The following is a 288,358-nucleotide window of genomic DNA, read 5'->3' on the forward strand; positions in this document are numbered from 1 at the left end:
TCCCGCACGGCCCGCTGAGGGGCACTTGCCGGTGAATTATTTTCTTCGGAATGAGCGGTTCTGCTCGGTGGTCGAGTTTCACTGAGTAGAACCAACGCGGAGATTTGGATCGTCCGATTTTTTGAGATATCACCTTTACTTAAACAGTCAGTGATTGATTTTATACCCTTGGCGGTAATGAATGGCAATGCTGAACCAATGAAGTTTAACTGAGGTTCGGCTGTTGCTGTTACCCCCTTGGATAATGAGTTTCGAGAGTTTGCTCTCTTGAGGTTTTTGCCTTAAGGGAGCAATTTGAGTCTCCCCGGATAGGTGTTCTCCGGCACGGCCCGGTGAGGGGCTTTGTCGGTGAATTATTTTCTTCGGAATTTGAGCGGTTCTCGGGGAGCCCGTCACTGAGTGGAACCAACGCTGAGATATGGACGGTCTTTCGCCCACTATGGAGTGGCCTAGAGATCGTCCGATTTTTTGAGATATCACCTTTACTTAAACAGTCGGTGATTGATTCATTCAATCCAATACCCTTGGAGGGTAATGGATGGCAAAATTAAACAAAATTAAATTTTGTTTAATTTATATATATTATATACATAATATTCCTTTATTGACTCAATGCTTGATGATTGGAAGGACGAAAATCGACCGTGTGATGCGGTGATTAATACCCTTCGAGGGTAATGGATGGCAGTGCTGTAGCCAATGGAGATCTAACTGAGGCTCGGCTATTGCTGTTACCCTCCTGCCATGATCAGAGTTTTAATAGCTCAATAACACCTTATCCCTACACTGTCCTTTACAGATAACGGGGAAGATGAAAAGCATTCTTGCTTCTTCCCTTTAAGCCAGTCCTTATATAAGGACTAATTTGAGCTACTACCGGTGGTTGTCAGTGGTTTCAGGAATTAATATGTAAGTGACGTTTTATAGCTGAAGATATAAAAGAGCTGTATGAAGAAAACACGTTATTAATATTAATATAGTCATCAACTACATTGGAAGGGATGAGGAGCATTTGTTCCGTTCCTTTACCAAAATCACAGTTCGGAACCCGAAAACTGCGATTGGAATACTTTTTTAACCTTTGCAATCCTGTTTCTTCAAACGTCGCAAGTTCATGCGTTATCATATTAGTAATATACAGTTGTCCCAAAGGTCAATATGGTGTTCTAGACATTCATTTTCCCGGCCTCTACGGCAAACGAATTCCTATCTAAATTCCGTTTGAATATCCCCTAACATTATTGTACTCCCATCACAACTGGTGCTATGAAGTCGAGCACGAAATATTATTCTATAAATATCATCTCCTATATCATCTGTTAGAGAAATTCTACCAATGCACAAAGAAAGAACGTTCTTAGCCTATTCCCCTCCCCTCAAATTTCTGTCGTTTTGGTCTTTTTGCATTTTTTTCGTTTACTTCTTATTTGCCTATTTTGTATTTCTTAGGAAATGGTGAGAAAATAATGGGAGGAATTTTCAGACACAGAATTTGTCAGTCTAACTCTGACTGACTCAGTGCTTGGTGCAAAAGACTGAATTTTTGAGATATTTGAGATTACTTAAATATGTTTTTTTTTTTTTTTTTTTTTTTTTTTTTTTACAAATTCGCTGCATTTTTACTAGGACATTTAGGATAAACATTAACCCAAATAGTACACAGCCTTTAAAAACTTTGGATTAATTTAGTTCATGTTAAAGATAGTCAGACTGCGCGAAGTGCAATCTGCGCATCTTTAGTCATGAAAAAAAAAAAAAAAAAATACACTGGAGAAAGAAAATATTTTTGTATATTCAGAATACGATAATGAATTAAAATAATACTCGAATATCACTGTGTTAACCAATCACAATTTATCTCTTGCTAACTTGGCACATTTGACCGTAATGTGAGAACGGGTTCTTACACGTTCTTCATCGTATGCATGTCGAAAAGGAGTGGCTGCATTCTCGTGGACAAGTTATCAAAATAACTTATCACTCCAAACACATCTTCGAATGATAGTAAAGTTTCGCGCACTCACAGCAAACCAATAATAAGTTGTTGACTTATCTTCAATGGCCCACACACATTACAAGTTGATCTTAAGATTCATTTCACCTTCTTAAAGATATCTGAACTTGACATCAAGATGAATGGAGAACGACTCAATGGAAAAAACCGACATAATAGAACTTTCTCTTTCATTTCACACACACACACACACACACACACACACACACACACCAGAGCGAACTTCCTTCGTCGACACGGCTCGGTGGCGCGCACGTGCCTGTCAGACAACTCTGAAGAATTACAAGATGAGAGTGAGGGAGTGGAGGGGGGGGGGGAGGTACAACAATCGACACCATTTGGTACCGAGACGTTTCTTTACGGCACTGCAGTGGTCAGTTCGTGTGCAATGGGCGTAACTTCGGAAACAGATGGGGTGTTCCTATATCCTTCTTTCCCCCGTAGAAAGAAGGGGGACACATTCCTTCAACTTCACCTAAAGGGGGAAAGGGAGGGGATCAGTGAGCCTTCTACGAATAATTCTAATTGCATTCTAATACTCTCAAAATACTAAAATAAACTGGTAGTAAATAAAGTAAAAGTTTGTCAAAAAATTAAATAAACATGATATTAAAATAAAGTTTTAAAATTTGGATACTTTCGGGTTATAAGAGATACGATTGTTGCGTAATTTTTGAGGGATTACTATGTGTGGCAGAGCATCTAAAACTCCGTAAAATATTGACAATTAATTAAACACCATTTTAGTATAATTATTATCAACTTGCTATTGATTTTATCAATAATTTATTGCTTTATCATTTGAGCTTTTTTTTTCTTCTTCAATAAATTCTAGACACAGTTTAGCAACCTCCTATGAAATTCGACCTATCCTAAATGCTTGATACATATACTGTTGTGTAATAAAGCAATTTATTTATAATTTGAAATTATATTTTTTCGGTGGAGCGTCCATAACTCAATCGGTTTTGACGATGCCCTTTGGTTGGAAATATCTGGGTTTGATTCCCGTCTGTAACACGAAGAATTCTAATCGGGGGCCTTTCGGTTGAAGGTGAGTTGGCCTGATATGGACGGAAGGGTTTTAACTCATTATTAGAAAAATGTTAACTAATTTTTTCTAGTGCTGAGACTTGTTGTTCCAATCATACATTCAGCAACATTACTAACACAAATTAGTGATTTGTGTTAGTGATGTGTGAGTGATTTCTATTAATTCATTAAATAATTCTGTTGCTTCATTCTTCCGCTATGTGGAGCTGCAGCGAAAATCACTTTCACTGGAAACAATGAAACCAATGTAACAATTCACTTTATTCTCGTGTAAATTCCAGTATTGTTGACTTACTTTTAAAAGTTTGTAATGCTATGTTGTTGGAGTTATCGTCTGGAACCCAAAACAGGGATTGCAGTTAATTCATAACATGAAGGTGTTGGTTGTAAATTGTATTTAAGTTCATCTTAATTCATCTTAAACTCTAAAACTAAGCAAATGAATTAACAAAAGAAACAGAGGCTGAGGTTGATCATATTGCCATTCAGAATGACATTTTTTTAAACAAATCTCTCTTGTAATTTTTTTTTCTCTGTCGGTTCTAATAAATACGATAGCAATGCATTCTAATGTGTTGGTTGCCTAAGTTTTATTTTTTCTTGTGCAATTTCTTATCGTACTTCTCGCTCATTACATAACGCTAACGCAAGAAAAATCATTCTCACACCGTCTCTGTCACAATTCATGTCAAAAATAAATCAGTAAAATATCGACACACCTCCCCTAGTGACCAAATATTAAATTATTCCATGGGTACTAATAATTTCAGTTTTTTTTTTTTTTAAACTGCCTTAGTAGATAGACAACGAAAAGAACTCGACATTTATAGTTGGCGTTGCTATGACAACGGCGCCAGCGATCTGCTCTTGTAGCTGATAGCAAGTGTACTGCGGAAAACATCCCGATCGGTCTGCGCATGATCAAATGACGAAATAGTGGATAGATCACGTGATCATCACGTACTTAACCATTTCCTACCTCAATCGTCTTACAGTTTAATATCAGAAGCATTGTGGACCTTGATTTTTACCTTCTTTGTTTCTTGACACTACTAGCAAACTAAAAATGAAATTTTACGATCATCTAAGTGTGTCAATTTGCAGTTTTTACGAATCAGTAGCTTAGGTTAATATTAAATTTTAAATACTCATGGCTCGAGTCTTAGATACAGAATTCTGCTCAACACCCCTTTGGGTAAGTGCTGTTTTGTGACGAAAGCGAAATCGCTGTTAACGGGCCGTGTCAGGGAAACCTGGAGTTTGATAGAAGTGTTTTTATCCTCGGATGACTGCTATTAGGTTGGTGACGTCATAAACCTGTCTTCGCCATGGTGTCCTTACTGGCAAGGACGTTCCTTGTAATGATTGTGAATACCTCCGAAAGAAAATATTGAAATTTGCATTTACTACGCATGCGCTGTATTACTCATATCTACCGCAGTTATTTGAATTTAGTTTGGCTCTTCAAAGTGTTATTTGGTTATTTTTCTAACTATTATTAGACCCGGAAGTCGGCGTTACTTGCCCAGAGCATTGACATCTTGTCTTTAATACGATAAAAAATCATTTAACAGAATCTCACGCGACTTTTCAACTATTAATTTGGATTTAGAATTGTTATATTTCCATTCTGTTTATTTATGTTGTCTCTTGTAGGATCCCGCTATCACGTGGTACGCAGACAATCCTGATTTCACTCCCTGTTTCCAAAATACCATCCTCGTATGGATCCCTCAGGGGTTCTTATTCCTAACTGCGTCCCTGGAAGCATGGTTGTCCCAGTCTAAACGTAACAGGAGCTCGCCATGGACGTGTCTCAATATTACAAGAATGGTAAGTTCATTTATGATTAACTGTGTGTCAGCATTAGCTGAAGTTTCCTTGACACAACTCAGCTGCACATTATAAAGCATTTTAAGTACATATTATAAAATATTTACGTAACTGAAAAAGTATTTTAATTATTTATGTTTGTTTTATTTCGTCAGTGTAGACCATCAGAATTTTTTAACTTTCGTCAAAATTATTATTTTAATTAAAAAAAAAAAATTTTAATGTGAAGGCTAGTAGAGTCTTGAAACATCTTTTATTTGCAGGTTATTTCCATTCTTTTGATCGCAATATCTATCGCCGATTTATCACTGTCCGCTCAAGAGCGCGTGCGGTCCATGAATGTGACCATAACATTGCTCATTGGAAGGTCCATGAAAACTCTTGCTATGGTAATTATAAACCACAAATATAAAATAAACTGAATCGCGTTGAATATTTGATTTAGATTATAAGTAGTAAACGCTGAATTTCAATTGTTGCAGATTTCTCTTTTTATTTGTATTTTATTATTATTATTATTATTTTTTTTTATTTTAAAGATCGTTGCGCTAATTCTGCAATGGAGATGTGTACAGCAAGGAAGAAAGTCATCCGCCACACTTTTCTTCTTTTGGTTTCTACAATCCCTTTGTGGTTTGATATCGTACAGGTCGCTGTTGATGAAGATATTAGGTCCTGTAAGTCACAAGAATTTTGTCAAACATGAAGAAAAATATCGTGTTATAATTATTGCTCTATTTTATAAGTACATTTAATACTTGCGTTTTTTTTTTAATTAAGAATTTTCGATTATATTATGATAGAATATTTTCTCAAGGTATCTATATCGGACTAAATCGAATTTATTTTAAGTACCAAAATTAATAAAAATAATTTCATAATGACACTAAATTATATGTTATAGTATCAGATCTCTTTTGTATTTTAATACTAATAATAATGTGTATTAATACATTTAAATCGTGTAGATTGTCAATATACAATTTACTATATTAATTACATGAAAATTTAATTATGGTTATTAGTCTAAACACCTAACACTAATACAACCGATTATTAGTCCATTGTAAATGTTTAATTATGTTTATATTGCTGTATTGTATGTTGGCTCGTACAGTATGGGTATGATGTAATAAGTGGAGGATTGTGTAGAATTATTAAGTTATGAGATTTTCGAACTCCCCCACCCCAACAATAGGATTCACATTATTATTTTAATTGATATGGATGTACTGTAGGCATGAGCGTCCGCGGGGGGGGGCAAACGGGTCACTCCCCTGGGATATATTTGTGACAAAAAAAAAATTAAATAAATAATTAAATAAAAAAATAAAATAATTAAATAAAAATTTATTGATGTAATTATTTATCTCCAAACTTTGTCTCCACCCTGGAAAATTTTCTGTGGACGCCCATGACTAGAGGTTAATCTGGTAATAACAAAATAAAATCTACACGGGTTTTTTTTGTGACTCCCCTTACGAAAGGTTGTAATCCTTGACCCACCCACGGTACATCAGTACCGTGGGTGGGTCAAGGGTTTTTTTTTTAAATTTTATTTATTAATTATTTATATTTTTGTTTGTTTAAATTACACGCGCTTTTTATGATCACTGAATCAGTTGTAATACTGATAATTCCTAATTATAATTACGTAAATCTTACAATAGTGGTATACTTTTAATTCTTTCTCAACATTTTAGGAATTCTATCCAATTAAGGAAGAAATTCTAGTCTTAAGTGCTCTGTCTTATCCGATGATTGTCAGTCAACTTTTTCTGTCAGCATTTAGCGACAAAATGGCGGAAAACGAAGAGGTATGGAAGTTCATCAAGTTGATTTTTGTAAATGAATTTAAGCTTCCCACGCCCTACTATGACATCCAAAAGAATAAATGAACTTACTGTGTCGTATTTTTTCATACATTTCGTTTTATTTTTTCTTTCAGACCAGAGATTTTCATGAAGAACCGTTTCTATCTCGACTTTCATTTTTCTGGATCGACCAGTAAGTAAAACCAAACACATTCTATGATTTACAAATTATTTCTAAATTTTAAAAATTTAAATTTGAAATAAATTTAAAAATTAAAAGAATAAAATTTAAAATGCAATTAAAAGAATCTCATCTCATCTTCCTTTTACCTTCTTTTACCTTGTATTCGTTTCAACCTTGTAATCGGTTGCGAAGCGCGCAGCCACTACGATAACTGCGCGGACTTAAAAGAATAAAATTTTAAAACTTAAAAAAAAAAATTAAATTAAATTTTTTTAAAAAAATTTTTAATTATTTTTTTTCACCTTTCAATACAATTTATTTCTACAAAATACTGAATACTAATTCAAGCATAGAATCATATTTTTTGCTTTTATTACAGATACGTTTTCAAAGGATTTCGCAACCTTCTAAAGATTGATGACTTAGGCTTTATTCCTCCTTATTTGAAATGCAAAACAGTGTGGAGAAGACTCAATTCAGTAATGCAACGATTTTTCAGGTAAATTTATATTTGAATTTTGATGTAATCTAATCTGCTTTTATTATTGACCTTATTGTTAGACGTCGTTAACCTCTTCCATCACATTGTTAGAAATTATTCAAATCATTTCACTGAAATTTTATTGTAATAATGTGAATGTATGTCGTTTGGCATTATTATTGTTGACACTCTGAGTAGAATTTTATTTTTATTTCAGGAAACATCGGCGTCCTTCAATAATATCTGCTAAGTCCAAAGATGGCAAATCTAATAATACAGCGAGTGCGTCAATAATTTGGTTGTGTGTAAAAGCATTTTGGCCTCTAATTGCATTAGAAATGTTAATGGAACTGTCTTATGTCCTTCTAAGTATGCTCTCGCCGATTATTCTTGAGTAAGTAAATCTTAAACCAAATAATAATTTTCCTCAATATTTTTATTATTACAAATCGATCTTGAGTAGTAAAACTAAATTACGGTTACGTCTTAAAAAATATTTAAATAAGAATTTCTATATTTGTTTGTTATTTTCTAACCTTGTAATTTGTAGTCAAGATTAACGTCAAGTTTAATAATAATAATATACTTTCATGAGCCAAAACATTGACTACCCAGCCTGTTTTCTATCAACCAGACAGCGCAAATTCCGGAAGCAGGCTGGTGATGTGGTATTTTGGTATGGAAGATTGTTCTCGTGTACATTACTGGGTCCTGTCGTCCACAGATCTTGAAGTATTTCAAGACCACAGACGTTGTCTTGAAATACTTCAAGACAACGTCTGTGGTCTAGTGGAGTCAATGCAAAGAAGTCAGAGGAGGCCCAAGACATTACTTGGTAGGTGGTTATAATGTTTTGGCTCGTGTGTTTGTGTGTGTAAGATATAGAAAGCGTTTTTACCTTGGAGTTATTATACGTTAAAGATACCAAGAAATTTTAATCATTTTCCAAAGTAAGCAAACACACAGTTTTGCGCGTGAAATATATTCACGTCTGAGCTACTTGTATATAGAAGCTAATGACTTCATATTACTTACCAAGTATATTGAAACCAAGTATAAAATTTCTTGGTATCTTTAACGTTTATTACACCCAAGGTAAAAAAACTTTCTACATTATTCTCTCATCCAGAGATCTTTATTAAGAAGTTCAAGCACCTTTTGTCTACTTGTATATGAGATATATATGACTTCTGCATTACTTTAACCTTGGTATCTCTGCTGGGTCTAGCTCCCCACTGATGAGACCTTAATAAAGGTCGAAACCGGTCTGGATAGTGACTCTTCCCATTACGCATTGTATTATACATGCCTGAAAGGGGTATGTGCTTTGCATTATGGGATACATACTAAGGAAGTGATATATAAAGTCATTAGCCTCTATATACAAGTAGCTCAGACGTCAATATATTTCACGCGAAAAACTTTGTTTTGCTTACTTCGGAAAAGGATTAAAACCAAGTATAAAATTTCTTAATATCTTCAGCATATATATATCCTTGTATATATTATATTATATTATATATATAATATTGAAATAATGTCTTTTGATTTGCAATTGTAGTTTAATACTCACTTTTTTGGCGAATGAAGAGCCGGCATGGAAGGGTTATCTATACGCATCGAGCCTTTTCATTGTCATTATGGGATCGAAGTTAATGCATGTCCATTGTGTTCACTACAACTCGATTCCTGCTTGCCAAGTCAGGTCTTCACTAGTGGCTTCAGTTTATAGAAAGGTAAGGCTAAAATACATACATACTGTTGTATGTATGTATATATAAATACAAATGTATTTATACATACATTTGTATGTGTGTGTGGGTGTATATATATATGTACACACACACACACACACACACACACACACACACACACACACACACACACACACACACACACACATATATATATGGGCATAACAGGATGCTCTGTGACTTTTTTATATATATATATTTTTTTTTTTTGACAGACTCTACGTCTAAGTAACATGTCTAGACGTCACTTCACAATTGGAGAATTGGTCAACTTCATAGCCATCGACTGTGATAAAATATTTAACTTCATGTTCTACCTATTCGTCATTTGGAGTGCTCCTTTAAGATTAGTCTTATGTATTGCGTTATTATGGCAATATTTAGGACCTTCTTGTCTTGCCGGAATTGGTGTTGCTGTTGCTATGATGCCGCTAACCTGGTATTTTTCACACAGAGCCAAGATTGTGCAGGTAGGTGAAACAATATAGAGTTAGTTTCTGAAACTGTCGCATTTCAAGAAGCTTCGCATGCGCAAGATGCTTAAATGAAGCAGTGCAATTGGTTTCCCATAACAACTAGCTTTCCCGCTATCTTTATTGTACGCAATATTCTGATCCTTTTCTTTTAAACATGTTTTGCACTTTCACTTAGTTTTTATTTACTTAATTAGCCGTCTGAAAGATTTGTTTCGAATATTTTAGGAAAAACAGATGTTGTTGAAAGACTCGAGAGTTAAACATATCAGCGAAACCCTCAATGGAATAAAAGTAAGTTGCAGGTGAAAGTTTTCATCAAGATTATTATGGGAAATTATTAATTTAGATATTTTAATGTGAGTTTATTCGCAATTAATTGTTAATTAAGGCAATAATTAATTGTTAATAACGGTGTTTTTTTTTTTTCAAAAGATTTTGAAGCTTTACACTTGGGAAGTACCTTTCATGAAGCAAATCTCCGACATTCGACAAAAAGAGATTCGTCTTCTTCGAATTTGGGCGTTGATGAAAGCAGGAATCATATTTGTGTGGTCCTCTACTCCATTTCTGGTAAAGCATCTCATAAACGAGTATATACAATGATAACCTAAGCTAAATATGCATAATTTTTAAGTAATGCATATAAGAACCTCTGAAGATGTAGAATTCATCAGGGAATAGTTTATGTACGATTTATGGAAAAATAATAATAAAATAAAAAGTGGGGTTTAAAGTCGATAATATCTAAGTGTCTCTCCGCGTACAAAAATTCGGTACATTCCCCCAGCTGGAGTGCAAGAAGAAATACATGTCACCGAATGCCTAATTTTGTGGCTTCAATACCTAATATTGTATTCGCTATTTTGGAAGGAAGTTTTGTATACTTAGTCTACTATTAACGATCTTTAAAGATGCCAAAGATCACATGTTTATTTTAAGTACGTTCGGAGATATAAACGCTCATGATACTGCTCATTAACCTTAATGTTCTATTAGCTTCCTGGCTGTTTTACGGATGTTGCTATTTAACTGGGAATCTCAGCACAGTTAACTTGATATTTTGGACTAGTGTTATTATTCCGTTTTAATATTTTATTTTTCGCTATATTTATTTTATCTTACTTCTTCTACTTTAATCTATTTTATTTTAATATATTTTCATTTAATTTGTTTCTATCTATTATTTTATTAAAAAAAAAAAAAACTTCAGGAGAGGTTAGTCATAAATAACAAAATAAAACAAACAAACAAAAAATTGCGGATCATTTCCCGTCCCCCAAGCAACCAGAAATATGGTTGTCAACAATTCTAATTTTGTAGCTTTCAAAGGTGATAAACCTTATTATCAAAGCATACAATGTATGGTAAATAGTAAACTCGCTATCTTTCTTTTTTCATAGATTTAAAATAATAATAATAATAATAATAAATAAAAAAAAACTGTCAAATAAAAAGTCACGTCATAAAACATAAAATATAAGAAAATATATAAGATAAAAACATATATATATATAAAAACATATATATATATATATATATATATATATATATATATATATATATATGAAAATTTATAATATAATATATATAATATATTATATTATATATATATATATATACGAATATGAGACAACTCCCATCACATTAAAATCACACATTGTAATATGTAATAGATTACAGTCCTTATAAGGACTGGCTTAAAGGGGCGAAGCAAGAATGCTTTTCATCTTCCCCGTTATCTGTAGAGGACAGTGTAGGGATAAGGTGTTATTGAGCTATTAAAGTTCTGATCATGGCAGGAGGGTAACAGCAATAGCCAAGCCTCAGTTAGAACTTTATTGGCTACAGCATTGCCATCCATTATCCTCCAAGGATATAATACATTACAAGAATAACTTGGAAATATTTAAGTCATTACATAAAGAAAAAAAAAGGTGTTAGATGATTTTTAAGAAATTTGCATAAAAGCAATCTATTCTAAAAAAAAAACAAAAAAATTTAATATATCATAAATAATAAAATAATATTATAGAAGAAATGTTATTATTACTTATATAAAATTAAAATAACAAGGTAGTTATTTTAATCCTTATATGTCAGAACATCAACTTCAGCAACAAAAAATTATATATAGTACAGAGGTTTAATATCATTTCGATTCCTCTTTCTAAAATAGAAACCTTTTCTTCTGATTTCTTTACAGTTTATATAATCATTAGCTTCTCCTTTAAGTTACGCAAATTATTAAACTTTTTAAAATTGTGCATTCCTCTTAAAAATCACACAGTTCAACGCTTGGTGATTTTTGTTAAGTTAAAAAAAAATACAAATTCGCAGATCAGCAGAATAAATACCATAAAACATTATTTTGTAAAACCAAATTTAAAGAATTTGCTGCTAATAAAAAAAAATCGGTTATTTTGTTTTATTTTTTTAGATTGCAGTCATCTCATTTGTAACATACGTTTTGGTGGACGAAGATAATATTCTGAATCCCAGTATAGCTTTTGTTTCTCTCACAGTGTTCAACATGCTTCGAACTGCATTGGTAATGATGCCAGAATTCATATCGACTCTTGTTCAGGTAGGCCTCCTTTCAGAAATATGGTCCAGCGAAGTATATGGTATATTTAACCAACGAATATGGTTAAACACACACCAATACATGTTTCTTTATTTATAATTTATAGGCCAGAGTTTCTGCAAGACGCCTGAGCCAATTCTTGTTATGCGAAGAACTCAATCCAGATCAAATAGGAAAGAAACCAACTCCGGGTAAGAAAATTTCCTTCTCGATATGTTGGGACAAGGAGTTTAATTTTTTCTTTCTTTCTTTCTTTTTTTTTTCTTTTTTTTTTAATATAATAATGGACTGTTTTGCAGGCAATACCATCTCTGTACATGATTGTACATTTACGTGGTCATTGGAAGAGCAGCCAGTATTGAAGAACATAAACTTGCACGTGGAGAAAGGTCAGTTGATTGCCATAGTAGGACAAGTAGGATCTGGTAAATCTTCCCTTCTCTCAGCCATCTTAGGAGAGATGTACATAACCAAGGGAAAAGTAGACTCAATGGTAACAATCGACTATTCTGTTTCTCGATACCTTTACTAATATTCTATCGATAATTAATTGAATATTTGGACTTAAATTCGTTCAATTTCTTTTTAGGGAACAATAGCGTACACACCACAGCAAGCGTGGATTCAAAACATGACCCTGAAGCAGAACATTCTCTTCGCTAAACCGTATAGGTTCTCGCTGTACGAACAAGTTCTCGAAGATTGCTGTCTAAAGCCCGATCTGGAAGTTTTACCAGCTGGAGACCTCACCGAAATAGGAGAAAAAGTATTCTCTCTGTCTCTATTTTTTTTTTTTTTAAATCTTAAATACGCCTATCACCTCCTAGTAATTCTATTAGTTTGCGTTGTATTTCACTTCATCAGATTGCATCTGTTAAACAACTTGTTGACACTCCTTAATTTAAATGTATCATTTTTGCAGGGAGTTAATTTAAGTGGAGGTCAAAAGCAACGCGTCAGTTTGGCACGCTCCGTGTATCAAGACGCCGATATCTACTTGATGGATGATCCCCTTAGCGCTGTGGACGCGCACGTGGGACGGCATATCTTCGAACACGTCATCAGTCATAACGGGATACTCCGTCATAAGGTACAGAAGCTGAAAGGATCACTATGTAGTGTTTTTTTTTTTTTTTTTTTGTATGCTGTTAACCTGACCAAAATAAATATATTAGTCATTCTGAAAGGAACATTTATCTTTCAGTTCATTGTGCATTTTGTGCATTGTTATTTTTAAGAATATTTGAAATCAACATGTTTTTAAAATAATACACATTGTCGATTTCACCAGGAGTGTAATTTTAACAATATCTGTTAAGTGGCGCTGCACTGAGAGAAGAGACAACAATGCGTTATGAAAAATATATAAGCCAGAAATCAACAATGTATATTTCGCTGTTGATTTTATTTAACAATGAATAAAACACTCGCTATTTTTATAACCTATTTTTTATTATTTTTTTAAAAGACTCGGATTCTTGTTACCCATAATCCCACTGTTCTGCCAGAGGTTGATTCGATCGTTGTAATGAATGCAGGGACGATTATTGATATGGGCACTTACAAGGAACTTCTGAACAGAAATGCTTTATCATTAGATTTCTTTCAACTCGACGATGAATCTGAAAGTGATGATGATGTCATTGAACAACCAGAAGAAAAAGATAGCGAACTTCTTAGGCAAGTACGGTGAAGTTACTTAAAAATATTCTGAAAATTTAGCTAACAAAATATGTGTTTTAAAAATGAAATTTATGGGTAGCAATTTTTTTTTTTTTTTTTCAGTTCTAGGGAAACTGAATGCTCACAGTTTTCAATTGAGGATTTGAAAGAGCTAATGGATAATCCCGTACACAGAGAAATATCAAGACAAATCTCTAGACAGCTGTCAAGACAAATCTCTAGACGAATGTCAAGATCAAAATCAGTTGAAGAAACTATAGATTTAAAAAAAGATTTTAAAAAAGATGTGTTGATACAGGAAGAGAAAATGGTCATAGGAAAGGTATGAATACGAATTTTTCTATTAATCATCTGTTAATAAATTGATCCATGTTTGTTAATCATTACAAATATAAAGTTGATTTTTATATATAACATTTTTTAGGTTGCATCGACCGTATACTTGAAATACATCAAAAATGCATCGATTCATCTATTTTCACTGTCTATGCTGGGTTATGTATCATTGGTTGCTTTTGAGGTAATTATTATCTACAAATATACTTATATTTGTAGATTTAGTCATTTACTACTGTTTGCTAATCGGATAATTAATTAATTTTTTTTTTTAAATATTTCTCCTTGTAAACACTAGTTTTGTCTTAAATATAGATGGCCAGCAGTATCTGGCTAAGTAAATGGACAGAAGATAGCCCACTACCGGACGGTTCCCAAAACATTCCTCTACGAAACTTGAGAATAACCGTATATGGAATTTTAGGTGTCTGTAAAGGTAAATTTCGGAATCAGATATTTTTTTTTTTTTCCTTTTCCAGGCCTAATAAAATAATTTATTCTTCACACATAGTTTGAAAACAATAATTACCTTTTTGTTTCAGAATTAGGTACGCTAGTTTCAGCAGTAATGCTGGCTTATGCTTCAAATAGAGCTTCTAGAATTTTTCATGAGAAGATGCTCAACTCGGTTCTTAAATGTCCGATGTCGTTCTTCGATACGACTCCATTAGGCCGAATTCTAAATAGGTAGATCATTCTTTCATAATGCTTTATCAGTTTCAATCATCAATGAGTTAAAAATTGTTTTTAAACATTTAATGTAAAATTTTTAATTTTTGAAAAATGAGAAATTTCAAAATTTTTGACATTTTGCTTTATTTAAATATTTGTTTAAAAATAATTTTATTGTTTAGGTTTGGCAAAGATATCGACAGCGTTGACATAACGTTACCAGCTAATATTGATACCGTTACTTTTAATGTATTGACTCTTATTGGAACTGTGATTGTAATCTCCATAACCAACTATATATTCGCTTTGATTTTCCTTCCCCTCTTAATTATTTATTATGGCCTGCAGGTAAGTTTCAGTCTTCCATAAATCTGTTTTATTTGAAATATATTTGTACATCAACTGTATATGCGCATTGAGCTTAACAATTTTTTTGAATTTAATTTAATTTTTTTTTTTTTTTAGAGACTCTTTATTACAACTTCTAGACAAATTAAACGACTCGAATCAACATCCAGGTCTCCTGTTTACAGTCATTTCTCCGAAAGTATCCAAGGAGCACCTAGTATACGCGCTTACAAGATGGAGAACAAATTTGTTGCATTATCCGATGAAAAGGTTGATATCAGTGTTAGATGTTTTTTTCAGAAAATGTCGTTGAATAGGTAAGCGTGTGTCATTTATTAAATCTATCTGATTCGTATATAATTTGTTTCAATATGTAAAATCGTGGACTTTTTAATAATATAAATTTAAAATTTTTGATTTATAATTATATAGCAAATATAATTAAATAATAAAATATCTGAATTTAATCTATAGAATAAAAGTTATTCATAAAAAAGAAATCAATATTTAAATACACCTATTTGAAGCAAGAATGCTATTTTATAATAAAACATAAAGAAGACTGACGATATGTGCCCAAATATTTGGCATCTGTGACATTGTCCTGCCGATGCTTTCTTCCAGAGGCTCAGTTGTAATAAAATAATATAAAATAATATAATATTGAGCCTGCAAATGTACCTTTTTCGTGTGTGTTGCTGATTTTCACCAGCGGCATTGGCCTTTTATCAGATATCTCAGGATCCTGCTGACTTTGATTGGGGTCATTCCTTGATTGATGAGGTCAGCAGGGATCTCATCAGTTGTGATGTCCTCAGCAACCCCTCTAAGTACCACTTTAAGATTTTTCTCTCTTGCTAGCGCGAAGGTATGGAAAGGCAATTTGGAGTTGTCCAGCATTTTCGTCATCTTACGATAATCTGAAACAGTAGTAGAGGATGAATCTTTACAGTCTCGTCAGTATTTCTTGCCCAGGAGAAATTGATGTTTTGTTCTCCTTGAGACTGAGGTCTACTTTTCTTTATTATTATTATTATTACATGACACCTCCAGGGAGTCCGAAGACTCATCTAAGGAGGACACCTACTCTACATCTCTCTGACTCCACCAACGCCATCTACCGCCCACCACTGGTATTTTCACAAACATCCATGCCCACGGCGGGATTCGAACCTGCAGCATTTTGGCTGGAGAGCGGATACGCTAACCGCTAGACCAACCAGGCAGGCAATCCCGCCTTTATCTCGGAGGATAACTGGAGGGACCGTTTCTTTTCTATTTTGGGTATCATATGTTGCTACATCCTCTTCCATATTATTTTCAGATGTTCTATCTTTTATTTGATTGTTCATCCTGCAAACAAGTACTGTCGGGGAGTCTTTGGAGGTGGAACAGGTGTGAAGTCCCCTTCAGTGTCCACATCATCTTCTTCTTGTGTCATTAACCTGAGTGAAAAGATTCAGACAGCCAGGATTTCTGTCTCAAATTTCTTTAACAGCTGCCTACAGATGTCTGAAATGTGGAGAGGGACACCAGATCAACACCTGCATTAAGCCAAGATCCACACCTGCCTGTTGTGCTAATTGAAGACGACCACATCCCGCTAATTACAAGGGGTGCCTTTTCTACCCAAAAAATCTGGGTTAGCAAGAGTGAACCATGCTCCCCCCATGCAATGACACTATAAGCAACCAAACAGGTCGCCCTCATGATCGAAATACTTCACATTTAGCAGCATAGGAAGGCACTGGACCTTCATCCATGTCCAAATCATATGCAAAGGTGGCACGAACTCAGATTCCTTCATCTCAAGAGCAAACAAGCTCCAAACTGACATCAGCTCGAACCACTTCACTTGCCACAATGCTACATGAATTCAGTTAAGCAAGTACCTCGCCATCTTCCAGAAAGAGATTTTATCTAGAAACCCAATCCATATTGACATCTCTCTACAATCTATAAAAATTTCAAACCAAACTCCCTCATGATTATAGCATGGAATGCTAATGGCTTGACAAATAAAATTCTAGCTGCAAGAATTCACAAACAGATACAATCCGGACATCATCTTGATCAGCGAATCCCACCTCAGACCATCAAACAACCCAAGACTAAGAGGTTATATTCTATATAGGACAGACAGACTTAACTCGAGTGGTGGCGACACAGCCATTTTTATTAAAATTATTTAAGCCACAATGTATTAACCAACCCTTAAACTTTAAACCTTGAAGTGACAGGTGTGGAGGTGCACACAAACACCGCAGGTAAACTTAAACTCAACGCAGCGTACAATCCTCCCAGCATTCCACTGTTGACTTCAGATTTAGACTCCATCCACGGATTCCATAATTATAACCGGGGACCTCAACTCCAAATATACAGCTTGGTTCAGTTCGTCAATCAACTCCAACGGCCGTACTTTACTTAACTACACATTACGCAACTCAACAATAGTAGTTGGACCTACTGAGCCGACCCACTACAGCCCATCAGGAAGTTCTAATGTACTGGACATACTATAGTTATCCTCAGGAACATCAGTATCAGCTGGAGACATTAGAAGAGCTTAATTCAGATCATAATCCCATCCAGCTCATGCTAAGTACCCAAGATCAGTTCTCTCCTTGACATTCTTTTATAGCATGGGATAAGCACACTAAGGTTCTCCCAGACCACATCGGCCCACCTCCTGTCATACGTAAAAAAGAAGACATTGATTTAGCTGTAAGCAACCTAACTAGACAAATCAGCATAGCAATAACTTTAGTCACACAAACCATCTTCTACGCGTCCAGTCGGATTCCGGAAGAGATAATTAATGGACCTGATTAGGGCTAAAAACAAAGCCAGAAAGCGATATTACAACACTAGAGTCCCCGCAGGACAAAACGACCTTAAACAACTTAAACAGACAGTTCGAGAAGTTCTCCAGCAACACAGGAATTCCGAATGGGAATCCAAACTCACGGAAATCAACCCAGAAGATAACTCCATGTGGAAATTTCTAAAATCTCTTCGTACCAAAAGACAACCCCTTCCGCCTTATGAAGACCAAACTTGGAATTGCATACTCAGATGAAGAAAAAGTAGTAATCCTAATTGGCAATCTGGAAGATCAATGCAGCCCATCTTACGAAAACTTAAATATTAATCTCATTTATAAAGTTCATCGTCATGTCCTGAAAGCTATTGCTACGATTTGATACTGTAGGATAAAAGATTTTTGCCACAAAAATCTCAATTTTGTGAGATATAGATACTTTATTCTGGCAAGTTAATTGCATTAATGTCCAATATTTTGTATTAAAACCTTCCTCAGTCATTTCTGGACCTTAATAAGGATAACCTCTTAAGTGTCCTTGGTTTTCATAATTAATTTAGTAGGATAAGATGGTTAGTCTTATTCAATGGACTAATTTATCTGTTAATTACGTATGTTCTTCCAGATTTTCAGCATTAGAAAAAAATGATGATAATCAAGAATAATTTGTGAGTTCAAGTCTCTCATCATTGGCCTTTGGAGTAAAGAAGATGCTGAGATTTAGCGGGTAGTAGGAGATTAAGATAAAATATAGAGGTATATAGTGTTAGAGGAGAAAAAGAGACCTCAGCTGACCAGTTTTAGCTGGTGACCCCCCCTGGGTTACTTCTAAAACGGTCGTTGACTTTTCACTTTTAAAAAGGAAAAATAAATAAACTAAAACTGACTTAACATGAGTAAATGAAAAGGACTATGAAAGGTACTATAAAACAAAATATAAAAAAAATTCTAGAATAAAACCAACAGACAAAAAAAAAAAAAAAACTAAAAGGAGTAATAAAACCGGTGAACAAAAAAAGGGAGGACCTGGCCCGGGAGACTTCGCCCTGAAAAGGGTTTGGGACCACCTCGATGTTGGCCTTCACAGCCCGGATTTGTTCAGGTCAACCCCTACATGGGAATGAAGAAACCTTGAACTAGGAAGAACTTAAATTGGGATACAAATAGAAGCTGAATTAATGAGAAGCTCTAGCTACAGTGGTGTTACAAGTGTACACACACACACACACACACACTTGAATTCTTCCTTGTGTGATCTGGCATATGGTTGGTGACCTGCACCATCTCCTTAGGAACCGCACTTCGCCTAGAAGGTACCTTTCCTGCTTCATGAATCGACGGAGATAGGCGGAGAGACAGCTCCTAATTCATTGATAGATGCAGTCTTCCTCAATAAGATGTTTTTTTCCGTATTTTCCATACGTGGTGTTTTGTTACATTTATCAGGAAAATTAGGTGTTTCTTGTTTTTGGTCACCGGTGTGTGTGTGGGGGGGGGGGGGGGGAACTGCAGTAGAATCACTTCAGCGAAAGTGGGCACCGGGATTGCAAGCACCTCAGCCAGCCTTCGCCAAATACGCTGTACTGATGGGCAATGGGAGAAGAGGTGCCCTACAGTTTCGACTGCACGGCACGTCGCAAAAAAGGATCACAAGGTCGCGAACTCTATCTTGACTTGACTAATTTCACCGGGAGTCTGCCGTAGGCGATTCTCCGTGCTCGGTAAAAAGGTTCCCCCCCCCCCCCAAGCCGTTTTTACTGTTGGTTCAATCGTGCCCGGATCGGGCTTTTCCCAACCAAAAACATCAAAGAAGAATTTCCAGTAGAGCTTGTTTGGGCGAAACTGAAGTACCCGAACTCCATCCGATATGAATCTTTTTACCATTTTGCATACTCTGTAATAACACTCTGGCACTATCTCCGCACACGGTCCGGCGAAGCCAGTGATCCCGAATTGGGGTAGGAAATGTCCTATGAAATATCTAATTAGATTGCGAGATGTGTGGTTTGATGCCAATGCTTTCCGTATAGTTTGAACGGTGTTGGTGAGGTAGCAGTGTTTGAGGATAGGCAGGGCAAACCCTCCTTGCATGGGGGGGGGGACGAACCACAGGAAACCCCGCGTACCTGGTGTTTTCTGTGGTTCCAGAAAAAGTCGACGAGTTGTCTGTGAATAGGGTTGTCTGTGATGTTTGTTAGGTTGATTGTGTGTAGCAGCATCGGTTTTAGAATTGTTTTTAGGACTTGCTCTGCCATTGAATGATAAGTAGGTCGGTTTAAAGGGGGTGAGCTTCTCGCGACATGAATCTATTAGTTTTTAGTAACACCGGGGTTGCGAGGAAAGGAATCCCTAATATCATTAACGAACCGGGTAAAGGTGTCAAACCATACGGAAGCTTGGCAGGGCCGAATTTTCCGAAAATTTTGATTTTTGTTTTGTCGGAATTTGCGCGAAGACTACTGAGCACGCTAAACTGTCGCAGCATGCCAAAAAAAATGTAGATGGAAGGGTTCCGACAATATCATCAGCATACACGACAGTCTTGCTCTGTTTGGAGCTCATGGGCAGCGGTATTCTTCTCACTGCGTGTGAGTCGTCGATTTTATTTAAAAAATATTCAATTACTAGAGAGAAAAAAAAGGGGGGGGGGCTCAGGGGGAAGCCTTGCCGAACCCCCTCTGCGTACGGGAATGGGTTCAGAGAGAAAGCCATTAACGGAGATACAGGTTGTTGTTCTGTTATAAATACTTTTGTTTGCCTTACGTAGGCCGCCACACTGACTTTCTCTAGGACATAGTGCAGGAAGTTGCGCTTTGCACTATCGAACGCTTTTTCCAAGTCAACCGACACGAGTGCGAGTGGAAGTTCCTTGTTCGTCACGAGGCGAATGAGATTTATCAAAAATAGGTTGAGTTCCATCGACCTGCTCGGAACTCCGTATACTTGAGTGCTGGTAAGCACATTCCCAATGCCCAGCTTCAGACGGTTACAAATCACTCTTGCGAATAGTTTGTAATCCGTGTTGGTCAAGGAAATGGGCCTCCAACTACCCATGCCATTCAGGTCTCTCCCCATTTTAGGGATGAAAATCGTGTACTCACCAACAAAGTCACCAAGCACGTGTCCGGTGGTAAAAAAAAGTATTGAAGGCAGGATGACCATGATAGGCAGAATGAAATTCCAGACCAGTGGCGGCCCGTACATAAGCACCGCGACACTGCAGCACCCCCAAGGACAAAATGAAAAAATGAAATTTTGTTTGTGTTTATAAATAATAACAATGCTTACAACATTATGTAAATGCAATACAACATGTTAAAGGTTACAGCTTATATTTCGACATTGATTGAATAGTTAATAATTGGAATTATTCTATTAACGCTTTTGATTACGAAACAAATGCACTGCGATCTAACGCCGATATTCGTTTGTGCTTGTCATTGCACGTTACGTCATTCCCACACTGCTCAAACGGCAGCGTATCTTTAGTATCCATACGCACGTTATCTCTGTGAGATATGAAACATTTATTATTGGTGCGTGTGTGTGGTGAACTATTTTTTGTAAATCTTATTTTATTTAGTTAAAATAACATAATTATTTATTTATTATAGATTCAAGGCTGAATTATGACGAGTGTCACAGTTGAAAATATGAAAAGAATTGTATTTTTTCAATTATCGTTACACGAAACACAAATGCATTACGATCGTACGCAGTGTGAGAATTACCGCGCCAATTGCAGCTAGACTCGCCAATATTCGTTTGCGCTTGTCATTGCTAGTGATACGAAACTTTTATTATTGGTGTTTGTTCGTGGCGAGGATGAAATATTTTTAATAAAGCAATTTTTAATATGTAAATTTATTTATTAAAAAATTCGTTACTGATTAGGGAAAAAATGATTTTTTTTTATTATTATTTATTATTTTTTTGTATATGCCGCACCCCCACTTAAAATTTCCACCGGCCGCCACTGCTCCAGACTGACCGATAAAGCTCAGCGCCAAGCCCATCTTGGCGCAGGATGTTTCCCGAGGTCTTGAGCATTTGACCGTTGGTGTGGATTTGCCTAACTGTTTTCTCGCCGTATGCTACTGTGCGCTGCCGATTGTAATAGGCTGCGGAGGGCATTTCAGCCTGTCGGAGAAACAGCCTGGTGCGGAAATCGAGCTCGCCGACTTTTTTCCGCGAAGTGCCTCTAGCTCGATTTCCACGGCTTTAATTGGCGAATCACTGGGAATGCCGTTTCTCTGGTTTGCGCGGTACCACCCTAGTTCTCGGTACAGATCCCCCTTTTTTTTTTTTCTCTGGGCATAAACCCTTTCTCTCGAGCTGTTCTTGAAAGAGCTGTTTTACCTCGGTCTTGAACCGGGCCCACGCGTCCCAATCCCAGTTTTGGCGTTCTTCCATTTGTCGCATAGTAGCTGCAAATCCCTTGGAAGCAGTTTCCAAGGTCCTTTGGATGTGTCTACAACCTCCGGTTGTTCGATGTTTAACAGAACCATTTCGTGGTCTGTTATTGAACTGTCAACCGCCATGTGCCTCACTGTAACAACTTGTGGCTTTAAGTTTCTGGAGATGTAAAAGCGGTCGAGTCTCGTTGAGACTCCTTGCGACCATGTGGTACATACTGTGCCTGGATTATGCTCCCTCCAAATGTCAAGTCGACATTATTGCAGCACAGTTGCAGTTCCCTAGAGCTACCGAGACCGGAGTTGTTACCACCAACCTTGTCGTATCTTGTGTCTGCGATTCCAGTCTCCCCCCCCCCCTGCGATAATATATTGAACCCCGTAAAGATAGGGTTCTAGGGACGTGAAGGACCTGCTTCGCTAGTGGCTATTATTAGGGGCATATACATTAAGGAAGCGGATGGTCCTACCCCCAAACTTCCAGTCTATAGAGACTAGACGTCCTGCAGCATCTTTCTGTACATTGAAAAACCCGCCTAGAATAGGCTGACGAACAACGATCCCCCCCCCCCCCCATCGCTCTCGAAAACATCAGCGACTCTGTACGGGGAAGCTTCTGGAAAATTTTTCGGTGTCCCAGAACTGATAAAAGTGCATCTCCTGGAGAAATAGTACATGAACCTCATGTAGTAAAAATAGTCTCCAGACAGCGCGTTGTGCGGAGATAGGGCGTAAACCGGTGATATTTAGAGTGGCGATGCGAAAATGGAAGTTGTTATTATTCATGTTAGTAATTAAAAAATTAATATGGTAAACTCCCAAACTATTGGCGGCTAAGATGGAGTTCTTGAAGGAGTCCTGCGGCGCAGTTAAATATCGGCCACAGAGAGAGTGGCCCATTCCACATTGACACAGAGGTCGGTCGAACCTTCCTTGTGGAAGGTGTAAAAGATTGGTTCGCCGAATCTGTCTATTGAGGAAAGGAGCCTTTCCAGTGCATCAGACGTTCCTTGGAAGGAGCGGATTATAATTGCTCCCTCTTTTATAGTGCTAGGAACTGAAGGGCGGGGGGGGGGGTTCCTCTCCTGTTTCTCTCTTTTAGAGGAGGTGGTCGGGTTTTCGCCGTTGGAGGCCAGTCTTATGCATGTAGCATGATCTTCGTCTACATACTCCCATTGTCTCTTAACTGCGGAGGTGTCCATCTCATCTGTGGGTGTCACGTGTTCTGCAGCTACTGCGTCGGTGTTTGTGGGGGTGTGGGTCTTGCTCTCTGTTTTCCGTTGTGGCCTGTTCTTCTTTGTTTTACCGAGAGAAGTCTTTTTAAATTCTGCCCGTTTCCCCCCCTTCAGGTTTTGCTGTTGTTGTGGGTAGAGGTGAAACGCAGGAGCATTTTCTTTTTGTTCAGATGTTTCAATACTGAATTCTACCATATTAGCTGTGAAAGAGCTACTTAGGCATCACTAGGAAGCTTTATAGTTCCTTTTTATCTTCCCCGTTATCTGTAGAGGACAGTGTAAGGATAAGGTGTTATTGAGCTATATATATATATAAATAAAGCTCTGATCATGGCAGGAGGGTAACAGCAATAATTTTCAAAATGCATTTGAAAGCATTTTGAAAATTATTAATATTTATTTTAGTCCTGCAGAACTCTTTGGATATTCCTTAAATCTTTAAGACATCTTCAGACACCACTTATTTCCATAGCACTCACATGTACTATTTGAACTAGCTGCGCCAGGTAATGTAGCCAATGAAGTTCTAACCTAGGCTTGACTATTGCTGTCACCCTCCTGCCACGATCAGAGCTTTAATAGCTCAATAACACCTAATCCCTACACTGTCCTCTACAGATAACGGGGAAGATGAAAAGCATTCTTGCTTCGCCCCTTTAAGCCAGTCCTTATAAGAAGTTCTAAGCTTCCTAGTTATCCGTGTGGTGGCCAGGATAAGAAAAGCCTCAATGTAGCTCATGCATGTCGTACGAGGCGACTAAAATGGATACCCTGGGAGGATAAAGGATGGCAATGCTGTAGCCAATTAAGTTCCCTCCCAGGGTACCCATTTTAGTCGCCTCATACGACATGCATGAGCTACATTGAGGCTATTCTTATCCCGGCCACCACACGGATAACTAGGAAGCTTAGACCTTCTTATAAGGACTGGCTTAAAGGGGCGAAGCAAGAATGCTTTTCATCTTCCCCGTTAGCTGTAGAGGACAGTGTAGGATAAGGTGTTATTGAGCTATTAAGGCTCTGATCATGGCAGGAGAGTAACAGCAATAGCCGAGCCTCAGTTAGAACTTCATTGGCTACAGCATTGCCATATTTAATGGTAAAGCCGTCTTTAAAAATTCGGACGATCCCTCAGACTCAATCGTGGGCGAAAGACCGTCCATCTCAGCGATGGCCTTCCACACACACGCCACCACCGCTCAAATTCCGAAGAAAAGCATTCACCGACAAAGCCCCTCAGAGGAGAACACCCTCCCCCGAGACTCAAATTGCTCCCTTACGGCAAAAACCTTAAGAGAGCGAACTCAAAACTCTCGAATCTCAGCACCCAAGGTGGGTAACAGCAATAGTAGTCGAACCTCAGTTAAACTTCATTGGTACAGCATTGCCATCCATTACCCTCCAAAGGTATTGATCACCGCATCTCACGGTTGACCTTTCCCCCTAGGAAGCTAGCGCATTAACATTAACATTAACATCTCTGGCTAGATGGGTGAAGCAAAATTGCTTTTCATATTCCCCTTTGTCTTGTAATGGTAGGACTTTAAATGGAATGTTTGTGAGCTTTATGCTCGCCCATTGAGGGCAGTGTAGTTAGTTGTGTTCAGCTGAACTTAAGATAGTCTTTTATATTTGTTGATTTCTTCTTCATTATATTCCGAGGCTTCCTTGATTAACGGGTTTGGGTGGTTACTTGTCTTGGTAAAGAACTTCTCAGCTAGATTTTTGAGAAGGGAAGAGATATAAGGGATATTAACTTCTCTATGGATCTGGGTGTTTCTTATGTACCAGGGGGCATCCAGAATCATCCTCAGGCTCTTATTCTGTAATCTCTGAAGTTTTAGAATGTTTGAATTTGCGGTGTGGCTCCAAGCTGGGGATGCGTAAGTGATAACCGGTCTAATTACCATCTTGTAGATTGTTAATTTTGTTTGCGTGTTCAGTTTACTTTTTCTGTTGATCATAGGGAAGAGCTGTGCTAAGACGTTGGATGTCTTAGAGGTAATGTAACTAATATGTTTGCTGAATAGGAGTTTACTATCAAGAATCACTCCAAGATATTTAACTTCAGTCTGCCATGGAATCTTTACTCCCAATAAATAAATATCCTCCATGGTGTGAATTTTCTTTCTAGTGAACAGTATGGCTGAGCTTTTCTGGGGGTTAACTTGGATCCTCCAGTCTGCCATCCACTTTTCTAAGGTGTGTATGCTATTTTGTAATCTTTTAGTTGCCAGTTTTGGGCTCAGTGATCTTGCCATCAGTGCAGTATCATCTAAAGGAAGCTAGCGCTCAAAGGCTAGTTCGAATAGTACATGTGAGTGCTATGGAAATAAGTGGTGTCTGAAGATGTCTTAAAGATTTAAGGAATATTCAAAGAGTTCTGCAGGACTAAAATAAATATTAATAATTTTCGAAATGCTTGCAAATGAATTATCAACAAATATATATATTTGTTTTTGTTCTCAAAAAATTACATGACGTACATATAATCGTTGTTCAGATAATGCTGAAAACATGGAAAATCTGCCATTAAAGCGCACACAGTTTTATGACTTACAATCTCAGGGTTATAAACCTGAAGAACTGTCAGTGATAAAGCACTTAAATCCAACTTTATCTTACTTAAATAAACAAAAGATTATACTCAGAAGATAGCGAATCTTCAGTGCAAAATGTATTAAGGAAGCCTGCATATTATCCTAAAATAAAAACAGCATAAGTGATAACAATATACAGGAATATATTTATAATGGCGTAATATATAAATGCCCGTATGTTTCATATTATATTACTATGACAATAGTGATCGATATGTTTTTAATAATATGATCTAACACCAGGTGGCTGTCTACTCGTCTGGATTTTTTAGGTGCTTTGGTTGTCTTGACAACTGGATTCCTAGCGGTCGCTAATAAAGGAACTGCACAAGCAGGACTAGTTGGTTTAGCCCTATCATACGCTATAAGTGTAAGTATTTTTAATTCAATTTTTAAATTAATATTTAAATATTAATTAAAATAATAAAATAACATAAAGTAATTTTTTTATGAATGAATTTTTACTGTTGAAATGTTCACGCATTTTAAAATAACGTCATTAGAGGAAATACTAAATAAAGTTATTTATTTTGAAAGATTTTCTTATTGTGATTATCATTTCTTAGGTCACCGACGTCTTATTAATGTTAGTAAGATCGTCAACCACATTGGAAGAGAACATGGTGGCTGCCGAAAGGGTAGATGAATATTCTTACCTTCCATCGGAGGTAAATATTATCTGTATTTTAAATATAAAGAAAGCTTACTACTTGGTTAATATATTTCTCGAATAATAATAATAATAATTTTTTTTTTCGAAGTCTCATTACTATTTTTTTTTTTTTTTTTTTTTTAAGGCAGCATGGGAAATTCCTGAACAAAAACCGATTTCGTCATGGCCAGAAGATGGCGCTGTGTCGTTCATTGACTACAGCACTCGTTACAGAGATAATCTAGGACTGGTATTACATGAGTTGAATCTAAATATCGAACCAGGAGAGAAAGTAAGTTATTGTGGCACTAATATTACATTATTAACATTGAACATAGTAATCAATGGCATCCAAAGAAATTAGCTGATGAATTTCCCTTTTCTTACACCTTTTAAAGATTTCAGCGTGTTTTCTGTATTGTAACCAGTATTTGCATTTATCAATTTTTGTGATTTTTCAGCATCACAATTAATCACTAAATGTAATCACGAAATAGAGATATCTTCGTATTAATAAGTCGCTTTTCTTTTTCTCAATGCTCTAGATTGGCGTGGTCGGACGAACAGGTGCAGGAAAGTCATCTTTAACTTTGTCTCTCTTTCGTATAATCGAACCCGTGCATGGAACAATCATAATTGACAACGTGGACGTTCAAGTAATAGGACTTCATGATTTGCGATCCCAGTTAACAATTATCCCACAGGTAAAATTCGTAGATAAATATATTGTCCATATTCTACTATTCTTTTTATTTATCTTTCATTTATATCTGGGTTTGATTCCTATTAGGAAATGGCTGGACAGATTGCGACGAAAGAAAGTGAATCAGTTTGACCGACTAACTCAGTGTTTGGTACGATTCACTTCCATGTATTTCAGATTTTACTTACTTGGTTATTACGGGCCCCAATAGGGTAGTTTTGGTGATATTTCTTTACTCGATTCTAAACTTTTTTTTTCTAATTTCAGGATCCGGTGCTTTTTACGGGAACACTTCGGATGAACATTGACCCAAATAGTCAGCACAACGACAACGAACTATGGATGACTTTGGAACATGCCCATCTAAAAAACTTTATACAGTCACTACCCAGTGGCTTAGAACACGAGGTAGCAGAAGGGGGAGAAAATCTTAGGTACGTAAAATTTTTTAAGAGTTGTAAGATGCTAAAACATTTTAAACTTCAATTTAATTAAATTTTAAGGAGTAACTTAAGCCTTCTTTAATTTTATTATGAATTTCCGAAAAAAATTGTCTTGTAATAATTGCTATTTTATTAAAGAAATTACTTTTTCTCGTTGCATCTTTTAGTGTAGGACAGCGACAATTAGTATGCTTGAGCAGAGCCTTACTGAACAAAACAAAGATCCTCATCTTGGATGAAGCCACTGCAGCCGTTGACATGGAAACAGATAAATTAATACAAGACACAATAAAAGAGAAATTTAACGACTGTACAGTGATTACGATAGCTCATCGGCTACATACGATTCTCGATAGTGACCGGTAGGTGGCGCAGCCGTCTATGTACTCTATCCTTTTTTTTTTTTTACATTGACCTGAAAAAGTAAAAGTATCTTATCTTGGAATCTATTGCGTAAATGGAAAAATTCTTATACAATAGTTATCTGAAAAACAAAGATGCGCACATGTTCATTTAGCGAAATCTGCGCATTGTATTGGTTGGCGTCTGCGTAATAGATGGTAATGAAATCTATGCTGCTAATAGTTACAGATTCTTTCTAATAGTAGCATAATTTTACTTTTTTTTTTTCTTTTTTTTTTTTTTTTTTGTAGGGTGGTTGTAATGGACAAAGGGAAGATTGTCGAAGTTGATAAACCATCTGAACTCCTAAAGAAAGAGGATTCGGTGTTTTTCTCCATGGCTAAAGACGCTGGGATTGTGTGAAGCAATAGACCGAAAAAAAAAAAAAAAAAGAAAAAAAAACGATTTTGTATATTCAGATAAATAAACGTTTTTTTCCTTTTTTCTTAGAATATTGTATTTATCGCTTCTAATTTATGCTGCTGGTACTACACTTTAATCATAATATAGAAATAAATAAATAAATAGTTCACATTTGCCCACAAACAGGAAGTTGATCTTTGGATTCAAGGATTTTTTCCCAAATCGTACTTGAACTCGAGAACATGATGAATGAACGAACAAAGGAATATATGAATGAAAGACGGAGATAATGGAACTCTCTCTCTTTCCATTTTACACATCGGTACGGTCTTTTCTTTGTTGATACGACTCGGTGACTGCGTGTGCTTCTGTTAGGCAACCCTCCTTGAAAAATATATAATAAGGAACCATTGTGTGGGGGGGGGGATGCGTCCTTATAGTACTGGTCAGCTCTTATGTGTTGAGTGTAACTGAGCAGGTGGGCCGTTCTTTATCCCTTTACCCCTCTGTAGAAGAGGGGGTGGGGTGGCCTTCCTTACTTCGTGGTTGTCACTATTTAGCAGAAGGGTTTTGTCCGGCAACACATAAAGATAGGAGGGAGTATTGGGTGGATCTACGGAGCTCAGTTGACCTTTACGCTAATAAGGTTAGATGTTCATTGGTTTGTAATTCTATTAAAATACTTCTTCCCTAACCAGAAACCTTTTTAATTTTCTTCTTTGCAAGCTTTCATTCCTCTTGTCGTATCCTTTCTCCGACCCTCCGTAATCTTTCCATTTATATGACCTCTCTTTAAGCCGCTTTTCCTCACCCTCTTACACGCCAAGTTTATTTTTTTCTACGCAATAACACGAGATTATAATAAGAAGATTAAGGCTCAGAACTGCGGCTCTTTTGATCCTGATTGTTTCTTTAATGTTCGGCCTTATTTTCAAAATCCGATTACTATTTGTTGGATTTTTGAAAGTAATTTAATCACGTGGTAGACCTTTACAAGCTCTATTAATGGGTCCGTTGTGGGCACGAGATCTTTGGTATGTTACTTATGCTTTTGATAACATCTATGCATGAATTGCTCCGATAGTATTAGGACTGTGGCGATAAAATGGAAATAGTTTGAAGTCTACCCTAGTTTCCGTCACCTTTACAATTCTGAAACAAGCCGTGAAGTGTTCTTTGTGATACGGGGGTTCACGTTTCGGATCATACTTTAAGTGAATATGAAATCGCGCAGTCTTTTAAAGGTTCCTAACATAACCACAAGAGAATTTCTTTCTAATAAGCTCTGGAAATCCCCGGAAATTAATTCAAGTCCGTTAAGAAGCCACAAAGCAAACGATGAGGACTATTCACGTATATCCCTTCTAATTAGGAACTTCAGTTTGTTAGAAGTCCCCCCTCCCTCAAATTTTAACCTCAATGTAGACCGTATTGTTTATATATATTGACCGAAACATTTAGGCTAAATAGAAATGTTTTTCCAAAATCCGTTATCCAGAATGCTATTTTTCAGACAAGTAGAAAGATAAACAGATTCAGCAGACGAACTCATTGAAAAGTAACAATTACTACAAATCTCGTGCGATTTTTTTAAAAAAATATTGTAACGTCACTTAGTTATTGTTACGTCAAACTTTTTATGAACTGAACGAACGAAGTCGTTTAGCCATTTACCCAGTCCAGCTGCTCTCTCTTTGCCAGAAGCAATTGTTATTGTTACGTCACTTACTGAAACGTATGCAGACGATAGAAGAATTGCAACAGTGTCTTCTGATACGATAATCCTATACACGAACCAACGTTATTGGTGTACACTTATCGCTCCACTATTAAAGTGCCGATGGCGTTTTACGCCGAGGGGGCGAACAACATCTCCAATCGACATCATGGCAAAAGTTCACCGACTGAAAGTCAACTGCATCATTTCTGCGTGTGCGCGAGCGAACGTCGTCCCGCGAACACGGGGGCTATTAAATGGACGCCTTACATTGTATGCCGGAGGGGGAAAGTGGTTAAATACGCGTGCAGACGAGGCTCACTGGCACGGAGGTTAATGGGAAGCGATTGTCTGCCGATATTTCGTGGCTTAACGATCAAAGCGGGGCATTGCGTCAAGGGGATGTGCGCATAACAGAAAACACGTGCGTTTCTTTCATTTTTTTGGGGGGGGGGAGCAGGATTGTTTGAGCATGCACCTGTAGCATTCCCTGGCTTTACAATTGTAAAAGAAATTGTTGAGAACGTCTTTAACCAATTGAGATTTTAACTTTTCACAACTATCCGTGAGAGGGCGCTTTAAAATTATTATTTTTTTTTTAAATAAAATGTATTAGTTACGTCTATACTACTCTCTCTCTTCATAGAGACCAATGACCACAGGTCCTAATATTTTGTGATAGTAAAGAAAAACAAGAATCATCTTACCAGAGGATAAAGATGCCTCTAATAGCCCATGACCTTTTTTTTTTTTTTTGGTTGTTTTTAATCGAAGGCAGTTAAGTGGAAGAGTTTTCCACTTAACCTGCCTTCTGCTGGGTTTTCCGCAAACAATACAAATAAAGCGGTCAAAAGAACATACGCAATTAACATCCATAATACCCTGGCCTCTTAGCTTTAGCTGCTTCCGCCGTAAATCTAAAACTTATCTGGTGTTGAATAATTGCTGATCACAAAGAGCGATGTTCCGGAGAGAAGCTGTTCCATTGCACACACACTCGGTTCGGCTGACCTCCGCCATTTTACCCCCAATATAAAATCTTAAAATTTTGTGTAAGTTCTAATAAATGACTCTTTTTCAGATAGGTTCACGATGAATAAAATTATTTAAGATATATTTTTATTTATTTTTCTACAAATCTCCATATTACCGACTAATGTTCGTAGATTTGTGGAAGGGGGGGGGGGGTGTAGCGGACCGACCTCGCTCATATAACGAACATGCGGTAAAACATAAGTAATTTGTTCATTCGAATTCTTCGTATACATGTAGCAGGGGCGAGCTCTGGTTGCGATTGACTTAACCTGGGAATTATAGCTTGTTCGAGTTAGAAATCATACCGGAATATTAATACACTGACATCACATTGCTCCGGTGGTGGTTCTTCATCCCCCCTCCCTCACTCGGTAATGGAATACTACGTTCAGTAACTTATAACATGAAGAAGTACAGCATCTACTGCAGATCAGTATCGCATTTACCTTTGTTAGTAATCAATTGTTTGGTGTTATATTTGTTATCAAACGATACAAGTCGGATGTGTGTTACGCAACAATACAGTGATTAAATAAACTAAAGATGCAAGGTATTGTTAATTTATTAACAACTAATCCTTCATTTTTGACATTTATAAACTAACTTGATTCATAACTCGCAATTTATGCTTGATATGTTCACTAAAGGCTGTTTAACCACACTTACCAAAACCCCTAATAAAATACCATGTAGTAAGAGTGGTAGATGGAGTAGTATATGCAGTGGAGATGTCATTAATTTGACTGTTATTATTTGAGATTATGGACGAAGCAACCATGACAGTGGGGCTGTTCAATGCATTTATTCTATTTATTTATTCTTTCTTATCACAGCAACGAACATATTTTATTATGTTCGTTGCTGTGATAACATCTTTTGAAAAACAGCAGCTATTTGTGAGTAGTTGTCGAAACTGGCGCCACCTGGAATTATGAGGAGTATTTGTTGAGAGAAATAAGATTTTGTTCTTTTTAAGATTCATGTCCGCTTCTCAACGGCATTCTTGACACCCCGATGGTATCAATTTCCTTCTCTTTTCTTTTTTAATTTATTTTTTATTGTTCTTTTTGTTTTAATGAATTTCTTGTTGACATCAATACTTGAGATTTGGTGAGAGGGAAAGGTACCAGTTGGGACCTCGAACCTTTTGAACCGAAAAAATGCAAATAGATAAGTTAACAAGAATTTTTTTTTTTTTTTAAAGAGTTTAAGATTTGAGCCTTTGATATGTTCGGAAAAAAACTTCTCACCATTTATTATCAGAGGTATCATGCGGTGAACCCTGTAGCAGTGACTTTATATTTTGGTTGATCGATTGTTTATTTAGCTGTTATTCGGGGAGTGGGAGAATTACGTGTCCGAACGCGCAGGCCTGCAACTTCCTCTGTAAGTTCTGGGTTTGCTAGAGACCTATCTGTTCAAAATTGCACATATTTTAAGAGCCCACTAAATGCAAGTTTTCGATATGTTGTCAGCAGGGGCGAATGCTGGTCTTCAAATTCACGTTTGCACTTGTTATCATTCAGGGAGTGAGAGGTGATTGAAGTCTGATCAGCGGAATAATGAATTACTCACCATTTAAAACTATATATTTAGAAATGTATGTACATTTAATCATACAAATGCAACGTTTATTTTACAAATGATATTCTATCTTTCTCAATTTAGCTACTCGAATACAAATTCTACCCTACGGTTCTTCTTTATGAGCTGGTCAATAACATCGTCATAAAAAGTTGGTTGTAACTTAATTTTCCCAAGCAACACGCACACCTGTAAAGGCTGGCTGAAGCTCACTGGCTAGAGCTACTTTGACTGCGTATGGCCTGTGTTTAAGCAACAGAGTGAGATGATGTGGAGGGAGCGGAAATGGCTATGCGCGCGCATGAAATCACAGTGCTGTAACGAGAATCTGGAAGCTCCTGCAAGCGAAGGTAGCTTTGACTAGACGAGCAAGCATCGGCCTTCGATACACAACGCAAAGCCCAATTATTGCCGCGCAAGCTTAAGACGTCTTCTGTCTACAAAATAAAAGCCTAAATGGAATGCTTATAAATGCGTGCATTTATTAACTTACTTCTTTCTCAAGTAATGAATTTGCGCAGCAAGCATGGAGAATTCTCCCCTGGTTGTCAGCCTCCAAATGCAGGTCATACTTTATAAAACTCCCTAGTTCTAAGTTCCCAATCCCGTAGATTACACTTGAACTTGCGAGTTTACCTATTTATGGTTGATTCTATTCTATTTATTGCTTGATATGAATTAAACAGTTTTTGATATTGTTACGTTGAACACTGTATTGTTATTCTATCGAGGCCATTGAAATTGATAAGTCACGTGACAAGTGAAATGCCAGAGAAAGTTTTTGTTTCATTGTGACGATCTCTGCACACGTATATAACACGTCATTTTAACTGTGTGTGTTAATTAGTTTAATTAAAGAACATCTTTTCAAAAATTAAATTGGAATGTTAAAGAAAAAAAATTAGAATAAGTGGAATAGCGATTGGGGCCTAGTTGGAACTGACATTTATTAAATAGGATCTAGTTGTCAAAGAAATGTTGAAATTTTGAGTTTGTGTGTGCGTGCTAAGTGTCGATTTGATGTTTCGTTTCCCAAATCGAAATGATATAAATCAATTATAGGATAAAAAGAAAGACGTCTGTGGCCTATAATATGTTTTCTAGTCTACTGCTACTTGGGATTATACATTGCAATCCCAAGAAAGAATTTAAATAAATAAAGATCTACTTTAAACTCGCTATCTTATTTCAGTCCACGCGGTTAGCCTAGTGGCTGTGCGCTTCGCAACCATATGCCTGGGGAAGTAATGTCCTGGGTTCGATTCCCAACGACGATGTGAGAAGCTTCAGGATCTTCCTCAGCCATAGCCAAGTTAGCCTGTCTTGCCGTGGACAGCAGGGTTTTTCCACCAGTTTATCTGGGGTTTTTCATCCCGCAAGCAGGAAAACCAGCCCAGTAAACACACAGGGTACAGTCGTAGGAAATAGTACGGCAAGGAAGGCAGCGGGACACCACCTTGCTTACAGTCATTTCCCTAGATGGTGGCGCATATAGCTGCTATAACCACAACATCTTAGTTCACAAACAGGCTGACTCACGCGACTTATAGCCTTCCTGGTTGGCCGATTTGATAACGTACCCACTTTCCAACCAACAAGCCGCTGGTTCAAATTGCACTGTGAGCATCTTTGGGTGGTAAACGAATTTTTATTAGCCGATATGGCAGCAACCCCCTATAGCGGCTTGGAAAAAAAAAAAAAAAAGAAGAAGAAATAACGTTTATTTCTTTATTTGTTTTCTAAAGTAGACTTCCTAATTGTCTAATCCAGGGATTGGCAACCGGCGGCCCGACCGTGCATTTTTGGCTGCCCATAAAAGGTTGACCATACTTATATGGCATGTGGCCTGTTATGTTGAATTATTTAAATAATACATTTTATAATATGAATAATAAATTAAAAATAATTTTATACCTATACTTTTTTTTTTACTTCAATAATACATAATTTTATACCTATACTTTTTTTTTTTACTTCAATAATATCAACAAAAGTTTCCTTTTGTTGGTATTATTAAAGATCTACAAACGGAAGTTTCATCAAGGATGTGTTGATTTTCATAAAAATAACATCGAAATGCGATTATGTTTGAACCCTTTTAATGTCGACATTGATGACGTACCAAGCCAATTACGACGGAAGAATTAAGACAGAATGAAACATTAAAGAACGCATTTTCATTAGAAAATATCCAAAAATGTTATCTATGCTTCCAAAAAAATTTGAAGTATTAATCAGTTTCGCAAAGAAGATGATAGTCGCATTTGGAAGCACATACATTTGCGAATAAGCTTTTTCGGCCAAAAGTTTTAGAAAAAATAAATTTTCATCTGCACTGACTGACTGAACATTGCAGGCTTCGATTCGAATTTACACCTCGGGTTGCAAAGTGGATCTAGATAATTAGCTAAGGGAAAACAATCACAAAAGTCCCATTAAGCAGGGAGACACACGTATTGGGATGCATAACATTATTACTTTGTTTTTACGTGATAATAATTTTTCATTGAGTTTCATTTTCATGTTTGTTTCATATCTTGTACTTTAAATATTTCTGTTTTTTCAAAATTGATATAATAAAAACTGATAATTGAAGTATTTTTTACTCACTATTTTCTCTTAACTCTTGCGGCCCGATTATTAAAAACAAAAGTTGAATGTGGCCCGCGAGTCTGAAAAGGTTGCCGATCCCTGGTCTAATCCTTAGCCCATCCACGATACTAAATGGACTATGGTTTCCCAACTTTCCGTGGGCGAAATTAACATGAAATACATATCCATTGTATCACTTGGTTTAAAATAATAATAATAAAACTTGCTTTAATTCCATCTGCGGTATACGAAAGATTTATAACGGCTTTTCAACTAAAAGTAAGTTAGCCTATTTACCAATATGATTATATATACTTCGTGGCCATTTATTTTGACAAATTTCTTCCCCCCCCCCAAAAAAAAAGGAAAATGTGAAAAGAAAGAAAACAAAGCACTTATTGAGCTGCATTACTATCCCTATTATCTCATGACCTAAACACACACCTGAACCCCCCCCCCCCTCCTCGCTTATAAAGATAATTACCATCATGAGGACAACTGAAATTCATAGCTTCCATTTTGCAAGATTCATCTTCGAATTGCGACAATCCCTGTCATTATGTTCCCGTCCCCCCATATATAAAACTTCAAGATATATATATATATATATATATATATATATATATATATATATATATATATATATATATATATATATATAAGGAGATACACGTACATCTAGCCAAGTATAAGACCGTTTCTTGTTATTAAGTACATAAGTGACTGGGGGATTATATTGCGATAGATCAGTTTTTCTCTTTTGAGAGGGGGGGGAATCCTAAGTTTGGGGGGGGGGAAGAGGAAGCGTCATTCTTGTCCTGCCAGGATAAATATTCAAGTAAACATTTCATAAATTAGTCAGAAATTTTCTGAATGTTTAGCAACATGAAAACAATCTGAATGTGAATTTTTTTTTTGGGGGGGGGGGTCACTTACCCTTCTTAAAAATCATGAAGATTCATATCCACGTATTGTTCTGCTTTTTTTTTAATGCAAGGACATCGTTTTTTTTTTTTTTTTTTAGTAAACTGTGGATATTTCTAATTAATATATCGAAATATACAAAAAACAACAATAATTGGTTTGGAATATACTCTACTAGGCTAATTTCGTTGTGTTATTTTTGAGAATATAGTTGCTAAATATTTAAGTTTGAATAAAATGTTATGCCATGGAGTTTCTCTTCGCTAACACAAGATGGCGCAACAATCCCATAATATTTCATCGTAGCTTAGATACTCATGTTGTCTCGGCTCATTTAAGATGAAGGAAAGTGGGTGTTAAATTGTTGGCTTAATTCCCACAGGATTTTTTTTTTTTTTTTTTTTTTTTAAGTGTCTGAAACCAAATACTGCTGTTGTAATCTGTCTACTCGCCAAAGCGATATTTACCTGATAAAAAAAGATGATGGATTTTTAAACAGGCAAGGACATTTTACTTGTTATTACTATTCTTTATTGCCTCATACTATTATTTTAACAAATAATAATAATCTCAGTACTTTTAAGAACCATTTTTTCCTCAGATTTCAATCCTTTGTTTCTTTGCTATTAGTACGATAAAAAAAATCTCTCTATTAAGTTAAAATAACAAAGTATGGGGTGAAAAGGTATTTTTTAAAAATTCACTAGCCTGTTCTTTCTCCAAAAGTTAGTTAATCTGAAATCTTTTAGCCTAGTTAACTTTTTTTTTGGAAATCGGTAGGCAGCCTGTCATCCTTAGTCATCAATGATAGCAAATTTAGGGCTATCAATAATTTGTAAACATCGAGGAGAGAGTGTTGCGAACAAATGCAACTCTACGGTCGATTTTCTTGAACCTGAGAGATTAAACACCTGAGTTTCCGGAAGGGAAAACTCTACATGCCTGAGCCAAAGATCGACTAAATCGAGAACCGGAATGTAAATGCTTGCTTCTCTTTATTGATTTAAAAAAAAAAAAAAAAAAATCCATTATTAAAATTCTTGGTATCAAAAGGATCTTCGTTTCGTCACTTCCGGTCAAAATAATTGCTTAATACAAAGTGTTATTTCAATGCATCATATTGATGCGCTTTCATCCTTAACCGTATGATTGGAAAACCAGTTTTGAATATCCAATTATGAGCACTTTATTCCACTAGGATTAAGATTTTAGAATCAATCTTCCTTTGACTGGTGTCAAATGATTTGTCACTCGTGGTTCTTATAGGAGTAACTTTTGTATTTCGCAGTTAAGTAGCGCCTCCTAGAGAGACCCATATGAATTCAAACTACTCGGTGTTTTGAGTAACAAAAGAAACTGCACAAAGTTTAATCATAGCTTTTTGTTATTTAGATCCCATAACATAAGCAAACAACCAGAAAAGTGCGTTATATGACTTTTATATAATCTTCGTAAATAAATAAATATATTACATATATAAATTTTGTTTAGATGTATTGAAATTTATAAATAAAATTTTAAATAAATAAAATACACCTTTTTATATAAACTAATAAATCTTTAATTTCAATCAATTCGCAAGGAACGTTGTTCGTATGTTACATATACACAATACCCGTTTTTTTTTTTTTTTTTTGCACATTTTTTTTCCCCCATTTATTGTTGAAGACCAGCATCTTTGGCCATGGCGTAAAACCTTGACTGCGGCTGTTGCAGTAACTCAGAAGGATTTCCAACTTCAACTATTTTTCCTCGATCCATGACAACCACCCTAAAATTAAACAAAACAAAATTATTGCATCTATAAATAAGTCAAACGTAAATAAAAGACCTCAAACACTATATTATAAATCTATATAACTTAACCCACCTGTCACTGTCCAGTATAGTGTACAGACGGTGGGCAATGGTGATGATTGTGCAGTCATTGAACTCCGTGCGGATGGTGTTCTGAATAAGCCTGTCTGTTTCCATGTCGACTGCTGCTGTTGCTTCGTCTAGTACTAAGATCTTGGTCTTTTTTAGCAGCGCGCGAGCTAAACACACCAGTTGTCTTTGACCAACACTGTAAAAAAATTTGAAAATAAATCTAACATGGCAGTAAAAATAAAATAATAATAATAATAATCAGCCCTGGATCTGATGCGCTCGCAATAAACAGAATAGTCATGACAACGACAATTAAAAAAAACCCATCATTTTTTATTTTTTACCTTAGGTTTTCTCCTCCTTCTGCTATATCATGATTTAAACCCTCTGGAAGTCCTGACACAAAAGATTTTAAGTGCGCATGCGCCAAAGCTTCCCACACTTCCGTATCAGTGTGATAATTATTGGGGTCAAGGTTCATACGAAGGGTTCCTGTGAACAAAACGGGATCCTGAAAAAATAATAAAATTTGTATTATATTATTTTATTTTTTTAATTAAAAAAATTATAATATAATACGTACTGAAAAATACCTACTTGTGGAATGATGGTTAGCTTCTGTCTTAAGTCGCGCAACCCAAGAGTAGATATCTTAACATTATCAATAATAATCGAACCTTCCGCAGCCTCAAGAATTCGGAATAAAGATAAAGTGAGAGAAGACTTCCCAGCTCCTGTACGTCCAACAATACCCACCTGAGAAGAAATACATATAATAAGAATTTAAGACTGTTTTTGAATTACTGGATTTTATGATAATTCTAAAACCATATTTTCTTTACCTTTTGTTCAGGTTGAATGTCTAATGATACTTTATTCAGAACTAGATCTAATCCTTCTCTGTATCTCGTACTATAGTCGACAAAAGAGACTGCGCCTTTATCTGGCCAGGCTGCGGTTGTTTTGGTTTCATCTATTTCCCAAGGTGCCTACAAAAACCGAAATAAAAATGTAAAATCTTATTAAGATCGTAAAATGATAGCATTGAAAGAACAACAAAGCGACGTATTGTTGTCATGTCAACAATGAGAATGTTTACCATTGCTGGGTATTAGCAATTAAAATAACTGTGACGTTTCAATTGAAACTTACAAATTTTTAAAGTATAACTTTAAAAAGTCGCACAAGAGCACATTGTTTAAATATATTGTTTGAAATGATCAATTTCTATATCGTATGAATTTTTTGGTTATTTCCTGATTGTTCTAATGGGTATATTGAAAACTGTTAAAACGATAAATGATCTTATCCTGTTATATATCTTTTTCAAGCCCATACCTCCGATTCTAGTTTGGTATATTCTTCAATCCTCTCCACAGATACGATCTTTGTTTCAATCTCGGAATTCATCCTTACGAAATAAGTAAAAAAATCCGCTGCCTGTAAAAAATAATTATTATAGAGAACTTTCGAATAAATTTTTAGAGTAACAATATAACTTCATTGTTAAGCACGTAAATGTAATATCCATTGTTATCCAGTGAAAAGACAACAATGTACATTGTTTTATTTTTATCTTATGATTTTTCTCATTATTAACGTAGTCAGATTATGATAACATTCGACCAACAAGGACGATCTATTGGCCTACAGCTACTCACAAATCAAGCGAGACAAATGAGTATACTTACAGTCAGTGCATATGTTAAGGATAATCCAACAATGCCAGCATCTAAGGAACCTCGGCCAATCACAGCTGATAAAGACGTTATAAGAACTATTATGTTACCGAAGACATCAAGACGAATACCTAACCACCTGAAGGGTGAAAATACGCTTCTATAAATATCCAGTAAAAAATAATTACAAATACACATACAAACGATACGTACTTTATGACAACAATATTTGGATTTAAATAATAAACATTTTCGTATTATTTGGATTCATACCTATTGGAGGTCACCGTATAGAATTCACAACGTTGATGTTTGTCTACTTTCTCATCCGATTGATCGATGAAGTGGTTTTGTGATCGGTATGCTCTGATGCTAGAAATCCCCTGAATACTTTCGGAGAAATGACTGTAAAGGGGGGACCTGAAAACCGACTTAAGACGTTTGACTTGTCTTGACGTGTTCAGATAGACAACCTTTCATACGAAAAAGGGAAAAAAAGAGGTTAACAGACTGTGAACAGTTCTGTTATATTTCAGAATATTTTTGCTTCAAGTATAAATTTGCTAAATGAATCATATGCTCAAATACTTTATTTATAAATATTCGTATTTGCCATGTCTTACCTGAAGAAAGTAATACACTCCAGACAAAGGTATGGCGATTATCAGGAAATAGGGGTTATTAAGAGAAACCACTATAATGGTAGCAAGGACGGAAGAGGCACAAAACACCCACGCTTCAATGTCGTTAGGTATTTGAGTGTCCACGTCATCCATATCCTTGCCGAATCTAGTGAAAATAAACAAACAAGGACCTGAATTTGTAATTAATATCAAGACTCTCACAAAACAGGAAAAGGATCCAACTCCAAAATTTTGGGAAGCCAATAAATAAATGTTTATTTAATATATTTAAGTTGAAATCGACAAGTTGGGAATTTAGCGTACATGGAGACCGAATTCATTGTTGCAAAATACAGCATTTGACAACAATGAATTATCATCATCATTATATGACGTCCGTGTATAATTAATTTAATTATTAGTTTGTTAAATCTGAAAATCACAGTTATTCTGTCTTACCTATTCATAATTCTTCCCAGTGGGGTTGTTTCAAAGAATGTCATCGAAGCTCTACATACCGATTGTAACATTCCGTTGTGGAGAAGTCTAGCAGCTTTCAAGACAGCCTTAGCCAGCGTTATACCAGCCGTGAGCAGAGCAAGAGCTACAGCAATATAATTAGTTTTAGAATTAAGTAGTTCTATTTATCTTTTAAAATTGAGTCTATTTTTTTTTTTTAAATAAACACTAGTATTTACCTTCACCAAGTCCGATGACAGAATATACAATCATCCTTTTGTTTCTAAGTGGAATATTTTGCGATCCATCAGGTAATGGTGGATCTGTGGTCCATTTACTCAGCCACAAGTTGGCCCCAACCTATGAAAAAAAATAATTTAAATAAAAAAAAAATCAATAAAACAAGATCAAGTATTAGTTACATGTGTGACTAGGACAATCAAGGTGGTTTATTGATCCAAAACTTACCTCAAGTCCATTATAGCTCAAGTAGCTGAAAATTATTAAAATTATCCAGGGAACACCACAGTATTTCATATAGTTCGTGTAAATGGTTCCTTTTACCTATAATAAAAAAAAGGGAAAAAAAATCGACTTAAATAGGAAAAAGAAAAAAGAATTTGGAGGGCATATTGATAATATTTGCCTGAAATCGAATTAATCAATACAATTGAAGATGTCCCTTAATTTAGGTAACTGGAAATCTTACCTTGCCAATTTCCATATTTTCTTCATCCATTAGTTTCCCATCTTGATTGTCCTCAAATTCTTCTGACTGACTTATAACACTTGTACTCCGAGAAGACTTTGCTTTGCTCATCTGTCTCTCGAATCCCATTTTCCATTCCTTTTCGGATCCACTGGACTGTGAAATCAATCTTCTACGTACGCCATAGCTGGAAATAAGAATGGCCATTTGGTATTCTTGAAGATATTCATTTAAGCTTTTAAAAAGTGCCTTAGAAGACAGAAATATAAGATCCGATAATGTTGGAGTCTTGACAGGTAACAGAATGATTTGGAGGAAAATTGTAGATAGGAAGTTAGTAATGATGTAAATTTTTAATGTAAGTACTATCATATCCTGTACACCCCCCCCCCTTGAGGGTACACGGCAGGAATTCGATGATGATTAATTTTCTTTGAAGGTATTCTAAAGCAAACCCACCTAGGAAAGTTTCAGTTTTTAAATGTAGTTGCTTGCCATAAATGCTGCAGGTTCAAATCCCCGGTACAACTTGAAAATTATCTTTAAAAAAAAAAAAAAATCAGAAAAAAAATTACCATTATTTTAATAAGGTAATTAATATCAGATTTACCCTTCGCTTAGAGAATGCCTGTCATCTATTTCTTCTTCCTTTTCATCATCTTCCTCTGCGTTTTCTTGTTTCTTTAAGTGTTCTGTAACGAAATCGGAAAAGGCACCTTTCTTTCCTATCAGTTCTGTGTATGTTCCGACTTCTTCGATTTCGCCTTCTTTCATTGTAACAATGAGATCAACTTCTGGTAAGACCGAAATGTCATGCGTCACAAGAATTCTGGTCTAGAAAAAAAAAAAGAAAAAGAAAAAAAAAAATCGGTGAAATGACTAGATTATAATTTTTCTTATTTCCAGATCATATTGTTACAATATCAAAATTGCGACTAATTAGCCAATTGCCTTGGATCTGCTAGTTTTGTCGTATGTATAACATTTCCAAATTTAAATTTAAACAAAAAATCATTTCGAACGTATGTACCTTTTTTCGTAGCACTCCCTTGGGTCCTACTACATGTTCGAAGATATGTTTACCAACATGGGCGTCTACAGCACTTAAGGGATCGTCCAATAGATAAATATCAGCGTCCTGGTAAACAGCTCGGGCTAGACTAACACGTTGTTTTTGTCCTCCACTTAGATTGACGCCCTAAAATTATGGGAAAAAAAAAAAAAATATATATATATATATATATATATATATATAACTTCTATTCTTGACAATCTTATATACGAATACCAATGTGTGTGTGTGTATATAAACATGTAAGAATTTAACCAACCTTTTCACCAATTTCAGTTAAATCTCCCGCTGGTAAGATTGCCAAATCAGGTCTAAGACAACAATCGTCCAATACTTTTTGATATCGTTCATTATGTAACCGTTTTACAAAGAGAATATTTTGCTGAAGGGTTATATTCTGAATCCACGCTTGCTGAGGAACGTACGCCAGCGACCCCTAGTAGAAAAAAAAGAAAGTATTCTGTATTAATACTATGCTGAATATGTACATCGCTAAGCAGAATCCTATACTAGACATAAGTTAGTTACCAAGCCAGTTTACCTTAATATCAACTGTTCCTTTTAGTTTACGCATCTCTCCCAAGATGGCCGATAAAACCGAGGATTTTCCAGCGCCAACCATTCCAACAATGCCGACTAGTTGACCGTGTTTAACATGGAGATTAATGTGTTGCAGGTTTATTTCCTCTTCTGTGGACCATGAAAAACTGCCGTCTTCAATGGTGATGGCTTCACCTACACATTCGGATATAAGAGAGGGATAAACAGAATATGGAAAAAAATTTTAATTTCCCTAATTAATATCTTATTTTAATGAGTTAAATATAAAAATGGTTTTATTTAATATAAAAATTAACGTATTTAAAGTAAAGATACTTAATAATTAAAGCGCTAATACAGCAATCCCTCTATTAATACGTCACCGATTAGTGCGTCATTTTTTTTTTTTTTTTTTTTATACCCAAATTCGACTAGTGCGCCTCTAAAATTCGATTAGTGCCCTTATATACATCTTATATACATCATGCCCTTATAGTATGCCATTAAAAAAGTTATTTTTTAATGGAATACTACACTATTTCCATGTACACTATGTTCCAAATTTACCTGCAAAATTTATGTCGTCTGCTTTACATAGCATTCTGGCTAATCATATCTCGTGCAGTTGTTTTCCTTACTTTTTTATTTTAAATTATTTTCCCAACCTTTAATCACGAGTAAAAGAATTAGTGAGCAAAAAATAGAAGTGTGAAAATGATTCGAAAAGTAATCTCATTGGAAGAAAAACTTGAAATAATAAAGAAAAATGAACAAGGCGAGTCCAGAGCAGAGATAGGACAAGAACATAAAAATGGGTGAATCAACTGCTGAATACAAAGAGAAAGGTAAGGCTGCTTCAAGTTCATCATGCATATACTCGAAATCAAAATATTATAATGATTGAATTAGAGAGACTTCTTTTTACATGGATCGAAGATTGTAGCTAAAAATGGATCCCGCTAAACACTGGCCTTATTAAATCAAAAGCATTAAGTCTCTTTGTAACCTGGAAAGAAAGGGTTATCAATGATGGAAAAGAAGAAGAATTCCACGTTAGTGCTGGGTGATTTGAGCGTTTCAAAAAGAGAAATAGCCTACATAATGTTCGAATCACAGGCGAAGCTGCAAGTGCAGATAAGGAGATATCCAGAGATTTTGAAGAAAATTGTGTAAGAAGGGGACCATTTGATCAACAAATATTCAATGTCGATGAAACCTACCTTTCTTTTTTTTTTTTTTTTTTTGGAAGCGAATACCTTCCAAGACTTTTCTAGCCAAATCAGAGAAATCTCAGCCTGCTTATAAAGTCGCATAGTAAATGAAATTACTGCTAGCAATATGCGAGCCGTTCGGAAGCACATTCTTCCACATTGTGCAAATGATTTTAGAGGCTTTTCAAATGAATCTAAGTTAATTAAATCTCATTCTGAGAAATCGAGTGATTTCGACTTGCTAAATTGAGATGCACAGCGGGAAGATCCTGAAGAATATGAAGAAAATTTAATCACTGGCAAGCCCAAAGAGGTTTCACAGAAACATGAAAATATTTTTCGTACAATCGAAATTTTTAAGCATTGTTGTTTAGAGACTGACCCTGGTGAAGAGAGAACCAGTAAAATTTGCAGAAGAGGCAATAGCGCCATATCGTCCCATAGGTTGTATGAAAAAAAGAAACAGAATGCTCGCCAAACTACGTTAGCTCAATTCTCTGTTAAGAAGTAGAATAATAAAATTTATATTCTAATTATGTTTTATTGTCTTTCAGCTTCATGGTTTTCGTTTAACTAGGCCCTGAGATATACCCTAATTATTTTCTAAGTAATTCCCTAGACAATTTCCTCCCCCTTTGCATGGGACAGTTTAATTATAACTCGGTACACAAAAGGAGGGGAAAATTAAAAAAAAAAAAAAGGACCAACCTTCGGCAGGATTGTTCCCAACAGTATGAGGATCAAGCTCTTCACATAACATGAACTTACGTAAGCGATCAAATGACACCCGCACCTAAAATAAAAGCGGGGGAACAGTTATTACATACTGGATACATAAAGATTGCACTAAGATTTGATATTATAAATTTGATAGGATAATTTTGATCACGTGATGTATAACGTTGCATCGCTAGTAACTTAAAAGCATGTTCCTGTACTGTAAGATAATTAAAGATCACAACGGAACCATTAAACAACCTCAGGCTTAAGACTCACCTGAATTAAGCTGGACACCATTTGGGGAGTGGTTGCGGCCGATATTCGGAAGATGTAAAACAATGTTAACGACACGAAGGCTGTACTCGGATCCAAAACATTATTTTCATCTATCAAAGCGTAAGTTATGAAGCTGACAGCTGCCACCTGTAAACAGCGCCATTTTAATATGCCAAAAAAAAAAAAAGCAAAGAAAATCACACAACTTAATTACTCTTTGTTATGAGGTTTTAATTAGTTACTTACAAGAAACAACGAATAGTTCCATATGAAGAATATTACAGCTCTTAAGTAAGCAAACGTCTTCAGATATTTCACTTCTTCGTTCCTTATTTCGGACAGACTGTTCATGAAGGGCAACTCCCACGCATACAGCTTCAATACCTGAAACAAAATGGCTGACTTATTATTATTATTATTTTTTTTCGGTTGCACAACAATTGCAGTTTAATTGTTGTATAATTTAATTGTTATTAAAAGCGATGTGAATTATTCGGGAAAATGATTTCTGCCATTTGAGACCGCCGATTATTGTTCGAAGACTCAGCAAAGGATTTTTTTTTTTTTTTTTTTTTTTTGTGAGCGCCTAATTTAGCTCAGCATTTCAGTTGTTTTTAGGTGTGGTAATAACTTCATTTTTATGTTTATTTTTCGTCATTTTTTTTTTAATCAAATGAGAAAGATTTCCGCTTTCTGTCAATTTTCTAATTGGTGTCAACTATCTGTTTCGCATCTTGTATAACCACGTGGATAGCGATCCTTTACGTCCTCTTTATGGATTTATGGGGGAAACAGATGTTTTCTCCCCTCCTTCCTGTCAGTCATCTCTTCTATGAGCCCATCTGTCTCTCTCCTCCTACCCTCGCGTATGTGACAAAGACTGCTTAACTCACTTTTAGGTTTCATACGGCAACTTGCGGGGGGGGGGTCTCCCTCTCACAATTATTTTTGTGCTTTGATCCTGACCTTATCCAAATGGGAGGGGGGAAAATTCGTCCTAACTGGACTCCATGTTATAAAGAGAGGTCACTCAGAGGGATTCAAAGTCATAACCATTCTTCCATCCCTGTGTAGCTCGAAGATTTATCTGAGAATAGCGAAAACTAAAAGATCTATCGCCCCGTCTTACGACATTCACGATGAAAATCTGCTTTCAGTATATTCCAAACAAACTTTCTTGAATCTCTTGTTTGAATTGCTTCCATTGTACTAATACTAATGTGGACTTGAAGACAATTGTGCAAAGAAATGAATATACAGTAATTATAACACACAAAATATAATTTCTTACTTTCATTCCATTTAGCATTTCTCCTAGAAATTTTAACCGGGAATCTTTCGTAGTCATTTGTTTGGCCTGTAAAACATAATAATAAATTAAATTTCCACAGATCACTTCAAAATAAGTGTTCATTATTCCGTTTTTCTCGGCAAAATACTTAAAATAATGATAATAATAAATTTTAGAAAAGCGTTATTGCCATAATAAACAATAGATAAAAAGGGACACTGAGTAACTTATGCTTATTAATAAAAAAAATAGCCAATTATTATCTAGAAATCTACTTATTCACTTATTAAAATATCATTGTTGGAAAGTTAATTGTTAAGATTCGTTTCTACAATGAACTTTCCAACAATGGGATCTGTAGCTTTTCCAGTACAATTTCTTTCCTACAACAATAGCTAAAAAAAGAATAGCGAAAAAAGTACAAACATAGAATATATTTACAATCTTACCTGGACACCACGACTTTTCGTAGCTAAGTAACTAGTTGCTGGAACCAGAAGAATCATCACAGCTAATCCAGCTAGACATGCTGGTCCTAAATATAGCCATAGCATCGCCAACGCTACTATAAGACGTAATGGACCACTCCATAATAAAGTAAAATACATTCCAAACTGAAAAATTTTCTCCACATCTACGGCCATTAAATTCCCCAGTTCACCGACGGTGTAGTTTCGTTTAGCATGACTGGACATGCGCAGTGCCTGAAAAAAAAGTGACGTCACTTAACGTATATTTTGATTAATTACTTGGAACGTTCAATGCGAGTGTTTGATGAAATTCAACGTACTTTTCGGTAGACGGCGGCAATCAAGGCGGATTTAACTTGCATAACAGCTGCCATATTGTAGTAAACGAGAAAGGCCAGGGACATGCTGCAGGTGAATGTACATATGAATATAGCCGCAGTGTAAACATAACCTCTCCATTGATACTCGTCATTAGAGATGAAGTTGATCATCTGACTTAAAAAAAATAAATAAATAAAAGTAAAAAATTGGCCTTTAGATAATTGATTGCTAATAACAGCTAAAGAGATTTAATAAAAGGTTCTTACTTCTGAAGAAGAGCTGGAAAAATTCGCATAGTAAGATAAAGAAGTTCTAAAAGGGAGGCACAGAATGAATAATGCCAAAAGGATTTGATAACTGCCCCAGCCAATGAAGGATTTTTTCCTCTCTTCGTATCTATATCAGTCTTTGAAGATCGGCTATCTATCTGCGTAAAAGGCTGAATCCTAAGAGAGAAAATTTGGGGAAAATAACTAATAACATTAAGAGAAAACAAAACAAAAAAATATGCTGGAATAATAGCAAACGTAATAAAAAGGAAACTCTATTGTTTTATAACAATGGAATGCTTAACAATGAAATTAAATTAATTGTTAAGAGCAGTATTTGTTATATAAACTAAATCTTTAGCTTATCAACTATGTATATTTCATGGATATCATAACTTATTTCGTTTGCTTGTTACGTGCGTGAGTGACGCTTGCATATTTTCTACAGGCATCGCGTTCACATCGGTCTAATAGTGAAATCTTTGAATTAATGAAAGACTATACAAGCTCTTCAGAGATTGTGTCTTCGATTAGTACGATATTACGACAGAATGTTTAAAATGTGCATACCCCTGATAGTAAGGTCACCTACCTAATAAGCAGCATAAAGTAAACACTCTTATAGATTTCTGAATCTGAAGCTAATTTTTTTTCGGCACTGGTAAAGAATATAGATATTGTACCGTTCATTTTTGTTAGTATAATTGTTATACTTACGTGTCAGCGTGACCAAGCTGTTTCAACCAATACTTGTTAAATTTTTTCCAAACTGTGTTACAAACAAAAATAGGACTCAGTGAAGGAAAGTCGTCAAATGTTAGTATTCCTCGATTGCCTTGAATAATTAACCTATAACAAAATAAATAAATAAAATATAATAAAAGTTCTATGGTATAGAAAATTACGTAAAAATAGAGTAACTCAATGATAATAATAAATTCATTATTATTCGATATTGGAGAACTAAATTCGTTTTTGTGCGTTTTTCTTTTGTTTTCACTTCTAATTGTTGGAATAAACGTCACCTAGTTCTGTTTACATCAGTTTCATTGTTGCGTACGTATTATTGAAAAAAACTTTCATATTTAGACATTGTTGTTGAAGAAGTTCAATTAATTATTGTAACGAAATGTACATTTTTAACTATGCAATTGTTGTGAAGAATACCACTGCTAATAATTCATAAATACTTCGAGATTTTATTAAGTTCAGCGATTAATGGGATCTATAAATCACTGCAGAATATTCTAGTGGATTTAAACTTACTTATCCATCCAAGTAAAGGTTAGAAGCGATAGGAATGATGATTCTTCCAATGGACTCTCCTCCTGGAAAAAGTAATGTAACGGATACAAGTTAGAGAATAATTACCTCTTAATTTTGCAATTGGATTTGTATTTTCCTTAATTTTTGCAATCTAATTTAGCAGATTTTTTTTTGTCATCTAATTTAGCAGGAAAGTAATTTCGTGCTGGCTTGCAAAACATTTAGAATTTAAACATATCTTATAAATCATGCATTAAAATTACCTTATTCATTGAGATATGAAATAATAGTAATTAGGCACAGATTCAATAGTTTTTAGACTTACTTTATCTGGGTAATTGTCTGGTTTGGCCTCATTGAAAGCCGAAAATATTAACTGGCAGAAAATAGCTGGGAATGAAATCGCTGTAAGAAGAAAGAGATCTCTACTAATCATGGAAATATCCTGTAGATTAAAAAAAAAATAAAAAATAAAAAAATTAGAACGTAAGAAAGGCAAACTATTATCTTTTATGAATACTGTAGTCATTTTCTCCTTACCTGTCCAAGAACTTTTATCAAATACGACCTAAAAGTGAGAGCCCCACATACAGTAAAGAGTAACCAAAACAAAAACAAAAAGCCAGACGATCGGCGTCCATTGTTTCGATTGTACAACAGAACTCCAAATACAAGAATCTGAAATCAAGATAAACAAAGGATGAAAAAATAAGCATACATAAAATAAACTGTTTCAAAAATGATGAATTCCTAGGGGGATCGCTTACGTAAGTGATTGCTTTGATGACTGGCGAAAAAAAGAAAACAGTAGGGACGTGATCTCCCGCTAAGTAGCGCTGCGTTGCTATGTACAGTTCGGTTATACTGCATCCTAATAAGAATAGAGTGAGCACCTGTAAAAAAGAATTAAAATATTATAATACCAGCGACAATACGAGCATTGTTGTCGAGTTTAACAATAGTAAGTAACCATGACAACAATATGTTAGATTTCATTTATATTGTAGAATACAGGTGATTATTGTAAATATCATTATTTATAGGCAAAAATCTACAATCTCATTATTACCAGTTTTGAGAGATTCAACAATGTCCATGGTAGTTTATGGCGCTTATTTGTTCTTGTAATCCACGCTTCCAAGGGGGAAATTAGCCAAAGAAATGCGCACGGCACCCACACTAACACAGTCCTCTGAAAACATGGCGTCAGGTCAGGACTGTCTGTGTACCACGTGACGTTCAAGTCCTGAAAAGATAAAACAAATCTTTCAATAAATGCGATCTGTAACTCGAAACCATTTGGTAATCAAAATAGAATAAATTAACATATAACTCTTGGTAGGATGGTTTTTGTTCCGAGTTGCCTCTGATATGGACAACATCCGGGTTCTATAACTTAGCGAGAACACTGGAATAAAAGATTTGGACAGCAGTATTCAGCTAAATATATATCGTGTGCTTATTATTTCTCTAAATGGACAAAGAGAGAACCTCAAGTGCTTCTTTGAATCACCTGCGTGTTTTTTTTTTTTTTTTTTTTAATTCCTGGTTGAAAGTGGGAATGCAGCCAACAATACAGAGGTTGTCGTGTAGAAATACATCACTATTTCATCACGGGATGATAGCAAGCAAGAAATTTACGAGGTGTAACGGTCACACTTGACATCTTCGTGAAGTTGGTTGGTGATTCGTCAGAATTAGCGGGGGTCAAGTGAGTTTCTTTCACGTTATGAAAGAAAAGGAGAGTGACGCTACGAAAGACTAAAAAATGCTAAAAAAACAAACAAAGGAGAGAGAGAGAGATAGGGGGGGTTGACTAAAATGTCATTATTACAATAGGATAATTGGATACTAGGAAAAGAACACGGCTTTAGCGTGTCATCAGGCTATCACAAAAAGCAAAGGTTCAGTCGGTATGCAAGTTCACAATATATTTGTCGTGCCGTCACTAACACAGTCCTATCTACATGTGATGGTAAATTAGTGGGGACGCGGTGGCGTTTAAGCGTGTTTGTCATGAAAAGGACAAATCATAGAGTGATCACATGATTTTGTAAGAGGAAAAAATTATATTCACGTGATAATTGAGTCGTCATGGCATATATCATGAATACGCTATTGAAGGCTATTTAAAGTCTGGTTGGCGGTTGAGGAGGAAGGCAGGCTCTTAGCAAAACTCAGTGTTAGGAATTTAACTTTTTTTTTTTTTTTTTTTGAGTTGTCAACAGAACTTTAAATATGGATGAAATGTGACCTGGAAGTTTTAAGTGCATTCCACAAATAGATGAATCCCATAAAATGAAGTAAATTAGTTTGGTTTTTAAAGCAATTTCGTACAGCTAAATTTCGTTCACCTGATTGTTAGCCTAGCTGAATGAGTGGATAGCGCGTTCGTTCACCAACCACTAGGCCAATGGACATGAATGTTGTGAATGTGTTTAAGTGATAGACAGTTTTCTTCATCTATTTGGAGACCAACCCCCTCACTGCTTATTAGGGGTCTGAAGTGGCTTGCAAAAATACCCATAGTCCGCTTAAACCTTTCGTAGCTAAGATTTGTGAAAAAAGGACCGGGTTCGAATCCCATTCCAGCACGCAAAAAGCATTTATGTAGACTTTTCAACTGAAGGGGAGTTAGCCGGTCTCATGTGGTGGCTGAAGGTTTTTCTCCCGGAGTTTTAGTTCCCAAGGTTGGAAAGACCTCGGTTCGAATCCATCTAAGGAAGCATCGATTTTATTTTTTTTAAATAAAAACTTTTACAACAAAAGATAAGTTAGACCGCTTTCTACAGAGGTGGAAGAGATTCCTTACACGAGTAACAGAATTTTCAATCCCACGAAGAACTGAAAGCATATGCACGCACACGCACACACACACCTGTACAGAGACATTACAAATGCGACTTTTTGTTTTCTTCCAAAACTTTATTAGGTCTCTGCGTAGAGGAGATGAGATTTGGTCCTTAAGGAACATTATTATTATTATTATATATTTAATTAATTTATCATTTTATATTAATTTATTATATATATATATATAAAATTAAACATTATTTAGCCTTAATGCAGATTATTATTCTCGAAATCTAGCAATGTAGAAAGTCGCCTAGAGAGCCTTCGTAGCTCAGTCAGTTTCGACGCTGCCCATTAATGGGAAAGATCTGGGTTCGAATCCCATTTTAGCACGCAAAGAGAGTTTATGTTAGACTTTTCAAATGAAGGTGAGTTAGCCGGTCTCATGTGGTTGCAGAGGGTTTTTCTCACTGAAAATCGGAGTTTTAATTCTTCCAACAAATCGGTCAGAACCATCCTATTCCGTCAGATCTGGCTTCGAAAGCTTGCTTGGTCTACGCATAAACTTAAAACAGGAAGGAAGATAATCGCCTGTATATATTGATTCTTATCTTGTCGCTAATACCGCTTAAAGAAACTCTCTGAAAAGATCAGGAACTTACAATTAACCCATTCTGTCCCTCTTCTATACGTTAAAAAAAAAAAAAAAAAAAAAGTGAACAAGATAAGACATAAAAGATAAGATAAAGATTTCTCGCACTGAATTTGTTTGATAAGTTGTGTTCGGTCATAAACCCGTAATTCTTTACAAGAGTTGGGATTACTTCAAGTATAGGTTAAATCATCACAGATAAACGAGTTTGTAAGTTATTCTTCACGAAGTTTCTTCTTTACAATAAAAAAAAAAAAATCAAAGCAACCTGTTTTTATTGCTTGCGTTTCCTCAATTCCACGTGTAAACAGCTTTTTATTTATTTATTTATTTATTTATTTACTTTACGTTGGTGATATCAGTCAGAGAACTTCTAAAGGTAGATGCATTTATACAGATCTTTGTCTTGAAAACCATCCTGACAATGTCATGGAATTCTTTTAGATTCGATTTGGACTAAAACGGCCATTAAATTTTGACGAAACAAATAAATAGTTTTAGAATCCTACTTGTTTATCATTATCCATTAACCCAGTGTTTCTCAACGTGGGGGCGTACGCCCCACAGAGGGGGATTTGAATATTTGGTGGGGGGATTAGAAAATGTACATATTTATATTATACTTTTTCAGAACTTGGCTGAGTATTATGCTGGTGGGGGGGGAGGGCATCAAGATCTTTGAGACGTTGAGGTGGGGCATGATCCAAAAAAGGTAACGAAACACTGCATTAACCCTACTTTTAGAATTCATTATTATTATCCAAGATTCTACTTACCCAGAACTCCGAGCCACAAAATTCTCCCTTGCCGGAATCCATCGATCACTGCTGCCGGTGTATAAAAGGAGAAACGTGGGCAGTTCTGACAGTCGAACAGTTAGGCCTAACAATCGCCTTCAACCAAGGCACGGACTGTCTATTGCAGACCGAGTAAGCGCTGGAGGCAGTGCTTGATATTGCGTCACTTACACAACTTTGTGCAAGCGATACAATCGTAGTTGCACCGTCTTGTGATACGACAATCGAAGGCATGAACGAAGGTTATTGGTGTGTACTTTATCGCTACTACAACTTAGACGTGGTTTTCGTGGAGTCTCTTTCTTTTTAAGTAAAAGAGAAGAACATCGAGTTTCGGCTTCGAGGCCAAATCCGGCTGCCGACACATTCCGCGGTATCCCAGGCGATTCGGTGGCTTATAGCGTTCATTCCCGGCAATGGGGAAAAGGAAGTTCTATTAAAGTGCGTACACACCGGTTTTGGCAGTGAGGGAAGGTGAATGGAAAGTTATTTGTTTGTACGGTTGTATCGTCGCTTTACAATCAAAGACGGGGGGGGGGGGACTCTGGGAGCGTACGCATACAGCAGGAAACGTGCTTTTCAAATGAGGAGTGTCATACAGTAGAATGCACCTGTAGAAGATACTGCTATTTAACTTCGGTTTGTCCTTTCGCGCAGATTAAAAAAAAAAAAACTTAAATCACACATATATAATCCAGCGTGCTTGAATGAATCTATTTTGCTCAAAAAATGCAAGATAAAAGTAACATTATTATTATTATTATTTAAAATAATGCATAACAATGACTTAACAATCAATCACATTATTTTACAGTTCTGTTTTAAGCATAATCCCACGTGTTTAATATGTATAGGTATTATTTAGATTTTATCAATCACGTGTCAAGCCATCACGTACTTTATCTTATTCGTTTCCTAGCAACAAACTGTAGGTTTCCTTCCTTTCGTTACTATAGCAACGAAAGTCCATTGTTGCTAAGTAATGTGCATTTTCCAACAATGTGAAAGAGGAATGATTCACTGTCGTTTATTATTTTTTTTAATTTACAATCATGAGCGATGCAACAAATCTATCAGAAAATGTAGATGAGTGAAAATAGTCTTAATTGTTATTTGAAAACGAATCTATTGCTACATCAGTAGTTTGGATTGCCGAACGTTATCAAATGATAACGAATTGCCTTGAACAGTACATGAGGATAAAGCGATAGTACTGATGCGATACAATAGCTTTTTTATCCATCATGACGTTGTGTTATCCTAAGAGATTTCGGTGCTGTTCAAACTATGAACTATTTATTTTAGGGGCATTTCATAACCACGTGTTTGGGAACTTAATGATGAAATAGTAGGAATAGGACCTAAAATGAATACTTGGGTTTGATTTTTATATATTTACATTGGTTTCCGACGAAGCCACGAGTTTTTTTTTTTGTTTTGTTTTTTAGTGGGCAAACTAGTAGGATAATTTATATATGGTACTACGGCCAGATATTGGTCCATAGGACAAATGTTTTCCTTTTTAAATTTACCAGCAATTAGATTGGTCTTTTCAGAATACAATCTGTTAGTGTTTGCAATAAAGCTGAAATCAGTCTTTGGGATTGTCAAGCAGAAGTGCCTTAATCCTCATCTTTGTCGAAATCAAATTTAGTTTTATGAAAATATAAAAACATAAAAGATTTTAATAATATATTGAAGATTCAATAACAATTTTAGAGATCTTAACAAAAAGTAAGGTAATAATAAAGAAAATATAAAGACACCAAGTTTTATATTATATGAAATAACAATATAATAAGAATGCTGGTAAATATTTTGCTTTATTCAAAGCGTTATTTTGAACTGTTGGAATTCGATTATAGGTATGGATATTTGTAATTGTCCTACTAACTTCGTGTGAAAAGACATCTGCGACTCTAGCAGAAGACTTCACTCCCAAAACCAGACAAGGTATGGGAGTGATCATACAGCTTGTATTGTGTGCTACCATTATGAGCCTAAAAAACAAACAAATAAAACAGCAAGCATATTTATTTCCGTCTTCTTGATAGCGCATTTAGTAGTTCACAAATAATGATGGTCTCCATATATATAATAATAGTAAATGTTTTTTTTTTACAAGAATCTGAAGACAATCTGTAACGTGACAACAATAAAACTCCCTAACAGTATGATTTAATTATTTATTTATTTGATTAACAAATAAGTGATCTGCCTTCCTCAAAAAAAAGTTTTTTAATTGTTTTGACGGATATATCTATTTAGCGCAATTACTCTGTTAAGTTTTTTTTTTTTTTTCTTCGGAGTTATTACGTCTGGCAACTCAAGTTGCTTTATGAGTTGTTTCCCAAAGCGCTATCCACTGGCTCGAATACCGTCATAGGTATGAATGTTTGTGATTGTCCTACTAACTTCGTGTGGAAAGGACATCTGCGACTCTACCACTTCTAGCAGAGGGCTTCATACTCATACACCACCAATATACGAGTGTGTGTGTGTGTGTGTATTTTTTTTATTAGCGACAGTTTTATTGTAACTCAAGTTCCTCTGATATCGAAGGAGATTCAGCAGTGTACGAGGGTGGTCTGAAAACTTCTCGACCATAGATGGCAATATTATTCACAAGATTTATTTTTCTAAGTTGGTACATCTATCATAAGCATTCATGTGAAATTGCAAGTCATTCTATCAAGTGGTTTGTTTTATACAGCTGTCTGAAGCAAGCGTTGTCTGTATCCCTTGAAATGGATAAAATTGAGTATCGTGCGGATATAAAATTCTTTGTAAAAGAAGGTTTAACGCCAAAAGAAATTCATTCGAAGTTCATAAACGTTTATGGGCACTCTTCTCCTTCGTTTTCGACAATTAAGAAATGGGCTGCCGAGTTTAATCGTGGCCGTACCAGCCTTGAAGATGATCCACGTGAAGGACGTCCAAAAAGTGTAACAACAACACCAAATATCATTGATCAAGTGCATGATATGGTATTGGATGACCCGGCGAGTTAAAGTGCGTGAAATTGCTGAGACTATAGGCATTTCAAAAGAACGGATATGATATATTTTGCATGAAGAACTGCAAATGAAAAAGCTTTGCGCGAGATGGGTGCCGTGCTTGCTCACAGCAGATCAAAAACGTACGCGCATGAAAATCTCTGAGCAGTGCTTGGAGCGTTTTAACAAGAATAAAAGAATAAAACACCTCTGTGGGCAGGTGCATCAGGACAATGCACCTGCCCACAGAGGTGTTTTGGCAATGGGAAAAATAAGGAACCTGCACTATGAATTGTTAGAACATCCCCCCTATTCCCCAGATTTGGCTCCCTCTGACTTCTATCGCTATCCAAAACTGAAACTCGCCCTTGCTGGTTTTTCTTCGAATCAAGAGGTGATTGCAGGTGTAGAGGGATATTTTGCAGATCTTACCGAGAACCACTACACGGACGGGATAATGGACAACCTTAAGACAATTTATTCCAGCGCTGGGGCATCGCTGGAATAAATTGCCTTAAGGGAGATTATGTTGGAAAAGAAAAATAATTTTGAAATTATACATTCGTTTTTTCACTGTTAGGTCGAGAAGTTTTCATCCCCCCCCCCTCATAGATACCATTCACATTCTGTTTCTTATAAATTTATATTAAGAAAAATACAAGGAAGCACCGTTCTCGACAATTTTATTCAAAAATTTACTATCTACATTCTTCTGCAATTTATAAGAGATGATTGCTGTTGGTCTGCCACCTCCACTTAAGCGATATTAAGTATTTCAACTGAAAATAGAAAAAAAAAAGTTCAATTAATTCAAGAAAGCGAAAGATTCGATAATTATAGAAATCCCATCTCTAAAACTTGAATATGTAAAATACCTGCATGTTCACATCCCCCTCCTCTATCATGCCTTTCATCGCTCCCATCCCCACAGTTGTTGTAACCATCGCATTTGAACTCATTCCAAATACAGTATCCATTATCGCATCTGAAGTGACTGGGATTAGAATAACAACCTGCAACAAAAAATAAAAAATAAAAATAAAAAACTGAATGATTTATCGTAAGGCTGGGAAAATAATTCATTTTTGGACAGATCATTTGAGAAAAGAAGGGAATTCGACATAATTACACGTTTATGGTCTAATTTTTTTAATTGTTGATATTCATAACAATGGATCGGTTGATACTTGTATGTCTAACCATAGTTTATTGTTATTGTATTTCATTGTTGAATGTTCAATTGTTAGCCTTCGAAATATAAAAATCAAACCTATTTTACAATTAATTCTAATGTACATCAAATAGTAAGTGTACTTACTTTGGATAGCTGTGAGTGTAAAGTCAAATTTGATTTCCGTATACGGAGCACCTCTCAACAGAGACAAAACCATTACAATTGCTGAATTATGTCCTTTTGTTAGTGTTATTGTGCTGGTGATGTTATTTTTGAACGTAATATTCTGTACCGGTCGAAGGATGTCCCAAAATGAAACTCGACGAATTGATTGAAGAGCTTTCAAAATCCTCGAATAACTGGGGCGGTCGACGATATCCCAGATCTATAAAACCGACGTAAAAAACATAAGAAAATAGATTTTTTTTTCTTTACAGGAAGCAGTTAATCCTGTTTTTAATATATTTTGAAATTTAGATCATAGTGTGTTAGCTAATTCTGAACCTCTTACTTGAAGTAAGTCGTGAGTGCCATCCTTTGGTCTGCGATAATAATTTTCAATGCCGATAAGTACACCATATCCGCTCTTAGACGAAATCGATACGGGACACACGGAAAGAGATTGGTAATCAGAAACCTGTAGGGTTATAGCTGAATCGGTGCCGTTCCTCGCTAAGGATGTTGTCTTATAGCATTCGTAATTCACTGGAATTGAAAAAAAAATAAATAAATAAAAGCTGGCATTATTTTTTTTTGACAACAGATGGCGCCAGTTAGAAAACAAATGTTTATATAAAGTGTATATTTTATTTTAAAGGATTAATTTAGAAATTGTATTTATTTTAGAAAACCTAACGCTAAGTAATTTTAATAAAGTAGCGATTACATTTAATCGTTTACCTTTTCTATATGTGCCAAGTCCTGTCGTAAATAAACCACACAAAGCTGCTAATACCACAAGGTTATACATGTCAGTTTAATAACTTCGTTCATAACAATGAAACCCATGAAATACACATTTATCTGCATGTGATTCTTTCATACAGGAAAGATATATAAAGGAAAGTTATCATATCTTTTAGATGGTATCGGGTTGCTAAGCACCGTTTTTAATTTTGTTTATAGTTTGTTCATATTAAAAAGATAATACATTTATATAGAGCGAGCTAAACACAGTTATTATTTATAACCAAAATTACTTTATCTCTAAACAAGATATTAATCTTAGTGCATATCCATATCAGACTTCTCAGAATTAAAAGTGTGGAAAGCTACAGATATGTAGTTTTAAGTGACATGCATATATTCACTCCAAATTACAATTCAGTACTTCAGAGTGGACATGAAAGAATATGAAAATGATCAGTAACAAAATATAAGCAGATGGACATCAGGAATGCCCCCAATTATGCAGAGGGAGATGTTCCCTCTGGTATGCCGCAAAAATGTTACTTCTTGACGAGATTAAAGAGAATTCTGTTGACATTAAAAAAAGTCACCGACATTGTTAAGATTTCCATAAACTAGAACAGTGTTTCTCAAAGTGTGGTACGCGTACCCCGGGGGTACGCGAAAGGTCTTTAGGGGGTATGTGGCAATTTTCGGCTTTGCATAATTAAAGGAGTAATTATGTTTTAAAAAAACAGTGCAATTAGAGACAACCGGGATAAAACGGCACTAACTAATGTATCACATCCCCTCAACAACACAAAATGCTATATAGACCAAGCAAAACCATATGCTACCGGTGGAACATATGGTTTTGCTTGACACCACCTCCGTCGTTAACGTGTTAAAACTAAGAAATATGTAGTGAATGTGTTTCAGATATTATGGAATTCGATTGAAGGGAATTAGCATTTCAACTCAACTGTTGAAATGCTAATTTGGCTTTGGTTCGCGCGATCTTTTGTTAATACCAATCATATGCAGTTCTTCGCTGCTCTACGTATCTCAAGTCCTGTAAATTACTGATAATTTTTGGTTGAAATAATGGGAAAGAAGATGATGCTATTTGGGTAGATGACATTGACGATGCACACAAAGAAACTGTTTTCGATGCCAAAAGTATTGATAGCGAGTAGGAGCTTCTTGATAAGTCGCACCATTTTCAGTTTTTTTCTGAAAACTTTAGTTTCCGAAAATTCCCGCACGTATCTCGCAACACGAATTTTTAGCTTTAATTTTGGGAAAAAAGTTAGAGTTGTATTCGAGTAAATACAGTATTTTTTTTAGCTTTCAAATTCTTACACATGGATCATTGGTTAAAGATTGGATTTATAAAACTCCCAAAAGAGAGCAATCTAGCAATTACAAGTGGCTGTAAGCAACAAGAAAACGTTGATATTGCATCTGGATCAAATGAAATTGATAAGAGTGTGTCGTCTGACATCTCTAGAGAACCAAAATTTAAAAATAAGTCATATTTTTTGTTTACATGAACATGTAAATTCAAATAAAATAGATACATTAATTTAAAATATTAATTAAATTAAATATTAATTTTAATTAACTAATTAATTTTTAATTAATTAATTACTTTTTAATTAATTAATTAGGGATACTTGTTAATAATGAACATTTAAGAAGGGTGCATGGATATCTGAAGTTTGAGATAGAATATGAACTAGAATATGAAAAGGAAATACACTGATTGTGAAAAATAAAATAATCGCAACTAAAAAAAAAAAAACTCTTACCCCCCCCCATTTCTTATCTATAAAAATTCAGTGTAGGGAAATATCGAATCAGGTGGTTTTAATAATCTAATGCCTTGTTTATAACACCTAGCGACAATCTAAATTGCCTTAGGGCGGTCTCCAAATAAAAACCAGCCACCGCCTCTTATCCAAATAAAAACATAGTCTGGTGGGCTTGGACAGTTCAGTTGCGTGCCTTCTCTTGACAGTTGGGAGTTGAGGGGATGATTGTTACGCCCCTGGTATATTTGGAACGCAATAAATAATGCATGAACAACTATCGATATATATATATATATATATTAAAAAAAATGACGTAGTTATAAATAATCTAACTAGATGGCGCTACACGTTATGTCAAGGCAGCTTTTCTTTAAAAGTGAAATTCTGAACACGTAACTCCATATACCCAGTAAAGTAGATGACAATGGAATTTGATTGCTACTGGTCTCCGGTCTGTCAAGCGAATATGAATGAGTCTGGTTGACCCAAGCGCATATTGTGTAGTCTGCCGCTGTCGTATCGCCATTCATCGTGGTGAGTGTTGTCAAACCCACTCGAATATCCATTTCACTGCATTCTTATGAGTAGTAAAGAAGCCACCACGTGATATTTTTTATTTAATATTGTTTAAAAGGGGAATAAAAGGAATTTGCCGTCTAAATATCAAATTATTGTTCTCACTTAATCGCTTTTAAAAGTAATAAAGAACGTTACTAATCACTCAATCTTAAATTAACTGATCTATTTATTGAAATAGAATGGCAGCTCAACTCTACGAATGATGTATTTCCAAATTCATCTTATCTGTCAGCATTTTGAAAATTCTGAAAGAAAATTAATAGTATAGTAATAAATTATAATGTATTATTAATTATAATTCAAATTCTTACAATATTATTGATATCTTTCATTAAAATTTTTAAATTACCTTAATTAAGGAAGTACACCATATTTTTATTGGTAGAATTATAAATATATATGGTAACGTGTAGAAAGAGAGCAATTTACAGGGCAAGCTAAATGCTCATAAATGTTTTCTCAGTCCTAGGTATCAAACAACGGGGAGTATAAAAAAGCGGTAAGCTTCACGCTCTGAATCAGAAATCCGGTTCCGGGTTCGGAGTAATAAATGAAATTAGGTTTTAAATAAAGGATATTAATCTTTTTTTTTTTTTTTTTGTTCAACTTTAAACTACTTTAGGAGCATCATGAATTTTCAAACGTTTTTCGCTATTAAATATATTTAATTGTTATGAAATTAATAACCCTGCAGTGGTGATTATAATGGATACAAAGTCAACTTACAATTAAAATAGATTTAACATAAAAGTCTGTTAACCAAGTCTAGTTAGGACTTGTAGAAAGAAGGGGGGGGGGGGTTCCCTTTGGGTCGAGTGCCTGATCTGAAGATTCTGGGGTCATCTCCTTACAATCTAATATGCAACGCTTCTTCTGGTTTAAATCTCGGGAAAAAATATTTTTTTAAAAGTACGTACAACGTACTGTTTTTTTTTTTTTTAAAAACGCACTGTTTGAACAACAAGGTTTGTTTGGAAGAATGGATAAAACAGGAAAGTTAGCTGTTTATCCACTTCGAAGGTTCAGCTAATGGGATCTTTCTCCAATCAGATAAAATAATCATTCGAAGCATAGATAAAATAACAGATTATCTATTCATCGAATCACATAAAATAATCTGTTTGCCAGTAGAAATTTTCCTGTGTTTTCTAAGAATCAATCCTGTCTCCGAATTTTCACGACATTAGATAAGTTATCTGTTATGCTACGAGAAAGTTGTTAGAACACCTTTGGCCTTAATTCCAAAAATTTGGATAGAAAACAACTAAGGTTATGAATCCGACGTATTCCCATTAAGTGCCGCTTGTGTTCTGACTGGTTTAACTTCATTGAGGGATGGAAAAAAAGTCGATTTTCCGGTAAGAAAAATTCTTTCACTTCCGTATCAGGTAGACTAACTCATCTTCAGAAAAGCCCTGATAAAGATTCTTCGCTTCCTAGACGTGACTCGAACCTAGGTCTTTCCAACCCAAGGGTATCGTCTATACCGACTAAATTACGGAGGTTCTGTTAGGAAAATGAATTCAGTATTTCGATTATTACATTTTCCTATTATGACACCGTTTCAATATTGATAGAACCACCCGAAAATGTAGAAGACAACTGTTCGGTGATTTCTCACTTTTATGTAAAAGTGAATTGAAATATTCTAAATATTAACTGTTTTATGGATTACTGTTACCGTAAATAAATAAAATAAAATGTGGCACCAGACAAGCCTCATGAGAGATAGTCTTGTTAACTGCAGTATTACCGAGAATTCAATCCTATTATTATTATTTTGATACACAGAAGAGCGAAATCTTATACAAGCCACTTGCAACTAAATTTATTCTGGATTCTGCAGAAAAATAAATTAAAAAATAAAAATAGAAAAGATGTTTTGCGGATTACTCCACCTTTGTTACGAGTTGCCTTGGAAATATTTTTGGTTTATTCATTAGAACGAAAGTTGTATTGGTTATTGGCGAATCGACAGGTTTGACAACTCTGACACAAGTCTTGCATGTTGTTAAAATATGTTATAACAAACTTCATACCTCCATCGTAAACTTTTCTTTAGCTCAAAACGATTAAGAAACCTAAATCGTGTTTTTTTTTTTTTTTTTTTTTTTTTTTTACTTTATCAAGAATAACTGTTTGCCTTAACTTTAGTACCATTTGGATGTCCCATGCTAGATAAGATTTTTATCTTCGAAATAACTATCATGAATTCCCCAAACCTTTTATTCGTTTATCTAATTTCTTACACAGGTAGAAGGATTTTTTCTCCCAATAAATTAGGCAAAAACCAATAGACATGATATATTGGTCTCATAACAGCTACTTTGCCATAATTCAAACCAAAACCGAAAGTACGGTATTAGCAAAGAGAACGGGCAGAGCGGACTGTGAGAACTAACAATAAATAAATAAAAAATGCTTGGAGATCATTATAAACTTGAATGGTTCAAATGACATGTGATTTAACTAAATATTTAACCAGATTAAAGTTTATTTTGTATATAAACAAAGTATATATTAAATATCTTTTATAATAAATTATTATTATTATTTATTAATTTTAAATATTTTGAATAATATTAGATAATACAAGTACACCTTTTTTAATTATGAATATCATAATTACAATAGTTTTTAAACTCCACCTCCAATTCAGAATTAATGCTATTTCTCTGTTTCCAGCGCTCTATGTGATCGTTGACGGAAGAAAGCCCGCCTATTGAAAGAAAACAAACAAACAAAAAAAAAAAATCAGAGATTCCTTCATAAAGAATTCTAAACATTTCACTGAAAAATTAAAAGGTATCTCCATTTTAAAAACAAACATCCTCACAAACTTATACGTGGTTTCTTTATTTACCAACGTAAATAAAGAAACCTTATACCAGTTGAAGAAGTTATCAATATCCTGGACGATCTCTATCCGCATGACACAGCTCAGCCTTTTCGTCATTGCCTCAAATCGAATTATTTCAAAGTGAATGACACAATTTATGAACACCTTGATGGCTTAGCCATGGGCAGTCCCTTATCACCTCCTTGCGCTGATCTGTTCATGGAAAAACTAGAAACTGCACCCTTTCCAAATTAAACCCCAAAACCGTTAGTTTGATGGAGATATGAAGATGATGTTTTCATAATTTGGAGAGGCACAGAAACAACCTATTTGATTACCTTACAAAAATAAATCCCTTCCACCAAAAAATACAGTTCACGTGAGCTATAAAAGAATAATCAATTGCCTTTCTAGATACGCTAATCAAAAAACAAGAGGATGGACAAATCCAGCTCACAATCTACCGCAAACCAACACACACACACTGGACGTTACCTGTGTGTGTGTGTTGGCTCAATAAACAATGACTGATACACCACGTTTCATGCTTATGATGTCACGCGTCGATTTAATTTATTTCAGTGTCACTCCATTTTTCTTTTTTACTAGCAAACGTTGAGTTCCATGTACCGTTACACATGTCCTGAAGAAGCCAGACAGAACCTTGGTGAAACTTGTAGACAATTGTATATATTTTTCAAAAAATCTCTGGTCAACTAATAAAGCCAATGGAAAGTTCAAGTTTAATAAGATCGTTGATCATGTTGGTTTTCGCGCAGAAGCAGTGGATGCGTTGTATTACCGTTTATGCATTCCGATATATATATATATATATTTTTTTTTTTTTTTTTTTTTTTTTTCTTCTCATGATACTCCAGATCTGGATACTAACTCCGAAGTACTAGCTGAAGTAATATGCATAGCTGAAGACAATCTTTTATACCGTAATGTGACATGGCGAATAATTTATGGATATCTTCCCGTCAAATGGGTCGCATTACAGACTCAAACCATACGACCATTCTGAGATGTCTGCCGGATCATCGATACAGTAAAGTTTTTTTTCTTTCTTTCTATTTTTTTGATCCCCTACACAGCGTATCTTGTGCAAACTTAACGATCCCAACGCTGATATTTAAATTTTTTTTTTAACAAATGTCTTCAAACGTAATATTTGGAAAGAGAAGTAAATACCCCAGATATACAAGGAAAATAGATTATACTCAAGCAGTCGTTTGTAATTTTATCCACTTTCCATCTTGGAACAGGAAAGATGTTTGTTAGGAGGTGGGAGGTTTTGAAACAAATGGTGTAGATCTCCTACCATTCTGTATAATTCGGCAGGGCAAATGAAACTCCCATCTTTTCCTTTGAAGTGTTATACATTCTACGCACGACTAGATTTGTCTTCATCGAGTGCAAAACATGGACATGAAAAAACAGAAACACAAAATATACTTCACAGAAAAACAACAGCTATAAATTAAGTTACAAAACGGATTGCTGACAGTTGAAAGCGTTCTGGATCCCACAGTATTGTTGAGCATGTTCACGTGGGTATGATCTCGCGTACCCCAAAGTTGGATGGTTGAGGAGTAACAATCACTGAGGTTATAGCTGATATTTTTATTCGGGTGGGCCACACTGAAGACAATTTCTGTCCACTCAACAATTCTTCTCTAAAAGTCATCATAGCATCTTAATTTTTTTTTTCTGATTTATCCCAGGATTAGGTAAGAATGCAATTAGATCCATCTTAATACTAACCATAGCTATAACTTTTCTAATTGTTACTCTTCAGCTGGCCAGCTGTAGCGTACACGAGATCATACCCATGTGAACGTGTTCAACAATACTGTGGGATTCAGAACCTTCGGTTGTCAGCAATCTGTTTGTAACTTAATTTATAGCTGTTGTTTTCTTGTGATGATTATTTTGTATTTCTCTTTTTTCACTTGCATTTTTTGCACTCACTGAAGTATTCTAGGAAGATAAAACTAGTCGTGTGTTCAAAATAACGAAGAGTTTTTTTATTCTATTTCTTTATTCCTAATCATTTAAGTTTTGTTTTTTTTTCCCTTCGTGGCGTTCTGTTGGCCCAATTACATGATGCATCCAATCATTTTCGTCTCTTGGCGATCCTTGGAACTTGGAACTTCTTTGGGAGATGGACTGAGTCCTTGACTCTTTAACCCTTCATCTGATTTTAGCTTGTGTATGAGAAGATTATTGTGGGTAAATTACCCGCTCATTATGAGCATTGTAAGCTGTATTAGCTTTATCTTGCGATGGAGGATTTTGGTTTTTTATGTTTGAAATGATCTGAGGGTTTGTAGTCTGCTGCCTGTTGAATTAGCTGATTTGGGTGATTATCCGTGATTGTGAAGAATTTTACTGCAATGCCTGTCATGTAGGTCTTGATATCTGGAAGGTTGGCTTCCTGGTGTAACTGGAGGGTTCTCATGAACCAAGAGGCATTAAAAGCCATTCTTAGGCATTTGTTCTGGATCGTCTGTAATCTGTTGATGTTGCTTTTAGCTGTGTGTCCCCAGGTTGGTGATGCGTAAGTGAGTTCTGGTCTTATTACTGATTTATAGAAGAGGATTTTGTTATTTATGTTTAGGAAGCTGTTCCTATTCAAAAGTGGATACAGATGTGCTATTGTCGGACTTGCTTTGGTGGAGATACTATTTATGTGTGTCTTGAAATATAGCCGTTTATCAAGATGAACTCCTAGATATTTTGTAGAGTTCTGCCAAGGGATGATTTTTCCAAACATTTGTATGCTTGAGTTCGATTCTGCTTTACGTCTGGTGAAAAGTACTGCAGAGCTTTTTCCTGGATTGATGGCAAATCGCCATTTGGTGTACCAGTATTCTAATTCGTTGACTGTTCTCTGTTTGTGGCCAGATGTGGACGGAGGGATTTGACTATGATAATTGTGTCGTCGGCATAGAGAGCGGTGATAGATGGGGACAACTTGGGGAGATCCGCCATGTATATGGAGAAGAGACAGCAGAGAGAGCCTTGTGGGACTATTGCCATGACTCTCCTTTCTGTGGATCTGATTCCATTCAGTTTTAATTTAAATTTTCTGTTACTGAGATATGATTTGATAAGTAGAACTAGTGGTATTGAGATTCCTACTTGGTGTAGCTTAAAACTTAGACCATGATGCCAAATTCTATCAAATGCTTGTGTTATGTCCATGAAGACTGCGCCAGGATGTTGGTGCCATTCATACCCTTGGGTGATGTATTCAATGATTCTGTAAATTTGGAGGGTCGTAGAATGCTGTTTTCTGAATCCGAATTGCTCGTCTTGTATGACTTGTATTCTTAAATCCGTGTTAGTATAGCGCGTTCGGCTATCTTGCCTACACATGATAGAAGGCTGATAGGCCGATAGTTCTGTGGGAATTGTGCATTTTCCCCAGGTTTTGGAATTAGGAAGACATCCGCAAGCTTCCATCGCTATGGGAAATAATTTAACCGAAGGATGACATTGGTGATGGCTACCAGATGTATAACCCCTTTACGTGGGAGTAGTTTGACCGCCCTGTTCCTTATACCATCTGGACCCGGAGCTTTTTGTTGTTTAGTTTTCTTATGATGTCGTATATTTCTGTTGGTGACACGGATTTGTTGTTGGATTGGAGTGAAGCGTTTTGAGTTATTTTACGCACTTGGGTGAGGATTTTTCTTATGAAGCATAAATCTACATTGGCATAATTAGGAGTGCATTGTCTTTCTAAGCTGTCCGTAAATGCTTGTACCTTTTTCCACGTCACTGTAGGCGACTCTATATTCTCCTTGGATTGAGGGAAGCGTGTTACGTTTTGAACGAAGTGATCTCACCATTCTCCACAATGATTGATCCTCTGTGTTTAATTGGTGTATTTTGTTATTCTAGATTTCGTTACGGTGATCTTTTAGGGCATACCGAACCTGGTTTGTAGCTCTGTTAACTGCCTGCTTATCTGTGGGATCCAGTGTTCTGTGATATTTTCTTCTTAATCTGCTTTTCTCTCGGATAAGACATTTTATGTCCTCTGGGAGTTTATTTGGTGGTGCGCATTTAGTTGTATGTGTTACCTGTGATACTGCTATTAGCACTTGCTTTTCAAAGATTTTTACTGCTTTTTCTATGTCTTCAGTGGATATTATATGTGGTACTGGGCCCAGAATTTCCTGGAAGGCTGAAGGAAGTTGTTTCCAGTTTATAAAGGTGGAGGTATTTTCCGTTAAATCTTGTGTGGTGCCTAGTTGCAATATGATGAGGTTGTGATCAGAACTTAATTCGTTGACTGCATGTATTTGATAGCTGTGCGCTATGTTTTTAATATAGATATATCAAGTACATCAGGACGTCCGGTTGCTCCGTAGTGTGTGGGTCTTATTACCGCTATGTTTCGTGAAGTAATATAAGAATTGAGTATTCTTTCGTTCATATTTGAGTTTCTGCTGTTCCAGGCTGAATGTTTGGCATTAAAATCTCCATCTATGATTACTGCTTTATCTGCATTTAGTATTTCGTCCAGATCTGATTCTAGGAGTTCTTTTTTTATCTGGGAGGTTGTAGGCTGCAAATATCATGATATTGCTTGTGTTCTTCATGTGTATTTCAATTCCTGTTTTGTTTCCATGTGTTCTGTTTGAGGTGTGGCGATTTGGTTGTGTTTTATACTTCTTTTAATGAAGATGGCAGTTCCTCATAGGTTCTGTCTGTACGGTACATGGTGTAGTTGTTGATTCTTGTCTTGTCAGATGAACGCAGGTGTGTTTCATTTACTAAGATGATTTCTGCTTGGGTTTCTGCCGCGAATTCCTGTAGTTCTATTGCTTTGTTGGGTAGTCCGTTAGCATTCCAGCTGATGATCTATAGAGAGTTGGGTTTATTTTGCTTTTATCCATTAAGGATTGCAGAGAATAAAATCTGTGTGTGTGTGTTTTAGAATGATGTCCTTGGCCTCTTGTGTTGGGTCAGTTTGTCGGAGTTCTGCAAGCATCTCTCCTATGCAGCTTGTTATGTTGAGGAGATTGGTGTTGCTGGTTTGTTTTGGGTTTGGAGTCTTGTTGTTGGGTTGGTCTTGCAACTTCTGCATATGTTCTTCCGTTTGTTGTGGAGGCTGTGATTTGTTGGGTATGTCTGCTTTCTTGTATGGGCTTGCTGCTTTGGGGTTGTATCTTCTGGTTTTGGGGATGGGCTGTACATCCTCTGTAGTTGGCGGGGTGTGAACCCCGCAGTTAGCACATTTCGCTGGCTGGGTGCGTGGTTTCTTGCATTTTAGTGTGGCATGTTTTCCTCTGCATTTCACGCATCGGAATTCTGCTTTGCAGCATAGCTGTGCATGACCGAACTTCTGACATCTGTGACATTGTGTTGTTGTGGATTTGCGTCTCAAAGATTCTACTTTTATAATTGGTCGCAGATGGTTTGGAGGTCGTATATATCTTTCTGGTCTTTTGAGATTTCGACTAGGATCAAGGGGGTAGGGATTCTTGTCTGCTCTGTGCATTCGGCTTACTTTAATGGGGTTAAATCCTTTGTTATGTAGGTCTGTGGTGACTTCTTCTGTTGATATTGTTTCTGTGATTCCTCTTAGTACTACTTTCAGATGTTTGTCGCTGTTGAGTTGGAATGTGTGATACGGTAGCTTGTTGTTATCCAAGAATTTTGTTATGTTTCTGTAGTCTGTCGATGTCTTAGGTTGAATGCGTATTCCTTCTTCCGTGTTTGTTGCTTTTGTGAAGGTGATTGCTGTTGTTTTTAGAGCAGTGACGATCGGTGTCCAGTATTCCTTGGCCCTTAGGATGACTGGGGGTATTCTTTCCTTTGTCTGTTTCTCTTGTTTTGGGTATTTCTGTCGTGTTAGATATTTTTATTTTCTTTTGTACTTTCTGGAAGTCTGTGTGCGATTCTGCTGTTTGGTAGACGTTGCTTGTTTTTCTAATTGTGACAAGAGTGCTAAGTCTTGTTGAGGGGTATGTGTCGTCTTCGTTGTTTTGGTCGTCCATGATGTCGTCTGTGACTGCTGCGGGGTGGAATGTGTCGTACATTCCACCCCGCAGTGGAATGTACGACATTCCACAACTTCCCTGGCCAGTTATCGTTTAAGAGTTTTCCTAATCTTAGGAACTCTCTATAAACTTCTTCGAACATTACGGGATTTTCCATGGTCTTGGTATTGCTAAGTTAAATAGAGAATTGGCTGCTACTTATGTTAGTAAGTTTTTCTGAGTTCTGGCACTCAGAAACGCTCCTGTAGTCCTTTTTGTAATAAGGTTCCAATACTTTGAGAATAATCCGTAATCCTGAGACACGAATATACACTATTTTCATCAGAATATCAGTAAATCACTAACTCAATCAATCAATCACTCGGCGTTACTTAATCCGCAATACTTAATACTCACTTACCTACTGTAATCACTAACCTTGGTAATCCTGTTCTAAAAAGAACTGGGCGATGGACTGAGTCCTTGACTCTTTATCCCGTTATCTGAATGAAGAAAATCTGTGTGGATGGAGTGTTATTGAGCTAAAAGCTCTAGTCATTGCTGGGTAACAGCAATAGCCGAGCCTCAGTTAAAACTTCATTGGCTATAGCGTTGCCATCCCCTACCCTGGAAGTCCTTAAAAGGACTGGGATCTCCTCACCTACTTATTCCGAAACCTTGGCGATCCTGTCCTTATAAGGGCTGGCTTAAAGGGGCGAAGCAAGAATGCTTTTCATCTTCCCCATTATCTGTAGAGGACAGTGTAGGGATAAGGTGTTATTGAGCTATTAAAGCTCTGATCATGGCAGGAGGGGAACAGCAATAGCCAAGCCTCAGTTAGGACTTCATTGGCTACAGCATTACCTTCCTAGGGTATTAATTAATCACCGCATCTCACGGTCGATCCTTCCAATCAATCTCAATATGGCGAAATATGGCGATCCTGTGTAACAAACGATGATAACATATACATTAATTATATTTTTTATTATATGGGGTATTAATTAAAATTTTATTATTTTTATGAATACCAAGAAAAATATAACATATAACAGTGATTGCTTATAAGTTTTTATTGTATTATTTTTTTTAAATCAATTTTTTTATTTTATTTGGTTCAATGCATTACACGTTGCTGTTAACTGTTTCAAGTGTTGAAAATGCCATCAAAGCTGTTATTTTGATAGATTTTAGTCTGTTGTTAAGTTAAATGGCAAGTTATCTCTTTGGAATGTTTGCTTTAAGTGAATCATGTGTAAAGACTAAAAAACACGACAGTTTTAGAGATAAAAACAAAACCACTCCTTAATTTATCTTACAACGCACTTCTGTTTATCTCAGACAATGGGCAGATGATCTTTAATCCGAAATAAAACAACTATTTGTATCTGCAAAAATGATATCATGAATATTTTCTTTACCTTCAGACTTTTAAACGGTGTTGTAGTTAGAGATTTAAGGAAGAAGTTCTTAGAGAATCGATATCCTTTATATCTTCTTTATAATTATTATTATAGCATCCATTATATTTATTGCTTTTCTCAAATAATCCTTAAGTAGATTCGGAAAAAAGTTAGTTTCGTATTCAACTACATATAGTCGACTTTGGCTCACTGGTAGATGACTTATAACCAGTGGCGGCTCGTGGCTTGAAATCGTGGGGGTGCTGCAACTTTAGTGTATACGTGTTTGGATAAAATATCAAAATTATGGTAAAATTTAAAAAAAAAAAAAAAAAATGAATCATGAAAAAATATTGTTTATTATCGATAAAATTATACAGTTTAGTATAATTCAAAATTACTTAAAAATAAAATCCATTCCTTTAATTGTAATTAAAGGAATAGATTTACAATTTTGGGACATTACAATTAAATCCTTTAATTGTAATGTCCAAATATTTAAAGAGATGGAGTAAACACGATAAGCACTACGAACACTCTACTACTGGCGCAAACTGCATATAAACTACAGTGGGACAGCGCGACGGACAGTGCCGCATTACGCTAACACCTCGCATCTCACTATGACGTGCATATGCTTGCGCGCGTAGCAATATAACACTGTGATAAACCCAGTGCTGCTAGCGTCCTTCGCCTTCCTAAGTGCTACAAGATGGATTTTTATTTTTTTTTATACAAAATAGGAGAATTGTATAGGATTGTTGATGATAAAATTAAATACTACAAGCAAATATAAATAAATTAATAAATATATTTATATATCGAGAAAAATTGGTGGTACTGCAGTTCCGTAGTGCCTATGCACGAGCCGACCCTGCTCATAACAAAACCGCAAGTAAAACGAATCCTAACGTCGTTAGTATTATCTGAATTTGTTTAAATATTACGTTTTTTATATAATGTCCACAAAAAGTAATAGTTCACAGGAGAAAAAATAAATAAAAAGGAAGGGGGGACTTGAACTGGTTAAATCAGTTCTTATTCCCTTTTAGGGGCGTTAATCACTATAAGTTACCCCCCCCCTCTACTTTTATTTTTTCTTTCTCTGAACTATTGCTAAGTATTGCTTTCATTAATCTTGTATGCATGTTACTCGGAATCGCCCTTAAACTTGATCGGGTCATCTCCGTTTGGATTTGAAGTACCCGTCAGTAATCAAGTTATCTGGACGTTATCTATAATCACTATAATCACCTATAGTGTTTCTCCAATTTCGTTCTATAGCAGACATCCTCGCCAATCGTGATCACCCACTTTTGGACACAGATCATGGAGATTGGATAAAGGGTTTGGATAAAGTCATGTTTTTTTTTCTTTATAATTACAAGGCATTTGATCGTGCTTAGCGTTGAGTCCTCAACAAGCTGCTGTTTTATGGTCTCCCTCTTACCTCAGTGGATTGCTAGCTTCCTCTCTGGTTGTTCATTGCTTGTAGGTAGTGGATGGCTTCCACTAGTCATGTTTTTTTATCGATGCGATGTTGGAGTACTTCAGAGCTCTTTGCCTTCACCCACGTTCTTCTTTCTCTCTCTGTATATCTAACTTCAAATCTTGTCCATCATTTCCCGATGACAGTATTCTCCATTCCTCTTGATAATCTACTAAATTTCAATGCTGTCAAAACACAATCCTCTCTTTTTTCCCGGAAGAAAGATCCTACTACTTCACTCCCTCTTCCTTTTCATAATGTTCCGAACTCCATTCAAGATTAGGTTTTTTTTTTCTTTCTTCTTCTTCTTCTTCTTCTTCTTGGGATGACTTTCAAATATCGATTGTCCTGGCATAAACAAAACCTCAAAAGTATGATTTTTCGTTCAAAATAGTACTTCTCTCCTGCTTAACCCATAACACATAAATCCCAATTCCTTTCGATTTTATAACACTGTTTTCACATTTGGAGCAGGAGCGGATCCAAAACCTCTCTAATTACTCTCAGTTGTATATAGAAGAGGATAATCGACTTAATAGATGCCCCCACCCGCTCTCTCTTTTACAGACTCACGTCAATTACTTTCTCACAGACACTGTTTCTGTATCTCCCATAGGTACTTTCAAGGGAGTTCTCCAACGAACTGGTCTGCCCCATTCCTCTAATCATGCACGAACAACACGTGCAGCTGCTGATCAATAGCCGAATACGGTTCAGCTCCAAACTCAATGAACCGACGTGTCACTTCTTCTTTCATTCTATCTACCTCGGTCCTGTGGAACAGTCTTTCTCATACTGTTTTGCCCAGTGAATCCATGTTATAGATTTTGTGACTTCTCATTTTCCTGTATGTAAATAGCTTAATTATCGTTTGTCTTATATTTACCTGAAAAAAAAAAAAAGAGACCTATATGCTATGTAAACTATACGTTTATAGTTTAAGGATGAGATAATTTGATGATACTCTTCAAGAGATCGAACGTTGAGCATTTTTTCAAGCATCTTATTTCTCTTTCTTGTATATAATTATTAGTTTTAGCAGTGCAATTGTCTGATTGAAACTAAAATTGAACAGATCCAACTCATTTTAATAAAAATCTATAATACCAAATTTCACGAGAATCTGTTCAGCTATTAGGGAATTGTTCTATGTTTATAAACAAAACTTAACACGTGATTGTGCATGTTGCAAACCTAGAAACGACTCAGTATTCAGAGGCTGTTAGCGGAATAACATCATTGTACAAACGTCTGTTTGTGATTCCCTGTGATCACATCCATATTTCTTACAAATTTCATTTATTTATAGTCGGAATTCCATCCATGAAGATTGTAAACGTATTATGTATTTAGTACTATGGTTGAATTCAGGGTTTGATACAGAAATAATCCCGAAATCCGATTCTAGAGACCCAAACATGGAAATTTTTTCACGCCATTTCAGGCCTCAAACAACCAAGATGGTTGTCTAAAATAATCTCAAACGCTGGATTAACTATTATCCCTATTCTAATGGTATAAATATATGAAAGACTGGTGAAATTAGAATCATATATATTGAATAAGACGATACTACTGAAACTAAAGCATTTATTTTCTTCAATCTCGACAAAAATGTCTCGTGTGAATAAAAAACAAAAAACAGACACTCCATTGTTGTATGTATGCTGCACTCCTATAAATGGTTATTGTTTAGAAGCCAGCAGCGACACGGAGGCAATTAATACACTTAGAAAACCAAATCCGGTTATCATTCCTAGAACGAAACAAAGAAAAGAATATATCTCAGTTTATTAATATAGAACGATAGAACGAAACAAAGAAAAGAATATATCTCAGTTTATTAATATAGAACGAAACAAAGAAAAGAATATATCTCAGTTTATTAATATATAATAATAAAATTTATTCTATTAATAAAACATTTAATGTTTGTGCTGTTGTATTTATATGATACAAAACATAAAATGGTTTATAATTTTATTTTCATTAAAAATGTTTAAATGAAGAGTCTCAAAAGGTTTTATCAATATGCTTTTGAAATTTTATTGTTTCTTTAGTTTTTATTATTTAGAACAAAAATATTCCAATTTATTTATTTACTGATTTCCTAAAACCCTGCTTTTTATTGGTTTTTACTCGATCCTATTTCATAGGATCACTCAAAGGCTGTATTTAACTGATATTCAAGATGAGACAACAGATTGTTACAAAGATGAAACGAAATAAAGTAATAAGTATTTAAATTAAGGGGATATTTAATCCCACATTATTTCAAAGCCGAATAAGAAAACTCTAAGATAGAAATAAATCAAAGAGTTTCATGCCGAATATAGCAAACTATAAAAGTTCGGCGAGTCCAAGCGTGAGCAAACACCTGGGTGTTGCAATACCGGGCAATTCTTAGAGTTTTCTTATTCGGGTTTGAAATAATGTGGGATTAAATATCCCCTTAATTTAAATAATTTTTACATCTACGAAGTGAAGCCTTTTGGCTCTTTATTTCATTAAAGTAATAACGTTTAATTTTTATAAAATTAGATATTTTATATAAAATATAAATGGAAATTAAATTCTATTTTCTATATACTAAAGAATTTTTAATTTTTAAAAGACTTTAAGTTATACAAGAAGTTTAGAAATAAACCTTTTATTTTTTAAAATGACTATTTTTAAATATATCTATACATAGGAATCTGACTAAACATGACATTTCATGTTTCCCGTTAGACTTAGTTAGTTATATATTAGTTAGTTATATATATATATTTTTAGCCTGGCTTCCACTGATGAGACCTCAATAAAGGTCGAACGCTTCTCGGCCTTTTGGCTTAGATCAAGTGAGTAGTATAGTTCGCGTTTTTTCGTGAAACAAACTGAGCATCTGTTCATAACCGTTGATATCGGTACGAGTCCCATCGGGCCTCACGATATATTTAACGGAGATTTACAGATCTTCCTAAACCTCGGACCGGGGCAATAATAAACACTTGGGGGTGGGAATAGCTAGGCCCCCCCCCCTCGCCAGTTATGGCCAATGTTTTGCCGCGCACGCGGACTCTCGGCATCGAGACTGACGCTGATCTGAGACCCCGACTTTTGGCTAAAACCCTTATTGACTGCGTCGGTGCGGACCAGATATATTTGGATTCACTCCTTTCGGTAATGGCAGATACCAAGTTGTAGTTAGGAGCGCCGAGACTAGGGACAAGTTGCTCAAAGGCTTTCAATGTAACGGAAAGGAAATTTTTCCGTTCATGGTGGGGAGCATTATCAAACTGCTCAAAATCTCCAGATTCCCCTTGGAATATATACAATGTGATGAAAAAATAATCCACGAAGTGTTTGGGAAATGGGGTGTTGTTCGAAACATACAAATCTTAAACGATGCAGACAACCCCCAATAGAAGTCGGGGGAAGTAAACATCTCGCTCGAGATGAAAACAGCGGTTCCAAACTTCGTCAGCATCGAATCCGCTAGGGTAATGGTAAACTACCCTGGCGTTAAGAAGCAATGCTTCCGATGTGGATCCTTCGACCATCTAGGAGCGAACTGCCCAAAACTGACATGCAAAAACTGCCTGACGACAAGTCATTCACTAGACAAATGTCTCATGGCGTGCCTCAAATGCGGGTGCAAAGACCACAAAGTTAACACCTGCCCATCAAGAACGCATGCAGAAAGGATGGGAGGTGCTATTATACCAGTCACAGTCTCCTCAGTAGAGAAGCCTACAGCTACTACAGAACAAGAGTCGGAAAACACGGATTTTCCAACTATAAACGAGGCATACGGCAAAATAACGGCTATAGAAGAAAAGGCCTCCGCCACAGAAACCATAGCCTGCACACCCAAGAAAGAGAAGAAGCGAGAAACAGCCAATAAACAAGCTGTGTCACATGATGAAATCACTGCAGAAGGAAAAGTAAATAAAACAGAAAACATGGAGGCAAGCAGTGCCCCCTTCAAAAGACCTCTGAGTCCAGAGGAAAAAGAGATGAAAAAAATAAAACCAGCAGAAACAGAAGAATTGGAGACTCCTCATGCAAAAGCAGGGGAAACTCTAAAGCATCTAGTTAAAGGTATCCCTGGGGTGGCAGGAAAATTTCAAGATGCAATAGTGAGAATAGGGGAACCCGAGCTCCTCCTCACTGGGAAATATGGTCCAAACGTAGTTAGTGCAAAATGGGGTGACTTATTTGTTGAAGACATCAGCCAAATCACCCCTGAGCAAGTGCAGCTAGCCATGGACATAGACGAGGAGGTGGCATCGGCGTTCTTCATAGCTCTCTCCAAATTGGACATGGCCAGGGGAGGTGAGGTGGCTAAAAGAATAATGACTGCCCACAAAAAGCGACAGTCACAATAACCATCCCATGGTTTCCTGTCCACAGCAATAACTCTCTAGTTCCAACAGGTGGGGGAGGGCCTGAGAACCTGAGCGGCGAAGGCCTACAGCGAGGCGGTGCAGCTTCTTGAGAGCAGCATCACTTAGGCCAGACCCTTTTTCCCCCATCTTTTTTTTTGGTTTCCAGTTCTTTCTATATAGTTTTATTTTCTCTGTACTTCATGTTTTTGTTTTTGTGCCATGTTTCCTTTTCTTCTAAAGTGAAAAATCAACGACCGTTTTAGAATCGCCCCTGGGGGGCAAACAGCTAAAACAGGTCAACTGAGGCCTCTTTTACCTACCCTACTACTATGCACTCTATCTTTATATTTCCTCTCCTACTATCTGCTGACTCTCAGTCTATCTTACTCTACAGGCCGATGATGAAGATTTGTTGAACTCAAATTATTAATTATTATTATTTATTAGTTATATATGAGATGGATATATACGATAACCTATGTTAATAAGCGTGAATGAAAGCCTGCAAGATGTAGTTAATAAACTAACATTTGTCAAAACTCAATAAGAATCACAAATCACGTCCTCTTCCCCGCAGAAGTAAATAAATTTATATATCTGGAAAGTCAAATCACTTGTTGATGAATTGCGAAGCGAAAATAAAAACGGAAGAATTGATTACTGTAACATCAAATGGCCTGATTATTAGATTTATTTAATGGAACATTTAAGGGATATACATAATATTGCGGTACTTACCTGCACCATTACATCCCTTTCCTTTTTCTTCGTCACTACCATCTCCGCAGTTGTTTTTACCATCACATTTAAAACCATCCCATATGCAGTACTTATTGTCACACTGGAACTGATTTTTGTTTTTGTTGTTGCAAACTACAGGAAAAATAAATTCAGAAAAAAAAATTTGTAATGTTTTTTTTTTTTTTTTTTTTTTTTTTTTTTTGTGTGTGTGTGTGTTGAAACCAGTACTAGAATTAGTTAGTCAGCAAAACTTTAAACATGTCGCAAAAATAAATAAATAAAAGGCAGTTGTATTAATAAAATATAATCGTTGAATCAACTGAATATATTAACGCGTTCGAATGATGGGTTGATTAATTTGGTGTTTTATAACCCTATTCAATTATAGTATGAATACATTCGGTACAAGCAATTACAACAATAATGACAAGTCACTTCACGTGGCTTCATTTTATTAAGTGGTTAAAACTGTTTCGACATCATATCCAAATAAAAAATTTCCATAAAGAAACAAACAAAAGATAAATTTTCTAGTAACAAAGCTTGCATGTTTTTTTAACATACTAGAGAGCACTAATTTCTTCCCGCTGCAGACTAAAATAATGTTGAGTAAAATCAACAAAAAAATGTACGAGTATTTTTTTTTTTTCTGAGAGCTACATTCATCATAGGTTTACTTGACAAAATAGACCAGTATATTCATTCTATAATCAGTAGTTGCACGACTTCTGCTAGATCCATTTTAACAACTGTAAGCTGCTGTTTAACTTCAGTCTTTTTCTTTTTCTTTTTTTTTCGTGAGAATATTTCAGAAAGATGTCAAAAAAAATAAGGTAATGACAATAAATTTTTACAATAATATTAGATATCTTGTATAAAATATAAACAAATTATATTTTAAGCTTTTTAAAATATTATTAAAGGAATATTATTTATATTATATTTTTATATTATACATTTTATATTTATACTATTATTAAACGAATATTAAAAGATTTTTATTTTTTAAAAGGATTTAAATTAAGACAAGAAGTTTAGAAAGAAATCTTTTAATTTTTTTAAGGACTATTTTTAAATAGATCTATACACAGGGATGAAACTAAACACGAAATATGGTAAGCTATGCGGACAAATGACAGTTATGTCATCTATCATATATATATATAATGTGTGTGTGTGTGTGTGTGTGTGTGTCGCAGGGAAATGATGAAAATAGTGATTTGATCAAATCCCTAAGGTATATGATCAATTCACGGAAGATGTTAAAATAACAACTCTGTGGGGTGATTTCCCTGAAGAAAGTAAGTGATTTGATCAAATCCCTTAACTGTTTTAGTGATTTGATCAAATCCTTTAACTGTTTTAGTGAAAAGATGAAATAATATTGTTTAAATATTAAAAGTATTTATTTAGTAAACCATGCATTAGTAAATGTAGAATAGTTAATACAACAATAGTCATTTAAGCTGATATTTTTAAAAACAAAAAGGATATTTTTAGTGAAATTTTAAACATTTTTCGTGAATGTAATTAATAAATAATAATGTTTATTCATGTTTATTAAAACACGTTGTTGATTTGTGGCATCTCGAGTTACAAAGTACGTTACTTTTTTTTACAGGCACATCTTTTTGTTTTACATTGTAATTTGGATTGCTCACAGGAACACTTCTTAAATCCTTGATCTCCAAATACGGATAATTTTCCTGCAATCTCACGCAGACTTAGGTTAATCTGTGGAACTGTTTCGTTAAATGTTGTAGTAGCTATTTGAAGAGCGTTTCTAGGTAGCCAATCTTTTATAATTCCAACTGAGGTGCCAATTTGGTATAAATTATTTGTTATATCTAATACGATCCCCACGATGTTATTTCCATCTAATGGGCCTCTATCTACCTTAGGTACATACACCAAAACTGTGGAATTCACTAACACGTCTTTAAATTTCTTCAAAGAAACTTCTTTCATTTTTTCAGCTGATCTTTTCAGGTGTTTTACAGCATCTTCCCTTTGATCTTTAATGCTCTCTTCTTTTTGGCATAAACAGCATAGAATTTTCGATCCATATCCTTCTTCTCCTACTGTATTCCCACATATTGAGTGCACCGGATTTTTACAAATGTCACATGAATGGGCTCCAGTAGATTCCATTCTACAAACAACACAACATGCTTTACTGTCGCTGACAGCTGCTTCCCCTTCTGATGCAAGTAACACTACAGATGTTTTAACTGTTGAAGCAGGAGTTGAAGTAGAGTTGTTAACTGGTTCGAGTTGTCTTATTGTCGATAAAGAAATTGATTCCATTTCTGGTAGATCCTCTAAATTTATAGCCTTTTTGGTGAGTAAAATAGCTGCCAGTAGATCGTGTGACATTGAAGTGTTATTGTTGGTTGATTTAACTATTAATAGATCGTTTGAAGTTGAAGCATTGTAATCAATTAATTCAGATGCTGGTGGATCTTTTGAAGTTGAAGTGTTGTTGTTGTTGTTCTCTAAGGAAGCTGCTGGTAAGTCTTCTGGTGTTAAAATAATGTCATGGTCCTGCTGATTAAGAAGTAGATCCAAGTCCTCTTCAGTAAGAAGTTTTCAAGCAACTCTTTCGAAATATGACAGATTGGAGTCCTGTTTTTGGTTCTGTTCCAAATAAAGCTTTGTAAGGTGATCGTTTAATGGTTCGATGAAAAGAGGAATTCTTTTGGAACTGAACAAAGTAACAACCTATAGCGCAATTTTTTGTGTCATTGTGAATTAGCCAAGCACGTAACATAGCTTCAACATCTTGATTTGATCGCTCAACGGATCCTTGACTAGCTGAATGTCTAGGCGTACCATTTACAATTTTGCACGTTGGCCACAGGCTTGTTAATTCTTGTATGACAGCAGCCGTAAACTCACGGCCGTTGTCGCTTTGTAGTATATGAGGACAACCTACTTCCAAAAATATTTTTAATAGCTCCATTGCTACTTCAGCAGCTCTTTTTGTAGTCAACGGTCGAAGATAGCTGAATTTCGTCGCGTGGTCCTGATAGTTTAATAGCCATTTGTAATTTCTATCTGGTGTCGATTGTAAGTCAACTAAATCGACTTGGCCACGATGATTGAAGCCGCTAGATACAATTGGGCAAACAACGATTCCTTTGTTTGGAAATTTTTTTTAGACTGACATACCGTGCACAGCTTTAAAAACTCCAGTACAACTGAAGTAGGTATTTCGATTTCAAACTATACAGCATTTTATCTCTTCCTCCGTGGCCAGTTGGCTGATGGGTTTCCCGAAGTATGTGGTAAAAATTTTCCGTCGGTACTATTTTCACAATTGGATCGAATTCAGACTTTCTCTTCAAAATCAAAGATTTTTTAGTACCTACTTCCATGACATCGTATTTTTTTCCATAATAGTACTGTTTATGTGTCAGTTGCAGTTTAAGTACTGATGCTAATTTAAATTGTTCAATGATTGTGACAGCTTCTTCTATCCTTTCGCGAGTCCACAAAGGTTTTTCTTTTTCATGCCGCTTGTTCAAAAACGTCCTGACAGTTTCATTGAACTGTTCTTCAGATACAAATTCGGTCAGAGTTTAATTTTTTTCTATATCTGAACTCATTTTTCTACGGTAGGTACTTGATAAAACTCGAAATATAGAAAACAATAATAAAAATGCGCGCAACCTTCCTCGCGTAATGTTTGGCCGGCACGGACGCCAGAGGGGAGCTTGTATCCACGAAAAATGTTTAAAATTTCACTAAAAATATCCTTTTTGTTTTTAAAAATATCAGCTTAAATGACTATTGTTGTATTAACTATTCTACATTTAATAATGCATGGTTTACTAAATAAATACTTTTAATATCTAAACAATATTATTTCATCTTTTCACTAAAACAGTTAAGGGATTTGATCAAATCACTTACTTTCTTCAGGGAAATCACCCCACAGAGTTGTTATTTTAACATCTTCCGTGAATTGATCATATCCCTTAGGGATTTGATCAAATCCCTATTTTCATCATTTCCCTGCGACATATATACTTATGTTTAATGGCCTTGACTACTTTCGGAGACCTTTTAAACCCTGTGTTAGGATCCAAAAGGTCTTGATTCTTGATACAAAGTCAGGACTCGGATTTTGTCTCAGCATCCTCTTATAAAACTTGGTTAGAAGGAGAGAAAGGACTGGAATGAAGTAAAAACCAAGAAAAATGGGAAGGTATAAAGTATTTATAATATACCTTATATTTGTATAACAATATTTTAAAGTTTTTGCTTTAAAATATTTTTGGTTTTATAGCTTTTTATGAAAGCCTCAATAGCTCAGTCAGTATAGACGAAGTCCTTTTCTTGGAAAGATCCGGGTTCAACTCTTGTCTAGGACGCGAAAAACCTTTAGTGGGACTTTTCAAGTGAAGGTGAATTAGCCGCTCTTATAAAAGATGGCAATACGAAATCCAAGAATACTTGGAAGGTCGGGGGACGCTCAGGCATATATTAGAGCCACTGATGATGGATTTCGTTTATTTACGTCTTCGACACTTTTTACATACACACACACACCTTCTGGTTCGATCTATTGTGGGAAGTGACAGCGTTTATCTCCTGAATATCTGCTTCTGCAATCAGTTATGAAGCAGTGGAGACTGCAGTCCTATAAACCGGCTCAATATGATTATGAGGAGGGGGGACAGACGACAAGGTGGTTCCATGGTTTGGGACTAAAAATGTTAAGTTCTTGTTTCTCCTCCTCCTTTAAGCTGTCATGGATGCCAGGATATTATCAACTTACTGAAGGGTCATGGGCATATAGATTATTGGGTCCTGTTCTTGCAGTGTTAGTAAAGATAGAGATGTAGCTATATTTATGCTTATATAGGATAAAATACAGACTGTACAGCGAAAAAAAAATGTAGAAAAAATATTGTTTTATTTACAAAAAAAAAATAAAATAAAATAAACAAAAAAGCAATCAAATTACTGACTTAAGAGGAAGTTTAGCTTCTGTTGCTTTTCTTCCCGAAAACTCTGGTTTCCGGGATATTTTTATCCCGGAAGCCAGACCCAAAGAACACACCCAATTGAAACATAAATACATTGGCCTCGTATCTTTAACTACGTCATCTGTAATAAGAAATAACCCAAACTGCTCTGATGACCCCTGCTTTGAGAATAGAACAGTCACTTGGATGCTTAATGATTATTATTATTATTATTATTATTATTATTATTATTTGTAAAAGAAGGATAGAATATTTTATATTAAGATAAGGAATCAGATAAAAATAATAATTCGCTATGCGATAATAAATGCAAGTCTGATCTTCATTCGGGTACAATTTATAAATCATTTATATGAACGAATTCTTGCAATTTGAATGATATGATCTTACTTACCTTGAGTTGCTGTAAGGGTAAAATTTAAATCAACCAGCACTTGATTAGCGCGTATTATCTTGAAGAACATTGGGTTTGCAAAATTTTCTTTCGGCATATTCTTCATAGGATGGGTGTTATTTGGTTCGAGGGTAATATTTTTCATGATATTACCAGTTGTTTTATTAGAAATCTTAAAGGAAAAAAAAAAAACTTATCGAACTGCATGAAGCGTGTATATGAAAATAATAAACTAACAAAAAATAAATTATATTCAGTAATCCGTTGTTTAGATCAAACAATTCTGTGCATTTTTTCCTATGTAGTATTTTCTAGTATGAGCTAATTAATGAATGTTATCTATCGCCTGAAGAAGGCGGTATCATATACCGAAACCGTAGTATTTCACGCAAATAAATGAATAATTTTAACTGTTCAGCTTATATTAACATTATATTTGGATAATAATATTTTTGATATATAAATAATTTATACCAAATATAAAATGGCATTTTTTTTTTTTTTTGCCTTATACTCTAAAGATTAACAAAAACATCTCATATGATTCTAAACTTCCTTGGTTCGCTATAGCATTTAATAATTTAGGCTGATTATTGTTTACTTTTCATTTAACTTCCATGTTTCAAAATGCAGATAGTAGCAGGATTATCTTCGGAAAAAAAAAAAAAGAAAAAAAAACTGGATTGTCGAGGCCTCAACAAGCTAACCGAATTCACTTCATTTTCAATGTAATGTCATTTGTTTGTTATAAGCTTTCTGCCAATCAAATTAATCCATTTGCCTCACTTAAGAATGTGTTTGCTATTCACTATTGTTAGGATTTCATCGTCCAAATACAATTGTTAATTAAACTGGTAGTTCAATGTCAATAGTAAAATACATATAAATAAAGTTACTTCAAAAATGCTAAGAATTAAAAAAAATCTAAAAGCGTTTTATTTGTCTATAAAATATGGATATATTTATAATTATTCTTTGTATTAATTAATTAAAATCTGTTTTCTTTACTTATTTTGATTAATATTTTTAACAATAGAAATCCACTTTTTAGAATAAATTATATTGAGGTATATATTCATTAATGTATAATAATATTAATATTCTTCCATTTTGGCCCTGTATGCGGACGATTCGGTAATACTAACCAGATCTCTCAGACCCCATTTCATTACCAAAAAGCTTCAAGAAAACCTTCTAAAGCTGGAGGGTTGGTTCTCCAAGTGGAGATTGGAAGTCAACCCCCCAGAAAAGCTCAGCCGTTCTTTTCTCAAAAAGGCCAATGTCTCCTGCAGGAGATGTGTTACTATTCAATACTAAAATTCCATGGCAGACAGAAACAAATTACCTGAGTGTAATTCTCGACAAAAAGCTATCTTTTAACCAACACATCAAGTCTACGTGCGCAAAGGCATCTAAAGCTAGCTCAGATCTATCCGCTAATTAATAGAAATAGCAAGCTCAGCAACAGAATCAAATTGCAACTATACCAGATGACGATTCGTCCTATAATCACCTATGCCTCTCAGGCCTGGAGAGGCATAGGTGATACTAACATTATCAAAATACGAGCACAGAACAAGTGCTTCAGAATGATTCTGAACGTCCCGTGGTATGTTAGAAACAATCAACTCCACAGAGACACAAATATTCCCTATATTTTCTCTTTTCTACAATCTTTAGCATCCAAGTTTTTCCTAAAGACGTCCACACATCCCAACGATTTGGTTCAGCAAGCTGCAGCATACGATCCAACGGACATATTCAAATATAGAAGACCAAAAGCTATATTAGCCTCCTATAGCGATACATAATCTCCATGCCCATTCAGGGCGAGCAAACTGCTCGTAAATTTTATCCTCACTGTAACCACGACAGATAGCGGGGAATATGAAAAGTATCTTGCTTCACCCCTAAAGACATACATATCAATTGTCAATATTAATATTTTCCCGTGTGGTGGCCGGGATAAGAATAGCTCCACCGCAAATCCATGCGTGTCGCAAGAGGAGACTAAATGGATGCAGAGTTTCGCTCTCTCAGGTTTCTTCCGGAATTTTGCTCCCGGTGAGGAGGTGGGGGGGGGACTTAGATTTCGGGGGATTTTCCATGAGAGATTCTCTGGGGAGGGTGTTTTCTCCGGTGTGGCCCGTGAGGGGCTTTGTTGGTGAATGCTTCTCCCTGGAATATGAGCAGTTTTGCTCAGTGGTGGGGAGGGGGAGGCGTCACTGAATGGAACTAACGCTGAGTTGGACGATCTTTCGGCCACTATTGAGTGGCCGAAAGCTCATGCATGTCGTACGAGGCGACTAAAATGGGTATCCAGGGAAGGTAATGGCAATGGTGTAGCCAATGAAGCTCAGCTAGAACTTCATTGGCAATGCTGTAGCCAATGAAGTTCTAACTGAGGCTCGGCTACTGCTTACCCTCCTGCCATGATCAGAGCTTTATATAGCTCAATAACACTCTATCCTTACACTGTCCTCTTCAGATAACGGGAATATGTAAAGCATTCTTGCTTCACCCATCTAGCCAGTCCTTTTAAGGAATATTAATATTATTATTAAATTAAAAATAACTTATTTAAGTACAAAAAATTCAGATTGAGATTTACCTGCAATGTATCACTGGTTTTGTTATCTTTTGCAGAATAATAGTACTTCTCAATACTTAAGAGCACTCCAGGGGATCCAGCAGGGGACTCGATTACTACATCGCAGTCAGGCAAATTTGTCGAGTTTTGTGCCAAGAGGCTTATTGCTGCCGATTCATTTTCAGTTTTTTCTATCTTAAATACTTGACATGCGTAATTGCGATCTAAATGTGAAGACAGAAATCATAATACAAACACAACTGACATTAAAATGCATTCTTATATTTATTAAACCTACCGAACGAATCCCTAATTTTAAGATGTTCCTCCTTTTCAATCGATAGAGTGCTGAACACGCTTAAAGATTTGAGTTTCAATTGTTCAATGACGCTAAAAATATTTTATAGACATTTCCAATTGAAATTGACAGGTCTTAGGGGTAGGAATAGACTTTTCCTTCGCACAAATATTTTAATCTTGAAAACACACGCAATGGATAGATATAATACACTTTCTTCATAGTCTCATCTCGACATTAATTCTAAGACTATGATTCAGGTTAATGCATATTTCTAAAATTACTTAGAAACATGGCAAAAATGTAAAATGAATTTGTAAGTAACAATTAACGGACACATAATCTTGCGGTCATCGGGTGTGACTCCAAATATATACAAGTAGGAACAGACATTTTGCTGGTATTGGTACATAATGGAATTTATCCCATTCAATCCTATTTCTATCATAGTTTGTTGTCTAGGCAGAGTTCTTCACTTATTCTTTCTATGAGGGTAAAATCTCGTTACCTTTCGTAAGAATTGGCTAACTTACCTTCATTTGAAAAGTTCTATAAACATTGCTCGGAATTTGAACCCAGAATCAAGGAGCATCACTGCTACCGACTACACTACTCGAATATATAAGTTCTTTACAAAATAGTAAGTCAAAAACATTAACTGCATTTCCAACCAATACACTAGAGTGTTCTTGCCTCATAATGCTGCAATTTAACTTAAAAAAAAAAAAATCTTTCTGCTTTCATGTTATAGAAGATTTTTTTTTTTTTTTTTTTTTTTTTTTTGTTGTAACTGCAGGGATTTCAGTCTGGAAACTACATTTACTTCCATTTCTCGTTACAGATAAGTGAAACTATGAATATTATCAATAGCTCTTTACCATTGTTGATTTAGTTGGGATTTGTTAGTTGATCTTGCTCTGTTGGTTAATTTAACAGCAGAAGAATCAGATATCAAAGGCACTAAAATCAAAAGGTGACAAATGTACACTTTTCTCATTATGACAAACAAAATGTTTTGCCGGATGTGATGATGTGGTGCAATTTGAAAAGATAATAAGCGTAGCGAGTGTTGTAAAGAAAGGTACGATCATTCCCAGAGTTCAACATGGTGTGAATAAGCACGTGTACAAAGAACAGGTGCACATAAAAAACTCCAATCCATCGAAAAAACATGATAAATTAAAAAAAAATAGTTCCCCCTTCAGTACAATTAAAAATACACTTAAAAATATTATAGACAATTATTAAAGACGATAAAAAAAAAACTTAAGAAGTTATAACTAATGCAAAGAATAACTTAGATTATAACTCCAGTTTGAAACTAACCGGAAGTCATAGTGATATAACTTCCGGTTAGTTTCTAGCATAAATAACTTCTGGTTGGTTACATAAAATCCAAAATGTGTAATGTGTTTTAAATAACCGGATATAAGTGAATTTTTAACCGGAAGTTAGAAATTATAACGGGACATTATAATTACAATCTAAAACTCATACCTAGATATGCGTTTCCTGAGGTAAAAAACAAAGCAAAGACAAGTATAAAACCAGCAATTTTATACATCTTGTGATACATAGACTGCCAACAATGACAAAAGACTAGACTTTACTGTTTGACAACGCAGTTAGCTTTTTCCTTTTATATACTTGAGTCGTGAGGCGGCATAATCAGAGACCTTTGTTCGTTTACTCGGGAATAATACGACGACACTTCACAGCCTAGATGGCGATAAGAGAATAGACGCTATAAAAGGAAAGAATGTCTCGTACATGTTTAATGATAAAGCCCTTCCATTAATACTGGAGGCTTTACCGTATAGCAATCATTTTTTTTTTCTCTAGACAATACAGCATAATCGTAAAAAAGAAAATCTGATTTTGTTTGCATCGGTAATATTTTTTTAAATCGATATTTGTTATCTGAATGACTAAGTGCATGACGTGGCTTATTTTTCGATAGATTGTTTCACTTCCGGTGCTTACTGTTCAGTTATAAATCGTATTCCGTTTGCATCCTATGTGCAATGTACACGAGCAGGTGTTTTTATGACGTCATCTAAAGACCATGTATACAGCAATCCCTCGATTAATGCGTTCTTGAAAACAGGCGCATTAATCGAAAACGCACTAATCGAGTATAATAACCTATAGGAAAAAGTATAATTCGTTCCTCAAATTTCTTTTTTGAACCTTAATTTTTTTATAAAAGAATTAGAGTGTCTCAGGGCCCAGTTAAAGGAAAACTAAAAAGCTGAAAGACAATAAAACATATTCAAAATATCAATTTTATTATTCTACTTCTTAACAGAGAATTGAGCTAACGTAGTTGGGCGGGCATTCTGTTTCTTTTTTTCATATAACTGAGGGTATGGCTCTATTACCTCTTCTGCAAATTTGCCTGCTTTTCTCTTCACCAGGGTCAGCCTCTAAACATCGCTGCTTAAAAAACTTCAATTGTACGAAAACTATTTTCAAATTGTTTCTGTGAAACCTCTTTCGGCTTGTCAGCGATTAAATTTTCTTCATATTCTTCAGGATCTTCCCGTTGTGCATCTAAATTTAGCAGGTCGGAATCCCTCAATTTCTCAGAATGAGATTTAATTAACTTAGATTCATTTGAAAAGCCTCTAAAATCATTTGCACAATGTGGAAGAATGTGCTTCCGAACGGCTCGCATATTGCTAGCAGTAATTTCATTCGACTTTGCGACTTTATAACCAGGCCGAGATTTCTCTGATTTAGCTAGAAATGTCTTGGAAGGCATTTGCTTCCAAAAAAAGGCCGGTTTCATCAACATTAAATATTTGTTGATCACAATAGTCTCCTTCTTACACAATTTTCTTCAAAATCTCTGGATATCTCCTTATCTGCACTTGCAGCTTCGCCTGTGATTAGAACATTATTTAAGATATTTTGAAACGCTCAAATCACCCAGCACTAACGTGGAACTCTTCTTTTCCATCATTGATAGTCCTTGCTTTCCAGGTTACAAAGAGACTTAATGCTTTTGATTTAATAAGGCCAGTGTTTAGCGGGATCCATTTCTGGCTACAATCTTCGATCCATGTAAAAAGAAGGCCCTCTAATTCAATCATTATAATACTTTGAGTTCGAGTATATGCATGATAAACTTGAAGCAGCCTTACATTTCTCTTTGTATTCAGCAGTTGATTCACCTATTTTTGTGTTCTTGTCCTATCTTTGCTCCGGACTCGCCTTGTTCATTTTATCTTTATTATTTCAAGTTTTTCTTCCAATCAGATTACTTTTCGAATCATTTTCACACTTCTATTTATTACTCACTAATTCTTTTACTCGTGATTAAACGTTTAGGAAAATAATTTAAAATAAAAAAGTAAGGAAAACAATTGCAAAGAAGGCATGAGATATGATCATCAAAATACTATATAATTTGCAGTTGACATGAATTTGGAACATAGCGTGAATGGAAATAGTGTAGTATGCCATTAGAAAAATAACTTTGCAAAATGTTTTAAATCGGTACTAAATTGTTTAATTCTGGTGAGTGATTTTTTAAAGTAGTTAGCAATAAAAATGTATAGATAGAAAGTTTTTAAAATCTGTAGCATTTATTTTTAAGATGCATATAGGAGCATTGATCGAATTTGAGTATCGAAAAAAATGACGCATTAATCGAAAAGCACTAATCGGAGGCGCATTAATCGAAGGATTTCTGTATATTGAAATGGCAACAAATAAATTTTCTTTGTTACGTTTGTTAAAAAAAGGCTCTAGGCTCAAGTGTTGTGGCAAAAAACAATTGAAACCTGGATTGTTTCGTCACTATATTCTTGTAGAGATTGCTTCATTTTTGTTGATAGATTATTGTAATTGTTAACATCATAAAAATGTGACCAGAAGCAACGCCTTCACAATATCGGAGACTTTATCATACTGACAATAAATACTTTATGTTGAGTATGCTCTACAGTGAGAAGGTTGGTATCGCATAATTACCACACCCTGATAAACACAAGAAGGCTTTATTATCTGTCAGATTGGTTACCTCTTCTGACAGATTGATGAGAACCGGTTAACAATGACGTCATTTCATAGCGCCATCTGTCGGCTTTCTCTGGAATAAAAAAAAACGACAGTTTGTATACGAATATATTACATGATTAAAGAATGGGACAGTTACTGTTGGGTAGTATGTTAAAAAATTCTGACATTTTTTGGGGGATGGAAAGAGGACATTGCGCGTTCTTCCCCCCCCCCTTTGAAACGAAATAAAAGCAGAAACTCGGGTTTTTCGTCCCTCAGAACAGCAAACCGGCCCGTGAACACACACAAATTGACAGATTGATGAGAACCGGTTAACAATGACGTCATTTCATAGCGTCATCTGTCGGCTTTCTCTGGAATCAAAAAAACGACAGTTTGTATACGAATATATTACATGATTAAAGAATGGGACAGTTACTGTTGGGTATGTTAAAAAATTCTGACATTTTTTGGGGGATGGAAAGAGGACATTGCGCGTTCTTCCCTCCCCCCCCCCTTGAAACGAAATAAAAGCAGAAACTCGGGTTTTTCGTCCCTCAGAACAGCCAACCGGCCCGTGAACACACGCACACACACACACACACACGGATTTACAGTCAAAAATAACTACTTAAAAGTCCCTCACTGGAGGGCACAACCTCAACCGTAGGGTGCTACGAAGAATGATATGTAAAAACTGCCATTCTTCGGCTGACACGTTGAATGCGGAGTTCCGGGTATCGACCGGAACACGAATGTGCATAAAACATTCAGAACCGAGGCTCACAAAATGAGTTTCCACGGTAGGACCGCAGCATGCAAGCTAATTCATTGCCCGAACCAACTTGCAGCGACGTCTTCAGTGGCACAAAAAAGCGTGTAGATTGGGACGTGAAAGTTTGGAAAGCTGCGTTGTGGAGCAACGAATCAAGCTATACCCTCTACGAAGCAGATGAACGAGTGTGGGTGTGGCGGTGCCCAGAGAAGGTCTCTTACCAGAGTGCGTAACCTTAACTATCAACTTCGGAGGTGGCGACGTAATGGTTTGAATTGAACTCTGAGAGGTATCTGAACATTGTGGACAATGCAATTCTTCCTACTTTGTGATGATTCTACGGAACTGTCCATCGTCTCTTTCAGCAAGTCAATGCATGTGATAAGGCTGCTGCTGTAACTGCGTGGTTTGTGGACATCAACGTTCACCCTTGACTGGCTTCCACAGAGTCCTGATCTCCACCTTATTCAGCATGTGTGGAATGAACTGGAGCATCGGATGAGGTCAAGGGACTTCCGCCCAGGACTTCATTACATGCCTACAAGAAGAATGGTCCAAAATTCCCATTGATCGCTATTGTACGTATGTGGAAAGTATGTCTCGTAGGATTGCTGCAATCATCTTAGCGAAAGAGGGTCCTACATCTTATTAAGGTGGGCGCCATGGTTGTTTGTTCTTAACGCTACGGTGTCTGTTGACTTCTTTCAAAGCAGTGTAGATCTTAAGGAGACTTATATAAATTAAACAGAATGGCTAAAAATAATAATAAATTTAGCATGAACGTTTTTTGCATAAACCATTATTTTACTTTGAACTTTGTTTCCATACAAAGGCTGTATTTTTGAGTGAATAAAGAACTTTATAAACCACCAGAAGGCGCACACGGCAAGAATCTTATTAACACTGAATGCATAAGTGTTAAAATCGCTAACATCATAAAGATGAGTATTTTTAAAGAGGGAAACACTAACTGCTAACTTTTAAGTGATTTGGATCGCATGTTGGACTTATTCTATCAATATGCGTATCGGGTATTTTATCGCCATTACTACTGCACACATTCGCTTTGTCATGTGGCGCCGCCTGGTATGGACCTAGAAAACTTCCAAATGTATTTCCTATGCCACTAAAACTTCTTAACAGAAAAGCCCGAAGCAATTTTTGATATGAGTAACTGTTTTTAAGAATTTATGAGAAACTAAAGTGTGTCTGTTTGCATAAACTGCTAAGCAGAATATATCTATTTTAGGTTATTAATGATCAAGATGTGCGCATGCGCATAGTACAATGAAAGTTGGTTTTAATTCTAAGTCGATAATATTTCCATGAAATATTATCGACTTAGAATTAATATTATCGATTTTATAACGAAGTTTATAAAATTACTTGGTAACCCTAATATACATTATTCCCAAGATAAAAAAACTTATTTACAGCCAATGCTTTATTATGAATAGAAAAGTACTTGTTGTGTTACTGGATTCCAATCCAAACATTGTGACGTCATATGTCATTATAACCGCTAACAAATGCAAAACACAAATGGCTATAAGTCATATTTATTACACTGCTAATTTAGGGTTTTATTATTTAATCAGCATCCTAGAGAAGTGTAATCTTATACGACGAGGTGGGGGGGGGTCTGGAAAGTTCTGATAAACACTTACAACAAAAACGATATTAAAGCAACCGATATATTCTTTCTTGTAGTTATATCATTTGCTTTAATATCATTTCGTTCTAGATGTTTATCAGAACTTTTCAGACCCTCCCCTCCCTTTAACATGGCTCACACTGAACTACTATTTTTAATGAAGTATGCTTTTAAATAATATTTCTTGATTACTTTTTTTATAATTCGACGCTAGTATTTAGCCACTTAAGACAGATGGCTAACTCATTGTTATTCAAATGTATTGTTTCACGATAACAATGGATAAAGTTAGCAAATAGCTCGCAATTGTTGAACTGTTCATTGTTAGTCTATAAAGATTTTTATCGTTGTAGACTGGGTCAAGCGATATGGAACCCGACAACAGCAAATAATGGAAATAAAGATAACAAGCATGGAAATGATCGGAGATAATAATAAAAGAAAATAATAATAATAATTGAGTTTATAATCCTACCTTCGTGTAGGTCAACACCATTCATTATTATAGCAGTTGAACCTAGAGCCCTTGTTGGTATATACACTGGTGGCTAAAACATAAAGACGAACCGTGTTTTCGGAAGATTACAACCACAAATTTCAGAAGAATCAGCTTCTGAAAATTTGCATAACTGAATATTTCGAGTAGAAAGTGGGTGCACATTCAAATTTTCGAATCGTGCGCAAAGGGGTCACGTGGTAGCCCTCGACAGGATAAAAGGTAAAAAGACTGCGTTAAGCGAATTGCGTTTGAAGGATGCTCTTTTTGGGTGAAGGAATAAAATTAGATGCTCTGTAATGTCTCGAGACGTCACTAGATGATTTCACGCAGGTAAGAATTCTTGGGAAGTTTGAAGAAGGCCGCGGAATTACTGATGTTGACAGAGAGTTTGAAATTTTACGTAGCGTTATATCCAAGGCAGCGTTATAAACCAATGAAATGTGTTCCAGATGTTTGCTAAGAGGTCACTCTCGGTCTACCACGGGGGCATCAAGACATGTATGATTATAACAGCAAAACCCAATCGACGCACGACTGTAGGTCAGCTTGCAAGTCCGCTTCATTCAAGCATAGGTACGCAGATATCTGGACAATCTGTGACAAGCCGTCTGCGACAAGCAGGCCCTACATGCCCGAAGGCCTGTAGTCTGCGTCCCTTTTAACCACAGCTCATCGCAGAGCGTTTTTAGCGGTGTTGCATCCATAAAAATGACAAGATATTAATGTGCTAATGTATTCTTTACAAATGACAGTCGTTTTCGTCTTTCCTAGATAATACTTGGTCTGGCGTGAAAGTGGTACTGCTTACCATCGCGAGAAAGTTCTTGAAAGGGATATATAAGGGGGCGATGGTGTGGGGAAGTATTATGCTTAATGGACGCACCGAACTACAAGCACTGGAAAAAAAGGAACTATGACGGCAAACGATATTTTGCAACGAAGTTCTTCAACATCATGTTCGATTGTTCTGGGTGATGTACATTAATTCCTTAACTATGTTCTTAGGAAATTTGTGAAGAATTCATTTTTATGGATGATAATGCCTCACCACATCACATTGTACACGAGTAGTGGGAGATACTTCTAAACATCGAGGATGTTAATTGAATCTAATGGCCAACAGACTCTTCAGATCTCAACCACCATAGAACACGTTTGGGACGCAATAGGGAGACTCATTGCTGCTTGAAATCCCCTCCCCCAGAAAACAAACAAGGCCTTATCCTTGCTCTGAGTGAAGTGTGGATCAGTTTGCCTCAAGAACTCCTGAATCACTTGGTGCTAAGTACGCACGACGTTGTGAAAGCTGCATCGAGTTCAGGGTGCGCATATTCTATACTGAAATGTCTCTCCACATGGTTTTCTGTAAGCGCTATACATTAATTCCTTAATTACGTTCTTAGGAAATTTGTAACTTTTGCCAAATATTGCCATTTAATTTGCGCGAAATTTATAACATATTTTTTTGTAATCTACTACTATGCTGCAATAAATTTATGTCACATTTGGCTGTAGTCATGAAAGGTTTTTCTTATAGGTAAAAATGAAGTTCGTCCTTAACTTTTGGACACCAGTATATAATATTGACATCATTTTGTTTTTATTTAAGTTCGCCACTCAAAAAATGATTTCACTGAAAAGAGAGGCGAGATAACTCACGAAATCTTCAAGGGATCCCAAATGTCGAAGTAAAATTCACCAGCCAAATCCAAGATAAAATATATGAGTGAAGAAAATGAATCGAATGGCCACTGCTCACTTTGAAAAATAAAGCATTTAATTATGACAATAAAAGCAAATAATAAACATCTTGATTAGGACACAGTCCACGATATCTGTTCACAATTATTCTAAAACGATTTGCAAAGCGTTGTTCAAGGATAGATGGCAGCACAGTCCAGCTCCTGGACAATGACAAACATTAATTGCATTACGAAATACAATAAGTGGCTGCACTACAGCAGAAGATATCGCAATGGATAGATGGAGCTGTACAGGATAACCAAAAATGAGTTAAAGGTGTACACACCTAAGTCTTTAATGTCTGATAATGTACTACCGAAATAATTTTGTCTGAAAGACTTGTACATGTCAGTTATTGTTTTATTTCCCTTATTGTTACGTTTTTTCTAACAATGAGAAGTAATAATTAGTGAGGAAGCCATTGTTACGCTAGTGTTACACTGGATAGGGGATGACAATAATTAAATGGATAAAATATAACCTATTACATCTCATGAAATGGGATGTGTTCTCCGACTAGTTTGTCTGTTTTTTTCTGAAGAAATAAGCCAAACTACCGAAGTTCTCGGAAGGAATTTCCCAAGTCATCCTTCATAAAGGTTCTTCGCTTCCAAGACCGGGTTCGAACCCGGATCTTAGCAACCAAAAGACATCGTCGTTGACACCAACGGAACTACGTAGGATCTGTGACACTAGTTTGACACCAGTTTATGAATTAAAATGAGATAAGGATCTGGTTATTTGCTACAAAACTAATTCGTTTACTTTGAATCAAGGCCGAAGCACCTAAGGCTATGAGGCTGATGCGTCTATTCCATGGAAGAAAAATTTCTTCCATGGAATAGACGCATCTCCGAGAGAGAAGAAAAAATAGTTTCCACCTCCGTCTGAGACTGGTGATCTGATATTCAGCGTCTGTTTTTGTTTTAATCTTTCTTCTTTTCACAGTTTTTTTCTTTTTTTTTTAGAAAGACAAGTGGATATTGTGAAAAGGATTCAACAGTTTTAATATTCAAGACAAAGGTTGGCAGTTCTATAATTAAAATCCGAAATTTAAAAAAAAAAGTCTTTTTGTTGTTTTATTTGATTTTTCCGGCACGCGCTTATTAAATTCTCCGTTTACAAAATTGCAACTCACCCTTACTTGCAAAAATGAGGTTACTAATGTGTTTTTTTGCAATCAGTTAAGAGGATGGGGTTGGTTGCGTCTTGTTTGTATCCTCGGAAGTCGCGCTCATTCCGTGATGACGAAGCGATTGTTCAATTAATCGCACGCGATGTTATTTCTCAACCCCCAGAAATGCCAGCGAAACTTGCCTCGTTGAAAGGGGGAGTTATACTTGTATACAAAGGCGCAATCACAGTTTAATTTCTTTGAAGTTTTGGATAAGAAAATGCCAAGGTCATTAAATTATTCCGCGGGACTTTTTTTTTTTTTTTTTTTGACATCCGCGAATACATCCCAAACTATACGCATTAAATAAAGTTAGAAATGTCGAAACAGTTGAATAATGTTGCTCGGAATTACGTGTGTGGTGTCAATCATGGACGGTTTGTCTGTTTTGGACACGAAAAAAAAAAAAAAAATTCGAAAGAAAAAAAAAACCTTCACATCCTAAGATGGATTCAAATTCAGGTTTTTTTTTTTTTTTTTTTATCCGAAAGACATCATCGATTCCGGTACGAAGGCCATCTTTTGGAGAGTACAATATGGTGAATGATCTACTGGCCCATTTTCAATAATCATGGGTTTTCCTCTGCAAAAGAGTCAAACCAGCTGCTGAACACACTATTATATATAAGCTTATACAACTTCGCTTGATTACAATTTTTGACAGCAAAATATTCTATTCGGCAATTAGATACTTTGGTGTAATACTAACTGCGTTGCTTTCAGGTTTTTCAATATTTCTTAGAGGGAGCAGCTAGTAATTTTATTTTCCTTATTTGTATACACTTACATAACCACTTCTTATGTCCATTTATAAATCTGCGTACCCGAGGTAAGATGTAACAGATCCCCTTACTCATCCTTAAATGACTCAGATATGCATTCCTTTTCGATCCCACCAAATTCCAGAGAATTTCGTTGGTTCGTATTTGTTTAACATATACGAACATACTGCTCTATTTTTTAGCATATGCGTAATGCTTAACTTTTGTGAAATATGGTGCAAAAAGGCAAAATGCAGGTAATTAACGGTCTGCGTGAATCGGTTTGCGGTATATACGAAAAAAACAGAGCAGACTTTTTTTTAATAGAAAAAACACCTTTTGTAGGACTAATATGTACGGTGTCCGACGGAAAATCTGTAAAGTTCTTTGGATTTTTCATGCTACAAAACAAGCAAATTAGACAACAAGCATTATACAATGACCTCGTAGCTTTAGCTGCTTTGGTGATGATTCAATAAATGACACCAACAATTTCTCGAATGATATTAAAAAAAAACAAAAAACAAACAAACAAAAAAAAGACAGAAAAAAAATCCTCCGAATTAGCCTCTTATTCATCAACATTCCAACATTATCAGATCTTATATTTCTATCGTCTAAAGCACTTTGTACCTTATCAATCCACCTATATCTTGGTCTTCCTCTGGGTCGTTTTCCTGCCAACCTGGCAGAGAACACTTGTTTTGCTAATCTTTCCTCGCCCATTCTGTTTAAGTGACCATACCACCTGAGATTAGCTCTGCTAACGCATTCCTGGATGCTGACAATGTCAAGTTCTTTCCTAATATCCTCATTTTTAATATGATATTGCCATTGATGTCATCTGTTCACGCCTATTATCTTTCTCAGGACTCTCATATCTGTGGTCTCTAGTCTTTGGTCAAGTGTTTTACTTCTGACCCAGCTCTCAGATCCATAAGGCTTTAATACTGTCTTGAATACATCTAATTTAGTGTTTTCACTAATTTCTTTCTTATTCTATATAAATATCATCTCCTCCAGCTGCTTTTCCCCATTTCAAGTTTTCTTGGCTTTTTCTGCCTCGAGTATTGATTGTTCTCCTCTTTGCATTCCTCTTGAAAATTTTCTGCTACAGTTCTGTTATTGCTTAAGTTCATTTAACAGTCTTTCGAAGTAATTAGTCTAGATATCTAAGACATCCTTAATTTCAGTTTTCATGTCACCTTTATCATCTCTAATTCTTTTTACAGCACTCTTTCCTCCATTCCTAAGCTTCTTCAACACCCTCCAGAATATCTTGCCACTTCTTGATATTTATTTTCAATGTTCTTACCAAAATCTTCCCATGACTTTTGTTTAGCTAGTTTTACACGGTGTTTAGCTTTCTTACATTGCCTAATTTCTCTCTTATTTATATAAATTTATGCAACGTTCCCTGCCATACCAGCTTTACTAATTGTTGTGTTGTCTATTTCCATATTTAATTTACCATCTTCACTAAAAATCGTGCCTAAATAGGTGAAATGATTTACTTGTTCTATAAGTGCTCCATTCACAAAGCAGTTGATATTTCCAATGCTTGTGCAGATTTCATAGTTTTGGTCTTTTTATTGCTGATTTTTATACCAAATTTATTACAACAGTTATTCAATTTAGTCTTCAGGGAATTCTGAAGACTTGTACCACACGTGTTTAGGAATACATCATCCGCATAAAGCAAAGAGCTGACATTAACATCTCCAATTTTGATATCAGGTTTAATACCACATTCCTTCATAATGTGATCCATATAGATAATGAATAACAGAGGGGATAATGTGAGACATCCTTGTCTGACACCAGATTTAACATTAAACCATCTTCCTGTACTTCCTTCAATTCAAACTGCTGATTTGCAACTCAATTAAAGACAAAGTATTGCTTGATATAATGCCCCATTGACACCATATAACTGCAGCGTATTGAATAGCTTCTCTCTTGCCGCCTTGTCATTGAATACTACATTGCGCTACTTTATTTTGAACTTGGTGAGGCGATATCTGAACTCGTTTAGAGGCAATACAACCGGGAAATTACTGCCAGCATCCCTTAACAACACGACTTGACAGCATCTTGAAGTTACTCGGTAAACGTACGAAAGAGGCTGGAAAGCGAACAGAAAGTGACGGAAGTGTGTTATCGGCGGGAATTCCCTAGGAGTAGGATGATTACCAAAGAAGGATATACAAAACAACTTTTTATTTTTAAATACCTCTTGAGAAAGGTGAACAAGTCCGTTCATTTCGTTTCAACGTAAAAAATATAACCTTTTCAAGAGGAACAAAACTAAATGTTATCCGACAGATTCCCCAAAGAAGATAATTTAAGTACAGTTAGTTCCTTTAAGTGTCATGTAAAATAAAAATAAACACGCTTTGTTGGTATGAAGAAAAAGCAGACGACACCATTTCACGATAAATCATTTTGGTTGGTGGCAAGTGAAACAATAGAAGTGGAACAACAATGCAAAGTACTGTACTATCGTCTGCTGTTCTGCCTGCGTAATATGAAAGATGCTATTGTTGTGTGAGAACCAAAGTAAAATGGCCTTCCGAGGTCAGAGATCAAGAATGCTACGAACCTGTGACCATTTTTCAGTATATTATTCGAAATAATTAAAGGGGAAATGGTGGGAAAAATCCGGTACTTCAGACATGATTAACAAATGCGTATATTCAGCACGATCCTTGAGAAAAAAACTATAGTAGTACGAATACCATTTTAATACTAAAAACAGTCTGAAAATTCGATTATACATTTCTGGTGTTTTTTTTTTTTTTTTTTTTTTACAACAACAACAACAACAAAAAAAAATTAATAATAGTTTTTAAAATATAATTCAGACGTGAGTTCATGTAGTTTCTCAATTTCGCTGCTAGGTGGCGATAGCTTGTCGGTTAATAATAAATTGCAATCAACATTAGTAACAGCCATCATTTCACAATCGGCTTGCAAACAACTATGACGTATTTATTGGATAATAAAACATTGATAAATTCATTGATATAAAATCCACTTATATCAAAAACAAATACTTCATAGCAACCATTACTCATCATTAATTACAATTATCAAATGACTATCGATGACGTTTTTAATTGATATTTGTTGTTGGGGGCTTCGTGAAATGAATATGAGATTAAACAATGATTATTCAGTATTTATTTATTCCCCACAAAGACCTCAATAGTGAGTAAAAAAGCCAAATTATCCCGTTGCCATGGAAACTAGATAACTTAACTCTGCATATTATTAACTATTTTGCAATGACATCTATTTATTGCAATCTCCTGTTCGAATTCCAGGATGAGTTCCAAGGTTAGTTTGTCAATAAAGAATTCCTAAGAAACCCACTTTCTTCAAAGTAGTCTGAACTTAACGATGAATCCAGTCCTCTAATGAAATGAATATGAAATACTTAAATAAATAAAATAAAAAAAGTCTCAGCGCATCTAAGTATTTGTGACGTGTCAGTGACGTCACAGAGGCTTTCGGCATTGGCACAATTCATTCAAGTCTCTGAGGAATCTCTGCTTTATTCGGCGCTGAACTCATCACAAAGCTGAGATGATTTTTTTTTCTCTCTTTTTCTTTAAGTTCACGTTCCGCATTACGCCCACGTCTCCTTACCTTCGGCATACACACACACGTGCCATGCCGCTCCACCCTTCGCAGTGCAATGTAAGCCATCCCTTTTCCACAGCACTGCCCCCAAAATCGATCGAGAAGCAGTAGAAGCGACGCCATAGCGTCGTCTGCCTAACATGCATGCGCGCGCGTGTTACCGGATTTTTGTTATGAAACCGACATAGTTGACGTTTATTGCAGTTTTTTTTTTTTTTTTGTAGATTACAACTTAATTGTCATGCGCTAATCGTTTTATGATAAGTGATTTCGTTCAATGTCTTCAATCATTATTTTTCCCTATTATTGCAATCGACAAGTTTCCATCATCAACACAAGGTTGCGCTTATTACGCAACAGGCAGAAGATCTCGTTCTGCGTGACAGAAGCAAACGACACGCGAACAGCCAACAATAGACAGTCGGCGTTGGAGCTTTTACTGTTCGTTGCCAGTCTGCAGGTTAGGCTTAAATGCTGTAGTGAGCTCCGGTGTTACTTGGAAAACATCGTTGGCTGTATGGGAATAGCGAAGTGAAGCTCGGCGTTATACAAACGCTGGAATATTTGTGATATATTTATAGCCGTTTTTGCAATATATATTATATATTTTTGATGTGGTGCAAAAAGTCATGGGTTTAATAACAGAAGAGTTTTGCAGTACTGCATTCTGGGTAAGTACATATTTCGTCTTTAATTTATTCTTAGGAAAATGTCGCACACGAGCGTTAAATGGAAGTTAATTATAGCACGTGCACGCGCTATAATTAACAATGTTCAACAAGACGATTGTGACGTATACAACCCAAACGAACAACCACTTTTTACATTGTTTGAATTTTCACTTATTATAAATGACCCACATTTTTTTTTTTTTTTAGTAGCATTTTCGATTAGCCTTTCCTTATCTTCAGGAAATCGACTACGCATGAATCGGGGAGGGGAAAAAAATTCTAAAAGGAACTAACTTTCGTATTAGACATAAGATAAGACTCGATTTCAATTAGATTTTTTTGGGGGCTGGTTTCCTTGTACGGTAGGGTGGAATAAGGCATGAAAATCACGTGTTTACGTTCATCCGGACGCTGGTAAAGATCTGTTTGTTAATAAAGAGTTCGACTTCCTATAAGGAAGGAAAGCGTTTTATAATTTCTCCCACACTCCCCCATACGAATAGTTTTGGAATAATCCCACTGTTAGGGGGGGCGGGATAGTTGGTTATCGTATAATGTTTCTAGCAGTGTAGTGTTTGAATTATATGGGCATACATCTACCGACAACATTTACGTTGTCGATAGGTGGGATAATAAATTTTACTGTTGTCCTTATGAATAACAAAAGAAGACCTCGGATATTTAATTCTTGCGAACTTAAGGACCTTTTAAATTCGCTGAAAATATTATTGTAGACTAAACAGTAGAGCATCATCGGATGAAAAGACTGCGCCTGGATCAACCGATGGTTAAACAAAAAAAATTACCCGGCAGCTTAACACTGCCAAGACGGCATGAGTGTCATCCACCGGTGCATCAATTCAGTTCGCTGGACGTAATTTTTGTTCAGTATTGGAATTATTTCGATAACACACAACTTTTAATAATGTACGTTAATTTGTCAATCCACGAGTGAAAGATATTTTCGGCCGATAGCAGTCTAAATTGGTTCAGTGGCTCCTCTAGATCGACCGTGGTTTAACCTCAGCAGAGGGTCGTCCATACATCATTAAAAAAAAAACGTCGGAGTTGAGATAAACACCAGACTATTGAACGATTAGCTTGCGAATCCCTGGAATATCCCCACCTAAAACCTGTTTGTCGATTTTTTTTTTTCTTCTTAACTTTAAGCTCGTAATTCTCCAAATGAGAGAATCCGTGTCAGCAATGTGTGGGAGAAGAACTTCACGAAATATTTCGACAATAAATAATTATTACTCTAAAGATTTTAGCGTTGAAATTATTACGTCAATACTTCATGCGGTGACGTAATAGTTTCGTATAACCTTGCGCGAGGTTACACACAAAAAAACAAAAACCAGACTGAGTCGTTAGCAGTCTTCGATGGATGTTGGAAGTGTGGCCTAGAATAATAAGCTGAAATTACTTGGAAGATGAAGGTTGTCAATACAGTTCGTGGAGCTAATTAATTTAAAAAAAAAAAAAAAAATTCAGTGACCGGATTTAAAATGTACTAATTCTCCCTTTTCTGAGTATATATATTCACCCTTGTTTGTATTTGGCTGTTTCGCCTCTATTGGAGCTCGTCAGTGGAGTCGTTTATTTTATTGGGTGTATTCTAGCAGCATTTTTTTTTTTTTTTTACTAAACTTAGTATAGAAGAACAGATGATTGATAGGCATAAATACACTGGTCTCAAATTCTTTTTTTTTTTTTTTTTTTTTGACTACGGGATTTTCTATGGCACGTGAAGCAATAGATCACCCATGACAACATAATTTGTTGGCTTCTCAAACATTGGCAACTGATGCAAAAGAAAAATTGCCGAAGACAATGGCCTACTTTTTCCAATTCCCAGAACAACACTGGGGATTACGTGAAGGTGGATACAAAGTAATTGGCTGTGATCCGCGCGACTAATCAATGGTAAGCAGCCAAAAGAAGGTCGTAGTTGACCACGTGATGGGACTTTCAACAGAACTTGGAAACAAGGAACCTAGCGTCACTTTCCACGCAAGCTTTACAAGATTTATTTCTTTAGTTGTGATGCAAGACCCGTAAATGCTTTTCATATTTCAATAAACCGCTCGCGAATTAAGAGTTTTATATTGTTTAGAACTGTCGATTATTTAGCAATCAACAAAACACAAGTTCTCAATTTCAATCTCAAGAAACAATCAGCTCGTGTTTCGTGCAATTTTCAACAATGGAAATGGTTTCCATAGCGACAGTGTTTTAACCATATGCGTTTGCAAAGCAAACAATGATTGGTTATAGAAAGTAAAATATTCCGCACACTTTTAAACAATGTAAATTGCTACCATGGTAACAATGTCTATTTCAACTATGCGCGCGCTGAAAGCTAATATGATTGGCTGTAGAAAATCAAATAAAAATACTGCAAGAATTAAAAACGTGATATAAACTCAGTATCGTGTTGGCTAAATGCAAAACACTGTTCGCCTGAGTTTACACCCAAGGCCGACCATCCCCAAAACAATCATTTAAATCTTTTTTTTTTTTTTAAGAGGAACCTGAAGAGATAGTTAGGATGCTTCTAGACCGGTTCTCTCATTCAGGACAAACTTTTTCCTAGTAACTCTTTATCAGTTCCTTCTAACTTAATTCCGTAATTAATTTAACCTCGAACCCAGTTTCTTTTTTAGCATGCAACCGATAATTCTGAATAATTACCATCATCAAAGGTTATTGACCCTTTCAGAAAAAAGGGTTCAGTCACTTGAAAAAGAGGAGTGGGTCACCAGCGGAAAAGAATAGGCGACACCACCCATAAACAAGTGGCCAATGCTTGTCTGTCGGGGGTTGACGGTTATCCCGTTCGGCGTCTGCTGTTTTGACTGTTGCTCTACTAACACGTCACATCATAAGAAGACCGATGTAGGTGTATTCTAGCATCCAACTGCACTCAGAATTGTGCATTTGTATCGAATTGTGGTTAAAAAAAAAATGACTGAAACGATAATTTTAGATTTACAATTGTTTTGTCTTGGAAAATGCGATGCATAATGCGAATTATCACAAAATTCAAGGCAGTGATGTAATCTTTTATCTTTAAGGGCCATGCGTGTTTTTTTTTTTTTTTTTAAGAGATTTTATCATTGTTATTCTCTTAGCTGTTGAGTGCTTACTTCGATTTAGTTCTGCATTTATCGGGTGCTTTCTTGTATTCTACAATCAACGTTATCTACGCAACTCATATGTAATTTTTTTTTTTTTTGTAATCTAGCTTCGGTCAGTAAACTTAATTGAATTCAGTGCATCAAGAACAAATATTTTTTTTTTGCCCTTATTTCACTCGGATTTCTTCGCCAATCAGTAAATATTAATTTGGCAACTTGATTAGGCATTTCAGTACATAGTACTTCGATAAAAGTCTCGATTTATGATCATGTTCTTTCAAGGAAGTTATCTATCACAATATCTATTTAAATACGGCGTGCATGGCTCTTATTTGAGCCTTTGTAACTCAGTCGATATAGCGGAAGAAAGACCTGGATTCGAATCCCGTTTGAGACTTGAGGCTCTTTGAGGACTTTTCAAGTGAAGGTGAGTTAGCCAGTTTCGTACACTGGCACTTTGAACACAATATACGGACATAAAAATGTTCATAATATTAGAGGAATGTAAGTCGGATACATTAAGTTGCCAAAAACCCGGTAATCGGCGAACTCGATCTGTTTTGGCCTCTCTCTAATATTGGTTTTTATATTTTATTTTTTCTACCCACACTATTATATTAATCGTCTCGGTAGGCTAGGAGGCCGGATAATCCGTAAACTGCTGTAAACACGAAATTTCAAGCCACTTTAAGTCTCCAGTAAGCAGGATGGTGGCTTCACATTTTTGCAGATGAAATGCATCCCATCTGAAGATCTTCCTACACATCCGTGCTCCCAGTGGGGGAGATACCAACTGTCCATCCGGTCAACCGGACTGTAATATATACATCAGTTCTCTGATTTCCCTCAGCTATACAGTAGTTATTACTGTACTGGAAATATAAAGAATCAACAATATGAAATCGGGCTCATTGCTGTCAAACAATACGCTGTTATAACAATTGAGTTTTCCAATGCGTTATGTAATTGTTGTGTTAGATCTTACGCTTAGATAAGAACAAGGGGTGTCGTGGGAAATGTCTTGGTTCTAGGGAGAAAGAAAGCAGTAATCTGTTAACGGATAAAAAGCTCAAGAAATGTGAGCAAAAAATTAATGATTAATTGTTTTGGAGGTCGCATTTCGAAGTCAATAGCTAGCTATCAATGTTGATTATTTTTATCCCGTACATTACGGCGGTTAATTTCCTTTTGCACGCGTATCGATTTCCTTTTAGCTACTTCGCTAATGAGGACAGTTCCGGGAAATACGTTTTATGTGTGTGTGAGAGAATGATAATAGATATTACAGGCCACGGAAAAAAAAAAAGTAAATGGCAGTAACCCCGAGGAAAGAAAAGGTAAATTGTATTACTGGTTGACTGTAGGCCTTCTTTCATTGTTGAAATGCGGTTTGTGACGTAACAATACAGCAGCGCGTGATATGATCAACTTCTGTAATTTATTGTTAAAACGTTTAGTTTACCATAATAAAGGTGAATGAAGTTATTGATAAAATTAAATACAAACAGTTAAAATAGTTTAAATCCGTATGATTGGATCCAGTCAACTCGATGGTCGGCAATAAAATCGGTGACTCTGTACAGAAATAATCCAGCAACAAAGATATGACGTCACAATGATAACTGTGACGCATTTTTCATTATTCCAGAAAGATTGAATTATTAACAGTTAGGAAATACTTGAGCCTTTTGAAATGTTTGGTTTAGTTGTTGCGTGAAGGGTAGCCACATTAAGAATAATTTTAGTTTCACTGTAGCGTTTGCCTAAACGTAACAGAATTATTAATGAGCTATTTACATTAACGTAGAACTCGACTTGAATGCTGATGCTTTTATTTTTTTTAGTAAGTCGAGATACTTGGAGTGTCTAGTTGTGATGGTAATACTAATAATGCCTTGAGGATACATAGTTGGAACCAATCCCAGTTCTATTTTTGATTAAATTCTGTTGTTGCATTTGCGAAATGTTCAACGTAAGTAACAAAAAAAAAAAAAAAAGACTACGATTACCTTCGACTGTACGTGACGAAAAGCGGACTGTGTGCTTAATCAATTAGCATATCACGGAGAAATACCGTCTAGGCGTATTGCAGCTCATCTATAGTACCAATTTCTTACGGCAGTATAAATATTAGCGGAACGGATGCGAAGATCTTTATTCTGGTCTAATATTACAGGACGTAAAAAAAAAAAAATGTTGTTCTGATTTTTTGTGGCTATTTGAAAAATCCCCAACAATAATTGGACTTTTATTAGGCTTGATTCTTCTGCATTGGGTGGGGTCTGTTTCAAAAACAGCATTTTTATGACCCCCCCCGTCCTATCACTAGCACAATAACTGAATGTCCAATTTTTTTCTTCTGTGGTCACGAATGTTGCTAGGCAGCCATTTAACCTACTCGGTTTTCTGCAGGCTTACGAGGGTAGTCTGAAAAGTTCTCGGCCTCGACCATAGATGGCAAGATTTTTTTTTTTTTTTTCAAAGTTGGTACATCTGTCATAAGCATTCATGTAAAATTGCATGTCATTCCATCAAGTAGTTTGTTTTATACAACTGTCTGAAACAGATATGTTGCCTGTATCCCTTGAAATGGATAAAATTCTTTGTAAAAGAAGGTTTAACGCCAAAAGAAATTCATTCAAAGTTCATAAAAGTTTATGGGCACTCTTCTTCTTCGACAATTAAGAAATAGGCTGCCGAGTTTAAACGTGACCGTACCAGCCTTGAAGATGATCCACGTGAAGGACGTCCAAAAAGTGTAACAACAACACCAAATATCATTGATCAAGTGCATGATATAGTATTGGATGACAGGCGAGTGAAATTGCTGAGCCTATAGGCATTTCAAAAGAACGTGTCGAATATATTTTGCATGAAGAATTGCAAACGAAAAAGCTTTGCGCAAGAAGGGTGCCGCACTTGTTCACAGTAGATCAAAAACACACTCGCGTGAAAATCTCTGAACAGTGCTTGGAGCGTTTTTAACAAGAATAAAACTGATTTTGTGCGACGATTTATTACTACGGTTGAGCCTTGGATTCACCATTACACACGAGAATCCAAACAGCAGTTAAAACAGTGGACAGAAGCCGGTTGTTAAGCGCCAAAAAAGACAATGTCGGTTCCATCGACAGGAAAGGTCATTGCGTCGGTGTTTTAGGATGTTAAAGGCATTTTGTTTATCGATTATCTTGAAAAGGGTAAAAGTAGACGAAAAAATTCGTGAAAAAAGTTTGCAGAAGAAAAAAAATCATCTTTCATCAGGACAATGCACCTGTTTAGAAACGTGTTTTGGCAATGGGAAATTTAAGGGATCTGCACTATGAATTGTTGGAAAATCCACCCTATTCCCCTGATTTGGCTCCCTCTGACTTCTATTTCTTCCCAAAACTAAAAATTTTTCTCGCTGGTCAGCGTTTTTCTTCGAATCAAGAGGTGATTGCAGCTGTAGAGGGGGGGGGGGGGGTATTTTGCAGATCTTACTGAGAACCACTACAGGGACGGGATAATGGCACTGGAGTATCGCTAGAATAAATGTATTAGTCTTAAGGGAGATTATGTTGAAAAATAATTTAGAAATTATAAATTTCGTTTTTTCATTGATAGGCCGAGAACTTTTCAGACCACCCTCATCATTATTACGATGTTGTTTCGTTAGCCCACTCGCTTTCAATGTGAGACTACTTGTTAATTATTTTGCCATTAATCAAACCACACTTATAGTTCGTAGTTAGGTTGATAACGGTACTCGATATTCTATCGTCTTTTTGATCGCTGCGAATTTGAACCAATAAGAGTAGGAAGAAGTACTTGCAGTCAATTCACATGATTTTGATTCTTCGTCTGTCAAAAGATAGTTTGTTGGTTTTTGAAAGGTCTCTCTCTCATACACATTCTTATTCCTGATATTAACCAGAATGTCAATCAAAGCTATTTCTTTCCCAATTTGAATAAAAACTGCAGATTTTTATGACCAACATCCAGAACTGCCTGAGCATCTAACGAACTACTTTTATGATGTCAACTGCTGCTTAACTGAGCAAGTGCAAGTCCCAGATCCACGCAGTCACTCTTTCATTGACCTGTCACGCTGATCGAACAGCTCCACTTTATGGAGTTACTTCCCTCCGTAGGGCCCATACACTGTCTCTTCCCTGTGCCTTTTCTCTTTCTTTAAATCTATTATGGCACGAATTTTTGGAAAACTTGCTTACACCAAGCAGCAGTGATATGTTCGATCCGGCTTCGAACTTACTGTTGGATTATTAATTTATTTAGAAGGAACTTGAATAATTTTTCTCCTACCATCCTTGACCTACCACGTACTTATTCATGACAGGAGATATTACTGAAGATACTCCAGTCATAAATTCATCTCGTTTTATTTTAGCACTTTTATAAAGAATTCGTTGTACAATTTTTGTACATTCGGCACCTCCCGAGGAGTTAGCCATTTCGATTTTAAAAAAAAAAAATAATAAAAAATAAAAAAATATTAGTTTGCCTGTTAAAGCTATTGTTAGACGACTAGCGACCTTTACGATTAACTTTTCCAGGCTTAGGCTTTGGAAATTCAGTGCCAGTCTTAAAATAAACCACTTTTATCTCTCACCTTATCCTTTTGTTAAACTAATCAAATCTCGAATTATTTTCCATTTTCAATCATGCGTTAAATAAAGTTTTAACTCAACTAAATCGAGAAGGGAAAAAAAAAAAACGAATTATTGTTGATAAACGCAATTGACCATTTGGCGGAAAATATTCACTTAAGGCTACAATGTTGATATTGTCCGAAACTTCTCTTTTATAACCGCCTTTTTAAGTTTCCATCTCATTCTTTAAAGATCTTTTCAATCTTGGGCTCTTCCTTAAAAGCGAACGTCACTCGTAGGCAAACCGGGAGGTAAGAATGGTTGACGCTTTCTTTGCGGCACGGCAAACTGTCTTTAACCACACGTTTGTGAGCAACCGCATTAACCTCTGGTGTTCCATTTTTTTTTTTTCTCACCACACGGGGACCTAATTTCCGTACATGGATTTTGTTTAGTTTTGTATACATAAGAGAATATATATGCTAGCAAACTTAATTTCCGGTATCATTTATTTATTTAGAACACGCGCATCAATATGTGCTTCGTACTGCTGTTAGTGGTGGACTGGTCTAATTAATGTAACTTTTTTTGACGTAAGTCGATCCGAGTATTAATATGCCTTGGCACACAGTTTCTAACTCGCTGCAGAGAATTAGAGTAAAAGTGCGTATCGAAACCGCAGTTCAATGTATTAAATATAATCACGGGCTTCATCGTTAAGCACTTCCAGCGACTGTTTATTTCATCTCGAACATTTGATTTATTAGCTTTAAGGTAATAAATCAAAGATTGAAACCGGAGTACCCGGAGAAATATCTCACGTCCTTTGAACTTAAAGTAGCTTAGCACTAAGAGAGAAATGACTTTTTTTTTTAGGGGGGGGGGTTGAATTTGAATCTGGTACTTCCATTTGAACACACAAACACGTGCGTCCTCATACATCCCGTTGTAATAAAACAGTCGGTGAAGGTTATACGGAAATGTAATTATAATTCTGAAAGTTGTTCCGTAACCCCCCTACCCTTTCCAAGGGATACACTTTTACAATGGAGATATAATTTTCTATTTCCGTCACCAATGAATGATTTTCATTTTTTTTTTTTTTTTTTTTTTAAATTATAATAGTAATTTTGTTCCACCGAATCTGATACCCCTCCACTCATCAAAAACCTGAAGTTAAAGTATGGGATTCTTTGTCAAGCTTAAGCAAAGTTTCTTAACTGTCATCGTATAGACAGCAATTATCTCATGTCGATGTTGCCACACAAGAATCTTCAAGCGAAGGATTGTTTCGTCACAATTGTGAAAATTTAAATGCAACAATCACTCGTTTGCTAAACATCATTGTTAGATCTTTCAACAGTTTCTGGAAAGTAAAGCACACGTTTTTGGTAAACGGGCGGATATGTGTCCTCCGCAATGGTCCTTTTCCTATCCGGGGTCACATTTGAATTGTTTTAAGATACAAAATATGGAGAAATTCAGTACTGTGTCAATTGAACAAACACTTACATGAAATTTCGATCGTTACACCGTTTTAATCTTGAGAGACACTTGTGACATTATAATTAGGGATTATGCTTTAATATTTGCCAAATATTTCAGTCTGAAATATGAAATATCTAAGCATTAAAGAGAGGAAAAATTTCAGAGTGATGACTACATTATATGTATTAATTCACAATTTCATATAATAATCTTAATTTCTAAATAATATTACACTAATTAGGAATTAAAGGTCTCAATTAAAAAAATAGTGTGTTATCCGGATTAAACTTTTCCCATATTTTTGACAAGGATATACAATCATTTCGATTTAAGTTAGGGCGTTGAAGTAAGGCCTCGGCACTCTCTTTGAATAGGCGTTCGAATTTATAGCGACATTTGTATAGAAGGCCAGTCTTGGACCAGAGAATGTTTTGACTTGTCTCTATCCCGTGCTGCGCCAATCCAGACTTATCGAATTTGTTGTGCTGAATGTATGATTGGTGTTCTTGTATTCTTTTTTCTATAGAGCGTCCTATTTGTCCAAAGTACGACAGATTGCAGTTACAAGGAACTTGACACACACCAGGCAGAGACATAGTTGAGGTTTATCTTTAGAAGAGGGGAAATAGGTAGATATTTTGTTAATAGGGATATAAGTGGCTGTTAAATCGTATTTCTTCAGAATTCTTGAAATTGGTTCTGAAATCCCGGAAATAGATGGAATTGGAACTCGACGTGTTGATTCTTTGTTGTTCTAGATTGGATTGTAGCAATCGAACAGATGTTGTGTAGTTTTTTCGGAGAAGCCATTTAATTTCATGTGATGTTGGATAGTTGAAAGTTCTTTCTGTAATTCATGGGGAGTTGAGCAATTAGTTCCAGCTAATCGGATTAAACATTTTATGAGTCCTGCCAGAATCAATTCCTTACGTCATCGTATTAGGTTTACTATGGAGATTGAAAAAGACAAGTTATCCTTTTTAGACATCCTCCTCATCCGCTCACCTTCAGACAACAATAGCTTACAGAAAACCCACTTTTACTGGACGCTACATTCTCAAACAATCTGCCTATCATTCTTATCAAAAAACAGGAATCATAAAATGTTTAATTGACGAGCTGGAACTAATTGCTCAACTCCCCATGAATTACAGAAAGAACTTTCAACTATCCAACATCACAAGAAATTAAATGGCTTCTCCGAAAAAACTACACAACATCTGTTCGCTTGCTACAATCCAATCTAGAACAACAAAGAATCAATACGTCGAGTTCCAATTCCATCTATTTCCGGGATTTCAGAACCAATTTCAAGAATTCTGAAGAATATGATTTAACAGCCACTTATCTACCTATTTCCCCTCTTCTAAAGATAAACCTAAACTATGTCTCTGCCTGGTGTGTATCAAGTTCCTTGTAACTGCAATCTGTCGTACTTTGGACAAAAAGGACGCTCTATAGAAAAAAGAATACAAGAACATCAATCATACATTCAGCACAACAAATCCGATAAGTCTGGATTGGCGCAGCACGGGATAGAGACAAGTCAAAACATTCTCTGGTCCAAGACTGGCCTTCTATACAAATGTCGCTATAAATTCGAACGCCTATTCAAAGAGAGTGCCGAGGCCTTACTTCAACGCCCTAACTTAAATCGAAATGATTGTATATCCTTGTCAAAAATATGGGAAAAGTTTAATCCGGGTAACACACTATTTTTTTAATTGAGACCTTTAATTCTTACATTAGCCTAATGTTATATTTAATTGAATTTATAAATTAAGATTGTTATATGAAATTGTGAATTAATACCTATAATTTATTCATTACTCCGATGAAATTTACCTCTCTTTGATGGTTAGCAATGTAACATCACGCGACTCGTTCTACTTTTGAATGATCAATTGTTTGTATTCCACTTTGTAAAAACTGTTCCTATCAAGCCACTAAGGATAGTCTGTTAGTTTCAGACTGAAATATTTGGCAAACATTAAAATATTCTTGTGTTAACGTGTCTATAATTCCTAACACCGTTTTAAATTGTATTAGGATTAGTTCTGGTCAGCATTGATCCCAATGTCTCGGAAGGTCGTCTGAATATATTAACTAACCGGCCTCCGGCGTTCCTACCTGAATGTTGGTTCTCTCCGCTTGGTAATACGACACTGACACCCAATACTCTCAGGTGACATCTTTGCTTTTTTTTTTCTTCAACTAATGAAACAGCCTAAATATTCTTTGAAAGGAATCTGTTTCCGTAATGTGACATCTTGCAGCTTCAATTTGAAAACTTGTTCTATTTTACGAATTGGTTTTTCAGATTACGACAAAGCAATTCAGACTGTTATAGTACGTGTGTTAATAGCGCGTGGTATTCGCCTGCTTTGTGAGATGAAAAAACCTTTGTTTCCGTATGGGATATAGTAACTGACCTTCAACTGAAAATTCCTTAAATATTCCTCTTCTACAACGGGAATCGAACCGGGGTCTTTCTCACTACTAAATGCATTCGTTTTTTTTTTTTTTTTGTTTGTTTTGTTTTAAAGAATAACCAGACTTTATATTCTCTGATAATTAGTATGTGACATAAAATATTCCTTCCGTGTGTGAGGGGGGGGGGGGGCGTAACTGACAAACAACACGTAGTATGCGGAGTATTGACTGATTTTACGATGGATGCATTGTCATCTATCGTAAAATCTTAGTCTTAAAAGATTATTTTAATCAGCAATTATACTTTTTTCGAAATGCACTATTTACTTGAGACGAGGCCAGTTTTATGTGGAGTCAGTCTGCGTGATTCTACTTAACCCACTATTTTATGCAATCAGACATGAACATTGTATTCTGGAATGACACAAATTTTTTCTGGGATAGTTCAAACGAACTAAAGTCTAAAATTAAAATAAATGACAAATTCTAGCGCGGAGTCGCATATTTTAATGTAAACGTTTAAAATAATACCAAAATTGCCTTGAAATCTACGGAACATCCAAAGGGGAAAATTGAAAACGGCCTTTTTAAATTTTCCTAATAGCGATTTTACATGTGTAAACACATGTAAAATCGCTATTAGGTGACACCGCAAGTGATACGCATTAGTATCATAATAACAAAACAGAAAGAAAAAAAAATCGGACTTTATTCACCGATAGGATTATATTTCAAACCCAAGAGTTGACACCTGAATGACTTATCCCATATTCCTGTGCTGTTCTCTTGTTAGAATATTAAAGTGGTCGTTAATATGGCTGTTAACAATTTCCTTTTTTGTTATCAGTACGCCTCTACAGGTTCGGCGTTCTCTCCTCACCCCCCTCTTCCTCTGATGATACTCGGAAAAGCTAAGCATCGATTCGTACTTTTGTCTCTGACCCTAAACAATGACGTGTGTGTGTGTCCAGTATTAACCGTTTCAATCCCTTCAATTTGGACTTTACGCTGTTGAAAGGCGAGCCCAGTGGTTGCTGTAAGAGCGGTTTCATTATTTGATTGGATATTGTGTGCATGAACTGTACAAAGGGGGTTGGGTTGCTGTTTATCGTCAAGAGAAGTCGTTTTCCGTTTTGTTGCCTTGATGTAAACGTTCAGACGAGAATTGCATTGTTCTTATCGCCACAGTTTTCTACTAACGCATGAAAGGAAGGAACAACATTAAGTTGAAACTCGATAAGGTTCGACCTTCACTCTTATTTGCCTTCTCGTGCGTGATCACCCCCCTCTTCAATAGCCTGTTGGGAACATACAAACACATGACTCACGCGAAACACGAGCCTTTTACAGAAAGTACGACACACTTTATGTCCTGTAAACTACACGTTCATATTGTAAGAAGTACAGGACAAAATAAAAATAAATAAATTCGTTAATAAAAAGGACTTATAAGCCTGAGGACTTTTGAGACTGACAGTTTCGAGTTCGGAACATTATAAAATATTCTCAAAATATACACCTACAGTTTATTTTATTTTTTTATTATTTGTAATTTTAAATTTGAGTTAAATTTAACGAATCCAAAATACTTAATAATTTTAGATGGGGATAGCCATTTAATAGCTATTTCCCAATAGAATTTCCCTTACACAAAAATAAATTTTCATTTTATAGTTTTATCTGGCATTTAGTTTCTACAATTACATAAAAATAACATGACGTAGGTCTCGTAACCTATCACGTGATCTCTAACAATGAAATTGATTACTCTTCGTTTTGGTAGCGTGCATATAACTGCGCATGCCCACATGATGCTCATAATTGATTGGTGTTTGATCACTTGGATTTGTGAATTATGATTTGATCAGTTAGGAAGGAAGACGTGGTGTCACGAAGTCGGAAATTGGCTTGATATTTCGTACAAAAGTAACATCGTCCTACTTTATAGTACAGCTGAGTACACGTGCAATCCAACAGTTACTTCCGATTTTCCCGTAACTCCGTGTTCCAAGGAACTGAATTGAGTTTATTCTAACGAAGGACTATCGAGCAGTCTTAACTAAGCTTTCCATTGACGTTAAGTATCAGGATATGCAACGAATGATTTTTTTAATCGAAAGCGAGGTAGCCAATCTCGCACGGAGGTTCACAAGCAAACCAGCCTTTGAAAATAAGCGATTAACAGCCAATGTTATTAGTGGGTGGTTAATAGAGTCGGATCCCGTAATAATAATCCCTGGACTCCGTGGAGGTTTCATGTAATCATATTTAATCATTTTAATGCTAATCTCGTCCCCAAGAAAGATTGCAAATCCATACTATCCTAAATAATTGGGAGATGTCACCTTAAAGACCAAACATGGAATTTTTAAGTCACTTCAGGCCTCCAGTAAGCGTAGTCGGGAGATGAAATTCATTCCCCCCCCCCCCTAAGGACAGTCGCAAACATCCATGCCCAAGCTGGATTCAAACCCATGACCCATCAAATACTCATCGGACATGTAACTCAACTGGAAACCATCTTGTTCTTTAATTTCCTAGTAAAGTAACATTGCTATCCCATCAACCATTACGGTGAGGAAATACACACTTGTTGTCGTAATACTGAGATGTATATCCTGGGACTTCTACACTCAGAAAAATCTACTGTCAACAATCAGTGGAGTTATATTTAGAAATGATCTGAATTTGTCGTCATCAGAGTATTCTTAATGTCTGTATTGTATTGAATGCTTCATGTGTTATTCCAAAAGACAATGAAAATTCTGCAACAATGGAAAAGTGTTCCATTGTTACGTTTTTATTTATTCCTGCAATATGCATAAGTATTATTATAAAGGTAGTTTTGCCTTCAAACTTTTCACTGTGAATCTGTCGGAAGGAGAAGAAAAAAAAAAAAAAGCTTTTCGTGTATGATATTCTTAGCACATACGCTATTTATTACATGAATTAAACAGACCAGAATTTGTTATTATGGGATGGTTTTCCTTTTATCTGAAAGCCTTCTTAAAATTTTCACCTAATTAGAAAAATAGTAAACTTGAATCGAATTTTTTTTCTAACTAATTAGGTAATTTCATCCTTATTTTTATCATAAATATAAGTATTGGAATTTGTATAGTAATTCGCATTTTTGGAGTTGTTATGAAAAAAAAAAAAGTTCTGTCACCAGAGAAAACAGGAATCGTTGATAACTTAATCTCTTTTTATGAGACCCACCCGACAGTATTGATGCATCGTTAATGTATGCTTTGAATTATCTTTGCATGCTTTCTCCAAGATTATATTTTCTTAAAATATTTGCGTGATACGTTGTCAAAGGCTTGATATAAATCGATGGTAGTAATTGTCAAAAACTCGAATTATTTGGGAAAATTATTTTTTATAATATTTTTAAAACTGTTTTTTTTTGGTTTATCAACCTTATTTTCTTTCTTTATTCTGTGTGGTTTCAAGACCATTCTCAGCCAGCAATTAGAGGCCAAATAAACACAAAAGAATAATATTTGAAAATCGGCTCCATTTACAGATGAAATTCCAGTTCTGTCTAAAGGTTTAGATTTCCTCATATCTTCGAAAACCTTTTCCATTATGTTTATTATTGGTAAAGGCCTTAGTAACGTCCCATATTCTACCTGCAAACAGAATCCAGTTTGAAGCTTTTTTTTTACCGTATTGTATTTAAATCTGAACTGCCGCGTGTCAATGTAATTAGAAATCAATTTCAGGCTCTGTCTTCTCTTAAACGTAAAGTGAATTTATAGCAAGAGCTGATAAACGATGTGGTGGAGTCATCATGGCAAAAATTACTGAAAGAAGATCTCACTACGTATACAAATCTTTGCTTCTCTAGTAGACCCAACAAAATCGCAAATAAACTGTGTGATTGATTCATGATCCCAAGATTGTATTTGTAATGTAGATTCTATTGGTAGTGGACAATTTTCTCCCTATTTATTGGAAACTCGATTTGTTATATTCAGAAGATTTTAAGAAAAAAGATTCCCGGATTTATATACTACCAAACAGAACTATGAATTAGTTTAGATGTGGTTTTTCTCTCGACGGATATCCGTGATAGAGATACGTTGCGTTATGCGATGGCTTCTCAGTTATTGTAAAATTATTCAACTTTTCTATAAATGCGGCATTTTTCTGTCAAAATAAATTTTACAAAAAAAAATTAAAGGTGCTGCTATGAGTTCTTATTTCTCCTACTTTAGTCAACTACGGCAGAACATTTAAACAGCGTATACTTGTCACCATCTCCTCCTACATGGTTAAGGTATGTCGGTGATATTTTTGCAGTCTTAAAAACCTTATCCAAGCCCGTTATTTTTCTTTAAAAGATTCGTTCAGTCCGATATTCAATTTTCTTTAAACAGGAAGACACGCTGAACATGCTTGTCATCGTCTATCTCAAGCCAGACATTATCAAGACTTCACGTGCACACTACGCGCCACTGGTTCTCTTCTAGAACTGTCTTTGAGTAGAAATAATGGTAAAAAATCCAATATTATCACCAAATTAACTGATAATTTTAGCCTTCATTCTTTCCGGGTTAAAAGGAAATTTCTGAGGCCTGCATTCTGTATACGAAACTTGTCTGAGAAAGCTCGCCAGACTTCTACTAGATTAACCGTCAAGTCTTCTTCCGTCAGCTAAATTGACTAAAAGACCTGCATGGCTCCTCCCAGAAGCATAGTTAAGTTTTGAGCGCCCTTGGAAAATTCATAGCCACTCGCCGTCCCTTTTTAGTGTGACAGTTCTTATAATTGGTAAAATATCTCGTCACTGGCATCCTTGGCAACTGCTCCATCGGTATCGCTTTGGTTTGCACCCTTGTAAGAAACGTGTACAAGTAAGTTCACTCCTCTTGGTATTTCGATGCTTTGTGACTCTGTTAATGCTTAGAGAACAAGACTGTTCGATGTTTGTGATTGTAGAGATTAAAAACATGGAAAATTATTCCGTTTATTTACAGCCTGGAATTTCTTACTATTGTTGGATTTCATGGACACTTACTGAGTGAAACCAGAAGTGTCCATAAAGTTTCGGTTCTTTTTTTTTTTCTCAAATTCTAATTGCAACTAATTCTCTTTTCCTGCTACCTTTTTTTAAAAGTTGGAATAGCTGGCCATAAATGCTCTTCTATTGGCCAATTCCATTGTTTGCGTTCGCATTGCCCTACTTCTGTTTCCTTTTTTTCCTTGTTAGGTTCGTTGCCTATCCTATTAAGCAGATCTTTCTAAATCCATAACCTCATTGTTCGTATTATTTTTGCATTTTGTAATAGTATACTCCACTTATTTTTCTGCAATTTTTTTTTCAGGAAATTGTCACTCTACGATCCACATCTTAGCGTCGTTTCCTATATACGATTATAACACGTAATTACATGTATTAGTTTGCTCGTAACCCCACATTTTTAATATACTTTTGCACTCCTACATAGCAAGAGACCAAGTAGCTCAGTTTAGTATCGAAATGTCTTTCGTTTGGATAAGATTCGAGTTCGAATCTTATCCAAACGAAGGCTACAAGGCTTGAATATATCTTTCCTGTTAACTTTTAAAAGAACTCCTCATCAGAAGAAATACTTACAAAAAAATCATTTATCAACGGAAACAACCTTTTAAGAGCCTATCAGAGGGGTGTTAAACCGTCTCATATGGAAGTCGGAGGGTCTTTTTTTTATCGTGCAAACCAAGAAAAATAATCAGTTTAATGACAAATGAGGCAAATAAATCTCTGAAGTCTTTTCTCGCATACTTAGCCTTGTTTTAAATTACCGGAAGCAACTATCTTGTATAATTTCATTTGGTAATTCAGATACATGCTAACGATATATGCAAGTATTTGACAAAACTTTCTTGTCTATCGATCTAGCACTTCAGGAAGCTTGAATATTCTATCGTACTTTTCTAAACTTTGATTAATAATTGCTTGTTTTAATTCCACTGAAAAGTGGCAACTAATTAATTGTATCCCCCCCTTCGAGTTTTTCCAAATTTCAATCGAAATATCCACTTGGGCAATCGTATGAAATCAGGGGATTCGAACCACTTTTTTTTTTCCCCAATCCATAACGCCTGATCTATACTGACTGAGCTGATGGTAGTTCTTTCCATGATTTAAAATCTTTCATCTAAAGAGTTTTGCTTCTCCATTCTTGCATTATCTGAAATCTGTCTGAAAAAAAAAAAAAAAAAACGTAAACAGGTTATTAGTCTTTTTAAAAACTAAACTGTTCTCTTAATAGTCGTAATATATATATATATATATATATATATATATATATTTATTTTTTTTTTGTTCTGTATTTCCTTATGAGCGAATGCACCGGTTTTTATTATCTACTTTTACAGCCACTTATAATTCAATTGTAAAAAAAAATAGAAAAATGAATAATAAAAAATTAGCATTCAGGAGGGGTGGGGGGGAATTGATGGAAGCCAAAGTGAGTCTTGGTATCAGATTCTGCAAAGCTTGAATGTATCTTGCTTGTTAACTTTTAAGTCTTCCATATCAGAAGAAGCACTTATAAAATAATTATCAAACTTTAGTAAAATATCTTCAATTTTATCAAAAAAAAACAAAAAAACTCGGCTAACGATTCCAACTGTACGAAACAGTTGTTAGGCCGTTGAAACCTTCGATCAAAAACGCTAATTAAAACAAACAAACAAAAAAAACTGGTCTTTTAAGTAAAGTGATACCAAGTCGAATCATTTTGATGGTTTTATTTGCATAAGTTGCCAATCACTTTCTTGAGTAAGTTTCAGAGAGAATGTTTGGCTTTTTGGTTGCACAATAACATTTGCCATTTTTCAATCATTGATTTTTTTTTTTTCTGCTCGCACGTGCTTGATCTTGTGTTCATGATTGCTTAATTTCTCACCACCTTCCCCTTATGCTAACAGTATACTCCAGAACAGTAAGGGACGCCATAACCAGGTCTCGTGACGTGTATTACAGAACAGAGACGACAAAGACTGGACGATCGTCAAAGAAATACACGATTGTGACTTATCTTTTAATTATTAAGACATACAAGATTACTACCAGGGAGACCATGGATTACCAATGAACTATTTAACAGAAGGAATAAAAAAAAAAAATAAAACGACCACAGATAAAAACAACTAAAGAATAAGATGAAAGAAAATTTTGAAAGAAAAAAAAAACGTAAACCAGTTGAACCACCTTTTCTTCTCTTAATCCCCTTCTATTACCCCCCCACAAACGGAGGGGGGGTTAATAATGCATTTGATAACTTAGAAATAGCAGAAAGGTGGAAAGGAATACCTTGAAGAGTCTCTTATATAATGAAAATACGAATAGTGAAATTATTGAACCGGAATATGAAGTTGAAAATGTCTTTGGGTCAGAGTTACTGGGAAGGAACAATGGATATGCCTGCTGAAATTTTCTTAAAACATCTGGAAGATGCAATGGGAAGTATTAAAGTTGAATCGAATTTCTGTTATGATTTCTATTACAGTTTGATGGCAACAAGAAGGGGAATGTGACGCAATGAAAATTACCACACGAAGCTACTGAATCAATTTAGAAATGGAAAGGAACTCGAGAAGCAATACCAACCTTGAGCAATAATACAGGTGAACAGAAGTAAATGAGCATTTATTGCCTAATAATGGATTTTTTTTTTTTTTTTGAAATATTGAAAGAAATTAGAATCGACTAGAGACAGACAGGCTAAAAAATTATATGCAAACCAAAAAATATAAAAATAGAGAAATTTCCTTTTGCCGGTAGTAAAGGTGTAAGACAAGGTTGTGCTGTTCGTTACTACTACCCTCATATTTCAACCTGCGACAGAGAATATAATGCACGTGGTCATAGAGCGAAGGGGGGAGGAGGATAAAATGTAGGTGAGTGCGGATAAATATGACACGCTTCGCTAATAATATAAGTGTATTATTTGATATTAACCAGAATATGGACGGAATGTTGTATGGAATATAATAAACGCAGCAAAAACTAAAATTATGGCAACGGATTCAAGAGGAAATTAGCAGAGATCGCAGTTGGAAAGTAAGAAATCATTCATCTTGGAAGTGTTCAAGACAATGCGAAGAAAAATTGCAAAAGAATTATTAAAGGAGGAAAAAAAATAATTTATTACAATGAATATTAAAAACAGTAAAAACAAAGAAGAATATTAAAAACATCTGTGGATTATTCGTTTATTTATGTTTGTGAAATTTGGACTGATAACAGCGGAAGCATTTGAAATGTTTATGGGACAGTTTCACAGAAGTAGACTCCCCTCCTTTCCCTGAACAACGCAAGCGAAATAAGAGCCGAATATGGAAGAAGACAGTCATGGGAAGATGAAATTCAGTGACACATAACAAATGGATCCTACATTGATTAAAAGGGAAAGAAGGATGAAGACAGAACGAAACAGGGAGAACTATTACTTAGATTGATGACCCTCCGTTATCGTTATGAAGGCCCAAATACTTGCATTTAGAAAAAAAAACCGCAACTTGAGAACTCAATCACTATTGCTGATGTTCGGTTTGATGTTTCTTTTATATCATCAATGAATTATATAAAGTAAGATTTTATGAAACTAGGAGATCCTATTCTTTCCGTAATATCAGGAGTACGAGATGGTGTCTAACAGTTGGTGAGTCAAAGATGGTGTGAATCGCATTCCATAAATTTATAGACTCGTGTTTGCTGTATTTGAAGCGGCAATTGTGGACTCTCGCGTGCTATGTACAAATTTCTGTTGTTTTCAGTTCATTGTTACATTTATGTAGTAATAAATATCATAATTGTTGGAATAATATTTAATGTAAATATATGAGAACGATTTTTGAAATGTGCGAATATTGCTATTTTAAGTTTTTTGTCTTTTTTACAGGACTTGAACGTCACGTGGTACACGAACTATCCCGATTTGACGCCATGTTTCCAGAGGACTGTCTTATTGTGGGTGCCTTGTGGATTTCTGTGGCTGTTTGCCCCTTTTGATGTGTGGAATACCAGGAAGAATTCTACTAACAAATTGCCATGGACGTTGCTCTTCCTATCAAAGCTGGTAACACCGATTTTCTACAATTCTATCCGATTGTAACTGTTTCTGAGAATTTTGAGGTCCTTTTTATTTATTTTTATTTTTTGTAACCTTTTAACATCTGTCAAGTGCTTTGTCATTAGCATTGTTTAATCAGATACGGAAAAAACTTCAAGGAAACAAATTAGGGAGTACCCGGAAGACAAAGGATGAGATTGAGAGGAAAGAAAAAAAAAAAAAAAAAAACAGTTGTTAGAGCCTAACAACAAGATAGTCTGTTAGTATGATGTTCTAATATCGTATAACATTTCTATAATAGCCACGCAGAAATATAGAATATAAATGTAATCGGGGACCTCTGTTTATAACCAACAAACCTGTGTTTTCAAGGACAAACCAGTTGATGGAATATGTTACAGGATATTCTGTCGATCAAAAAAAAAAAAAAAAAAAAACCAACAATGAGTAGTTCCTTCTCATTGTTGGAAAACGATTGTTATTCTCTCAGTGTGTTTTGCTAATTAGTTTCACGTGTTAGCATCGATGTATATTATAAGGCAAAATATCAGTATTTTTGCGTTCTGTAAATATTATCCTACTTCGTATCAAATAACGATAACAGCCGACCTTTCATTGTACTCCGTGCCCTGTTTCACTAATGCGTACAACAGCAAGATAAAAACCGTAGATTATTTCAGTAATCTCCAAAGAATTTGTTCACTTAACAAATAATCCTTCACTTTTCCTTTTTAACTGGGCAATCTCAAGGTGAGATTGCAACAGACTTAAGATTTGTATACACAATAAGAAAACTCAGTTATATTTACGAGATCATTATTTATAAAAAAAAAATTTTTTTTTCTTCTTCTACAGGTGCTATCTCTGTGTCTGTTAGCGTGTAGTGTTGCTGAACTGTATCTAGCTATAGAAAATCACCTAAGGGGCGACTCCGTTCCGACCGTCGCCTTTTTTTCAGCAGTTATCAAAATCGTCACATACGTAAGTATAGGAATTTAGGATAACATGTGCGTGTGTAATTTATACTTTTATGTTGCTCTATAATAGGTAGTTGATTACCTCAACTTGTTGGTCGATATTTGTGTCCAAGCGTATGTTTCGCTTCCATATGTCAAGACCGGAAGTACACAACTGTCGAATATTTTCCTTTTAAGGCAGATTGAGATGTTTCCCTTGAATGCTTTCTTCTTTAGTCACCTCTACTGTGATCTTTTGCTCTACGTAAACACGGGATGTTTCTGTATCAATTTCCCGGTGTTCCATTTGTACTGGCTTTTTTGTAATGTATTTTTGTTTTGTCTTTGTCTATATTTAAACCTTTCTTTTTACTTTCTACATTCAATTCAGTGATCATTTATTTGAAGTTCTGAAGAGTTTCCTAAAAGAATAATATCACCAACAAATCGTAGGTTATTTAGTTCTTTCCCATTTACCATAATTCCTCTATTTTTCCAATCCAGGTTTTTAAAAATTTCTCCTCCGTTGCTCTAAATATGTTAGGTGATAGCATCTCCCTGTCTACCTCCCTTTTTATAGGAAATTTCATATCTGTTCCTGATTTTAAAGACGCAGTCGAATGGTTTAAAATTCCACGTACAAACTTTGAGGGAGGGTACTAACAGGGACATAAAGAAACAAGGCAGTAAGTAGTGTAAAAAAAATTTATTAGGCGTTACTGAACAGTTCAATAATAGTTGGATACATAATATGGTAAACGAGGTGCATGTCTGCCATCTCAGCGTTCGTAAAACGACGCATGTTTTTCGTACGACGTCGAAAGCTTGAATGAGGAAGCCCCAATTGCTCACCTGGAACGCTGGCGAAGAGCGCCACCTATCACTTTCGGGTGGCGTTTCCGGTCATGCTTTCCTATGTGAATATGGTTGATTTTGATGTTCTCTACCTCCCCTCAAAGTTTGTACGTGGAATCTTGAACCACCCTGTATATGATAAGTATACGTTTCTTTTTCAATTTCTTGATTTTTAAGGGCTTCTAAAATAGCTAACGTTGAGATCGAATCAAATGCTTTTCATAATCAATAAATGCTATACCTAAGGGTTTCTGATTTTCATTTGTCTTTTCAATTATTTGTTATATATATATATGTGTGTGTGTGTGTGTAACCAATGGTGCTATAATTTTTTCTGAATCCTGCTTGTTCTGGAGGTTGGCAAAAGGCTAGATTTCTTTTGTATTCTGTTCTATTGACTTTTAAAAATTTTGTGTATTGTTGAAAGGAGACTGACAAGGCGACAATTTTTAATATCTTCCCTGTCTCGCTTTTAAAAAACTATAATGAGGATTACACTACTTACTTCCAACTCTTTGATATTCTCTTCTGTCTTAGGCAGGAGATCGTATAACTCGCTCTCAACTTAAAGCTCAGAACTTCGCACCAGGTTCATTCCAAGTGAATACCGACTGAGATAAGAAACTGACTACACTAAGATAAGTTACTTTGCACAGTTAAATACAAAAATAAATGGATAATTTTTTAATAGAGGAATATTTGTACATTTAAGTATTATAGTCGTTTAAACTTGAGTCATTTACAAGCATTCTACTTCAGAATTTTTAAAGAAAATGCCATTTTGAAAAGCAAGTTTTCGGGGGTTTTATATTTCGAAAATTTTAAGAAATCGTGTTTTTAATATTTTTAGCATTTATACAATTGGTGTCATTAGAACAGTTAGTGACTAATACTCATGATACATAGCAATTAATGAAACACAAGGATCAAACTCAATGTACAAAAAAAAAAGAAAAAAAAGTAAGCGATTGCTAATGTCATAAAATAACTTGCCGAGAACAGTATTTATTCTTTTCCTCAGACAGGGAAAAAATGAGGAAAACGATAGCTGTATATAAGGAAAAAATGCTCTAAGTAATGTTATTACCAAAATACACAAAGCATGAAATATTTATAATTAAAAACATATTACACTTGGAAGTCTTCGCTTTTTATGCTTTCAATATCTATCAAAATCAAGTCCACTGTATTGATTAAAAAAAGAATACTGCCATAATAACTGGAGGAGGGAGAAAAAAGCGCAAAGTTATATAAAAATACGTGAAAATTTTATAGAAATCTTGAAATTTTTTTCAAGAAGTGGAGTTATTAAAAATTATAAAATGTAATTAGTATAACGACACCATTCACTTTAATGGATAAAAGATAATTATCTACATGCCTATTCATTTACTGGAAACATGGTTTTCGTGGTGAAAGCAAAAAGTCCTTTTTAGGACTTCCAGGGTAACAAATGGCAATGCTGCAGCCAAAGAAGTTTTAACTGAGGCTCGGCTATTGCCGTTACCCAGCCATGACTAGAGCCTTTTAGCTCAATAACACCCCATCCACACAGATTTTCTTCATTCAGATGACGGGATAAAGAGTCAAGGACTCAGTCCATCCCAGTTCTTTTAAGAACTGGAAACATGGGCTGTAGCCAATGAAATTCTAACTAAGGCTCGGCTATTGCTGTTGCTCTCCTGCCATGATCAAAGCTTTAATAACTCAATAACACCTTATCCTTACACTGTCCTCTACAGATAACGGGGAAGATGAAAAGCATTCTTGTTTCGCCCCTTTAAGCCAGTCCTTATAAGGACTACTGGAAACATGGCTGGGGAAGACGGTAATCGACCGTGAGATGCGGTGATTAATACCCTTGGAGGGTAATGGATGGCAATGCTGAAGCCAATGAAGTTCTAACTGAGGCGTGGCTATTGCTGTTACCCTCTTGCCATGAGCAGAGCTTTAATAGCTCAGTAACACCTTATCCCTACACTGTCCTCTACAGATAACGGGGAAGATGAAAAGCATTCTTGCTTCGCCCCTTTAAGCCAGTCCTTATAAGGACTACTGGAAACATGGAGGGAGAAAAAAAGTCCTTTTTAGGACTGCCAGGGCTGTAGCCAATGAAGTTTTAACTGAGGCTCGGCTATTGACGTTACCCAGCCATGACTAGAGCTTTTAGCTCAATAACACCCTATTCACACAGATTTTCTTCATTCAAATGACGGGATAACGAGTCAAGGACTCAGTCCATCTGCCAGTTCTTTTAAGAACTGGTAACATAAAAATAAAAAGGCAAGAATTAAACATTCATTTGTTGTATTTAAACAATGTATACCAAGACTTAAATATGTTTAGTATAATTTTAAAGCCAACAATTATTTTTGTTCTTTCTTTTAAGGTTCTAGTATCATGGATGTTAATGTTCCATCGAATGAATGGTCGGCGTTCTTCTGGTGTCTTATTTCTATTCTGGCTTCTCTTAAGCCTGTGTGGAGTTGTAACATACAGATCACATTTAATGTCGGCCTTCAACCAGGTAAGAACCAGCACGTTATTAATAAACAACTCTCCACTTGTATAAAGTTCTGTTGAATGTCCCCCTACCCTCACCGACTGTGTGCTGTTTCGTATACAATGCACAACAAACAAGGCCTTCCCCCCAGTCCTGAATCACTATCCGCGTATCAGCTGTGATGTGGGTAGATTGTAAAGTGATGCCGGCAGTCTCCACACACGGAAGTCAGGGCTGAAAGGACGTCGAATTGAATAGGGGATACCCCCAGGGCAATTTCAAAGCTTACGGTGCATTTGGGAATTGCCTTTTCAACCTGTAACGTGAGCAGATGGTTCCAACCACGTTTCTACCACCAAGGTCATTTACACTCGCATAATACAAGGACGCAGGTTTGTGTCAATGAACTCAACTAGCGTTTAAAACGAAGCTATCATTTTTATGGTTTCCATGAAACAATTTCTTCACTAGGTATTAGGAAAATAATTTAAATATACCTCAATGGTTGCAGTAATTCCAGAGCGACATTCCAATATTTAGTAATGTAACTCAACGCAAAGTATAGGTTATTTATATTATCAATTATGCAATAATTAGAATGGTGTTATATCGATAGGATTAAAAATTATAAGCAATTTACAAAATTTGCTTTTAATAAGTTCTGAATTTTATTTATTTTTATTTTTTATTTTCTTTTTTATAGGATATTACCAGTGTCAACAAGAGAAATTTTCTACTCACCGTAATTTCTTTTCCTATCATCATATGCCAATTAATTTTTTCAGCTTTCAATGATGCCAAACCTTACAGTTCCTTAAACAAGGTAAATCAGCTGCCTTAATGCATATTATTTTAAAAATATGCTATAATATGTCGAAATTAAGTTGCTTGTACACGTACATTGTCATAACTTCAGTACTGCATTTAGTTACCATGGTTTTCTTTCCAGGTAGAAAGTCCTCTAGAAGAGGAACCCTTCTTATCTCTTATGACTTATGCGTGGATGGACAAGTAAGTAGAACATGACCAGTGAATTCTTGTTTACTAAACTGAACCAGAAGTCAAACATAATTCGGTCGACTGATGAGTCTTTTCTTGTTTCGTTACAGATTAGTTATTCAGGGCTATCGAAGGGTTATAACCTTTGATGACTTCCCTCCTTTGAGTCCCAACTTCATCTCCGAATTACTATGGAAAAGATTCAATAAGCGGTGGTTGAAGGAATTAAAATATACAGAAAAGTAAGTCAAATCAAGCTCTGTTGAAAATAAATCGGTTTTGAAGGCATCGATTAGTTTCTGGGCATTGAATATTATAAAAGCATAAAAATAAAGTAGCGGACAACAGAGGGCGTTGTGTTCAGATGGAAAATGGATTGGTCCTGCATTTATAACATCTGTGCGATTTATAATTCGATGAGTAATGACATTACATTATAGCGTTACACCAATTAAGGCCAACAATATTATAGTATTATGCTATCTCAAAATATGGCACGTAGATAAGATTTTATAATTGAAATTTATCCTTGAAGCAGTGAAAATTCTTTATTTTAAATTAAGATGCGACGTAGCCATTTTGACATTAATACCTGACCCAATTTAAATTGTATTTAAATGTTTCTCGTATAGACATAGAACCTAAATTAGTTAACGATTTAGTAATTTTTCCTTTTTTTTTTTCTATAGGCTTCCTCTGCCTTCAACTCAGGAAAACTTGAAGGATGACACCTTCACCAAAACACCAGGCAGCCCATCTTTAGTGTGTGCAATTCTGAAAACCTTTTGGCCTTTGTGTTTCTACGCATGCATTTTGGAATTTTTTTACAGTTTCATTCGGATGGCGCCTGCACTTATATTAAAGTGAGCACCACATTTAATTAACTGGTATTAAACCAATAATATTTGAATTTCTTTTTCTTTTGGATTCTTTTTCTAAGAAAAATTACAAATCTGTGTTTAACTTTACCTAAATAATTTTTTTGTTCTTTCTTCCAGTCTGATCATAGACTTCATTGCAAATAATGAACCAACTTGGAGAGGATACATTTACATCTTCGGTCTATTCGCCTCTGCTGTGGTCAGTAGTTTCTTTATGGCACACACCATTTATTACAACATAGCTGCCTCCATTCAAGTGAAATCGGCACTTACAGCTGCCATATACAGGAAAGTAAGTATTTTCCAGTTTACTCTTTCATCATTTTAAAGACAAAGCAGTTTAAATTTCAGTCTAAAGTGTAGTTTTGTATTTACAGGCTTTGCGAATGTCCAGTTCAGCAAAACGAGAATACACAGTTGGGGAGCTTGGAAACTTGATGGCTGTAGATGTGGAGAAAATCTACCAGTTTGCCATGTTTGCGAGTCTCATATGGGGCGCTCCGTTAAGGGTGATAATGACCGTGGTACTGTTATGGCAATACTTGGGACCATCATGTCTTGCTGGTGTAGGTGTCATGATCTTAATGCTTCCAATAACGGGACTCATAGCAAGCAAAACTCATGTAGTTCAGGTAGGTACGTCACTTTTCTTTCTGTCGTTCAGCAGATGTAGTGGGCCGAAATACATTAAACGTTGCATTTAGTATGGATATCATTTGAAAAGATTTTTGGATCTCAACATCAAATCGGCGACTGTTCCAAATTTGAATGAGATAAGTATAGAACGAAATCCGTAAAATATGAACGTTGATATAGTTAGAGTTCCATATTTGGTGAGAAGTGGACTGAACTTGGCTTATAACTTTTGAGCCACGTGGTTAGGCAAGTATGGATAGCGCTTCTGTTCTCTATTTAATAGGCTGCGAATTCGAATGCCACTGTGTGGCGAATCTTCGGGTGGTGGTGGTGGTGGGGGGGAATGAATTCCAGTAGACTTTAGTAAACTATGTTTTGGTTCACTACAGTCAGCAGATTTATGCTACATAGCTACCCACAGACTGACTTAATTTATCTAAATGGACATGCAGACACACTAATAACTTTTTTCCCGGGGCATCGGGAAAAAGTTATTAGTGTGGTCCTAAAATATTTGCAAAAAAAAAAAAGAAAAGAATTTTTTATCGAAAAATCATATAATTTTATTAAACATAATTTACAAACATTAAATACATATATACTAAAATATTTTCCATATCAATAAATCTCTGAAGCATCAAAAATTCTATTATCAAATTTTCTTTGAAATTTGAAAGTGCGGGCCCCCCCCCTCTGAGCCCGGAGCCTCGGTCTGAGGCTCTCAAAAAAACGACATTCGAGTCGTCCCTGTGAACACGAACATATTCTAACAATTAGATTAGTTTTTGGATAAATTACGTATTTCAATTATGATTGCTGTTAACAATAAGTCTGCGTTTGTTTATTTTATTTGATAATCTGAGTCCTTATCCAAGCTCCAAAAATTGATGCAATTTTCCATTATTTTTAGGAGAAGCAAATGGAAACGAAAGACAGACGCTTAAAACACTTGAATGAAATACTAAACGGAATCAAGGTAAGTTGATCTTCAACCGCTTTTCTTAACTTTTAAGAAGTTTCCATAAACTTATTCAATTTAAAAGATTACTTACACACGTTACTGATTCGATTTCAGGTCCTGAAACTTTACGCGTGGGAGGTGCCGTTCATGGATAATGTCATTAAAATAAGAAATGAAGAAGTCAAACTTTTAAGGAAATTTTCTTATCTCAATGCTGGCGTGTCCTTCATTTGGTCTTGCTCACCTTTTCTGGTAAGCATCGTTAGAACTGCCATCTGTTAGTGAGCAACTGAACTGATCGTTGATGTTCGTTGTCGTTTCTCTAATCGCTGTTGTTATTTTTCCAGATAGCTGTGTCAAGTTTTGTCACCTACGTAATGGTTGACGAAAACAACGTTTTGGATCCCAGTACGGCTTTCGTATCTTTAACTCTCTTCAGTATGCTGAGATTTTCTCTCGTCATGATTCCACATCTCATCTCTAGCTTAGTTCAGGCAAGTTCAAAACACTTCCGCTAGATGGCGATAAAAGTGAACATTATACAAGTCAGGTTATGATGCCGAGTGGCTTTATTAAATGGACGTTTGTAGGCATATGCTATTTAATTAACGAAATTATATATAAAAAATTAATATAAAAATATATTACATTTTTTATTCATTCAAATATTCAGTAGACTTTTTTTTCTCTTTCTCTTGGCTTAAATTTGTTTTAAATTCTTAATGCACAAAATAAAATTAGTTTATTGAAATTTCAGATCAGAGTTTCGTTGGTACGTCTTCATAAATTTATGTTGTGCGAAGAACTCGATCCTCATTGTGTAGGAGACATTCCCAACAAAGGTAATCTTGATATCAAACCTTCAGCTCCCTCTATTGATAATTTCTTACACTAATCGTTATAAAAATAAACATTCGCATATGGATTTAGTAATTAATATGGCGATAGTAGATTATGAATCATTTAATACGCCTTCGATCTAGGTGGTATTTTTGGTATCACGTTACCCCATCGAACTACTTGAAATGCGTAGCAACCATAAGTTTCTTTTGCCCTATATATCGTTGCCCATTTGGTTTGTCTCAAACACTCCCATTACACTGCCTTAAATGTCGAAATTCATGCAGTTGCCAAAAGCTGATCACTTCTACATTCTCCAGATGGGTTTATCTATTTTTAACTTAAGCCAGAAACACGACAGTGGTTTGCGAGTAAACGCGAGTTTGTTTTGGCTTCTGTAAGTTGAAATCTCGGCCCTTTTGAACAGGCATAAACTCTGTTATGGTGTATAAAAGCATGCATTCAGTTTGCTTAGTTAATCTCATGTGATCAAATACTTACATAACATACTTCTATTAAAATGCAGAAGTTCGCAAAAAAATTTGACAGATGAAATGGATGTTAATTAATATAGAGGAAACTAATGTAAATAACGTGAAATGGAACAGATCTACCAAAGTTTTTTTTTTTTTTTTTTTTTTGCACATTTTATATTTACATAAAGTTAAAAGCGTATTATATAAACATATCTGGTTGACACCAACGGATGTGACGTAATACTGATGCGAAATATGCAAGGAATAAAATATAGACTGTGACGTGCTGTTTCCATGGAAACTGCAGATTCTACATACGTACAGCAATCAGTCTGTTTCATCTTAAGATGCTCGGAAGCTTTCACACTACTGCATTTAAATCAACTTTTTTTGAATTTTTTTTTTTAAAAGATTTTCAATTATTACCCTTAGATCGGATACTCCTAATCCATAGTCATACTTATCGATGTTCATACAAAGATTAGCAAATATGCTATTGCTGTTTACTGAAGAAATCAATCAAGTTTTTCTTTAATTATATTAATTATAGGAGAGTCCATTACAATCGAAAACGGAACATTCGCTTGGTCCAAAAACGATTCTTCTACTTTGAAAAACATAAATCTTCACATCAAAAAAGGTCGCCTCATTGGCATTGTAGGAATGGTGGGTGCTGGAAAATCCTCTCTTCTTTCTGCCATGTTGGGAGACATGGAAAAGATCTCTGGAAGTGTCAATGTGAAGGTAAGACTTTCATTTCAACGAATAGTTTCCTTTTAATTGTTTTGAATGTTATGTTATTTACTGCTGCAGTACTATTAACATTTTTTTTTTTTTTTAATTTAACCTATTTTTGTATGATTTCTTCGATAGGGGTCGCTGGCGTACGTTCCTCAGCAAGCATGGATCCAGAATGCAACGTTGAGACAAAATATTTTTTTCCTTAAGGAACAAAAAGAAGAAAAATACCAGAAAGTGTTGGATAGTTGCTGTCTGAGACCGGATTTGAGTATTTTAACGGGAGGAGATTTGACAGAAATTGGAGAAAAGGTGTGTTTTTTTTTTTTTATTCTTGTTTCGCTCATTTAGGCTTAGAAAATTTCGATGAAAGATGATCATTACAAGAAGTTTTTGACAATTGAAATGAATATGTATCCTCCATCCTAGTGTTCCTTGCTTAGAACTTAACACAATTTTTACTGTTTAGCAAAAATTGTGTTAAGTTGCGCCCTCATTCGCAATTGGGAAGAATTACAGGACGAGCATCCATCGATTAGCAAAGGTCTGGGTTCGATTCTTCATTAGGAGGAATTTATATGCGATTTTTCAAATGAAGGTAGTTAAATGATTACACACACACACACACACACACACACACACACACACACACACACACACACACACACACACACACACACACACACACACAAACAAGCAAAATCGGGCAAACTCGCCATAGAAAACAAGCAAATTAAAGACAAACATACAATGTTGTCAAGTAATTAGCAACTTTTGTAATCTTTTTTTTTTTTTTATGCAACACACTGGATGATTAAAGAATAAAATCAGTTCTTTTCATTAAAAGTTGAGCTTTTTTATATCGATATATTTTGCAGATGAAAAGATTGTCGCATGGTTACAATCGTATGTAACACAAGTGGACAAAGATACGCGATGATTTTATTTGTTATACAAAAAGATAGAAATGCTTAAACTTGGTTTTTAATCGCATACTGACTTTTACGGAGAAACAAAACATTTACCCCCCCCCCTTTTTTTTTTCCCAAGTCGCTGTTCAGTCGGTATAGACGAAGCCCTTTGATCGGAAAAGACCTAGGTTCGATTCCCGTCAGTGACGTGAGGAACCTTCATCTTGTCTCTTTCGACGAAAGGTGAGTTAGTCGGTCTCATACGGAGGTAAGTTTTCGCCCCCACCCGTTAACTCGGACTTTTCGTTCCCCAGAACAGGCAAACCGGCCCGTGAAAATATGGATCTACAGATATAGGACACACCGTGAGGCATAGGGATAACCATTTTATCCTCAACACGATAGCGGTTAAGTGAATAGAAAATTCTTGACACCGCAAGGTACAAGAGGAGGGAAGGAATAAGAAGTCGCCTCCGTTGCCTTACTTTTTTTTGATGAAATTTAAACATAAAAACTGCCCTTGTGAAATTTGTTATTTAAAATTCTGACAAACGTTTTCCCCATTCCACTCAAATTTTAGTTTCCGTTGGATTATTTTCACTGGCAGGATTAGATAAAATTACAGCTACGGTACATACCCAAAAAAGGTTTCAAGTTTAGTTGTTGAGATCATGAGTGATGTTACCATTCTTACGAAACGAACTATTTTTTGTTTGTTCGAATTGAATGTTTCGATTTTTGTTTATTCTAGATTAATGAAGTAGTAGTAGCTCGCAATGCGTCGTCAACGTGGCGGAGTTGGCTTCCGTTTATATCCAAGGACCTCGTGCTTCTTGTGCAAACAATGACTGTATTTCAGATAACCACCAAATACGTCAAACGCTTGTGGTTAGTGTTATTTAAGTTTTTACTTCAATTTGGATCCCCCCCCCCCCACATACACACGCTAAAACCGAGTAAGGAAAAAGGGGGATAAAAGAATGGCGTTATCTTTTGAAAAATAAAACCCTTCGAAATGAATCTCTTAAGTTTTTCCATAGACCGACGAAAGTCTATATTACTAAACGTGTTAAAAGCCTGATGAGATTGCAAAATCAAAGGCATCTTGTATATGCATAGTAAGTAAAAAATATTTGAGAAAGAAAGAGGAGACGTAAATTACATTTTCTCCCGTTAGTATTTCGAAATAGGAGAAAACCTTCTATAGCAGCGCTTCGCTTCATCGTTCAGAATAAATGATTTTGTTCATGTAATTGTACACAGGACGTGTACAATTACGAGCACATGAACAAAATCATTCGAGCTGATAAAAGGCGTCATCACTTAACCTTGGAGGAGAGGAAAGATGTCTAAAAGTAGCATTTCGATAAATAAATCGTCTCTCCGAAGTTATCTACATGCAGGCGAAAACTTTCTCATCCTCTTTGCGTTTTTAGCAGCAGGTTTCTAAAATCATTAGATCACTGCATCCTCCTTTTTTCATTTTTGAAGACTGAATAGGACATTTAAACATCCTTGTTTGGAAGAAATGGCAGACTCTTCTAATTAGCCATGGATTCATTAATAATGTAGGAATCTGATGAATAGTTTGTCTTGCCCACTTCTTTGAGGCCATCGAATGCAATCTGGGATTCAAGGATCGTTTGATTGCTTTTAAACTAAAAGTGAGTTGTGCGAAGTTATATGAAAGTGGTAAGATTTTTCATTAAAAAAAAAAAAAAAAACACTAGTCCGAAAACAGTTTAACGATTAAAAACAAGCCGTCTTCGTTGCTTGGTTTGTTTCGGTTGTGATTCCAATCCCTCCTCTTATATCTATCCTGATTTGTTTTTGCTCAAATATTCCAAAGTTGGGTAGCTTAATTTCGGACCAGCAAACTTTGGGCACAAGAATGGTGTCTTAAAATAATTAAGATATTTTAAAGATCTCCCTTCATACTATAATGTATTTGTTTCGAGTCGTTTTGGATTTACGGTCGAATCAACTAAAACTTCGACGTCAGCGTATTATGCTTGTGAGCTGCGAGTGTAAATACCGATTTTTCTGTTTGAGGACGAAAAACAAGATTTCCAGAAAGTAACCCCTCCCCCCTTCCTCAATATGAGAACGGTTAACTTGTTTCAAATCAAAAACCCTATATAAAAGTTCTTTGAATCCTGGATGGATTAAAACCGACGTCTTTTAGTTTATTCAACAGTAGGGGAGGGATCGTCGACATTTGACTGGCTATATTTCAGGGAAAAAAAATCGCATTAAAGTACATCGGCTTAGTTTAAGATATGCAACTTAGTATAATTAGCTTTAAAAATCGTGTATAGTTTTTTCGAAAAAAGTGAAAGTACATTGGAAGAGGAAGGAAGTGCTTTTACAATGATTCCTGTACCTCCACGAAACTTACTGAGCACATGACTCCGAAACCGACCGAGCTTCGCAGATAGTATGAGACGAGTTGCTAATCATTAAAACGAAGGGTGTGTGTGTGGGGGGGGGGGGGAGTGGCAATTAATATTTAGCTGTCTAGTCTGTGACATGTGCTTGGAATAGGTTCGAATCCTTTCTGGTGTCCGGGGCAGGATTTGAACAATTGAGTTTCAGCGAAGTTGGGTCGTTTTGCATACATAGAGGAGTGCAGTTTGTTTGCTTGCCGAAATAAACTTAGCAGCAAAAAAAAACATCTGCAGAATGACCCAGTTTGAACATCTTAAGGTATCTATCTATCTTCTCTTACCTTCAGTTCTTCTAAGAAGGAACAGTGTTTCTATGTTTAAGCCTCCTTTGAACTTAGTCGATTATTTTTAAAACAATGTTCCTTTCGAAGTTTTTTTTTATATAAAGAATATTCTGGTTTGCTATTTTGTAGGGTGTCAATCTAAGTGGTGGTCAAAAACAACGGGTGAGTCTAGCAAGAGCTGTTTATCAAGATGCAGACGTCTACCTACTAGACGATCCTCTGAGTGCCGTAGACGCCCACGTTGGTAAACACATCTTTGAACACGTCATTGGACCACAAGGGGTGTTACAAGGAAAGGCAAGTTTCGTTCTCTTTTGTATTTGTACATTAACTTTCTCTTCCGAAAGCATTAGTATAGCTAGACTGAATGTTGAAAGTAGATATTTTGTCCTGGAACGAAATACTAATTGAGAGGCCCTATTTAAATGAAAAATTCCACTTTTATCTGCTGACAAAGCACGTTTCCTGCGTTTTCAGTGATATATATATTCGAATAACGAACCCCTTTTTGGTAAACACTGACCTAGGCATCATCGAGTCATTAAAATCCTTGAGCATATCTTCCGATCTGTTAAGAGAGCAGCTATTCTAAAGCAAAAGTGCAAATACAAACTCCCTCACACCATGCGATGCCTCCACCCTTCTGATATTCTGTGACCCTTATCTGCTTTTTGGACAGCTGAGATACTCTGAGTGGTCACCTGTTATTATATTCCGCATTCAAGTGGGAGTCCGATATAACTCGGTTGCTATCTGCCGAGGTTGACTTGCTTATCACACTGACCTGTCTCGGGACCTTTGCACGCGGACGTTCTGGCAGAGCAACGGACTCCAGATACATTTTACCGAGTCGTCTGACTCCCAGTATGTCTCGTTCGCAGAAGATGCCACCTTTGCCCGTTATGACACGTACCTCAATGCAGATACAAATAAGTAGACAATAGAATCTCTCCCAGAGATAAAATGCCGCCAACTTATAGATTCTATCTTTAGATAGAAACCATCATTGAAATGTAATTGGCAAATGTCTAATATTTCGGTCAGAGTACAGGTCACAAATATCGTAAGTCCCTCAAACTGTAGCGAAAAATATAAATGACTCATGCGCATGGTTTGACGCAATATTTAACAAACCCTCGGAAAGTATATTTATCCTCACCTTTGTCAATGCCACTTTAATCTCTTGCTAATCCAAAGCCGATCTAACAGCACTCGTTATAATAATAAAAAAAAAGTTCGCAACCTGACAATATAGTCGCTTTTTTTTTTTTTTTTTTAACTGATAAGGTTCTTAAAGTATAAAAAAATTAGCGGAAAGCCAATGTACGGCAGTAAAGGTCTGGGTTAAAAATAAGATCGTTTAATTCTTGGCGAACGGAGACCAAATTTTATACATCGCTGTAAGTTACACAATTTCTTGAAAATTTACTTAAATAATGAAATCGGATATTTGGCTATAGGTGGCGCTTGATGCACAGAATTTTAGAGTGCACAGCGAACTTTATTAAACAGAATGATTTAATTAATAAAATTATTACTCATCAATAATGATCACGGATCTAGCAAGTAACTTTATGTAAAATTTTTATTTTTATCATTAAATGAAGAAATCGATGGTATTTATTAAACTAATATTGCAGTTATTCCAAGCTACGCATTGTTAGATGTCGACTATCTATTCATCGATTTTTTTTTTTTTTTTCTTGAAACCTTTCAGACCAGAGTTCTTGTGACGCATGACATTTCCATCCTGCCAGAAGTGGATCTCATTGTTACAATGAAAGACGGGGAAATTGAAGAGCTCGGAACCTACCCGGAGTTAATAAAACGGAAAGGATCGTTTTCTGAATTTGTGCTAGAACATTTGAAGAAACAGGAAAGCGTAGAAGAGGAGGAAGAAATGGAAAATCAGGAATCCCAGGGAGATAGGTAATAATATTTTTGGTTGAATGAAAGTAACTTGCAGATAATTGTTGTTGTATAGTGCTAGAACTTGGATATAGATGGCGCTAATGACAAGCTACGGTTGCTTGGTTACTTTATATTAACAATTGCGAACAGATTTGGTCTGATTTTCAAGTTTTGTGTGGATTTTAATTTTTTCTTAAAAAATTAGTTAATAACTAATGTTTTTTTTTTTTTTTTTTTTTTTTTAGCGTCGAAGCCTTGCGCAAAAGACTAATTTCCCATTCTAGTATATCAGAAAGAAGCGAGGAAGGAGAAAAATTAAGTCCTGAAAGGCAAATAAGCAGGCCCTCAAGGAGTGTAAGCGTGATGACTCTTTCTGGGGAATATGCCGAGATTCAAGAGTACAGAACACAGTTGATTGAGGATGAAAAGATGGAAGTTGGCAAGGTAAGTGTCATTCATAGGAGAAACGTTCAATGGATAACTGTTGCGAGAGATTCATGCACATGTAAAAGTTTATATAATCAGCAGACATCTTATGTGACTACAAAACAGTGGCGGCCGGTGAAAATTTTAAGTGGGGGTGCTGCATATATAAAATAAAAAAAATTCTTTTCCTAATCAGTAACCAATTTATTAATAAATAAATTTACATGTTAAAAAACTGCTTTATTAAAAATATTTCGCCCTCACCACGAACAAACACCAATAATAAAAGTTTCGTATCTCTCAGAAATAACGCTCGCAAGCATACGATTTATCTATAAGCGACACTTCCCAAACGAGTAGTGTCGAAATCACCTGTAACGTGCAATCACAAGCGCAAACGAATATCGGCGAGTCTAGCTGCAATTGGCCGAACGTGATAATTCCGATAATCTAAAGCGTTCATGGAACAATTCCAATTATTAGCTATTCAATCAATGTCGAAACATAAGCTGTAACCTTCAACATGTTGTATTGCATTTATATCATGTTGTAAGAATTATTATTTATAAACACAAACAAAATTTAATTTCTTCATTTTTTCCTTGGGGGTACTGCAGTGTAGCAGTGCTTATGTACGAGCCGCCACTGCTACAAAATAAACTTGTTTCTGATTTTGCCAGCATTATTTGATCACTATTTTATTTTATTTTTTTCTGAGACTATCTTCAAAGTAATGTTTCTTATTAATCAGCCAGTCACTTTTTCTTTTTTTTTTTAAGACTGATCTGGCTGTTCACAAACACAACAACAGATATCAGCGCCACTCGTCAGAATAACTGTTTTAGAGAAATAATTCAATTTTTTTTCTGAAAAATTCATAATTTTGGACCTTATTTTTTCTCCTTCTCTTTCAGGTGAAAGGTACTGTTTACAAAAATTACCTGAAACACTGCAGTATTGCGTTTGTGTTGTGGACAGTGTTTGGATATACTCTTTATGAAGCATTTGAGGTAAGTTTTAACATCATACGTTACAACAGTTCATTATTCGTCCTACCAAATGAATTTCTTTGTACAACACTTCCATTGAGCATCCATTTTCTTTTCCTTAATTCCAGGTAGGTGCGAATCTGTGGCTGAGTGAGTGGACCAATGATTCTCCATTGCCTGACGGTACGCAAGATGTTCCACTTCGAAATAAAAGGATTATTGTGTACACCATTCTTGGTATTGCAGAAGGTAAGTCATCCTAACTCGGACTGGTAAATATTTTCCTGACAATGAAGATTTTAAACGTTTTCCATGCTTATTATTAAACATGATGTTTAAGGACTTAATATAATACGTCATTTCCTTTTTCTTCAAGGTCTATTCTTACTTTTGGCTGTACTGATGCTAGCAACAGCTGCCATGCGAGCTGCCAAGCGGCTTCATCATGGGATGGTGCACTCCGTCTGCAAAGCTCCAATGGCATTCTTTGATACTACTCCACTGGGCAGAATTCTGAACAGGTAAGATTAGATGGATGGTATATTTTATCAAGCTTTCATTTTCTTAAATATTTCATGGGATTTGTCTCAGATGTCATATTTTTTAACTTTAAGCCATATTTTGATCAAAATATTTGAGAGGTATTGCTTTCTTGATAGATTTGGAAGAGATATGGATGATGTGGATACACAAATACCAATCGATATGGATTCCTGGATCTTCTGTGCTCTTTCTGTATTGGGAACAGCCGTTGTTATTTCGATGAGTAACCCATTCTTTTTGATAGCCGTCATTCCACTGGCTGCCATCTATTATTTTCTTCAGGTTAGTCGAAATCTCAGAACTGTTCTTTTAATACTGCATATTATTATTATCATTACGTGACACCTCCAGGGAATCCAAGGATGCATCGTGGGAGGGCACACTACTTTTCTAAACATATCTCATCGTCTCCACTACTACCATCAACGTCATCTATCGCCCATAATACAACGTTCGTTGTTCGACGCTTGTAAGCCAAAAAATCAGAAAAAGACATTTACCAAACAGCTCTGTCAACTAGAGCAAGAGAAACATTCAGTGAATAAATATAATTTTCATATCTTATTGTTAAGCCTAGAGGTCCAATACATGCAATTTGTTTGCTGTGAATATCAGTAACGTAAAATAGTCAATTATTTATGCATTGGAAAATCATACGTAAAAGCATACTGTTTATAAAAATTTCTGTATTTGTCAATTCAGATCAATAGCATGCAATAGGCTCCTAGTAGTAACTTTGAGTTAATCATAAGTATGGTCGACGAAATTACTTTTCATTTTTTTAAAAAAAGATTTAAATTAATTTTTGCAAAACCGAGGTTTGTCGCTAATGCACTAAACTCTTTCGCTACTTTAAAGTGAAAGGTATCATTTCTGCCAGATTAAACTTGAGTTCAGAGATGCCGCAGAGTGGTTTAAATGGACTTGTAGCGATCGTGATTGCCATTTTTCAGTAGAATACAATGCACAAGTGGAAGCGAAGCTAGGTGTGATTTGTGGAATAATAGTACTAATTCTATCCGGATTCGACCGCAGATTTCTTGATATTGCACTGCTTTGAAAGATTTAATTCCCGGTGTGTATGGGGGGGGGGGTTGGATTTGAATACGTGTCACAATTTAGCATTTTTCCACGGAAGATTCTGCTAATCTAAAAGTTTAAGAACAATATTTTAAATTCTATAAACAAACAGTATTTTAAAACGAAACTGCTTTGCAGCACCAAGATAAAACTATTTCCAAATGTGAGCTTTACTTTCAGTGTGGTATAGGATTCATCAATAGCGCTGCCAAAATCCTGTGTGTTCTGGGCTATCGTGTTCCCTCACCACCGTGGTTGATACATAAATCTCGTATTTCAGTGCGACTCTGGTCGCTGTAATTTCACGACAAAAACACGAATTGTGTTTTGGCAATTTAAAAACTGTTCATAAAATGCGGTATACTATCATTAGGTGAAATTTGCTATCGTGAATACACATTTCATGTTTATCCAACAAATATAAATATGAACTCAGTATTTTGCATGCTTCTGAGTAATTGACTGTTTTGATCATAAACAAGCAAGATATTGCTTGTCTTTGGACGATTATCATAACAGCTTAGCAACGATTGTATAAGATGGACTGAATATGACAGAATAATGTGCATTGAATTTGTCTAGTGTTGCGTGTAAAAAAAAAAAAAAAAAAAAAAAAAAAAAAAAAAAAAAAAACACGCTCACGTTTTATTCGTTTTGCGAGACTCACCTGATAATAACTGAAAACCTATTCGGGAAGAGATTTGTGGAACTTCTTTTTCTACCAATGTTTTAAACGTCCAGGACGAGCTAGAACTCGCTCCCATTCAAAACCTGTTCAAGTAGGGTTTTTATATATATATATATATATATATCGGTATTCGTTTAATTTTGGGAAGCTGAGAATGAGTTGTACATTCCACTCTCTAGAAACACCAATCTACATGCGGCTTACTGTGTCATATCTTTTGCGTTTAGAAATAAAAGTACCAACAATATATATATATTTTTTTTTCTTTTTTACGGACTACAATTTGCCAAGGATAACAAGGAACTTTTTTTCGCCCTTCTCACGGAAGCAGTATGTGAATTCCACTGGCGAAGGCAGTGACCTATATAATGTTAATACCATGAGTAGGCTAAGCGGGTAGATAAGGATGTTATTACACTAGAGAAGACTAAACATGGAACTTTTTCCCGTAACTTAGTAGGGTCGCACTGCCCGATGAAAATCATCCAGCACTACGCTTCCCGGAAACATCGATGTGATCCAGTTGATCATTTCCATAAACTGATCTGTTTGACAAACAACATTATGTAACTTGGGTTTAAGGTGTGTAATGTATCATGTCCAATGCAATTATTCAAGCGGTATGGAGTAGAATTTCGTCAGAATATTTAAGAAATAAAATTCTCTCAGTGCCAGATGTACTCTATTTATGTTATCAATCCAAATAATTAGTTTCAAGTGAAAAATCTCTTAATATGTGGTTCTAAATGTGAAAGGTTGTTCGCCCTCGAGTGAACATGCACTAAAGGTTGTGGAAGCTTAACATTTGTTTTTGTTTAATTAATTTTTGCTGGCTGTTAAATGACAGTTTGCTTTCTGTTACTCAAAGCACTATTAAGAGTATAAAATCTCTTGCTCCTTTCTCACGAGATGTCCTTGCAGTGCTCTTAAAATTTGAAAAATGAGTGTAAAACAAAAAGGACTTTCATATAACGTGTGTGATAAATTTAAAACAATATAGAAACAGAGCAGCAGAAAGACATTTTGGTCCACCACCAACAGAAAAAATGGTTCGCGAGTGGAGAAAACGAAAGGAACGATTAAAACTGCTATGTAAACACAAGAAAACATTCCGTTCGCACCTAGAAAAATGGCCAGAATTAGAAAGAAGCACAAATGAAAAATTGGGTAACAAATCATCGGAACATGGGAATATCTGTTTCTACGAAAATGATAAATTTTGAAGCGAAACGATGGGCAACTGCTAATGAATTTTAGATTTTACCGGATCACTTGGTGCTTTAGATTTATGAAAAGAGACGGGTTATGCATGCGTACAAAAACCACACTTGAGCCCAAATAATGTCGGCTGACTATGAAGCTAAAATTATAGAATTCCATAGATTTGTCATATCAGCGAGAAGGAAATTTAACTTTGAGCTTAATCAAATTGTAAACATGGATAAACTGTAACTTTTGATGTTTCCTTCAAATCGGAGAGTAGATTCAAAAGGCACCAAATCAATAGTGATCAAAATAAGAGGTCACGAAAAAAACTCGCTACACTGTATTTTTAGCTTGTTGCGCGGACGGAACAAAACTACCCGAGAGATGAAATTCCTCGTGGCATTATCACATTTAAGATAAAGGCTGGATGGACGAAACAGAAATGAAATTATGGATACAAAAGATATGGGCAAAACGTCCAGGTGCGATGTTAGTGTGGGATCAATTCAGAGCGCATAAAACAAAATCAATCAAGAAGCTTCTAAAAAAAATGAATACAGAATTAGCTGTCATTCCTGGAGACCTTACAAGTCGATTAGAAGTCTTGGATGGATCTATTAATAAACCATTCAAAAATTTTATGCGGGAAGAGTGGAACAAATGGATGGCAAAGCCAGATCACGATGTTATACCAACAGGACGTATGAAACGGCCAACAATTTCAAAAGTATGTACCTGGGTGAAAGATTCATGGGGAGCTGTGAAAGAAGAGACGATTATAAAGTCATTTAAGAAATGCGGGATAAGTAATGCGAAGATGACGCAGTTTTTGAAGGGAGTGACAATAACAGTTCAGACTAAAGTAATACGAACGGTGACGTTAACGAGACCAGTGATAGTACCAAGAGTGAAGATGAACTGAATATTGCTAATACAAATGATTATAACAATAAATAAAAATTAAGTAAGAATTTGTAAATATCTTTATATAATAAAATATTTTTTTCTAAAAATCGTCTCATAAATTTGGGGTGCGTCTTATCGTCCGAAAAATACGGTGCATATTATCGAGAACTCAAATGTTTGAGACTGCCTCTAATAAAGTACGAAAAACTTAACACACAATTTCTGCATTGCAGATCGTATATATAAACAGTTCAAGGCAGATTAAGAGACTGAAGTCAATCTCCAGATCACCAATTTACAGTCATTTTTCCGAGAGCGTCCAGGGTTCTTCTAGCATCAGAGCTTACCATGCCCAAGACCATTTCACTGAACTGTCGGATAAAAAAGTCGACAAACATCAAGGTTGTGAATTTTATTCAGTGACCGCAAACAGGTACGTTCGCTCTATATTTTTCATTTGTTAACAGATGTCTGCAGGAAAAAGGGGTAACAATTCTAAATTACTAACGCAACTTCTTTTTTAACTTTCAGGTGGTTAGGCATCCGTCTGGACATACTGGGCAATATTATCGTACTCATAGCAGCTGTATTAGCTGTAGCGGGAAGAGATTCGTTGGATGCTGGTATCGTTGGCTTGTCTTTAAGCTATGCGCTTACTGTAAGTATTCTCCATAGATTTTACTGATGCTTTCAATGTCTATTTAAGACATTTGAAGTTGCTTGATTAGAAATTATAAAACTCTAGTATAAGTTAAACGAGTCGTATGATCAGATTCCACTTTGTTTTATAGGTTACTGATGCTCTCACGTGGTTGGTAAGGATGAATTCGGAACTGGAAACTAAAATAGTGTCTGTGGAACGCATAGAAGAATATTCCCAGCTCAAATCGGAGGTGAGTGTCGAGGGGTGGATGTAAAGATAGAAAAAATGATCAAGAACTAGATTTTTTTAAAGTTATTTGTCACCCATTCTAATATATAGCGAATACCTAGTAAATATACGATAGTATGTGAGGATTTTAAAAGCTAATTAGGGTACATCAGTAAATCATTATTTCTGAGAAGATATAATCCCACGCGATATTATCTTTTAACTCGTACATTATCAATGTAATAGCAAAAAAAAATTAACAAAAAAGTAAATTTCGAAGTTTTTATGAGCAGTAATTACGCTTCTTAAGATATTTATATCAAATACCAAAGTAAAAGATACATCACTTTTTTTTTTTTTTTTTTCCGGGTGGGCATTGGCACCCAGTGGATGAAAATATCCGTTTTTCTACTTTTGGTAAAATAATTTTTTTTCTTAAATAGATATCGAACATTAAGATAAAATCTTTCAAGTCAAAATATTTAAATGTTTCGAACTGTGCACTGCGGCAGAGTTTGAAACTGAAAGAACAGAAAGATCTTTGTGTGTTTTAAACAAGCATGAATACCAAGCAATGCTCTGCTAGCATCCTACAAAGCGGCATATAGTCACGAAGTGTAAAAGCCTAGCGGGACCGTGAACCGAGAAAATGGGAATTCTTAACTATTTTTCCGATAGCATAAAATCTATAATTTTGGTAAAGGTCCTTAGGAGGAGGGAATATTTACTGTAATTCATTTATAACAAATCAGTTAGATATAATCCTCTTTTTAAATGAATTCCTTTATCGTATAATAGAAATTATAAGTTGACTCTTAGGGTATTTCAATAATCAGTACATGCGGTCTCTTCGAATTATACAAGTCAAACTTTAAATCAAGCCTCATAAGAAATAAAAGCATATTTTCCTTGGTTGGTTAATGGTTCTTCCAAAAACTTGGGTGTTTCATCCACAAACAGGTCACAGAAATATACACGATTAACAGGACATGGCATACTGGTTTCGTAGCCTTAACCTCTTTGGCTCTATAATAACCCAGATCGAGCCTTGGCCTCTTGGATTTGTTCATTTTTAGCATACGATTCCATCCCGACCTTCCATTCTAAACTGTTTGTGTGCCTCGACCTTACTGTATTGCAGTATACCTTACTTGGATTGTTAAAGGGAAGGCTTTAAATACATCGCGATACTTATCATTCATAACTAGCTATAGAATTTTTCTCGAAAAGCAAAATACTTCAGCGCAATTTCGTTCATTCCAACCTACCTAATACACAGTGCGATTTTTACTGTTTCATGTTATTAAAATCCACTGCTTTAAAATACTAGTTTCTTACATTTGAACAACGAAATCTTGATCAGGCTTATATTTATTTTCGTTGCAGGCACCCTGGGAAATAAAAGAATCGCAAACGAACACCACCTGGCCAGAAAACGGTGCTGTTTCTTTTGTGGATTATAGCACAAGATATCGAGAGGGTCTAGATCTCGTTCTAGATAACATCTCCTTGGACATCCTACCTCAGCAAAAGGTAGGAAAATCAACCGCAACTAGCTTCATATGGGGTCATTTTATATCCACGTATTAAAGGATTTTGCATAGTTTTATTTTATTTTTTTCAGGTTGGTATCGTTGGACGTACTGGAGCCGGAAAGTCATCATTGACTTTGTCATTGTTTAGGATTATAGAAGCAGCCGGAGGGTCAATTGTCATCGATGATATCAGAATATCAGACCTTGGTCTACACGACTTAAGGCCGAAACTGACCATCATCCCTCAGGTACTTTAAGATTTAACTTCAAGCGTAACAATTGGTGTTTTCTCAAAGAAAATATTTGAGAAAATATTTATTATTACTGAAAGGGAATATTTTCTGCTTTATTCTATTACAGGACCCCATTTTATTTACTGGAACGCTTCGAACCAACCTCGATCCCAGCGATAAGCACAGCGACTCGGAAATCTGGGAAGGACTAGAACATGCGCATCTGAAAACTTTTGTGGCTGGACTCGCCGAGGGATTAAATTACATGATTGCAGAGGGCGGAGAAAACTTGAGGTATTTTTGTGCATTATATGAATTAGTATTAAAACGAAGTACAACTTTCTTCATGCAATAAATAAAACTTAAGTAGAATCATATACACGGCACCTGCAACAATACAGACGCCCCTCCCCCCTTGAGTGCAATATTTGCGGTAATTGTAGATTAGTATATCTTAAATAATTTTGACATTTGTCAGTTACTGTTTCAAAGACCCTGGTTCAAATCTTGTCTAGAAAGCGGGATATTTTTGTGCCGGTAGTGTAATCAAGGTGGCAGCTTTATTGTCATATACTTCATTTTGAAGCATTATTTCCTTTCATTTTTGTTATATATCTGATTGGTTTTGTTTATTATATATTTTCAGTGTTGGCCAAAGACAGCTCGTGTGTCTAGCTCGTGCTTTGCTAAAGAAAACAAACATCTTAGTCCTGGATGAAGCCACAGCAGCTGTTGACATGGAAACGGACAGGCTTATTCAGAACACCATACGCACGGAGTTCAATGACTGTACAGTCATCACCATTGCCCACCGTCTATACACTATACTGGACAGTGACAGGCGAGTTTTTTTTTTTTTTAATTCTCTTAATGAACGTAGAAATTGATTTTAAACTTAAGTTTGCTCTTATTAATGTCACTATTCAAAAGCAGAACAATAAAGGTCTCATTATGCTAGGCTAACACGTATTAACCTCCGTTTTAACGAGGTTACTAAAGTTGCTGTTTTTTCTTTATACACGCAAATTTAAATGCGTAAGTACTTATATTCCTCTTGCAAGAGAGGAATATTGGTTTTCATGACTCAGTTAAATGTGCAAAGAGTCATGAATGAGGAATCCACTTCACTTTGATTTCGTATCCAGAGTAATCGAAAGTATGAAGGCCTTACTGCGTGAGTGAAAATACGTCGCTACTTAACTTTTTTTTTTTTTAACAAATTAAAACACTTAAGCAATCCACGCTTGCTTACCGACTTCTTCTTGCTTAACTTTTAAATTTGATAAAATAAAGGAAACCGATGATTCAAAGAACGTCTGAGTATTAGGCCTAGTGGCCTGTTACGGACCTTAGCCCTTCCAAACCGTACCCGTTCCGAGGAAGTGAGAACTGAAACTGATTTTTGTAAACTCGCACACAAAAGGTCGTAAACGCAATATATATTGATACCTGTGTGTGGGCTAGTGGTTAGATACCGAGAAACCGCTAGACCAAACTTTTTTTTTTCTTTGTATCTACCTAAAGACATTTACTAAACAACCATGACTATGGTGGGATTCGAATCCAGTCTGTTGTAGGCAAATATGCTAACTATTTGACCAACCAGATGCAAAATAATTAATAAATTACTAAAAAAAATCTGTAAGGCATACATACATAAAAAAATCCTTACGTGATGTAAGAATGCAAATATTTTTATTTGGGAATTTTGAATTCAACACCTCAAAATACAGTGATACCTCGGCTAACGAATTTTTCGAATTATGCGATTAAAAAAAAATTATTTAATTTGTTTTAAACCTGTGGCTACTTTTCTAGACCAATCTAGAGCTCTATACACCAACTGCATACAAACAGCTCAGTGAAGCGACGTCATCAGCGAAAGAAAAAAAAAAAAAACACCGGTATCTTCTTATGATTATTTTAATTTGTTACTTATTTATTCGACTGTGTGGTTTCAGTAACAGTTTAATAAAATGAAAATTTTCGTTTTATTTCAGGGTGGTCGTCATGGAGAGCGGTAAAATAGCTGAAGTTGGCAATCCGTCCGAATTATTACAAGATCCCAACTCTATGTTCTATGCCATGGCCAAAGATGCAGGACTAGCATAACATATGTTTAAATGTGTAAAAAAATTATATAGTTAATGTTATATATAAAAGACTATTATTTTGAAAGTCAGCGTAGTATATCCAGATAAACACACAGGACCTTTTTTCCCGCCTCGTTTTCGATATCATGGCGGTCTAGTTAAAATTGAATACGATATGATTGAATTCAATTCCAACTTAGCGCGCAACCTGAAAGTTAACAGCTTTCTTCTGTTGCATAAATAAATGTCACAAGTCGATTTACCCGACAGTTTCAACGTGTGCACGACACCTCTGGCATTTTGTATTTTTGTCTTGTATCTATAGGAAACATAAATCGAAACAAATACTGGACAGTTCCAAATGGTTCATTGTGGGCTAATATTTCAAAGATTCTGAATATCAAAATGTATCGGATAGGTTAAGAAACCCACGTATTACTTAGGTATTCTTTGAAGAAGCGGAGTGTTCTATTATCTCCACTGGGAAAATTTGAAAACAGTTTCATAAGCTTAGTCGTTTGATATTTAAGCGTCAAGTGACTTGTAGCCAGCATCCTATTTCGAGATAGCGTTCGTGACTTTTCCATTAAAATAACTTTTGCTATGATTAGATCAGCCGACCTTGGAGTCGCCTGAGTGCGGCTTTGGTCTCTATTTTTGTAATCCGAACAACGATCGATACTCTTTTTGTTTTCCATTAGCGTTCTCTACACGCCTTGAGGTGCATTTCGATTTACGGAACGTAGCCAGTGTGACAAATATACGGTTGGAAACGAGGGCGAGGATAAAGAATGGAAATTAGAAATATGAATACGACTAGATCTTAAGAATTCAGCCACTTTGAGAGTTTATTTTTCACTTAGTTAGACTATAATAAATTTAGTTTAATCCTTTATCCAAGTGTGAGTAAACAAAGTTTGCGCCTGAAAGTATCTTCAGGACTGGGGTAAGGTAGTACAACACCGGGAAACTCGTTGCGCTACCTTACTAAAAGGTGTTGTAACAGGAGAGATTAGACCTTTCTCCACCTTTGCAACGAGTTGCCTGGTGTTGTACTACCTTACCCCAGTCCTGAGGATACTTTCAGGCGCAAACTTTGTTTACTCACACTTGGATAAAAGATTAAACTAAACTTATTATGAAAAGTAGAGACGATTGTAATGGTGTCAAGAATCTCCTGAGGACTTTTAGCGCATTGGATCAAATCGTTTCCACAACAGTTTTAATGATGAAACGTGAGTCATACATACTATTTAAAAAAAACTAAAACACTTTTATTCATCGTTATAAAGTAGTTAATTGTCTATGTTCTGCACTATCATATAAGCCCGGCATCTTTAGCCATACTGTGAAACAATGATTCCGAGTTGACGAGCAGCTGTTCAAGATTCCCGATCTCTGCAATCTTTCCTTCGTTCATCACGATAATCCTGTAACATTAAACATAACCAGATGGTTAAAAACATTATCAAAATAGAGCAAAAGAAGAGATTCTATAATTATATTAAAGCTCTATACTAATAGAGTTGCGATGACTATCTCTTCAATCAAAATCGAAATAACACATTTGTAAACAGCAGCCTACCTGTCACTATCTAGTATTGTATGTAACCGATGGGCGATCGTAAGTACAGTGCAGTCTTTGAACTCCGTCCGTATCGTGTGTTGTATGAGTCTGTCCGTTTCCATGTCAACGGCAGCAGTAGCTTCGTCGAGAACAAGAATTTTTGTTTTTTTAAGCAAAGCCCTAGCTAAGCACACCAGTTGTCGTTGGCCAACACTGCAAAGAAAGAAACATCCATTGATGAATTAGAAATCGTAATGCTACTTCTTTCACCGTTCAACCATCGGCTAACAACTTACCTCAAATTTTCCCCTCCTTCGTCCACCTTATGATGTAGTCCTGCAGCTAAAGAAGACACAAAATTCTTAAGATGAGCATGATCCAAGGCACCCCATAATTCATCGTCGGTGTAGTCATTATTTGGGTCGAGGTTCATGCGTAATGTACCAGTAAAAAGAACTGGGTCCTAGAATAGAGGAAAGAAAACATCGCTGATCAATTGTTATGGCAACGTTTGTGGGGGGGGGGGGAACCTCATGCTGTGATGTTTAAAATTACCAATACTTACCTGAGGTATAACAGTTAGCTTCGAACGCAAGTCGTGAAGGCCGATTTCTGTAACATTAACGTCATCTATTACAATACTGCCCTCTGTTGGTTCTATCATTCTGAACAGAGACAGTGTTAGAGAGGATTTGCCAGCTCCAGTACGTCCAACGATGCCAATCTGAAATAGTTCAACTCGCATTACAGGGGAGAAAACTTACATCGTGGATACAATTTCAAGTGAGTTCCGATCAACAAGATTTGATTTTGCAATTTAGATGTGCAATGTGTATATAAGGCATTTTCTATTTACCTTCTCAGTAGGGGCAATATCAAGATTGATGTTCTTCAGCACTAAATCCAGTTCACTTCGGTAGCGAGTACTGTAATTATTAAAGAAAATAGCTCCCTCTTCCGGCCAGGACGCACTTGGCTTCTTATCCCATATTTCCCATGGCGCCTGTATTTAAAAAAAAAAAACTCTTTAAAGAAAGACTGTATCAATAAGACTTACGTGTTTTATATTACAAACTTGCCCATACGTAGTTTTTGGTTCAGCACGGGTAATTTATGGATTAAATCTAGGAATCCTGTCCTGAATAACAAATTTTCATTTATGCTAAGTATATTAATCTTTATAATTTAATGTTAGGGCTATATTATTCAGTAGCAGCGCAGACGTGAGAGAGGTCTTTCTAAAGTTACTTTTCTCTAGGACATGAGATTTTTCGATTGGTTATTAGTCTCATACTATATTAGAACGAACTTCATCCACCAAAACTAGACAAACCGGCCAAAGAAAACGGTGTTACATACTTGGAAACTAACTTTAATGTACCAATAACACTTTTACTACTCTTATGATGTTACAGATGTTTAGAAATGCAAATTTAATACCTCGGGTGTGAGATGGGAGTATTCGTCAATTCTTTCCACTGACACCAAGTGCGTTTCGAGCATTGCAGACAGTCGAACAAGCCAAGCTAAAGCATCAGTAACCTGTAAGGGGTATACAGCGTTAATGCCAATACACACTCAAGTCATGCTTTTAAATTCAATTGCTGATACTTAGCAGTTGTATCACAGAACTTACGCTGATGGCGTATGAGACGGCTAATCCCACCAGACCTGCTTCGATCGTTCCTCTTCCAAACACCGCCATTAGGGACGTCATGAGTACAATTACAGCTCCAAGAAAGTCCACACGTACTGAGAGCCACCTAGTGGAATAAAGATAGTAATTAGTAGAGCATCGGTAATTCAAAATCAAACTTTGTACTTTTCAATGCATTCTTCTTTTAGTGTGTTACTTGAATGTTTACCTGTTGAGTGATAGGGTGAGGAAGAAAGATTTGAAATTCAAATCGACTTTATCGTCTGACATCTTGACAAATTCATTTTCCACCGAATATGCTCGTATGGTGTACGTTCCTTGAATAGACTCCGAGAAGTGACTGTAAACAGGAGATCGGGTTACAGATTCCAGACGTCTTAACTGTCGGGCGCTTACGATGTACAATTTCTAAAGACAAAACAAGAGTAATTAACATTCATTCTGAAACCTGAAACGGTAATAATAAACTTGGTATTATATGCTCGTGTGAATCTGTAATAGACCCAAAGTTCACTTTGAAATGGGCGATTTCTACTGTCAACTAGAGATGGCTGCACATATTAAAAATGAAAAAACATTTTTTTTTTTAAGAACTCATATCGGTATCTCAATGTTTTTTTTGCTTTCTAAAGGGTGCCGAAATACATCTAAATCCAAGAAAGATTGGCACGTTTGCATATCAGTAGCAAAGATCTCGTAGGATAAATGATCACAATTGCTCATAATAATACTGAGAAATTTTTTTTAAAAAAAATGGTTTTTGTTCTAAAGTAAATTAGGCTAATTCCATCAGAGGAATGTACTGTCCACAGAACTGGTATATTCAAATTTTAAACTTTTCGAAGAATATACTTAGTTTAATTTTTATAGCCATATCATGCGAACCAGAGTCGAAGGAGACATAGCTTTACTTAGTGTCAAAATAGGGATCTCGTTTCCCCATATCAGAATGCGAATTACTGGATTTCGACATTCTTAAATCCTACTTTAGTACAACTGCAAAAATCAAAAAATATAAATTTCTTCTGAATAGTTCTACTTTGGATACTAATCCTGGTTCCTGAAGTAGGAAATGATCTTGATTTTTCCCTAACATGCTCTGATAAATAGAACCGTGCATAAACGAAGTATAATTCGATGATAACTTATTGATGCTTATAATCTTTTTTTTTTTTAATTTCCTTCCACTTCTCTGCTTAATAGTTATATTAATTCAGATTTCACTTCCGTAGCACAAATATTCTGGAAGGACGTTGACTGTTATCGCCGAGGGAGAAATGAGTTAAGAAAAAACGGTATTCATTTTCCATGATATGTTGCAGTCATTTGTATCATTGTGTGTGAGAGAGAGAGATTTCTATGCACTGGGGGGGGGAGATACGTTTGTATGCCAATACAAGTTATTCCTGGGATGTAGGCGAGTCCCCAATTATGGCATTTAAAATCTATACGAAGATTTGTCGAACCGTCTCAGTTTTATTTAATTTGAATCATTTGTAGGAATACAAAATAGCAAAACATGCCGAAATTATAATGAAATTTGTAAGGAGGATTCTGAGTACCGAATTTTAGTAACATACGTCTAGCTGATCGAGAAATGACTGACGTATGGACTAACATGAATCTAACAGACGCTGGGCATTTTGTGAAATTCAACTAAAATCAGCTTGTACAGGGTGTCCCAAAATTCACGCAAGAAGTAATTTTGATAGAAAATACAGGAAATGATTAAAAATTTTAATTTCTTATTGATTCATAAAGTATACAGTATAGGGTTATGCATGGAATAGCATATCGGGTAAATGGCCTCCACGGCTTTGCTGGCACATACGCACTCTTTTGTCGAAATTTTCCATGACCGTTTTGCATAAATGTGGCTGAATTTCGTTGATACAGCGCTCAATTTCTTCCTTCAAGGCGTGGGTGGTCGTGGGCATAAACCTTTAGACTTCAAAAAATCCCAAAGAAAAAAGTCCAACGGCATTAAGTCACATGATCTGGGCGGCCAATTCTAATCACAACAACGGGAAATTAGACGACCAGGAAATAACTCATGTAGTAATTGAATTGTTTCTCGGGATGTATGGCATGTGGCACCGTCTTGTTGAAACCACGTCGTCCACATCCATATCTTGCAATTTAGGCACAAAAAACTGGATTATCATGTCGCAATAGCGAGCACCATTAACTGTTATTGCCTTACCAGCCGCATTTTCGAAGAAGAATGGACCGATGATGCCTTCAGCCCAAATTCCGCACGAAACAGTGACACGTTGTGGATGCATTAGTTTCTCAACAATCACTCGTGGATTTTCTGAACCCGAAATGCGACAATTTTGTCGATTAACGAAGCCATCAAGATGAAAATGAGCCTCATCGCTGAAGATGATTTTGTTCGAAAAATAAGCATCCACTTGTTGTTCCATAATCCATTCAACGAACTCTCTTCGCTGTGTGTGGTCATTTTTAATAACCCTGAACTGTCAGCTGTCTTTTTTTCTCGTTGGCAACACTTTACCGCACAAATGGCGTTAAATTTAAATCTTGCGTGAATTTTAGGACACCCTGTATATATCCAACATACACATTAAATCGATAAGCCGTCTTGATACTGCGCACATTAAATGCATTGTAGTTTATTTACATAAAGTATCGCATGTAAAGTATAATATGCGAAAGTTGGAAGAGGGATAATGCGCAAGAATGCTGACATGGGAGAAAAAGGAGGTGATAGTACCACTGTATAAAGAATTAATTAGATCTCATTTGGATTTCTAGGCACAGATTTGTCATTTCAATAAGGAAACATTGGAGAGAGTGCAAAGGAGAATAACTAAGATTGTCCCATTATTTGAGTATGGTGGCAAATTGAAGGAATGTGGTTCTAAATTGAGAGCTTGACAGGCTGAAGATATGAATGAGACGCACGTTGGTGAGAAAGAAACATATCAGATATACACGGGAAATTATTGCATACGACTATGGCTATGTCAGAACGAGAGGTCATCCCTGGAAACTACGAAAGTAGTAAGTGAAAAGGGATGTTTGCTTGGCGGGTGGTGAGTGCTCCAATATTCCAGGCACGGTATGATAGTTACTCTGATCTGCGATTGTTCTATCTTCCGTGAAAGCTTGGAAGAATGCTAATATAAGCAATGGAAGAGACAAGCGGTATGTCGAACATTTTATGCAGTTTAAAATCTGATAATTTCAAACATGTAAGGGGGAAGAAATGAATCTTTTTAATGTTTAAAATTAATAGGGTAACAAGAATCATAAAATATATTAAAAATGGCAAAAAAAATATATAAACACTATCTTTTAAACGATACCTGGCTATTTTTGAAGATAATTCACTATTAATCACTCGCTTTCTAGAGCTTATGTTTTTCTCTGGAATGCATTAATAATCACGTGATTCTAAACAACATATATAGAATATGTTAAGATTTCCTAATCACTTGTCCACACGACGCTGTTAAGTTTTCGGATCTCTCATGTGTCGAGTTGATATAAAAATATCTGAGCCTCGATCATGAATTAATTGTAGAAATGAAACATATACCCCCATTCCAAAAAAGAAACCAAACTTTTCGAAAATAGAAAACTAGTGGCGCCACCTGTTATATTCTTTTTTGTTGTCGAAAGCGGCAACCTTCATTAATGTTGTGCCAACTGTTTATGGCATTTGTTTCATTAAAAGCCGAGTTATAGTGCCAAGAGTGACAATGTGTTTTGACGAACGGTCGGTCGTCACGATATTCATGCCGTACGCGACGAATTCTCGCTATCAATCGCTTCAAAACTTCGAAATAAAACTCACCATTGACCGTTTGGCTAGGCGGAACCAATTCTTTGTGGATAATGACCTTGAAATCGTAGAAACAAATCAGCATTGTCTTTACTTTTAACTTCTTCAAGCGACTTTTTTTTTTTTTTTCCCGGATGCCCCTCTTCTGGTAGTCTCTACTCAGCACTCTGACGCTTTGTTTTAGACTCATACTCAAAACACCATGTTTCGTCACTAGTAACGATCGTTTCAAGGAAGTTTCGAGTCCTTACGAGCGGTTTTAATGAGGTCCTTGCAGTGTTCAATTCGATACATTTTTTGGTCGTCGGTCAACTTGTGGGAACAAATCGCGAATTCAATTTACGAAGGCCCAAACTCTCGGGCAAAATGTTGTGCACAGTTGATTTTAAAATCCCCAATTCATCTTCAATCTATCTCACGGACGATTTCGAGTTTTCTTTGATGAAATCATGTACTTTTTGGATGTTAACTTCGCTCAGTCCAGTTTTTGGATGGCCCGGCTTTTCGTCGTCTTCAAGCGTCTCACAACCACTTTGAAATCACTTAAACCACTCGTAAACTTGAGTACGGGATGAGAATTCATCACTGTATGCTTTTTGAAGCATTTGATGCGTTTCGGTACTACTTCTACCAAGTTTAACACAAAAGTCAATCGCAGCTCTCTGTTCGAAACTCATTTTCCAACCGTTCGTCAAAACACCGTCACTCTTGGCACTATAACTCGGCTTCTAACAAAACAAATGTCTTGAACAGTTGCCAACGCTAAGGAAGGTTGCAGCTTTCGACAGCAAAAAAGATGCAACAGCTGGTGCCACTAGTTTCTTCTATTTTCGAAAAGTTCGGTTTCTTTTTAAACAGAGGTGTAGAGCAGCTTTGAAAACAAGTTGACCTTTGAAAAAGGGGAATAAAAACTGTCCAAGTGGTTAACGCTGTAACGGCGTTACTTCCAATAATTTCTCTTAATTCTTTTATCACCCACACTAATAAGTTGTGTAGAGGATCGGCTAGCGGCAGGAACATTTCCCACCTATCCAGAACGCAGGGATTCGCGTGACACTAGCCCTAAACAGTTCGCTTTTCTTTGCTATCAACGTATGATGAGCGATCGGCCAGTGATCCATCACTTCAGCATTTGTCAGTTCCCCCAACGTATTCGTAATTGCTACTATACGTGGTGGGAGATAAGCTGCCATTCACTCACATAATGGCCCCTCCTTGTTTGCCCAATGATGACTGCGGTGCGTGCATTTTTTTTTTTTTTTTTTTCCCTTCAAACCTTCCTGTGTGGAGTTAAGATGGGGATCTGTGGTCTTGAAAGATCTGGTAGGAAAAAAGGGATAGCTAAATTGAAGGCAAGTTCGATTCCAGGTACAGATGAACATAAATGAAAGCAGTTAATGCTAAAGTACCACAGTACACACACAGTTCGATTTCGATAATTTAGCGCTTGGCGGCGAAAGTTATGTTTCGGAGGTTGATTATGATAATATTTTAGATATTTTTTATATCGCCAGTCCAAAAAAATCATCTAAGAATGACGTACTTAGTTAACTTACCGTTACACAATAATAAATGATGCAAATGGGTACCAAGGCTCCAATGAAGATGCTATTCGATACACAGATAATAATGAAAGCTCCAAGTACACCCAGAGAGCTGAAAATACAAGTGTCGGCAGTGGTTGGAACATTGATATCAATTATATCCGTGTCTTTTCCGAATCTGAAATAGTTAAAAAAATAACAATTAGGCTACTTTCATCAGATAACCTATCTTCAGGAGAATATTACAACTATTTCTAACGTTAATCTCCACTTTACCTGTTGAGCATTCTCCCCAGTGGGGTGGTGTCAAAAAAAGACATCGGAGATCGCAGTAATGATAGCAACATTCCCTGGTGAAAGAGATTTGCTGCTCTTGTTGAAGCAAATGCCAGCATAATTGCTCCGAAAAATACGCAAATACCTGAAAAAACAGTTTTTAAAGAAATGCAATACCGAATGACATTTAGAAATGCTATTTTATACAGTGTTACAATTTACTATTATATCGTTTAAAGCACTCATTCAACCCAGCTAGTCAAAGTATAGTTGCAACTTGCACGTGATTCTTGCTTGTCAAACCCCGTGCGCACATCTAAATATAGAAGTATGCTTCAGTCTGAGTGGTATTTTCCTGCGAAAGCTATCTCAGAAATTATACGCATAAAGATGGTTGTAACTAGCTATATGAATATGAGAACCTGAACATCCCATATACTACGAACAAAGAATAGTCTGCGATTAAGTAAATCGTACTTGGCAACAGCCAAGTTTATTCTAGTAAAGCAAAATAGTGTAGCTGGAAAGATTTTTCTTCATTTCACCTACCGCCGTATTACGGATTTGACTTTTTTTTTTTAAAGTATCTTTGCTACCAAAGATGGTACGAAATTAGAAGGCAACTCTACGAATTTGCTCTGTATTAGGGGTGAACGTTCCAAGAGAGGCATGCGTTTAATTCTTTCGGTATATTAGTTCGGATTTGTTTAAAAATTCGTAACCTACTTTCTTTCTCATGATAAATGATTTCTCCGGAGCCGATCTATTCAAAGATGATAGCTCAAATATTTGAAATGATTTAATTTATTCACACATTACTAGTAATTTTGCCATTAGATCAAGACGTGAAGCCATCGGCATCAATCTCCTAATTTGTTATTTTTCTATTCTTTATCGAAGAATGCATTTATCGTGAACAATAATCAGAAAGAATCTGTATTTGTCACAGTTCCTGATTTTTCGATTTCCATTTTGCTAAGATACTGCTAACATCATGCAATGGATGTAATTTTACATCCATTTCATGATGGACGTAAAATTGTAGTATTATCAGCTGATCCGGAACGTCTTTAAAATTCCAATCACCACATTACTATTTTGCCAAATGCTTTTACAAAATCTATTGATATTTAATTATATTAATGGCTATCCGACCTTCCGTTCTTGAAGCCATACTTTCCCAATAAACTTTGTATAAGTTTTTCGCATAAATTTTATACAAAGACATACGTCTGTAATTCTGATCTCTCTTTAATGCAGCAAGTTTTTCTCCTCCAACTCGCAGGATAAAGTTCCAATTCGAGTAAAAGCAAGGCTGTTTAAATAATTAGAAGTTAACGCCATCTTTTGGAGGTGTTTATTTTTGGAGTTATGTCACAATATTTAATTTTTTAGCAGCTACACAATATTACTATTTATGGCGATTGAAGGCCGTGGATAGTTTAAATGTTTTCAATGCATAGAGAAAAATTATTTCAGAATATTAGCGTATACCCCCCCCCCCCCCCACTCTCATCATCCTCACTCTTGACAAACGTTTCGTGCCCTAACCTTTCTTAAACAGTTTTTCTTAAGAATATTTAAGATTATTTCATTCCTCATCTGATCTTGCTTAACTCTGAATTCGTTTTTTAAAGATTATTACAAGCAAACGATACCCAGAAATTATTTCGTCAATAATGAATCTGTAATAATTTTTATGTTGGCGGAAACTATTCACAATTTTCCATCCGGATATATATATATATATATCACAAACTCTGTTAAGCTTTGGTGTGATGATATTCCTCCCTTATTACTTAAGAACCTACAATTTTACTATCATTCACTCCAGAAGAAATCCCCATTATCATTATGGAACCATTTAAAAATTCTGTCTACCATTTCTTGCACTTTTTCATACAAGATTTGTGTTGGTTTCATAACCCCCCCCCCCTTGTGGGTAGTTGTACACACAACTATGGCTATTAAATGACTGCTAATCGCTCGAATCCTCACTCGCCGTTTCATCGCTGTAGCCGTTTTAGAAACGTCATCTTTTCATGGAAGCAATGGGATTTGTATATCACGAGCATTATTTCTCCATGTGCACTCTTATAACAATAAACCTGTATCTATAGTTTCCTTTATACTGCATTTTTTTTCTCGATATAGCAGTCGTAATATTTATATTTTTCTTTATCACAGTGTCGGGTTGGATGACTGCCGTTGGGTAATTCATATAAGCTAAAACAGCGCATTAATAATTCTGTTTCTATTTCGTATTCATTGATGCTAATTATATCCATATTGGTCAGTGTAGTTTTTCCCCCCTCGCGACTGAAGGAATCAAAATGTAAAGGGACAAACCCACCTGTCTCACACAGGTGGGTTTGTCCGAAAGCTTGACAAACATTAGTAAAGTATCGCAAACACCAAGGTTTATCAAAATCTGGCCATGGAAATAAAATCTGTTTATACTAGACATGGTTAAATTTTTTTTTTTTAGAAAAATTTGTTTCCATTTGAATACAAATAGTTTTTCAGTCACTGGCTATAACATTATTCTCTGAAATTCATTTAGCTGTTGAGACAAAAGTAGGTTAAGGCAAAAAGTTTACAGGACTAGCTGTACGTTTCTCTCATGCTCTGACACTATGGAGTTCATCGAGTAGCACTTGTGGACGGATGTACCCTTGACATCGGTTGCATTAAGGCAATTCTAACATTAAATTATAGAACGTGCAACTATGTTCCATAAGACTAGCAGGGTTTGGATGGGTGGAAATAATTTTTCCAACCTACCGTCCGTCCGAGCTTAATTTAGCGGGGGCGATTTGAGAGATTTTTAACCAGCGAGATTATTTCTATCCCTTTTGCTAATCAACATTTAAAACCTTTTTTTTTTTTTTTTGTCAATACCTTTTCCAATGCCCAACACGCCATAGACCGAGAGGCGAAGATTTCTCAAAGAAACGTCTTGAGTTCCATCCGGCAAAGGTTTATCTTCTGTCCATTCACTAAGCCACAAATTTGACAAAATCTGCAGATAAAAAAAAACACTTGTACTTCAACCTGACTATTGAGTTTATATTAAATCATTTTTCATAATGCTGCTACTTATTTCAAATTTAAGTATAATATTCAGTAAAACTGCTTACCTCCAACACTTGATAACCAATGTATCCTGTAACTGTAGCAAGAGCCAAACGAATACTCGCATTCCTAATGTATTTCATATATACAGAGACTGAAACCTATGAACAGAAAAAAAATCTACAGATAATGCGAACAAACAACGATTATTTACTATGAAAATACTGCTAAACGTTATAATATAACACAGGACTCATAAAAAAAGTTACACCAATTTTTTTCATATATATATATATCGGTCTCGCAAAAGTTGCAAAAAGCTATAGCACATCATTGCCTTTATCAGCGTTATAACGTGAAAATGCCTTCCTCTGTAGAAGTCGTCCTGCTGCCATTTTCAGGGAATCATCAATCTCCTGAACAATAAAAATGAGGGGAGAATTCGAACCTCAACTCGCGCCACTTTTATCACTGCTAATTCGCACTTGGGTGTAGCGATGCATTGTCGTCCAGCAATAAATACTCCGCGGAATAGTATTCCCTACTTCACGCAAGCAGTAGGTGGGCATTGTATTTTCTTATGAATATCATGCCATTTTCAAGAAATCGATGAGAAAGAAATCCTTCGAATCCTAGAACGGACAAAAGAATTTCAGCGGCAGAGAATCTAATTTTGAACTTTTTTTTTTTTGCGAAGGGCAATCTGATGTTTCTATTGTTGGCTGGGTTGTTTCGATCACATGCATTCATCAGTAACAATTTTTGGCACTCTCCCTCTCATATACACACACGTAGAAGAGTTAAGATCGCTGATAAGCTATATACATACAAATTATCATTTGCGGTTCAACGAAAATGATAAACGCTACGAGGTTTCCCCAAAGCCCTTATAAGTTGCCTTGTGCATATTCACGCTGCTAAGTTAGTTTTACACAAAAATATGCAATACAAATTCGGTATAATAATCAAGTTTTGAGAAGGTGCTTGTGGAAAGAAAGCTTATGACTAATGTAAATAACCAGATATTTCGATCTGAAATTTACAGATCTTCAGTGCAACTGACAGTTCAAAAAGATGGAATAAACGATGGATTTAATGAGGGAGAGAAACGATCCTCGCGCTAGAGTGGTCACAGTGCAGCAGATATGAAATAGATACCTAAAATCATGTAGCAGAATGGCTCCAGTCCGAAGAAGATTCAGAATATATTATAGATTTACAAGACTGTCCCTAAGAACTCCGACATGTGCAGAGAGTGCCTATCCTGTACATCGCTGAAATCTCTAAACCAATTGCGAAGGATCCTCAAGAAGTACCATTTGATGCCTACTTTTCTTGTCAAACTCTCCTCCAAGCCCTCTTCGTCCCAGATCTCTCGTGATTGTCTTCACTCATATTTTTGACAAACAGGAAGTTCTGTCGAGACTTCAGGAACATAAAAAAAGGACTTGCGTCCTTGATAAAAGTCCACAAATCTGTTCGAGCTCTGCATAGCGTCAACACTAACTCTGATTGAGGATCCGCCTTAAGATAGAAATAAACAGTGCTGAAATCTGCACAGTTTCAAATTTGAATGCCTTTTCAAAGAGCTATATCCCTATGAAAAGTTTCGGATAATCTGCTCCGTATTAAATTTTTATACATATATACACATTTCATATGTATTATGTCGTGCCTACTCTAGCACGCGGCTCCTTTCGATTATAAAATCCACTCTTGTTATTCTACCACTACTTTTGGAACTGCCAGTTACAATGAGGCCGATTTGCACATTTCAAATAAAAATATGTGGTTAAGCTTTCTTTTATGTACATGTTCATATAGCCTTAATAAGAATTGGCGCCCATCATAGTAATCATAATTTTTTTTTTTATCGTTCAAAACCACTTCTCTCCTGCTTACTACAACTCCTAACACTAGTAAATCTCCAACCCTTCCTAAGAATTCTTGATTGTATACAAAAGAAGGCAATCTGCTTAATGGAACACCTCTTTCGGAGACAACCCCCTCCACATCACTTTATGGACTATTTGTGCATGATGTCCTTTTTATAGGTACTTTCATGGGCGTTTCTCCACTGAATTGACCGCTACTATTACTCCACTTTCCGTAAGAACACAAACTGGTACCATCCATACACAGTTCAGCTCTCATCTTCCTCTGTTCTTTGGAACATCCTTCCCCCCCCCCGCTAAATACAATCAGAGCTTTTGAAGACATGTTAACATTTTCTTTCTTTCTCAACACACAGCAGTCTTAATATAAAAAAAACCCAAGCAATGCTAATTACTTATTGACTATAATTATTAAATACTAATTAACTAATATTTACTAGTAAATATTAGTAAAATAACCGAATTACCACCTTCAATAAACAATGATCTTACCTTTCCTACCACCATCTTTTCTTCCTCTATAAGGGTGGCTTTGTTCTTCAACGGCAGTCCACTTTCTTCCACCGATTTTGATCGCGCAAGTGCTAATGACGTCTGTCTGCTAGGACTCTTTCGCTTTCTGATCTCCTTCACCGTTTCGGCTTCCTCTGATGACAGCTGAGAGGTTACGCTAGGACTATCAATTACGACAATACTGACTTTAGTAAAAAAAAATAATAATTCACCCATTTTAACTTCTTTAAATGTAACTGGTATGTAAGTAGCGAAAGGATTATCATCATTTGATTAGAAAAATGTGATATTCACTTTAAGACTTCAAAGTATTAAGTAAAATCGATTACAAATTTTAGCTGCTCAGGTATAATACTTATTACAGAAGAATTAAAATGGCTTAAACGTACTCACCTCTTTTGATCTTCTTCGTCATCGGGCTCACTATCGTAGTCACTTTCTTCTAGAAAAAATTCAGAAGACAAAGATTTCCTGGCCAATAATTGTCTGTAAGTGCCAATGTCGGTAATTTTGCCATCCTTCATCACAACCACGGAGTCGACATCTGACAGCAAGGAGAGATTATGGGTAACTAAAACCCTGGTCTGTAAGGAACCAAAGAAAACTTGAGACTTAAGTTAATTGAAAGGGTGAAATGGCATCTGAAATTTCTTACATCATAGAGTATGCTTTAGCAATACAGACTTGAATGGATACACAAAATATAAACTTTTATTAAAAAACGAAAGAGGCTGAAGAGACAATTATAAAAGCAATTTCGTTATAAAATACTAATGAATAATACCATGTTTCGCGGTACCTAGAATTATTTTTGACATCAAAAGGGATTGTACTATGACAGGAAAACAGGGATGGTACAACCTAAACAATTCTACCATCAGTTTCGTATCTCATTCATAGTCGCGTATAAGACCGTAGTTATACTGTATTATGTAGAAATTTAGAGCCTTATATAATATCTATCAAGATAAGAAAATATCTGTGAAGTACAATAATTCAACATCAAGCTGGAAACCAATAAATAGAGGAGTACGTCAGGGTTATCCTCTCTCACCGGTTTTATTTAATATATACATAGATAAAATCATAAAAGAATGGAAGATAACTAATGAAAAGAGGATTCAAAATAAACCGTAACACCAGATTAGCTGCTCTTCTTTTTGCTGATGACCAAATAATCCTTGGAAACAATGAAGATGAATTACAAAAATCATTATGCAGTCTAAATAATCTGATAAAAACATATGGTACGGAAATATCAACAGACAAAACAAAAATCATGGCCTTCAACGGTGCTAATCCAATAAGAAGCAAAATAGTAATAAACAACAAAATAATAGAGCAAGTAAATACATTCAACTATTTAGGATGCACAATGTCATATGAAAATGAAGCTGATATAAAACCAAAGGTATCAAACTTTTTAAAAGTAAAAATGGCATTATAAATAAAATTTTTAACCCAATTATGTACAAAAACACACACGAATAAGAATCTACAATACAGTAGCTAAACTAACCTTACTTTATGGCAGTGAGATATGGACAATAAAAAAAGCAGATGAAAGAAGAATTGAATCATCCGAAACGAAATTTCTGCACAGACGTAAAGGAGTCACAATAATGGACAAAATGGAAAGCAGCGAAATCAGAAAAAAACTTGGAATTACAACCTCCCTAAATGAAAGTGATTTGCTATAGAGAAAAATGGAAAGAACAGATTCTGAGAATGAATAGAAGCAGAATACCTAAACAAATTCTAAATTACCACCCAAAAGGTACTCGATGCAGAGGAAGACCCTTAAAAAGGTGGAATTGAGTCAGGAACAGGCCACTTTGTCTATAAGCCTGGAAAGGAAGAAGATGTAGAAATATGATTTTGCATTCAAATAAGTCTACTTTGGAAACTTCCACTTACAATACAGTTGACATTGCATTGTATGTGGAATTTTAAACAAAAAGTAGCCAAGTATTGCAAAAAGTTTCACAAAAATCTATTTAAATAGATAATGTAATGTTCTTCCGATCATGCGAACAGACCTAATTCTCTTCTGCCCTGTTCTAATAAATAATAAACTATACGATATCATATATAGTGTCATTAAGAATAGATAAAATTCCATTGAAACTCCGTAGTGCAGTCAGCATGGACGATTCTGTTTAGTTGAACTGGGTTTGAATCCTGTCTAAGAGCAAAGATTCTTTTTATCAAAGCCTTTCAAGAAAAAGTGAGTTAGCTCATCTCATAAGAAGAAAGGGTCTTCCCGTTCGGAAACTTGGGTTTTGCATGCCACCAAATGATTAGAAAATCAAATGCAATTTGCAGCCATAGTTGATAATGCGTACAGGATTTACTGCCCTATCATTAGCAGCAAAACAGATTTCGGAGAAGCTAAGTTAGTTTGGCCGTGAGAGACCATTAAGCCTAACATATGATGGGATGAAGCGCCATTGTTACCCATAGTGCATTTATTTGGAACGGAAATCAATTGTACATGTGGCTCTTTTATAAGCTAGCTATGAAGAGATTTGTGAAAACAAATTAATTGAAAGAAATAATATCGTAATTTGCACATTTATTTATTAGTGTCTGGTCTTCCATCTACACCTGAAGCCCCCTTATTTATATTTTACGAAACTTATGGTTGGTGAATCCGTTTTTAAAATTGTGTGTTAATTAGCTTTAATATTTTTTCTTATTTTTTTCCCAGTTAATTTTATTCAATAGTATTCCTTTAACACAGATAAATCTGTAATAAAAAAACGAAAATTTGAAGAAAGTGAAGCTACGTCGAAAGAAAAAAAAAAAAAAAAAATGAAAGAAGCTAGTTTTGCCCAGCACATCAGCAGCTGATACCATATCTAGTACTGGTTCTTCTAAAACTAAATTGAAAACTAATGTTCGCCATTACGACGAAAATTATTTGTCATTTGGCTTCATTTCCAGTCAAGAAGATCCGCCAAGTCTACATGCGTAGTTTGTGGCGAAAAATTAGCAAACAACGCTAATTGTTCCAAGTAAATTAAAAAGACATTTACAATCTAAACATTCCCACTTGAGCAAAAAAACCGGCTGAATATTTTAAAAGACTTGTACCGGATAAAACTATTCAAGCAAAAAAATGAACTAAATTTGTAACTGTCCGAAAAAGGCCAAGAAGCAAGTTACGCAATCGCAGAAATTGTTGCTAAAAAAATGAAATCTCGCACAATTGCAGAATCTGTAATTCTGCCAGAATGTGTAAAATTGTTAATATCATGTTTTGCGAGGAATATGAAAAGGAGATTTTAAAAATTCCTACGTCAGATAACACCATTTATCGACGTATTCAGATTTGGCCAAAGATGTTGAGTTGCAAGTGGTATCTCAATTACTATTCAGTTGGTCGAATCAACTGATGTAGCCTTCAGTAGATTTATTTATAAGGAAGATATTATAGAACAGTTTTTATTTTGTCAACCATTCCCCGAAACAACGAAGGGCCAAGTTATTTTTGATGTTGTTGATAATTACTTTAATTGCCATAACTTGTCTTGGGATTCTTGTATCAGTATTTGCAAGGATGATGCCCACTCGATGTCAGGAAATGTAAAAGGATTTGTTACACTGGCTCAAACTGAGAATCTTAGAATTATTTTTACACATTGTTTTCTCCACAGAGAAGTATTAGCGCGAAATCATTGGTATCTGATCTTAAAGAAGTACTAAACGAGACTATCAAAATTGTCAATTATATAAAAGCCAGGCTGTTACAATCGAGATTGTTTACAGAACTATGCTCCTCAATGGAAGTTTCTTACACGTAGTTGTTAATACATACAGAAGTGAGATAGTTATCTCGTAGACGAGTTTTATCAAAATTTTATGAACTAAAAGAGGAAATTCTAATTTTTTTGACAACTCAACAATCTGAGTTATCAGATTTTTTGAGCGCTCAGCTTTGGTGCAGTAAAGTTGCATTTCTTGCTGATTTATTTCAATTTTTAAATACACTTAATAAAAGTATGCAGGGATACTATGAAAACATTTTTACTCGCACTGACAAAATTAACGCATGCAAGGAAAAACTAATGCTTTGGGAAGAAAGAATCAGAAAAGAAAATGCAGTAAATATGTTTGAACTAACGAAAAAGTGCAAACTGAATGAAAATCTAATAGATCTAATTTTACAAACCTTAAGATTATACTAAATACAAATATTGAAAAATATTTTCTCTCACTTGACATACATCCTTCGACTGGATAAGAGATCCGTTTGTCTTAAGCGCTTGTAAATTGGAAAATTTAAAGATTACAGAAATGGACGAATTAACAGAGGTTTAAAACTAAAACATTCAACAATAGGTACTACTTCGTTTTGGTTATCTCTAAGAAGTTAATTTCCCAATATTACCAAAAAAGCAAGCAATAGAAGTACTTCTTCCCTTCTCCACGCCATTTGTGCGAATCAAGCTTTTCCACAATGAATATTATTAAGGACAAAAATATATCGCGGCTGGAAGCTGTGGAAGATGATTTAAGAGTATGCCTATCTAAAATTCGACCTCGCACAAAAGACATTCGGAAACAACATCAAGCTCAGATATCTCGTTAAGATTAACTGTAAGTATGTATATTATTTAATACATTTAATATTCATTTGAAAAAAATCAATAAAAAATTTTAAAAATAAGTTTGAGTATTGTTTTCTTACTCAAAATAACAAAAATATAGTTTACATTTTTTTGGAGCAAAAAGAATAAATAATTACTATTATTAATATCTTGTGTGTGTAAATCAATCAAAATTATGTCCATTTTTGCCAGATTTCAAGAAATAAAAAGAATATATTTTTAGTGTGCCGCAAAATTTTAATTAGTCGAGGTGTGCCACATGAAAAAGGTTGAAAATCACTGCTTTATCTGAATCACTGCCATTTCTCGAAACGATATTTATAGCGCAAGAAATTTCAAAGCAAGCAAATTTGTGTGTTGGGTATTGTAACTTTTTTACATTGATCTATAAAACTTTGTAAATAAATGTAATCAAATTATATCCTCTGAGTAATTCGAACTTTACCTTATGACGTAGCATTCCTTCAGGACCAATGATGTGCTTAAAGATGTGTTTTCCTACATGAGAATCCACTGCACTTAAAGGATCATCCATAAGATAAACATCAGCATCTTGATAGAAAGCTCGTGCAAGGCTAACACGTTGTTTTTGTCCACCACTAAGATTAACACCCTGAAACAAACCAAAGAAAATAAAATGTTTTCTAGTTTGTCTCCTTTATGCAATGAAAAACAATGAATACAAACAATGAATAGAAAAGCGACACCTTTTCGCCGATTTCCGTTAAGTCTCCAGCAGGTAACATTTTCAGATCAGGCCTTAAACAGCATCCATCCAATGCTTTCTGGTAGGTGGCGTCGTGATAGCCTTTGACGAAAAGAATATTTTGCTTCAACGTGGCGTTCTGAATCCAAGCCTGCTGTGGAGTGTAAGCTACTTTACCCTACAATCAAAAGAAAAATTATTTGCTGTTTTGGGATTTTATTTATCTAATTTCTCTGCATAATTTTCTCAAATTTTCTATTTTTAATCTTACCTCAATGTTAACTGTTCCGGATACTTTATACATATCACCCAGAATGGCAGACAAAAGAGAAGATTTTCCGGTACCGACTTGACCCACTATTGCAATCAATTTTCCTTTTCGCACGTTTAAGTTGATGTTTTTAAGTATTGGAGGATCGTCTAATGACCAAGAAAAAGTTGCACTTTCAATCGAGATGGCCATTTCTATAAACGAATGAAATCAGAAGAGCATGGATTGGTCATCAAATCGTTTTTATTAATGATTACTGTAAACTTGATTTTGATGTTAAATACTTTATTAATGAAATATACTCTACTAACCTTTTGATGGTTCATGTCCAATCCGATTCGGATCTAGTTCTTCACAACGGAAAAATTCATTTAGTCTCTGTAGAGAAACTTTAGTCTAGAAAAAAAAAAAAAAAAAAAAAAAAAAAAAAAATTAATCAGCTTTACAAGAGTGATTTATGAACGTTACCATTGAAGGGTAGCAGGCATAATATATATATATATATATATATATATATAACACTACAGATTATTTTAAAAGTTCAGATTTACCTGAATAAGAGAGTTGACTATTTCAGGCACCTGCTTTAGAGCTTGCCTTAACGTGTTGAAAAGAGCAAGAGAGACAAATGCTGTGCTGGGATCGAGAATATTCCTTTCATCCATTAGTACGAACGTGGTAAATGATACTATTGTTACCTTAAAAAATGATATCAATTAGGAAGTAAAGGTAGATTATATTGAAATCATTTAATCAAGTCAAATTATTGTAATTACAACAATCAGTGGTAGCATAAAATTATTCATGTTCGATTATTTATTCCACAGCTAATGATTACTTAACTGTTTATACAAAGAGAAGTGCCCAATCAAGATCCGATTGCTTACCAGAAAAGGGGTGCAGCTCCAGAGAAAGGTGGTGCCAGCATTAAAGAAGGCATATTTTCTAATAATGCCCACTTCCTTTTTTCTAATTTCGGATACGTGATTCATAAAAGGAAGTTCCCACGCATACAACTTCAGAATCTAAAGGAAGCAAAAATAAAATAAAAAATCTATTTATATTTCTTAATTGCTTTCATAATCTCTGGTAAACAACGAATAATTTGCTAACTTGCAGTTCATTTATGAGTATTAAATATGATTTAAATCTTTTGTTTATCCCAGTATCGAAATATGAAAGACATCCCAAACATACGAAAGTATATAGCACAAACCGCTAAGTCAATACTCCTGCGTTACAAAAACACATTTAATCAATGACTCAAATATAACATTAAATTCCAAGTAACAAATCCGCGCCATTTAAAATAAAATCAATTACATACAATCAATCCCGTGAATCATCCCAAAACAACAGAAATAAGTGCACTGGCAAACTTACTTTAATTGCGGACATTATTTCGTTCGTATACTTTAGACGAGAATCTTTGAGTTTCATCTGCTTTCCCTGCAAGTACATAGAACCAACCGCTAAGTCAATACTCCTACGTTACAAAAAACATTTTGCTCAATAACTCAAAAAATATACCCGTACATTCAGTAACATGCACTCTATCTTACAATAACCAATTATTATTCTCTGGTGATTATAAAATTCAGAAATTTATTCTGGATTCACACATTCATGATACATAGCGTTCAGAGCATATTTTCAATAAACACATCTATTTAGTTACCTGTAAAACACGTGCAAAGCGAGCTAGAATTCCAGTGATGGGCATAGCCAAGACCATAACTGCTAAACCCGCAAGGCATGCTGGTCCAAGATACTGCCACAATAAAGCAGTTGTCAGGATGATACGTAATGGTGCGCTCCATACGAAGTTTAGATTAAACAGGATCCTAAATATTCGATCTGTGTCTACTGCCATTAAATTGACCAATTCTCCAACAGTATATTGACGCCTAGACATATTGGAGATACGCAAACACTGCAAAATATGGAATAAAAAAAAAATATATATATATATATATATATATATTAGGAAATAATAGTCGAAATAAAATCAATTTGAAATAAACTAAAAAAGAGATTAAAAATATAAATGAAACAGTCTTTCACTGACCTTCTTATAGATAGCAGAAATGAGGGACGCTTTCACTTGGATAGCAGTGTTAATGTTATAAAACATGGAATGAGCACCAAAAAGTTTCGAAGTTAAGGAAGTTACAAAGAGAGCGGCAGCGTACACATAACCTCTCCATATAGGTTCGCCGCTTGATACAAACTGGATGAGAGAACTAAAAAGAAAAGAAACAAAAACATTTCTGATTGTCATAGTTTCAAATCGAAAAATTGTAATTAGCAATTTAGTGTACAATAAGCATTGTGCAACAAAGTTAAATCTTCGTTAACTCGGAGATGGCTAGTTTAAAAACCCATTTTCAAAAGAAAGGAAATTCTAAAATTAGAGTGAATTACGGACAAAGAACGGTGTATCTAAATCAAAAAAGTGCAAACATTTTCTTGAAAATAAAAATTCAGACTACAAAAATAATACACCATAAAAATCTTTTTAATTTAAAAATAGTTAAAAAAAACTGCTGAAGATAAATAGAATCCGATTACTGATTTTTCAGGATTTATGTGGGCGGTTAATAGATCACTTAGACTGCAGAACAAACCCACGATTGACAGTTGCTCTTCCTTTTTTTTTGGTCACATTACCCTTCACTTGGGCTCCGTATAGTCACTCCCGTAGCTCATAGGATTTGGATAGTGAAATCTCCGTTACAAAAGAAGTGGTAGGGGCGCAACTCTTCCCCACACAAAATTATTAGGGCAATCACATGGATGGATTTTCCTGATGGGATTCGAATCTACAGCCTGTTGGTTGAAGAGCTGGAATCATTTCCAGTTCTTCAACCAACTCTTCATTTCCAGTACTCCAGTCAACAAGACTGACTTAACCATTCTCATTGCTGCACAATAGGATACAAAACTAATAAATTTACTTCGCATTAAAACACAACATTGAATGTTGTGTTTTAATGCGAACAAGCCCTGACACATTACGCAATTCTTTACTCATCAGCCTGTAAATCCGAATCTCACAATGGTATGGATGTCTGCGAATATTAGGTGATAGATGATTTTCAGCTTCTTCGGTTAGCCTGCCGACGGTAAAATGCAATATTACCTTAGAACCTTCCCTGTATGAGAGTGATATACAAGTTGGCTTCAAACCCTGCTATAACAACAAATTTCAAAATGTCCCACTCAAAAAACTTCTAATCACACAACCATTACTAAACCGCAGGAAATTAAAGAGCATATCATGAATGGTATCTCTTCCACTTTGACAGGCATGCTTACTACACCAATATCATTTCGCGAGGATGACCGAGATGTTGATGTTTGGCTCCCCACACACAATATAACGGAACTATCCTTGCAGCGTCAAAAACACCATTTCCAAAAGAGATCAAGCTACACAGCATAAAAATAGGGCATGAAGAGTATGGAAAGCTTAGCAACAAAAATTAGATCAAAATATCTCGAATGGCATTCAAACCTCTATTCAAAGTAGATTAACGTTAACAGCTCATCCCCCCCCCCAATCCACACACCACCGACTTTAACCTCATACGAAAAATAATGTCAAAAGTGAACACAAACGTCTATAATTATGAATCTAGAACACAACCTTCATTTCTTTACTGTTGTGATGACTAAACCCAGGGTATAAAAGCCTGGTCCGCTTTTTCCATGAAAACTTCTTTTATTTATTTTCCATACTTAAACTGTTCCTATTAATCCGTTCTTTCCTCTCTATGCTGTAAAGATGAAAGAATGCTGTACTGTAGCTATGCAGTCATTAAGTTCTCCTCTTCTTTAAGAAGAAACCAACCTAAATCTTTTCTCAGAATCTCATGAGAGTCTCTCCAATCAACAGCTTATAATCTTAACCTAAGAGCTCATTTACAAACGTAGGCTACTTATTCTTTCCATTCTCAAAATATTAAACTTTTAAATGCAGTGTTTGAGTAGACAACGCTGATACTATTCGCTAACCCAAACTCACCGAAGTTGACCCACTGCAATTGTCTATAATGCAAGATAGCACGGTATATTTATTTATTATTATCTTGCAATCAAAACTGAAAACGATATTCAAGTGCTACCACCCAGTAAACTCTTCACGAATGGTGTAGAATTTGGGATAAAAATATAGCACATTTCTTGGAGACTACAACCAACAAACAACGTTGAGTGGAGAGTGCACTGAAGCAGGAGCGGAAGTCAAAGCCACGCGGCGACAATATGCTTACTAGCGTTTACATTTTTAGGCTTCTTCAAACCTCTCTCTAGCTGCAACTACAGAAAAATGGCACTGTGGGCTAGACTCAAAACAACAAAAAAGTGACAATATGCAATATTCATTTCTGTAAAATGAGCCACAGTGAATTCATTCTAGTCTAGAACAATTAGAATGTTTGATACGAACACTGCAACATAGTAGGATCCAACAGATAACTGAATGATTTCTGTTAAAGAAACTTACAGGACAAAATTACAGCAATGAAAACATTGCAAAAACAGTTTGTTCTGTAATTATCTCTTATTTTTTTCACTTAATTTTTATTTTTTTTTATAAGTTTAGAGTTGTTTGAGTCGTTATTCGATGGAAAAATATCGAGATTTTATTTACTTATTTTGACATTGTCCATCACTTATTAAAATAGCTTACATGATATAAAATTTTTCGTTATATTAAACAAAGTATAAATATTTTCAGATAAAAAATAATGTCATAACCATAAGGACTCAGTTATTAAAAATACAATCCGTGAATAATGTTTAAATTTAAGCTATTTACACTGCAAACAGGTTGATAAAGCACAAACTTTCAAGGCCTGTGAATTGAAGAAATAAATCCATCTGAACAGTTATGTTCCTGTAATTCAATAAACAAAAGATTAGTATTCAATATTAATATGCAACCAAGAATATCAAAGGAACCTTCTACCTAAAACTAGGAGAGGGACTTCTACATGCAAAGCTTTAACTTCACAGTTTGACTTCTCCTAACCACAAAACTAACGAAATTATTTGCATAATCGTCAAAGGAAACAAGTCGGTTGAAACTATCGTTTAAAGTGAGAAATCTGAGTGTGCAGGTTATTATTAAATTCCATATATAACCTTGGAAGATGAAAGAACTAAAATGCTAATTAGCATTATTATTAAAATATGCATAAATACAGATGGAGATATTAACATTAACTTCCAAGTTTCCTACGCAGATTTGGCTTTCACTTAATAAAGCTAAAATTTCTAACCAATTTCGTTATGCGAGTGTCAAGCCAATATTCTTAAAGCAATCTCTGAATTAAAATCCTACAGCGGAGAGATGCTGAATAACTATAACTTTTGTCTTCAAGAATTTAAGGAAACTAGAATTATTTAATAAAAAAAAAAGAACCACTGCTTCTTAAACAGGTGCACTATTGGCCCAAAACTTTCACAACATGAAAGTTGTGGACTGACAAGCGTTGACTTTCGTGTTACGCCCAAGTAACTTGGCTTCTTTTGAACTTAATACTGTTCATGATGGGGCAGTTAATTCTATCTTCACTGTTTGCGAATTTGCAATTCGCAAACATTGAAGATAGAATTTTTTTTGGACTAGTTTGCCTGTTTTGCGGGAGGAACTACTTCAGATTTCGGGAGAGAAACCCCACATCTCCGTACGAGACAGTTTAACTTACCTTAATCTGAGAAGATCTCATACACGGCCCTAAACGAGATTCGAATCCAGGTCTTTCCAATGAAAGGGTATCGTCTATACCAACTGAGCTGTGGTGGCTTTGTAATAGTTACTCGGATTTTCAAATTAAGTTCGAGTGGTTCATTCATTTTCTGATGGAGCATGTGCATATTTAATCAAACTGTCATTTTAGGCTAAATTAATTTAACTAAACTAGATGTTTAAAAAGCTCCTCACAGAAAAATAAAGTAAACCTTTAGTATTTCGTAAATAAAATAATTTCGCCCAAAAAAAAAGTAACCAACGAGAACAAATATTGAGGCCTTTTTTTAAATGGCGGACGAAGTAAAGATACCTCATATTATTCAGTCAAAGTTTTACTGTTACCAATTACCAGATATCATCGATGTTATTATTCTAAGTCAAAGATTGGCTCTTGTACAATAAGGATAATCAATATCTACTCAGTAGAATCACAATAAAACTATCTACATCGGTAAGTATTTGAACACAGCACTTACTCAAGCAACAGAGGTGGAAGTAATCTGGTGAGACCAAATAACAGTTCCAACACTGCAGCCACACTTAGCAAAGGCCAAAAACTCTTCGCTAACACCCAAGCTATTGATGGTTGCTTAGTTTTTACGGTTACTTCTTCGTGGTCAGGTAAGGGAGTAGTTGGCTCTGGAGAACATTTATGCCTATATAGAAAAGGGGAAAAAATGGGAATTTAGTACAAATATAAGAAAGCAATCACTGTAAATGATATTATAGATTATCATTCAACAATAAAGCCTTTTCTTTCGCTTACATTGCTACTGGAAATTTTCCCTTAAGAGTCGGAATACCTTTAAATTAACTAGGATGCGCGGTTGAAAATATTCAGTTTAATACAGAATAACGGCAGATAATACTCCCATTATTAGTCGGGAAGTAATGCTTGCATTTACAGGAATGTGGTACGGATCTTATAATTTTCTTTAAATGATATATCAAGGAAGAAAAAAAAAGTGGGGGGGATATTTATCAGACTAATCACGCAACCTTTGTTTTTGGCATAAATATATTACAAAGCAAATTTAGTTAGTATTTGTGCTACCTGGATGCGTGTAAGGGAAAAGAAATAAGTACTTAATAAGTGCTCTGCTTAAATAGATCACGTGATTTTCTTGCGTAATGTGTATGTGTAGATGTATGAATGGCGTACAGGAGTATTTTATTATTACTGACTTTTTTTCTTTTTTTTTTGTAGTGTTGGAATGTTTCAGAACAGAAATATTCCAGTTTACAATTATAGAATGAAGATTTAAAAGGATCTTTCACTCACAATTTCTTTTTCCAGCGTGCCTCTAGCTTACGAAACACATAGTCTGAAGTCAGATAATTAGGTAGCGTAGGAAGGTCTTCATTTCTTAAATTATGACGAAAACCATAAAATACATATCTGTAAAAGGGAAAAAAATATTAACAGCGATCATCAACAGAAACAAATTGTGCTGACTTGATGAATTTCACAGATCAAAGCAACACACAAATGAAAGTCTATAACTTACTTGTCTGCCCAAGCAAAGACCACACGGGACATAAAGGATTCATCAGACAGAGCAGGTTCGGCCTATAACACAGAACGACATTCATATTACATTGATAATAGGGGGAGTAAAAAAAGAACTGGACTTCAGCAATTATGTGATTAAAAATAATAAATAAAAAATACTGTTGTATTACTCGGAAAGCTAGTTTAATTAAAATATTTATAAGTATTAGGAATTTGGCTATGAACGTGTATAAAGACTTAAATGCAGAAAAATAAAAGTTAATAAAGTTTCATTATGTCATAATCGCGTCTTGAAGTACCTGCTTGCCAGTTTATGAAGCTCTTTCAGTTTCAATTCTTTTGTTTGATTTTTTTTTTCTTTTCATGCAGATACAAATTACGTGTTTAACGTGTAGAATTTTATTATCTGAACCCAATTACGTGACTCAAAGGTGGCACTAACTAAATCCAGAACAAACAAGCTATATGCCACTCTCAGACAATTAATATAACATGTGTTCGTGATCAATAAAACAGGTGATCAATGATTTTCGAAGTGGACACAATCATTTACCTGCTTATTCGTCCACGCTTCACCAAAACCGGAAAACAGAAACTGGCATATAATCAGAGGGAAGAAGAGCATGGTGAGTACGTATTCAGTTTCATTCACCCCGTAAACGTCCTGGAAGATAAAATAAATAAAATGATCAAAGTGTGTGTGTGTGTTCAGTTATCGCTTTTAGCTTTCTGTTTACAAAATATCTCACAAAAAATTCTTTACTAAGATGACTTTCTTACTTTAGCAAACGTTTTCCTTAGAACCGAATGATACGTGATGGTACCACACAGAGATAAAAGCAGCCAGAAAATGAAAAGTATAACAGATGACCTTTTCCCCCTTTTTATGTCCCTTCCTTGTAGGAACAACACCAATACCTGAAAAAACAAACTCATATTTGTTAAATGAAAATCCACTTTCACTCTCGCATCTGCCATAATAATGAAGTATTGATCTTTAATTAATTAAAATTTTATTTGCTGCTCATAACATGATAATAATACATTTTCCTGAGTAGGATCTAGACATAGCGTTACTCTATATCAGATTGATATAGAGTAAACCTTGATTGATCATATAAGATATTCGAAGGTTTACATAATACGGAAATCTTTATTTCCAAAAGAGATTTTATAGCTCTTCTAACATGAATAAGTGTGTGAAAAAGCAACTTGATAAGGAATTATTAAGTTATATTAGAGATAATGTGAATAACCCTCTAATTTCGTTAGGTTTATTTCAACAACAGTAAGGTGATTTGGGAACCTGAACAAATGCATAGAATTACAGACAAAGATGAATGGCTGTCTGTGCGACATATCAAGTAATCTCATACCAGATTTCATGGCTGATGGACGAGACTTTTCCCAGTGTTCTGTATAAATATGCATGTAAAAATTCAAATAAATCCCATCTGTCGTGGAATCTTGAATTATCGGTTTGGTCACAGTGCCGATTACTCGATATACGATAAAACTGCTATTCGATTTATTTTCCAGTGAGTTAGTAGATACTTGGCTAAGGAAATAGTTATCCTCCAGCTACCCGATTTTTCTTTCACAAGAGCATAAATCATTCACGAATACATTTGAAAAGTAAGGAATTTTGATAATTCGTGGGGTTATTGCCGTTGCCTCCCTAGATGATCTTAAGTATTCTAGAAGGTTGATAACAATAAGAAAATTTCCTGAATGAGAGAAACAAAGATGGCTCGATAGGCCGAATGGATTGCATCTTTGCTCTCAGGGGCTGTAGATACGAATCCCATTGTGGATGTCTATGAATGTGTTTAGGTGGGGTATATCGTCCGATGTGAGACCACCGTCCTGCTCTCTGAAGTTCTGAAATATTTTTTAAAAACATACCATGTTTAGTCTCTATATCAGTGTTTCTGCAATATCTAATCCTTAGCCTCTTCACGGTATAATGAACTACATAAGTTAAGTGGATATTAAATCCAACATAATTTCAGAGCCGAATACAGAAACTATAAAAGTTTCGTATTTGAAAGTTGACCGGAGAGCTTGCTGGAATACTACGAGTTGCCGTAGCCGAACCTAATAGCAAGCACGCACGCCGAAGCGCCCGTATATTCGCCTACTATTGGTCCATTTTGATAAGGTTTCACTGGTCTTTGTAGTAGGCAAATATACGGGCTCTTCGGCGTGCGTGCTTGCTATTAGGGTCGGCTAGGGCAACTCGTAGTATGGCGACGAATGTATTCCCGCAAGGGTTTGGCTAGGGGAAACTCGTAGTGTTCCCGCAAGCTTTCCAGTCAATGTTCAAATATGAAACTTTTTAGTTTCTGTATTCGACTCTGAAATTATGTTGGATTTAATATCCATTTAATTTATATAATTTTACATCGCGGAATTGAAACCTTTTGGCACTTTATTTTGGTAAATAATGAACTACAGGTTGACAATATCTGTCAGCGAGATTGTTTTTTATAACAATTTCAAAAGAAGAGGGATGTAGAAAAAAAAACTGGACAATATACTTATTTGTGCCACAGACAGAAATAACTCAAATTCATTCAACTGTGTTACGCCAGCGATTGTTACGGAAAAAAAAAAAAAAGAATTCTTTGAATTATTAGAAGAGAAACTTACAAAAAAGCCTCTGGTTCTTGCTGAGGTATGATCAATAGAGCAGAAAATGCAACAATAAAATGAAGGGGGGGGGGCTGATAATAACGGAAAATAACTGCTGTAGATTTCTGTCTGGATACGGAATAGCCGTTACTAACATCATATTAATACCGGAATAGATTATTTTGAATAGAACGCATAAAAACAAAAAAAGTCAGTTATAATATTAATGCCAACAGCAATCTGGATCTGAGCAGAGTTAAGATGGGTTGTTTGGAATTACTGCCGAAGCAACTACGAATTAGGAGGCCATTCGGTTACTTGTATGTGTTCGTTTTGCTGTTTTGTTTGATGAAAATCCTGAGTTTCCAGTCATCGTGAGACCGGGTAACTGACTGGAAGACAAATTATCAAATTTTCTTATTAAAGGTAAGTGAAACAACACCTGGACAGAAGTCACTTACTTTAGATTTTAAGCTCAAATAACACAACCAAATTTCACACACGCACATTTTTGTAGTTGAGCACAGAACATAAGTGTTGCAATTCTCCCTTATAAAGCAGCGTAATCTTCGAAACACCATATTATCACAAAATTTCGAGTAAAAATTTCTAAACAATTTCGGGAAGGGAAAATGAATTGTGTGTATTGAGATGAGGGGGAAAACAAGTGCTCAGCGAAGCCGCTGACCAGTTTTATGAATTACCAGACGAAATATTCGTGAAAGGGATTTTAAGCAGCTCTAGCAAACGACTCGTCTACAAATGCTGGTTTAGTTGAAATATTTTGGCATACAAAAGTATTATATATTGCGACTAAGTGATTAACCCTTGTTTCTCGATTTCTTAGGTGCCTTCTCTTTATTTAGCACACCCAACATTTGAGCAAATGGTTATTTTTCCCGTTTCGTTCATTCGGTGAAGAGCTATTGAAACTCGTACGTTGCTCTCAGAGCTCTCTTAAGGACCTTCTCTAAGGAAGAGGGCTGGGGTGGACTGCATCACTGACAGCTATGCTAAAGTGGCCGCAGAGCCTTTTTCGGTTTTCTTTCGCTTCTACTATAAATCGTGATACGTATAACCTGTTGTTCCAGAGCCTAGTGTAATGGGACTGCAGGGGCGGGGAAGGATCTGTCAGTGAAAAGAGCTGAGTAAATGTATTTGCGAGACCTAGACAAATTTGAATATTATGCTTTCCTCCCAATGAAATTATAAAGTAGACAATTTTTCTTCTCATATTTATAATACAAACAAAATTAGTCGTGAAAACTGCACTTGTGAACTTTATTTTTAATAATGGTTAGATATTTTTTGCTTTCATAAATGCAAACTGAACGACTACAGCATTAAGATTAATATTTTTGGCAGTATCGTATTCGGGTGAAAAATACCTCGTTTTAATGCCTGCGACATTGCGCAAGTATATTATAGAACGAAGAATTTCTGATATTAAAAATAGGTTTACAAATATACTTAAAAATTTAATGTGACTCTTTATATTCATATAGATACTGCACCTTTGATGACTATTCGGTCACCAACTCTCTCTCGTTTTGGCTCTGTCAGTTTTTCAAAGGATCTTTTCAATTGGAGGGATTTGAACCCAGTCTGCTAAGTAGAGAGCGGATACTCTAACCAAACAGGCAATATGGGATAAAAAGAAATGACATTCGGGGAGTGTAGCCGACTTCGTGCCTGTGTCATGTAAACTGTCAATTATGTATATAAAAAGGCCTTATTTTTTTCGTTTGCTGTAAATATTTTAAAATAGTCTGATTAAACCTAGTTTATTAGATACATCGAAAATTTGAAATTGGTAGGCAACAAAAACTGGCTTATTTTTTCTTGCAATAGTTAAAAAAGGTTCAAAGAATCGAGTGAAGTTATGTGTGCCCATTCTCGTGCAAGAGAAATCAGGGTTGATCTTAAATGATCTGTTATGGGTTATAAAGGGGTTAACAACAGCGTGGTCGACAATCAGCGCACAAGTAAAACTCCTGTCTCGCGTCACGGACGTTGAAAACATAGTGTAGTCGATAAGATGAACTTGTATTCTGGGCTAATGCATTACGAATTTCGTATAATGCACTTACAATGGCTTTTTTTTTGTGATGCTGATGAAGCCAATCTGGCAAAATATGTCCATCTGGTCTTACAATTAACATGAAACTGTAATGAAATCAGATATGCAATTCTAAACCCATATTATGGCCTGCCCACAGCTTAGAAGTATATAAAAAAGAGTCTTTTTTATATACTTCTAAGCTTCTTTTATATACTTTCTGAAGTTCTCATAATTCAAAAATTGACTGAATCAAAAACTTATTATCAGTTAAAATTTAAAATAAAATCAAGACATCATTGAATTTCTTCTTTGGTTTGCAAATTTAAGTGAATTTTAAATGCTCAGTGAAATATCTTATTAATTTAAATTACACAGTGAAATATCTGGTGGCTGCATAAGTACACCACTGTTTTTTAAATTTTAAGACGTGAAATGACAAACACACGCCATTGTACTTAATTTCAAAATTAGGATTTCTCGGATAATCCAAGTGCTTATAAACAAAGGGATAAAATTTTGTAGTCATACTTACGAATGATATACTTTTTATGGCGGCAGTTAAAATGTAAGCCACGGAAACATAATGAGACATCACACTGCGACTAACTTTATAATATAATTCGGACACACAGAGAATTAAAAGAAGGAAAGTCAGAATCTGAAATAATAAAATATCGTAAATGTCCTGTTATCAACAGCACAGGAAATATGAATAACGTTAAATTATTTTTTATTACAAAAACAGCTATTAATCATTGAATTAGAGAAATTACTTAATATTTTCTTACATACCAGTTTAGTTGTATTGAGACAGGAATAAGGTAGCGGTTTCTTGTGGGTTGGACGAGTTAGCCAAATTTCTGCCATTGCTACCAGCCATAGAAACCCGTAAGGAATCCATATGAGTACAGTATTTTGAAAGCAAGGGGTGAAATCAGGATCATCTGAATACCATGTGATATCCAGATCCTGGAAGGAATCAAGATAAAATATACATTATGCAGAGAACTCTTCAAGAAAAAAAAAAAAGAAGTAATTACGTATAATAACATTATTACATCCTCTCATACCCGCATATATGAATAAAAAAAATGTTAAAATGGTGAAAAATATTACAAATTTCATACTGCCTAATCACAGATCTTCAGAAATCTGTTAGTAATGGTCATAATAGTTTTCGTGCCGATAATTTTTAATGTAGCTTCTCACCTACGAAAGGTTGAAAACCAATAGCACCACTGGTGGATTAAAGACATTTCTAGAATTCTAAATTCCACCACCTCTCCACTAGTAAAAATTTCGTAACAAATAATGATATAGAGTATTAGTTTATAGTTGTCCTTGAAATACACGCTAATTACCTACGACTTTTGTTCGCTTACCAAACATTACACAACGATGGTACGCGCCATATTAGGAAGCGTTTTCTCTTTGACATTTATTTTCCTTCCGTACCCCATTCCACCGTAACACGCTTTGGGGTGTTTGCGATGTATATATATATATATATATATATATATATATATATATATATATATATATATATATATCAGACAACACTGATTGCCAGTTTTTTATGAAAATTTTGGGATAACTTTTTGAAATTGGAGGAGGTAAAGACTGAATGATGAAACTGTAGTTTGAATGAATCTTATTTGTAAGGCGATTCTGTTGTTTGTGATTGTCTTTAGGTTAGCTACAGTAGCTAAAAAGAAGCCTGTTAATCATATTTATATTTCTCACAAACACTTTAATGCCATATGGATAAGGAGTCGTTACAACACTTAATGTATAGACTGAGTTGAGGATGGTATCGCAAAATTACGAAGTAAATCCGAATAATAACTAAAAATATTAATTTTCACAAATAGAATTAACTAGAATACGAAAAAATCATTTAGTGGAATTTATCCCCCTCCCCGCCAATTCAGTGTCTTCTTCGTATATCCACGAAGTTTTTCTCATTGTTTCGTAAATTTCGTCCAATAGTTTAGTGTACATGTTGCCATGTACATAAACTATTGGAAATTTAGTTTCATGTTTTGTTCTTTATGCCACTTTCAAATCCATTTAAACCAAGAGAAATTTTGAAATTATGAAAATACTACAAACAATGATTTTTATAATAATATGATGCTTTGCTACTTGAGAGATTTTAGTGTATTTTACTTAATAATGTATTCATTAACGAAATTTATATTATTAAATTCATTATATTTTCATATATTAGAGACCAAACGGAAAAATATATTTTAATGTTTCAAAATCGGTTATCAAATTTTCAAAGTCAAAATAATCCGTATCAAACAATCTAGGTGTAAACTTTGGTTGTCATGGTAACAGAGATAAAATTAGGAATTGACATGCCCGATTCAGACTTGAAGCAAAATCAGGGAGGAAGTACTGCGGATGATAACTTTCTTATAGATAAAAAGTATGCCCACATGGAGATAAAATTTTGATAGTGGTTTCTATTCTGTTGTGTTTTACGCTTGTTGGTCCTCACCGTACATACAGGCCTTCTAAACCAAAATTGCAAAATAGCGCGGTTAAGCCTTATTTCCGTAGTCTCCTAGGTCTGTGTATTGCTATTATGCAAAGATTATCTGAAGTCGGGATGAATGAACAAGCGTTATTATAAATTATGTAAATTAATTTATATATGTATTCAATAATTTTTATATACGTATAAAACAGAATGATCACAAATAGCTTAAATTTTGCTTAAAAGCTTAAAGCTTCGATCCCTTGACTGACTTTTCTGCATATAACACATTTCGTTTTTATTTGACCGAAAAAACTCTTTTCTCAGTTCTTTCAATCAAATAAAGCATTGCGGGAAAGAAAAAAAAATTAGCGCAGTCTTATTTACAGGAAAACATCCGTCCAGTTGCAAAACTGATTCAGTACTGTAAAGTCGAAGAAAAACAAATCGTTAAATTCGAAGAAAAACAAATCAAATCGTTAGATTTGAATAACATCCGTTATTGAAATCTAACGAATAAAAACTTTTGAATTTTGGTTCGCAAAAGTCCAAAAAAAGACTTGAAGTTTCTAACTACATACTGAAACGTAAAACAAAAAACTCCCTTCCATTTGCACTGTCTTTGTTTTTTAAGCAATTTTCCCCATGACATTCGATACACCGGTTAATTTTTTGATTCATGTGCTGGACAAGAGCCAACCAGTTAAAAAACTGGTCCATATGCATCCAACAGTAGACTCCGGAGCTCAGTCATCCCTTTTTGGTTCGAAAGACTACTGGATTCGAATCCGGTGGGAAGAACCTTTATCGGGGGGGGGGGGGGGTTAACAGCTGAGGGTGAGTTAGCAGGTCTTTATATTTTCATCCTTCAAAACACGCAAGGTCAGAAGAACATATGCAATTGACAGTCATAATACATACAATATGCAAATAGGATTTAACCGCCTTATTTATCATAGTATTTAGAAGATTTTCAAAGAAGCCAAGTTATTTGGCCACGCGCAATTAGCAGACATCATAATCTTAGTTGCGTCGATCATCGTTCAAAAACAACTGAGCATTTAATAGCGGCGTTTCTTTCTCTTACTGTACCCCGGCCTGTAACTGTACATGCTGCATGCAAAGCTTAATTCAGACTGCAGGAGTTCGTCATAATGTTTCAGATCATATTCAACCAGTTTTATTTACGTGCAATGACAAGATAAATATCCAGCTCTTTTACAAAGACACCGACAACCTTTATAAAGGCTTTTCAAATTATAACATCGATAGCAGTGCATAATAATAATGTTATCGATTCAAAACAAAAGTGTTAAGAGTAGGAAAGTTAGCAACTTTTCAGTACTTGTAGGTGTATTTTTTTTAAGCAATAAATTCGGATCAGAAACCATAGTTGATTACTTAGATAAAAGGCTTTACTTTTCGTTTTCTGATTATTGTAGTTGCTTGGCACAGAGAGATATCGTTAACTACTAACGAGCTAGAGTTCTAAAAATATTCAAGAAACATTTATACACTTGGAAGGTTCCTTAGATGCTGCTGGTTAGAATTACGGTGGAAGTAACTAAGGCTATAAGGGCAGTGTAATTATATCGAGCATCATTCCCAATTAGCTGCATACAAGAAGAAATAGTCTTATGTTAACAATGTAAACCAGTAGCGACACGCTAAAGTTAACACATTCTAATAAATAAAAAAGCTAATATAAAAAAGGAAAAAAAATCAACATTCTAAATGTAATACAAAAAAGAAAAAGTAAGGCATAATATGATTCTCTCCCCCCCCCCCTTCTGGTCAACATTGTTATACTCAGTTTACCAAATGGCAACAACTCGTTCAGTTTTGCTATATTCGTTATGTGAAATGAATGAGTTGCATTATGAAAATATGAACGTCTTTAGTTGAAACGTCTTAATAAATATTCCTTTCGTACTAAAACGGGAATCGAACTAAGGTCATTCAGATCAAAGGGTGTCGCGGCTCCTAAGCTACATCATCAGTGCTATACGTACAGAATGAACATCTTTGATCTGAGCATTCACCGCGAATGTTTATTTGAATAATGGGTGGTTCTAATTTAGGATTATGGAAACTAGTTGGACTATTAAAAAAGTACTGCTAGTTGTAATAATAATGGCATTTAAACGAATGCCAAGTATATTGCTTCTGGCCAACCAATGATTAGTTGTGATTAAAACAATTATAATATTGAAATTAGTTATCTTAAAGCAGAATGCAATTTGTGACTAAGTATAATGCTTCAATGTGAAACAAATTTTATTATGGTATGCAGATACATTAATAATAGCATCTTCAACCACATAAGCCTTCAGAGACCGGATAGAAGATTCGAATTAATCATATACCACCAAACCAAAGGGACCTTTTAGTTAGAAAGATCTGGTTCGAATCGTGTCTAGGAAGAGAAGAATTTTCTATAAGCACGTTTCAAATGAAACTTGAGTTAACCAGTATCATATGGAGATAGAATGGTTTCCCTATTGGGGTTTTCACGAAGCAAACCCGCATCACAAAGAGATGGTCACACGTCATTAGTTTACTTTTAAATTCGGAAACAATCCAAATATTTAAACGGAAGCTTTAAAGATATGTATTTTTTGGTGAGCTAAATCATTTTTTATTTTGATGCAAAAATGCTGAAATCTTATTGCATCACCCATCACTGTGTATTTGCAATTATGCTACAGGTGTTAAGTGAGTCATTTGCAAGTAGTAACGTCCTCCATTTACAACCAAACAGAATTAATAGGACAATTTCATTATAAAGTTCATATATCGTTATTTCCCTTTCGTACTTTAACACGCACATTTTATCTAGTGTGTTTTTTTAAATAACGTATAATTAAGAGCAATTTCAAGTTAATAATAAAGTTGTGTAAAATTCTAATTTACTCTAAGTATACGTCAGTGTGTATTAGATCCGTAGCTTAATAGGCAAAGGAAGTTTGCGTGGTATATGTATTTTGCATTGCAGTTTTCATCCAGGTGGTAGTTACTATCAATACCTGGACGATTCCATTTCGAAATAGGTTGGTAAGGAAGAAACCTGATAGAACAGATGCGTGATGTTTTTTCAATATGAAAATTAAATTAACAATTATTAATAGTAGTAAAATCATAATTATTTTCGACAATAAAATATAGGTTGGATCATACATAACCGATACTGTACAAAATAAACGTTGCATACTAGAAATGTACAAAACTCGCAAAAGGTAAGTACTCCAAGTGTACGAAATATAACTGAAATTTCATTTCACATTTCCAAACCATTTATGCATGAATAATAAATATTTAATATTACGAGCAACATATTTAAGGACTCATTTCTCTTAGCCGGCAGCGCCGCTTCGTTTATCGAACGTGTACCGCTATCGCCTAAGGCTTTATTAGACCACACGGCCAGTGTTGAGCAGAAAACGGAAATACTCACCCACAGTGGAGTTGCGCAAAAGCTTTGTGTCCGGCTTCCCATGTCTCAAACCTTGAACTGGAGTTTACGGTTTTGTTTTTTGAAACCCTGAACAGCCAGCCGGAATAAAAACACCTTTTTTGGTCATCTGTAAGAACTAGGGAAAAAAAGAGAAGGCGGCTGCCGTCTTGGGTTACCACCGATGCACGAGCTAATCAATGTCGGAAAAGAATGCTTCGGTACCGGATAATGTCGAGCCTTGCCGCTGCCTTATCGTGTCGCTTCAGAAGGTCGCGTGACGGCACATGTAGCCACTCAACCGTAGCGTCTATTGCGTACCGTTGTGCGGTAGACAATGCAAGAGGCCCAGGAAGAAAAGAAAAAAAAAAAAAGGGAGGGGGGGGAGGAAGGAACGTGGGGAATTGACGGAGAACCAAGAAAAGTAAAGCGAGGAATTAAAAAAAAAAAAAGTGTTAATTGAGACACACTAGTCATTGATCGTTAGCTGAGTCCAAGATGCCCTTCAGCAAAAACCTAGTTGGGAACCCGCCGATGCTAAATAAATATCTTGACTGCGAGGTTTTTTTTTTTTTTTATTATTATCATCATACGTTGATGCATCATTAGAATCGATTGGTGTCTGGTTGTATGCACATTTAATTCTATAAGAGTTTAAACTTTTTTTTCCCCCATTCAGCTTTGTTTTTTTATGAAGGGTAGTGTATCCCGTGGAATATCAGACATGCCTTAGGATAGTCAATGGAAATTAAGTAATGCATTTGAGCTACTTTTAATATATTTCAAGAAGCAAGAGAAAAAAGGTCCAGCAGTTTGTTTCCAACTCCGTCATACATAGATATATCAATTCGCTATATTCTGTATTAAGATTAAGTTAGGTGACTTAAACGTTTTAATGAAAAATCATGCGTGCCTTTATCTTATACATTTTCATCGAATGTGTTTGAACCTACTCACAGAGCAAGAACTATTCGTAAAACATATGAATTGATATAATAATGATAAATCAAACGGAAGATGAAAACGCATGTAATGTGACCCGCTCAAGCACTGTTAAATAAAAACAGAATACAAAACGGCAATAAGAACACTTAACTGGAACTGAGGCGATGAAAGTATAAATTAACAAGAATTTTTCAAGGGAAATTTGTGACGTTATATATATATTTTTTTTTTCTATTGACAAACGTAAAATAAGGAAACACTAGCTGAATCACAAGGTTGAGTAGTTAACAGATAGTTCTAGATAAATATTTATTTACGAATAGAATGAGAAAAGAATGATAAAAGACAGATTATGCACCTCTGATATAAAGATATCAAAGTGATGAAATAAATTTCGCCATAAGTTATCACTGTTATCACTAAATATCACGGGAAGGGGTATCTTTCGGTGGGAGTAGAAGAGTCTAGCTTGCTTTGGGTGCGTTTATAGGAATCCATTCTCCTAAAGATTATTATTGTTTTAACTGACATACATTCAAATAAATGAAAACAATTAAATGAAATATGGAAAGTTTGCAAGTCGCTTTTCTTAAGTAGCACAATTAAAAATCAGATTTTATCTTGAGGGGGGGGGGGTGATTACATGCCGATGCCAAAGATCGACTACCTTGGGAACGGAGTGAAAAAAGGCCTAGAATTGAACAAATAATACTTTTGGTGACTTTCTACAACAAGCTTGATTTTTTTCTCAAATTTCTTACTCATATTTTCAACACTGCTTTTAAAATCAATCCACGTTTCTTTTTCGGTTTGAGGTGGTGTTATCGTTTTCGCCTATCGCTGAATTTCTTATATCTGAATTCACAAAAATATCTTCTCCGAGCTTGACATTTAAATGAACTTGAAAATTTGCAGCATCGTAGAGAATATTAGTCGAGTCTGAAACGAAGAGTTTTCTCCTTGGTCACTGCTTTCTAACTCAGCGCTGATTATGGAATCCTGCTATCTTAAAAGCATAGAAAAGTTTTAAAATATTCACTAAACTGCCTATTAGCCTTCTTTATATTTCAATTTATCCAGATGTAATTCACGATTTTTCTTAAGTCTCTTTGTATAACGGGATTTAAGTTGAATGGCTGTTTGTCACTGAACTTACTAGCGAACCGAATAACTTCAATTAAGATGTGCAACTGTCGAAACTTTAGAAAATACAATTAATTACAGTAGCTCGTTTCTCGGAATGTTTGGCTTTACTTGTTAAAGAAGAATTCTAAAGCCAAACTGAAGTTTTATTTTAGCAGTTCCAACAAGAATTCAAGATTGTTTATTTATGCTTATTACTAAGATTTCTTATTTCATTGCCGATCTGAGCGACAAATGCTAACATGAATGCATTTGTACTTAGATTGAAACGATGCTTAGTCGTGAATTGAAGAAACACTGATGCAAAGATATAGATAATCATCCATTGACCTATATGATGGACTGCGTCATTCCATCATATAGGTCATTGGACGATTTTCTTTCAAATCTGGAATAATTAGATTGTAGAAAATAATCAAAAACTTTAAAAACGTTACCTTTACTAGAAAATCTTCTCAAAACACTGAATTTTAAAAGTACACACGTTTGTCATAAGTGTCATACATCGTCCGTTAGATTCTGACGGATAGAATGTGATAATTCGAATGTGTTCTTTGTATGAAATAATAAATCGCTTTACTAGGATTTAGCAACGAGACGATTCTAATCAAAATATAAAATAAACACCGGCATTAAACCGAACTTAAGATAAAACACTCATTTCACTTGGATTTTACTGAAGACCTCATCTGAACTAGCAACAATCGCACGAAGACGCTTTTTATCCTCAACATTTCACCGCTGGCTACTAGTCTGAAGCACACTTTCAGACCACTTAAGAAACCCTCGGAAGAGACACGAAAAGAAAGCGAGCATTTTTTTTTCCCTTACTTCACTGGTAGTGAAATAAGAATTACTCGCGTGATATGTATTGTCCGCTCCAGTTTCCTTAAACGTTTTATGAATTCATACAATTATTTGCTCAAATCCAAGCTCTCTCTTTTTTCCCTGGGCGTCACGAGCACACGCGTTTTGTTGTGATTCATTTGAATTTGCACTGCAACAACGTAATGGTTCAACATTACAACAATAATTTTACACAAATTTCTGTTACATTATTATATATTAACCAGAGCAAATAAAACTGTTTACTTTGCACCCTGTTCTTCTTAATTACTCTTATTTTACTATTTGTAATAAATATTTTCACTAAGGTTTATTTATTATAATTAATTAAAACATTTCACAACACAAATTTGATACGTGTATCATTTTAATAATAAATTTTAATGACTTAATTACTCTTTAAGCACTAATTATACTGTATTAATGACAGATTAAAACTAAAATATTGCCCTTTCGTAGCAGAACAAGTTGACTCATCAGCACCTGAACTAATCGCTAGTCCTAATGACTGTTGCAAGAAAATGAAATTTTTACACTAAGCAAATTCATTCCGTGTATCACAATATCTGCGAATCTTTTATCGCAAGTAAATCTCTCACTAGATCATTTAATTCGCTTTGTTTGAACTATTGCCGTTCACTTTCGTGCTGATCTCCTACGCGTACACTGAATATACAATCCGAATCGGACGAAGCAACTACACTAACCGATTCTGGTAGTAAATATATAGCAGGATTAGGCAGTCATAACATCATTATCATAATGCAAATTGACAAATGTCTACCCTATACTTACTTGATCATAATTGCTTGCAAAATAATAGTAGCACCCCACCCCCCCAAATAAAAAAAATAATAATAATAATTAAAGCCGTAGGCATTAGCTTTCATTTTCATTTATTCATTTTCTTCATCGTAAAATAGACTGCTTTGAGTGAGTGCGAAGATCAATTTATGTTAATTCTTATACGGTATAAACACTGCACTATCTCGGACTGTTAGGTTTTCATATATCTCCATATCGCCAGTGTATCTGCTCGTTAGTGAATTTGATCCCTATTAACATATAAAAACATCTACTAAACTTATATACAAACACAAAAAGATTATCTTGAAATATTGCTATCGGAAAAGATTTGCAGAATCTTGTTGAAAACTTAACATCGTATTGCAAGAATGAGGCAGTAATTCTCTAATTCAACCTTTGATACCAAGAGGACTAACCCTTCACTCTATCTACCTCTGATAACCTGATCGATATGCTATCTGAAAGTTTGTATTTCACTTTTGTGATGCAACCACATGAATTAAATTAGCTTGGCCATTGGGTATAAGCTCACTTTTTATAAGTAAACAATTACTATCATCCAGAAATTCTGTTTATACGCTGATTTTTTAATTACATGTTCTCTCATTACACTACGTTATATCAATGCAAGGAAGCTGTCGATTTTATAATTTTTTTTCTGTGAATCCTACGAACGAAAGGCTATAAACTGTAGAACATTAATACTATGGGTGGACTAAGAACTAGATATAGTTAAAAGTATTCAATGTGCCCACGATAGAATTCAGACTACAGCGTATTGGTTGAAGAGCCGATATGCATTCTAGATTGCGTAGCCTGCCTGGTTGGCCGAGTGGGTAGCATACCCGCTGTCCAACCAACAGGTTGCGCGTTTAAATTCCACCGTTGGCATGAATGCCTGTAAAAGTCACTCTGGCCGAGTTGTCTAGCTCCTTGAGAAGATAAAGCTTGTCTTAAAAAATTTGCCGACATTCATGTTGATCTCCGTTACATTTTTTGGGCGAATTGAGACAATGGGTCAAAGGACCCACTGAAGATAATTACGTGGGTCTCAAAATTAGTTACTGAATGGAGTTATCCGACTCGATGGAATTACGGTCTAATTAAGACTGAGGCCAATACTTTGCTAATTGCAGACAAAATACTGTTTTAGAGCCGGTTTTTCGTTCTGCGGGATAAAAAAAAAAAAAAAAAAAAAAGCACGATTACTATGATAAATTGCGTGCTTGTAGAGGGTAACAACCAGGGCTGTTTTGGGATGGGGAAGGTACGCAACGGTAAGGGATCCCAGGCCCTTTATTAACAGTGAGACGTAGCATATAACCTACGGATGAGGTATTGTTTTATTCAACTTCTCCTGCTAGCAAAGAATGCATACTGCCACCTATTGTTCTCCACAAAATGCGCCGGTGACAATAGTACTGTAGCTCAACTACTGAGCAGAAGCATTTAAGTGGTAATTTTTACTTTTAAAGATATAGCAGCGATTTTATAAAGTAGCTTAAATATTTTGAAGGCTTTGTTGTGATAGTTTTTAAATACTTGTTATTTTTTTACAAAGAAATTCTGTGGAAATTGGATGAAAACTACTTTATTGTTTTTAGGGAACTGACTCTGATGTACCGAGAGGGATTTTTAGACCTTTTTAAGCGAAGTGTAGATGGCAGCGTTTAGTCGCCGGGAATCTTCGTTGTTTCTGTTAGCAAAACAAATAAACCAATTTTGCAGTCCAAATGTGATTAACGGATATAATTGACACACCTGACGTGGCATGTAAAAAAATAACAAACAATCATGCTAAGAAATTTGATTCTAATCTTTCTTGCTCGGAGTTCTTAAAGAACGACGGAGAGTGTAACCACAAACAGCTGATTTTGACAACAAATGGCTTGTCTTAAATGCTTAGATATAATCACCTGAGATACAGGAAGTTAAGGAAAGAGTTGAAAAGACTCAGCACGGTTAACAAGAATCACAACTGTCTTGTGGTACTTGCATATAAAGACAGACCAAACGAGTGTGGGTTTTCAAAACTGGAGAAATAGAAGAAAAGGAGATATGATAGAAATATATATAAGCTGGTTGGGGAATGGGGGGGGGGGGTTACAGTATAAATAAACGGAAAATTTTGCAACTCGTGTCAGATAGGAAGATCGAACTTGGGGTTATCCTTGAGCGTGGTTAGTAAGAATGTGTGGTCCAGGTTTTTTTTCATCGCGTGTAAATGGAAGCTTCCAGTGGACACTGCGAGTGCATCATCGAGAGAATGAATGTTTTTAAACAAGAGGTTTGATAGATAACAAGGAATTACACCTTCCAGATCTATCCCTTGATGACTCCCTTGAGCATAGTTTCTTAAATAGTTAACATTTTCAAGCGGACGGAGAGCGAAAATTTTCCCGAAAGTTTCGAAAACCAATAGTGAATTCTTTTCACTTGTGACTGTATTTTTCTTTTTATTATAAATAACATTAACTGAAAGATGAACAAGTAGGTTCATGTTTCAAGTAGTATGTATGTATGCATATGTTCTGTTTAATTTATTGCAAGAAAAAAAAATTAGATTTAGACTAAATAAGATTCACTTCCCCCGAGAAATACCTTAAATAAACCAGACATTTATGGATCACTTTGGGATAAATACTTATTCAAAATAAATCTCCCATGAGAAAGTCGATTGTTCTGGATGTATATTTGGAGAAAGAGAGGGCGAGATAGCGCCAATTTTATTTTTTTCCTCCGTATGTGAATTAGTTGTCGAATGTATAACCGCTGCTTTTTGCAGCGGGGTAAGGAGAAAGTGTAGTTCTTCCGAAATCGGAAGAATTACACTTTCTCCTTACTTGAAAGACCTAGATTGAAATTCTGTTTAAGACACGAAGAGAGTAGAATATGTATCAGGAATTCTCAAAGGAAGAATAAGGAAGTGGAAAGTATTTTGCTCCCTGAAACATGCAAACTTGGCTGGGAACATGCTCAGTTGAAAGCATATCAGAATATGAAGAAAGGATTAATCTCTTTGACCTGGTAAAAATTAGGTTAATAAAAACCGCGTTACTTTGCCGAATCAGGCGATGAAGTTCTTGTTGTGTCGCATTTGAAAGACTCGTTGCATTTTTTTAAATGTTGGATCATTTTTATAATATAAGAACTTACACGTTTCTTCACAGCTTTTGGGCACTAATATATATTAATTAATATATATAAACATAGTAATAGCATATGCACAATAATAAAACATAATACAGTCATAAAAGAGACGCTCAAGAATAGGCTATAACTGTATGTGTAGGTTGATTATTCAGTCAACTGCACTTGGTGTAGCGTGGATGAAGTCGGACAGGTTTCCAATGGTATGCACGTTGGGCAAATTCTACTGTAATATGATTAATTGTCTGGTGAGGGGTGATCCACAGTCGCACCTGGGTGAGGCAAACATGCCCCATTTGTAAAGGTGGTCAAGCACATCTGCCATGGCTGGTGCGGATTCTGTTAAGGATAGAATGATGAAGTAAATATGCAGATTATTTATGGAATATACTTAGATCATTCTGTATTTACTTCTGTGCTTGAAAAATAAGCGAATTCTGACGAATGTATTTCATTTTCTCTTCTGAATACGGCAAGTGCTTGCATATAAAGACAAACATTCATTGTTATTTAAATAAGGTAATTTGATCTTCCCTAATCATTTATCTTGTTGATTTATTCGCGCGAATATCGCCTTCATTGACTGCATACACCAAAGAAGAACAAGCGCTGACTGCCTTTGTGGTTAAAAGTATAGCACATGCAAAAATTCATGAAATACATAACTGTTTTACTACAGTGTTAATACAATAAAGAGTGTACGGATAAATTCAGATCTTCAAAAACTGCTGAATAAGTGCTACTAAAAATGATCAGGACGTGCAGGCGACTTGAAAAAGTGCCGTGAGTGTTTTCAAGTGCAAATTGCTCGATTATGTAGCCTACTTACAGTGCTAATTGTGGCATACGTTTATAACCATTTGTGGACAGGATTGTCATAAAAAAATCCTTAAGAGTATCAAAAGAGATCGGGAATTTTTCTAGCGATCAAAGGGGTGAGGGAGCGGTTCCTGAATAGTTTGTCCCTATACAGGGAGAAAAAATTGTTGAGAGAAAGAATTGTAGAGCAGGTGCCCTCCCTCGATAAGTTCTTGGATTCCATGGAGGTGTCTAATAATAATAATAATAAATTCTTCAGGGATTCTTATGAACCACTGCAAAAAAGCTTGCGCACCACTGAACTGAGCATATTCTAGAGGAAACTATTCGAAGAAGTGATGTTCTTATATCTTCTATGTTTATAAAATCATTGAAAATCGCTTTATTATTATTTGTAGCGCAAAGTTGAGAACCATGTATTAAGGATATTTAATTTTGTCGGAACACCGCTAGGCAATATTAAGAGTGAAGATTTTTAATGTTTGAGTAAGTGGTCTTTGTTTTGAGTTACTGAATAAACGTGTTTAAGTTTTCTCGAGTTATATATTAACAAGCGTTTGTGCAAACTGACACATTTTGTTATATCTGTTTTAGTTTCGAAATGCTAAAGAAGTTGTGAAGGCCAGAATTTATTTGTGAAAAATTCGTATTATGCATACTTTCGGATGAAACCTGCGAAACAAGTTAAGTGTAGCACACAATCAGCCATATATGCTGATCAATTGAGAAAATGGAAGGAAACGTAATGAGGAGCTTCTTCATTTTTACTATTTTTATGGTGTGACGCGAAACAAACAAAAAAAAAAGTCATGAAGTTTTGCCTTAACAACACGTAAAGCCAAATTACTGGAAACAAAAACGGTATTTCTATCCAAATATTCCATCTATCATAAGTAGATAGAATATTTGGATATGGCTTTAATGCTTTTTTTTTTTTTTTTTTTTTTTTTTTTTTTTAGGGGGGAAGTGCTACTATTATTTTGCAAGAAATTATGATCAAATAAGTACAGGGTATAACATCTGCCAGTTCTTCATTTGTTCAATTTGCATTATGATAATGATGTTATGACTGCAGTTCGTGAACAGCGAATATTAGTAAATCTGTCACGCAAGTGGACTTTTACGTCAGGTAACTTCGGAGTGATCTGGGGCATAAACGAGTTTTGACAGATGGCGAAGACCTGTTTGTTTAATATGTGTATTTAAATTGCATATATTCCATTTCAAACTAAAATGCAGAATTTCACTCGAACAACAAGCATTGGAATACAGCCACAGTCGTTTCCATGAAAATAAAAGTCCCTTCGGCATGTTGTTGAAATTACAATCTTGATTTTATTTAATTTGTCTGTCTTATAGACAAATAATAAAGAAGCGCCTATTGTGAATGAATTGACCATTTTTACTTTCTTTCTTTTATTGCTGCTCATGGCACTGACTATTATTCCCTCTTCCCCTTTATACTATATCAATGATGGCAGGGTAAATTTTTTTTTTTTTTAAAATCTTGTACAAGAACTTATCTCTTACACTAAAAGTCTATCTTTCTCTCGTCTCCTTACTGTCATAAATAACAGTTTCCACATTACACAATCAGTTCCACCGATTACATCAGCGCGTGGATAATTATCTAGTGAAATATGGGAATTATGACCGAGCCTTTGATGGTTATAATATACAGCATGACTTGTTGAATTATCCATTGTACTGAGTAGAAACAAAACTGCGAAGTTCCTCATTTCGGAAAAGAAGAAAAAAGAAAAGAATGAAAGAAAACACACACACACACTAGATACTGTTCCGTTTACTTAATCCACAAAACGTCCTCTTTGTTCATGCGCCAGCAGTACATGTATTATTGACCAATAACCGAGAGGCGATTAGCATCATTATCCTACCAGTGGGGTTACCGAGTTTCCTGACCACCGCTAAACTGCCGCTCAAGGTCAACAAGAGCTTGCTGTAGCGAAGGAAAACCCAGTTCGCAAGATGAGAACGTGACTTCCCATGGTGGGCCGTCACCTCGCAAATCAATGACAATTTGTCATCTCGTACTGGAACCACGTCTGCTGATAGTGCGTAAGAAGTCGAAAAATTTCCGTCTTGTTTGTCTTTCGAATGAAGGCATCCTCGTTCATTAATTTGCTGGCCTAATGTGAACATCAAAGCATTCTATCGGAATGCAACTGGATTATTTTAATCTGTAATCTAAAGCGTTTAGAAATCACATTTGTTTACGAATCCTAACAGATAGATTGAAGGAAGAATGCAACTTTTTTTACGCATCTTTTTTTTCACATAAAAGCCTAGTTTAAGGCCATTTCATTTCTTTCAATAATTCCACTTACTTGACTTTTTTTCAAGGGGACTAAAAATAACATGTTAGTAAAATTAAAAAAAAAAAAGTTTGAAATCTCTACCTTATTTTCGATAAACTTTCTCCCTCCTTTTTATTTTTATCCCACTTAACAATTTTTTCAAAGCCGTTTTAGTGTACCTTTTCAAGTTGCCTTTGCAGCCATTTTCTCACTTTTGCTTTCCTACAGCTTCAACTTTTCTCCGCCGAACTTCTGGTTATTTCCTGAATTGAAGACACATTTCAAGTCCATTTTGAAGGTAGGAAGAATTTCCACAACTTCAACTCCGATTTCTTCGATAGCCGTTGAAGTGGACAAGCTCGGGTCAAAAGCAGAAGCTGTTTCTGGCACGAACGTATTAACTTGCGTTTCAACTTTCTTCTTTTGGAAATCATCACTTGGGGTTTTTAGCTACTCTTTTCGTGATCGATTATAATTATCAACTCCGCCATTCCTGTTGCTTTTTGTTTTTCATACCCATTGATATACGTAGGTACTCAGCAGCTGCTTCACTCTCATTATATAATAACTGGTTATGAATTTCAATAGCAGTTGCATTATTACGGATCAAAACCTTCGTCACTGAGGGCTATTAACGCTTCAACAAATTTCTAAAAGATTCGTACATTGCCTACGGGATAACAAAAGAAATACGACTATGATCGTACAATTACTGTATACGTAGTGTAGAGGAAAGATAAGGAACAAAACAAAGACTAGACACGTTTCAAGACCATTCATACGTCAAAAGCTATGTAAGTGCACGCCTTCATATTTTTCAGTTTCATTCATTCGGGACAAATTTCTGCATCCCTCGATCTTCGGTTTATCTTTGAAGATGTTTAAGAATCGCACCAAGTTCCCAAGAGATATATAAATGTATTTTCAAATATCATTCAAAATGATAATGAGTGCACAACTGATATTCGAAAATGCCCAGTTTAGATTCCTTTAATACAGTTCCTGCAAAATAGATGACCGAAACACACACACACACATACACGCACTTTGTTTCCACATTTTGGCTTGAATTACGAAAGACCTACCAAGCTAAGGACGAACTAATTTTTATCTGTATATGAAAACATTTTCATGACTACAACCAAATGTGGACAAATTTATTGCCAGCATACTAACAAATTATCTTACACAAAAAATGTGTTATAAATTTCGTACAAATTAAACTGCAATATTTTTGGCAAAAGTTAAAAATTTCCTAAAGGAATTAATGTACAGTGTTTACAGAAACTATGCGGAGAAACATTTTCGTATGGAATATGTTCATCCCGAACTGCGATGCAGCTCTCGCAACGTCGTACCATTCTTAGCACCAAGTGATTCAGGAGTGATTGAGACAAACTGACCCACTCGTCCTTCAGAGCAAGGATAAGGCCTTTTTTGTTTTCTGGAGAGGAATTTCGAGCAGCAATGCGTCTCCCTGTTGCGCTCAAAACATGTTCTATGCGATTGAAATCTGGGGAACGTGCTGGCTACTCGATTCGATTAATATCCTGAGTCTCTAGAAGTATCTCCACTGCTCGTGTACAATGTGGTGTGGTGAGGCATTACCGTCCATAAAAATGAATTCTTCACCTACAGCACCACGGAACAATCGAACATGACTTTGAAGAACATCGTTGCAATATCGTTTTTCCAGCACTTGTAGTTCGGTGCGTCCATTAAGCATAATACTTCCCCACACCATCACTCCAGCACTGCCGTATACATTCCTTTCAAGAACATTCTTGCGATGGTAAGCAGTACCACTTTCACGCCAGATCAAGTGTTGTCTAGAATCGGAGGAAAGACTAAAACGACTCTCATATGTAAAGAGTACATTAGTCTATTAATGTCTTGTCATTTTTATGGATACAACACCACTAAAAACGTAATCTACGTTGAGTGTGGAAAAAGGGACGCATATTACAGGCCCCTCGGGCGTATAGGCTTTCTGGTCGCAGAGTCTTGCCACAGTTTGTCGACATATCCGCTTACCTGTGCTTCAATGAAGCCGACTTGCAAGCTGACCCGCTGTGGTGCATCGATTACGTTTTGCTGTTATAACCAAAAAATATGTGTTCATACTCCGTGGTAGAGCAAGGGCGACCTCTTAGCAAACGCCTAAAACACATTGCATTGGTTTGAAACGCTGCCCAGAGACTGAATATGGAATCTCACAACGCTATGCGAGATTCCAAACTCTCTGGCAATATCAGTAATTCTGCGGCCTTCAAGCTTTTCAAAAAATTCTTCCCCGCATGAAATCATCTAGATGATGTCTTTGAGACATTACAAGACATCCAAGTTTGCAATTTTATTCCTTCACGAAAAGAGCTTCCTTCAAACACAATTCGCTTAGAGCAGTCTTTTAAATCCTGTTGAGTGCTACCACTTTCTACTCGAAATTGTCAGTTATACAAATTGCCACAAGCTGATTCGTCTGAATTTGCAGTTGTAACCTTCAGAAATAGAGTTCGTCCTTAGGTTTTGGACGCCAGTATATTATGTTCGCAACACGCCATCATTTTACATAAACTATTAATAGATTTCTTTACATGTAACCACATTTAAAAACTTTTCCAAAATTGCACAGTCTATCAAACGGAATACATAGTCTGAAAAGGCTTCTTTCACTTGATTTATTGTGTATATTTTGAAATTAAAGCATTTTTTTTTTTTGTTTCTTCACGGTGCTATTTGAAAGAAACGAGGGGTAGAGAATACTGCTTTTATTGATTAAGAAATGTCACTTGTGGCACCGTATTTTTACTATTTTACATGCAATCTCAGTATGTAAAATTATGAACTGATTTTTTGCATTTCATTTATACTACTTGTAAAAAGTAACAGATAATTGTCAAATACATGGAATATGAAACAGAAGTCAAATTTAATGCAGCTGATTTTATTGTCATCTTTATAATTTTATGTGAAAATCTCATAAGTTCTGTTTTTCATTAAAACTACTGGTGTTGTAAACTACTTAAATGAAATATGATGGATCTGCTTACTGGATAGTTGTGCGTTTACACAAAACTAGATAACTCAAAGCCTCTAAAGCTAATAGGTGATTTGAGGGATAAAAAACTCCTTGTAAGATTGGCTAATTTCACTTAAGGTGAAAAGCCTTTATAAAGATTATTCACGTTCCTACATGGGATTGAAATCCAAATCTTTCCACCAGAAAGTACTGGCATTACGGACTGAGCTATGGAGGCTCAAAGAAACGCATGCTTCCGGTATGAAAATCCCTATGAAATGAGACAGACTAACAGGCAAGGAACATTTGTAAGGATCTTTCAACTTACGGTAAGTTAGAAAGTCTTGCAGAGGTAGCAAGATGCTTCCGATAAACTGGATAGAGAACACAAAATTGACAGCTGTAATATACTAGCTTCATGGATTTTGTGCCTCTGCATAATCCTAACCCATTCAACATCACTGTCCAAAAATATGTAAAGAAAAATCTGCTGATTAACGGGCGTACATAAACCACTTAATTTTCACATTATCAGCAATTGCGTGCCTCCAGTCCTAAAGCGGGAAGTGGAGGGAAATAAATAACTGCGCTCCTACGGAGTGGGGGATACAAATCCCAGTCAACATTTCGTCTGGAAGCCTGGTCATGAACTAAATGAATCTGGAACAGCCTCCGGTATACAAATAGAGACATTCTATCCTCTGCTTCTCTTCCTTATGTCATGAACAAGTTATCCCGTCATGACTAATGATGTGTTCAAAGATATCCCTTCCCGCGCGCTAGTCCCAGGCACCAAGCGTATCCACCAGGCAGATATCAGAGTCACGGTACAAGGCCATGTGACGCGTTTCTTTTGACCTCCACTTTCATTAACGCCGTGCAAAATGCACGAAATATTAATTAGCCGATGTTTGCCCGTACTAATCAGCTACCGCATCAAAGTTATACCCAGTAGGAATTGCTGTAATAATACAATAAAAAAAATTCTTTAAACACTATCGTGTGCGATGTTTTAAAGTGGGCAATTTTTTCCCTACGTTATCACACGGTAGGCTGGTTTAAATAATGGGATGTGGCGTAATACACCATGTATGGAAACCTGTAATTCAAATACTGCTTTTTTGTTGTTGTAAATTATCTCCCGCTCATAGTTAGAATGTATTCTATGATCAGAAAATGGATGTAGAGAGATGAAAACCAAATCTCATAACCAGGAACATTAAAATAACCTTAATGCAACAAAGGGAGGGGGGGAATTTCAAGAAATGACGTTACAATTCAGAAACCTCTGACAAACAATTAGAAAAATGTAATTTAAAGAAACGTGCAATTTTTATATTTTTCTAAAGAGATTCATTTTCAAAGGCGATTTTTAAATGATTCCCAGCAAGCCGGTGACGTCAGTTAAATGCGTAACTTAAAGACGGAAATGGAAGGAATGCAATTTAGATGGCCACAACTACAAATTCTTAACAGATTAACTAAGCGTTTATATTTATGCAGACTCCTTGCAGTAATTATAAGGCAATTTAGACAAAGCCGAGATTCAAAGTATTCTGCTTATTTTAATTTCAAAAGTAATGTTAATTAATTAAATGACATTGTTATATGAGCATCAAGGGTATAGTAGTGTAACTGGATGGATTGTTTTTAGTCCTGTGAATCCTCAAATATCTTAAGTGATGTAGAAAACCAATATCCTAGGAGAAAAATCTCGAATACAGACGTTTATTTTACGATTAATCTCACATTTTTCCCCCTCATAAAATTATACGATAACTTTCAGCTATACTACAACAGGCATAGAGTACTGTTGAGAAAATTCTCCTTTTTTAAAGGTAACTTTTGAAATATTAAAATACAAGAACTTGGCCTCTCCTCAAGATGACAAATGCCCGATTAGTAACTGCCCACGGGGAAGATACCGTTAATCATGCGAGGCAATAGTTTTCAAACATCTGTTGACCGCGTACCAGCTATTTGCGGCGAACATTATACGTACCACCTACAATCACCGCCAGCCAATCTGGCATACGAGAAACTGAAGGACGACTTCAGGGATTGGGCTTAATATGCAACCTTCATGGACTAACAAGAGTATAGTAACAAGTTTGTCTGAATAAAATTTCGAGGCTATAAAGAAGCAAAAACTCCAATCTTTCCCACTGAAATGATTGTTCGAGTAAGCAACTGGATCCCAATTCACTTAATCGCTAGAATTTTAAAAACTCTAATATTAGAATTTTAGATAAGGAATGCATTGAACTGTAGTTTGCCATCATTGACTTCATTAGCACTTCCAACCAATACTAATGAAGTCAATGAAGCAATCATTGACTTCATTAGTATCGGTTGGAAGTGCCTCGAAGCAAGTAAGGTTTATAAAGCCAACATACGATGTCTATTTATTTGGTATGTTCTCCAGTCTGTTTGCTTATTCTTCTGAATGGTAAGTCCGAGTTTCTGGAAAGAAAACAGCTGTTGAATTTCGGAGTTTGGCAGTAGACTTATATTCAGCACATTCTTTTACCAAAGGCTGTTTATTGAAGGCATGAACAACCTTTCGAGGTCTTTCCGTCAAGCTAAATTGAAGTGGTCTTTCTAGGCGCGTCACAAGTTTGGTCTTATGCGTCTTCATTTTTCTCCCAGGAAATCTATAAATTTTCTTTTTCATTCACCAGCTTCTTACATTCGGGAAAGTGAAGAAGAACGGAGGAGAGGAAGAAGGAAAAATGAAAAAAAAAAAAAAAACCGAGTTCCAGAACTCTTACTGCTGATGATCTCTGTTGAATGGTTGATATACGAACTGTCAAACGCGTGAGAAACTTTGAGGGTTTGGTTGAGATTTTGGCCGCTAGGAACGCTGTTGTGTTCGTTCGCGCAATTCGTCTCTAGTGTAAGCAGCTGTTTGATTGCTGGTGGAGTGTTTTCATTGCAAACCTTACAATTCCACCTGCGGCTTTTAGTACGGTCGTCCAACGACGATGTCAGCAATAAAATGCTGCCAACCCTACTTGACTACATTCGCGTCGCCCCAGGAACTGATTCTATTTGCTGATTTCTAAAAGTACCCTTACACAGAACGCTATGGATATTTTGTATGCTCAGTCTTAGAAGTTTTTTAAAGTATTTTTGACAAAAAATACACAAATCAATAAAGTTTAAAAAAGTGAAAGATGAAGAAAATAAAAGGAAGAATAGTTGCAAGATATTTTTAGATTTAACATAATCATCTTCCTAGTATGGTAGCATATAGCTACCCCCACCAGCTGCATGGCTGAGGGAATAGGATAGGATAGATTTAACAACTGCCTTACTGTACTGTAGATTCATATCACTTCAGAGAACGAAGAGATTTCAAATGAGATAAAGCTAATCGTGAATTATTGGAGGACGGAAGTGGCTTAGATAACTTTCACTTGATCTCTGGGCAAGAGTTTCTCGGTTTATCTCACATGTCCTCGTAATTTTATGTAAAATATCTCATAATTTTATGCCTGATCGGTGATTGTTGGAATAACTGATGTCCGAGGTGTCGCAAGATTTGATTGGCGATTTCCTTATTTCGTGAGGAATTAAGCAGTAATTTCTATTAAGAGTGTCATGTACAATATGACAAACAGGATGTGCAAGGGTAGGATTTATTATTTTTAATTATTATTACGCAGAATTAAAGTTAATGTCATAATTAACTAAAGCTATAAAGCAAGTGCATTGTGTTTTATGGTTGGTAGCTCGTTTTCTTTTATGATAAATAGCTGAAAGAATTTTTTATGACTTGTAGCTCAAATATTATTTGTATAATATGAAAATTTGAGTTACTTATCACAAAAGAAAGATCATTTATAATACTCCGACGATCTTCGTTATAGTTCTCGTTTGTTGGATTTTCAGTGGCACTTGCCATAATAGTGCCAAACGCAAATCATTCTTGTTCACTTACAGAAGATTCCCCCTTTCCCCATGCTTGTATTGCGAGGCATAATTCAAAAAGTTTCTCGACTAGTGAGATGACTAGAGATTGCAAAGGCGAGGCCACCACATTCATGTTTACGCACTACTGCAAATATTGATACAGTCCCTTGGAAACAACTCCGAACTTGCTGTCATAGCAGTCGTAGATTCTGTTTTGGCTTCCTCGGAGCTGTTGAATTTGCCTTCCTTTATGCTCCCTTACACGGAGACAGTGAAAATCATTTGCAATAAATTCAGATATGAAAGAACAGCGACGTTCATTTGTGACAGATATTTCATAATCACTTGAAAGTGTTTATTCAGGAAACGCTGTATCGATTATAATTATGTACAGAAAGATAGAATCAGTATTTGTTGAGTTCATTGTAAGTGATCATTCTGTTCGGTTGGGAATTCTTCGCGTCCTAGAAGGGATCATTCAATCTCTTTCTGTTCGGATGAAGTACACTCTCATAGATGACGATAGCTGTCTCAACCCCCTCAAATGTCATGTCGATGTCAGCGTGTGTTTGCTCACCTTCTTCCATTCACCTATAACCCAGTCATACTTGGCTATCCCACACATTAATCATCCTCCAGAGTTCAATTATTAAAAATGACGTAGAAAATGTGCATGGGAAGGTGACTTTTTTGAGCGATTGTGCCCAGCATAACTTTTATATTGCATGTGTTTACTGAGTGATCAGCAGAGCATAACAATGGGCGGATAGCTGCATGCAATTGGTACGTGCACTCCGCATTATTAGGTTTAAGCGCAAGCTGATTAAATATGGCCTAGCACAATCATGCATGATAATTTACGTTTACAAAATAGCATTCGTTAACTTTGGCGAATCTAGTCTGCATATCGAAACTCGGTAACTGTCAATCCTTGAGGCTACAAATTGTAGATTCAAACGAGTAGAGGCTTCCCAGAAATAGTTTCCAAAAAAAAAAAAAAAAAAAAAAAAAAGCTTTAGTTATCGTAATTTGCTGATGGTTTTGCCATGAAAAATGCAAAAAAATAAATGAGTCGGAATGTTCAAGTGACGGATCATCGCTTAACGATGCTGGTGAGATTTTTACAGGGTAGTTCACCATTGCTTTCCCCAATTTTATCCGGGCTCGGAACCGGTATATGGCTGGGACATTTTCATGACTGTGATTCATGTGTGTTCACAGGGCTGGTTTGCCTGTTCTGGGGAAACGAAAAACCCCCTACCTCAGTATGAGACCGGCTAATTCACCTTTCGTTGAAAGAGACAAGATAAAGGTTCCTCACGTCTGACGGGAATCGAACCCAGGTCTTTCCGACCAAAGGGCTTCACCTATACTGACTGAGCTACGGAGGCCCACTCTTCTGACCATAACTCCAAATTAAGTTAGCCATTCCGTAACAAAGGCGCCGTTCTAGTACAAATAACTGCAACCCTGTCCGTAATAATTTCTTAAAACACTCAAGAGTTTGATCTCAAGTTTGAGAAGTTTTGTCTTTTCATTCCGCAATGTATTAACGCAGGCTGTGAAAACTAAAATGCCATGTTTAGAGTCCTGGGTTACTCTTCCTTACTGCACTTATTTCAGTGTGATCTGTTGCGACTACTGATGAAGTCCCTTTAAAATAGGTTTTTGGTACCGCTATAATCTGCTTAGTTTTAGTTTAAAAGAACGCTGGAATGCAAACCATTTGAAGGTTCTTTTAAGTTCAAGGATGGAGGTGAAGTTACATTGAGCCATGTCCAATACGTACAGTACGTAAGGTGTCGCACTGATAGGATAATATATCCACCCGAAAATTAAAAAATGAAAACGCTTGCTGCTCATTTGTATTACTGATTTTCACACTCACAACTTAATGTACTCACGTTATTTCTAATCCCGACACTTCAAATGCAACCTGAGGTAACTAATTACGAACTGAAGCGATACTGCGATGATCTGACAGAAGTAACTTTTTTTTTCATTCGCGCAGTATGCACTGCATGAATGAAAGTAAATGGTTCCTACATCTTTGTAGAGAAATCCTTCTGAATTCTTCAGTATACGTTTCCAGATAATACGTATTTTGTATATAAAAACAAGCGTCTGCCCAGAGACAGTGGGTCGTAGACAGCCTGAGTGGTTACTTTTCCACATTCGTTAGAAAATCAAATAAATGCTAACAAAGATATTCAGGTGAGATGCGATAATGGCGAGGTCTGAAATACGTGGTTTTATTATTATTACTGATTAACTTTAGTGCGTTAAAAAAAGAAATCAGAAAGCGAACGCATGCAATTCAATACACAATGACTAATATGTTTTCGAGGGAAACTTAAAATTACCTTCGTAAGTCTCTATTGAGGGAAAAATAATGAAAGAAAATTAAAAGCAAAGGAACCGTAACGCAAACTTAGTTTAGCATTCACGGAATTATTCGAAGTGTTTGTTGTTAGTGCTTGAAAAAGTGTCCTGAAAATAAAGAACTCCTTAAAGACATGTTCCGAGAATGATCACGCATCGGCAAGCACGACAGGGCTGGTAATATGCGTGAATAGTTTGGAAAGTAATATTCTTATTTGCGAGTTCGTGTCAATGAAAAGTCTGAGATAACCCAAAAAATAACAGAATTCTGGTCAATGTATGGACGAAACAGGAGATCGAAAAAGGCCCATTTTCTACTTTATCTAAATCAGTATAGGTTGGATTCGACCGGAACAGAGCGATCGAATCTTGGGGGATGTTTTCAATAAGGTTACATGCTATAATACGTGTGTGTACTTTGAGGGAGGAAAAATCCCGACTTTCTGGAAGAGATTGGCGGGGAAGGGGGGGGTACTCCTGTCTCTATAGGAGACGGGTTAATTTACTTTCGGTAAAAGATACTCATATCAGGATTCGAAACTAAGCCTATGCAACTGAAGGACAAGATGACGCGTCATCCTTGGACAGAAAACAGTCTGAATAAATTAAATAACTAAGCAGAATCGGAGGTTAGTATATAGCCCCGATATGGATATCCAATGGTTTAATGGAATAAAAATAAAATCGCATTACATTTGAGAAGTCGAAAAGTTTATGACAATCAAAGAGAAAAAGTTACTATCTTCAAAATAAAAAAGACATTAAGCACATTTCATTATTTATTTTACACATAAAAATTACACCTTTTCACACAAATATTCTTTCTTTTACATAAAGTTCAAACACCACTTAGTTTATTCATCGAAGTCAACGATGATAAAACACCCAGAAGGAAAGAGCTGTTTCGGCATATTTGTTTCATCACAGCGCCTCCTATCGAAAGGTGGGAGGAGTAATACAGCGATAGATAATAGCTTGCACTTTAAAGAGGGGAGGGGACTACACTTGATTACTGGCTGATACCTTGTTATTTTACTAAGGGATTTTGAAACCGGTGTCAAATTTTTTCCCTACCAATGGGCATTATTTGAGATGACTAAGAATTTTAAGAATTAGAAAGCCAAGCAAGTGAATGTGCTTACACAAAATTCCGAAGATATTTATATTTTTAATCCGAGACATTTTCGTGCAATCTTCTATCTATCTGTGGCATTTCATCGTTTTATTTTATGAATCTTACAATTTTTTTTTTTTTTTTTGATCGATGTTGTGTTGTCAAATCACGACGCAGCCATTAGGAAAATCAATTTTAGAATTTTTTTTATGAAGCTATTTATACCAATTAAATTAACTTCAAACATAATTAGACCTTCAGAAAAGGCGTGCGTCACTGATAATATGTTTACAATAACGAATTTATAAAACACATTAAGCGAACGACATCACTTGAATCTAAGATGATTATCTGGAAGCAGAAATTCTTAAGAAGTGTCCTCTGGAGGTCTCATTAGAAGACCACCAAAGCAGAACGATATCTGTGCAGTCCTCACGCTAAGAACCGGTTTTACGTGTGACGTTGCAAATATTAACATTGTCTGTTAACACTAAAACACGTCTGGTTTAATTCCTGTAATATATTTTATTGCAAAACTTAACTGTTTTATTTTAGGAATTCCATAGCCCAGAGAATATTGGGATATTTTTCAAAAATGTTATTAGGATTTGTTATCATTATTTGCGTCATAAGTTCATCAAAAACCTGTCGTTATAATGCTATGCAGCTTATATCATGCCTCAAATTCTGTTTAAATTAAAACTCTTAGGGAGACCAACATCTATATCAATTTCGGCATAAAATCAGTAAACAGACGAAGCAATCTCCACATTTATTGTCATTCAATGACCCCTAATTCATTACTCATCGTGCCGTTGTGAAGTACAAGACATGTACATCCAAACAGCATCACTAACGGGTCTGACGCTCGCTACCCACACAGATACTTTAACGGTCTCTCAGTTTATGAAGTGTTACTAATGGATCATCATACTTACCCGTGGGGACGTGGCAGGGGAATGTAGTAAGTCGCCTGTCACGGAGTTCAAAGGTCAACATTGTCTACCAACAAATCATATTGCCCTTGGACTCGGATTTCAGGTAATGACAAAAAAGAGGTCCACTAGCAACTAGCGGTTTCTTTCTTCTTTTTTTTTTTTACTTTTTCTGGTGTGTACCATCACTTGTGATGCTGTCGCCTTTCTCGGGCTGCGATAAAAGGCTGACGGATGTCTCAATAACACCTCAACTTCGCACGTGGCTGTGGTATGTCAGCGCGTTCGTCACGGGAGGAAATGGGCACAAGTTCCTCGTTTTGACAATAGACCAGCCCACTGAGCTAGGGTAGAGTAGGTTAACAGAAGAGATACCGTGTTGCCATAGCAACGTAGACAATGCCGAGTGGAAAACTGAGTCATCTGATTAGCAGAATACTGCAGCATCAGCTTTAAACATTCCTAAATGAATGCCTATAAATTAATAGTTTCTATGTTTATAATGTTATTACGAATGGGCGCTAGTATTAATAAAAGGGTATATAATTTATTAGCAGAGTGGGTAATGTCGTTGGCTATATCACGTTTTTAACTTGTGATATCTTTCTCTTTGAAGTGTATTGAGTGTTGGGCTTCCCCGACCCCTCCATAATTTTTAAGTTTTGCGTACTGGAGCTATTTGAATCAGAACAAGAGCTTGTGGGCGGATAATAAATGTCAGTTGTTGTTCGGAATTATTGCCGAAACAATTGAGACTATGAGGCCAGTGTATTTATGTCTGTTAATTTGTGCATGTTCTTTTTGACGGTTTGCTTGCTTTTACGAAATGAAAATACCGAATATCATAAAAAAACAACTTCGCCCTGCAACTAAGCTAAAGAGGTTCGAGGATTAAGAAATAAGAAGTGTTCCAGGCATAATACAATGTGTGTGAGAGAGAGAGGAGTAGGAGAATGACTTAGAATTTTAGATGATGTCACCGCATCATCCAAGCATCTAAGAGATGGAAAGAGTATGCTATGGATTTGCATAGAAACAGTATGCAAGGTCAGCAATTTTTTTCGGAAAAAAGTGTAACGCCTCGAGCTAGATAACTTACTTTTTTAAGGGATATATTTATTCTTTTTATGCATAGGAAGTTAGATGCGAAGCAAGTTATTCTCTAAAAATTGAAAAGTAGCCTGGAAATTGGCATTTGAGGAACTCATAGGCTGTTTTCTGGAGTGTATACCGGGACCGCGAGATAATATTGACCAGGAGGTGAGATGATTAAGCAAGATAACTGAAATCTTCCTAGTTTCTTGTTTTATGCAAAGTTTGCCAACTGAGAAAGATGAGTGGTTGTGCAAACAGTGCATGGAATTACAATTTAATAGACGACCGATGATAAAAAAGAAGAAATTCCAAAATGAGTCAAGAAATTTGAGAATAGAAATATGATAATCATCATGTGCAATGATTGATACGAGCCAAAATAACCCAAGCCGAGAGCTTGCTTACGAAATATAAACCATATCAAGTGCTGAACGTCAAGAACAAATTGACTACAAACTTTTTCATATCATTTGTTCAAAGCCTGTGGGCCTAACAATCCCTAGTGGGTGACTGACAGACTAGTGTTCATTAACAAGCTGAAAGATTCGCGTTTCCTGGAGCACAGAAAGATTAGAGTTGGGGGAGGGGGAATTGGTGGTAGCGTTTCTAAATGGGTTTCTGATTTTCATTAAGAAAGGTCTAAAAGCAGCCAATGTACTAAATGATCTTAGTGTCATGGATGAAGCAAAAAAAAAAAAAAAAGTGCATTCGCATACTTTAAATTATAAAATTAAGAATTTGCACAGTTTGTAAAATAAGGACAATATTAAGTTTATTCAAAGATACAATATCAATCATCTCATCTTTGACTACACAACAATATTTTGTAAAAGAGATCGGCTACCCACGGGGCTTTCGCGTTTCTTTTTAAGAAAAAAGAGACGCGAAAGGACCCCATTCTTAATGCCCACAAATGTTGACTGTTTCGTTGGTGTCGCACAACTACCTAAACAAAATAAATGAATAGATCTTTGCTTTTATGGAACCACCAAACGTTTAAATGTTGGGAGACAAAGTAATGAAGGCGACTGCAGGCTTTCCTTAATTAGCCGGATATTCGGGTGTTTCATTACACAAAACACACGCAAACCGGCCAGAACAAACAGAATTTACAAACATAATAGACTAGTTCTCATAACACACTTAATATACTAGCCGAGCAGCTGCCTTAGTGGTCTCGGCTGTAATTAAAAAAAAAAAAACCTAGAAATTAGGAGAGAAAAAAGCTAGCTGTGGCTCTCCGAGCAACCGTTACTCAAGTTATTCCAAATACATTAAGGTTTTCTTAATCTTTTTTACATTCTAGAACTGAGAGGAATAGAACGATATTATTCTTCGTCTCTAAACTTATGATTTATAGGATTATCATAAAAAGCCTGAATACGGGGAAATTTCCATGTTAGTGGCAAACAAAAGTATAAGAGATTAAAAGTATAAGAGATTATAAAAAAATCAAAATAGGAATTAGCTTTGCAGCATAAGTTTAAAAGGGATTAGAGAAATACAGCAAAAAACGGAAGATTTTTGTAGTATTAATCAAAGCCATTTAAGATTCTTCTGAATCTCTTTTTTGGTGAAAAACCTAAGTAGGCATTGAAAGTTAGGAGGAAATTTGCATAGATCGTAGGTCTGCAGGATCTGAAACAAAAGTAAGGGTGACAAAGGGATTTTGCCTTTTCATCGAGCTGCATTGGAATGTCTAGACGTAAAGGAAGTAGGAGCTTCTAGCTAATGGCTTTAGCAATGGACGGTAAAGTAGAAGTGGAGCTTGAATATTTTAAAATCACTTTTGGGTTTATTAATCATTTATCAGCAAAATGCATTGGAGTTAAGAGTAGAATAATAATGAATCGGAGTTACTTCATTTATGTCATTTCTAGGAGAATAATTTCAGTAATTCTGTTGAAGTGGGATGCGAAGATGCGAAACAACTTTGCAAACAGCAAACAAAGACTACGAAGAAATTATGTGACCCAAGATGAAATGAAGTAAAGATGATTTGCTGAAGACCGATATTAAGTTATAAGTGAGAGTATGGCCAGCCGGGGTTCTGATAGTTAATTGAAATGAACATTGGATACCGTGGTGATACTGACAGTAAATGTGTGGCGTCTTTACTAGTTGAATCATTCCAATTGGAAAAAAAAAAAAAAGTAAGAAAAAGGATAATTTCATTATGAATATTAAAGTCAGTAATGAAGATATTTTCAATATCATTTCGGTTCCTTTTTCACGATATAATTGCATCTATCCATTTTCTGTAAGAGTGAGAGTAGAACGTGCTGATTTCTTCTTTGATAACAAATCTATCCAATGAAAAACAAGTTCAAGCTGATATCTCCATTAGGAAATCGCTAGAGACAGAAAGTACATTTTTAAAATGGTTACAGAGCTTTTGGACATAATCTCTACATGTTCTAAGTTAGGAAATCTCTGATATTGATTATAAGTGCCCACAAATAAGTGATTTTGTTGTTCAGAATTATTTCAGATTCATTTAAAAGGTCACGCAATGTTCTATTCTCAGATGCGCGTATTCTCAGGATAAGCAGATCATAATCAGGATAATTGAAATTGAAGAACATAATTATTAAGATTAAGCTTAGAAAGTGCAATTAAGAAATGCATGAAAATGGACTTCGTCAAGAGTAGAAGTGAGATCACATGTTTCTGAGCTTTCAAGTTTGGAAAAGCTCAAATATTTTTGGGATTATCCCCCAAAACAGGCAAATCGGCCCGTGAACACACACACGGATCTACAGTCATAAAATATACTTAATCCCTCATTAGGGGGGTTCAACCTGCTCTAACGAACGGGTGAGGACTGCATACGAAATATCTACTTATTTACTTAAAGTGACTTTATTTAGTTTTCAAAATTTGTAACTTTGAATTACGCAATTTGCATTAATGACATGCTTGCTTGAATACGAAAATTTCTTCTATATTTGACGTTCTAATCTTCTCCAGATTTTTCGATTTTCTTTTATCATATTTGCTAGTAATTAGGTAGTTTATTTATTTATTTGTATGGAGTATCCTCCATTTTTCTATCCCCATCACTATTGGGGCGAGTTGAGCACGGATCTACTGTCATAAAATACTTAATCCCCCTCATGGGGATTAAGTATTTTATGACTGTAGATCCGTGTGTGGAACTATTTTTTCGCAGTGTGCATATACACGATGATAGCTGGTGAAATAACCCGCCTTATATCTTCTTTATCGGAAAACATTTTAATGTGACAAAGAAAAGTCTCATGTCATATTTTTTTGGAACAGCGAACACTGTACTACCTAATTGAGAATCCGTAGCTCAGTCGATATAGACGAAGTCCTTTCGTCGGAAACACATGGGTTCGATTCTCGTCCATGACCTGAGTCCTTTATCTGGTCTCTTTTGGCGAAAGGTAAGTTAACCGGTGTCATACGAAGGTAGGGAGTTTTTTCACCCCGAAACTCGGGTCAGCCTGTCCCCCAGAACAGGCAAGCCTGTGTGTGTGTGTGTGTGTTCACGGACCGGTTTGCCTGTTCTGGGGGACAGGCTGACCCGAGTTTCGGGGTGAAAAAAACTCCCTACCTCCGTATGACACCGGTTAACTCACCTTTCGCCGAAAGAGACCAGATAAAGATAACTCAGGTCATGGACGAGAATCGAACCCATGTGTTTCCGACCAAAGGGCTTCGTCTATATCGACTGAGCTACGGATTCTCAATTAAGTAGTACAGTGTTCGCTGTTCCAAAAAATTATGACATGAGACTCTTCTTTGTCACATTAAAATGTTTTCCGATAAAGAAGATAAAAGGCAGGTTATTTCACCAGCTATCATCGTGCATATGCACACTGCGAAAAAATAGTTCCACACCCAAACAAATCGCTACGATTATAGTAAACAAAAGTCCATAATGTTGCTTTCTTCCTGAAAAAAAAAAAAAAAAAAAAAAAACACTCCGCAAGTAGATGTAATTATCCTGACGGACATGTAAGGGCGTGCATATATTTTAATCCGATAAATACTTGCGAAACCTATTTTCTTGTAAGGTGAAAATTCATATTCGTGTACTTCCACAAGTAGGTTTTTTACATTTATCCGAAATGAACTGCAAAACAATTTTCTCTGAAACTATTCTGTTTATAGAGTCATTTAAATAAAGACTCCACTTAAAATGCACTTGCAAAAAAGTCTCTCCTAAAATTTCTCAGATTTATAAGCGAATTTTAACTCAAATTTCTCAGATTTATATGCGTATTTCTTTCACTGGCTCCAGTGAAAGAAATACGTCGTATTTGTGGAAGCAAAGCATTTCATTAAATATTAAATAATAGACTGGTGTAAATCAGTATAAATGATACCTTATAGAATTCCTCTTTGTCTAGAAGATCTAAATTACAGAAGACCCTAAGCGGTGCAGCGAAGAAAGAAAGAAAGAAGAGAGAGAGAGAGAGAAGGGGAAAACCTTTAAGTGGATTCAGCAGTTGCTCCTATTTCATCGGAGAGGCTGGACCACTATTCGCTACCCACTGAAAAACGACCTCTCCAGTCAACCGTACAGTGACGTCAGAGCGGAATCCAGTTAAACTCTCTTGAGGGAAGCTTTTCGTTCGTGAGAGGTTGGTGTGGCCCCTAGGCTTCAATATAACAAGCAGTGTCAACACCGTAATGACAAAAGGCAAGAACTAAACGGACGCGACAGTGTTGAGCGATGATTTAACAGCGGGTCAGGATTCACAGAGAGATTTATGTTCGCTGTCAGATTTCCAATGATTCTTGTTAGTAAGTTCGCTTACGGTTCCTTACACTGGCAGACAAAGAGAGAGAGAGAGAAGGGGAGAAAAAGCACACAAAGTCCAATTTCTTTTCTATTTTAACCTAGGGCTAGAAGCAATAAGCCTTTTTCGTTTCGTTAAATATTCGAACCCACGATATTTTTGAGCCCTTCTGTTGATGAGTGAAAACTTCAAATTACTGAGATACACGGAGATCAACTAAGGGATTAAAGAATGCATTTTAGTTGACAATATACGATGAGGAAACAACCTTTCTAAAAAGGAAATGAATCAATTTTTCTCTGTGTGTATCATTGTTTTCTTTCTTCAGCAATTATGATAATCCAGGCAAAACCCTTTTAACAGTTTCCATATGTGAAGTTTATAAATACACGTTAAAATTGTGTGGAGTAACCATTCTCCTCCTTAATTTCATTATCAAATTTCTTTTACCCACTTTTTCGTCAACGCTTAAATTTCGTTGTTCAACGAAATCTAAATGTTGGTAATTATATTTTCTCAAAAATAGTGGAAATATTATATGATAGAAATTTTACGAATATTATTCAGATTTTGTTTCAGACACAAGAAACCTTAAATACCCATATTTATTATATTTATAAAACTTCTGTTTATAATTATTATTCCATAAATAAATGTTCACTTCTTTATGATACAACATACAAAAACATTCACATTTGCCAAACTGAGAGAAATTTTACGAATATTACTTCAAATTTTGTTTCAGACACAAGAAACCTTAAATATCCCTAGCTAGTTTTTGTATTATATCAAATGTGACTATTATTTTTCATATTCAGCAAAGCATATTTGGATTAATGTTAAATCAAGAGTGGCAAGAAATACTTTCAGCGCCAACTTAGTACAGTTGGAAGAAGGGCGGAGCAACGCGTCCTTCGATTGGCAAACACTCAAGTGAGATTCTTGTCATGACGAAAGGAATAACTTTTATATGGACTTTTCAATTGAAGGTGAGCTAGCCAATGTCATACATAGGTGGACGATTTTCCATCCGGCATACAGGCATATCGACTAAAGAACACACGCAATCAAAAGACAAAAATACTTTTTGAGAGCGTCTAAAACTAAGTTGGTTTTGATGATGCCTTTTGTTTGGAATACCTCGTCTAAGGTATTCCAAAGTTCACTCTCTCTCTCTCTCTTTGTCTGCCAGTGTAAGGAACCGTAAGCCAACTTACTAACAAGAAGAACGGCAATAGGACTTTTAAAGTGTGTGTATATATAAAGCACAGAGATATATTCCAAGTATACTCTGGGTCTCCAGATTCCTTCATCCAAAATCGAATTCTAAAGCAGTGTTAATATATTGAAAGTTTTCTTTCTTTTTTTTTTTTATCATGTATGATTAGTTTTTATATTTTCATTATTTCATTTTTAGCAATTGCGGAAAGCGATGCGTTTTTTTTTTTTTTAGATATCTGAAGCTTTACCACTCAATTATAATAGTAGAGTGAACTTTGAAATTGTGAGTTATTCGAACAATGAAGAATTATCTCTAAATAATAATTCATGTACACGATAGATGGCGCCTCATGTTTATTATAGAAGTTTTCGAGTTGTGATGTTTTAATATTTCTATCTACGAAGTAATATGAGTCAAACAGAATAGTATTTATTCTGTTTTAACAATATCAGTCACATCAATAAAATTTAGGAGGCAACAGGCTTTCTTCTGAATATGCATTATAAAGTTCGGTCAATAAGGCATAAATACACAGTGCTTTTTTTTATTGTGATATGCAGCGTTTTTGAATTGAAGCAATCACAATAGATAATAGTAATGATTTAGATGACGGCTTTGGATTTTCCAATAAGGGACATACAGTACGTACTCATATCCCGCTATTCTAAGGATATAATAACAGACAACAACTTCTTCTTCTTCTTCTTCTGCAGCTTCTCCCACTTAAGTGGGGTCACTGTTTGTTATGAGTCTCCTCCACACCTTCCTGTCTTGGGCTGTCACCACATCCAAGTTCTTCATCTTCAAGTCCTCTTCTACCAGCTCCCTCCATCTCTTCTTTGGACGCCCACGCTTCCGCCTTCCTTGCACATTCATCTGCATGACCCTTCTTCCCACATATTCGTCCTCCCTCCTCATCACATGACCAAACCATCTCAACCTTGCCTCCTGTATTTTTGCTCCTAAGTTCGTAACTTTCACTGTTCCCCTGACATAGTCATAGTCAATAACATAGTCAATAACAGACAACAACAAAACTAATAATACAAATAAAATAATGTAAAATACGAATATTTGGAACTTTGTGGTAAAATGAAATCGCATTTATTTATCATGCAGCTTGGCATTTCTTGCTTAAGAGTTCTGTGTGCCTGCTAAATCCACTGGATTTCAAGATGGTCCCCAGAAGAATGGAAAAATAATGTTTTTCTTATTACTATTATTAATAATTATTAATATATAAAATATCACGATTCCCGATCAATTTAGTAATTATGCTAAGAATATATCCACGTGATTCAGTAGAAAAATTCCATAACAGAAGTTCGAGTCAGTGAGCTGTTGATAAGCTTTTGAACTGCCGTATACAGTATCGATTAAATTCTATCTTATATAAATCCAGTCCAATCTAATGTAAATCTAAAAGAAAGTCCCTGTAAAAGAACCTATTAACTGCTTCGGAATAAAGTTTGTTTATAAGGATTGCTTTATACGATTTTTGCAATGAATTTATACGAGGTATGATCAAAAAGCATGATGAATGCCGCAGAGGTACATCTCGGAAGGTAAGCGAAGTTACGTAATGGGCTTTGTAAATACAGTTTTTGTGTATCTATGTTTTGCATTATTGTCGCAAGAAAGGTAAGCGGTAACCGTGAATGACAAGTGACTTTAGATCCGAGCATTTCCAAAACCTCACAACAGGAGACGAATCTTGGATATACGGTTATGATCCTGAGAACGAGATTCAAAGTCAAAAAGGAAAACACCCAACTCACCTTGGTCGAAGAATGGACGCCAATCAAAATCTAACGTCAAAGTCCTGTTGATTGTCTTTGTCGATCAGGAGAGGATTGTGTGAGCGGAGTTGTACCCAGAGACTACATTCAACTCTGAACATTATGAAGTACTGGAACGTTTTCGGTTAACGATGTTTAGGGGATGCATCAAGACAATGCTTCACACATCTCTTCTTATTCGACAGTTCCTGTCAGATAAAAAAAAATACTGTGTAGTCGCATCCACCGTATTTACCTAATTTAGACGCTGTGACTGCTGGTCTTTCCACAGTTCAAATCGACGATGAAGGAAAGAGATTTGCATCAATACAAAAGAAACTAAAGCGGTCACGCTTCAATATCATGAAGAACTGTTTCAAAAAAGTGACTGGAATGTTCGGACAAGTGGTGGCAAGAGAAGGAGAGTAATTTATATTCGTATTTAGGTTAACAAACTTTCTTGAATTCTAACATTCGCCGTACTTTTTGAACCATCTTTGCATCTCGAAAACGTCCAACGTCTCCTCAGAATAACGTTCCGTTATTCTGAGGAGAGCTAGAAAATTTAAAACATATTCCTGCATAAGAGATAATTAATATCATACAAAACGAGGATAATTTTAATTAAAATAAGCCTCTGCTTGTCATTTATAGTTTCTTTAGAAATAATACGTTATCTGTTTGCACAAAGGAACTTTTTAAGGTTCTTTTTAATTGACTTAAGGCTTTTTTTTAATTATTCAATGTAAACTGTAATCATGTTTCGTTTCTAATCAACACGACAGTTCGAGAAGGTTGAATAATGTCTGTGATGATACTGGATTAGAATAAAGGAAACAAGCACTTCGGCATATTTGTTCTCTGAAAAAAGAGCAAAAAAAAAGCATATATTATTTATGGTCGCTCTTTCTTTCTCTCTACATACGACACCTTCCCAGCCTGTTTCGCAACAGGATGTTTATTTAATCGTTGCGCGCATGCATTTTGCAAATGTACAGATCATTTTCTGAAAACATCTGTAAATAAAGCGGTAAATATGCTTTTAGCTCAACAGATGGCAGGAGAGGCAAATCCACCATCATAATACAAACATGAGTAATAGTCCAAAATTTTAATTAATTAAATTATTAAAATTATTCCAATCCCTTTTTATAGACTGGAAAAGCAGACTATTTGGAATGAAAGTGTACTTCAAGATGAAATAGGATAATATGCTACTGGAAACCAAGAAAAAACCTAACTTAGTTGTGTAATCTATATTTTATGAAAAAAATAAAATAAACTTTTGTGAAACATGGGAATGTGCTGCAGACTAAGCCTTTGTTTCATGCTTTGAGACGATGTGACGTCAATATTGCCAAAATCACATCTTGTTTAGCGCTCGCTTCAAAGGACTAAATTATTGCTTTTAATTGTTTTGCATAACTGGATATACTGCCTTTTATTGTAACAGCGAACCCTATTTGGCAAGAGAATTAGTTACCGCACTGCCATTATTATCCCATTGTTATAATTTATTACTCTATTATGACCAGCTTGTTCATTATAGGACTATTTCGTCCTGTACAAATGATCTGTTATCTAACATTAAGAAAATCACGTTGTCAAGAACAACTTGACGATGAAAGCCATTGGCAACAATATTTTATTAAACAGTATAATGCCATTTCTTCTTAACTACGTAATTAGCACGCTAAGCACTCTATTAATTAAAAATGCTATGAATCCCAAACGTATTTCTGAGTCGATACACGTACTTTTGATTAAATCTTTTTTCTGTCCGAACGTGTAATTCCGATAATGACTTCCATTTGAAAAAACATTCGACATTTTTTTTCAAAGCACAAAACAGTCGGTGAAAGCTACGGATTTAAATATTACATGCATAGCAACGATAGTTCAAATAACTTTTATTCTTGAAGCTTACCGAAACACATAAAGTAATCCATATTTAACGAAATGCACTTATCATTTACTTAAGGAGGCATTCTACTGGATTCTTATAAGTAAACACAGTGACAATAGAGATATTTAAGTCGCTAACAATGCTGAGCCAAAATGTAGCAGAGATGGTGCAACAGCACCATCTCTGCTACATTTTTTTTTAAATTTCAAATGTTGAGAACTTTTATAGACCTTTGCACTTGAGTAAACTACACGGATGGAGTTTTAGATAGCGCTGAATGAACAATCTTACCTAAGGCAATTAAAACAGAACATCTTAATACTCGCCTGTTTGAAAGAATGTACAGTACTTCTTTTTTTAAGTCAATTAATTAAGGTTTCTACTTTTCTCCATCTGGATCTCTTAGCAACAATACTAACGCTCTGAGCTACAATTATATCCTGTGTGCTTTTACGGCGGGCGACTCTGAATTACTTAATTTTTTTTTCTTTCCGTTTCCAACGCTTCTTGAAATTAGCTTTTACTTTATGATTAGCTTGTCTTCTCGAGAGAGAGAGAGAGAGAGACGAGAGGCGGGATAAGGAACTTCAGTGATGGAGTCTAGCAGTGTCAAAAGCACGTGTAGGAGGATTTCACATTTGTGTTTGTTTTAATAATGAACAGAAAGGATTCTTCGTGAAAATGTACTCTGAAGAGTTGATTCGAAAAACGCTTCAATGGAAGAGGTAAAAATAGAAATTATGGTGAGTGGGATTTTCTTTGAAGTTTTGTATATAAAAACATAAAAATCGTAACATCTTTGGCCTGCATTAGTGTTTGCGTTTTGTTTAGAATCATCTAGCGCTATTACTGCATTCTTCTCTCCACCAAATAGGTAGGAGAAAGATTTTTTTCAATTATGTTTTTTTTTTATTTTATTTTTAAACGAACGTTTTGATTAACTGAAATATAAACAGTTTTATTGGGATAAGTAGCAATTCCGTGATAGTAGTGTCTGAAGATGGTAAATCATTTTAGGTTTAGTTTCTATTCATTTTAATTGAAACAAACAAACTGAAAAACTAAATACTTGTAATAACGCAAGCATCGTCCCTGTATCGTATCCTGCTCTTTCTTTAAAAATTTTTCTGAAAGCGTTAGAATTTTCTCAAAATTATTTGAACTGGTTGAATTATTTTCAACTAAACATAAAATCGACTTCGCTTGATATTAACATATGTTCTAGGGTGAAGTTTAGTTTATAAGCACATAAACCGGACAAAAAGAAACAATATATACCTGGACTAATTCATTTTATTCGTAATTAAGAAGAATCCGAATGAAAACCTAATCCCACAAGTAATCATGGGAGAAACGAATAGAGCTAATGGTAGAAAAATAATGTTCACAATGAAATAAACAAAGGAAATAATATTTCGCTGAACATATTACATTCAACTAGCAAGATACAACGAAGAAACCACAGTAAAATTGCAATTCTATCTATTTAAATTCGTGCAATACGAGTATATACCATCTTTCAAGACTCAGCCTTTATATAAAACATTGTGAATGGTTGTTGGCATCACCTTTAAAAAAAAGTCATACCCTCCAAGATGAGAAATTACTGTAAATTAAATTAATTACGTTATCAAGGAGAAGGAGAATATGAAAGTAAGGGATTTCTTCTTGCTATCCCACATCCTTAAGCTATTCCACTTTGCAGTTCGAGATAAATATAGTCGATAAACTTAAAATTATCCCGTTGTTCGTAGAACTCTTTTGCTTGAAGACTCTCTTACGTAGTAATTTCCAGAAATAAAACAAGCAAAGGAAGTCTGGAGAAGACAAAATTCCATCAACTTTTGGAGCTCAACGATTTTGAAGATAGAATGGAAAGGTTAACCGAATGAGATTTTCATCTCGCTAAGAATTTTTGCGATAGTGTTCGTTCACTTTATTCCTTTTTTTTTCTTCTTCTTTAATTTAAATCCTTTAAATTTAATATTTCAAATATTAAAATCCTCAAGTATTCTGACTTCGGAAGTGTTTAATTATGCATTTACAATTTTTATTGAGAAAATCAAGAAAGTTTGGGAACCGGCAGCGCATATTAATTATTAAATTCTAATTTATTTATTTAATATTAGTTATTAAGTTCTAGGACAAATATGACAGAAGACAAAAAAAAAAAAAATCGCCAAACAGCAGCATTACATCGAAATTCTGTTCAGGAAGACTTCAACTATCAGAACCTTATAATGCGCCATGAGAAAATCTTAGACCTTTGCGCAAGATTTCAGATGCTAATCAGGAAAGAGGACTGCAATCATGTAGGCAGAACCGGCTTTAAAGTGTGACACAAAAGGCGATTGTTTCCGATCCCGTCCCACTGCCTTCCCCCGCTGCTTTACTCCAAGACTGGCCTTGGTGTCAGGAACGAAATGTATCGCACTTTCTGCACGGACGCCAGAGAGAGCAAACATTTGAAGGAAACACACGAAACAATGGTTCTAGCAGTCTTTACGTCACTGGGGTCAAAGCTGTAATTCGGTCAAAGGCGGCTCAACAAGTTTCTAGCTCACAATCCTAAGGAATTTGGGAATTATTCTAAAATAGTCCATTTTAGAATAAAAACCAAGAACTTTTTTTTTTTTTTTAGCTGCTGTTAATACCACAAAATTTGGAATCCTTTTTGCACCATTGATTCCATATTTTCTTTCTTTTATATGTATATCTAGAGACCATGGACGACTTTAATTGAACTTCAGCAATTTTCATGTATAATCGAATGGCATTTTTGAAACAGTTCGATGTGAAATACAGTAATCGAAGAGGACAAGCTACTGTCACTATAACAAACTTCAGTAAGACCACGATGAAACTAAATTTAATAAAAAAAAAAAAAAAAACTCTTCAGTGATGTCATTGACATTTTTAAAATATAAGAAGCTTATGAAATACGAACAAATCATTTAATAAGTAATCTCAATACTTCAGACAATGCTTTGCTACTTGTTATCATTAAAGAAAACAAGAAACTAGTACAAAACATAAGATACATTCGCCAGACTCCTTACATGTTTAAAATATCACGGAGTTTATGAAATCAGAATATAAAAAATGCCAGTCATCTGAAATGGTGAAAAAAGAGCACCGTGATGACATAATCAACCACATATGGGAAAAATCAGGTCTTTCTCTGTCAGCAGATGTTTTGCACAGGTTTGGTAAAGGCAGCTGGAATAAAGCCATCATGTCCTACTACAATGACGGAAAACAAGTCCGTTCCTTAATGTGTTGTAATGTAAATAAGCTACAGACTACAATAATGACTTAAATTAAAGCCTGATCTGGTCCGTTATACGGCTTTGGCGAAATGAAGAATATGGTTTCATTAATCAATAAAAGGCTGAAATAAAATATACCAATGTCAACAGCACAGCAGTCAACGCGCGCCAGTACTCAAAACAATATCTATTTGGAAAGTGGATCTTATTTGAATGTATGTGCAACATCCAGCCTGTGCCTTGTACTTAGGTTTGCAGTTTCTAGCTTTTGTATGCTGATCCTCTGAAAATGATAAATTGTAAGGTTGTCGGAAGTATACGAATTACCGGCAAGTCCACTTTATCGACTTCTAGCAAAATATGAGAAAATGTTATTTACTGTTTGTTATCACGTTAAAATGTGATATTGAGGATAGTCAGGTTTTTGGTCCCTCAAAAAAAAGCAAACCAGCCCTGTAAACACACATATCATAAACACTGAAGAAGGAAGGCAACGGAAAACCACGTTATTCTATAATAATTCCCTAGTAAAATGGCATTGTTACCCCAATAACCATTAGATTCAGGACCCACAGTTTTGTAAAAATGAACGATGTTTGCCGGAGATCATGCAATAACCTAAAAATGACTACATCAACCAAACAAACAGCTGTCACCTAAATTATAATCAAATACGAAAGAATCGTAAGAAGTTTGAGGAAAAATGCAGAAGCAAAACTGCATCCCAAATTAACGATGCGCGTATTAAATATATAACTGAAACATCCCGTAAAGAAATTTAAGCAACGGCTATTAAAAAGCAATTAAGGAATCCAATGTGGTCGTATCATCGTGAGATGATATTAAGTGCTCGGCAGACGTTTTTATTTTGTATCCCAATTACGGGAGACTTATTTATACCTTAATTTTATATGAAATGGCCTGTTTCTTTCTCGAAACAATACAGAAACGCTGTACAGGATCAGATAAAAAGTTTTCGTACGATGGAAAAGTTGGATAAGAATGATTCTCTCTCTCAAGATAAAGCAAGAACTGGATAATTTTGAATTAGTGATGGAAATAGGGCCAAATTATTTTTATTATCTTTAAGCTTCATGTTTATGGTTCTTATATCAGGGAAAAAAAGCCGACTCTTATTTAATGCTCCCCCTTCCCCCCACTCCATTCTTTGTTCTTCTGAAGCAACAAAATACCTTCAAGAGTCCTTTATGCCAAAAGGAGCTAGGCTACTAAAAAGACAATTTAAGTATTGTGAAACTCTCTGTTGTTCTTGGTAAGAATGTAATACGCACTACCTTTTAGACTTCTTATAATTCACTTTGAACTTTTATTTACGTTGCAGTGTGGTGCAGATAAAAAAAATAAAAAGTTATTATACTGGTAAGTAACTATCAGCAAATATGTAATGAGTATTGTAGTGTCTCACTATTTATTTATTGTGTGTAACCTATACGTACTAGTATAATACTGAAGGAATACATTTAAAGGACGGATGCTCAAAAAACAGATAAGAATAAAGTTGGAAAAAAAAAAGTTGGTTCCATAAATTTTTAGTTTGAAGTTAATTTCCGCTAATGTAGATGAACAATGAGCAGTGTCTAAGAACAGCAAAGCTGCCATTAACTGACATTCCGTTTGCAACTACGTGAAGAATTCAGGACCAGCCATATTCGCACCATTATTCTGTCCGTACATCATGCGTTTGGATAATACTTCTTGAAACGCAATGTTGATTTCGACGCTAACAAGAAATGAAACCAGAGAGCTCTTGTCGCTCGATTATTCAAACATTGCATTTTAACTTTCAACTCTTACTAGTTTTTTTCCTCCAATTCCTAACATCTGTGTTTGATATGTGTTCTCCTTTAACACACTTGTAGCTGAATCGGATACGTATTCTATGGTTTTTCTATGACTTTCCATACTAACTGAACTTTTTTTTTCAATTATCTGACAATCTAACAGCCCCGTTCAGGTTGGCTGATCGCAATTCTCGGTATCTACAGACAACAGAACTTGATATAACCGTAACTATTTAGACAGTATTCTATGGAAAGGTGGATTTCGCATTTGTACAAAGCAGGAAGAAAGTAACGCTTGAAGTAAGAGAAAAACCTAACACCTAAATCAAAGCAGATGATGAAATTATATGATATGTTTCTATTGAGAAAATCTGACTAGTATTAGCATTATTTATAGAGAAGAAATCTATTTTAATGTGAAGAATAACAACAAAGGAAATGAAAAGAGACAATCATTAAAAGATTCGTTGCATATGACATTGGTTGATATACTGTTGACATTTTTTTTGCCTCATTTTTTTCTCAAATGGTCAGAATGAAACCAAAACTGCGATAATTCGGCAAAGAATAATCGTGATCCTGAACAAAATTCATTAAAAATTCTGTTTAGCGGGAGTTAAATTATTGGTGTTTATTTCGATTCATTTTGCCAATACAATTAAAATGTCCGATTATTTCTAACTGCATAATTTTGTTTAATTCATCCAGCGAAGTGGAATAATTGTCTTATATAATTTCAAAACGTTTAACCAAATTTTGTATCTCAAAAATATTCCAATTAAGATAAAAATTGCTATGACCGGATGAATTATTGTAAGGATTTCAAAATATCGAATTTCAATGAAATTGATATCGTGTCAGAGTCGAAGTACAGACCGAACTGATCGAACGAATCTAATAGATGCTTTCGCATTTTGCGAATTGGCTTTTTTTTTGAATTAGTTTATCTGTCCCTGATGAGGGCCTTAAATCCCAGTATTTAAGAATCCCCCCCCCCCAAAAAAAGAAGAAGAAAAAAAGAACCGATTAACATAATTTGAAATCGAATGAGAACTTGCTCCCGAAATAGAGTTATTTGAAATTATTATCGAAGCAACGAAGGCTATGCGGCATTATGTATTATGCATGTAAAGTGCATTATGTATGTAAACTGCATGTGTTCTGGCAGTTTTTCCTCTTTGTGGAATGAAAAATCCGAGTTTCCGAGAAGACAAACCCTACCGCCTCAGCACAGGACCGTCAACTTACCTTTTTGGCTCTCTCTCTCTCACGAATATGAAAACTAGGAGAATTTCTTATTTTTATATACAAAACTAAAAACAAACGAGGAAGAGCCGAAATGTGATGATATTTACGACTCTAGTACTGATTAAAGACTAAAACTAACCTTTGTATATATTCGAATGTGTAAATTCGCAGTCGAATGCAAAGCGTTTGACTTTTGAAATAATGCTGGCTTTTTTCCCAGTCGTTAACAAGATCTATCAGAAGGCGCAAGTACATCCACATCATTGCGACTCATTTTTTTAATAGTTTTATTTTATCGTTCGTGTGGGGGTTTCCTCCGTTCCTCGACCGCCCCTTACGACTGATTGCGCCCTCCTAATTAGGGATTAAGTATGGATTTTTTGCCTGTAGCAGCGCGTGTTCACGCTGTTGCTACAGGCAAAAAATAAAGGTGAAACAGGCCGGTTTGCCTATTTCACCTTTAATCGAAAGAGACCAGATAAAGAGTTCCTCACGTCACTGACGGGAACTGAACCCAGGTCTTTCTGACCAAAGGGCTTCGTCTATACCAACTGAGTTACGGAAGATCTTTTTTTTAATAGTTATATACGCCTTATAAATTTCTGCTGTCATTTTACTGGACGAATACAACTTAAACTAATATTTTTTTTGTTGAAATTACTTAGAAGCCGTTAAAGCCAGTAGGTCTGTTAATTGGGTGTATGTTCTGTGATCGCTTTGAGGGATGAAAAACAGTTTCCGGAAAAACTTTGCCTTCTGTGTAATAAACTAGCTAAATCACTTTCTGTTGAAAAACATCTTTATAAAATTCCTCGCGTCCTATGGGGGGGGGGGCAATTTGAATTCAGGTCGTTCCAATGCTTTTAGATTGGAAGGCAAACTTTTTGTATCATAGTTTGACAATCATAAAAGCTAATGGTTGAAAAAATGGTTAATTTTTCTCACCAAAGTAGATCTGTTTTTCTATTAAACTTGAATAGAAATAAACTGTGTCCGCTGTAACAGCTTATACTGATTACTGATCAAATACATAAATAATAACAGTTAGAAAGTGTATATCACTTATTAAAAAAACGCCACGAAATAGATTCTGCAAAATACATCAGCCATGAAAATGAAATATAAATTTACCAAATAAAACATACTACGTAAAAAATAATAAAAAATATTTTGCGATTTCGGGGAAATAGTTGTTCGTAGGTTGAATTTTCATTGAGAAGTGTGTTGTTGCTCGAATGACCACAGGTTTCGAGGCGAATGGAAGAATTAGAGACATAAGCAGATGAGTAATGTTCATGGAGGTGGGTGTCTACATCAGTAAGAAAAGAGATATTAATCAATCTGATTGCTTTTTTGTCAGTGGCGTAACTAACCATGTGGTGAAATTGCTCAATGTAAAGGGGGCGAAAGCTCAGCGGGACCAATGAACGTTGAAGTACTACCAAATACTCTCAAGGGGCTCACCGAAAGCCCGTTTCGAGCGTTGGAATAGAATGATAGTTATATCGTATCTTTTTCTTGTTGAGCACAGTATGGAACTGTAAGACGGTCCTCAAAACATAGAGAAATATTCACACTACGGTGGATCCGAGAGGTAAAAAAAAAAAAAAAAAAACCAGCTTCCCGAATGCTCAGGTAACGACAGATGTGAGATCTCGTTATTTAAAAAAGGAAGGAATCTGGATTAGGACGTAGTTAGTAATCAAAAATAAGATCAGATGGATAGGATTATTTCTGTGAGAAAGACAATAATGTTTTTGGATTGACTAAAATCGACGGGGTTGTCTCTCTACTAATGAAGAATGTCAGCGGGTGTTAGTAATTAAAAAGTTGTAGATATTCGTAATATTTTATTAGTTTACAAATTGTTTCCTTCCGTATATGAATGAAAGATGATGCAGAAAGGAGACCTGAGTTATTCTTTCCAGAGTATGTGGTAAAGAAACGACTGATAATGAAAGAAAGGATATTTACATACAGGATATAGTTAGCAGTAGTATTATTATTGGGTTTATGAGATGTGGAAAACATATTTCAGGTCAAAACACAACTGAGCACAAATATAACAGAAGGATTATATTAGTGAGTACGGCAATGTTTGAAAATTTTCACTAAAAAAACACGCTCTAAAACTGACACACAACGTATGTTTAACACAGTAATAGCTCAGACTATCAGTGCATTTGGACAATATCCCATCGTTGCTTTTTTTTTCCTTCGCTCTCAAATCGTATTTTAATCGATTACCCCATTTCTTACCTCCCCCCACAAAAAAAAAAAAAAAAAGAAAAGAAAAGAAAAACTCAACTCTCTACAAAGAAACTAATCTGTTCATTAATTTGTCACTCAGGATATTTCTTCTAAAGCGACTTTAGACATAAAACAGAAAATACAGTTAATAATATAATGAAAATATAACGACACAGAATAAAATTACCATTACAGAAATCATTGTTGTACGAAATACAGAATCCAGGAAGGGAACCCTTTTTGTTGTTGATGGTCATGGTAATTCTGTGTTTTTGTTGAATTTCGTTGACAAATCACGATCTAAGATGTTGTGTTAACTGTATAGATGCTATTAGTCATACACTTGTCCTTCACTAAACGCATGAGGTAAGCCAAAGCTTAAATTGAATATATGTTTTATTCTTTTTTGGAGTTTTGTGAATAAATCAACTATGTTCTGACATAACATTTCTTGAAAGCAATAAGAAAGAAAGTGCCTGCATAGTTAGCCAAGTGGATAGCGTCACCGCTTACCAATCAACAGATGCTGGATTCGAAACCCGCTGTACCATGGATGTTTTTGAATGTATTTAGGTGACAGATAAATTTCTTTGTCTGCAGTAAGACCACAACCCAGTTTATCGGAGGACTGAAACGACTTGCGAAAGTTCACCTTTGGCCTCTAGAGCAGGGTTTTCGGATTATCTAACCTTAGCCGCCTACGGTACTAAATGCAAGACAGGTTCAAAACCTTTGGCGGATGAGAATGACATAAAATTTTAATTACTTAAACGTTGAAATTTCCGTTGTTAACAAGGTGCCTATTTAACATGTGGGGATTGACCAACAAAGATAATGTAATGTCAGCTGTGACTCCTCGCTGAAATTCAACCATTTCATATGCATCTATTGCTATGAATAGCCGTGGTGCTCAAGATCGCTACCCGGCATTACTCATGATGTATGGGCAATAGTAGGAAGCACCCTTCATATATAACAGCTTTTATGATCCTGGCTGTAGCGATTAGTAAGACATTTCAAGTTCCTGTTTTCAAGCATTGTCTCTAAGGGAAGATTACCCTCTCTGGCAAGTGGGGCGTTAGATGCTAAATGATACGTCACACCATCGTTGCCAAGAGATACCGAGAGGAGGAGTGATTAAATTTTTCCACTTCTCACCAGCTGTTGCAGAAGCATTGCTATAAAGCTGGTTCATGGCTTGTAAAACCATTCACACGCCACTTTCTTCACCCCCTAAATAACTCCCCTTGGTACATATTACACACCGCTCCCCATTCTCCCCTTTCCGTCGGTGTTCGGCGTAATGACAGTCAGCCTCCCGTGCATCAACTAGCGTCTGCCGCTGAATGAAACGAAATGAGTTTTTCGGCACCTGCTCTCGGTAACCTGACCCTACGGCGCGTCCGCTGCGTGAATGAAGTTCCCCTTCCTCCTTGCGAACGCTACCGGAAGCACGGGAGGTTTTCCTTGGAATTTGCTAAAGCGAAGAGAAAAATGTCGGTGTGTAGTTAGTTGGTTGTGTTTGCTTAAAGTAGCAGTGAAGGAATGAACGAAGGAATACAACGGCTCATATATCACGTAATGCGACACTTTGGATAGGTGCCTGCATTGCTTAGCAAAAACAGAGAAGCATTGTGGGTTGGAACGATGATATTTCATTGTTGAAATGGAACTGTTACGTCAGAAATGTGACGTAATGTTGGAAAACGTTATCTTAACTTAGTGATCCTAATCACACATTTTTTTTATATTAAACACAAAGTATAGTTTGATATGATATGCAAAAAAACTTATGTTATGGTGATGTGTTCTCCCCCCAAATATATTCCTTAATCAGTAGTTGCATTTAACAGTGAAATGCAGCAGAAATGTTGGTAATCAATGACGCATTTTAAGTTACTATATATCCTTGTCAATACTACTTTTCTGTGCGTAGTATTGGAACTGGAAGTTATTAGCTTAGTGCAGCAGTTCTTAAACTTTTTTAGCTAAAGGCATTATTAATCAATGCATTCTAATTTCCGACACCTCATTCCAAGAGTCAATTTAAATTAAATCGAAAAATCTTCTAGAAACAGTGACACCTTTTGAAATAACACGCGACGCAGTTTGCGAATCACTAACTTTGAAATAGTACTTCCTGAGGGATGAATTTTTTTTCATTTAATCAATTTTTGCTCGTTAACTGAGTCTAAGGTACTAATTGCTAACTGTGAGAAGAGGGAAAAGAAAATGACAATGCTCGCAAATGAAACTTTATTTTTGGTACCGAGTTTCTCGTGATTGCTTTATTGTTTTAATAAAATATCAAAACAATATTTTATTAATTTATTAGTAGATATACTTAAATATATATAAAATAATTAACGATGTGGAAAACGATATAAAATGTTCGTTTTGTAATAGCATTCTTTGTAACAGTATACTGACATCATTCGTTCATCCCAACAGTTGAAGCTAAAATCGTTTTAGTACTTTAGACATAATTTTATTTTGCTTAATTTAACCATTGCTATGGTCCAATTAAAATAACGCATTTAATAGCGATTCTAAGTACCAAATTTGATTAAAGTCTGTCCAGTCCGAGAGAAATTATTAATATCATTTTGTAAAGTTCTGTGAATAAAAACGGTTTAATTATAGAAAAGAGAGGGAAAATAGCATTATTATTGATGCAAATAGTTTTGTCAATAAAATTAATTCAACGAAACAAATACTTCATCAACGATTCTTGTACCAACTGACTAAACATTGCAGAAAGCACTTTTGTTTACAAACAGTACTATTTGGAATTGTTCCGGGTTGAATTTTCGATGACAAATATTTTTGCTGTTTCGAGAGCTCTATCATGATATCTTTAACAAATTTACATTATTCAAATAGCTATTTCGATTAGTGTATGCTTGCAGTAATCCGAAGAATGTGTTAAAAGTTATAGAACCCATATTTTGTCTTATGTACTAGATATATAAATTTGTGTTTTTAAAAATATTTTCACAAGAAATAGGTCCAATGAAACCATTTATTAATATCAATTTGAATAATTTTTGCTAATAAAAATGATGAATATATTGTTAGTAATATATTCTTTCATCGGGCTTGATGAAATGTAATAATATTTGAGTTATTGTAATATATTGTTATAATCTTGACACAATTTGTCCTTTATTTTTTACGCCTACAAAATTGATCCGACTGAAGCAAAAACTGAAATGGCCTGACAAATGTTTGTACCAAATACCAAATTTAAATAAAATTCATCTAACCAACGTCTTGGAATAACTTGGATATTAATGTATGTCGGACAAACGAATCCTTTTTTTACATATTTTGAGAAACTCAAATAAAAATATTCATTCGTAACTTGGAAAAACCCGATTATCATTTTTTTTAATGCAATTTTTAAATGATTGTAGTCCGCATTTTTTTCTTCTCATAGTGATCGCGATAAAGCTAAGACGTCGGTCTGGTATGCCGAGCGGATAGTGTCGCTCCTCTGCAACAAATAAACTGTGTTTTCGAATTCCATTGTGGTATGGATGTTGTAAAGAGTGTGTTTCCTCCTTCAAAATAGACAAACAGGCCGCTGTACACAAGGAGATGAATGATATAATATATATAATACACTGTTTTCTGGTTCGGAGCTACACCCACGTTAATTCTAAATAGCCTAGCCTAATTTCGAAACTTTCACATTAAAACATTGGGTATACCTCTTTTCCGAGTTACACCTATAGCGCATCGTAGCCAAAAATCACTGACTACAGAATATTCGATTTACTAATATTCGTGCTAAAAGAGAGGAAGTACAATCGACCTGTATTTAGAATTCAGTACACGGCCTATCAACAAGAATGAAAATATTATTACAAATCAGTGGCGGATTAAACCATGGAGACCAGAGGCTAAAAGTGAAATGGCGAACGTTCTGATATTAAGAACTAAATAAGGCAATATTTATATTCCCATTTTTCAACATGCAGAAGTCACATCAGGGCGGATCCTAGACTATATCGCCAGTGGCTTTCTTCACTTACATTGAGACGCTATGTGATCACAGTCATCTCCTCAAAGCAATGAGGTCAACAATCGCATTCAAGCACGCTTCCGTATGAAGAAAAACTATAAGATATTGAATCAGAACTACTACATGAAAGCACTCTATAGCATAAAATGTTAAAATGGATCGATTTTAAAATTAAATTTCATCGCTATATGAACAACATTTATGTAACAAGTTATAAATAAGTTATATAAAAAATTATGCAAGCAGATCGCAAATGACTTTGGCCTGGTAATCTATGGATGAACATGATATTAGAAGTTAAGGAAGCGGTAAAAGCGATTTCTTCATTTATTAGATGTTATTTGTATAGAAGAAAGAATGTCGTTCTATGCCAAGCTCGTCCATTTATCTGAGGTGCATCCAACTCTAAATTTTGAACTAAAGTTTAGTTACAGTTACTAAAAGTCATGAAAACATAAGCTTATAGACGTTACGATTATCCATTCATCGATGTAATTTGGCATAAAAATAAGTACGATATCCCACCAAACTTCAGCTGTATAAGTCATGTCTATCTGTACGCCTGTATCGGCATAAAAGGGCCTTAAAATATTCAAAAGACTTCTGAAATCTGAGACGCAAAAATTCATTAAGAAAACGCGATTGCTACAAAGATAATTGATTAGATCCTATCAGTTTTGTATCTTTAGAGGTTGATTACGCTAGGTGAATATATCTTTCTTGTTGCAAATGATAATTACATCGATTATAAACGTTAATTGAGATGAAAGCGCTGCATGACTGCAATTATACTTTCAAAACGCCCCTTATATATTCTCTTTTCGTTATTAGCAGTTCTAGTTGACTGCAGCAGAGTTTCCCAACTGGAGGTTATCAGATTCCCCCTAGGGGTCTGAACAGCAAGTCTGGAGTTAACGGCTCGCGCTGAGAATTCTTTTGATTAATACGATAGCCTATTTATCATATTCCTGGGATATTCGTTTTATTTTTCGAATGGATGTAACATCAAAGACTTCATATAATATTGTAAAGCAGTAATCACCAAAATAGAGGTTTGCGAATCCCTTTAGTATCCTTCGAAATTTTCAGGAGGAGATCGGCGAAGCTTTTAGCACTCTTTTTTGACATTCACTCTCAAAGTAAGGAAATCCATTAATTCATTACTTCTTTTTTTGTAATGATATTCAACATGCTAAAATGCAATTTGATGCACTGTACAGGTAGTTAGGTTATTTAACAATAGGGAAATCGGGTAGTTGTAAGCCGAAGGTGGAAATAACATTGAGATCTTACTGTCGCGCGTTTGCTAATCGGTTTTTAGTTTAAGGCATTTCCCTTAAACTAAAAACCGATTAGCAAACGCGCGACAGTAAGATCTCAATGTTATTTCCACCTTCGGCTTACAACTACCCGATCGAAGCTTGTTCTCTGGGAATTAGGGAAAATATTCTGTAAAATCCTGCAAAGTTATTCTTGGATCTTAACAAAGTTTTCTTGCTATCTTTTGAGTTTCTACTCTGTTTCTATGCATCTGTCATTTTATCATTGTAATTATGTCTATTTTACGAAACTAGTCATCCTCATCTTAACTCATTCACGCCAAATGTCGCATTTTTAAAAGAGTTGTAAACTTTTAGTGATAGGTGGGCTAAGGTTTAAATAACAGTTCTCAACATGGACCTTTCCAAATTGATTCAGTCTTCCAATAAACAAAGAGGAAGTCTCACATCGGCAACGAAAGTTATCTACCACACGAAGGCATTCACAAACACCTATGTCAAAGTGAGTTCGAATCCATAGGGAGAGGCAGGGATAATAAAATGTTAACGGGGTGATGGTAATTTTTTTTTTTTTTTACCATGAAATTTAATAATAGCTTATTAAATTTCAAATAAGTGTTCCATGTGAATTTATTGCCCAGTCTTATGTTAAATGGATATGTAAATACGGATTTTTTTTTTAATTTATGTATTTTAATAATTGCAAAGAAAATATGCAAGTGGAGCGTTTGATATACGCCACGAGACTGCTTACATAATTAAAAAGAAAGACTAAGAATTAATACATCCGCAGTAAAATTTTGATTTAAGTGAGATGAGGTTCGTGATGTTGAAAGTAGTTTAGGAACCACTGAAGCATTGCACACACATTGCAGAGCTCCTATATATGGATGCAACATACTCGTACAATTGTTTTAAATGACTTAAACATGCTCTTTCCCCCCCATATTTATATGTATTATCCATAAAGCAATAAGAAAATTAATTTAAGTGAAAATTTCATTAACAAATAAAAATAATTTTATGAGAATTTCAAGAAAGCGGCTTTTTTTTTTTTTTTTTTCATTTTAATTTGCAAAAGTAAAATAAGATTCGGGCTGTTGCCAAAAAAACAATATATTAAAAAGAAATCAACAAGAGAGTGCTTGAATGTTTGAAATAGCAGATGCAAACTGGATTCAAAAGAAATCACATATCCTCCCCAGAGTAAGTAATACGTAATACTGAATCATATGCTTAAATTAACTAAATTCATTCCAGGTTAAGAAAATGAACTCCATCGTATAAATTAGCATAGAAAGTGCCATCTGCAGCTGGTTCCCGATACATCAGAGATATTAAAATTTCCAAGAAAATAAGATTAAGTAGATATTAAAATAGCGAATAGTTGAAGTGACTTTTAAGGCCATTACCAAAAGATAGTTCGAATGAATACGTCGAAGTTTCACTTTGTAATAAAGCAACAATGTTATATGTCATATGGTGTATAAAGTGATAAATAACCACTGAAATTATTAGAGAAAAATAGAACAGTATAGTAAAAACCGAAGTAAAGAACCTACAAGGCTTCATCCCATTAATTGAAAAGTATTAAAAGAAAGGAAAATCGAAGGACACGAAGATTCATTATGTTTTGAATCACTGTTGCACTATCATGACTTTTATGAGGAAAAATCCTAGTTCACTTGAGCCAGTGCCCAATAAATCGTAATTTGCGTTGTAAGGTCCATTTACTATACTTGTTGATTACAGAATAAAAAGTTGAAGGCTTCAAAAGATAACTGATGACGTATACGGAGAGGGGGGCGGGGAATTAACTTTAGAATATTTTCTCACTTTTTCACAATGTACTCAAAATGGACAAATCTGTAAAAGATTCTGCGAATCTTTCCTAAATTTAAATACGATTCCATTACTTTATATATTCAACATTCTTGTGGATACCATCTTACCAAAAACAACTTTTAGAACTATATAAAATTCCACATTAAAGGTAAGCTAAAAAATAGATGCAAAATAGCAATTAAATTTAGTTCAGGAAATGTTAATACCGCATTTTTTATTTGCAACAGTGTTAGAATGAAACGAAGAAACGGAAGAATGGTCTCATGTAATACTTAAGATGAGTTTTAATCAGTTCCATTAAACTGTCTTGCAGTTAAAAGAAAGGAAATGAATAACAATAAGTGCATTATGAACAGATAGGGTACAGATATTTCTGTGCGTGGAAAAAAAAAATTCACTGATTGTGGGATCTGTGAGATTAGGAGACATTACGCTAAAGTAATTATATCATTATGACCAAGGATTATTCGACCCGGAATGACCCCGAGGTCATGTTACGTTAACATACTTGTCTTTGTGATCAATTATGGATTATTTTCTGATTTCAGACATGGTATATGTGTAAGATGAGTCTTCTAAATGCATAGCTACTGCTGCCTTGTTGATTGTAGAAATTATTCTATGAATGCGAGCAATGCATATTCATAGAATATTTCTTTTCTTTTCTTTTTTTTTACAAACTATACAATGAACTTACAGCAGAATAATAAATTGGGATAGTTCAAGTTTTTTAATACCAGAAATCATTACCTTACATAACCGCGACTGCGGTTATGCCTTCCAAATAGTTTCTTATTTTTGTAAAGAGTTGAAACGTACTACACTCGACTACAGATGGCAGTAGGGTGTTGAACTAATCAAAAACTGTGCTGACGCATCATTACGCTATAGAATAACTGCCGGCGGAAAGAATATGAGAAAAAGATTACGACCACCCAATGGTGCTGATTTTGAAATAAGAGATAAGAAATACCCAGTCAGTTTATAATCTTATATATAATTTTAAAACAGATAATTATCCAAGTGCACAGACTGTATACGTGCAGAACATAGCCTTTCTGTCTCTTATCTCTCCTTGTAGATCATTAACTGCTTGGTAATTAAATGGTTCCATAAACAATGACTCCTCTAATAGCTTGTTTCCAGTGTGCAGATCCTCGACATTAATTCACAAATGGCAGCGGCAAAAGCCTTCTGTTAGTCTCACTCGCAATTACGAAAGAAAATATGACGCCGCAGTCTCTATACACCCTGTCGGCAAAGAAAACATGGTTAGGACACGTCAACTTTGAGCTCGAACAAAGGCCACAGACCTGCGTGAGTGGGATGTTTTGTTTCGCGGGATGACTGGTGCGTTATTCTTGAAGGGACAAACCGCAGACTAGTTGCAGGTGTCGGCTGAAAGGCTGTCATCACGCTAAAGGCGGTTCAACCACATATTAATGGGAGGGAGTACACGGACGAATTGCTTCTTCCATAGTGGGCGTCTACTTTTGCCCGCATAGTGTATTAAGGCTCGTGAGTCTTCTATTCTGGTTAGCCATGTGAGTTAAATAGCAATTAAACGGGAAGAAAATGTCTTTATCCTTTTATCAGCAATGGAAAGAACTATCCCATTTATCTTAAGAGCGCCAATAATTTGAAAGCCGTCGCTTTAAAAGTTATGAGTCGATGTGTAAATATTCAATAGGGTAGGTTAAAAAAAAAGAAGTAAAATATGTCTTAATCTGAAATGAAACTTTTTTTTTTTTGCTTCATAAAATAAATCTAGTGACAGCTTGAATTTATACTCCGTCATAATTCATTCATTTCCTTCACAGTTTGCTTTTAATTTAAGCTGCAAATGTTTGCGACCCCGAAAATGGCTAACTCTTTGTGCGTATTTAGTTAAGAAACAGACACCCAACGTGTACGACCTTCCCGCTACATGCATCCCACACAGAACAGGTTCACGTCTGTATATTTCTCTGTACGCACACCTGCCTTTGTTTGAAGTGAGGACTCCCATCCCTCCCAGTCCTACCATTACCTTCTAATCACGTGTCAGTAGACCTTCAACAATAATACAACATCATCTGCGCAGAGAAGGTGTACGGCCATTAAACTGCCGTATCACCTCCTCGTTCCGCGCCGCCGGCCTCCGACAACACACGGAAAATCCTCCCCAATCCTGGTTTCACTAGACACCAACCATATAATTAGGATTAGGCGACTTCGCCTCCAGCCGGACTGTTTCCTTTCTGTTCCACCTTGCCTCGGCAATCAAGGCTAAGTTTTGTATGGACAAAGTAAGAGATATTTCTGTTCCACTTTTTGCAGATTAGTTGAAGCTGCACTTCCTTTTCACTGCGTGTCTATTACTTACTTATGCCAATAAGATTTTAATGTGAATAATGGAATCTTTTTATCGTTGTATAAATATAAGAAACACGAGTTAATCAGAGGCAGGTATTACTTGCGGGAAATATGAAATCCAAACATATCGATGAAATTGTACGGGTACTTATCACATATTATTCACTTGAATTATATCATTGGAAATTCATTCATGAACTAAAACTGTAGACGTCTTTATTTTTGTTTTAAAATTTCTGAGGAGATTTCTAGTCAAATCACATGAAATGAGATTGAGGTCAGTTATCAGGATGATAAAATCAAAGTATCCTTCCCTTCTTTGGATGTCTATACCCGAAAAAAAATTTCAACATAATTTGTATTCAAAACAATTAAATGTAACTTCAAGAATCAAGATAGATATGATTTAGTTAGTAAAGTGCGAAAGACCTATGGTGTCAAGGACTGGTAGATGTGTTTCTAAAACCGGACGTCTTTCACATACTGTTAACAACCCACAGCTTCGGGTTCAAAGCCGAAAATCAAAACGAAAGTCTTAACTATAGCAATATTCACTATACTCATTACGTTACCAGCACTCGATGTTGTCATAAAGCTAATTCATCTGTCTAAATTCAACTAAGATAACTTGAGTTCTGACTCTGAGTAGCAACACAATAGGAACAAAAAACAAAAAATCTCTTAACATAAAACAGTCAGAAAACAAAACAAGAAACGGCAAATAGTTTCCATTTTGCAAGAGGAAACACTAGCTGTACTGGGAACGGTTGGAGTTCAAGTCCTCCCCTCTTCTTTTCCTCTAAATTCGAGAACGATTTCTTTGTGACGTTCCAGAAAACCGCAGTAGCTATCGTACATTCAAAAGATGGTAAAGGTATTTCACTACAACCATATACTTCAAATTATGAATGAAGCCGATTAAAATTTATAAAAATTAACAGCGCAGTTCTAAAAATGTTTTAAATACTGATTGAATAAAAAAACATCTGGTCGTTTCATTATCGTCATTGTTAATATTTACCTCGGTAAAAGTATGACAGTATCTTAATCATCAAACTTTAAGAAAGTTATCAGACGGGCGCTTTCACATCTATAGTCTCGAGTTTCTGTCACTATTTTATAGTCGCACTTGGAAATTTTCAGCTATAACGCTCAAAGAGATCGGCAGAGACAGTTCCAATAGAGTCCTTTCCTTCTCCTAACATGTTTTTTTCGATAACCTATCATGGTCAAGTAACTTGACTTCATATAAATCTAAATTAATGCCCTGATAGGGCAGTTAAGTTAGCCCGCACAGCGTAATATGCCATGCAATTATATGTGTTCTCAAGCAGGTATGCCTATGTTGCGGATATTTTTAAAAACTCTGTCACCCTTTATATCGAGACCGGCTAACTCATCTTATTGAAAAGTGTAAAGGTTAATCATAAATGAAAAAAATAAAGATATGTCCCATCGCTATCTATCAAATAAGCCACGAGCCTTTAAATGGAGTAGAATGTATTATTACAAACAGATTGTCTAAAACACACGAGAACAGCATTTTTACTTCTTCATCCATTCAGTCATCTAACAGAAAGCGATGCATTCATTCCGTGGGTCAATTAAAAGGTAGTATATCTCAATAAAATAGCTGTTATCGGCTACCAACATTCTAAAGATGAGATCTGAAATAATCATAGTGACGAAGAATAAATCTTTTACATCGATCTATATTATAGACCGGTATAAAGATCTGAGATAGCTAAAGGCAAGGTTCTGATATATCAATTCTGCTCACTTAAACCTGCTGTAAAATGAAATTTAAATTAGGCTAAGAATCGGCTAAGGATGCAAATAGCAAAATTTGCTGTCCATAAGGGGACAACACAGTTTCTAGCTATAGAAACGGAACTAGGCATGTTGCCGGTTAGAGATTGCAGTGTGTTATAGAATACACGGACCTTACTTTCTGGTTTTGAGCGACTAATAAGAAGGTAGTCTCCTGTTATTTGACTTTAAAAGGAGTCCATTTTTCGTACGATGAAAGGATGTTTATTGGCCGCTTTCCTTTTGATACAATAAGAAATCCAAGCCCATCCGTTTGGAGTTGATAACTTAGTGAGCAAGATTATATGTAATATAAGTTTCCATTTATTTGGGGTGTTTTCCTAAGAAATGATTTTTTCTGGAGGCAGAAATAATTTTTCCTGTGGACGTCATAGTGACATTTTGTTGTCTTTCCCAATTTTGACTGGAAAGATCCGAGTTAGAATTTTGTTAAGAGCGCAAGAGACATTTTCTACGCTTTCTTAAAAGCCCGTCTCACAAAAAAAAAAAAAAAAAAAGGAGGGACGTGTCTCTCACGAATTTCCTACGACCCTGCTACATCGGTATGAGAAAGAAAAGTTTTTTCTCGGTTTTTTCTTCATTTTGTATGAGAAAAAACTGAGTTTTTCAGATTTTCCCCTTCCACAAAAGACAAATCACTAGTAAAACAAACACCAGCCTTAATACTTGCACCGTGCGACCTTTAGTTGTCTTGGTATAACTCCTAAACAATCCAACAAAACCTGTTCAGGTATAGTAATCGTTAAAACTAAATATCTTTTTGAAACTAAAATTACTTCTAGAAATAAACTCACAGTTTGCTGGTAGAAACAATATTTCCACGAAAATATAGAAATAAAAGTTGAATATGTGCTTAAAGAGCACAAGTTCAGAATTTTTTATCAAACGTGCTCATAAAAAACAAAGTTCAATGCATTTTCATTAAAAAAGAAAAAAAAACATCCAGAGACAACATAACAAAAGCAGACCCCGAGGGTTTGAGAACCCCGCCTTAGAGGCCGAATGAAAGGAGGAGAATATAATCCAAGTAGAGAGATTTCATTAATATACGAAATACCACGAAACCAAACACGTGAAATAGAGTACCTGCATTGCTGTCGATAACAATGAAATGTTCAACGAAATTTGCTATTTTTATAATATTCAAGTCAGGAATTTTAAATTATTTTCTGATCGCCACGATTATGAGGTCCTTGAATTACGTGTCCACTTTCTTAGATTTCAAATTTAAACAATAGCTGAATTGTTTTCTAACTACGCATCTGTGTTGTTATTGGGTAAATTCTGAAGACCTCTTTCTCTCTTTTTTATTTTTATTATTTTTTTTTTTTCGTGAAATTCTGGAGTTACTTTTCTTTTAGAAGATAATTTCTTCATGCTTCGGACAACAGAAGCGAATTTTAGATTGCACTAAGCTAAAATATCTGAGAACCCCTTAAGAAAGACAGACCAGTCATGCAATCCCCGTAAATTACCCTGTCTGCAGGCGTCTAGCCTGTCAGTATGGAACGCAGCTAAAGAAAATAATCACCACTCTTCTCTGGGCGATATACATATTGACTCCGACGGTTCCTGCAGGAGGCCGAGAAGGCTGATCTGCGGGAAGTGGGAACAAGTCCTCCGCCTTAATATGACGGCGCTTGAGTATCAGCGGAAAGGATGAATGGAAGACACTCGAGAGGCTGTTTTTTCACTCTGGGAGGAAATAGCGAGGGACGGTCGGGGCTGCCAGACGTCGGCTTATTGCGTGAAAGAGATAAATGGGGATTACTGCGGCACAGTAACTCACAACGAATGCGAATAGAAGGAAAAGTTTTGTAGGCCGTGACGTCATTTTCGTATACATTATATATGGCCAGGTGTTATCACGTACTGTGCAGGCATCAAGTGGTGTTAACAAATGCTGAAGTGAGCAGCGATATTCTATCACACATCTCACAGTATTACACACTCTAGTAACCTATTATACTGAAGATGGTTATCTGAGAAATACGCACGCTTTTCATAGGCGCCATCTAGTGACAAATCATTGCGCTTTATAATTCATGTTTTATACACACACACACACACACACACACTAACCCCATCTTAATTATTATTATGTGTACACTTAATTAGTCAAAAGGGTGCAGTTATTATGATGGTGCAATCTCAAAAGAATTCGATAAAGAGGTGACTGATAATCTGTGTAAGTAGGGAGCGGATCTTGCTTGTTGAGAACTGTCAAGAATACCCAGGACAGAAATCGAAGCAATGCTACTTGCTCCCAGGAGAGGAAAGAGCGCCGACTCTGTGACGCTTACGAGTGAATTGTATCAGAATATATCAGAAGCTCGTTACCATTTCTTGAGAGCGGAAAAATGAATGGAAATTTTACATTCAGGATCTTCAGCATATGATTTATCCGTTGGAATCTTCCAAAAAGTTAACAAAATTAAGTTTAAAAAAATACAAAACCAAAAGAATACCGAAATACTTTACTTGTAGAGTAATTATTTTCTTAAAAAAGAAAATATCTTTCTTTAGACAGCATTAAATGTACCTTTAAATAATGGGAATGAAATTTAACTTTGCAGTGTTCAATAGTGGAAATTTAGACTTTCGTTTGAGGAGTTCGGGATTCTTTTTTTATTTCCTTTATTAAAAAAAAAAAAGAATTTCATGTTCGATTAATATTTACTTCATTTTGACTACTAGACTAGCATTTATTTCAATTTTTAAATTTGCAATATAATAATTAAAATGCTTATGGTAGTTTTTTGAAATTTAACAAAATTCACAATAATAATTTTGTCTAATTTCTTAAAGGGTAGGGGAGGTCAACATCTCTCTTCACTAGAGATCCATCACTAAATGCGTTTGGAATATACTGCACATTAAAGGCAACGCCAAAGAAACAAAGGCGAAGGGTATGATGCCCGGATTAGTATTTTCAACACTCAAGAATTCATACAGGAAAGGATACAAAATTATTTGAATATTATCAAGAATAGCATTCCAGTGACGAATTTCCTTAAACATATAAAATGAAAATAGAGAGGTTTAATGGAGAAATAGGGAATAACCGAAATCTTGAATGTTCTAATAACACAATTATTAACATAAGGAACTCGTGCAATATGGCTGAAGCATCTACATCGAACTTTAATTCAACTGATTGACTAATGCTGGAACTCTTTAAGCCCTGAGTAAGTTTTGGAAATCGATAGGCAGCGTATCCACCTTTAGTTGTCATCTATAGTTGAGCAGTTGAGTTAATGGCTACCAATGATTTTGAACACTTCGGAGCGAGAATAGGACGCATAATTGCATCTTGTGTGCTTTAACCCAAACTGGCAGTGTTGTGTGAAACAGTGCGAGTTCAACCGTCGAGTTTTCTGAGCGATAGGGTTAAAAACTGAATTTCCGGGAAGGAGGGGAAAAAACTTACTTATCTGTAACCAAGATCGACTTATCGGGAAATGGCTTAAAAAAAAAAAAAGCTGGGTTTGCTCTTCAGCGCTGTTATATTCTCCTGAAAAATAACAGCGTATTTGAATAGAATTACTACTATTCTCTAGTAATTCTATTCAAATCTCAAATTCCACTCAGAATACCTTTCTCGCATCAGATGCGAGTTTCCTTTACTTACTTTTGAACATGCACTCAGTTTCTGTTCTGTACCTTTTTGAAGAAATATTTCTGGTTTATCAATGGAATCTTGAATCCGTATTTGCTTCTAAACCTGCGGAAATATCTCCCGGCAGCTATTCAAACGTCAATATAAGACTCACTCTAAAACTGATATCTGTCCTTTGAAATGACATGAGCATTTCTTCCTTCCTCTATCTCCAGTATCTCCCAGAAGCGATATTTCAACCCAAAGTTTTTTTTTTTCGTTCAACCTTATCTAAAATACTTTGGGTAGTCTAGTTGTACAACGTAACATAAAAGGAAATATATTAATTGACTGCAAATAAACGCTATAGAAATCAGAAAAGCAACTTAGAATATTGAATCTGTTTCAGTTTTCTCCCAAATATAATACAGTGTTCAATGCATTTCGGAAAACACAATATCCTCAGCTGCAAATATGACTGAACACGTTTTTAAACTATTTATTCCAACTCGTCTGAGTTAAAAAAAAAAAGTGAAATATAGTTAGCTACTTACGATTAACTCTCTATACTAATGTCGACTTTTCTCTCATTTAATAAATGTTATTTCTAATAAAGAGCTTCAATAAGCTTGTATTTTCCTCCCTTTATCTCGTAACAACATAATACATTTTCAGTATCATGATGTAATTAGCTTGATACTGTTTGCTTTTCATTTATTTAAAAAAAAAACGCAAAATAGACTAAAATAGCTGTCGTCAACTTTAACTCACAAAATTAAATAATAGTTTTGTGAGTTAAAACTGACGATAACCAACAGCTATTTTAGTCTATTTTTCGTAAGGCTGCTATTTAGTCCACTTTTGTTTTAAGGCCCATCAAGTCACCTTGTTGCGCGCTCTCTCTCCGTCCTCTTTCTCGGTGTTCCTTAATAGTTTTTGATCAAGTCAACTATCTTCACGAAGATCAGTAAGGTCATCCACTGCCATATTTCATAAATATGACACTGAAATGACCTTAAAGAATTATCAGCAGATCTAACACAGCAACCCGGTAAACTTTGAGAGTTTACCGGGTCACTGTTTTTTTTTTTTCCCAAGTCTTGCTCGTCTACTTGTTTTCATTGATACTGAGTATTATTAAGCGAAGCGACAACATCCGGTTATCGCTTATAAACTATCATAATGAAATCCATAAATACAAATTACGTTACAGATTTAGAATGGGATGTTCGAAATTATACAAGACAACTGCGTAGTTCCAAACAACCCAATCTAAAGAAATCTAAACAAAAATATACTGTTCTCAAGGAGTTTATCAATTGTATATGAATTTAATATGTTCTTTGTATTAATTAATGCGTTAATTTTACACAGATTGTTCTACCGGACAGTAGATCTTGCACAATTCGTATTGTAAGTAAAGTTGTAATCTCTTACGTGACCACGAAACAGTCGCATATGCAAAGTACAATTTTGGGACTACACTTGTCTACCTTGTAGCGAGAATTCGAAAACTGTAACACAAAGCAAACCATTAATGTAATTTTCGTTGGATGAAATTCATCTAAGCATGTTGTTATCAGCCGTTTTCACTATATGAAGTAAACAGGAAACAGAAAAAATAATATTATAGGCACAACATGAACGAGAAGGAAATAAAAGGAAAACTAGCTTTGGTTTTATGAGATCTAAACAAGATCCACGTTATACTGTGTTTTAAAGCTTGACTGGACGAAACGTTTGTACATCGCAATATTTATGCCTTAAAAGGTGTACATTTACCAGCTTTGTAACTGATTTCAAAATTGTTGTAATAGGACGTACGCATTTTGAAGTTCTTTGCTTTTGGCCCAAGCTAACATGGGTAAGGTTCAGGAACCTCGATATGGAGAATAAATGTATTGCCAAGAGTATTCATTAATCAGGATAACGAAAATAAGGAAAATTGCTACAAAACTTTCTAAAATGAAACTAATTCTAACAAACAAGTTGACTCAAATAAATAGATTTATGAATATTATTTTGTTTTTTGAAAAGATCAATTAAAATCGAATAATAGCTAATAGTAATTGCTAATCCAAATTGTCATTTACTGTGGATGTAACATCGATTTCTATTGCCAAACATTCCTGATGTCTGCGACCTGTCTGATGCTGGTCACAGATAAGTCAAAATATCCTTCGCTATTCTTCTGAAGATGTTAAGACTGCTTGCCTGAAAAGTGTATGCGCGCAATTTCGATTTTCATTTGTAAATGAGAAAGCAAAGGAAGGAGAAGAGCGGTAGTATACTTCTACGTAACCATTAAAACAAAGTGATTCTGAAATGGAGCAGAAAATCGCCGAGTCATTTTTATTAATACCGAAGAGTCATATTAGGCTGGAAAATGTATCTATCCCGTACTGTAATCGTATCAATGAGAAACGAAATGTGAACTGAATGGGATACTGGAGGAGTCACCACGTGTTATTGAAATCCTACATCTTCGAAATAAGGATTTAGTATGTTCAAGGACATGTGAGGAGAGATTGTTATTAGTAAAATAGTTCTGGTCAGGAAAAAATCTGACCAGAGCAGATGCTCTGGCAGATGAAGAACATTTTATCATACTGCATTAACATATGGTTTTACCTAATTTAATTTTGGCCTTCTTTTTTATTAGCTTTGCAAATATCCGTAACCTTTCATCTGCTTTTATAACAAAATAGAAATGCGCAAAGTTATTCACTACTCACATGTAAATTAAACAATATTCATAATCCCTTAAGGGGACGGAAAGAGAGGGGAGGGAACAGAAGGGGACGCGTTTCGATGAAAGCATTTATTAGGATTCATTTGTCCGTATTAATACCGTTCTGTGGATGGATTTTGATACAATTTGGTATTTGAATATTGCGCTTTTGTAATTTTTCACCGAAATTGCAAAATGCTACCAAATTATATATGCTGATTTTATTGTACAATTCAATCATTGTAGTGTTCAGCATACAATTACTGTGCTCACGAAATATTTTCTGAAAGAATATCATTACTCATTATCACATCAAATGCACCAATGCAATCAGATGCCTATGTGCAAAGACTAGAAAATATAATAACAAAATATTAATGATAATGATTTTGTATAAGGATTTAATACAATGTCCATATAAGGAATGCAAACAAGATGTCCGAAAAACATAAAATTAAATTAGATCATTTACATGCCGGTTGTTTTTGCTTTCACAGAAGAAGAACGGTAACACATTTTGGTAGTGATAATTAATAAAATGTGCATCTGCATATTTTATTAATAGAAGAGAAATAGAAGAGTGTCAGTTTATTAAAGCCTTTTTCTCCATCGTGTTAACGATGGAGAAAGAGGCAGCAGTTGCCAAATGACGGAAAATAGTTTGCTGTTTTCTACACATTCTCACCACTAACCTATCGATGATGGCCAGTTTCCAGCCATGTAAAGATTTCATAAGGACGTCAAAAGGCTTATACTTTTGAAATGAGTGCTTGGCGATAATAAATGATATAATTCTTTGTGCTACAAGAGTAGACATTATTATCTAAGATACGCCTTTCTTCAAGAACAGATTGCGTACACCTTAGAAAGCTATTGAAAAGGTCTTTCGCCACTGAAATGATTATGGCTTGCGATAAGCTGGCAAAAAAAGAGACAGTTTTGATTGCTCAAATATGGTGTAGATATTATTGCCCTGAGACTTTCTGTTTCGCAGATTAAAATATAATTTAGATAATTACAGAGCTTTAAATGTTAGGCAATCGAAGAGATTTTAAGCTGTTTTTTTCTTTTCTTTCATTTTTTTGTACTGAATTATTCGATGAGTACGGAGCTGATTTGTTGTAAATACAACACAGATAAATTAACCACACTGAAATAAGGTTGTAAAATTTGATGCGTGCACCAACAAAAGAAGTTCCGAATTTCTTTAATATTTGTCTTCTTGTTCCGCAATATATCTGCGAATAAGCATTTTGTTTGATGATGACATACACTTAGATACATACGTGAAACTGTGATACGTGAATTTTGTTAGAATTCTCGCCGAGGAAACTTTGGGCCATAAGACTTCAAAGCATTATGTCTATTAATTGCATATGTTTTCATTTTCATGTAGGTCTATCTGGTTTTTTTTTTTTTTTTCTGTGTGTGTGTGTGTGGGGGGGGAAGCTGATCTCTTCAACAAAAAGAATCTTGCTGACTCCGTGATATGTATGCGATATTCCATAAGTATTCCAATATCTTGAAGCTAATGAGGAAAAATACAATAAAAACATGGGGAAAAAATCTTTAAATGACATATCAAATATTCAAGATTAAAGAATATTTACTGTGGACTGTACATTCGATAAATATTAAATATTTTGGAATTCTTTTATATCATTAAAATTCACCATACGATAAAATATGTGACAACACCAGCAGCAGCAGCTGTTCTTTATTGTGAGCATGTCAATCATACAATTGTGTAATATCAGCCAACATTCCGAATTCCACAGTGAGCGACAGCAGTACTGCATAGCAAGCTATCCTAGCAGATCATCTACACTGCTTATTCTAAAATATTCTTAAAAACATGGGCAGCAAAAGTTCAGCATTTGTGGAACTGCATGCTCACCGATTCTTCGTCCAATCTTCCAAAATAACTAAGCATCTGTAAATTATTTGAACTCCCCTCGACTTAATTATTACATGACACCTCCGTGGAGTCCAAATACAAATCGTGGCAGGTTATTTTACACTTCACTTGCACCTTCATCAGCCCTAATAAAGTACAATCCCACTGTCTTTGAATTATCAACCCCCGATACATAATATTTTTGTCTGTTAATGCGTGCGTTTTCTGCGAACAAACTTGTTAGAAAACAAAATCTGGGTTTCCGGGAAGAAAAGCCGTGCTATCTCCGTATAAGATAGGCTAACTTATCTTCAATTGAAAAATAAAAAAGTCTATGTAAAGATTCGAACTTGTCTTTTCCAATAAAGAGGCGCATGTCTCGTCGTTCTTCCATCCGATCTATGGAGTAGCTTAAAAACAAAGTTTAAACTTATTCAAGTTGCTTCAAGTTCATCAGTTAGCAGGATGTGATCACACACACTGGCGATGAAATTGGTCCGAAGTAAAGATACTCGAGAACGTCTGTGACCGGACTAGGATTCAAATCCACGACCTACTGGGTGGAGAGCACGGCCAACGACGCTTGGACTAAAATAGCAAGCGAAAAACGTTGGATTACAAAACTTTTATATTAGGAATTTTATTTCGTAACAAAAATGGCGAGAATTGGATTACAAAACAGTCAGTTGCGTATCTCTCTCTCTCACACACACACACACACACACACACACACACACACACACACACACACACACACACACACACACACACACACACACACACACACAGGTATCTAAATCACCAGGAAGGTATTGCGATTTAAGCTACTCTCGATCACTCATGATAGTATGAAAAATGTATCTTTTATGTCATCATTCTTTAGCATGCTAATAATATTTTTCGTTTTTTTCGGAGCCATGCTTTAATAGCACAGTTATAGCTAGTCGATAGTAACTATAATTCCTTCTAGCTCTCTGTTTTGGATTAAGTTAACAGGAGAACAAGGCATTGTATATACTCCACTGGTGACAATGTCGAACATTTGTTTTCATTAACTACAGCTGTACAAATTTACGTGAATAGCTATATATATATTTTTTTTATTTTTTATTTTTTTTTTAATTTTTTTTTTTTTTTGCGCATTAGTGAAGTTGGCTGTGCGTTCTTTTAAATAATACTCATTTTAAACATTACTTTAATAACTGGTCATAACTTCGTTAAGAAATGTTCAATAAGTTTACTCTCTGCGGTCCTATGAATTCGATCTTACCAAATATCACCATTTACTCTATAAAAAAAAATTTAAAAAAAAAAAAGAAGAAGAAGAAGAAGAAGAAGAAGGCTGCTCTTTATACAACCGACTGCATGGAATGCGCTGGCAAATTTTCAACTCCTTTCACAGCTTTCTAAGCCAGTAAAAGCTGACGACCTACTTTAAATGAAAAGACACGCTAGTTGGGCCTTCAAAAATATTTGAATGCAGCATAAGAATCAAACGCATCCTCCACTGAATAACTTGTTTACCAATCTGCCAACACTTGCCATAATAGCGTTAGAGAAAATTTCTAAACACCTATTATAATAAACTTTACTTGTACACTTATGATAAAGTATTTTTTTGTTGTTGTTGTTGTTGTTTCGAGAAGAAAACAAGTTCATGTTCAGCTTGAAATAACTTTCAATATGTAATATCTATAAAAATGATTATTTTCTTTACTTTGATTTATCGCATAAAAGATTCTCAAATTTTCCTTCTGAGAGAGAGAGCCGTTATCTTCAATTTTTTGAAAATATTACAGTATTTAACTGCAATCGATGTAGAGGGTAGGAACTTAGGAAATGCTTTTTGTGCTTTTGCTTCAACAATGATGTCATAAAACACATTCAGCCAACACACAAAACAGTTCAAGTCTACAATCGGCAATTAGGTACTTAATATGTCACAACACAGTCTGAATATAAGACCCTATTATTGTTCTGGTTTTTAAGTACTCAGTTGTTTGATTAATATCAGTGTGTGCTATATCATGACTTTGATACATCTTCGTAAAGCTCATCGCTCTGCTATGATCAACTGAGATATATTTACTGCTAAATAGTTTTGTTTTTCTTTCTGATTATGCTCTTATTTTCTTAGTTCCGAGCACGTAAAAGACTTTTAATTAAACAGTTAAGCAAATATTTTTACTTAAACATGTGCTGACAATAGTTTCAAGGCTTTTATATAGTTATTTTATAGACTTTACCTGATGTGATATGGATCACTTCGAAATTTCCAGAAACGTAATATAATGTTCGATAATTCTTGTGGGTTCTTGATATGCATCCATGAAAGCTATGGGTTGGGGGAAAAATTAATATAATTAATGGAGTTTCTATTTTTCTATAAATTTTTAGAGTTTTTCTTGCAATAATTACTGCTTTTATCTTCACTCCATATTATTAAGAATATGTATTATTGAAATTTAATTTATAATATAGTCTTTCCTATAAGTTGGTACTGCAGGTGAACAAAGAGCCCAGCACTATGGTCGGTCCGCCAAATATGTTCTTTATGATGCCTATGTTATGGAAATTATCTCTGTCTTAAAATATTTATATATATATATATATTCATGTCACAGTGGGATTCACACCCATAGCCTCCAGGAAGGCAAAGCGGGAGTTTTTGTCACTCGGCATCGAAACCTGAGACCCGGCACCAAAGAAAACCGAGTCTCTTTGCAGCCATCGGCGAACGAGTTATCGGTATGTAGACCCAGTTATATCCATACAAAGATTTGCATCTATTATTAACCTAAAAGAAATAGTTAAAGCATTTTTCTATTTCTTACAGAGATTATTATTATTATTTTTTTGTATCAATTGTCGTTAATTCTCCAAATGTGAATGAAAATACTGTTAGTCTTGACAGCAAAAAAAACATGTTCAGAACGTATTTCTCAGTTGAAGAAAGAACGAGTTGCGTCATTGGAATTATTTATGAATATTATAAATAATATTGATGACTTACATACTTCATTTTGTAATGTTTCTGTTATTTTCCTTTTCAGTCTACTGCAGTCATCACTTTGTAATGAGGTTTTTGAATGCTTTATTTTTTATTTTTAAACCAACCAGTCGTACAACAGACTGAAAAAAGCATCCTAAAATAGTCAGCCTGTTCACTTAGGACTGATAATTATCATTTTGATTGCCATTAATTTTTATTCTGGAAAGAAAAGCAATGTTGTATTTTTCTTATCGTCCTTCAAATTCTGTCTACCAATTTGTTGTAACGATCTCATCCTGTCCAAAAGAATGATGGATCGACCACCTTTGCTCTCCGAATAACGCTTCCTAATAGAGTTAATGTTGTTTTCCAGACAATTTCCAATCAGAATGACGGAAGTCAATAATTCGTACTGCATTCTAAATTGTATTTTTGCATTTTTTAAATTTCTCGAGTCACCTGCTAGGTCATCAACAATCTTAAAAAAAAGCTCTTACAATTGCATATTATACTGATAGGGTATTTAAACAGCTGCCACTTCCTTTCCTCCCCACAAGTATTTTTTTAAAAAAATGAAGTCAACAGCAGAGAAAACGTGCATTCAGTGTATATATTGACCGTCGACCTGATGGATTAAGTTTTTTTTTTTTTAAAGTTTTCCTGAAAGGGAATTTTTTTTTCCTGTTTATTCTTAACCTTTTATTTTTCGATAAATTAAAATAAATTTTTAATTTTAAAATAAATATAATGCTTATTTTATATTTTATAGCACAGATATATCTATATTGTGAATCTATAATTAGCGAACAATTAAATACTATTTTTTTTAAAATTATGATAGGTAAGCATGAAACGCAGAGAACTAGATTACCTCGTTCAAACTTTCAGTTACAATCTCATTAAATAACTTACTTTCACTGGAATCAACCAATTTCATTCTACCATTATTGCCTGGTGTAATATGTTAAATGTTAGAATATTAGGAAACAAAGAATCTTTATAAGGACGCCTAACTGAAGATGAGTTAGAAGAACACATACACATAATGGATAGACATAACAGAGTCTATAGATATGATTACCGCTGCTTTTGATAGGACGTTGATCAAATGAAAGAGGATGGTTGAGAATCTCATTCAGTAAGTTGGAAGCTACAACTACTCGAGTTTTTACATGGCTAAGAGATAAGCCAGTAGCTTTGCTTTGGAGATAAAATAATTTTTAAACGTTTAGAAACATCCAAGTCATAGAGGGATTTCAATAAATTACATCTGGATAGAAAAACGAAGACGTTATTCATTTGTCTCTGAGAGTGCCGTCTAATTGTTTTAGCTTTCAGCTACGCATTGCTGGAGTTTCGTTTGTCTCATGTGAGGAATGGAGAACGGCATTTTTAAAGGACTGCTGTCAATTTTAGCTTAACTCAGTGTTTCCCAACGTTTTTTTTTTGGATCATGCCCCACCTCAATGCCTTAAAGATTTTGATGCCCTTCCCCCTCTAGCATAATAGTCAGTCAAGTTCTGAAAAAGTATAATATAAATATGTACTTTAATTTAAAAAAAGGAACATAGGTAAAACTGTTTTTAATTTGACTTTCTTCAATGAATATAAATTTTATATTACACTTTTGTATATTATAAAACATAAATCGGAAAATAATGCGATCCTTGAGCTTGATATCTGCTGCAAAGAGTTTTTTATTCGAGGTACTAATTTAGTCATTTTCAATCTCAAATCCCCATGGTTTGTGGTATCCAGATGATTTCTTTTGTTCAGTAGCTTTTTACAGCACTAAAGCCATATTCAACTAAATATGACAATAGTAATTTTTTGCAAAACTAGTTGCATTTCGGTATTTCATTTCTGTTTCGTCACAAAGCCATATCATTGTTCCTTTTATATTGAATAAAGTTCTAATAGACTCATCATTTTGCTTTTCTGGGAGTTCTTCTTGATACTGTATGTTGACTATACTAGTTGTCAGCTTTTTTTCTCGAAAAGTCAGGGTTGCAACATCGACAATTTATCGCCGACAATGGTAAATTTTTGATTATATCGGTGGTAAGGTGTCAAATGTAACATCATTTTCCAATTGCCCATCCCCAAATATTCAAATCCCCCCCCCTGGGTGTATGCCCCACGTTGGGAAACACTAGCTTAACTGAATTAATTGTGTATAAGGTCATTTTAGTTTGCATTTCAGTAAGTCTCTTTATTGCAATGACTGTTTCGATTTCGGATAAATAATAAATAAAGAAATATGTAAAAATCTGACTTCATATTTCGGAAAAATCATACTTGAAAAAGAAGTGTATTTTTAAATAACATTTAACTTTGGAAACGTAATTTACATATTATTTAAGATAAAGAAATAACAAACGTGTTACATATAATAATAATCTATTTTGTTAATTTTTGACTAGTAAGGGTTACGAATTGTAAAAAAGTTATTTTTTTCTGTTTTTCTTCCTAATACGGACCGTGAACTAAACTAATTGAGTATCTTTATCTTAAAATTTGAGAGAGAGAGAGAGAGAGGCGAAAATCATTATAATGATTACTATAATTTTACTAATCTGTCGGCTTTCTAACAATGCCTTATGATGATAATCTTTTATCACGTTTACTTATTACGTCATAAGGTGCATCTTCTTGCTGTCGCTATATCCATTATATATCTTACTGTTCTGATTTAACTGTCGGGTCAGTAATTATCAGGGGTGATCATTTCGACTAGTTATTTTTTAACTACTCGCTGGTGGGAAGGATTTCAATTTTTTTTTTGAAACACAAGTATTCCAGGATGGATTTACCTGTAATTGTAGCATAAAAATACTTCGCTTCACCTAAGACCAGATAACTTTGTTCTAGATCTCCTTTCCTCATTTCCAGATGACAGCGCTTAATTAAACAGCTCAGCTATAGAAGCTTCTGGGGTTGTTAATTATTACTAAACCGGACAAAACATTCTTTGCTTTAATTATAGACTGATTCGTAGAAAACTTCCACAAACATTTAACTTTTTAAACGTTTCCGTGGTAAATTTATTTACAGCGCATTAAACTTTTAGGAAACCCTCTGCAAAATGAAAACTGATGCATTTAATGGAACTGTCCCTGAATACTGTTGAATGAATAAGTAAATACAAATGAAAAGTACTTCTACTTCCTCCTCGTGTAATGTGTGCACAAATAGTTTGCTATGAGATTAACCTGATGACATACTCATGCGATGATGCAATTCTGACTGCTGCTTTCTCTACATTACAAAACTGTTTTTATATGATTTATAATAGCAGCTGGTTTAATTAAATTTAATTTATGGATAAAACAACAATAACGAAAAATAAACAACGTAGTAGACAAATAAAGAAAATTTATATATATATATATATATATATATATATATATATATATATATATATATATATATATATATATATATATATATATATATATATATATATTTAATAATTCCCTACGATTTCAAGGATAGCTCCATTTCTTAACGCCGTAAAGGAGCTTAAATTGGTGTTTTTGTCCTTGGAGGACTAACTTGTATGTAGATAAACGTATTCAGGTATGTCCATATCTAAAATTAGAAAACCGGAAAAATTATTCCAATTTGCAGTTATGCCATTCCGCCACCTAGTGGAATAAACGAGAAAACGTATACAGAGTTGGAATGGGGGGGGGGGATGTAATTAGTTGCACAGAATGATGGTCAGCATGGTGTCAGAGAGTGAGAGTTGACAGGACACAATTAAAGTGTGCCTTGTTGCCTAGCCAACCGCGACTCCCGTTATCTTATTAATGGACCCAGAATGTCACGTGACGTCAGATGGCGTGACTGGGGTCAATAATAGCATGCTGCCTTATAACATCTTTGTGTGCGTGACAGTGAGAGACAGAAAATAGCTTTCACCTGATTGGGAAGACTTTCCTAATCACACAATTATCGTGACACACCGAGTCAGCAAAGACATTAAATAGCTCACTTTGTCAGTCCCGGTTTCTTTCATTCTTTTTTTTCTCCTTTTTTTTTTTTGACCTAATTATACCTGCTTAACATCAACGAGTGCAATCAAAACTTATTAAGTTGAATAATCTGAAAGCGCCATTTCTCACTTTTTATTTTTATCCTTTTTTATGCCTTTTTTTCTATTTTTCAACCTGTCCCACTTCTATCTTACTTTACAGAGAATTTCCATTTTTTCCCCTTTATGTTTCTTTCTTCTGATTTTCCCACTAATCCCTCCCTCCTTCTCTCTCTTTTTTTTTTTTTACCTTCGTTATTTTTACTAACTTCTCTACTTTCTCTTTTTTCTCCCCCTTTTCTCATCTCCTCCCCCCCGCCCATTTTTTTCTTTTCCTTTCCTTTTGCTTCTTCTTTACTTTATCCATTCTTGATTCATTACTGAGAGAGAGAGAGAGAGAGAGAGAGGAGAGAGAGAGAGAGAGAGAGAGAGAGAGAGTTTTGATTAGTTTATTGTTTACATCGCAGCCATATCAATAATTTACTTTCCTGTTATATCGAGAAGTGCTAGTCAGGCACAATTAGATGCTGTCAAAGGGCTTGAGAAGAGAGAATATATTTTTTAAAATGGCTCTTTAATTAGAATGCAATCCCTGCAAGAAATAAATAAATGATATGCAAATGCGCAACATCAAGCAATTTCGGACATTATTCTCGCTATTCATTTCTCAAGAGGCATTATTCTAGTTTCTCAAGAAGTGTCAAGACTCCCCGTGTTCTTCATCTGGTAACAAGAAGGTATCTTTCCATGAGCTAAAAAGAATTATCCTTAAAGATAGCTGCTAACCACCGGTAAATCACAATTAATGCTCAGAATAAGTCTCTTTAATTTATTTTTGTGGCATTTGGGTTTCTTTTTCTCATTCTTCACTCAAATAGCAATTTTGGGAAAGCTGGTTAACGTTCACCTTTAACCTTTTTCTTCTTCTACTGTTATTGGCTGAGTAACGAATCGTTTTTCTAGTCATTCATTCATCCATCCATCCATCCCCCTATCTGCTCTTTAAGGACATTCTGACGGTCATGTTGTCATGACAACGGCGAGAGCTAATGGTTGTCGAAGGCCTACGTTACGAACCGAACCGCAACATTAACGACGGAACCCTGCATACTCTTATTGCGCTGGGAACCTGTTCGACTGTGAAGGGGGACTGCGCTTAAACTACTATTTCATAAAATAAACAGTAATGATTTCAAAAATCCACGTGAACATTAACGCACACTTTTCATTCTGATGACAACATAATATCTCAAAAGTGAACTCAGCACTATTTTCTCCCTTATACAAAGATGTGCCCCGATCTTAGGAACCTATTCATTATATTTCTAATTTCTTTCCATTATATAATTTTCAAAATAAGTATTTCATTAAACAATACTGTAATGATCATTTCATGTATCTACATTTAATAATACATCAATTTTATTACAAAGATTTTATAAAGATATATAATAAGAGCAAGTATAAAAATTAATACATCGCATATTTTGAAGATGCATTTGGAGCATCTTAACAACAATTCACATCAATCATATTTGAAATTTATAGAATGTTGTCAATCATGTTGTTTAACATGATTGACAACATTGATTTGTGTTAGCCTAAATGTTACTGTTTGCTGAGATTTTTCCCTCCAAACGAAAGGAATACTTAATATAATACTGGGGATAGTTTTTCAGCATCCAGGAGCTTCTCATGCAGCAGTATCCTCTACTTGCAGATTCGCAAACATATGGTTGGCATTGTACTCATTGCAAACCGTAAATGGTATGGATTTAGGAAGTTATTTAAACATCATTCGCATTTTGCTTGTCATGAACACATAACTCTCCACGAACATCTTATCGTGTCCAGTTTAGTTTATTGTTAATTCTTTCATCGTTCAAATGAGAACAATTCAAAGTTCCCCCACAGTTATTCAGTAAAACGTTTAGCCTGTTCAGGCTGTTAAACAACATGATTTGTGTTAGCCTAAATGTTACTGTTTGTTGAGGTTTTCCCTCCAATCCAAGCAGTTAATAGACGTTGAATTTAGCATGTTGTCCATGACTAGAGTATGTTAACAAAGTGAACTATTTCACTTTATTAACTGGCAACGTAATTAGCTTTCCATGCAATGCACGCCATGTGTGCTATCTGTCTTTGTACGATAAAGATTAGGAGAGTATTTGTTTCATCCAAAGAGAGTCCACATGAACTTAATCCCTGTACCATTTATCGGAAAGTCTATTCATGTTACTGCAACTTCGCAACCTCCATTTTCTCCGGCAACTGTGGGTCGAAGAACGGGAAGCTATAAAAAAAAAAAAGAATAGAAAAAGAAAACGACAGACCGAGTTACTTCTTAGGAGAGAGAGTTTAATTCATCGAATCGATACGGACAGCTCCTATCTTCAATCTTTGTTGTTTTATTTGATAGCGCTCAAATTTATCATTGTCATAAAGAAACTGTGCAACATAAGAGTAAACGAATATACGTTTTTTTTTTTTTTATTGCAAATTAAACCATGAAAGCCTTTCAAAAACGCCAAATGGCATCTCGCAAGTAGCCAGTTTGCTGTACAAAAGAGCACAGTTTCTTACTGCGTTCCTCTTCACTAGACAGGGACGATTCTGAGTTTAATAAAACACTGCCATTGACAATTTTTCCGCCTCAGAGAACCTTTAAGCTCACGAGCTCAGCGACCTATCCGCTACAGTTGTTTGCTTCCTGTTTCCGTCTGCCGATGACATACGATCATGTCCCCAGGCGGGCGGCCATAAAGAAGGCGGACTTATGTGGACGCTGCCTTTTTTTCCCCCCCCTTCTTTTTTTTTTTCTCTCCTCAGCTGTTTTACTTCCCTGTCACGACAGGAGAATATTACGGCCATTTAGATGGCCAAAAACAAAAATGGAGTTATAAATTTGTAACTGAAACATTTAACGATATAAATGTTTGAGTAATTTCTTCCTCTATCTAATATCATCAGAAGGTTTTATAGACTAGGTTGTATTTATCTCGAAGTTTCAGCAGGGTTATTAATAAAACCAGCTCATAAATTCAAAATTATGTTAAATATCATTAAAAGAGTTCTTCCACTTCCTTAATTTTCAATTTATCTTCATGAATAATGCTCTATCAGAGTCCAGAAAAGGAAATCCAGTTTCTGCTAACGTAATTGGTTAAAATTTTAGGTAATCTTGTTACTAAAAATTGACAATGAAAGTTGGTCGTCTTTCTTTCTTTCTTTTTTTTCCTGTGACTGTACTTTACCGTTAAAACTACTGCAAGTTGGAAGATAGCGCCAAGAAAGCCGTGTTAAGTCACTTTAATACTTCCTGCATTAACACTGTAATTGATATTCAATCGGATGCACAGTCTTTTCGCTTTGACGTCATTTAGAGTTCTCTCCTGGACATGAATGCGTACGTATTTATGACTCCCTAGACAATTTTATAATTTCGCATTTAACATATTCATTACACAGCAACTGCAGGTAAGCACATGAGTTTAAATATCTAAGAAACTCGAGAGCACGTTCGCTTTAGGATTCCAATTAGGTAATAAGATTAAGTAAGTGCTAGATACAAAATCCAGCGGTATTAAGTACCGATGAAAAATTCTCTCTGTCTCTCCCCCTGCTTCCTAGAGAAAATTATCACTTAATTCTTCTTCCGGTTACTTTTTTTTCTGATTACAAAGGCCAGATAATCGCCTAAAATCCCATTATTAACCAATAAATGTGCATTAAAATTATTTATTCAAGTAACGAAAAAGAAAGATATGAAAAAATCAATTATTCAAGGGGAAAGGGGCAATTTGCGGACTCTTCTTGAAAAAACTGAGGATCATCTGTTATTCCTAATTTGGAAGCTATATTCACTAGCAATACTAGTAAATATTTCGATTTTAGGGTGGGAAATAGCAAATAGGCAGGCCAATGTCCAATCTCTGCAGAAATAAAAACACTTGAAAATGGATATTTTGTTGTCCATTTTAACCATTCTGTTTTATGTATCGAAAGGAGATTGACGGAATTATGCCAAAACTAAACGATCAAATCTTTTTGAATCTGTTTAAAGCTATTTAAATATTTTTCTCAAGAGAAATATTTTTCCTGGACAGCCTTTCTACAAGCAAGTTAGTTTTCAGCTAGTTCTAGAATTAATGGATCTTTAAGGTGACAAATAAGATTGCCTCTCCGAAAAGACACCTGTTTTAAATCCTTCAAATCAAAGTTGAATATATATAAATATGTACAGATAAATACTAGTTAAAACTAGGATCACAGTTTCTTAACTAGCACGTGCTCAGAGACCACACATAGACTTGGCGATGGTGAGAAGAAAAGAGTGAATACCTGCCGCCTAGCAAAAAAAAAAATGCTTAAACTAAAAGAGTAGTGCTTACCTCCTTTTTGGGAAAAGAAAAAAGATATTATATGGTTTATTTTATTTACTTTTTTATGAACAAGATCTGAACGTGTGGGAGAGAGAGAGAAAGAGAGAGAGAGAGAGAGAGAGAGAGAGAGAGAGAGAGAGAGAAAGAGAGAGAAAGAGAGAGAGAGAGAGAGAGAGAAAGAGAGAAAGAGAGAGAGAGAGAGCGATTTTTTAAAATAACTAGCCATCGTGAGTTTGTTAAATAAAAACGTTTAGAATCCGGCTATTTGGATTCTCTTTAATCAACGAAAAGATAAATTGAAATAACATTATCATCTATATTGATAACACTGTTAAACCCCAAGGCACATCTTATCACGCGACCCAGACACCTGGATACAGTTGCTATGGAAATAAAACATTCATGTCACGCCGAAACGAGATTTCTAATTATCACCCTGTCACATCCTACTCATTTTTATGTATGGGAAAAGTTTTATATCCCTGTATTGTGAATGATGCATCGCAAGATGCTTTCGTATTTATTTTTACAGCTTAACAAGATGACACTTGTTAAACAACCCTGTCTGCAACGCTGTTCGTGGGTGTTCTGATGTGAGAGCTTGCCTTCCAGCAATGAAATTTAAAAAGAAAATTTCTCACCACTGAATGAATGATTTATTATCCTATTTTCAATCCGGGCGGATGAAAATTAGTAAAAAAAAAAAGTTTAAGTAAAAATATACTGGAGAGGAAGAATAGCTTGGAAATTGATTTATTTTAATATGACTACCACCCCGAAAGGTTGTAAACCTCTAATACTTCAGTACCGTAGGTGGACTAAGGATTTTTTTTCTATTTTTATAGAAAAAAAAAATAGAAAAATTTATATTTTTATATACACTGAGTTAGCTTTTCATTAGGACCCAACCCCCTAATAACGCGTTGGTCCACCTCTCCGTGCAATCACTACTCGCAGACGCCCAGGAACAGATTCCACAAGGTGTCGAACATCCTCATGCGCAACTCGATCCATGTCTGCAGCCATTCCGTCAGTCAGTTCTCACACCCCCGTTCTAGCATATCCCACGTATTCAATTGGGTTGCAGTTAGGGGAGTTTGGGGGCAAGGCAATGTGACGAATTTGTTATTTGTTGCTGTGTTGCTCCAATCATCAGTAGTTGTACGAGCCCAATGGCAAAGTGGTGCGTTGTCCTGTTGGAAGATGGCATTGTAGCCGGGATACACTTCCTGTAGATATGGATTAAGATGGTCGGCTAATGGATCCCTGTAGCGTTCACTATTCAGTATTTGTGGGGTGATAACTAACGAACGTAGGGGACGTGCCAGGATAAAGTTCCCCAGACCACACCACCACTTCCACTGTCTGTTGACCCCCAACTGTACAAACAGGGGATAGGGCTTCATGCTGTTTACGTCAAATGCGAACCCCGCCATCAGCATGGTGCAGCAAGAAATGGGACTCATCACTCCAGACGACCTTCTTCCATCTGTCGAGGGTCCATTGCCGACGCCCCTTGGCCCATGCGAGGCACTGTTTGCGATGCCTGGTCATCATCATGGGTACCCTTGTCTTCGACTGTGGAAACCCAGGCGAAGCAAGGTACGGTGCATGTGGAAATGGGTGTTGTACTGGTGGGTGAGTTATGTGACTGTAGCACGTCGTTGCTGAAATACCAGTCGTGACACCCGACGCTCACCTTTAGAATCAACCATGCGTGGCTGACCGATATGAGCCCTTCTGCTCCAGTCCTGGTACATTTTTGATACAGTAGCACGGGAGCAACCAACAAGTGCGGCTGTTTCCGAAATACTTGCACCTACCCCCCCAGCTATATGCCCCCGGTCAAATTGGCTTACGGTGCTACGTTTCCCTATTACTGGCAAACGTTTACTGATTACATACATAGGATAGGTGTATTATAGTAGCCGCACTATACTTCGCTATCGCGTCGAATACATCAATCGCAGGGAGGGGGGGGGGGGTTCCTAATGCAAAGCTAACTCATTGCATATTCTGCATGGAGTTTTTTCAAATCTCCGATGGGGGGGAGGCGATGGTCTTACAGCAGGCGATGAAATACGAGTACATCTCCTATGTAAAGACAGTTACCCATGCTCACGGCGGGATTCGAACCCACGATCTGCTGGTTGGAGAGGGGATATACTAATCATTCGGCGAACCAGGCTAGCATTGATGAATTCATTTTCATAAATTAATTCATCACATCAGAAGTTATGCATAAATTCCAGAGCAATGGCATTTTTATTTAAAGCTTCCAAGATGCCTTTCATTCACACAGTTTTTCTCTCCCTCTCTTTTTTTGTATTTTTTAGACCATTCAAAAGCAAACAACACTTATTATCTTCGTCATATCTGTCTATCATTCCGCCCCCCCCATGAAACAGCTCGAGAAATTAACTGATTTTGATGAAATTCGACGGAAAATGGTCGAGAAATTTTAATTTTTGTTAAAACTGGACAATAATGTCCACCACTTCCCGCGAAGACCAAAATATATTTTTCACTGCGCCATATAATAAAAACAAAATTCTTTCTGTCTGTCAACTGCATATATTCTCCATAGTGGAAGTTACCTTTGGCGGTGGTGAACTTAATCGTGCCCAATAAACATAATCTTACGCTAAATTTATTTTTGCTTTCATTTATTAAGAAACGCACTTTAATATTGAGAAAGCATCTTAAATATTAAACTGTGCGGACATTTTGTAACTTGATTAGTATGGAACTCGCTCACGGCGAGTGTTTCCAGTGATTATGAATACGTCTTTGGTTGCAAACGGTAAAGTACCCCTACTAGCAAATGCAATGTAGCAGAATGTGTTGGAGGCGCTGATGACGCAGCAAACTGTTATTGTGTTAATTACATGTGCTTTCCATATCAAACTGTTATTGTGTTAATTCTAAAATTAACACAATAACAGTTTGATATGGAAAGCACATGTCATTAAATAGGTACGTAACATCCGTCCGCGCTGTGCTCATAGAAGGCAGGGCGGATTCTCTAATACAGTAGTTCCCAGTTTCCTTATTTCAAAAGTCGCATGACTGATTCTACCGTATGGCTTCATACACTGACATGCAACATAACGGGCGAAGTATTCACGGTCATTGTATAGTTCATTGTAACGCAGTTTGATTCGGGACGGTACTGAAACAAAGAGCAGTATTATGCATTGGCATTTGCACCCTGTAGAATAAGCATGTCTGGGGTATTCGCCCTAAAATGGGTTTTAAGATCGAAACAATTGTGAATTTAAGGAAAACGATATAAAACATTCGATATTACTTTTCAGCATTATTAATAGTTAAAAAATGGCCATTTCCTCACAAAAAAGGTACTAAGGAAAAAAAATAGATTAATAGGAGCGCTTGTAATAATGGAAGAAACTAAAGCTATGAGGACCTGTGTATTGGGTCAGTTAATTGAGCATGTTCTCTGGCAGGTTTGTTTTGGGAATGAAAAACCATTTCCATTGTATGTGGACTGACTAACTCACCTCTAGTTGAAAAATCCTTACAGAAGTTCTTCCCTTTCCAGACAGGACACGAACCTAGGTCTTTCAATCGAAGGCAAATGTCGCGCAAACGAGAAATTTTCAACTTTAAGTTCTGAAGAATAAGTTTTTAGGAAAAATATCTGCTTAACTTTTATCTCCTTAAATATTTATTAATTTTATTATTTTAAACAGCGAAACTTTCCCGTCAAAAATTTGTTTTTCATGTTTAGTCTAAAAATGTTTATTTATAAACATTTCATTTATTTACTTTTATTTTCATTATTTCTATTAAAAAAAAACTAAAAATAATTACGCATAAATAAACTTTTTTGGAAACATTCATATTTAACTGCTTTTGTATAAATTACAACTGGAGTCTGCCTGGTTTCATGGAAACTTACATGACACTGAGTCGGCAGAAGAAAGACATAAATTCGATTCCAGTTACCGACAGAGAATTCTAAATTCTACTACGCCGTTTTTCAGTCAAATGAAGTAGTCGATCTTTGGCACACACACAAGCAGGGTTTTCCTCTTGGAAGCCATTCTGATTTTAATCTGGAAATTCAGCAAACCCGACCGTAGAAAACAAGAATATAAGTAAGCACTAGTTAAAGTTAGAACATGAACACCGTTTCATAACTAAGTGATGGGAAGGAGATCAATCTCTACAACGGTGAGAAGAGTAGTTCGGCTGCCTATCGATTTAAAAGTTAGGGCTAAAAGAGTATCACCTACTTCCTTTTGATAGGGTAATTGATTTGCTTATTTGAATTACACTTGGATATGTAATTTTCAGAATCTGTATTATATTTGTTATTTTAGTCACTGATTTCAGTTCATATGACTAGATATTGCATGTTGGTTTTATTTTGTATTGTAAGGGATGAAACAGGAATGCAGAGAAGTGAGGGATAGGCACTTTACCGAAGAAGAATAATTTCAGCACATCACTTTAATGTAGCTTGATTCCTGTACGAGTTTTTCCAGTATCAAGACCATTTAAGGCACACATCAAATAACATCAAGAAGTAGTGGCAAAACTGCTATGACCACCACAAAAAATATACTGACGTGAAGAGTATTTCCGGGTAATATTTTATATTTTAAAGGACGAAATACACTTGAAAGATATGTTAATTTATTACACAAACACATGTTCTAGTGCACCGTCATGCTCAAGAAATTTTTCATACGGGAGACAGAGGTCGGCAAACATTCTCTGGATGGGAATGTGCGTGTACTTACTGACTGCAAGGCACGTCAGAGCTGAACAACGTCGTAAGGCGTTGGGTGGGATATATACGTTTCCTCACACAAATAAAGCATCAAGTAGTGCGAGGTCTGGAGAATTCGAAGGGAATGTAGTCTCAGATAGCACTACCATCTCAGCCTTCTCTGTATAAGTGAAAATAATATTCTACAACGAAAACTTTCTCACGGATGCTTATTGTTAGAGCTATTGTTCCTCAGCTTGGCACATCCAAGGTCACACCACAACATAATAACGCAGTCTTCCCGTCAATAGGCTGCTGCGCACTGTGCTACCACATTTCGATATACTTCCTTCTCCCTCCCCGGGCCGTAGTGTAGAGGTACTAAGACACAAAAAGAGTATATTAAACTACACAGGATTTTCTGAAAATAAACTGATAAGAAGAGACAAATAGATATAGAAGCTGACTGATCTCACTCCATATTACGAGCAATAATGAATTTTGCTCTTTAACTGCTACCGGAGTGATTCTACATTATAGAATCTCGATGAATCTCAATTTAGAGAATGTGTGTGACAAATTTAGAAAACTATCCAAACTTTAAGGACGTCTCGGTACAACAACAGACGCTCGCATAATATATTTCTCACCTTTTTTGTCGTTATTTTTATGCATATTTTATATTCCTAAACTGCAAGAGGTTCATTGGTAATTTTCCTAAAACAATACAATGGATTATCGATATTCCCGCCGTTTTTGTCCGAACTATGATATTACTGCTCCTGTGAGAAAGGGTGGTCGTATTTATAGAAAAATCAAGGAATGTGTCATACGTTATAACACGCTTAGTTAAACTTTGATTTCTTCTTAGCTTATGCACTCCAAACATAACACATTATTCCTAGCAGAGGATCTAGATGAAACATAAAAATTTTTTGAAAAGTGCTTTTAAAAGAAATTAATAATAGCATGATGGAATTTTTAAATATCGCCCTTGTATGTTCTGGTAAACAAGTTACATATAAAGTACACGACTTAGATATTTTTTTTCTTTTTAAAAAGAGGAAATACCAAAATAGGTTTACACTCAGACAGTCAAACCATACTGCATTCAATTGTGAAACAATAAAGCTAACTTTTAGTACAAAATATTTCCTCTATCTTTTATTATAAATATGGTTTATAACCTCAACGGACCATACAAGTTAGTTTTAGGGAAGAATGGACATTTATGCCTTAGGCAGGATTCGATCCTGCTGACATTTCGGTAGATAAGTATGGCTTTTATCAATTGTGGGCGGCTTCAATTTATCTAAGTAATGAATTTTATTGCTATGAATACTGAAAAGTATTACAAGTTCATTTCAGGAACTTCGTTAATATACGTTGTTTGCTGGATCCAATTTAAAGACGTTCATAATCCGTCTGACAATCTATTTGTCAACGACCTTAAATGGGTTACACTTGATTAATCTTCGCCTACATCGGTTATTAGTCAAAAGATAATCAGAGACGGGTTTTGCAAAACAAGTGCCATACCAATCCCCCAACCCAAATATTTTGCGAAAAATAAAGCCGAACTCAAGTATTCCAGTCGAATATTGTTAGCATTTACAGATTCATAGTTCGTCATAGTGTTGTAAACGATCACATTCGAGACTGCTCACATGCTCGCCTAAGGTTTTTGTCTCCCATGTTTAAGTGCTTTCAGAGAGGTCTGAAATTCTTTAAGGCAAATTTAATCTTCTGAAAATATCTCGGTTAGTTGATTAATTATTTTGGATGACTACAAAATTTCTATCGCGTTCTCTTTGGTGGTAACATATTTAAATAGAAACAGATAAGAAATTCTACCCAAGGTGCAGTTGAAAAGGCAGAAAATTCAGTGAAAAGGCACGCAATATCTTAAATCGAAAGGGAAAAAAAGAATCAGATGAGGAAACGAATGAAAGGCGATCTAAAAATAGAGAAACTTCCAATCAGAAGATGGAAATCCATGAAGAAAAAAAAAGAAAGTTATAATGGTCTAAATGAATTTCATAAATACTAATCAATTGAAAATAAAAACTACCTAAATCATTTAATCAAAAAAAAAAAAAATAAAACAGTAATCCCATAAGAAAAGAAAAAAACAACAACAACTAATAAATGTAGATTGCTGAGATCAATGAAACGATGAGAAAATAGTGTAGCCTTATATGAAAATTAATTATTGTATTAGGGTTGTCGATGATGGTTTGGGTTTAGTTAAAAAAACTTACCATAGTTTGAACTTCGGTTTCGAATTTGTGTTGATTTTTCTTGTTTCAAGTTTGCAGTTGCGAAAGCTAGATTCATCGCTACAGAATTTTTTTTCAACAAATCACTAGACATCTAAAAATATATAAATAGCAGGGTGAGGAAGAGAAATGAGCAACGCTTCTTCAATCTACGCACATATTATATATATATATAAACATAATTATATTTAGAAAAATCTCTTCCCCCTCCTAGCCTTGATATATCACTTGGCTTAATACTGTGTTGTGTTTGTCCATAATTATACATGTAGTGTAATTGTGATAAACTTACTAAAACTTTTCGATACATACATCATGGCGTTATTATTCCCCCCCCCCGAGCATTTCGAATCCCTCTCGACTCTGTAATGAAAAAAAAAAAAAAAAAAAAAAAAATATATATATATATATATATATATATATATATATATATATATATATATATATATATATATATATATTCTGAATAAAGATCATAGCTATAAAGTTATGTTTAAAACTGGACCATATTTGTGTGAGAAAGTTCCATATTTTCCGTATCCTAACTTCGGTGAATCATGGCAAGAACAAAATCTTGCCTATTGCGTAAAGGGAAACGGTTATCCGAAATAATTTTCCAGAATTCTTCACTTATTGCTATGACACCAAACTGTCTTAGGAATTAACACGTAGACCAATCAAAGAGCATCATATGTAGGACACCGCTGTCTCGGAGTTTCTACATGCCTTTTTTGGATAGCTTATCACTGTAAGCCCAGGAGTACATGTATAGTAAATGAACTCCAAGCGTGCTAAAGTTACAGGCACACTTTGTCGCCGAACAACATAGCGGTAGTGTAATACTCCAAGCATGACGCTTGCAATTCGTCAAAATACAGCGATATCTGTAAAACGGGTGCTTTGTAATACCCGTTTTACAAAGCGAGTATTACAAAAAAAAAAAAAAAAAAAATCTTATGAAACCTAGTATTGCCGATGCATTTCTGACTTTTTTTTTTTTGCTACTTGTAATTTGTATAATAATCCCACTTACGAAACAGTGTTGTGAAGGATCTACATAACTCTATGCCATATTTTTTTTTTTTTGGTTCACCTGGTGAACTTCACCAAAGAACATTGTTATGGAGATTTTAACTGAGAACGTTGAATGTCTAATATAATACTAAAAAAAAAACGAAGCTATCTTGAATTTTTTGTTTTGTTTTCGTGTTTCTGTCTTTTAGCATTTTAATGCTTGACAAACATTAAATGACGCGTGCCTTACTCTCAGTGAAGGAATCACCGTGCACACAAACAAAAATTCACAGAAGCATAAAAAAAAAATGAGGGGGGGGGGGGAAACCGTGGTGATGAGGTTAACAATGATAACAGAATTAAGAATCAGAGAAGAAAGTTAGGTAAATCACTGATTACCTAAACAACTGCTCTCTTCTAGGAGTTTCTACATGCCTTTTTTTGGATAGCTTATCAGTTTTCTGTACATCCCACAAAGGGATCATGCTTAAATATCGCATTTGTTTTTGAGAGTTTTATTTTTTTTTTCGGTGTCTTTTCTAATCAGAATTTTAGATTTCAACACCGATGTCAAGTTCCGATAACGAACAATGTTAATGGTAAACTCAATATCCTAAAGAAGAGACCATTTAAATCAACGAATATGTGTACTTTTGTTTCGGAAACTAGTACAACACACATTTATCACAAGAGCTATCAACCCCGCTGCTGTTCTACTTATGGGTGTGAAGAACGGAGATGGGAACCGATAACTGGGGAACAATGATCTCGGTGTGCGTTGAGAAATTAAGGCAGACGTCTTCAGTTCCATACAAACATAGACACGCGCGATGCGATCTCCTTTCTTCTTGGCAGAATCCATATATCCTCTTCAAAATCATGAAATAAGGAAGTGGAGTTGTTCCCATAGACTATTTTATTTCTCTCAGTCGCTATCCTCTAAATTAAATCATTCAGAATTACATCTTTACTGTTGCCACAACGAGGTAATGAATGTAAAATATCACCGTCGCTATAGTAACGTACGCCCACTCGCAATGAATCCTAGAAGTGTGTTAAGCCTCACAAAACGCTACACTGATTGAAACTCCGCACCAGAATAAGCATTTAATGTACCATTCACCTCTTACTGTACATCTCCGTATTACCAACACCCCGCCTCTCTGTTTCTCCCACTGTGCCCCTCCTAGCAGCATTATAATTTCCGTCATGCAATTTGCAGTCCGTACCTCATCCATCATTTATTGGGCTGACTGAAAACAGCTGAAATGCGGCGAAATGGAAGATAATGAGTTCTGGAAATGGAAATACATCACTCACTGCGCATCTCAAATTGTCAAACAGCCTAAACATAAAGCAGTTTTAATGAATAAGATAACTAAAGGAAAAGACATTCCGCTAAGTAACAACTTCGGTGTACATGTTGCTGTTATTGATAAATGCTCCGCTTAACTTTCCGTCGATGACTCAACTGATGGAATGCCGAGATACGAGGGTTTTAAAACATTTCCTGACAGTCCCTTACCGCACAGTACACTGCAATACTTAATTTCAATTTCCTTCCCTACAAAATTCCTTTGTCAAAGTATTTATGGATTGTACATTCATCTAGAAGCTGTTACAATATTCCAGCATTTTTTGACCTATGGACAAATGAACCATCCAATTGTAAATAAGTGAGCAAAAGCAATTCTTATGGCTACGTTAAGTCCACTGGATATTCTTGTGATTTGCACCCAGTTAATTTTCTGTGACAGTTACGGTCTATATTTGTATAAAGAAAGTAAATTTATCTTTTATATGCAGCTCATAGTAACCTGAAAGCATTTTTTAAAATTTATTTTTTAACAATTAGTGCATTTGAATCTTCACTATGTAAAATATGCACAGATTGTAGATTTTAGTCGGCAAGTTATGCTATTAAAAGTGCAACTCCATTATTCGGTCTAAAAGAGCTACCCTCTCTCAAGTCAGGTTTTCCAAATTAAGAACGTCATTTATTCTTCAGGATTTGACGTTCTTAATTTGGAATAACTAACTAGAAGAAGAATAATCAGTTAATGGCGCTCATCATTTAGCAGTGTACTCATTTTATTAATAGCAACATTAGAGAGTCATTCTTTCAACGTGCATCTGATAGCAGAGTATTTGTGGTATTATGCAAACTCGCATCTGTGATCAGTCCGCTGGCCCTTCGTCATAGGTGAGAAGAAAATATTTAATACAATTCCAATCTGCGGTCAAAAATAAACCTTGATTCAGGTGAGAGTCACCTCCCTATGTCCATTGTTTTAATGTCTTCCACCCACGAAAGGTTGTAAACTTATAGTACATCAGCACCGTGGGTGAGATAAGGAATTTTATCTTTAATTTTTTGTATTTTATTTGTTTTTCCATAACTTTTTTCTGGATATTTAATATGTAATTCTTTAATTATATTCAATACCTACCTTTCTTTGTAAACAAAATCAAATATCTTCTACATTTATAACATATTTTTCATAACTGTTTCACGATTTCGGAAACATAATATCGTATATGATTTACAAGGCAATGAAATCCTTCAGACCAAGCTTCTGAACTCAGTATCAACGATGCCCTTTGGTTGGAAAAGCCTGGGTTCAAATCCCTTTTGGACGCAAAGAATCTTTATAAGAATGATTTCATCCAAACGAGTTAGCCTGCCTTATACAGAAGTGATAGGGTTTTTCTCTTGTAAACTGGATTTTTATCCTGCTAAACAGGCAAATCGAAAGAATACATCAATCAATGGGCATAATACATTGGCATCGCAGCCTTAGACGCTTCGCCAATAATTCCAATCAACCAACCAATATCCCTCAGGCCACTCGTTTAAATGTTTGGATTTCACTTTTCATTTTTCATGTACATTATGAAATATGGAACCTCCACCCCAACATAAACATACACCGCCTCTTTTTCGTTCTGTTAAATCTTTATCCCGTGAAATTATACACTATTTCAGAGTTCTTTCAGCATAACAACATCAAGGATGTAATGTACTAAATTCATTAAATACATAAAAAAGCAATATAGACACAGAGGAGTCAAAAATAACCGGATTTTTGCTATCATTAAATTTTACCTATTTTCGTCCTAGTTTGACCTCTGGGGTATGGGTGAATGAGGTTACGGGCAAAGCCACTATCCCATAAATTGAGTACATTGGTGTTTAAAGTATCTTGTGTGACAAGAAAATCTGTAGTGTAGGAAGAGGATGTTCGCTGTAAGTCAACACGCGAGTTCGCTGAACGCCGTCTTGTCACCCTACTGTCCAAATATATTTAGTCTTCATTATGAAAGAGAACACCTTAAGTTTGTTCTGGCGTCTTAGCAATGACCGCCTCTCGCATTTTAACCCCAGCTAAGTAAACAGCTATGCCCTTTACAGATCACATGTTTATTTGTGACCTGGCGACCTCTACCGGCTGTTGTACACATTATGTTTGGCCAGTTGGAAAATAAAATCGCAACTATAATTTGGCGTGACCTTAATTACCTCACGCGCGCCATTTTTAACCGCCGACGCTGACGGCTAACTAGCAGCACGGTTATTACCAGGAATTTATCTTCAAACAAATCTTTACAGTGCCACCTAGCGGTCACAGTATTTGAGCCTTGGTTAGGAGTGCCGGACAGGGAAGGGAAGGAGATCGGGTAATCGCTGTGTAAAAATTAAAGAAGCTGACAAATGGGTGTGGAATTGCAATGATTGATAGCATCTAATGATAATTAATAAAATTCATCACGTCCTGATTGAAATGTTTGGAAAACTGTTATTATTTTTCACACAAGAAACCACTCTCTCCTAACTTATAATGAGGAAATAAAAAAGGTGACCACACGAAAAAGTTGTCGGCTGTAAATCAACCTCTTAAGGGGACAGTGAGGGGTGTACGTATATAAAAGATACACACATATGAATTAAGATACAGGTTTCCTGAATTATTTGACAACTTGAAGAAGACGGATCTTATATGCCAGAGTAGGAACCATAAATTGGCTTACGCATCCATAATTAGTGAGGTCCGCAGAGGAAAAAGGAGCGGTCTTACATTCGCTTCCCTTTTTTCTAGCACACTAATTTCTCTTTTTTAAAAAGAGTTATAAACGAAAAACAAGCATTTTCAATTTCTAAGTAAGGCAAGACAAAAGACATATCTTAAGTCCTCATAAGCATCTTCAGGTGGTGAATATTCTTGGATGACACGCCTGTCATTCCGTTTGTTTATTTAACTATCTTCGTTTACCAGTGCAGGAAGTTCATAAAGAACAGCCAAGTGTCATTAAATAAAAAAACATACAGTTTTTATCTAAATGAAATTAGAGAAGCAACAACATCTTATGAGGCTATAAGCATGTGTTTGCCCCAAATGAGTTGCCTGGGAGATTATGAAAATATTACTGCTTTAGAAATCTGAAAGGTAAAGGGGATGATGATAATTACCAGGACACAAATACATATGGAGGGAAAAGAGAGAATCTAGTTTTTACAATATCGTAAAATAGCAAAGGTCAACGGTCCTGAAGTCTTCTGCCCACCGAAGCAGTTTTCTAAATTGTTAATTATTTTACGTTATTTGCCAAAAAATGTCTCTACTTGAAGTAATCGTTGTTTCTACTTTTGGTCTAGTACCATATAATCTAAATATTATACGGCATAATAAATATTTAAAGATTATAAGTAATCTTCCTTATTCTTTAGGAATTAGGAACAGGAAAATCAACAGAAAAAAATACAATGTGTGTGTAAAACTTTCTCGAGTTTCCAAAAGTGATGTAGACCAACACTCGCACGAGACCAATTTTAGAAATGGCGTCAGACAAACTTCAGCAGCAACGTCGAGATTATTCTAGCAGACTAAAATGGGAAAATGAGAGAAAAACTGTGTTTTTCACATATTTTATTCATTCAATGTTATTTGTGCAGCTTTGTAATGAATATTAGGATTCGTCACAAACGAATAATAATAATGTTGCTATTTACGAAGAAGGGAAACCAAATGTTCCCGTATAACTTTTCTACAAATCGTGTTACTGTACGTGTTAGATCTGTTTACAAGACTAGTCACGTTACATGAAATTGAACATAGTGTAATCAACATGCCAATGGAATGGAGGAAGGAAGAGAGAGAGAGAGATTCTGAAAACTTTTTGGTAAAGATCAAACGCTTCTGAGACTTTTGTATCTCGGTAATGGTTCAACAAAATGCGCGTACTGCCAGAAGGACAATTGGGGACCTAAGAAATCACACTAACTCTTGAAAAAGAAAAATCACTATATTCTTTGATTTTTCCCATCACCTGACCGGGTACTTGTGGGCATAATCAAAGAACAGTTTTATTATAGAACAATTTTCTTGTGTACTTTGAAAACATAACTAGAAATCAGTACAGTATATTATTCACTACCAAATTATTTAAATTAATAATAGCTTTTTTTTAAATACTGTTTCAGTGTACTTTATTTTAATGCATACTCAATAAATGCAGAGTATTTTTTATGCTAAACAATAAAGGAAACCAGATAAACTTGGAAAGCTCGTTAGAGATGCGTAGCAAAAAGCGGAGATAAGTAGAGTGATGTTAAACATGGTCAAAGTCCTGATATTTTAATGTTTCACCTACGGTGATTCATGCAATTGTTGGATAAACTACTTTTGAATATTTGATTTTGAGCATCTATCATTAAGTAGAGTAGAATAGAGTAGCCATTAGCAGTTAAGTCCTTTGATATCGCTGAGGATATTTTGAAATTACGATTTCACACACACTTAAAGAAAATTGTCTACAGTTTAGTAAAAAAAAAAATGGTAGTACATGCTACAACTCAAAACTTTTGTGTATACTACTGCAAATTTGGCAATATTTGTAAGTCATGTTGCTTTCGTGACTGTCAAGTAATCCTTGGTGGTTTGCAGGTGCACCGGATGACTATAATTAGGTGGCTGTCACTGCAGAACATCCCAAAAATGAAAGAATAACTAGGGAAGGAAAATATTTCTTCATTTTAAATGTAAGGCCAGTACTTGTAGACGTGTAAATTACTTTTATTTATACTTTGCACGTGTGTGTATCCCTTAGGCCAATTTGCGTGCTTAACAGAAGGAAAATTTCCGGGTTGCAAGGAAAACCAATTCCCTTTTGTGTAAAATCAGACTAATTCAGTCATGCATGAAAGGGAACTAAAAAATTCTTTGTCACAGGCAGAATTTGAATTCGGGTCCGAGTAGATGATGCATAGCGAAAGAAAACCACTGCGTCATATGCGGAAGATGCAAAAGTGCAATGAATTCTGAATAGTTCAGATAATGGCTTCAGATATTATAAACCATACTATGACATGTCCATCATGAGACAGCAGAAAAATTCTCAATGTTAATTGATGGAGTATGTGTAATATATCAGCATTTATTTTTAACGATTGGTGCAATGATGCAGCATAACTTGATTCAGATCATGTGTCTAATAGCAATTTTCTCTCAGACACGATCCTGAAAAGTATTCTTATAATTGAGTGTCAAAAAAATAATTCATATCATGTGAACAAAGGTAGTGAATTACTCAAAGCAAACAAGCAAAGTACAAGGCGAATATTATGTTTCTGAAGTTTTCATGAAGAAATTTTCAGAATTTTCAGGTGTTCTCTGGCAGATCTGTCTATTCTGAAGACCTGTTCTCTTTTGAATAAAATCTAGAAACACTGCTACCTCTAATAAGGTTTTTCGTAACCAAAGGGGCACGATCGTCCTGACCGCACTACTAAGGCGTAGGCATTTAGAGACGCTTTACTTATCATGCTTTATACTACGAATGTGCCATTCAAAACCTAATGGTCTTGCTATATAGTTTTATGCAATATATTGTAGACATATGGTCCTTTCAAGAATGCTGTTTATAAGGTTAATTGAATATATCGCCGTGCGTGTTAATTCCTGATCGATGAGGTCAGATGCTAAACCATATCGCAGTGATCATCGCCGAATATAATGTTTCGGAAATTTTTAGCAGTTTTACTTTCTTCCAGTATGCAAAAGCCTCGCAGGCTGAAGAAAAGTAAAAAGTATGGTGTAAGTAGCCGCATTCGTCTATAGAGTATTCCCGATAACTTTACATGTACTTATTAGAACAAGATCTCGGAACACAGAGGATATGTTTCCACCTCGATTGCTTGATAGATGTTGCATACCATCTAACCACTGCAAACTCTCAGATAGTTTCTAATATTATACAGGTTGTAGAATCTAAGATTTTACGTATCACTTTCTGTTTTTACTTTAAGAGATGCATTGCTTTTTACTGGAGCATATTCAAACAATCTGCAATGACAGTTATAGCACAACGACATTTATCTCCTCATTTTTCTCGCACCTTTAAGAGAAAATGCTCGACATTGAATTCCGTTCCGTGTATTTTTTTTTTTTTTGCATATGATAATGAAAAAAAATAATGCTCCATTACTATTTTGATAGTAAGATGTCTTTTTTCCACAGTAGTTTCCATTTTTTAGGAGTTATCACCATTAGAACACCAATCGCCAAGATATAATCCATATATAAATACCAAAAGATGTACTACGAATCAATCTGATTATCTTTTTCTGTTCCATAATCCATATAATTCCCGTCGGTCCAAGACGGGTTGAGTTCTCTGATTAGTGGTTGTAGACAATTGAATGCAGCTGGCTTGCCATTCCTCTGCTGCATCCCACTAAGGGTAATATTAACAAAATGTTAATATTAATATCTAGTGGTGTAATCCCAGTACACAAGAAGTTTAATATTTGAGTATTATTGGACAATGTTGACTTTAACCATAATTTATCGATCATAGACTCAAAATATTATTACTGTCCTCTCTTGCCGTAACTAAACTAAGTATTTTATGTGTGTAGATATGTCTGTTCACAGAGGAAAAATCCTTCCACCTCCGTATATGACTGGCTAATATATCTTCAGGTGAAAAGTTATGATAAAAGTTCTTCACGTCCTAGACGTTAGTTAGTAGAGACGGGCCCTTTGGCTCGTCTACTAACTAATAGGTTTGAATACATATATAATAATCGTCTTTTTTTATATCTTCTCCAGTCATGTATACTTCACATAATTTTCATCAACAATTATTTTTGTGTCTAGATATCTGTCCAGACACAGAAATCTTTTCTAGGAAGACGCGTTTTGAAAAGAATAACTTGTCTTCTTAGAAAAGAGCACATTTAAAGATCATAACAATTTAAGTGGTTTTAAATCTTTTCACTTTGATAAGAATGTTACATGTAGTCATAACTGCAAAATAAAATAAAGCTAGGGAGGGGATTAAAAAGTCAAGAAAGAAACAAAAATAGCGTTTTCTTTAACTAAATAGACTACCCCTAACCTTTTCTAACAAGCGCTGTTATTTGTAGACGTGTGTTAATGACTGGTTAATGATGAACACATGTCGTTAATTGAGAAATAATTATGGGATATACCGGGAAACAGTATAATTTTCGTCTAGCTTGTGTTGGCGGAAACATAATTATACTAATAGTAGTTGATAAATCAGTTTGTTTCCCAGAAATTCTTTCTTGGTAAACTTTCCACATAGAAATAGATATATAATAATCTTTTTAGCTGCGATAGAAAGCATTAATTGCGGTAGATAGTTAGTGGTACAAAAGACTGCCACAACAGTGAGATATCAACTGGTCCATGTTCCTGACAGAAAGATGGAATACTTAATTGTTGCCTTGCGACAATAAGCTCAAATTACTATGTGTCAGCGTTACTCAAAGCTACTACAAAACCCTACCATTGTTAAACGTAGCTAGTTCATTACGTTGTCATGGCAACAAACAAGCGGAGTGGAGAAAGCTCAAAAGGGTATTGTTTCACACCCGCATCTTAACAAACGTGAAAGGCATTAAAATGCAAATGAGGCTGGCTACTTTAAAAGGGATGGTTGGTCTTAGTGAATCGAGAAGAACCAACAGCTTTTGCCACATAGTAATTATGCTGATGAGTAGAACACAAAACAGACTTCTTACAGAGAACAAAACTACATAATAGGTTTGAATAAAGCCCAGGTCTCGTATCGGCTAACAGAAAGAGTTTTGTTTCTTACAAGACCTTGACTTTAAATGCCGTCCGGGCCTTGACAAATTTGCTTGTTCAACAGGTGTGCGTCCCTTTAACCTTGACATTTCCCGAGAAACCAATTTCACAATCATGGCAATTATATAGCACTTTCCTTTTGCAAAACACATACATACCACCTGCTAAACGATGGGATGTAGGGAAGCCACGGCAAAATGCTCTGCCCAGGTTTAAAATAATTCCCAGTATACAGTATATTACACATAACCAAAACACGTTTCAAGGACTAGCTAATGCACATTTAAATAAAATGTTTACTTATCAGATCTGTATTCGAATGCATAATGTGCTCAATTACTATGATGATGGATAATCTGGATCTTGTAAACTTTTCATCGCTCTCTTTCGTGTAAGTAGCGAATCGGACTAATTTCTAATCGTTGCCATTTTCATAGATTAATTCACTGATTTTCATGCACGCAAAAATCGTTAATTTAAGAAGGTAGTATGAGTGGTATGGGTGACGATTCAAGATTCAATGAGCTGTGCACGTTTTAGAGTAGTTTCGACATATTTAAAAGCAGATGAACAAATTGTTGAAAATGATCGTCCTGGACATTTCCCCCACTCTCCTTCAACAGTAGAAATAAAAAAAGAAACTGCAGATGAAGTTTTCAATTAGGAAATTACAGAAGATTAATTAATCATGAAATATCTGTAAGGATAGCAATTTCTTATGATACACATGGGGCTATTTTAAGATAGATTTTAAGAAAAACAGAGTAATCCAGTAGCTTGACACTGCTTAACAAATACGGACTTACGTGACTTCTTTTTCTTCAACTTAAGAAACCTTGAAAGAAAAAGATTTGAAGGCGTTTAGACGATTAAGCAAAATTCGACTAGGAAGCTCATAGAGATAGCTATCTAAAAGTTGATTTCAGCTTTATCAAAAAAATTACTTTCAACGAAATTAACTTAATCCACGTAACTCATTACAGCATTTTGATTTTCATAAGCACTTTAAATACTTTTTTTTTTTTTTTTTCATGAATAATGATAAATATGTCCGCGCGGTTAGCCTAGTGGCTGTGCGCTTTCCAACCTTATGCCTGGGAAAGGAGTGTCCTAGGTTCGATTCCCGTTGGAGACGTGAGGAGCTGAAAGATTTTCCTCAGCCATAGCCAAGTTAGCCGGGCGTGGACAGTACGTCCCCCCCCCCCGTTTATCCTGGGGTTTTTCATCCCACAAACAGGCAAACCGGACCCGTGAACATACAGGATATAGTACGGCAAGGAAGGCAACGGGAAACCACCTTACTCATAGTCACTTCCCTAGTATGGGTAGCATAGGGTGCTATCCCTTATGGATGAAATCCGTATGGTGACCATCCGTATGGATGAAAGGAAACTAATCATCAATCAACCAATGATAAATATAAGAAAGAGCGGTAGAATGGCTTTCTAAAGTTCGTACTTATTCATAACTGCTTATCTCCAAGTTTTCTAGATGGTTCTTCGCAACTTTTAGAGAAAAATGTTGACACTTTTAAGACTATTGACTGTATCCTTCCCAGAAATAAAATTACAACTGCAATTCAATAAAGAAATTCACTGAATCAGAATTGTATTAGGATGTTGGTAGAGTTCGTTTATTGTTGACATCAGTGAACTATGTCACTTCTGGTTGGCCTTCGTTTTGAAATTTCCTGCTTTGAGTAACTATAAAAAAAGTTTCCATGACGTTAAATTGTAATCCGGCGAATTTAAACCCTTTCACAAATAACCTTTTACTTATGACGCACAATATAATCCTCCAACACAGTATTTGGTTGTTTTCCTTTATAACTATGGTTTAATGGCATCAGCAATAACATAATTCAATAATCGCATTGGACTAGCTTTAAATTAAAATGTAAAACTTGCGTTCAAGGATATATTACTATAAGCAGTCACTAGCACAACTGCTAAGAGGCTAACCCAGAATCTCAGGGTTAGTGCTAAATATTTCGATTAATGCCTGAAGCGAATATCGCTTCAAGCGGTGACTACTTGATAAAAGGCACCGATCAGCAGAAATGGTCTATGCTGTCCGGTGTTTTACACGTGACGCTGTGAGGTGGTCGCCTAACGTGCGCTCAATTATATACTATTTCGCGGAACTTTTAAGTAAACAAACATTCCAGAGACTGAAACAGCGAAACTGTAAAATTTAAAATTAGCAATATTTGCCAGTCATACAGAGACATTTTTTTCTGTCACTTGGAGTTAGACGACCAGTTATATTTCCTGGCTTCAAGAGCAATGCGCATGATCCACATTCTGAACGGTTCCAAAAGCCATGTGGTGTTTCCTTCATCAGCTCCTCTTCTATACGTACGATATCCCCCTAGGCTAGGGTCATTTTTCACCTACCATGACATTATCGTTTCTTTTATGGTTAGAATCATTATTTACCTCAACTACTCGCTGAAACTTTCTGACGTTAGGCGGGTTTTTCAGAGAGATATTTCTATTGAAGATTATCTCAAGGTTTTGCAATCAGTTAATGACAACTACTGTTGTTATTACCCAAGTTGATTTCTGAAAATTTAACTCGGTTAATGAATTACACTAACACTGAACCTTTTTTTCCAATCATGCTCTATCTTTTCTTTCTAAATAGAAAAGGTTAAGCGAAAGAATTAAATGAAGAAAGGTTGGATACAGTATGAGAAGAATACGATAACTGATCACTTTCTTCAGTTACTGTAGAGCTGTCGACGTGGGTGGGAATGGAGGGGAGTTTGTTTGTTTGGTTTGAATTACGACCGAAACAACTAAGTGTATGAGACCAGGGAAACACGTTTGTTAACTGCGTGTGTATGTTCTCCGTAACACATATGCAATGACATCAGCTAAATGTTCCTGGAACTTTGCTTTTGTTAATCATATATCATATTTTATTAATCAACATGATATATAATTAACGAAAGCAAACTAGAAAAATTAGCGCAGCCAGAACGACATGTCCTTTAACTGGATGAGCGAAAATGAAGACAAGTTAGCCTTCTCTTACGAAGGCAGTAGAGTTTGGTCCTTCCGGAAATTCTAGTTTTTCCCTTCACTACAAAACAGAAAAAAAACTGATGGCATTTGCAGATAAAACACAGTATGCTGGCAGAAAAGAAATAAATGGTCTATGCTGTCAAATATTAGGTTAAGAAAACCACGTCTATTGGCTGCAGTAGGCCATATGTGGGAGTGGAAGAGGAGGCGACATAAGAAATCGGCATTACATGAATCTTAATGCTTAAAGTCATCTTCCACGTGATCTGAGGATGCCTAAACTATCTACAGTATTTTAGGGTTGGTTTGTATGTTTGAAAGGAGAGTGTCTTCTCCCAAAATTTTGTCTTTTTGTTAACTACAACTGACTTAATACTGAGAGAAGTGTCCTTCAATGAAGATTTCGAGAAATTCGGAACAGGAATCAAATTTTGCATCCCATCTATTAATGAGAAAACATATACTGCTGTTTTCTTAATTAATATCACAATAACGTGAACAGGAATCTAATCAGAAAAAAATTATTCAAAGTAGAAATTCATAATGGCTGCCATATACAGTATTGTCGACAGTGTTTAAATAGATACCGATGTTCATATTCATGGGCAATATCCAACAGTCTCCAAACAAACAGAAATCTGACCACGCCATATTGAAAGACAGTGTAAGATTCGCCTTTTCATAGCACGCATTTCCATTTGCAGAACTTGTAGAGGGCGAACTTTACAGCGTTATAAATATTATTCGGCATCGATAAATATTAGAATAATAGTTTTAAGATCTACTTTTACTGAAGCATACTCATGTGACGCCATTTCTCTATACAGTAGATGATGACGTTAATTATAAAGACTCTTGATAACATTTATTTTTCTTTATATACCAGTCGTGGCTTTGAGACACACGTGTGTAAAATTTTCTGTTAGATGACACTGCTTAATAATTGCAATAGGATTGAGTGTTACTAAACTTGTTTGTGCTGGTTGTGTTTTTCATTATTTTATTGCAATAGAAGCTGTTTAAATATGAAAAGATGAAGCAGTTTAAGTAAGAAAACGATCAGGATCAATCACAAAGCATATCTTTTGTACTTAACTGCAGTCTTGCTTCTGATTGTGTTATACAGAAGTCTCATGACCTACTAATCAAAACGAACCACACCTATTGTATTTATAATGTTGTAACTGTTGTAAAACAATCAAACCCAACTAGATAACACGAGCACTTCACAGATATAAGCAGACAGGATTAACTGCCTTACCATAGCATTAATAAGGTATATATGAAATCAAGTTATTCGATCGACAGGCCATATATTATATATATCATTTTATATAAAAAACTTCGCCTATTCAAAATTACTTCCAAATCGCATCTGTATATTTTTTAACTTATTAAAAATAGCACAGCCAAGGGAAAAGCAGTTTTTATACCCATCGAATCTGCATTTAACATCAAGATCTTTTACTCTAGTATCCAATGTACGAAGTACTTCGGCGGTTTGTGGAAGTGTTCTGTAGCTGGCAGCAGATGAATAGGTTCGGTAACTTCTGGTTATTTTTAGTCACAGACAATGTTTGTCAGGGACTGACCGAAAAGATGTTCAAATGCCTGCATGCTGTGTGGTTCTTATATTTTTAGAAGTCTGAATTTAGCTTTAGTTTCTTGATAAACGAGGTGATAAGCAAACACCTTGTAAAACTAAGAAGCCAAACGTCGTGGCTGTCTTCACACGAAATATTTTGCTTACTCGAAGAATGTGCAAGATTGTATTTCGCGCTCGAATTTTAGTCAACTTCAAAAAAAAAAAAGAAGTTCTTTAAATTAAGAAAGCTTAACTTGTGAAGCGATTGTTACTATAACACACTTAAGGTCGAAACGAAAATGTCCGTGTATATAATTAGTAAATTCTTGATGGATAGTAAAAAAAAATTAAACTATACAGAATGTCATGTTTTCAGATAACCTGGAAAAACATTAATAAAAAATGAAGACTCTTCCAATATGAGACAATATCTGCCTTAGTTTTAAGAATTTAGCCTACAGTGTGTATTTAATTTCATCATAATATATGCAGAGGGTATCCGGAGAGTTCACCGAAAAACAGTTAACCGAAAGACAATTTATCGAAAAAGCAATTCACCGAATAAACCATTCATCGAACAACAGTTAGTCGAAAAAGCAATTCCTCGAAAGGCAATTCCCCGAAAAAGCAATTCACCGATCAGCAGTTAATCGAAAACACAATTCATCGAAAAACAACAATTCGTCAAAAAATCACAATTCATCGAAAATACAGTTCACCGAAAAATGAATTATACAATTTTTTTTTGTTTTGAGAGGGATATATCTTTCAGGTCACTTATATACGGTAAACTACTATTTATCCGACTTCGTTCGGAAAGCGAGTTTTTTGCGGGGCATTCTGGTTGCAGTGAATGATATCCACTGAGGCGGATATAGTTGAGATGTTAAATGAACATTTCATAAAGGTATTTCATCCTAGTGAAATTAACATCCTACAGAACTTGAGTTCAGTGGGGAGGGAGGAGGAACACTGATGGTAAGTGAGTTGGAGATATACATGAGGAATTCAGTAAACTCGATATCAATCAGCATGTAGAACTTGTTGATATATCAACATGTGTCTTTGCGATATCTCGGAAGAGGAAGTAACTAGTGATGTGGTGAAAGGACCAGTTGAAAGTAACAAGCTGTACGGGGGGGGGGACTGAAAAGTTCTGATAAACACCTAGAATTCAGTTGAAGAGGACTGATAAAGATTATGCGCCTCGTACATTTATTAATGTACAAATTTTACTAGGATTCGGTATTTGAAACTTTTACAAAAAATTGTCGAACCGTTCCAGTTTTCAGTTCAGCTATATTCGGGGCTACAAAGAAAAGTGTCGAAATTATGTATTACAATAACTTGCTGATTTAGCAGAAGTTTTCAATACAAAAAGCTATCTGCACGATTCAGTTTTAGTTTCAAATGGATCACTTTTATCATAACATTTCCATAAAGAAGTTCCGAAATGATATTAGCAATTCCGCTCTGGCTGGATGAAATTTAATGAAATTTTTAATTTCGGTCGGACTAGAGTTATTGTGACAAAATTTGGTAGAACGAAATATCTTCTTTCCAGATAAATCTCTATCTGCACAATGAAGCAATATGTTCACTTACATTAAATGTTCTAAAATGCAAGAAATTAATTATTACGTTTCAATGACCACTTCCATATGGTGTCTGTATCATGAGTAACGTTCCTGAACATTTTTAAACAATACTTTGCAAGAAAAATGAATTTTCGATGAATTATGAAAGAATTCATCGAAAAAGTTTCGGTGAATTGCATTTTCGACGAACTGTCGTTCGATGAATTGGTCATTCGATGCATTGCCATTCGTTAAATTGTCGTTCGATGAATTGCATTCGATGAATTGTCTTTCGATTAACTGTTTTTCGAATGAATTTTCCTGTAATTTTCCTATGCAGAGAGAGAGAGAGAGTTATGATGAATTATATCAGCATAAAATGACTCCTTTCTGGAAGAAAACAAGAGCAGCAATGGATCAGACCAGAATATAAACAAATAAATGCGAATTTTTAGTCTACAGAAACCAAATCCCATCAGTGTTATATTTTGAATTATAATAATACAAATTAAATGTTTAAATAAATTCTATTAGTGAAAAATTGAAGTAAATCATGTTAATAAAGCAAGAAATGCAGAAAAAAGATAAATGTTTTAAATCATTTCTCAAAATGAATAAAATTCGGTCTACGCATCTTTGGGATGGAAATTTTTATGGTACGTACTGTAATACCCGATACTGTTTAGTTCAACAGTTCGTTGAATTCCCTTAGGATGGCATCCTGCTTTCACAGTTTACTTACTGACATATAATTCGAGTTCCTTATTAAATTATACTGATAATAGTCTGCGGAACAGAGTGGCATCCTTCTTATAATTCTTTATTTGAAAGATGATAAGGAACTGTAGCAGTTATGTTATAATTCACTTGCATCCAGGTAGACGCTGCAAAACCTCCATTACTTATAAAATGTTTAGATGTAAAGCCCTGAAACCAGTTTTATCGTCAAGATTTAAATTATGTTACACCTGCCGCTCATCAATTCTTGATTATTGATAAGCATATTGCACACCAGAGGGCAACTAATGCCACCGCAAAATCTATCGTTAGATTGTGCGTGTGAATGCTAAATACGGGAGAAGTGTGTGGAAGTACACTAAACCAACTGGAAGATGAAGGGTGGGGGGGAATTGAAAGTGAAGATAACAGACAGTTCGCATGATTTAAATTATTTTTATTAATCCAAATGAAAAACAACTCTTGTGGAACTCACGTTAATCCCCCTGTTCATTCTTCCTACACGAGAGACCGCAAAACATCTGCCGTGTGTAAGGCGACAACTAATGACCTATCAGGGTTTAATTCATCATTCTTTCATGATGAATTAAACCCTGATAAAAATAATATAATGACACAGTTAGAGGCATTAAAAAGTCTAAGGGGGGGGGGGTTATCATCTAAAAAAAAAGTCATATTGACTACTCTCCTAATAGTTATCATCAAGGGACTGCTCAGCTTTTATTTTAGACTGTTAGACCCTGAAAAATTAGGATATCGCATAAAATCCACACACACACACACACACACACACACACACACACACACACACACACACACACACACACACACACACACACACACACACACGGTTCTCCTTTTGGACACGATTAAATAAATGAAATGAGTTGCGACAGTAAGTGAATAAAAATATTAATTATAAGAAATTTAATTCGCTGTAGTGAATTTATAAAAGAAATATTCTTATTCATTCAAACATTTCAAAGTGGTGAAAATATTACTGTGGAACGTAATATTAAGTGCTTGTTCGCACATATATTTTGTTAAGGTTGAAAATGGGTGATTTTTCTCAGTTACTTTTCCGGCAATAGTATGAAAAATAAAATCAGTTAAAAGAAATGACAAAAACCTGCTAATACAGTATATTTCTACCACAACTCAGTACTTGAATTTACGTTATAATTAACAGTTTCAATTGTTCTGAATTTTATTAGATGATTTGGTATCTGATGTAGATGCCAAAGTTTCTAATAAGATAAAGATAAGATAAATGAAAGATAGAGAAATAAATATGAGATTTGAAAGTAATCAATAATCCATTGATTTAAGTACTAAAGTATGACTTTCATATCTCATGGATACCTTCAAACATATCCATATTTCTATTTTTATCACTGTGCGGGTTAGTAGTATACTGATAAAAGATAATCGGATAAGCGTTTTTTTTTTTTATCTCAACATTTTATTATCACATGAACGATAATGAAGTACAACTAGAAAATGCCAGATACGATAATTAGATATCATCAAGGGGCTGCTCAGCTTGTAAATAGACAGACAGACAGACAGACAGAGAGAGAGAGAGAGAGAGAGAGAGAGAGAGAGATGTGAAATTAATAGCGGAGACAAAATGTAAGCAAATTATGGTCAATGATTGATTGTCTGTTTGACCACCTACGATTTCTCGTGATGTCCTGCTTGATAATTTCAAAACTATAATTACGGCTAACCCAGTAATAAGTTATCGTAAATGAGGCATATAATAAGGAAGAAAAAGTACGACTCTTAAGATAAGAAAACAAAAGAAGTTCAGTTTCTTATAAGTTAATTTTCAGGTAGCTGATATATCACAAAAAAACATCTGATATACAAAAGGCTGAGTCAAGTATTCACGAATCGGAAGACTGGCTGCATTTGGTGATGTTATAGTATTGCTCGAATTTCAGAGGGGAAATTATAAACTTCGAACAATTAACAATAATGCTAGTAAAGTACATAATCCCTTCTATATTGCAGCGAATCTCCCGCTTCTTTAGTACACCGTAGTTGGCTCCATGGCGCACAGTAACCGATGAATAAACTGTTGAAATCGATTGATGATGCGACTCTAGCCGCCTGACGCTTTTTTACTTTCTTCTTCCTCATTTACAACAACTCGACCTCCGTTTTGGTCCAATTGTGTAAACTGTCAGGTGTGTGTGTGTGTGTGTGTGTGTGGAGGGAGTTACTGTTACCTTAAACAACGTCAAGAAAAAAAAAAACTATTCCACTGGTGGAAAACGGTTCAACCCCCCCCCCCCCCATATATGTAAAAAAGATATACCACTTCGAGATGAGCAGTATTTTGTAGTGGACTAAATATTAAATTTGCACAAAGCACAAAATAATAAATTAATAAAGAGGCGAACGCAAGAAAGTGCACTTGTTGGGATCTTAGGAAAACATACACTAGATAGCCAGCTTATTAAACCTCTATTATCCACAGAGTCCATTTGATCAGATTCAACGTGTATGTTCTAGTCTATATAATGTAGTAAGCAGAAATTAAGGTATGTAAGCGTATAGCTCAACGCACTAATAGTCCAACAGCGTCACCTAAGTAGCTTTGCGTGCAGTGATTGTCGGATTAAGATAAAGATGAAAGTATTAGGGAAACTACCATCATTTTGGGGCGTTCATGAGCGGCAGTGTCTAGACTAGGGGATTGTAGGTTACAGACGATGGTTCGCATCCTGACTGCTAATGGATTTTTCAGGTGATTTAAACGTGACTCAATAGTATGTACATATATCATTTTAGTTTTGCATTTTTGGTTTTTTTTTCTGTTTATGACAATCCTACCCATGAAGGATTGTAACCTATAACAATATAACCGTGGGTAGACAAACAGTCATTCTACCCAAAGTATTTTCTGTAAATATCATATGTCAAAATAAGTTCCCTGTTTTGGCATATGATATTTAAAAACAGTTTGACCTTTCGCCCGTCATTCGTAAAATTCCAGACGGGTGTTGTGAACATCAGAAGTAACCAAAATAAGATTCCAATATGTATAGGATTTTGATATTTTCGAAAATATCAAAATAAAATCAAAACAATTTTCGACAGACAACTTCCATATTCCCTTGAAACGAATTTCGCAATAATTCGGGAAAGTTATTGCAGAAAGGAAGTCTAACTTTTCTCATAAACCGCATCTTCCTATCATGTGCTAGAGGCCTCTCACTGACAAGTATATTTGGCTTTTATGGAAACCTATACCAATTCATCTGTCCATTGTGTTTATTTTATGGCCAGTTTATCTATTTTGCGAAGTGAAAACCCCTTTCCATAGCCGTAAGAGATAAGCTAACTCACTTTCATTTGCAAGGTCCTAATGAAAGTTCTTTCGCAAACCCAAGATGAGATTCGAATCCAGGTCATTTCAATGAAAGGCACATGTCATTAGCGACTGAGCAACACAAGAAGCCTCAAAAATCGATACATTTTTCTCATAAAGTAATACTTATTAATTTAATACTTACATTCAAAAAAAAAATATATATATATATATATTAATTTTGAATTTATTTACTCATAGGACAGGATGCATGTAGCAGTAGACAGACTATCCAAATGAAGCGACAAACAACCAGAAAACATCCATCCAACAGTATCCTGTGGATGAAGATAATTCATTGAAGTCAGAGGTCGAAAGAAGACTACAAGAACCATACGGTCTAAAACACAGCCACTAGTGATCAAATGGCAATCCAATATAATAGAGGTCTGCCAAGGAGCATATGAAAACTCATGTGCTCTGGATCCAGCCATAGGATATATGTAGTAGTACACGATGTATCCGAGTTTCACTTCTGCCAGCTAAAAACAAGCGACAGCAGTTGTGGTGAGCACAAATAAAACGACACTAGACATTTTTAAGAGAGTGGAAAAAACATGATCGTCTTGGCCGATCCTGGTTCAGTTGCTCTGCGCTGATGGGGCTATGTTACGGTGACAGCAACAGCAGCATGAATCAGTTGATTTATCGAGCGACACGGTAACAATGCAGGTTAGTGGTAGTATGATAGTATGGATAAGGATTTCTTTGTACTCATTAAGTCCCCTGATACCGGTACGGATATCCGAATGTCACGCCATACTAACATTGTTAGATGACCATGTTCATCCCTTCATGCTTACAATTTATTCCTGCTAAATGTTACTTCCAGTACGATGGTTCGCCATGTCAAGGCACAGATCATTTGGGAATGGCTTGAAGAGCATGATAACTTTACCATACTACATTAGCCTGATATGTCATTGGATCTCTTTCGAAAATCTGTGGAATGAGGCGGAATGCTATACACAACATAAACCGTCGCAGTTTAATCTGAGGAACCTGCGGAATGTAATGGAGTCTGCAGTGACCAGTATCTCGGGAAAACATACGTTTTCATCTCTCTTTGTTGACAACTGGAGGGCTGGAGTACTAGTACTCACTTATGCGGTGTACTTAATAAACGGTCACTCAGTGTATACTGTGGATGATACATGGTTAAAGTTATTCCAAATGCAAAAATCAAATCTTGTCTAATCAGACGTGAATATTATTGACGTCAAGGCGAATTTTTTAGCGTTTGTATTTAATGCAGTCGAAAGATTTCTCAAGAATTTTTTTTTATAATATTTTAGAAATAAAGTTTCTTCATTGAAGGAAACTGGAATACAATTATGTTAAGGGAATACATTCTTAGAGAACTAATGTTTCGCACACAGGAATGTTTTCTCAGTCAGCTTCAATGAATATCGTTTGTTTCTTTAACAGACGAATTATAGCTATTTTGTGTGCAAATACAACGCCTTCTTAAAAAACGACAAAACTAGAAATAATTAAATTAAAATATAAAGTCCTGATTGTTTGTTTTAATTCTTAAAAGATGTAATGCTTATATGCGCTCATTGACCTAAACTATTTTTTTGATTTATTATTATTTTTTATTATTGTGGATGTTCTTTCAGAAATAATGACAACAGAAGCGTTAAAACAACGTGAAGAGAATCCACTTTTCAGTCATCTAAGAAGAATCATAATTCCGACTCTCTCTCTAAGCTAGTCGAGAAAAGTTAATCAGAGTGTCATATTTGAAATATGACATTCTAATTATTTGAATAAAAGCTGGAAAATGTCAATGTATAGAATCATAAAAATGGTGAAAATTCATTAAGTAGTCTAAAATAACAGAGAAAATTTTATCTGTCATCCAAAATATAATGTACATGCTTTGAGCACTGAACAAGAAAAGCTATACAACGTAGCTGTAATATAGCTCACTCCTACAAGACTGATCACATCCTAATAACGCTAATCATTTTTTATAGGTTTATTTCACCTTAACAAACATGTAAGATTAATTAAAATATTTCATCAACATCTAAGTATTATGCGCAACCAATCGGGAAAGCGTGTATTTTTGAAGGAAGTAATCAGTAGATGATTTCTTCCTGATCTGAAGGAAAAAATTAAATTATTGTTCAATTAAAGTAAGCAGAATATAATAAATGTATAATAACTAATATTCTAAAATATATTAGTTTTTATACAGTCAGTTTTATTAATGACAACGTTGATATGCCATACATTAGGATAGGGGAGGTGTCTAAAGAAGGAAGGAAGGGGAAAAAAGGACATATATATATTTCTTTTCTTTCCCCTCATATATATAGATTTAGATTATAAAAGCAACACACATATCATCCTTCTAAATTTCACTAGGTCTCTCAGAGAGCAGGATTTGCAAAGAGATAACTGAATATGCATCCAAATTTCAAAATTTTCCAAAACTTTGTTAGCAGGATGCAGGAAGCTCAGAGGCGGCCTTATGTCTAGAGAGTAGATTGCGGACGGAAATGGGAGTCAACTGGTTTTCTTTCTGAAATTAAAGGCACGAAAGTAGCTTCATAACTTATTTAGAACTGTATGATCTCTCTCTCTCTCTCTCTAGTTGTTCATTAAATAGCGTGCGTAGTAACAAATTAATACGTAGAAGCAGTTTTATAGTAAGAATTATTCTGTCATATCTGGAAGACTACATGGAAATAATTTTTTTTAAAAAAGATATGATGGTGAATTATAATTTCTAAATGAGGATTGATTATAGAATCTTTAAGAAGCACTTTACGGTAAGCTATTTAGGAAACAGAAATGGAATTTCTTCACCTAAGCAAACCTAATTATTTTCTAAAGCATTCAGAACACGCAAGTATATTTCATAGTATATCATCTAAAAGGTGTTAAGAGGTTTAATTGCCTAGCATGTAGAAAAGAATACAAGCGAATCCCTTACAATATTTTTAGTATACACAAAGACATACTTTGATATTAGGACTTGTAGGTAGTGTGTTAATTTATTTAATATATTTTTCAAGGTATTGAGAATTTGAAATCCTATATCAACTCGATTTTTTCAGTCACTCATGAAAGTAAGAGTCAAAAATCATCAACTTTGCATTAGAACTTTTAAAACATTTCTGAGTTTTACACCGTTCGAAATTTCGAAACTTGTTCCAAGTGGCAACTTGTTTATTTAGGAGAAAACAAATGGCTATTTATTATTCATTCTTGAAATACGGTTCAATGAAATTAAAAAATTTTTTCAATTACTCTACATACTTTTAAGCGTGTAAGTACAGCCTGGTTGGCTGTACTCTTTGAGTATCGCCATCCAACCAATAGGTTGGGTTTGAATTCTGCCGTAGGTGCAGAGGTTTGCCATTGTCTTTAAGTTGGAGAGGATTTCATGGCCAAGTGTGAGACAACCACTACCCTGGTTATTGGAGGA

General features: G+C 35.4%; 6 protein-coding genes across 6 annotated transcripts; 2 read left to right on the plus strand and 4 right to left on the minus strand.

Moving 5' to 3' along the window:
• Window positions 1-4,062: 4,062 nt before the first annotated feature.
• On the plus strand, window positions 4,063-28,958 carry LOC150105571 (ATP-binding cassette sub-family C member 1-like). Its single transcript, XM_090394259.1, has 31 exons — window positions 4,063-4,262; window positions 4,724-4,900; window positions 5,164-5,289; window positions 5,440-5,577; window positions 6,604-6,717; window positions 6,849-6,907; window positions 7,278-7,397; window positions 7,597-7,773; window positions 8,941-9,115; window positions 9,349-9,603; window positions 9,835-9,900; window positions 10,042-10,179; window positions 12,047-12,193; window positions 12,300-12,384; window positions 12,493-12,686; window positions 12,783-12,959; window positions 13,116-13,283; window positions 13,662-13,873; window positions 13,979-14,198; window positions 14,301-14,396; window positions 14,528-14,648; window positions 14,755-14,899; window positions 15,067-15,232; window positions 15,350-15,549; window positions 26,550-26,676; window positions 26,873-26,974; window positions 27,104-27,250; window positions 27,504-27,662; window positions 27,929-28,095; window positions 28,272-28,466; window positions 28,758-28,958. Exons 1-31 carry the CDS (start codon window positions 4,218-4,220, stop codon window positions 28,867-28,869), a joined length of 4,530 nt encoding a protein of 1,509 aa, XP_090250385.1. The 5' UTR covers window positions 4,063-4,217; the 3' UTR covers window positions 28,870-28,958.
• Window positions 28,959-38,213: 9,255 nt separating this feature from the next.
• Window positions 38,214-53,854, minus strand: LOC150105572 (ATP-binding cassette sub-family C member 1-like). The gene is made up of 31 exons (XM_090394920.1): window positions 53,718-53,854; window positions 50,566-50,742; window positions 50,264-50,389; window positions 50,037-50,174; window positions 49,822-49,941; window positions 49,497-49,558; window positions 48,948-49,079; window positions 48,228-48,407; window positions 47,961-48,135; window positions 47,620-47,874; window positions 47,171-47,236; window positions 46,126-46,263; window positions 45,880-46,026; window positions 45,592-45,676; window positions 43,674-43,867; window positions 43,392-43,568; window positions 43,091-43,258; window positions 42,671-42,894; window positions 42,061-42,247; window positions 41,820-41,915; window positions 41,591-41,711; window positions 41,352-41,496; window positions 40,893-41,058; window positions 40,543-40,742; window positions 40,282-40,408; window positions 39,929-40,030; window positions 39,433-39,579; window positions 39,188-39,346; window positions 38,935-39,101; window positions 38,592-38,786; window positions 38,214-38,492 (listed from the first exon to the last, which is right to left on the minus strand). The coding sequence occupies exons 1-31, from the start codon at window positions 53,757-53,759 to the stop codon at window positions 38,378-38,380; spliced, it is 4,533 nt and encodes a 1,510-aa protein (XP_090251046.1). The 5' UTR covers window positions 53,760-53,854; the 3' UTR covers window positions 38,214-38,377.
• A 3,546-nt stretch (window positions 53,855-57,400) lies between these two features.
• Window positions 57,401-58,894, minus strand: LOC150105573 (uncharacterized). Its single transcript, XM_090394921.1, has 5 exons — window positions 58,809-58,894; window positions 58,420-58,613; window positions 58,053-58,293; window positions 57,610-57,747; window positions 57,401-57,513 (listed from the first exon to the last, which is right to left on the minus strand). Exons 1-5 carry the CDS (start codon window positions 58,876-58,878, stop codon window positions 57,491-57,493), a joined length of 666 nt encoding a protein of 221 aa, XP_090251047.1. The 5' UTR covers window positions 58,879-58,894; the 3' UTR covers window positions 57,401-57,490.
• A 15,598-nt stretch (window positions 58,895-74,492) lies between these two features.
• Window positions 74,493-87,962, minus strand: LOC150105574 (uncharacterized). Its single transcript, XM_090394922.1, has 5 exons — window positions 87,804-87,962; window positions 86,030-86,232; window positions 83,419-83,590; window positions 78,028-78,162; window positions 74,493-74,675 (listed from the first exon to the last, which is right to left on the minus strand). The coding sequence occupies exons 1-5, from the start codon at window positions 87,880-87,882 to the stop codon at window positions 74,605-74,607; spliced, it is 660 nt and encodes a 219-aa protein (XP_090251048.1). The 5' UTR covers window positions 87,883-87,962; the 3' UTR covers window positions 74,493-74,604.
• A 12,836-nt stretch (window positions 87,963-100,798) lies between these two features.
• Window positions 100,799-148,010, plus strand: LOC150105575 (ATP-binding cassette sub-family C member 1-like). The gene is made up of 31 exons (XM_090394260.1): window positions 100,799-101,233; window positions 121,787-121,963; window positions 122,813-122,938; window positions 126,158-126,295; window positions 126,975-127,094; window positions 127,221-127,282; window positions 127,381-127,512; window positions 127,960-128,133; window positions 128,269-128,443; window positions 128,529-128,783; window positions 129,698-129,763; window positions 129,863-130,000; window positions 130,096-130,242; window positions 130,506-130,590; window positions 131,615-131,808; window positions 131,938-132,114; window positions 135,574-135,741; window positions 137,162-137,373; window positions 137,601-137,799; window positions 138,696-138,791; window positions 138,899-139,019; window positions 139,147-139,291; window positions 139,430-139,595; window positions 143,427-143,626; window positions 143,725-143,851; window positions 143,985-144,086; window positions 145,451-145,597; window positions 145,689-145,847; window positions 145,960-146,126; window positions 146,479-146,673; window positions 147,833-148,010. Exons 1-31 carry the CDS (start codon window positions 101,192-101,194, stop codon window positions 147,942-147,944), a joined length of 4,524 nt encoding a protein of 1,507 aa, XP_090250386.1. The 5' UTR covers window positions 100,799-101,191; the 3' UTR covers window positions 147,945-148,010.
• A 1,162-nt stretch (window positions 148,011-149,172) lies between these two features.
• On the minus strand, window positions 149,173-185,942 carry LOC150105576 (ATP-binding cassette sub-family C member 1-like). Its single transcript, XM_090394923.1, has 31 exons — window positions 185,760-185,942; window positions 180,613-180,789; window positions 180,353-180,478; window positions 175,905-176,042; window positions 175,678-175,788; window positions 175,120-175,181; window positions 174,894-175,010; window positions 174,088-174,267; window positions 169,922-170,096; window positions 169,532-169,786; window positions 169,237-169,302; window positions 168,741-168,878; window positions 168,405-168,551; window positions 168,165-168,249; window positions 167,854-168,047; window positions 167,584-167,760; window positions 167,322-167,489; window positions 162,657-162,847; window positions 162,243-162,426; window positions 159,921-160,016; window positions 159,682-159,802; window positions 156,781-156,925; window positions 156,517-156,682; window positions 151,358-151,557; window positions 151,129-151,255; window positions 150,933-151,034; window positions 150,349-150,495; window positions 150,058-150,216; window positions 149,789-149,955; window positions 149,511-149,705; window positions 149,173-149,355 (listed from the first exon to the last, which is right to left on the minus strand). The coding sequence occupies exons 1-31, from the start codon at window positions 185,799-185,801 to the stop codon at window positions 149,244-149,246; spliced, it is 4,470 nt and encodes a 1,489-aa protein (XP_090251049.1). The 5' UTR covers window positions 185,802-185,942; the 3' UTR covers window positions 149,173-149,243.
• Window positions 185,943-288,358: the final 102,416 nt, after the last annotated feature.

Source organism: Typopeltis vanoorti, chromosome 6 (genome assembly GCF_054136105.1).
Source record: "Typopeltis vanoorti isolate ZY-2024b chromosome 6, IOZ_Tvanoo_1.0, whole genome shotgun sequence".
Taxonomy (NCBI): domain Eukaryota; kingdom Metazoa; phylum Arthropoda; class Arachnida; order Uropygi; family Thelyphonidae; genus Typopeltis; species Typopeltis vanoorti.

Coding starts and splice junctions, on each gene's coding strand:
- LOC150105571 (XM_090394259.1), top strand. CDS start 4,218: ATGGCTCGAGTCTTAGATACAGAATTCTGCTCAACACCCCTTTGG. Junction 14,397..14,527: donor TATCATTGGTTGCTTTTGAG/GTAATTATTATC, acceptor TCTTAAATATAG/ATGGCCAGCAGTATCTGGCT. Junction 28,467..28,757: donor ACGATTCTCGATAGTGACCG/GTAGGTGGCGCA, acceptor TTTTTTTTGTAG/GGTGGTTGTAATGGACAAAG.
- LOC150105572 (XM_090394920.1), bottom strand. CDS start 53,759: ATGGATTCCGGCAAGGGAGAATTTTGTGGCTCGGAGTTCTGG. Junction 50,390..50,565: donor TGTTGAATCTCTCAAAACTG/GTAATAATGAGA, acceptor TCTTTTTTACAG/GTGCTCACTCTATTCTTATT. Junction 49,559..49,821: donor CAGACAATTACCCAGATAAA/GTAAGTCTAAAA, acceptor TACTTTTTCCAG/GAGGAGAGTCCATTGGAAGA.
- LOC150105573 (XM_090394921.1), bottom strand. CDS start 58,878: ATGTATAACCTTGTGGTATTAGCAGCTTTGTGTGGTTTATTTACGACA. Junction 57,748..58,052: donor TACACTCACAGCTATCCAAA/GTAAGTACACTT, acceptor TTTTTGTTGCAG/GTTGTTATTCTAATCCCAGT. Junction 57,514..57,609: donor AGGGGGATGTGAACATGCAG/GTATTTTACATA, acceptor TTCTATTTTCAG/TTGAAATACTTAATATCGCT.
- LOC150105574 (XM_090394922.1), bottom strand. CDS start 87,882: ATGTATCACAAGATGTATAAAATTGCTGGTTTTATACTTGTCTTTGCT. Junction 86,233..87,803: donor CTCAGGAAACGCATATCTAG/GTATGAGTTTTA, acceptor CTTCACATTTAG/ATCGCAATTACGCATGTCAA. Junction 78,163..83,418: donor TACCCTTACAGCAACTCAAG/GTAAGTAAGATC, acceptor TTTTTCCTGTAG/TTTGCAACAACAAAAACAAA.
- LOC150105575 (XM_090394260.1), top strand. CDS start 101,192: ATGGGTTTAATAACAGAAGAGTTTTGCAGTACTGCATTCTGG. Junction 139,020..139,146: donor CATTCTTGGTATTGCAGAAG/GTAAGTCATCCT, acceptor TTTTTCTTCAAG/GTCTATTCTTACTTTTGGCT. Junction 143,852..143,984: donor CTTTAAGCTATGCGCTTACT/GTAAGTATTCTC, acceptor TTTGTTTTATAG/GTTACTGATGCTCTCACGTG.
- LOC150105576 (XM_090394923.1), bottom strand. CDS start 185,801: ATGGGAAGCCGGACACAAAGCTTTTGCGCAACTCCACTGTGG. Junction 175,789..175,904: donor TAAGGAAAACGTTTGCTAAA/GTAAGAAAGTCA, acceptor TTTATCTTCCAG/GACGTTTACGGGGTGAATGA. Junction 168,250..168,404: donor TAGTCAACTCTCTTATTCAG/GTAAATCTGAAC, acceptor TTTTTTTTCTAG/ACTAAAGTTTCTCTACAGAG.